The sequence below is a fragment of the Lygodium microphyllum genome, chromosome 15 (assembly GCF_053477565.2).
Source record: "Lygodium microphyllum isolate KBCC chromosome 15, Lygodium_microphyllum_v1.1.10, whole genome shotgun sequence".
Taxonomy (NCBI): Eukaryota; Viridiplantae; Streptophyta; class Polypodiopsida; order Schizaeales; family Lygodiaceae; genus Lygodium; species Lygodium microphyllum.
The window spans coordinates 122,785,723-123,074,080 of record NC_141149.1 but is presented as its reverse complement, the minus strand read 5'-3'; the positions used below and the strand labels follow the sequence as shown (position 1 = coordinate 123,074,080).

Here is a 288,358-nt window from a genome sequence, read left to right as displayed (position 1 = left end):
GTTTAGCCATGGAGTGCTTCAGACTTGGGGAAACCCACCTGTTGAGACTACTAGATTTAATGTCACACTAGCGAACGGTATGAGAGTTAAGCCATTCGGGGTGCTTAAGAATTGGCCAGTAAAGATTGCAGGTGTCCAGTTCTCCGTTGACTTTATAGTCATGAAGGGAGTGGACTACGACATCCTATTAGGCCGCCCCTGGATGCGCAACGCTAGGGTCATCGAAGATTGGGGTAACGGCTTAATCTTTTTTGGCAATAGGACGGACGCCGTGAGAGTAGAGATGGACACCTAGAAGACCTCATCCGTAGACTTAGATGCCATCTCTGCTATGCTCAAAGGTAATGCTCAGGCCAAGAAGTCCTACGAGCCCTTGACCAGGTATATATCCCATGCCCAGACAACGAGCGGGATTGGATGCATGTTCTTGCTACAATCGACCTGCCGTTCTCTGATCACGAAGCATATGAGCAAGCCATCAAAACAATCGGCAAGGCTGACGACACACTTAGTATGCCAGTCTGCATGATGGCAGGAAGCCTTCAAGGGAAGCCAAAGCCCGTCAACTCCCACGTCCCAACCAACAAAAGGGAACTCCAGGAGATACTAGAATATCTATCAGACAAGCTAGCTGGCAATCCAGCTGTAAATCTCAAACCACTCTAGGATCTCTTAGATGAATCCAAGTGGCGATGGACCAGAGTGCATGACTTAAACCTCATGTATAACTGGGCCTTGGTGCCCGACCAATGACCAGGGATAGACTGAGTCCGAGGAGATGACGAGCAGTCTGATGAAGAAAATTCGAACGACGAATAGGAAGATTGTCAGTCCTTCAGTGATGGAAGTGAGGGTGAGGTAAATACCGTGGAATACGACACTGAAGGACAAGAAATAGAGCAAATACGAGCAGACTCCAAGCCACAGAGAAAGAGTATCTTCCAGAGGGAGCGAGGAGCCATGAGTGTGGAATGTGACCACGCCTAGTTGGAACACATAGGAGCTATAGACCCCGAGCAAGCAAGACTAGCCCAGCCAGGAATGACATCGTTGTTTAGAACTAAATCACCATCTAAACTGCGCCCACCATGAGAGACCACCTCTTCTAGCAAAGGAGGGGGATTTGACTCTGAATTAGAGGTTAGTTCGGATAGTGATCCAGAGATCCCTAGGCCGCCCACAACCAGACGCACCAAGGGGAACCTACCGGTCCACCTGAGGCATAGGCGATTGAGACAGGAAAAGGCAAAACAACCCAGGGATGCTCGAATGGAAGAACAACGGAAACCGTAGGACCTCCCTAAACGATTCACAAAATTCAAAAAGGGGGATAGGGTGGTAGTGCTGTTAGGTGCCAAACATCAAGCACAGACAAGCAAACCAATCGAGGGACCAGCCAGGGTCAAGGAGGTGGACCTAGCCCAAGAAGGGGAACCACCTCGACCAATCTTCATTGTTGATGACTTGACTAATGAAGAAGAAACGAGTCTTGTCGCTCTCTTGCGAGAGTACATAGACGTGTTCGCCTGGTCCTTAGGAGAGCTTAAGGGGGTAGACCCGAGTGTCGTGATCGACAACATACCCATGACGCTGGACGCAATACCGGTCAAGCAGCGACCGTATCCTATGAATCTAAAACATGCTCATGCTGTCAAGGAGGAGATTGATAAGCTGATGAGAGCAGGATTCATTTATGAAATTGAGCACATAGACTGGGTATCACCCATAGTCATCGTGATGAAGAAGAATGGAAAAATTCGAGTGTGCGTCAATTACAAGAAGGTGAACGCTGCCACCAAGAGGGACAACTATCCGTTGCCATACACTGAGCACATGCTTGGGAGAGTGGCAGGCAAGGAAGCCTACAGTTTCCTAGACGGTTTCTCAGGGTACAACCAGGTGCAAGTGCATCCTGCGGACAGGCATAAGACTACCTTCGCCACTGAGTGGGGTGTCTTTGCTTACGTAGTCATGCCCTTCGGGTTGACTAATGCCCCTGCCACTTTCCAATGCCTCATGTGCACCATCTTTAAGGACATGCTTCGCAAGGAGTTAGAAGTCTTTGTCGACGACCTCTGTGTCCACTCGACGTGGGTCGAACACTTAGACAAACTCCGAGCAGTCTTTAAGCGGTGTCGTTTATACCACCTCTCCTTGAACCTTAAAGTGCCAGTTTTGGGTGAGGCATGGATGCATTCTAGGGTACGTGGTATCGAAAAACGGCATTGCCACTGACTTCTCGAAGGTCAGGGTCCTTGTTGACCTTCCACCCCCGAGCAACTACCAAGGAGTTCAATGCTTCCTAGGCCATACCGGGTACTATCGGCAGTTTGTACTCAATTATGCATTGATCGCCAGACCATTGTACAAGCTGCTTATAGTCTTTGAATGGACAGAAGCATGCCAAAGGGCATACGAAGAGTTGAAGAAGGCTCTAACCACAGCACCAATCCTACAAGCCCGAGATTGGACCATCACCTTTCATGTGCATATCGACGCTTCTAAGTTTGCTGTGGGGATAGTGTTGTGCTAGCCTGGTGAACACAATTTAGACTATCCAGTGAGCTTTGCTAGCAGACAACTCACTGAGACAGAAATGAATTACTCAACGACGGAAAGAGAGGGACTAGCCATGGTATTCGCATTAAAGAAATTTCGGCATTACCTTTTGGCCACACCCTTCACCTTCTTTGTGGACCATCAAGCCTTGCTATATCTAGTAAACAAACCTTGTGCTACAGGACGCATAGCTTGATGGCTCCTTTTGCTTTTAGAGTTCGACTTCTCCTAGTGGTACAGAAGGGAAAACAACATTACATGGCTGATCACAAGTTGCGCATTCCCACCGGAGAAGTCGCCGGACAAGGTGTTAGTGATGAACTACCCGACGCCCATCTGTTTAACCTCTCCAGTGAGAGAGACCTATTTAAGGCTAATCTAACACCGTATTGGGCAGATGACATAGTCCAAGTGCTTGAGCACGGACTGCCTAACCGACCAATAGAAAAAGCCCGGCTTAGGCGATTAATCCTTAAGATCCAGCCCTATCAGTTGATTGCAGGCCAAACTCTATAAACTGGGGCAAGATGGATTGTGGCGTAGATGCGTGTGCGAATATGAGATGCACGATGTGCTCTCAGAAGCGCACGGTAGCATTGTCGGAGGGCACTTTAGAGGAGATACAGCAGCACGAAAAGTGTTGCAGTCTCAACTGTGGTGGCCCACGCTTTTCCGCGACGCAGCACGATTCGTCAAGCACTGTGACAAGTGTCAGAAAATGAAGGTCCCAATTCGCAAGGATCGAATGGAATTAACCTCGGTTATTGCTCGACAACCCTTCAAAAAATGGAGAATTGATTTCATTGGGCCCATCAATCCTACAGCACAGTATTTGCAAGCTAAGTACATCATTGTGGCCACGGATTACCTCACTAAGTGGGCAGAAACGCAAACCACATGAAAAAACGACACTAGAACGACGGCTAAGTTTCTATGGGAGCAAGTAATCTTGCGATTCGGTCACCCCATCGAACTGGTCAGTGACCAAGGCACACACTTCATCAATGAAGTGATCGCGCATCTCCTGTCCACCTTCCTCATCATCCATCACAAATCCTCGCCATACTACCCTCAGGAAAACGGCCAGGCCAAATCAACAAATAAGATTCTCGTCAATGTCCTAACCAAGGTCGTCTCTGCTTCACACAGTGACTGGGACAACAAGTTGATGGCAGCTCTGTGGGCTTACCGAACCGCTTATAAAACGGCTGTCGGTCAAACCCCCTTTAAGCTGACGTATGGGACAGAAGCGATTCTACTGTTAGAGTTCTTCGTTCGTAGCCTGAGAATAGTGCTTCAAGCTCGATGGGAAGGGAAGGAGGCATGGATGCAAAGACTAGTTGAGCTCGAACGTCTCTCGGAGACTCGTCTTCTGGCCACCCATGCACTAATCTGTGAGAAAGCCCGACGCAAGAGCTAGTTTGACAAGCACGTCAAGCAGCGCGATTTCGAACAGGGTGACTTAGTGTTCCTCTACTCGGTTAAAGGGCATAAGCAAAAGATGAAATTTAGAGGTCTTGGACCCTTCAAAGTTCGTGCAATTAGCCAAACAGGCAACGTCGAACTCGAGACCCTAAACGGTGAAGGAATAGGCTTCTTCAATGGCAGCTGTGTCAAGAAGTACTACCCTCCTACGTATCCTTTGTACGAACCACCGATGTTAGAACTGCCTGTCAAGGTGCGAGCGAAATCGACGACGAGGACGAGGAAGCCGTGGAACCCACATACCTTCGTATCACGGTCACCGGCCAAACAAACATGTGCTTTCACCACCTTGATCAACGAGGGAGCAGACTTCAACGTCCTGACCTATGATCATTGGACTCAACTTGTCCAACCACAACTTCAACCCACCACTGCAAAATTAAGCCCATATGGGGTTCATCTCTATGCACTACTTGGCAAATGCAAGGTAACCGTTTCTATCGAGTCTGAGATTGTTCCAATGATTTTTTATGTGCTGCCAAATGCCAAAAACGCAGGCATAGAGTCACTGTTGGGGCATACCTTCAAAAAGCAGACCCACCGCAATGTCGACTACGCATCGCAATGCATCCACCTAGCAATAGACAACGTTCACATTGTTACAACTTTCAGCAAGGGCTGCGCAACCTCACCACGGGCCACCCAGCCCCCACGGATAGAAACACCTGTAGGCAATTTTAAGGAGGGGGATAGTGTGCAGCTACCACTCCCCGAGTCTCATCGCCCGCAAACCCATATAGCCAAAGCTAAGGCCCCACAGCCTCGCCTTCAATGGGTACCTAAACAACCACAACAACTGCCTAGGAGTCGACGCTCCTACCCTCATAAGACCAGAAACTCTAAATCTAGGAGGCCCAAACGCAGTTACAGGAATAGACGTGTAATCAGTCAAAGATGGGTCCCTAAGGCTCTCTTGCGCTCACAAGGCTACTACGAGGGCAATGCTTGGCTATGGATACCTAAGGCCCACACGTCCAGAGACACCACTCATACGCCAACCTCAAGCTTAATCATCTCAAAAATCGTAGGACCTTGAAACCACAAGCTGCAGAGCTTCCCCGACCCGCAACCATCGAGTCCATCCACGCGCGAACTTACGCGAATCACCCAAGCCTGTCAAACCAATCAACAACCGCCAGCTCGAGCATCATCACAAGCAGGAACGATACGACTTTCCAAATCCATCCTGGAAGCAATAGGCCATCACTCGAGGCCGTTGCTAACCTAGCCTCCGTCCCAGCGACCCAATTGCAAGCTCCTGAAGTCGTACCACAGCAACTCTTGGTTGTCAAAGGCTCAAGTCCTACCAAACCCCAACCACCCGCAAGCCTTAGGCCCTCTTACGAGAGGAAATCCTCTCTCACTAGCAGTTGATTTAGCTGAGGAAACAGGGGATGACATGGTGGATTGCATTAAACGACTGGACGCTACTTTTGTATCGCTAGCTCTGAGCTACGATCGCCTCGACTTAGGCCTATTGGAAGAATCCTTCGCAGCCGAAGTTCAAACGATGCCTTATTCTTGGGAGACGTTTGAATTTGCATTTGCAAAAGCCCCTACCTCCGCTGTTAAGTTGGTCAGCGGCGGTGAGATCTCAAAAGAGCAAGCAATCAAACAACACCTCATCACGTCTTATGATCAGCGAACCACCTTGGCCATCACTGACCAAGAAGTGGCAGAGTTGTCAAAACTTGCTAACACGAACTCCCAGTTCTTAAGGCATTGGTATAATCTTAGACTGCAATGGGAAGTTGAAGGATGCCGAGTAATGACCAATGCCGAGCAGCGACACGCTATCAAAACGGCAGAGTACAACCCCACATACATCGCGCCGACATCATATCGAGTGTTAACCATGCTGCGGGGCTGTCCTATAGAAGACCACATCAAGGGACACCCCTACCTTGCCCGCCTATTGACCAAAGAAGAGTTACACATTGCTAGCCGAGCCAACTCAGGCGACTTCCTGACTGACGCTCTCACATACATCACCCAAGTGGGGATTAAACCCTTCGACCTGGACCGCGAAGCCCATTTGGAATACAACCCCAATTTCTATACTTGGCTCCTTCACAAGTAACCCCTACACCTCCATGCCGAAAGCCCTACACCTTCTAACCCACATCCTAAGAAGGATTCTTCTCAAACTGAAAGGGGAGGGGATAAGGCGAATCATATCAGAAGCAATAAAGCAAATCAAAGTCAGTGAAGTACGTAGACATACATTGTGAAAAATGGATGGGGTAGAAAAAAGGGCACAAAAACTTTGAATTAAAAGGCAAGAAGTCAAAGTCTGAAAAGGGAATCTGCACTAGACTTTATTGAATTCATTCAAAATCATAGAGTTTTTTCTGTTTCAGCGATTACTATGTCGTAAGCACTAACGAAAATTACAGTTATGACAGGAACAAAAAATGTCACAGCAGGACCGAGCCCACCGACTCCCTCCACGGAGGAAGAGAGAATGCGGTACAGCATCAATTTGGAGAGCCGCACCTATAATTAGTTGAAATTCCGAACTATCCACAATTTGGAAGAATTAGTGGCCAAGGAAGAGGCAGCCAGGAGCGTTGTGGAAAGCTGCAACCTCAAGTACCTGGAAAGTTTGGCACGAGAACCTGAGTACACAAGCTGTGTGGAATTTCTTAGGTCCTACAATCCCAACAGAGAGTGCGGCACTGTCACAGTGGGGAGAGGACAAAATGCTAAGTAGATACTGGTTCGTCTAACCCCGGCCTTGGTGGAGAAGGCACTGGGGCTGGAACCGAAGGTGGAAAAGAAGAAAAAGAGGGACGTATATGCCATGTTGGGGATGAGAAAGGAGGATGTGCTGACGAACGATGGCATCAGTATGCAGGACATCCCCAATGCAGAGGCCAGGCTACATGCGAAGCTCATACATGCGCTCTTTTCCAGCCAGCGCTATAATGCGTTGATGCACCGGATCAGCGTACCAATACTGGAAAATGTAGCGGCCTAGACCCTGTACGAAGTCGACTGGAACGGCTACGTGTGCAAGACTATCGACCAGGTAGCCCGAGCACTAGCCTTAGGAAGCCTGCCAGGCAGGAGGAGAATCATCGATGTCGAAGGCCGCAGAAAGAAAAAGGGCTTCCTCCAAAGCCTTGTTCATCGCATTTTAACGGTGCTTATCCAGGAGGCCGTGAAGGAAGTAGAAGAGGGGGAGGGAGAAACACTTGACCGATCACCTTCCCATCAACACCACGAGAGGTCTAGCGATAGAACGGAGACAAAGGAAGAAGGGAAAGAGTAGAAGAGCAAAAAGCAGGTTAAGGAGAGTAAGAAAAAAGCAGCGCAGAAGAAGAAGAAACAGGATGAAGGCCGTAGAAAGGAGATGGAGGACTTGGAAAAAGCGAAATGACAATCCCTCAGGGAGGCAGAGGAGAGAGAAAGGAAGAGGAAGCAAGAAGAAGAAGAGACAATGGAACAAGTAAGGCAGGCTAAAAAGGCGTCCAACCGGGAGGCTTAAAGGAGAAGAAAAGAAGAGCAGGAGGAAAAAGAAAAACTAGAGGAAGAATGCAAAAAGGCCGAGGAGGAAAGGAAAAGAAGAGTCGCAGAGGAGGACGAGGAGTTAAGAAGAAAAGAGGAGGAGAACCTGGCCGAAGCTACACGCCGGTCCATCGAGCAGTAGTGCAGGGCAGATGACCCAGAAGCCTGGAATCAGCCCAGGGAAGAGAGGCCTAGCTCCAGCATGCAGCCCTAGAACCTGCACCCCCCGCAGTTCTAGAAGAAAAAGGCAAAGCACCCCTGCATCCCATCCCCACCCTCATGGCACCCCCCGCTGAACCCACTACGCCCATCCCTAGCATCCCCACCAGCTTGGAAGTGTCCAACCTGGTGGCCTGGATGCAATACTTCATCAGCAAGGAAATGGCCCAAGGCAAAAGCACGGAAACTATGACCACGGGACCAAAAAGGGCAGCTGCAGATGCTGAATCAAGGCAGGATCAAAAGCGCCCATGCATGGAGGCCTCAACCACCCCCACCCACACAACAATGACGCCACCAACTAGTTACGACAAATACGTCGCTGAGCTGCTCTCCTAACTAGAGAGAGCGAAGGAGGAGAAAAGGATGGCTATGGCTGAGTTGATGATAGAAAAAGAGTCAGTGGCTGCTTTCCAATTGGGAAAAACCTGCATCATCGCCATGCAGCAACGCCAAATATTCGAACTCAAGCAAGAGTTGAAAGCCAAAGAGGATAAGGAAGAAAGTTACAAGCAACAACGGTTGAAGGACAAGAATCAGGAACTCATGCAGATGCAACGAGAGTACAAGCTCCTCCCGATGCAATATAAGGAACTGGAGTCAAAGTATAAGAAACTAGAGTCAAAGACCGCGACCATTGAGCAGATGATGGAGGAGCTGAATGCCAAGGAAGAGGAGAGGAGCCAAGAGAGAGAGCAACAACAAAAGAAGATAGAGTCTATGACCGATCAACTACGTCTCAGGAAGGAAGAACAAGACAACATGAGCAAAGAGCTCAGGGCCCAGGAGCAGAAGCTTGTAACCCTAGCTCAAAAGTAGGGGGAAAGCATGGAAGGAATGAGCAAAAGGACCGAGGAATGGGTTACGCAGAACGAGGCACGGGTGAAGGCTCTGGTGCGGCACCTCGCCTTGGTGGAGAAGGAAAAAATCTTGGTAGAAAGCAAAACAAACGCCATCCAGACAGCCTTCACTGCCCAATAACAAGCCTTCCTCAATACGCTGCTGGATATAACTCAACCAGAGGGAACGGAGCCGTTGGAGGTGGTAAAGAAGAAATAAAGCATCGCACACAGAGCCTTGCACGCGGGGCTGCAGATGCCACTCCAACCTGTAGAGGTAAGGCTGGGCCTAGAGGAGCAACAAAAGTATCTACTACTGGCCGGCCTAACCCCCTAGGAGGCAGATGCCCTCGGCTTTGAAGAAAGAGCACTACAAGAAAACCGGCAGAGGGAGGAAGTCGAATTCGAAATTGATATGAATAGATTCAAACAGGCCATCCTTAAGGAGCGGCAGAAAAAGTTGGTGGAAGAGACCAAAAAAAGGCTGCAGGCCAAGCCAGTCGTGCAGCCATCCGCTCCCCTCCCACCATGCCCCGAAGACCTATCAATGCAATTCCACACAGAACTAGTGGTCTAGGAATGGCAAGAACTGGAAAATGACCCTTTCTCCTTCAATTTCCTTATGCCTGATAGCCTAAGAAGGGTCCTGTCGATCAAGGCGAGGGAGGAGGTGATCGCAACTGGCAGTTAACTAGGCCAAAGATGGCTGGAGGACAGGGCAAGGACCCCCACTTTGTGGGGCACGGAAGAGGCCGAATTCTGGCAAGACAAAATATACGAGGTGCCACACACGGTAAGGGGCTACGACTACCAACCCCTCTGGAGGAGGCGAATATCTAATACCAACATGCTCACCTAGATGGCTTTTTGTAACACCCTACCCTATGAGTGGAACGACCCCACATTTATGGCATATCCTCGTAGGGTAGGCGTGGATTTTGTCGCCACCCTCCATGGGAGGCACGACTTCCCCGTCATCTACAATGCCAATGCCACTTCCTTTGAGAATGCTCTACTCTTTAATCTAGGAAGCCTGCCCGCCTCCATGACGCGTTTCCTTGTTGAGTTCTCCTCCTGCCCAGATCTTGCATTCATAACCACCTGTAATTACCTTAGGCTCCTTAAACTCCTACTTAAGCAAGATCTGGCATTGCAAGAAAGCGGCTTGCCTCCCCTCTTTTTTGGTCCTAACGCTATCGATAGTTGCGCTATGACCCACTTAATGATGAGGGCTAGCCTACTACCTTCATTTTGCCTAGCGCTCCTAGAGGATATGAGTGATAGCCAATTCACTAGGTGCAATCACCCCTTCCTATCCACCACCTCTCTCCATGGTTGCATGAACCTGAAAGGGTACATGCAGAGCCATCAATTTTTACACAAATCCATCTGCTCGCCCTCCCCCCCTCATTTCGACGATGAGAACTAGACTTGGCTGTCCTGCTCCTTATGTAATACTATCCCGAAATGTATCCAAAAAAAAAAAGCATGATCACTGCACCTAGGGGTCCTTAAGTTAGGCGTGTCCAGTCACCTTGGTTGGCTGTCTCCACTCCTAACCCCCTAGCCCTTTTTGATCCCCAACGTCATGCTTAGGGCACATCAACAACATGACACACCTAGGGAGGTAACACTCACCTATGGTTCAACCTGTCACCCTAAGCCATTGGCACCACCCCTCCTTCACACAAATGGGGTCCTCAAGTGTGGGACATCACCCGGATTCGCCTACTGTTAGACCCACTTCCCCATTTCACAGCATGAGCACATTGCACCAACACGCTGAAGACCGCACCCCCCCAGGTAGAGCACCGCACCTTCTTCTTTAGGTACAGAACAAACGCCCAACCGCCACCTTCGGAGGCCCTCATCCACCCATGCAATCCACTGAGCTGCTCCGACGAACCTCGTTCTTGAGCTTCCACAAACTCCTGAGTCTACATGTGGCCCTCACCCTTACAACCATGCCAAAAGTGCCATGGGATTGGCACTCGTCTAGGAGGCAGGTAATGTTAACCCCAAGTCAAGATGGCGAAAGATGGAGAAAAAGCAAAGGAAGATGAAGAAAGAGCAAAGACATGCAAGTGGCCTCTAAAGATGAACCGGGGCAAAAAGCGCAACCTTAAAAGAAAAGGCGCCTCAAAAAACTCGGAAAATCCTTGTAAAAGAGCGCCAGGCTCCCTCCTGTGCCCATTGTAAAATATTAGACGGGTGTAGGTTAGAGGCACGGGGCTAAAAGAGAAAAATGGAAAAAGGACCTTGCCACATTGGCCGGTCATGTAAAAAAGGGATGGGTGCCCATGGGATTTTAGGGTTTGTATATATAAAGTTCAAAAAGTGAATCAGAGATCATTCTTTGGTGTGTGGCAAAAGGAGTCTTCTTCTTCTTCTCTCCTTCTCACCTTCTTGCTTGTGTGTGCTCTTGAGAGAGGGAGTGTGAGAGTGTGAGGGAGTGAATGCGTGTGAGAGTGAGGGATCAAGAGGGTGAAGCTCTTCACCATCTCCTCTTCTTCTTCTTCTCTTCCCTTCTCTCTTCTTGCGCGCGCGGCTATGGAGGATGGAGCTTGGAGGTGGAGGAGGCTTGAGGATGCTTGAGGATGCTTGAGCTAGCATCTAGGATCATGGAGCTACCGGTGTGTGGAAGAGAGGAGGCAACTCATATCGGCACTAAGGTAAGCTCACTACACGTAGGATCAACGGCGCGTCGGCTAGGTGAGAGATAGCCATTAGAGCTCGCTTGGAACGCTTGAAATAATAGGCGGTCTGTGGGTCTTAGCGGTTGAGAGAAAGCTCCCACACATGCACACACACGCACACACACACTCTCTCTCTACATTTATATCATTATATACTATATTTCTACCATGTCTATCTATATATGTGAGTATCTAAGTATAATGCACATCGACATCTCATGCATATAAAGTGTGCTCCTTTGCCTTTCCCTATCCCTAGAGAGAGAGTTAGAAGGGACACCATCTCTCTCTCTCTCTCTCTCTCTCTCTCTCTCTCTCTCTCTCTCTCTCTCTCTCTCTCTCTCTCTCACATCCATGAAGGGAGAAGCTCGAGTCGAAGCACAAGCAAGTGAAAGCAAGAGAGGTGTGAGCTATGGAGGATGAAGCAAGAGAGCAAGATAGCGAGACTCAAGATGTGGGAACTCCAACAGTCACAATGTATGAACGACCTTTCCTTATTCATTAGTTAGTAAAAGAATAAAGAAAGAAGTGACAGTGATGGGCACCTGCTACTTGCAATGTACAAGTGTGCAGTTGCCACTACATGTGGTGTGTACAGGTGTGCAAGTATTGTAAGTGTAGCGAAGTGTAGTGTTACCCCCAACAATCTCCCACTTAAAAGTGAATGTGCATCTAGTGAGGTGAGAACAAGGAAAAAGTAGCAAAGTACAACAAGATGAGAAAAGATGTCATCTCATCCAATGCCCATCAACTTCTTAAGAAAGGCAAAACACTCCACTGAGAAACTTTTCGTAAGTAGAACTGCAAGATTTTGGTCTGTTGAGATCTTGACAAGGTCAACAGACCTACCCTCAATGACCTCTTTAATAAAGTGATAACACAACTCAATGTGCTTTTTCTTCACATGGAAGACTAGATCATTAGATAATTAAGTAATACTTATAGAATCCGAATGTAGTGTAGCAACTACATTAATAATACTAATGTTTGCTATTAGACAACTTAACTAGAGAGCCTCCTTACAAGCCTCGGTGGTTGGGTGTAGCAACTACATTAATAATACTAATGTTTGCTATTAGACAACTTAACTAGAGAGCCTCCTTACAAGCCTCGGTGGTTGGTTGCAATATACTTTGTCTCTATAGTAGATAGGGTTGTGCAATTTTTCACCCTAGACATTGAAGAAACAACACCTCTAGACAAGGTGAAGAAATAGGCAGAGATGGACTTTCTATTATCTGCTACATAATCAAAGTCAGTGTATCCCAGGACTCATGTATCTTGGCCACCATAATATATGAACATATTTGCAATGCCCTTAAGATACCTAACGATACCCTTCCCGACATTCTAATGTCATCTGCTAGGTGTAGCCATATAGCATGCCACAACTCCCATTGTAAATGCTATATAAGGACAGGTGGCTATCATGGCATACATCAAACTATCTACCACTGCCAATGCATAAGGGATCTTGGCCATCTTGACCTTCTGCTCATCATATTACGGACAATCGGCTTTACTAACCATGCGTAGGGTAGTCATCTTGACTACATGAGTGAAGACTTCATCAAAGTCAATGCTACTCTTATTTAAAACCCTTAGCAACCAATCTAGCTTGATATGCTAGCTTTGGGCATCCAGTGGTACTCTTCAGCTTGTACATCCACTTGCATGGTAAAGCATGCTTTCCATTAGGCAAAGCAATCAAATCTCACATATGACTTTTTTGTAATGAATCATACTCTAACTATATGGCCCTCTTCCAAGAGTGACTATTACCTTTGTGCACGGCCTCATCATAAAAAGTAAGAGGCTCACTAACATCTGTCACCTTAACATGATCCATGGAGGGCACAAACCAATCATGTTAATGTCTATCTCCAATAGACCATCACAAAACAAGTTGTGGTGCATGTATATATTGTCTACCATCATGGTCATGGGCCACTAGAGCATGAGCTACAGGTTGTCTAGCTAGCTATACAAGAGCAGGAAGCTCCTCCTAAAATATCATTGTGCGTACCTCAATTACATGCTAAGGCTACTTATGCATTTTCGCTTCATGGAAAATAACATCATGGCTACTACGAATGACCTTCTAAGCCTACAGATCCCATAAGCAATAGCCCATATTACCTATATCCCCATAACTAATAAAAATGCATTTTAGTGACTTAAGATCTAGCTTATTGCACTTGTCCTAAGAAATATGGTATAAAGGCTCATAACTAAAGACATGTAAATGAGTATGTGATGGAGGTTTTCCAAACCATAGCTCCTCTACAACTTGACAGCCAGTAGTAGTGCATGGAGATCTATTAATCGTCATGTTCATGTGCTCAACCATAGCATTTTGGGGCGGGATGTACGAGTAAGTTAATTGATGCTTAATGCCCCTCTCATCACAAAAGTGCTCAAAGGCTTTAGATACATACCCATCTCCATTGTCAGATCATAGGCATTTCAACCCTACCCAAACTGGTTCTTAACAAGAGCATGCCAATGCCAAAATGTAGCCAATAATACTTCCAATTTTTGCTTGATGGGGTATGCCTAGACCTTATATGAGTAATCATTAATGAAAGTAACAAAATACTTCATGCCATCTAAGGACTCATAGGACATAGGTCCATAAACATCAGAATGAATAAGAGCCAGAGGCTCACCTATGCACGTAATGCCAAACTTCTTATGCGAACTGCGTGTCTGCCTTCCATAAAGACAATGATCACAAAAATCAAAACATCTATAGTCAAGGGGAAAACGATACTACAAACATGTAAGTATTTCCATTCCCTTTAATGACATGTTCCCAAGGCAACAATGCGGTAACGATACATGTGGTACTAGAGTCCTTGCCAAAACATAGCCAATAAACCCATATAAAAGTAAGGGATAAAGAGTGGTAGAGATTTCCACATTAATTTTCTATGAGAAATCACCAAAAGATATACTGTGACCTACATCATCCAATTGTCTAGCTCAGAGTAAGCTTTTGGTCAAAGCTAGAACATGGCATACATCATGCAAAGTAAAGATATTGCTTGAAGTAAACTACAACCATACATCACCAATACCAACAATATTCAATGCCAAGTTAGTACCCAATCTGATAGATCTTATCATGTTGCAATAGGAGTGGAATCACTCTTGATGATGTATAACATGAAATGAAGCCCCTAAATCAATCAGCTAACACTAAGCATAACTATACAAGGCATCTGTCAAGTGTGAAACATCAAGAAAAGAAGTTGCAAGCATGCAATCACCATTTGAATCAATCTATATGGCATTAATCTCTTTGATATTAATACTGGACTTACTCGAGATAATGTTGCGATCATCATTCTTTCCCTAGACTTTGCTCTTTCCCTTTTCCTTGTCATTGTCATCATAGATTTGATGGCATTGTGGCCAAATACAACCTAGCTTCCCACAATAATGGCAAATCAATATAGACTTATGGCCACACAGTTTATTGTGAGACTATCCTCATGATTGAAAACAAGGCTTTCGAGAGTCTCTCCAACGGCAGTGATCATTATCACTCTTAATATTACTACCTCTGATTGTCAAAGAATAAAAGCTACTAGAAGCATCAATATTCTTTTTGTTAACTTCTTCATTTAATACTACACCCTCTACATCCTACAATTTCAACCCATCAAGCAAGCATATTTACACACATAGTAGTACGAAATGTGTCCCATGATTTAGGCAATATAACCAGCAAGAACCATGGTGGAAGATTCTCCTTAAAGTCAATCCCCTTCGAAGACAAGTGGCTAAAATAAAATGGAATTTAAGTGGATGGACATGGAAATCCCCTCCTTCATACAAAGTTCCATGAGTTGCTTCAACCAATTCATCTAAGAGACAAGGCTCTAGTTATCATAGATATCACGGATCTTCTTCCATAACTACCATTAGTGTGCAAACCCTTGAGAGGTAGCACTATAGAATACCTACTTAGAGAGTTACAAAATGATATTGGATTTACATAACTCATCTAGTTCATCTCAATCCTCCACATCAAAGCATTTAGGCTTTACATCCTCATGTCTCAAGGCCTTAATTTGCAATTTTTGCAACAAAACTTACCATATATGTGACTTTTAATAGCTATAATTAGTGCCATCCAATTTGTCAATGTTAAAGATAGAAATGCCAACAAATGAAAGCATAGTACGAGAAGACACGCTACTAGAAATGATTGCAAATAAGCCCTAAATCACTGCCAAGACAAAGTCTAAATTGAAGAAAACACCAAAGCGTAGGGTTGTCCACTAGCTATCAATAATGAACTGACAAATCAAAGCATCTGCTCTCATAGATAATGCATAAAGCTACAATAATAACACTACTTTAATAAATGTGCCAATATGAGAATCCAACTGTAGACAAATCAGACCAACCTCCCACTACCAAGAATATCTAGGGAAAACAACTAGGATATGTAGAAGCAACTAATAGTGAAGATGCATACAACCCGTACCAAGATATGTCATAACCTCAATGTGTCAGTAAATCATATACCCAATAGGCATAGGCATCATGCATGTAGTAGGTCTTAGAAGAGGAATAAAAAGGAACTACCAGATGCATGATCAATTGGGCAAGGGTAATGAAGCTCAATACATAGCCAAGTAGTGTGTATACATCATGGATGTCACGCTAGCAAAAAGAAGTGCTAGCATCCAAAATACAAATCAAATTAGCCCATGGAAGAGTAACTACATCTAAGAAGCATCAAGAGAGTATATACATATCTTAGTGACTCCTATTGTCTCAATCGACTAATCTCGACTACATAAAATCCAAAGCTCTAGTCAAATGCAAAATATCCAAGTAGCTCAAAATAACTCCCACTAGAACAAAATCGAATACCAACTGAGAAATACAAGCTCATTACATCTTGTACATGACATCTGAGCATCCAAGACACATCAAGTACATATATGGGAGTATAAAACCCAATAAAATATTCAACCCGTAAGTGAATGATCATTGCAACAATGCTCAAGGAATTTGATAAGCATATCCGAGTGCATAGAATCAATGCCATACATCGATACATCCAATGAAGTACTTGAAGACATCTTAGACACAATATGCATAAACTTGACAATCAAAGAGCTGGTTGCCCACTATATTACAAGAGTAAAAATGGCTACATAATCTGACCTATCTAAGATCAAGCCAAATCAATGGCATTTTCAAGCATTAAACAACTATCGAGGGCATCAAGGCCAAGCATCAGAGGCATCATGAATACATTATGAAGCTCTACCTATGCCACCCATAGGTACAACAGTAGACATATCATAAATAGTGAGACAACGGTTGATCCCAAGAGCTCCAAATGATACCCAAATACACGCCAAAGATGCCGGGTACAATGCCAAGCCTTGTGGAGGTTGCCAAGAGGCCACATGAGTTGAAGATTATGTCCATTTGATTAGGAAAGGGGGCAATAGTAGCAAGTGTAATTCATGTTGTTGCTATTGGTGTACCTCATTCTGCTATTATTGATGCAAATGCTCATTGTAGAGCACTTAAAAAAGGCTCAAGAAAGCCCTAGAGTAGGCCAATACAAGGTGGGGAGAAGGGGAGCATCAATGTTTACCTTCAATGGAAGAAGCGATTGCTGCCAATAACAATGAGATGTAGGTATTAACAAGCTGAAGCAAAGTTGAAGAAGAAGCTCCTCAAACTAATGCTTTGGTACCAATTGAAGGAAGAGCATGAGTGGGAGTGCGAGCAAGCAGAAGCAAGAGAGGTGTGAGCAATAGAGAATGTAGCAAGAGAGCAAGAGAGAGAGAGAGACTCAAGATATGGAAGCTCCAATAGTCACAATGTGTGACTGGCCTTCCCTTATTCATTAGTCACTTAAAAGAATAAAAAATAAAGTGATAGTGATGAGCGCCCACTACATGCGGTGTATAGTGGGTGGGTACTATAAGTATAATGAAGTCTAGTGAATACATGGGTAGTGTAGGCACCCTTATCCCCAAAAATCCATTAGAGAGAGAGAGAGAGAGAGAGAGAGAGAGAGAGAGAGAGAGAGAGAGAGAGAGAGAGAGAGAGTACATGGCTCTCTCTCTCTCTCTCTCTCTCTACATACATCCTACATCCATACATACATGCATACATACATACATACGTGTGTGTGTGTGTGTGTGTGTGTGTGTAAACTATGTTGAACTTGAATAATTTGTATCTTAAGCTATTAATGTTCAACATAAATGTATCTAATACTTCCTATCTTATTTGATGCAATGTTTTTTGAGATTATTATATATATAGAAAATAGTTGAGCTATTTATCACTATTATATTGCAAGCTTGAGCCCTAATGTTGCCCACCATAGCAATTCTTAGCCCCCTCTATCTCATATCTTAGGCTTCACTCAAAAAAGTTATGAAATGGCATATCACACATGTTTGGATGCATGTAGAGAGAGATATAGATAGGAAGGGGAGAAGGGATCCTATGATGAGAGAGAGTGAGAGAGAGGAGGGGAAGGGACCCTATGATCAGAGAGAGAGAGAGAGAGAGAGAGAGAGAGAGAGAGAGAGAGAGAGAGAGAGAGAGAGAGAGAGAGAGAGAGAGAGAGAGAGAGAGAGAGAGACTTTTCACCTACATATCATGTAAGTATTTTAGCGTACATAACCTTGTATAGGTATCACTAACTTCTTGCCATATTCTTTATGCAATTGATATGTAATTGATGAAGTTTTCTCTTTCAATATAGAAGGTTACATCAATGGAGGGAGGTGAAGCCAATACTGCAACTGCTATGCCAGACCTTCTTGAAGTAGTACTTTCCACTCCTCCTAGCAATTTAAAAATAGTGAGGTTAAAGGTTTCTTGTGCCCAACCACCTACATTTACTTGTACTTACTACCCACACATCTATATCTTACAAGTGGTGACTGCCTATCACTGTCACTTTATTCTTTATTCTTTATATAACAATAGAATAAGGGAAGATAGGTCACACATTGTGACTATTAGAGTTTCCACACACCATCTCACTCTCTCTTACTGGAACCTCCACAGCTCTTGCTTCTACTTAAGCTTCCACTCCTATTCTACCTTTCAACTAGTATTAGAGTAGGTATTTGAGGAGCTTCATTGACATTGCATTCATCCAGGGAAGAAAGCTTGACTTAGGGTAGCCCCATTTCAATCCATTTAAGGTATGCATTGGCTTCCCTACAACACTAATTACGAGCTAGTTGAGAAGATTTCTAAGGATTAGTTGAGAATTATTGAGTGCTTACTAAGCTAAGAAGTAACCACTCTAACTATTTTGAGTGGATTCGGAGCAATAGTTGGATGGTTATGGCAACTTGTCAACACTTTCGTGTTTTGGCCATAACTTTTGCATATGATATTAGATTGAGGTGTTCTTTAGCTCAAAAATGATCTAAGCAATCATATAGTTGATTTTTTTTGTTGTTTTTAGTTATCTGTTTTACACAGAACATTCCAGTTTTGATTTGGACAGCAAGCATTCACAATTAATATCTCTATATTGAATGTCTACATGCTATTTGAGTATGTTACATGGTTATGTTGATGCTTGGCATTGTTGTTTATGCCTAGATATGCTTATGGTGAGGTCTATATCTGGATTTGAGCTTTGTTGATTGCATTTGAGTAGTGGCTATTTGCTCCAGTGATTTCCACTTGTGGGCTTAACAGACTTATTGAATGTATATGCTCTCTAATATACACATGATGTACTTTGGGCACGCGGATGCTATGAGCTCTATGCATTGAGATTTCTTTGCTAATTTGGATAATCTAGCTTTGCTTTAGTGGAAATACTTGGTATTTTTTATGTAATGCTTAGTTCATTTGAGTTAGTGGGAGACTCTCCTATGCTCTCTTGGTTTATCATATACAATCATTGTAGAGTTTATGACTATGGGATGATTTACCTTTGATTTGGACACCTTGTAGCATGTATTAATAGTGGGTTATCAGTGGTGCATGCATGCTTGGCATGCATTGTGGTATGCATCTATGTACCTAACACCTTGGATGCTTTGTCAATCTTTGGTACTTGGTAGTTTATGCTACACTTCTAGTTGCTTTATACATGCCGGTTGCTATTTGGATCTTCTTACAAATGGAAGATTATTCTTTTGTGTATATCTATCTACACTTATATTAATTTACTATGGTTTTATGGATAGCCATGATAAAATTTAGATTTGAACAATTTCTTTGAGAGTAGAAACTTGTATTCAACACTCTAGTGTTTCTTACTTTTGGATGGTAGTGCATTGGCTCAATATTCCTTCTAGTATACTATTTTTGGCTTGATTTTGAATCTTGTTTATTGTTATTATAGCAACATGTACTCTCTTTATTTGGCAAATATGATGGCAAGTGCTTCAAATACTTCCAGTGATAGTGTTGTCTTCAACATCGGGAAGTTGGATCAGTAACTTCCAATATTGAAAGACTTAGATTTGGCAAGTATTGGTGTAGAAGAAGTAGGTTAAGCCATTGAGATTAGAGGGCATAAAGCTAAAAATTTATGATGTAAAGAGTTGGAAAGAGTTCGGTGAGCTATGCAACTTTACTATTATTTTGTCATTATCAAAGTGAGTGTACTTTAATACACACATGCACACCAAAGAGTGGTGTGTATATATTATGGAAAAAGATTTGTGATCTCTATGATAAGTAGAGTCCTATAAATTACATGTATTAGCTTGAGAAACTCATGGACCTTTGTATGAAGGAAGGGATATCTATATCTTATCATTTAATTGAGTTTCATTCTATCTTTAGTTAGCTTACTTCACAAGGTCATAAGTTTGAGGAAAAAGTTGTCTCTTTTCTTGCTTGTTACACTCCATGAATCATGGGATACATTTCATACTACTATAACTGTCAACCCTCCTAAAGGTCACTTTTAGCTCAAGGATGTAAGGTTGCTTTCCTTATAGAGAAACAAACATGAAGAATATAGTTACTCTTGGGAGATGGCCATGCAGTTCAAGTATGATTCACTACAGAATAATTGTACGTGGAATTTGGTTCATTTTTCCAATGGGAAACATGCATTGCCATGCAAATGAGTGTACAAGTTGAAGAGCTCCCTAGTTGTCCTAAGCCATTATGTAAGGCCAGATTGGTTGCCAAGGGTTTTAAGCAGGATAAGGGAGTCAAGATTGATGGGATATTCTCCATGTGGTCAAGATATTTACCCTATCCTTGGTATAAGCCTTGCATATATGGATATGGGCTTGTACCAAATAAATGTGAAAATGGTTTTTCTTCATGGGGACTTGCATGATGACATTTATATGAATTAGCTTGAGGGCTTTGAGGAAAAGGGTAGGAAACACCTATTGTGCAAGTTTTGGAAGAGTCTTAATGGACTTAAGTAGGAACTTAGAGAATGGTATCATAAGTTTGATGCCTTTATGCATTCAAGAGGTTATTACCGTAGTGACATGGATCTATGTCTTTACACAAAGATGGCCTATGGTGGTAGCCTTATCATTTTGGTGCTATATGTTGATTGCTGAGAGTGCTCATGATGAGCTAGATGCTTTGAAGACAACTCAAGAAGAGCCTTAAGATGAAGGACATGAGATATGCCTCTCACATACTTGGTATTCACATTAAGCACAATCACTCTAAGAAACTCCTCTACTTGTCTCACAGAAGGAGTACATTCATAAAGTCATTGAGTGGTTCCATATGCGAGGTGGTAAGCCTATTGGCTGCCCACTATCTACTCATGTGAAGGCTAGCTAAGAAGATTGTTCCTCAGTCAGAGGATGAGAATGCTAAGATGGCCAAGATGTCTATTGATTGTTCATTATTTACTCATGTGAAGGTCATCTAAGAAAATTGGCCCCTGGTTAGATGATGAGAGTGTTGAGATGGCCAAGATACGGTATGCATCTACACAATGGGCAACTTGATGAAAGCCATGATAGCCACTAGACCCAACATAGCCACTAGACCTAACATAGCACTTTGCAATGGGAGATGTGGCTAGCTATATGGCGACACCTGGTAGGTGACATTAGGATGTTGTAAAGGGTATCATGAGATAGCTTAAGGGCATTGCAAATATTTGTATTTTTTATGGTGGCTAGACTACTAGAGTTATGGGCTACACAGGCTCTAATTATGTAAAACATGTAGGTAGAAGAAAATCCACCTCTAGCTATGTCTTCACTTTTGCTAGAGGTGCTATTTCTTGGATGCCCAATGTGCAAAAATGCATGACTTTGCCTACTATTAAGATAGAGTACATTGCAACCACCACTTAGGCTTACAAGAAGGCCTTATGGTTAGGTCATTTGGTATGATTGTGACTTTTACATTGCATTTGGACTCTGAGTACCATTCAATTGGCATGTAATTTGATATTTTGTACAAGGACCAATAAAATTGAGGTTAGTTTTTATCACTTCATTAGAGAAGTGGCTGATGACAAGTAAATAGAGTTATCTTGACTAACGAGAATCCTAAAAAATTGCTCACTAAAAGTCTCTGAATGGAACATTATGTCTTCCTTAGGAAGACGATGGATGAGATGATGTCTATTTCTCATATTATTGCATTTCTATATATACTTTATACTTTGTCACTTTTTTCTTGCTTACTCAATGCTTAAGTACATTTGTGCTTAGGTGGGAGGTTGTTGGGGGTTAAAGGCCACTTGTGCCTAGCCATCTATATTTGCTTGTACTTATTTTCTACATACTTGTACATTACATGTGGTGGCCATCCATCATTATCATTATATTATTTATTCTTAACATGATAATAGAATAAGAGAAGGCACATCACACATTTTGATTGTAGGAGTTCCCACACATTATTTTGCTCTCTTGTACTTGAACCTCCATAGCTCTTGCTTCTAGTCGTGCTTCCACTCATGCTTCACCTTTCAAAAATGTGGTGAGATAGCAATGCCAATATCTATTCCTCATTTGCCTAATTGTGGTGTGACTTACACAAGTATGAAATACATCTTTTTCTCTCCCTCTCGATGTCTTATCATCGTTTGCTATGACTTTTGAGTTGATTTTTTTCTATATTTTATGTCAATCCTAGTCTAATCTCCAAGAGAGTGAATGTGCTTAAAATGAAAGAAGCAGCAAGGAGATAATAAATTTTTATTGGAAAACATGTAAGAATGATATAAAATCAAAGGGAAGCTAATCCAACTCCAAGTTCTCTAGATATTAAATCCTTGGAAAGTAAGATGAAATAGTTGTTTGAGATACAGACAAGTTTGTGTGCACACGTTGATGGTGCACTTGGGGTGTTTTCAATAGAATTGAATAAAAAAGCCAAAGGTTTGCATGAAGTTGTGTGTGAAACCAAGCACACACAAAATGTTATTCGATAGGTCTCAACCAAATTAAGGATTGAAGTGAATAATATTTTTGGGGTTGCTTACAAGATAAGTAAGCTAACCAATGTGCTAGTAAATGATATATGGATTGTGTTTTGGGGCCATGGAGATGGCCAACAACTTGTGATTTGCACTAAAGATTATTGATTACCTTTCTTTCAAATACCACAACAAGTTTTCCTGCTACAATAAGAAATGCACTCATTGAAAATGAGTGTTGGTAGATTTCATGCTTCATTGCAATAAATGAATTGCTGTCTCAATGATCACAATTCAAGGGGAAAAGATGTTTGGACAAAACCTTAAGTTGATTACCATATGCTATAGCTTTAAGAATTTAGACTAATTTGTTTCGATGTGCTATCCTTATCTTTTTTTATGTAGCAGGCAATGCCTTTGTCGATGACAAGACAAAAAGTACTTTTGATATGACAAGAAGCATTATAATTTCAATATTTTATTCTACTTCAACTACAAGCACTTGAAGTAATGTGATGTCTTACCATTGTTCTTCAATAGCTATAAATATTTTTTGTACTTGGTCTAATGTGATGTTTTATCCTTACCCTTCCACAAATTGTAAACAATTGGACTAATCACATATTTTACCCTTAGTCTTAAACATGAAAATCTAAAGTCCCCTCTCTCATAGACACACACGCACACAAACACTACACACACCCACATAAATAAAGCATTATAAATTAGAATTTTTTGTATGTCTCAATGTTGGTCTTCCACATTGAACTAATGATACATTTTATCATTGGTCTTCAATGTCTATGGTTATAAAAAAAGCTTACTTTATGTTATATCTTTTGAAAATGTTTTTTGAAAATTAGGTTTTGTTTTTTGTTTGTTTTTGTAAATAGAAAATTCAAAGAACCACGAAGATGTGAAACACATATGAAGATTTTCATTTTTTTAATACATATATTGGAAGATAATTTTGATCTTCCTTGTGTTAATTCATTTACATGACTGTCATTGAGAGAGAGAGAGAGAGAGAGAGAGAGAGAGAGAGAGAGAGAGAGAGAGAGAGAGAGAGAGAGAGAGAGAGAGAGAGAGAACCTTGTAACCCAAGTCTTTTAGATTTAATGCATGATGACAAGGCTGTCCATGTATATTTGTACGAGGGTAGTTTGTAACCCCATCAAAAATTGTATTATCGGATGGGAATATAAAGTTTTCAAACAACATCAATCATTTAGTTTAAGGAAAAGAGAATTTAGTACATTTAGGTTACAAGTATAGTTTTAAATAAAAATTAATAAACTTCAACAGTAGTTTCATATTGTCTTTCTCTTTTTCTCTTTAGCCACTTAAGCCTAACCCTCTCTCAAACCTAAACCCTAAAGTTTACAGTCCTCACTTTCTACATTAGAAATAATTTGTAGATAGGGACACGTAAAGTATCACATTGCCATATGTGAGACATGAAAAACCTTGTGCCTTCTAGGATTTGAGAGAGAGAGAGAGAGAGAGTCCTCTCTCTCAAACCCTAAACCCTAAGAGTTTAGGGTTCTCTCTCTCTCTCTCTTTGCCTTCTTGCCCCCATATCGTATGTTTAACCTTCTAGAAAAAGTGATGGAACCCTAGGCTTTTCTTGCCCACATAAGTTGAAGATAAACATTGCCTTTCTCACCTCTAGAATTTTAGCCACATGCGGTTCTTACATTGTCAAACCCCTATAGTTGTAACCTTAGGCCTTATCTTTTTCACCTCATTGAGATCTAAAAGAAGAAGAGGAGAACTCGATAGGTGTGTTGGGGTTTTATCCCCTTTCAAACCATTGACATTATTTTTCAAGTGGTTTCTTGTAAGAAACTTAGAAGAGACATTATTTTAGAGAGTTTGATTAATAATACCATGTCACATTGGCCTAGATATATAAGGTATCAAGAAGTGCTTTTTCACATTCATTAGTATAAGATTACAATCTCTTCATCTTACCTTCTTCTCATAGCTTTCATGGCTTCTCTCACCTCTCTCTTGTCCTTCTAGTATTTGTCTCTCCTTATTACTCTTTCTCTCTCCTATTTTCTCTCTATTCTACACTCTTCTCTGCCATCTCTAGTCCTCTTCTTTACAACTGGTATTAGAGCTTTGGTCTTTGATCCATCTAGTCACATTCTAACCAACAATTTCTCTTAGATAGGCAATCCAAGTTACTCAAGGACAAGTTGTATAACTCTTGAAGTGGACTAGTGCAAAGACCAAGGAGCTTTTATATGTAGAGGATAGCCTAGTCAGATCTATTTTTAGGATATGGAGGCCAATATAGAGACACCATTGAAAAGTTAGTAGTTCATCACCAAGAAACTGACCATTTTTCAATGTATTTTGTTTAACAAAAGGTCACAAAGAGTTAGTCAAGGTTAATACTTTAGTTACTTTTTGAAAAATGATTTCTCTCTCTTCTTCCTATAAGCTCCTTCCCAAGCTTCTATTGTGGTCAGTATTCAATCCCTCTTCTTGATTAGTGTGATGAATCTATCCTTTTCATCAAACCCTAAGGCAAATTCTCTTTGTGCAATGGTTGATCAGTAGAGCATGTTGGGGGTAAAGGCACCTCTGCCTAGCCGCCCGTGTAATACTACACTGACAGTACTCACCACTGCACACTGCAGGTGATGGGCACCCGTCACCGTCACTTTATTCTTTATTCTTTTAGTGATAGTTTGAATAAAGGAAGGCCTGGTCACACATTGTGACTATTGGAGTTTCCATTTGTGTCTCTCTCTCTTCTTGCTCTTGCTCTCCGCCATAGCTCACTTCCAAGCAAGCTTCGATCCTTTTCACCTTTCAAGTGGTATCAGAGCTTTGGATTAGATCTTGATCATGGAGCTTGGCCTGGCATTACTTCAACCCGGATTGAAGACCTAGAGCTTGGAGCTTCAATGTCAGCCATGGCTTCTTCCCCCCGAGGCAAGATTCCATCTCCCACCTCTTCCCGGCCCTCATAGGCTCTTTGTAGGTGTTCCTTGGCTTCATTGGGCACCTTGTATGCCCCCATTTGCCCCCTTATCCTCAGCATAACTAGTAGGCTCCACAGTTAGGCCACATTTTTTTTGCACCTGTTTCAAATCTGGCTCAAAAATCCCATTTTTTCTCATATCTTGGGCATCCAAAAGCCGATTTAGGCAAGGTAACAGTCTAACTTGGGGTTTTGGCATGCTTCGGACGCGATAGCGATGTCAGGTCTGCCAAATTCTGATCATAGCATTTTCTACAACGAATCTGAGTTGATTTACAATAAGAAAATGTCATGCTCTTAGCTTATCTGATACTCCCGAGGCTTGGTATTTAATGCCCAGACACCTTGGGGATGTTTGCCCAATGTTTTGAGATGCTTTGGGACTTGGTTGTAGCTTCCATAGCTTGATTTATGCAGGGATTTACTGTTGTACATTGTTTGGGCAGCAAGGTTTTATCAGGGATGGATTATGCATAATGTTCTTTGTTGACATTTGGGTGTCCTGTTGGATGTATTGATGCTTGGTCATCATGATTTATGCTTAGATATGCTATTTGAGAGCTATTGAGCCTTGATTTGGATGCGAACACTTCGTTCTTGGTTGGGATTTATGCTACCTTGGTTGATAGGTTATTTTACCTCCAGTTTGGTTATGCCTATTGGTTTTGGGCTATGTCTTTAGGATATGCAATGAAGTATTGACCTTCGGGGTATGATATCGAGCTTGTCTTTGGTTCCGAATCTTCATTTGAGCTTGAGCTCCGCTTTGGAATGCATTTGATGCTCCGTCTTGGATGTACATATGGCATGTATGTTACCTATGTCTGACCGGTCTTGACATGCTTAGTCTATGCCACTACTACATGCTAGTTACATTGTTTGGAGCCAATAGCAACTAGTGCCTTGTCTTGGCTTGCATCTGGCTTCTCGAAACTTACTTGGGATATTTCTTGGCTTGCCAGACTTGTATTTGGGATACAATTGATGTCTATGGATGCTCTATTTGGAGGTTACAGAGCCTATATGCTCATGATGTCTTATTAATGTGTGGTTTTGGATCGTTCGTCATTGGTGCTCTCATATGCCTTTCTTGAGCTTCTTGGCTTGATCCATATGGATTTTATGCCAGTGGGAGTATCATTGGATGTTTGATAGACATTGAGCAGATGGTTTATGCTATTGAGCTTTGAGTCTTCTGAGACTGGGATCTTCTTCACTTGAATGTTGCATGGTTGATCTGCCATGGTCCGCATACATGTACTTGGGCTGATTTGGGCTTGCACTCACTGAGGATACACCTCTTTGTGTCAGGTCTTACCAGTGTTGTGTACACTTTGCCCTATTACATAGGGGGTGTGCCGGCTTACTGAGGGATTCGTTTGACATGCTTGGCTGTTTGCTCGATGTTTGTATGACTGTTATATGCTAATTTATGCCCGCTTGATGTTGGTTATGCTTCGACAGTCAGTGGTAGACTTGGTGCATTGATTTTGCCTACAGTTTGCTCTCATTGTACCTGGCTGTAATTTATTACAGCAAGCAGTTACATATGGAATGGTGTGGAATTTTCATGCTCAATCATCGTGATTTTATGTACTTTTGATGGTACTTGGTGGATAGCATCATTAGCTATCAGTTTGTGGTCATTTTGCCTTGGTTTTGGTGGTATTTTGGTTGTTTACAACAGAAAACAATAAGTAGTTTTGAATTGTCTGCACTATTTTGGACTACATTATGGGTTCTTCTTCCACTGACAGTGCTATCTTCAACATCACTAAGCTTGATGGTACGAACTATGCCTATTGGAAGAGCCAAGTTTGGCAGGTATTGGTGCAGAAATTGCAGATAAAGCCACTAAGGATGCATGGCGAGCACCCTGAAACTATGACTCTAGATGAATGGGATGAGCTTGATGAGTTATGCAAGTCCACCCTCATCTTGTCTCTCACTGAATAGGTGAATTATAATGTGGTTGAGGAAGCACAGAGTGCTTGGCAGATTGGGATAAAATTAAGAACCTTTATGACAAGAAAAGTCCAGCAAGTCAGATGTATTGGCTTAAGTAGCTTATGGACCTACGCATGAAGGAGAATATTACAATGTCTGCTCATTTGAGCCAGTTCCATGCTATTCTTAAGAACTTGACTTCGCAGGCTATTACTTTTAATGATGAGGTTACTCCATTGTTTTTGCTTGGAACTCTAAGTGAGTCATGGGATGTATTCTGCACTGCCTTATGTGCTCCTGCTACTATTTTGAACTTGCATGATGTAGAGAGTTATCTTCTGTAGAAAGAGATCAACCGTAAGAACTTGGATGCCTCTCGTGTGTCGCATGCTTTGATTGTTAGATGCAGAGATGGTAATGGCAAGAATGACCGTGGGAATGGCCCTGGGAGAGACTCGCAGAAGTCTAGGTCTAAGTTGCGTGGTAAGTCACGTAGCAAGTCTCGTGGGAGAAGTGCTAATGTGACATGTCATCATTGTGGCAAAAAGGGTCATATACGCCCACGGTGTCATGAGTTGTGCAATGAGAAGCGCAAAGAGAAGGGAAAAGACAAAGTACAAGAAAAGTCCTCTGATCATAGCATTATGCCTGCGAAATCCAATGTGAAAATCGAGGAGATAAATGCCATGTAGACTAATGACTCCAATGAGGAGTACATACTTGCAGCTAGTTCTTGTGATGCTACCTCGTTGACCGATGTTCACTCTATGTATGCAAAGTGCTGGCTTTTGGATTCTGGTGCTTCCTCAGTAGTTCCACTCCTATCGCACTGTCTCTAGTTCAATTTGCTTGGGTGATGATAGGTCACTTGCTATTGTTGGCATTGGGGATGTACGGCTATAGCTCTCTACTGGCAATACTTTTCTGTTATAGGATGTATGTCATGTACGTACGCTTACATGCAATCTTATGTCTATAGGGCAGCTTGATGATACTGGGTTTCATGTTTCATTTGGGGATTCTACCTGGAAGATCTCACGTGGCAGACTTGTGCTTGCTAGAGGTGCCAAAGCTGGCAACCTCTATCCTCTTGTAGTTGATGGGTCCTCTGGTGACCATGTTTTGTTAGTGGGTTCCATCCCACATGTATCTCTTTGGCATGCCAGTTTGGGCCATATGTCCTTGAAGGGAATGAAAATGCTTTCTGGTTTGCAGTACTCACCACCCCTTGACTACACATGTTTTGATTCATGTGAGCATTGTCTTTATGGGGCAGACAGACTAGGAATACACATAAGAAGTTTGGTAAGACACGCATGAGTGAGCCCCTGGCATTGGTACATTTGGATGTCTATGGACCCATGCCCTGTCAGTCTATGGGTGGTGCAAAGTATTTTCTAACGTTCATTGACGAGTCTGGGCTTATCCCATTAAGCTTAAGTTTGATGTCTTGGTTGTATTTCAAAGATGGCTTGCATTTGTTAAACTAGACTGGGCATAGACTAAAATGCCTTAGGATTGACAATGGGGGAGAGCATGTGTCATGTGCATTTGAGCAACTATGTGACGAGAGGGGTATTAAGCGTCAATTGACCGCCCCCTATATCCCACCCCAGAATGGTTTAGCTGAGCAGATGAATAGAACCATCAAGGAGTGCGTACGCAGTATGCTTAGCCATGCAGGCTTATCACAGGGCTTTTGAGCTTAGGCAATCAGTATAGCTATGCATGTCATAAATAGATCACCTTCTAGTGGTTTGGATTTCTAGGTTGCAAAAAAGGTATCAACTGGGAAACCTCCATCTTATGCGCATCTATGTGTCTTTGGATGTGAGGCATTATGCCATGTGCCCAAACACAAGTGTACTAAGTTGGATCCTAAGAGTGTCAAATGCATTTTCATTGGCTATGGGGATGCAAGCGAGATGGGTTACCGCCTCTAGGATCCGCAAGCGCGGAAAGTCATCCATAGCCATGATGTAGTCTACCATGAAGACAAGATGCATAGGCAGCCTAAGAAGGTGGTAGAGATATGCAAGGTTATATTCCAGGAGGAGCCATGTGCTCCTCCACAGCCAACTGGACAGCTTGCAGCAATAGTTGGTACACATGGCCAGGGTGTTGGACGACCACAGAGCCCGCTACTAGAGATAGACATCCACCTAATAGATTTGAGCCATCGATGCATTATTTCTTGGTTACAGATACAAAAGAGCCTCTCACCTATGATGAGGCTATGTGCAGGGGTGACAGTACCTCTTGGGAGAGGGCTATGCAATCAGAGATAGACTCCCTGCACAAGAATATGACTTGGGATTTGGTTGCACTGCCTCTTGGCAAGAAGGCTTTGCCGTGCAAATGGGTGTACAAGCTGAAAAGTACCCTTGGAAACCCCAAGCTGGCTTATAAGGCAAGACTTGTCACTAAGGGTTTTAAACAGGAGCATGGAGTTGATTTTAATGAAGCCTTTTCTCCTATGGTCAAGATGACCACCATACGCTTGGTTTTGGCCTTAGTCGCGCAGCTTGAATTGGACTTGTACCATATGGAATTCAAGACTACATTCATGCATGGGGATTTGCATGATGAGATATACATGGAGCAGCCTAAGTGCTTTGCAGAACCTGGCAGGGAGCACCTAGTGTGCAAGTTGAAGAAAAGTCTTTATGGCTTGAAGCAGGCACCTAGGGAGTGGTATCATAAGTTTGATGCCTTTATGCAGTCGCAGGGCTACAATAACAGAAGTGCTATGGATCCATGTCTTTATACAAAGAAAGCCCGTGATGGCTCATTGCTTATTTTGGTACTTTATGTGGATGATATGCTGATAGTAGGGAAAGCTCATGATGAGCTAGATGCTCTTAAATCTCAGCTGAAGAAGAGCTTTGAGATGAAGGATTTGGGACAGGCCTCTCACATTCTTGGTATGCGCATTAAGTGCAGCAGGCATCAGGGCATACTCTATCTCTCACAGAGCGAGTACATTCATAAAGTCCTTGAGTGTTTCTGCATGCACGATGTAAAGCCTATTGGCTATCCATTACCTTCTTATGTGAAGGTTTTATAGGCCGATTGTCTGTAAACAGATGAGCAGAGGGCCGAGATGGTCAAGATCCCTTGTGCATCAGCCGTGGGTTGTTTGATATATGCCATGATAGCCACTCGTCCAGATATTGCCTTTGCAATTGGTATTGTGGCACACTATATGGCTACACTTGGCAAAAAGCATTGAGATGCCATAAAGGGTATCATGAGATACCTGAAGGGCAGAACAGAAATGTGTATTTGCTATGGCAGCCATGATACAGGAGTTGTGGGCTACATAGACTTTGATTATGTAAGACATGTAGATAGTAGGAAGTCCACTTCCAGCTATGTCTTTACCTATGTTGGAGGTATTGTTTCTTGGATGTACATGGTTCAGAAGTGTATGCCTCTCTCTACCACTAAGGCCAAGTATGTTGCGGCCACTGAGGCTTGCAAGGAGGCCATATGGTTGGGCCGTTTGGTTCATGACCTTGGGATTGATACTATACCTACGCTACATTTGGAATCTATGAGTGCTATTTAGCTAGCCAAGAATCCGGTCTTCCATGAGAAGATGAAACACATTGAGGTGAGGTATTACTTCATACGTGGGGTCATGGAGGACAAGTGTATTGACCTTGTCAAGATCTCCACCGGCGAATATCCTACAGATCTACTCACGAAAAGCCTCACTAGTGAGCCCTTTGCCTTCCTCAAGAGATTGATGGGCGTTGGGTGAGATTACATTTTTCCTCATCCCGTTGTACATTTGTACATTGTACTGTCTTTTCTTTTTCTTTTCACTCCTCACTGGGGCAGATTCACCTTTAAGTGAGAGGTTGTTGGGGGTAATGGTGCCTTTGCCTAGTTGCTCATGTATTACTACACTGACAATACCCACCACTGCACACTACAGGTGGCGAATGCCCATCACCGTCACTTTATTCTTTATTCTTTTAGTGACAGTTTGAATAAAGGAAGGCCTGGTCACACATTGTGACTGTTGGAGTTCCCATTTTTGTATCTCTCTCTTCTTGCTCTTGCTCTCTGCCATAGCTCACTTCCAAGCAAGCTTCGATCCTTCTTACATTTCATAGCACACTAGTGCTAGTGATTAACTAGTTTTAAGAGTAACAAAACCAACACATTTTTTAGTGCATTTTGTGATGGCAATAGAAGCTATCTTCTCCATCTCTAGTAGGGTTTGATCACTCTAGCTTGCTTTGGTGCTTGTCCATTGCAATGTCAATCATCCTTGGAAGGTATTGAAGCTTCTCTTTCAACCTTTGAGCATTATCCCTCATCTTCACAAACCCTACTATGGAATAAATAAGGTAGGATCTCTTCTCGTGAAAAATCTTGAAGATTACAAAGGAATTTCACATATTCTTGCTCTTAACGTCTATCTACTAGCCATGGATTTCCATGTATGCCAAGATTGAGCCATATTTCCTCTTTGAAAAGCTTTATTCTTCTCAAAATGTTCATGGACATCAAGGTATTGCTGAATTTCTCATAAATCCTTGAGGATTGGATTTAAGAAGGCTTGCAAATCAAGACAATGGACACTACTCAAGAAGGCATTGAGGAGGAATACCCTCAAGATTGCAAACAATGAAGCCATTAACTATCAAGAAGGCATTATGGAGCAATATTTTAGGGATTTTATACATGGGACTTGAATTTCTTGTAAAAAAGCATTCAACGGGGTTCGAGATACCTCCACTTCAAGGCTTTCATGCTGTATAAGCATTGGATGGGACTAATTCATGAATATTATTTGGCTAGGGAGTATTATGGATTGATTTGGAGATTATCTTCTACTTGATGGGCTCAAGCTTGATTTTTATTGAATTATCTATCTTCTTCAATCTTTCAAGAGGTAACTTATTCCCTTTTAATATATGAAATCCCTATTTATCCAATTGTTCAAGCCTATCCAATTGTTGATGGGAGATTATGGTTTTTTAAGGCTTTCAATGAGCTATAAATTAGAGATTAATGCCTCTTCTAGATTGAATAAATCCATTTGATAAGTTTTCAACATTGAATTCATGTCAATTGTAGTTTGTAATGTGCCGTGCCTGAGTTTGTAATGTCCTAGGAAGCGCCGTCTGAGATTTTTGATGAAAACCCTCAAAGTTTGCTAACTAGGCTCACTTGAGTCTACCCCGTAGTGGAAGTTCCAACCGTTCCCACAAGAATCAACCTGAGTTTTTCTGGTCAAATCAATTACTAAACGGTTGGCTAGTATTAGCGGTTCGAGATTCCATTCCTTATAGGAATTGTTGACTATAACAGACTTACGTTGTGCTGGGTTCAAGAGAGTGGGAGAAGTATGACACCTTAATCCCTTCTGCCCAGGGTTCTAAAGTGATGCAAGTCAGGCTTCTTGATCTCTAATGGTCAAGTTAAAAAAATATGATTTTTATTCCTTCTTAGGAAAGCTCTCGGCTTACTGAGACCACCCAACCATAGGTCTGGATCCGTTGAGGGTCCATCCTTTCACTTCTCTCTCTCGAGTAGTTTTAGTTACCTAATTACCTACCAGTTTAGGTCAACATATAAAAACAGCTTCTTTGAATTATCTCCTGATACAAATTCATTACACACCTTTAATTCATGACACAAAAACAGAGTAATGCAATTCTTTCTTAATAGTTCATTTCAGAAAAATGACTTTTTACAAATATTTTCTTGTTTGAAGGTATTATTATCTCCAAGTTTCATTCCCCAACTAGTATTGGAACTTCAAGGACACTTTGGAAATTGAAGGGTAGTTAGCAATTCGTAAGAGCCTAAGGAGTTTATGACCAAAGCCCCCTAGTATCCTCACCTCCTCTTGTTGACTAGAGTTATTTATGACAAGACCTTTCACGCCATGATTGGTCTATACTCACCAATGCAAAACAAAAAAGAAAACCCCTTGGAGTAGGTTTTATTCATGCTGGCCTTGCGGAGGTCTAGCACCATTAGGAACACTACCTCAACCAGTGTTCTGTGCTCATTGGAATACTGCCTTAGTCGTCAACAATCTATACTCAGTCATCCATCTTTTAGCATGATACTTTTTCAAAGATCAGTACCTAGCTTGCAATCACAAACATTTTATTTCGAAATGCATTATACATAAACATTTAACAAGTTTATTTCCAAGACAAATCTTTTCTTTCCAAAAATAATAACATCGAGACAAGTTAGCATAAGTGGCAAAATTAGTGTAAGTGGCAATACTTTCGAATAGTCTTCATGGATTCCCCCTTCCTTGGGGTCTAGTTTTGACTGAATCTAAACAAGAATTGTATACTTTAGATTAACTTCCTTGGAGTTTCATGGGTCCTTGCCCGTGATAAAAGAAAATCTTGGTTAGTTTAATTACAACCAATATCCATTGGCAATTTCATCTCATATATGCCGAGAATTAGTGTCCGTGATTACCCATCAGAGGTTTTGCTTGATCAACATAAATTAAAAACATTAAAATTTTTAGGGACACAGTACCTTCCTTGTACTTGCTTAGGTTCAACTTGTACAGACCCAAGTTATCCCTTGGAATTTGTGGTTAAGAATTCTTTTAAAAAGATTATATGCAAGAATTGAATAAAATATTATTTCACGAATGCAACTTTTATTGTCCATTCATGGGATGAAGGCATGCTAGTATTTTTTACTTTAAAAAATAGTAAATATGATGGGTGCTTGGTTGATGGTATTCGCAACTTCATTTGTAGTGGTAATTGTGTCCGTAGTGTTATTGGTAGCTTCTGCCTCCGCGACCTTCGTAACTTTCTTCTTTGGGACCATGGTTTTTAATTTGCAAGTATTGAAAAGGGGATTTTGGTGAAGGAGCTTGGGGATAACTAGATTGACAGAATTTTTGATTTGATGGGGGAAGATAATCATTAAGAATTCAGGAAAAATCAGGAAGAGTCTTGATTCCACATAGAAATAGGATAGAAGGGATGGAGGATTTGAATTTAAGAGCTCATGGAGTACTCTCCTTGTCTTCATGTGACGAGGGTTCCCATTCTCACACTTCTCTTGCCCCAATTCCTCTCGCTCTATACTCCTGAAAAAGGCCTCTCCTCTCTTGTTTTACTTCTCAATGGCTCCCCATGCCTCATATTTATAGCTAAATTGAAAAAGAAGGGCTGTGGCTAAGAAGAAGAGCTCTTTATGGAGGGTATCTTGGCAAATCAGTAATCTAGAAGCTTTCAAGATGCAATCTGATGTTGGTGATTTGATCTTTGAGGTCCAAAGAGGTTGCCAAAGATGCAATGACTGATTTATCTGCCTCTTGGATGATCTTGCTTCAATCCAAGCCTCTCGTCGAACTAAGAAGAGGGGAAGATTGCTGGAGCTTTTTGGTTGAGATTGAGAAGGGAGATTTCAAGATTTCTTTCTTGTTTTGATTTTTTAAAATTTGGGGATGATGAGGGCCCGCTTTTTTCCAATAGAAAAAAAGGGGGGGTGGCCTGTTCGAGACGTCTTCCGCTCCTTCTTCTATTTTTCTCAAGCTTTAAAGCGTAAAACTTTGTAATTTATTTTACTTGCCAAGTTTTAAACATGTTTGGTCAAATTTGACTTATAGCTCATAACTCTCATTCATCTGGTACCTTCCGTGATGGATGGCTACAGTCCTTGCCAATTCAAAAAAATATCAGGTTACGATCCTTGGGTCATTTTGCTCGAGATCTTCTCTATTTAATGATTTAGAGTTTTTCAAGTCAATTTTACAATAAGTTGGGAAGATTTGAAGTTAAAGTCGAGATATCACATGGTCATAGCTCCATTCTTTTATGCTTTTATGGATAACCATGATTTGTGTATTGGATCTTGTTATGCCTAAGAAAATATTGTAAAAGGGTAAGCATTGCAATCAATGAGTTACTAATTTGCAATGGTAGGACTGTCAACCCATACTTTATTTCAATTTTATCTTTTTGATCAATCCATGCACTTCATTAAAGGCTGAAAGCTTCAATTTCATAAATGCATTTCATCCATGTTTTCATAGATTAGTATGCACTTGCCATGGATGTTTCCATTGAGGAAAAAGGTAGATGCTAGGGGAGATAGTGGGACAAAAGAGAGGTGAACCATCCACACTATCAAAGATCCTGAAGGGATGAAACCAACTGACTTGAGGGGAACTTTACCCACCTCCCAGTGATTCAGAGCTCATGTCGAGAGCATGCCATGCCATTTTATCCCTTACACAAGTACCATGAGTAGACTCGTTGAAGATCTTGAAGTCTCGAGGTGAAGAGCATTAAAACATGGCATTTCATGATTAGCTTATAGGGATTGCATGTGGATTACTAGTTTTTTTGGCCTTTAAGAATAGGATACATATACTTGCAAGTGAGATAGAGCACTTGGGCTTATCTTATGGATTATTTTTATTCATTCATAGGTGTTGCATATCATTATAGGTCTTATATAGGTTTATTACAAGTTCCTACAATGAAACAAGGCCCTAGAGGCCATTTTGGGGGTAATATCCACTCATTTATAGGTGTTGTAGGTCATTGTAGAGCTTAAATAGGGCTATCACAAGCCATTGCAAGATCTTTACAATACCCACAAGTCATTTATAGGTTGTTACAAGGTTAAGGGACGTTATTTTAGACCTACGAGTGGTTGGAACACCAAAATAGCGAGTTTACAATATGTTTGACAAATCTATATAATAGCTGTAAAAGAATATTCCCAAGATATTTTGGCCTAATTTTGACAAAGTGTTTGATAGTTCATCTTGAAGAGCTATTCATTTTTAATTTGAATAAGAAAGTATCTCATTTGCATATTATGGTCAAAAGTTTGAGCCATCTATGTAACATGTGGACCATTTGGACTACACTTTGATAGTATATAGAAATGGCAAGGAATAGGGGAAAGAATAAGACAAATAAGGATGTCGAGCAACAAATCAAGGAGGTATCATGTTATAGGCAAGAGTGAAAGAGCCGTATAATAGGCAACCATCTTATATAGTTTGGAGAGCACTTCGTTACACTAGTAGATAAATGTTAAGTTATTTGGCTAATTATTAATTCAATTAGACAATTTTCTTTCCTTTGAGCAAGCATCTTTTGATTTTCAATTTATATCTATTTTGTTAGGTTTTTTGTTTATAGAGATCTGTGATACAATGACCAAGAGATATTGTGAGAATGAGAAATCACAAGAATATGGGGCTTACAATACCTTGAATCCCTTTCTTTTATAACCACAAGACTAGACATTCTATCAGACACATGGAGCTTCTTTCCAAGTTAGATCAAGTGGTTGATTGGATGGTTTAGCCTAATGCTCAAATCAAACAAGCAATTGAGAAAATGGCCCATTTCACTAAAGACTCTTTGGAGAATTTAGTGCCTCTAATAAATAATCATTAGATAAACTCAGTGCTCAAATATCTCGGCTTGCGGTAGCATAGTTGGCAAACAAGGAAAGTAGGCACAAAATTTATTTTATCCTTCTAATCCTAATCCATAGCCTGGAATCATTTGAAAGAAAGGCATATCTAACACTACTAATGAGATAGGGGAAACATAATTTAGAACTGAAGAGCAAATCTGGAGTGTTCATGCATCCAACCCTCCAAGGGTAAGAACTCAACCATCTATACTCTACGAAGATTCCAAATAGTCTATCGTAGGAGTGCCTCAAATATTTTAGATCCCATTAGCAATTACATGGACACGCATCCCCAAGCTTAAAATGGACAACAAAATTTTGTGGAAAGAGAACTCCATGATAAGATAGTGTTATAGTGGACACTCATATTCCCCTTCAGATTTATAGGAGTAGACATCCCAATTTGAGTCTTACTTTGATATCTTCCCTAGACTTGATGATCAAAATGTCCATTTTGCTTTGCTTCTCCTTAAGGGCTTTGCTCATACATGGTAGAGATACATTAAATGGCGTTTTACCTTCTTAAAAAAGTGATTGAACCCTAGGCTTTTCTTGTAGGCATAATTTGAAGATGGACCATGCCTTTCTTACCTAATTTTAGCCCTATGTGGCTCTCGCAACATGAAATCTCTATAGTTGTAACATTAGGCCTAACCTTTTTTCACCTCATTTAGATGTGAAAGCAAAAGAGGAGAGCACAGTAGGTGTGTTGGGGTTTTATCCCCTTTCAAACACATTAGCACTATTTTTCAAGTGGTGATTTACTATTCACAAAGAGAGAGAGAGAGAGAGAGAGAGAGAGAGAGAGAGAGAGAGAGAGAGAGAGAGAGAGAGAGAGAGAGAGAGAGAGAGAGAGAGAGAGAGAGAGAGAGAGAGAGAGAGAGAGAGAGAGAGAGAGAGAGAGAGAGAGAGAGAGAGAGAGAGCACTATAGCTCCTTTACACCATATCACTTTTGGGTTTTTAACTACAATATTGCTATTTTCTACATACATTATCCACAATGGACATTCATCTTACACCTACAATATTGCTATTTCAAGACCTAGATATATATTCAATTGGGAGTCTTTATAAGATATATGAGCAATGATCTTCCAATTTATGGAGATGTGAAACATAAATGCAACATTTAGTTAAATTTGGTAAAGATTGCTGTCGAAAAGGAAGAGTGATGTTGGTGCCATTGCAATATCCACCACAATTATTTCATGATTTATTGCATGGTGTGCATCCAAAGAGTAGAAAGTTTAAAAATAATGTACAAGCTTATAATAGTGCTATTGAACTTGTGTCACTTGGTGCAAATGTTGATGAGAGCGTTTATGTGGTGTTGGTAATGCAATTATTTATAGAGTACATTACTTGATTTATCATTGTATAGTTTCTCTCCTACCTAATATGCAATGTTAAGAAAGACCAATATTTGCTCGGCTTTATGTCTATGATAATGAGCATAGGTTGCCTAATCGGCTAAGGGTTATGCTAAAAATCTTATTAAAATTACTTAGAGAGCTTTGATCTATGATACATCAGCGCAATGCGTATACACAAGCTTTTAGATCAATGGGATAGGCAATTATAACATAATCCTCTAGTGGAATTGAGGATGACTATTTTTGGAGTTCAATAGAGTAATAGACAATATTTGAATCTTGTGATAATTGAGGTGGTAGCTGTAATGCTGGGTCAAGGTGATGAGGATACTCTTGATCGTCTAGGCATTCGTGTTTATAATTGAGATGTAGTTGTGTCGCTATTTCAAACTTGCATGGAGCTTATATGTCAATGTTATATGTCCTTCTTTTTGCCAAATGTAATGATAGATGAGATACAAAGTTATCTTATAGTAATATTAATGTTTCAATCAATATATTTTATTTACTCAATAAGGATTATGTCACTCATGCAATTGTATGCATTTTGCCTCCAAATGCAAGAAGACACTGAGCACACATGTTGCATGGTGGCCAACTATTGCAACATTTTATTATTGATGCCTATTGTAGTATAGAGCAATGGAGATTGGCTGCCTGTCATTATAATTAATCAATACTACATTTACAAGTTTTAAAAGAATTGGCAAATATGGTTGTAGTATCAACACAAGTCACTAGTGTATCTATAGGTAAAAGGGTGCTTTTAACATTTTCTTTTACTGGTGGGCCAAGACATATGTATCAATTGTATCATGATGTTATGAACATAGTGAAAAGCAAGGGAAAACTTGGCATTTTTATAGCAATGATATGGAGTCCTAATTGGCTTAAGATAATTGATGGTTTTTTACCTCGACAGACTGCTCATGATCATCCAAATTTGCATTAGGGGAGTTTTGAGGTCTTTAAAATGCTTTGTAAGCGATCCTAGAGAGAGAAAATATTTTGAAAAATAAAATTATTTTTTTATATTTTAAAAAATTATATTTTGGTAAGTAAATATATAAAAAATTGTTAATAATTCATTGTCGCAATATTCTCGTGGTCACATCAAACCTAGAAATCTAGGCCACCATAAAGGTGACAAAGATTCTCATAATGAAAATCTTACTCATCCTCATTAAAGTGAAAACTAATATTCAATTTGAATTTTTTTCGACGTTTGATTACTTCCCTCCATTCTCACTCTCTTCTTTCTTTCCCATCCTTACTAGTTTCTTCTTCGTTTTCCTTCTTGTTTCTAATTCACATAGTTTTTCAATCCAATCTTCTAATCACATCCTTAGCTATGGATTAGTCATCCAATTATCTATGTAGCTCTAATAGAAGACCTCTCTGTCATCTTCATATTGAGTTGGATAGTGATTATGAACCAATAAGGAAGAGAACAAAACCCATCACTATCACAGAGTCTACGAAATATATACTCAAGTTTGAAGGAAAGAAGAATCTTGATCTTTGGATAGATGGTAGACTATATCCCAAAGATCCTAACAAAAATAGCACTTTGCCTTTCTATAATAGCTCTTCATTGTTGAGGTTCATTGGTGATGGTTATAATAGGTTTCTAGGTTATACACTTAACTTGGTTGCTAGAAAAGAACGTCCTCAAATTGGAGAACCATCTTTTATCAAAACATGACAACGAGTTATTGCAGAAGCTAGAGGGCTATCAACAGAGGATTCATTCGTTGGAGAAACACATAAAATCTTATCAACAAAAGCAAACTATTCTAGGCCTTCGAAATCGACAAAAGACTCTTAGAAATATTGAGAGTCTCAGGCGCGGAGGAGGTGGTTGTAGTAAAAGAATCCAAGCAGCAATGTATATTTTTTTCCACTTTAAAAATATGAAATATAACTTTGTTTATAATTAATTATATTGATTTGTGATGTTGAATTTGTTTAGGTCTCTTCTTTAATCGAATGCAAGTGAAAGAGATTCTTTGAAAGCATCTCAATTTTATTATCGTCTTCTTCTTTCAAAAGATATTTTGGAGAAGAAGAAAGTTAAAAAGACAAAGAAACAATGCTTGGAGACATTTATAAAGGATCATTCTTTGGATACTAAGTTAGTGCAGAAGACACTAGATAATATTGGTATTAGTCAAGATGCTTATATACAACTTTTCTAACTTTTACAGTCAAATATGAAGCAAAGGTAAGTACGTAATTGCATACTTCAAAGGCCATCTGTGGTTAGAACTATTAGACAAAGAGTGAATAACAAAGTAATGGAGATTCTGGGTGAGCCTTTCCATATCAAGGCTAGCTTCAAGGACAAGAAAAAGTAAGTTGTATTCAATGAATTTAACAATATTTTCCTTGACTTGCTCACCCTACAATGTTTAATTATTAGATTCTATGACTTGTCACTCTAGAAGAGGCACAAGAAGTGGCTAGATTTGTGGTTAAACTTAATGAAAGTGAGATTTTAAAATGTACAAAACTAGAGAGGGTCTCTATTACCTTGATGAATAAAGTACTTTCATCATATCTTTACAATCACTCAATGACATTTAGTATTCAATCGGAACACAACATCTAGTGGCTAGGAGCATTCGAAGTAGATGCAAAGGATTTTGATATATTGTATTGGGTTTTTCATTGAACACTAATACTTGATGTTATTAAGAGACAACAAGCAGGAGAAGAGCTATTTGTTGAAGGATTTGGGAACTATAAGATTGAGTGGCACATAGCTAGTGACTTAAATACACTTAAATGTATGTATAATGTATCAAAGGGAGCCAACTCTAGATCTCCTTGTGTATATTGCATGTCCCCAGCCAGAGAGTTGAACTCAAGCAATTGGAATAGAGCTCCCTCTAGGCACAACAAGAATCCACAGTTTAAGCCAGTCCTAGATATTCCTTTAGTGACTGTCCATATCTGTACACTTCATGCGCTTTGTAGGATAATTGAAAAGCTTTCTCATCTTTATATAGGATTTGCATGGAAGCTGAAGCCATTATCAACTAGAACAGGTGCTATAACAAAGATTGAAAAAGTTTTATCTGCAATTGGTTTGCATGGTGGTAATGTTGTTATTGAACCAAATCTTCAAAAGTCTAAGGATAGAAATTGTGTCCCCAAAAAGCCATCTATCAATGGAGTGAAGGCAAGAAGGTTCCTAGACTTTCATTAGGAATGGTACCTCAAGTATTAGATACAATCAGTGAAAGTGCCTATATAATGCAGTTAAGGATCATGCTGATAATGGATAAGCTAGAGATTGAGGGATTTGTCCATTATAGTGACGCAATGGAAGCTACCAATGCTGCTAGAACAACTTTGCAAACAAGGTTTAGCCTTATTGATGAGGAATTCAAGAAGTGAAAAGCAGATTGCCCTTTTCATCAGAATCAGCATTAATGTCTTCTTATATAGAAGGATGTTGGATTTCTTGTATATCTTCAATATATGGATAGTTGTTCTTTAGATATAGTACAAGAGAAGAAGATAGAGGATATTCCATGCAAAGACAAAGAAGTTGAAGAGAAGGGGAAAATGTTTCAAGAGGATATTAAGAATCAGTTAGTGTAGAGATTTGATGTTGCTTTGTTTAAAAGTGAGAACATTACAAATGTGGAAGAAAATGAGATAGAGTTGTGTGTAGAGATTGAAATAGGTCCTCTTGAATGTGTCCCAACATTTCCTAGTTATCTAATCAACAAAGAGAGATATGTATTGCTAAATGATATTCAACACCTTTTTATCTTAGAGAAGATCACTGCTTGGCAATCCTTGCAGCGTGGGGTCAAAATAATAAGAATTTCATAGATTACGAACAAGAATTGCTAGCAACTCTTGATGTTGAGGGAGAGAATCTCTGTAGCCTTGCATTCTTGTATTAATCAGATCGTGGAATATGAAAAGGGGGGATACCTAGAGAGGAAGAGTGCTTACAAATTTAGTAGAGACTTGGTATTGATAACAAGGGGTATGAAGAGAAATTGAAGTCTCCATTAGAGAAGAAACCAAAAAGTTTAATAAATCTATATGATGATAGTCTTCTTGAAGAAGATGAAAATCCCAATGTATGGAAGATAATTCTAATATATCAATTGTGCTTTATATTAGAGTATGTTATGCATTATAGACAAATATTATTGGATATTTATTTACTGACATCTTATACTATTGTGCAAATAGAAATTGAAGATACAGACAACTTTCCTTGAAGAGCCAAGGGCTCAAGTCCATTGAAGCTTGGCAAAAGTCAAGGCCTTGGTCATTATATTGGAAACTTGAATAATCAAACAGTTGCAATTTATCATAGCAAGTTGTCAAGCTCTCTAGGCTTACCAATAATGGCTTTGAAAGCTATCTCCAAGGTGATTGGATCCCAAGATTTCAATAGAGGTTCAAATAATATAATTTTGGTGGAGAAGGAAGAAGCTGTAAGAGTTTTTGGCTTCATGCCTGGATACAGTGTGGATCTAGGGCAGGATACTTTGGAGTTCTTGGCTCTTATTTGCTCTCCCATGTAGGAGATGTTAAGAATTTAAAGCTCCTTTCGGGCTATAGGAAACAAGAGTTCTTGAAATGTAGAGGTCTCATTGAGTGGAATGAAACAAAAGATTCCTTTAGAGGACCTAGTGAATTCCATGAAACTAAAGACTCTTCTACCAACAAAGTCAAACTAAAAGATGTTAAGGGTTTCTTGAAACCCATCTTTTTCCATCTCTTTGTCTAGTTTGTAATTATTCTGAATATCTTTGCTTTGCACGAGAGTTTAAATATCCCTCTTTCCTTCTTTGGGTATAACAGTGGATATAGTCCTTGCCAAAGATGATGTATTACATGATGCGGTTGTGTCTTTGAGCTTGAATTTGTGCCAAATTTATTTGTAGAACCATTATTTAAAGACCTCTAATAAATTGTTTGCTTTGTATCTTCTACCTCCATGTCTTGTGTATCGAAAGTATTTTGTTCTTGCTTGATAACGTAATTTTTCCATATCTTGGGTTGACTAAATAGATAAAGATCCATATTTGTTGGTAAAATATGTAGCATGGTTGTATAAAATATGTTGCATAGTTAACAAATAAAGAAATTCAATTAGAAAACCATATATGAGTCAGACAATGAAGAGACATACATATGCAAACTTCTTACCATATAATGAGTGAAGTGTTGATTACCCCAAGCTTCTCTCATTGCCTTTTTAAAAAGGTTCAATTGGTTTTTGAAGTCTTTGAGATCATCATCATTCCACTCAATTTAATTTGTCTAGTGTTTTCCAAACATTGGCTTTTCCATTGATACTTGATATTTGCAATCCCTTATTGTTGAGAATAAATGGTTTTTTGTACAAATACACCTCGTTTGGCTTGCGATTTCTACAAGATAAATAGCTCGTTGAAGGCTAGACAAGATACGTGAAACAAATAGTAACATAAACTAGAACCTGAGTTGTCATATATATATGCCAACGATCACTGCATGTTTGTTCAAGAAGTACATTGCACTAATTTGGAGGAGGTTCACTTAAAATGAAAAGAAAATGCTAAGAATTATCTTTTATCTTTAAAAAGTGGAGCCATAAAAGCGCAATCATACCAAAAAAATAAGTGACATGTGGCACAACTTCCCAAGCAAAAACGATATGCCTGTCGCATGTGTGAAATTAACTATGCATTACAGCAGCCACACATGTAAACCAACATCCTTATAAATCCAATTTTTGAACCGCAAAATAGTTTTTTTGAAGACAAAGCTCTTTCTCTACTTGACCACATCAACACAATGCTAACTTGGTCACAATGCAAATTTATTCTTCAGTGCAAGGTGACTAAAGAAGGCTTCATTGCCCAGTATACGTGTGGGATCCTCGAAAATATAAGTTTTTTGATAAATATGAGTTAGCTCTGAATCACTTGACAATTCTTGCCAAATGATTCCAAAAAAAATCCCAACGTATGAAACACAATTAGTCATGCCTCTTCCCATGGATAAGAGTTATTTCTCAATTTATATGTCACTTAGAATGCAAGTTTCTTCAAATAGAATCATGGATCAACATAGCTTGATCACATAGAATGATAAATTTTTTCCACTAATGTTGATAAGAAGTAGGTTGATAAGATTTAAATATTATTGATGTGAACATTTAGATAGATCTTCTTTCAAGGATTGAAATAATTGAGAATAATATGTGAGATTTGCAGAATGAGAGTTGCTCTATTATGAGACTTCTAAAACTTCATGACATTAATTCTCTTTGATCAAATATGTATCAAAAAAAGAAGCGACATATGAAACGTAAGTGGGTGTTTGTTTCTCTTGTGTAGAAGGCCTCCTTGCATTTCATACATCTTGTGCCTGCATTTGTTTTATTGAAATTGGAGGTAGACTATGTGATTAGTGTTTGTTTGCTACTTAGTGATTGTAGATAACACTATATGAGAGATTTGGAGATCTGTCCTAATTTGGTTATATTATTTGGTTTTTTGGATGTTTCAAATAGCTAGAACTAAGGCCATTGCAAGGAAGTAGATAGTTAATCCTAGAGATCTTGCTTCAAAGATCCATCAGTCCTCCAAGCCTTCCAAACTTACAAGGGAATCAAAGCCAAGGAGAAGGTTCTCACAGCATGTTATGTGCCTAAAGGCTCAGAATAATGCAATTCCAAATCTGTCTTTTCAGAGGCTCGTCAAAGAAATTTGTGATAAGCATAGTCTTGATAGTTTTAGATTGACTAGGGCAGTTCTCAACTGTATGCAGGAGGCTACATAAGACTTTTTGATTGAGTTTTTCCAAGATTCTTATATCTGTACTGCTCATGCACATAGGCTTACACTTATGGATAAAGACATGATAATTATTAGAAGATTGAGATACAGGTTTTCAAAGGTCCTTGAGCCAGTCCCCCTTTCTGATGTGAAGGCTTTCAATATTTTAAATATACCTCCATATAGAAAGAAAAAAAATGATCCAGGTCTTAAGGTTGAAGATGTCACCCATGAAAAGGACACAAGACAACATGAGAAAGAGGAAAAGGCCACAGAAAAGCAGCCAGATAAATGGAGGGAGTATAAAAGAAATAAGGAAGAAGAAAAGGAAGCAGAATAACTCCCATCTTTTGAAGAGGATTTATCTACCCTTTTTGAAAGGGTTGGCCCTAAGGGCTTCAATGTTTGTTGGATTTTTACCTAGTGATATTAACAAAAGATCTGATATGGTATTTTTGGACTCTGACTGTGTTCAAATTCTCAAGAATAAAGTGAGAGAAGTATATGACTCTATTCTTCTTGTTGGGATGAGGTATAGTATACCAAAAATTGTTTGTACTCACTATATTTTTCTAGCAATAGACTTTCATATTGATGCTTACTATCTCCATTCTTTTTTTGTAGGTGTATAATGTATTAGCTCCCCTTTGACATACAACAAAAGATTGAGGTTCTTGATTCATCTATCTCATACTATGTGAGGAGTGAGCTTGATGCAAGTGCATTTGACCATTGGTTCAATTCAATTGACTTTAACACTTTGGAGCTTCTTCTAATTCCATACAATGAAAAGCAAGTAATTTGATATTTTGTTAGATTTTATGAGATATTGTTTTGCTAGATTATTGAAATATTATTTTTTTCAGTTCTCATTGGAGCCTAATTGGAATAGATTCTATGGAGAGGCAATGTTTCCTCATCAATTCTATAAAAGCAAGCCATGGAAATGCCAAGTTGTAAGTTATATTTTTAATCTAGGGTCTCCTTGATATTTTGATCTTTTTGTTGCAGGCACTCTAAATATTTTGATCTTTCTTTTATAATTACTCTAAATTTTATTGTATTTTTGGTATACAGAGCTATAAAAAGATTAATTGAAGTGCTAGAGAAAATGCCTCCCATGCCTTCTGACTTACTTCCAACAATGCAATATAGACAAGTTGCGGCAAGGTCTTGATTAATATGGTTGGAACATACAAATAAAATTTAGTCTAAAAACTACCATAAACAAGTTTCATAGTTTTACTTTATATTGTTGATTGCAGTGTCCTCATCGGGATGATAGTTACTCTTATGACTGGAGAATAATTGTAAATGCCAAAAGATTGGTTCAATTTATTTATCTCAATGATGATAAACTTATATAGGTAATGTGAAACATACTAAAATTTAAGATAGAAGTTTATTGTAAAATAGTCCATTGATGATAATAATATAGTCCATTGTAAAAAATAACAATGAACTAAAAATATTTTCTTACAAATGTATGACAGTTTACAAGGGATTGTTATACAAGTAAGTATGTTTGGTATATAAGAGCAAAGTTCATGAAGTACATAATGGTCAATTGTATACAACCGACAAGAATGGACAATAGTGGGGGCTTGGACGTTGAAGGAGAGGAGGTGCATGTAACTACATCAGGTGAAGCTATGCCTTCAACACCCAAGGCAACCAAAGCATCAAAGATAGGCAAAAGGACTCTTAGAATAGATGTCCATTCTCCTAAGAAAAGTTCTTTAAAAAAGTAGATTTGCCTCATTGATTGTAAGCCCTTGTGTATAATTCATGGAGATGGTTGACAAAAATTTGTCGCAAAATTTATACATGTATTTTATATTGATAGTAAAGAGATATTTTCCTCAATATCCTTGCATTGTATATTCTTCTATCTCCTCATTGATATCTATTTTTTAAAAAAATGTTACAAATGTTTATTAATCAAAAAGTGAAATCAGATATACACCTAAGTGGATATAATATGATATAAAAACTTACTCGTTTGTTATTAAGTTAGAACGCAAATGAGTAGAGTAGTTCAATATCTTCATTCTGTAAATCCATCCTCATTTGATGTAGCATAAATGATGATCTAACCTTTAGGATTGCAATAATTTCCTAATTGTACCAAAGATCAAGATCCACTATAAGATCTTTGCTAAAATTATTTAGAACCGACATAATGCTATCTACTAAATAAAAGCTAAGGATGAAATTTTGAGTAGCAATCATATATTTACAAGCTATGGAGTCTTGATCTATCTTACATATAAATTTTCCCTCTGTCCTAGTGTTCCATCCCTCATCAACAAATTGTATAACATGATCATATGTTAGTCTCTTCAGTGAAAGCATGGCCTTTGATCTTCTTATCTCTGCATTAGAAAAGAAGTCAACAAATATATTAATAGGCATGAACAAAGTAAATTTTCTTAGCCTACTTGAGATACCAGGTTTTAACGCTCTCTGTATCTAATAAAATATTTTACATCTATAGCCCTCACTAATAGCAAAGGCCACTCAAAGCTTTAAAAATCGGGCAAAAGAAGGGGGAATATTGATCCCCATTGGTTACGCTGCATGGGAACAATATAAGAATGGTCATAGAAGAATATTCCATTCTCTACAAGCTCTGTCTTCTTTTTACCTTTGTACATCTCTTCTCCAATCAAGCCATGAAACTCATCAATTACATCAACAATAGACTCGACTGCTAATTGCCATTCCTCAAGATTAGAGGGATAGACATCTACAAGACAAATGAACAAATGTTATAATGGAAAACCTTAAACCAAGTTCAAGAAAAGAAAGACTTTAAGAATCAAATCCTTATAATTTGGTTTATGCATTGGAAGATTTGAACTTCCAGGTTCCAAATATAGCTCTCTATGCATAAATACATGTTGCACCAGAACCTCTTTTATGCTATTCTTATTTACTCCAAGCTTGAAATCTGGGATTCTACCCTTCCAACCAGAGATGTACGAGCTTCTATATCTTCACCTTTTCCCACATTTGCCTATTGCATGGTGATCCAACTGCCTTTGCTACTGATTATAGGAATCCATCTTCGATCTTTTTGGAATGAGTTAAACATTGATATGGATGTGATTTGGAAGCTTGGACACCTTGTTGAAGGTCAAATTTTTGTATCCATACCAGAGAGAGAGAGAGAGAGAGAGAGAGAGAGAGAGAGAGAGAGAGAGAGAGAGAGAGAGAGAGAGAGAAAGGACTAAGCTACCACAAGAAATGAGGGAAAAACACGAGAGGGATAAACGAAAGGAGGGGAAAAAAGTGCTAGGCTCTTTATTAATTTGAATTTAGATTAAACATGTCTTTATCATTAATTCAGACATATCATTAAATAAAAGTGGCGAAGACTATCTCATTAATGCAAAGAATATCATAATCACGAATATAAGAGGCTAAAAAGAGATATTGATAATACAAAGTCATATATATATGTATATGTGTATATATATATATATATATATATATAGTAAAATAAATTTTTGTATTTTTAAAAATAGAACTGCTACGGAGGCTCTGCACCTATTGGTCTAGAGTACTCTCTTTCTATCTCCTAAAAGGCATTTTCGAACCTTAAAACTCCCCTAATGATAGCACGAGTGTTCCATAAAAAGCATGCTGATATGATGCATAGCTTTTTTGGAAGGATCACATGTTATACTAGTATTATTAAGTTTCAAAAGCGAGGGTTGCCACATTCCCATACTGTGTTGATTTTAGAGCATCCTTTCAAACCCTTTGAAGTGCACCACTATAATAGATTGGTTTCTACCAAGTTACCTAACAAGTTGAAATTTTAAGTTTTATTTGAGATAATTTAAAAAAAGTAATATTCATGGTCCTTGTGGTCTAGTGTATACCATGAGTCCTTACATGCAAAATGGTAAGTGTACTAAAAGATTTCTTGAAAGTTCACGTATATAACAACTAATAATGACACTAGCTATCCTATCTATAGAAAGCATGACGATGGAAACACAATGACCATTAAGGGGAATGTTCTTGATGATCAATGGGTAGTTCCATATAATCCTAATCCAATAAAAAATGCCATGCACATATAAATATGGAGGTGTTTCAACGTAGTAGTTGTATATATATATAAGGAGCATGATTGTGCAACCATTAAATTCACTATTGGGATAACACAAGCACCTACTCTTACTGAAGGGAGCGAGGCCTTAGTGGAAGCACACGAGCAAACGCAAAAGCTAGTGGAAGGAGCAAGAGCAAGAGAGAGAGATGCATGATGTGAGAACTCCAACAATCACAATGTGTGATCAACCTTCTCTTATTCAAATGTCACTAAAAGAATAAATAATGAAGTGACACTAATGGGCGTCCACCACCTATAGTGCAGAGGTGGACAGGTACTGTCAGGGTAACTAATACATGGGTACCTAGGCACAAGTGCCTTTACCCCCAATAATCTTCTGCTTAAAGATGAATGTATCCCTAGTTAGGAGAGAACGAGAAGAAAGTGACAAAGTAAAAAGGTACATAAGTACAACATGCTGAGAAAATACATTATCTCATCCATCAACTTCTTAAGGAAGGAAAAACGTTCCGCATTGAGAGACTTTTTGTGAGCGAGTCTACAAGATTTAGGTTAGTTAGAGCTCTTGAAAAGGTCAATAGGCCTATCCTCAATAACCTCTGTGATGAAGTGGAAATGCACCTCAATGCGATTTGTCTTTGCATGGAAGATAGGATTCTTGGCTAACTATATAGCACTCATAGAATCCAAATGCAATGTAGGAGCCACATTAGTCATACCAAGGTTTGACCAAATAGCCTCACCAGAGAGCCTTCTTGCAAGCCTCAATGGCTTTGAGAAAACCATATTCCTGCTTGAAATTCTTAGCTACCAATCTGGCCTTATAAGTTGGCTTAGGGCTTCTAGGGATACTTTTCAACTTATATATCCACTTGCATGGCAATGCCTTCTTGCCACTAGGCAAAGGAACCAAACCTCATATATGGTTTGTTTGTAAGGAGTCAAACTTTGACTGCATAGCCCTATCCTAGGATAAAGTCAATACCATTTTTCTACTTCAAACCCTTAGCTACCAATCTAGCCTTATAAGTTGACTTGGGGCTTCGAAGTATACTTTTTAACTTGTATATCCACTTGCATGGTAATGCCTTCTTGCCACTAGGCAAAGGAATCAAATTCCACGTATGGTTTGTTTGTAAAGAATCAAACCCCAACTGCATAGCCCTGTCCCATGAGTGACTATCATCTGTATGCATAGGCTCATCATAAGAGAGAGGCTCACCTATATCTATCACCATAACATAATCTATGGAGGGTGTAAAGTACTAAGGTTGACGTTTAGCTCTAGTAGAGCGTCTCAAAACATCCTATATAACAGGTGGATTTGAGGCCACATGAGCATCTACTATTGCAAGCTATCTAGTTGGTTGTACAAGAGTTGGAGGCTACTCTTGAAAGATCACCTTGCGTACCACAACTACCTATTGAGGTTGCTTATACATCTTTTTCTTATGGAAAACTACATCATGGCTATGGATAATTTAGTAAGCCTATGGATCCCATAGGTGATAGCCCATCTCACTTGCATCCCCATAACCAAGAAATATGCATTTCATGAACTTAGGATCTAGCTTATTGCACTTTCTATTGGGAACATGACAAAATGCCTCACAACCAAAAACATGCAAATGAGCATATAATGGAGGTTTCCCAACCCATACCTCCTCTATAGCCTAGCAATCAATAGTAGTACAAGGGGACCTATTAATCAAGTGTATGGCAATAGTAGCTGCCTCAGTCCAAAAGTAATGAGGTAAGCTTGCCTGGCTAAGCATACTATGGACACTCTCTTGATTTTCCTCTTCATGCATTCGGCAATACCATTATAGAGAGGGGTGTAAGGAGCAATCAACTGATGCTTAATACCTTGCTCATCACAAAGCTGCTCAAAAGATTTTGAGACATTCTCATCCCCATTATCTAACCTTAGGCATTTCAACCTATACCCAAACTGGTTCTCAACAAGAGCAAGCCAACACTAAAAGCTAGACAAGACATCAAAATTTTTCTTAACAGGGTAAGCCTTGACTGGAAGTAGGTGAGCAAAAGTAAGAGCTATGTGGAGAGAGAGAGAGAGAGAGAGAGAGAGAGAGAGAGAGAGAAGATGTGGAAACTCTAATAGTCATAATATGTGACAGGCCTTCCCTTATTCAAATGTCACTGAAAGAACAAACAATGAAATAATAGTGATGAGCACCATCACCTATAGTGTACATGTATACGGGTACTATTAGTGTAACTAATACATAGGGGGTGAGGCGCATGCACCTTTACTTCCAACACTTACAAATGTTCACAAGGTGGATGAGATCCATAGCTACTTAGATGCACAATGTAAGTCTGCTTCTAAGGCATGCTAACGAATATTTGATTTTTCATTATATAATGTAGAGGTTGGCACCTTAAATCACTATGCATTACAGTTAATGCCATGAGAAGTTACCCAATATCATAGTGCAAATTTAGTTTGCAAAGATAGATAATAACTCATTTTTGTACTCTATAGAGTACTTGAATACCCTAGATAGATGAGGTGGTCCTCCTTATCTTTTATTATTGAACATTAATGCACCTATAATTCTACTTAGAAACTTAAATCCAAGAAAGGGATTGTGTAATGGCACGAGATTGATATGCTTGGCTTTTAACAAAAAGTTGATTGGTGCAAAAATAATTTCAAGGATACATATAGGTAAAATGGTTTTTATTCCATGAATCAAACTCATTCCTAGCAATTTGCATATTTATTTCCTGTATGACTAGCATTTGCTATGACAATTAATAAGTCGTAAGGAAAAACGTTATCTATTTTTTGGCTTTATTTAAAAGCACCAATCTTTACTCATGGCCAATTGTGTCTAGCATTTTCGAGGGTAAAATGGTCATCTTGTGTGAAAATCTTGTGAGACGAAAGTGCACAAATATCACTATCAACATTATGTATAAGGATGCATTTTAGAAAGTACATTGAGATGAAATGCTTTACATGTGAGGTTTGGTTTGTTGATATCCCCTTGCAACCACTTGCCTCAGGTATTATTTTAGATATTGTATATGAAGTATTTGAAAATGGTCTTTTGATTTTCAATCTATATTTTTCTTAAGTTTTTGCTCGACTTTTGAAAATGCCTACTCCAAGTTATGGGTATTATCCAGCTTTTGAGTATCTAAAGCATCTACATTGTACTTTGTGGATGTTTTTAGTCCTGTTATCATAAAAAGGACTTTAGCTACAATCATAGAGCATGTGGAGTTTGATCCCAAGATAGGCATTATGGTTCCCTTATTTGTTGTGATCTCATATGTAGAGTACATTCAACGTTTTCATGTTCACCTCGCTACCCTTGACCAGAACCACAAGAATAAATGATCTCACATTCATAAGATACCCATGGACTAATAGAAGTAGGAAAGTAAGGATTTAGGTTTCTTGGTGTTTGGGCATCAAGGGCACATAACTCCTAAGTATTCCATGAATGTTAGGTCGGGTATTTTTATTTTGTAATGTGGATGCTATGTGATGATCTTTAATACTTTTATACTATATTTCCTAATTGTAGTCTAATGGTAACTATCCTACACTATGGTTTTCTTTGAATATAGGTACAAGAAGGAGGGAAGAGACATGCATGTCATCTACCAAAAGCAAGAGCATACTGTAGCTTCACCTACCCATGTTGGGCATGTCAATCAAAATGTCTCAAATCATTATGGGAAAAAACGAAAGCCTAAATTTGATTAGCTAAACTAGATAAAATCTTCTTCTTCATTGGCATTAGAGATCTTTTTCATCAATTGGACATATTTTAATCTATGTATTATCGTTGGTATCAAGAAATTAGTTATTTGTTTTAGTATTATTTCTTTGCTTTTTTTGTGTTTGGCGACTTACAATCATTGATTCTCATGTAAATAATAAGTGCAAGGCAGAGAGAGAGAGAGAGAGAGAGAGAGAGAGAGAGAGAGAGAGAGAGAGAGAGAGAGAGAGAGAGAGAGAATGATTTACATGGCCAACAAATAATGCAAGTAAATGACAAGTTTGTTTCTTTCACAATGTTGCTTCACCGTAGCTTCAAGCAATAAGCTACAATCAAGTGACTTAACATTCCTAACTAGGTAAGAAGAGGAGAGCAAAATATATTATGTGTGGAAGAAGTGAGGGAAGTGAAAATGATATGTGATAGCACGGCAACTTCACTTCCCTCATGATGCTGCTTCGTGGCCTAGCATTCCGCCCATACAAAGCAAGCGACACTAGTTGAAAAGAAATTGGAATACATGAAATGGTTTCAACTAAACATTACAACGAGAGTGGTGGCATAGACATATACTAATCCCCTCCATAATACATTTATTGTCATGTTGGAACTCCTTAAAGTCTATGCTAAATGTACAAGCAATGGCAAACAAGTCTATTGCCAAGTGGATACTAAGGTGTTTGCTTTATATGAATGAGGATTGGACCTTATTTTCGGATGTCACCTCCTCCAACTTCCAAATAATAGGGAGTCTTAAATGGAACGAGCACCCGACCATTTAGTAACATAGAGCTCAAACTCAAGAACTCTTCTTTTGTTGCCAAATACCTATGGAAGACTAGTTTCAATACAAAAGAAGGTATCACACTCAGCTCGAAACACAACTTTACACTACATTACTATAGAGTAGATTCAATCTAGTTTAGTATACCACACTATTAGCATAGTCTAACTTTTGCTAAAAACCAAGCCTATAAGTTTAGTATATCACACTATTAGTATAGTCTAACTTTTGCTAAAAACCAAGCCTGTAAGTGCTCCGAGGGAGTAAATAAATGGAATATCACATAGTAGTATAGTCCGCTAACTTTTGCTAACAATTTTTGCTAAACCAAGCCTGTAAGTGCTTGAAGGAAGTAAATAAATGGCATGATGTATGGATAGCAAAACGGAATATTATTATTTGACCAATAGCTTAAACAAAGGTACAATCCTAAGCACCAAGAAATTCCTCTAATTAGATGTAGAACAAGCCTTTGAGAATAACATTTAAGACATTCTGTAAATCTAAAATGTCAATCCAAGAGGGTAACTTCTAAGGAACAAAGCAGTCCTTCCAACCTAGAACCCTACCCTCCAAAAAGACAAATGAACAAACTTAACAAAAGATGGTGTTGGAGTTGGAAATCCCAACAATGGAAGTATAAGTTTGTGAATGTCATAGCTCCCCCCTCATACAACTAAAATGTCATGCTTGTTATGGTTAATACTCAAGAAGACTTATGGAGCAATGAAAGGGCTTATAAAATTGGGATTGAATAAGGGGATTTTCCTAGATATAATAGTGAAATAGAGATAAGATCTCACTTATTTGTAACTATAGAGCTAACTTTAAAATTTTACATGCTTTGATCTTGCCTTTCCACCCCATTAAACTTAGCTAGAAACAAGTGCTATTGGAAGATATCTACAATATCCCCTAGTCATTTGAAATTGGATTAGAGTCAATTATTTGTGGCATACTTGATGTAAGAATAATAACATTTTCAATTGTATTGATGTTAAGTCTATGCAAATATTAAAAGCTAGCTTTTTGCTTCACATTCATGCTAATGCAAATATATTAGAGCATCAATATGAGACTAGAATCAAAGTCAAGAAAGCATAGGGAAGAATAGAAGTCAAAGAAATCCTTCGTGTAACTCTAAGTGTAGATGTTGCCACTATGTTGCTTGAAATCAAAGAGCAAGATGTAGTAGAAAATGGATTATGGAAATGCAATGGTATATAAAATTACTAGGTTTTGGTTTGAGACTAAAAGCAAAGCTTGAAAGAAGTGTTTTGATATCAAAGAACATTGAAATTTTGAGAAACTAGATTTCCAATTTTCAAAATATGCAATCATTTCAATTATATTAAAACAAAAAACCCTACAAAATATAACTAAAAACTTGTGAATAATCAAGGTTCAAAGGTTTTTTATATTAGTCTGAAAACATATTTTTCATGAATTGTGATGAGGCCATTGTCCATATTTAACCCAACAACTTGGTACTAGAATTCCTTACGCACTTCACGCGCAAGGAACGCTATCGAAGCTGCTGCAAAGCGGGGTGCGAGGGAAGTGAAGTTGCCGTGCTATCGCATGGCAGCTTCACTTCCCTATCGCACAGTGGGTAATGCTATCACAAAAACATCACATGGTTTACTCTCCTCTACTCACAACCCCTCTATCTCTCATCCCATTTACACCTCCCCCCCCTCTCTCTCTCTCTCTCTCTCACACACATGTATAAAAGGCCAAATATGCATTTGCATCAAGGAGTACATAGACTCATATCTACATGCAATGACCATGCACCAAACTTATAAACTTGTATCTATACTTGCTCTCCACAACAATTAGAAACAACTTGTATCCTTGGATGCTACAATGAGAAATAACATTCCTACGGTGAAATGAACCACAAATGAAAGATGTATGAACCACACCACAAATTTAAGTTTGTCCAAGCATTGCATGCAAACTCTCAGTATTAATAACCCACATAGGTGAAGCAAAGCCTGGAACCAAAGTTTCTTCTAGAGTCTGCACCAATAACCTTGCACCACAATTTCAAGTATCAACAAACCACAAAGTGTCACTCCTTGATTGTGCCTATGCATCTACATCCAAATGTTACAAAAAATTTTACAGTTCCCATAGGGTCTAACCAAAATGAAGCTTTCTTTTCTTTGAGAAATAACTAGGAAATTTTCCACTCTCCAATATAGCATGGCCAAGCGAAGCAAGTCCGATCACCACTCTTCGTCTTGTTGATGGTACAGGGGACATAATAGCATTTCCTCTCTTTCTTGCACCTAAAATTTTAGAAGCCCACAACGTTAATGTAAGCACATCTAACAACCAACAAAGACTACTTAACATTAAAACAACAATACCTGCTATGCGCAATAGCTAGAAGTAGCTCTACATGATCATTCGATATTACAATCAGAAATACCATTGCTACGTTGAAATGAACCACAAAGTGTAAGCATATCCAAGCATCAAATACAGATAGGTGAAGCAAAGCCCAAAACCAAATCTTGCTCTAGAGCCGAAAACTTTGTACCATAAATCCAAGTATCAACAAACCACGAAGTACCACTTCTTGATTACACCTATACATCTACATCCAAATGCTACAAAGATGTTGAAACTTTCCATGGGGTCTAACCAAAATGAAGCTTTCTTTTCTTTGAGGAATCACTGGGAAAATTTCCATTTTCCAACACAGCATGCCCAGGAGAAGCAAGTCCCATTGCCACTCTTCGTCCTGGTGATGGTACAAGGGACATGATAGTCTTTCCTCTCTTTCTTGTGCCTAAAATTTTAAAAGCTCATAATGTAAACATGAACACATCCAACAATTGACAAAGATCACTTAACATTGGAATAACAATACCTGGCTTAACACTTGCAAACCACTTGGCAGGAATTGTCACAGCTTGATGTAGCGTCACAAAACAACTGAGGTTCTTAAATTCATACGCCAACCACCCCCTCGGTATTCTATCAGTGTGAGATCGCCAAAACCTCTTATCGTGCTCAGCTTCACCCATATGCACTCAAAAGCACTGAGTATACCCACAATGCACCACCTCAATAAATACTGGAAGTAAAATCTCTATGTTGACATCATCATACAAACGCTCAATGACCCTTGCAAGTGTTCTTCTTATAATATCATGCGTTGTCACTGCGCGCAAGTTACACTGCAGTTCCTTCTGATACCCAGAAGCTGGATAATAACCCCAGCTTGGAGTAGGCATCTGCAAAAGTCAAGCAAACACTTATATACAGTGTAGGGAATATATACTCAATTACCATTGAGTATATGCCAACCGAATACAGCTTTGAGGCTATCTCACATACACACCAAGCAAGGACTACAAAGCCATCAAAATTCAATAGATACATCTCTAAAAAAATGCAAGCATATCTTCCACTCTCCAAAAAATTAACCTCAGTATGCATCTTTGCAAAAAAGCAATGCACCTCATTGCATCTTCTGAAGTACCTCCTTGTACATAATGTTCATTGTGACATTCACAGTGCTTCCATCCTCATCCAATAACACCCTCACACAGCATGAGGATTTCACCCTTGAAAATGCAACATACAACTGTCCATGTGTAAATACTGGTGTCTTTAAGTAAAGACCAACAATAAACAATGTCTGGCCTTACGACTTATTGGTCATCATAGCAAATGCCAGTCGAATAGGAAATTGCCTTCGCCTCATAGCAAATGGAAATTGCAAGGTGCTAGGAATAAAAATGATCATAGGAATAAAAACTTGTTCCCCTACATTTGTCCCTGTTATTATTTCAGCATCTATCACCTTTTTATTGAATGCCTTACACATCAACCGTGTACCATTACACAAACCTTTTGCTGGATTTAAGTTCCTAAGCAGAATAATAGGTGCATTCATATTTAGCAACAATAGATGGGGAGGAAATCCACCTCCAAGATCCAGTGTATTTAAATACTGTTTACCGCAGCACAGAGGAGCGGGAAATGGAAAAAAGGAAATAGCAAAAGGCGCAAGACAAAAGGAAGAAAAAGGCACCTTAATCGGTAACCAGACCCTGAAAAAATTAAAAGCACGGGCACGACCCTCAGGAAGTCTTAGAGACGCCCAAGGAAAGTAAAAGAGTAAAAAGCACACCATTAAGTGTGAAAGCGCTCCCGAATCCTTGTAAAGGAGCACCAGGCTCACTCCTATGCAAATTGTATGCATTATTTGGGGATAGGATAGATTAGAACGGTGGGAAATGAGAAATGGACCTAGGCTAATGGCTGGCCATGTAAAAAAAGGGGATGACCGCGCATGAAAAGTAGGGCATGTATATAAAGTTCAAAAAGTGAATGAGAAGATCATTCTTATGTGTGGCCAAAGCTTCTTCTTCTTCTTCTCTTGTTTCTTGCCTTCTTGCTTGTGCTTGAGAGAGGGATTGAGAGAGGGATTGAGAGAGTATGAGGGAGTGAGGGAGTGATTGTGTAAGAGTGAGGGATCTTGGAGAAGAAGCTCTCCATCTTCTCTCTTCATCTTCCCCTCTTCTCTTCTCTTCTCTTGTCTCGCATGTGGCTATGGAGGATGAAGCTCATGGGAGAGGGATTGAGGTTGCTTGAGCTTGCCTCAAGGATCGTGGAGCTACCGGTGTGCAAGAAAGAGGAGGGTACTCGATCAAGCATCAAGGTAAGCTCACTACACCCGTAAGGTAGCCATTGCGCGTCAGCTATGTGAGAGGTAGCCATGGCCGCTTGGTTCGAAACACTTGAGCAATAAGTGGTCTGTAGGTCTCGGGGTAGAGCTTGTAGCTCCCCTTCATTTTGGTTCCGTTGCCGGGACATGACGGAATCGAGCCTTGAGCGCCGCGCGCATCAAATCGAGCATAGAAGTAGGGTTTGCAGCCCGAACCGGTGCTCGAGATAGCTAGGAAATTTAGGAGGTTTTAATCCGAGAAACAAGTAAGTGTTTTGGTTTGTTGGAAGCATTAGTGTAGGACTACCATTCTGCCTCTCTGTTTTGCATTTTGGCTGCACTAGATTAAGGTTAGATTAGGTTAAGAAAAGAGAAAACAGAGGTTTTGGCTGCTGTTGGAAACAGGGAAACAAGGAACCAGATTCAAATTTCTGGATAAAACAGAGAAAAGGGGATTGGCTTTAAGGTTTTGCAATGCTAGGAAAGGACCTTAAGAGGCTTGGGAGGCCAGGACAAACCTCATTTCACTGGTTAGCTTTGCGTGAGAGAGAGAGAGAGAGAGCTTCTGGTTATCAGCAAGAGGAAGTGCTATCACGATTCTGGGTGCCATCGATTTGTGCTGCTCCAGGTGAGTATGGTGCTTCTTAGTAGTGCCCTAATCAGATCTGGAAAGTCTCTTGTGATTGTGTATAGCAGGCATCAAGTGGGATCGAAACGTGTCAGAATTGCGCCTGCCGCCAGACGCAGTCGAACCAGGTCTCAGTGGTCCGATTCCTAGAATCGGACCACCCGAGTCCTGGAGTCGGACCGTCCGACTGAAAGAATCGAATCGTCTGACTACTAGAGTCGGACCAGCCCTGTCCGATTCTCAAAATCGGACAGTCCGATCGGACGTGCCACATGGCACTCGGACCGCCATCATAGTCGGACCATCCGACTGAGGGACTCGAACCACGCTGTCCGCGACTGCTAGACTCGGACCACACTGTCCGACTATTGGACTTGAACCACGCTGTCTGACTACAAGAATCGGACCGTCCGACTACTAGAGTTGGACCAGCTCTGTCCGATTCTCAGAATCGGACATTCCAATTCTAGGAATCGGACCATCCTGCCACAAGGAAAAATAAGGATCTTTAGTTGACCTTGCCACAAACCTGACCCCCAGGACACAACCCTGAACATCCCCAAGACCCAGTTTGACCATTAGAACCTCAGAGACCAATCGAACTTAGAGCAGAATAGAAAACGCAGCACAGACCTTTAGAAAGACCATAGAATAGCCGGGAACCGAGCTTAGAACTCAAATCAGGCTAAGAATGTGGAGAGGAACGGAGTGGAGTTTGCATTAAACGCTTTCTGCATCAGCACTTCACTCTTGTGTTCCACTAAGTTTGCACTACAAGAAAAGAGAAAAGCCTGTTTTCGCACCAAGCAACACAAAAGCACTAAGCATAACGTGTGAATAAGGATTGCAGCTACTTTCAAATAACAAGGAACACATCAGGATATCTAATAACATTAAGGAACCCACTAGTAGGAGAAGACCCCAAGACTTAGACAGGTGCCTGAGTGCCCTAGTAGTAGGACCTGGAGAAGACACAAAGACACGGAAAGCAACAATATAAAAGATTGGACACTGCCGGAGTTGCTTGGATTTATTGACAACCTCGTGGAGCTGGAAGCAGAAATAATGTCGGGATCAAGAGGCGAATGAGGAGAGGACTAATTAGACTTAGGAGAATTTCCAATCTCAGTCCAGGAACTGGTCCACAACTACGATCTACTCACTAGGACCGTGATCCAGGGCAGACCTGTAGAGGAAGTGGTAGCAAACCTGGAAGAAGAGAGAAGAGCAATTAAGAGAGCGCTAGAAGGCATAATTGCCTACAACCATGAGCAAAGGGCTAGAAGGCTACAGCAAGACGTAGATATGTACGAGGCTAGATCTAGTTGGAGCAGCCAAATTTGGACCGAATGCAGAGAGGGAACGGGCAACAGAGGCTGACATGACATTGAGCGAACTGGTAGCAAAGCGACTCTTGGACAATACATCCGTTGAACAGAGCGCTACTGCCCTAGCCACCGCGCTACTATCGGGATTGGGAGTCACGTAAGGGGCTAAAGGGCAAGCTAGAATTCCAATCGTAGCAAAACAACTAGCTAGATACGAGCCTAGCAGTGACCCGTACAGCTTCATGGAGTAGTTCGAGCAAGTATGTGAGGCAAACGGTCTTACTGACCCTGCGCAGCGAGCTCAAGCTTTCGGCTTGTGCTTAGGCGATAAGGGGAGGACCTGGTATTCTAGTCTAGATGACGCAGAACGTACGAACTTTGTTCGCCTTAAAGGCCTCTTCATCAAGAGGTTTTCGGAGGTAGGGTATTTCCCTACCAATGAGCGACCTACCGAGAGGGCAGTGTCTACAGTGTTCATGAACGAGATTTGGAGTGAGGAGCTCTACAAGGCTTTGGCCAGTAACTCCACCTTGCAACAAGACGTGCTAGCTAGAGTTTTTGAGGAGGCAATACGCGTAGATGATCAACTCAGGGAACGCAGCATGAGGACTACCAACCAAGAAAGTGCAAGCTAGAGGGACCCTGAGAAATCAACTACTTCGGGGGAAAAAGCAACTGCTAGTGTGGAGGATAAGGGAAAGAGTGTAGACCACGACCAGGCAATGGCAGAAATGAGAATGAAGATTGCACGGTTGCAAGAGCTGGTAAGGAAGCATGTGGGATCTCATGTACAATGTATATACTGCGGCGGCAATCACCTTCCAATTGAGTGCCAAGATCTTAGATCTCGGCCGTGCTCAAATTGCGGTAGATTTGGGCATGATGCAGTGCATTGCAGAATGCCGAGGAGATTCCCATACGCACAGCAGTACAACCCTCCATACTTAGGTAATAGGCCACCCAATTTCTTTGGGAGGGGAGTCCAGTTAGCTCTTCTAGCACCGATTGACTCAAGACTTGTCGTACCTAGGCTGGAGATGAACCCAACTGGTATACCCAGACCACCAGGGCCTTTTGTAACCCACCCATCTAGCGATGCTCCTGTTCACTTTGTGGAGGAGCCTAATGAGGAAGAAACATATGCCAACCCGTACATATCCTATGACGAGGAGGGCAACCCAGTCTTGATGGACTATCGGTCGGTGTCGGTGATGGCTTTAGGAAGAGGAAGAGGAAGAGGTAGAGGCTTTGGAGGGCCAAGCCAAGTTCCAGTCACATGCTGGACCTGCGGCCACCCAGGCCACATTTCATCACACTGCCCAGAATGAGAACAAGCTAACAAGGACAAAGCGGATCTCTGATGCACAGAGTGTGGAATCACACATCTGTTTCCTAACTATCCTAGGCGAAAGCCATCAACCAACTTTGCCAACATGCCATCGATGCCTTTGGGGCTTTTGGAGTGGAAACCTTTAACAGTGAGGATACACCCATCCCACTACATGTTATGACACGAGCTCAAACAAAATAGGCAGGCATCTCTTTGCCAGGGCCAAGTAACCTTGACGCAACCTCAATAGGAAAGAAAAGCCGGAGGAGATGGAAAAAGAGAACCGATGCAAAGATAACTCTTAAAACCGAGGGAGTGACTACATTAGTAATGGGGAAGAGGCTCACAGACGCAGAGACGGAGACCTCAGCTCCTAAGACAGTCAAGTTAGGGAGTATCAAGGTTGGGGAATATCCCCATCCCAAACGGCAGCTCGAGGCTATAGCTAAGGTCAAGGAGTGAGTCAAGGACGCCCAAAAGCACCTCAAGGATGCTGAACCCATATTAGAATATCCTATTGACGATTTCTCCAGTGTGAGCACACCAGTCTCACCTTCAAAACCACAAGCTGCGAGCATACCTGCACCACTGGGGGCAACTCAGCAGCAAGGCCAAGGGGAAACTTGCCAGGGCAGACAGAACGCATGGACTAGAAATGCTAGCCTCAGGGGAAGACAAGAGCCCAGTAGCCTCCTCACAACCTTGTTGTCTACTCCAGTAACTCTAAGCTTGGAAGACCTGCTTAGGCAGAATCATTCCTTATGGCAGGAGTTAAAAGACTTGATGGAGGGACACATAGGACTTGCGGGTGCTGATCCGCAAGATCATGATGCGGTCACACAGATCCCAAGTCTAACTCTACACTCAATTCCTAAGTCTTTGCACATCAATGCTTTTTGGGAAGGCACTAAAATGCATGCAGTTTTACCCATCCTAGCCTTAGGAGATATGACGCGAAAAGGAATTGTAGACACAGGCGTAGGTGTTAGTGTAAAGCCATGCAGTCTTAGAGGCATGGGGAAACCCTCCTGTAGAGACCGCCAGGTTTAACGTCACGTTAGCAAATGGAATGAAGGTAAGACCATTCGGGGTCTTAAAGAATTGGCCAGTAAAGATTGCCAATGTGCAGTTTTCCGTAAACTTCATTGTCATGAAGGGAGTGGATTATGACATACTATTAGGCTGACCTTGGATGAGGAATGCACATGTCATTGAGAAGTGGGGCAATGGTTTGATTTTCCTAGGGAACAGAACTAGTGCAGTAAGCGTGGAGATGGACACTTGGAAGATGACCCCTGTTGACCAAGATGCCATCTCAGCTATGCTGAAAGGCGATACTCAAATGACCAAACCCTATGGATCACTCACTAAATATATTCCTTGCCTTGAGGATGAGAGGGATTGGATGCACATTTTGGCAACCATTGACCTACCATTCTCAGATGAGGAAGAACTATATCGGCAGGCTATTAAAGCCGCAACCATGCCAATTGAGGAGCCAATTGTGCCACTCTGCATGATGGCAGGAAGCTCACTCAACCCAGGCAAACCAGCCTCGTTCCATATCCCCAACAACAAACTAGAGCTTCAGGAAATCGTAGAGTATCTGACCAATAAACTGGAAGGCAACTTGGCTGCTAACTTAAAACCTCTACGTGATCTATTAGCTAAGCCAGAATGGAAATGGACCAAGGTCCACGACCTGAATTTGCTATATAACTGGGCTTTAGTTTATTGATGACAAGGAGCCTGGAGAGGAAAGCTTAGGTGATGATGAGCAGTTAGAAGGACAAGACTCTAATGACGAGGAGTATGAGGACTGTCGCTCTACGGGAGAGGAGAGTGAAGGATAGATAGATACAATAGAGTACGACATGGAAGGAAAAGTGATAGAACAAATCAGGGCAGACTCGAGGCCTAGGAGAGGAAGGACCAATCAGAACGAAAAAGGAGTCATGCGAATGGAGTGTGACAGATCCTAGCTAGAACACATAGGAGTCGTGGATTACGAGCAGGCCGGAGTGGCACGACCATGGGTAATCCCAGTGCTCAAGACGAATGCACCTACTGAACTACGACCCCTGGGGGAAACACCTTCCTCAAGTGAGGGATGCGAGTTTAACTCAGAGTCGGAATTCAGCACTGAGAGTGGTCCCGAGATACCACAACCTTCTAAAGTCAAACGCGCCAAGGGAGACTTGCTAGTCCACCTAAGGCGCAGGAGGCTAAAGGAGGAGGCCAGGAAGCAAGCAAAGGACTCAAAAGCAGAAAGGCAAAACAAACCGCAGGATCTACCCAAACGGTTTACAAAATTTAAAAAGGGTGACAGAGTGGTGATTCTGCTAGGTGCAAAAAGACAAGGCCAAACTAGTGAACCGATCGAGGGACCCGCCAAAGTCAAGGAAGTTAACTTGGCTGGGGAAGGTGAAAAGCCAAGGCTTGTATTCATTGCAGATGACTTGAGAAGGATGAGGAGACCAAACTTGTTGCACTCTTACAAGAGTACATTGACGTATTTGCCTGGACATTGGATGGAGTTGACCCTAGGGTTGTGACACATAATATCCCAATGGTCCTTGATGCAGTGCCAACGAAACAACAACCTTACCCCATGAATCCCAAACACGCCCATGCAGTAAAAGAGGAGATTGATAAACTCATGAGGCCAGGATTCATATATGAGATCGAGCACACGGACTCAATATCACCTATCGTGATTGTCATGAAGAAAAATGGAAAAATCCGAGTGTGCATGAACTACAAGAAAGTGAATGCCGCCACAAAGAGGGATAACTATCCTTTACCTTACACCGAGCACATGCTTGAGAGGGTAGCAGGTAAAGAAGCCTACAGTTTTCTGGATGGTTTCTCGGGCTATAATCAAGTGCAAGTGCACCCCGACAACAGGCACAAGATTGCCTTTGCCATGGAATGGGGTGTATTCGCCTACATTGTCATGCCTTTTGGGCTGATGAACGCACCTGCGACTTTTCAATGCCTAATGTGCACTATCTTTAAGGACATGCTTAGGCACGAACTGGAAGTGTTTGTAGACGACTTATGCATACACTCTAGTTGGGCCGAACACTTAGAGAAATTGAGAGCTATCTTTGAAAGGTGTAGGTTGTACCACCTCTCGTTGAACCCCTTAAAGTGCGAGTTTTGGGTGAAACACGGATGCATCTTAGGGCACGTAGTGTCAAGGAATGGCATTGCCACTGACTTTTCTAAAGTCAGAGTCATTGTTGACTTACCGCCACCCGATAACTACAAGGGAGTTCAGTTCTTCTTAGGACACACTGGATATTATCGACGCTTTGTACTAAATTACGCACTAATTGCTAGACCATTGTACAAGCTGTTGATAATGTTCGAGTGGACTAAGGAATGCCAGCGCGCATATGAGGAGTTGAAAAAGGCTCTTACTACTGCGCCAATCTTACGAGCCCCAGACTGGAACATAACTTTTCATGTACACATAGACGCCTCTAAGTTCGCTATTGGAGCCGTGCTATGCCAGCCTGGTGAACATAACTTGGATTACCCGGTGAGTTTTGCTAGTCAATGTGCTTACAAAGGTAGTGTCTACTTCAAGAAGTGACTGGGACAACAAGCTAATGGCGGCCTTGTGGGCCTATTGCACAGCTTATAAAACGGCTGTAGGACAGACGCCTTTTAGGCTAACGTACGGAATTGAAGCCATTTTACCCTTAGAATTCTTCATCCCTAGCTTAAGGATAGCAGTCCAGGAGCATTGGGAGGGAAGAGAGGCTTGGACCAATCGCTTAGTGGAGTTAGAGCGCCTAACGAAGACCCGACTCCTTGCCACTCACTCTCTGATTTGTGAGAAGGCTCGACGAAAGATGTGGTTTGACAAGCATGTCAAACGTCGAGACTTTGAACAAGGGGACCTTGTTCTGCTATACTTTGTAAAAGGACATAAACAAAAGATGAAGTTTCGAGGGCTAGGGCCTTTCAGAGTACGCATGATTGGTAGAACCTGGAATGTTGAGTTAGAGACACTTGAAGGCGAAGGAATAGGCTTTTTTAATGGCAGCCGCATAAAGAAGTACTATCCTCCTTCCCATCCATTACATGAGCCGCCCATGCTAGAACCCCCAATGAACGTCTGCATGGCTACTATAACAGACCTTATAGATCAAGACGAAGAAGCAGTGGCACCGGCGTATCTACGAATCATAGTCACAACAGGAGCGACGTATTCTTTCGATGCCCTGATTGATGAAGGTGCCGACTACAACATCTTGACGCATGACCATTGGAGTGTAAATACTCCCATGTCTCCAGAGCTTCCTACAGCACCTCAAAGTGCTTCGGAGTGTAAAACCACACCTGTGACACCAATGATGGAGTCACCACTATCTAGTGCATTTGCACCATTCCCACCAGTAGGTCTTAAACCTTCCTATGCGGTACGACCTTTCCTTTCCTTGGCTAAAGACCTCGCCGTGACTTCTGGGGATGACTTAGTAACCTGCATCAAGATGTTGGACAAAACTTTCACTACATTTGCTAGAAGTTATGAGAGGCTAGACCTAGGTCTTCTTGACAAAACACTTGCTTCGGATGTTTGTGCATTACCATGCACTTGGGAAGAATATGAACTTATGACCTGTAAATTCCCCAAAATTGCTGCTCAACTGATAGCAAACGACGAAATATCGAAGGAGCAAGCTGCCCTCAGAAGACTAATCACTTCATATCGTAAGCCTCCTCGTTTTGTTTTTGAGCACGAGTTGCAAGAGCTCACGCAGATGGCAAGCTCGCCTTCCACGTTCTTGTAGCAGTGGTTTGCTCTGAGAATCCAATGGGAGAAAAAAGGTTGCCGGATAATGACCAATGCTGAGCAACACAGGGCAATTAAAACCATCGAATATGACCCTACTTATGTGGCACCTATCTCGTTTAGGGTTTTGGCCATCACCCGTAACCATAATTTAGACGACCATGTGCTCGCTCACCCTTACATTGACCAATTCCTTACAGAAGAGGAATTACATGTTGCAAGCTGCCTTAATACTGGAGATCTCTTTCACGATGTCTTGACCTACATCTCCCAAGTCTCCATCCAACCATCTGCTCTTGATTGTCATGCCCAACTCGAATACAATCCAAGCTTCTATGATTGGTTATTGGCTAAGTAAGTCAATCCACGAAAAACAGCATTTGCCTCGTACTTCCTATGCTAATCCTAGGAAGGATTCCTTGAAAGATCCAAGACGGGGGGAGGCAATGTGAGCAAGAGCAGAGCAAAATGAGAGTCAGCAAAATGATAGTCATGCTATCTAGCAGAATGTTATGATTAATTGAGTCTCAATGGAAGATACTGCAAAGGGAAAACAATAGCGATTGCTATTGTGAGCATGTCTCTAAAATTCAGGCCTCTAAGCAAGTATACCAATTTTTGACACATACATTCTTCCAAGTTCAGCATCAGCGTCGAGACACGAGGATTCAATCAATTCACCTTCAAGCACATACTGAACCTGGATGAGTCCATCTTGGAGGAACCTACAGTCAAAGATTTGGTGGACAGATACCACCTCCACAAGTATGTGGAAAAGGTGGGGCAGGCCATGGATTACGGCACGTGTGCTGAATTTCTGAGGAACTTTGACAAGGGCAGGAACTGTGGCACTGTCACAGTGAGGACAAGGGAGCAGGAAAGAAGAGTTGAAGTGCCCCTCAATGCGGCAATTGTAGAGAAGGCCTTGGGGCTCGTACCCAAGAAAGAGAGGCGGCCGAGAAGGGATGTTTACGCCATGTTGGGGGTAAAGAAAGAAGAGGTGCACACCGTGGATGGAATCAGCTTGGCTGACATCCCGGATCCAGCAGTGAAATTGCAAGCGAAGATGATCCACACACTCTTCTCGGGCCAAAGGTACAATGCATTGATGAACAGGATCGGGGTCCCGTTGTTAGAAAGAATCGTAGCAGGAGTCCCTAAGGAGATAGACTGGAATGGGTTCGTGCAGAAAACCATTCAAAGCTCAGCTGCCCTTCTCACTCCAGCAGAAGCACCAGCAGGAGGAGAATCCCCTGCCTCAACAGCATGCTCCACAAGGAAGAAACTTGCCTCAAAGGCGGCCACAATTAGATATGGTGGTGTTTTGACAGCCATCATAGATGAAGCAATGAAGGATGCTGGAGTCAGGGAGGAGCAAACTGCGCATCAAAGTCCACAACATCAAAGCCCACGTCACCACAAAGAAGAAGAATCAAGTGAAAGAACGATAAGTGACAAGAGAGAACAGGAAGTGCCACCTACACAAGCAAGCAAACCAGAAGGACAAAAGAAAGGGGATAGGAGACAGAAGGAAAGGAAAGAGGAATTAAGCAAAGAAGAACGAGCTGAAATCAAGAGGGCTCGAAGAGAGTCTAGGAGAACTGAGGAAGAAAGAAGGAGGAAAGAGAAGGAGGAGCTTGCAAAGATAAGAGAAGAATCAAAGAAGGCAGAAGAGGACAGGAAAAGAAGGGCGGAAGAAGAAGCTGAGCAGAGACTGAAGGAGCTGGCCGAGTTGGCAAAGGCTACACGAAGACCTGTGGAAAAGACCCACGGGGGTGGAGAGCTCGAACCTGTGAGCTCCCGTCATAAAGCCGAAGCTAGTTCAAGTGGGGAAGCAGCTCCAGTGGCTGTAGGCAAGGGCAAGTCCCTACTACATCCACTTGCTTCCTCTTTTGTGCCTGCAACGACTGAAACCACGACTGCAACCACCACACAACCCACACCTCCCCTCGACATGGCACAACTAATGAACATGGTGCAAATGCTAGTGAGCAAAGTGGCCAAGATCGTGCCAGAAACCAGATTGAAAAGGCCCGATGTCGCAGATGCAGAGTCACAGCAAGACCCTAAAAGATAAAGGCTAGAGGCATCAACCACCACACCCCATACTCCCATGCCTGCCGACACTGACTATGACGCATATGTGGCTGAGCTACTGGCACAACTAGACAAGGCGAAGGAAGAGAAGAAAGTGGCCTTGATGGAGCTAGAAAAAGAAAAAGAAACGTCAGCTGCTCTTAGGCTAGAAGTCTCAAGGCAGGGAGCTGATCGACAAAGAGAAATGAAGGCCCTGCAGGACCAGCTAGTAGCAAAAACAAAGGAAGCCCAGGACAATGAAAGCCGCCTTAAACAAAGGTTGGAAGACGAAGAGTAGAACCTAGTGGCAGAGCAAAGGAGTCTAAGCTACTAGTGCAGTAATACAATGATCTACAGCAAAAGGTCGCTCAAGTGGAAATGCTAAGACAGGAGGTACAGGAAGGCAAAGCCAGTATACCACAAGAACATACCATGGAGCTCCGTTTGTGGCAGGAGCTAGAAGAACAAAATAGATTAATAAGTGGAATCGAGTTTCTGAAGAGTGAAGGGCCAGGAGTCTCAGTAGAGGCAGAAGCAAAACGGCTACAAGATGAAGTGCAAAGATTACAAGATGTGCTGGAGACCTCCCAGGAAGATGTAGGGGCCCTCATGGTCATGGCTTTCAATCAAAAAAGGCTATTCCTTTTGCTGAGATCCAAAGCCAAGAGCAGCTGGTGCAGGAAAAATCAGAAGTACTGGCCGAGGTGCACTAAAGGCTCAGCATTGTAGATCAAGCCAAAGGGATTTCTGAAGAGCAGCTGGCTCAGAAGTTAAGAGAAAGGAACTAGTTGTGGTTTTTAACAAATGAGCAGCAACAGGTAGTGACCACCCTGGCGAGCCAACTGGAGGAAGAGAGAAAAATGATGGAGGAAAGAGCTATGGATTGGGAAAGGAATAATTTTGACAGGGTGAGGGACAATAGGTTGCACTGGCATGGCACTTGTTTTGGTGGGTTTCCCCATTTGTTGACAAGCATTATATCTCTTACAATAGTCATATGCATCCTTGTGGAGGGTCGGCCACCAGTTCCCTGCTAATAGAGCATTCCTGGCTGTCGCTTCTCCTGCGAAGTGTCCACCACATGGTTCGTCATGGCATGCTTTCAATACAATGCCGATTTTATCCCCTGCAACACATCTTCGCAGCACTTCATCTTTGCCTCTCTTGTACAGTGCACCGTCTAGCAAGGTGTAGGGGACTAATTCTAAGAAAAGCTTCTTCTTCTCACGGCTTGAGATGCCAGGAGGATACTGTTGAGTTGCCAGGAGGTTGGCTATGTCTACATACTAGGGAGTAACTGCTTCAACTAGAAACAAGGAAGCATCAGGAAGGTCTCGATCATCCTGTTCCTCTTCTACAGTTTGAGGGATCCGTGGTAGATGACCTTCCTCAATACGGTACTCCATGTCACACAAGCTGAGGGCAATGATCCAGTGGAAAAGGTGAAAAGAAAGTTGGAGCTAACCACTTGAGCTCTAAGATATGGTCTTCAAGAGCGGGAGCTCCCAACGAGTACAGGGATCACTAAGGAGCAACAATTCTGCTACTTACGCTGTACGAGCCTTTCCACTGCTGAGCTCAAGGAGCTAGGTTTTGAGGAGCATGAACAGCCACCACCACCACTGCCAGTCATCTCATCTATGGTGGAGCGACATGTAGAAGAGGGTCCGAATTTCGAGCAAGGTGATGAAGAAGAGCAACAAAGAATGCCGAGTCCGCCTCAACCTGATCTCCCACATGAAGAACCTGCAGATGCCCATCTGCCTGAGCTTATACTTGCAGCAAGGAGGAGAAGACAAGAATTAGCTGAGGAGGCCCAACGCCGAGCACACACAATTCCAAGACAACTTCCTGAAGAGCCCATGCCACTGAGAGATGATGCACATCCTGTAGACTGGCCCTAGGAGTTGGTCATTTGGTGTCAGCGAGAGTTCCATAAATGGCCGTTTGAGCTTTCATTTGCTTTTCCACACTCTTTGGACCGGGCCTGCCTCTAGGAGTCTTAGCCAAGATCAAGGATCTGGCTAATGAACTTGCAAACAGGTGGATAGAAGAGAGGAGCATGATAATGACTAGGTGGCGACAAGAGCCACAGGATTACTGGGAAGATAAGGTCAATCTGGTTTCCAAAACCGTCCAAGGCTACAAGGCACAGCCAAAATGGTAGAGGAGGATTTGGGACACCAATTTTGATGCATGGACCACCTTTTGCAGTTCACTCCCCGAAGAGCGCAATGATCTTATCTACATGCCCTACCCTCGTAGACATGGAGTGGACTATGATAGAGACTTGCATGGGGATTAAGACTTCCCAAAAATATATAATGTAAATCCTAGGAACCCTAAGGAATGCTTAGTGTTTAGGTTAGAAGATATACTTCCTTCTATAAATCGTTTCCTTGCAGACTTCTCTTCCTGCCCAGATCCAGCGTTTTTGACCACTTGTAATTACCTCCGACTTATCAAATTCCTGCTACTCCAAAAACCCATAGCAGAGGAAGCCCATCTCCCCCCACTCTTCTTTGATATCAACCTAGGAATAAATAGTAGAGCTATGACTAGGTTAATGATGCGGGATACTCTCCTTTCTTCCTTCTGTCTAGAGCTCTTAGAAAATATGAGTGACACCCGCTTCTCAAGGTGTAATTACCCTTTCTTGTCAACCACTCCTCTGAGAGCTAAGGCCGATATTAAAGAATACCTACAAAGTCGTGCATTCTTATCTCAATGCCTGCGACCGCCGCGTGATTAAATGGGTGTGATATGCCTTGACAATTGTACTCCCTCTCTCATTCTCAAAAAAAAAAAGCAAAGAGAGAAAAAGCCACAAGGAAACAAAGACAAGGTGACTGGAGAGAAAGACAAGAGCAAAAAATAGCAAACCTGAAAGATGAATCTACTACTAAGCAAGTTAACAAGGAGAACACTTCACATGTGCTTGCAGTCTCCCTTCATTGTTATTGTGCACCACACTCACTGCATCTAGGGTTCTCCCTAGCCCCTTCCCCACTTCACACTTAGGGCACATCAAGGGCAGGACTTTCAGACCTGTCACCCTAAGTTTTGCACCGCACCTCCAACGACGCACGAACTGGGTCCTCAAGTGTGGGACATTACCAAGGGCTTGCCCAAGGTTAGACCCATCTCCCAGTTCCACTGGCACGGGCACCATGCACTACACAATGAGACAGACACGCCCCCTAGGAAGTGCACAACTTTTCTTGCAGGTATGTTCGTGTTTCAAGAACTGGCTGCTTGGCTGAAGAAGATCATCCACTACATCTTCCAATGACAATGAATTTTTCCATGAGTCGGACATGACTCCATTACTGCAACTTCAGGAGCTTCGCCGCTAAGGTTTAAATGGCTCAACAGATTTCATGTTACTAGCCATCTGCCTGTTGATGGCTACCATGATTGAACCAAGTCAAGGTAGAACTGCCATTGGCATAGATCTTGGAACCTCATCATCCAATGATCCATGCCCAACGCCTCAAGATCTACGGATCGCTTATTGATTCCACAAGCCTGAAGACCTTCAACTCAAAACTGAAGGCTTTTAACTCAAAGACAAGGATCTTCAATCGAAGCAACGGATTTTCAAGGCAAACAGCATTCGGGGGCTTTCTCTAGAATAAATCCCTCCAACACCATCCTCCTAAGGGATTGCTTATTGCTTCAAGCGTTTCGGATACTCAAAAGACGACCGGCTACATAAGGGGCACCACAACAGTGTGAAAGATGCCGAATATCTTCATGGAGCCTAAAGACGCCAGAATCTCTCTTGGTCATCGTCATCAAACTCCATTACCTCTCATTCATAAGCATCAGTGTCATCTACCCACCAGTTCCACCTAGCAATAGCATCATCTATCCCACTACTTCCCACCACAGTGCCATGGGACTGGCACTTGGCTAGGAGGGGGATAATGTTTACCGCAGCACAGAGGAGCGGGAAATGGAAAAAAGGAAATAGCAAAAGGCGCAAGACAAAAGAAAGAAAAAGGTGCCTTAACCGGTAACCAGACCCTAAAAAAATTAAAAGCACGGGCACGACCCTCAGGAAGTCTTAGAGTCGCCCAAGGAAAGTAAAAGAGTAAAAAGCGCACCATTAAGTGTGAAAGCACTCCCGAATCCTTGTAAAGGAGCGCCAGGCTCACTCCTATGCAAATTGTATGCATTAGTTGGGGATAGGATAGATTAGAATGGTGGGAAATGAGAAATGGGCCTAGGCTAATGGCCGGCCATGTAAAAAAAGGGGATGACCGCCCATGAAAAGTAGGGCATGTATATAAAGTTCAAAAAGTGAATGAGAAGATCATTCTTGTGTGTGGCCAAAGCTTCTTCTTCTTCTTCTCTTGTTTCTTGCCTTCTTGCTTGTGCTTGAGAGAGGGATTGAGAGAGTGTGAGGGAGTGAGGGAGCAATTGTGTGAGAGTGAGGGATCTTGGAGAAGAAGCTCTCCATCTTCTCTCTTCATCTTCCCCTCTTCTCTTGTCTCGCGTGTAGCTATGGAGGATGAAGCTCATGGGAGAGGGATTGAGGTTGCTTGAGCTTGCCTCAAGGATCGTGGAGCTACCAGTGTGCAAGAAAGAGGAGGGTACTCGATCGAGCATTAAGGTAAGCTCACCACACCCGTAAGGTAGGCATTGCGCGTTGGCTATGTGAGAGGTAGCCATGGCTGCTCGGTTCGAAACACTTGAGCAATAAGTGGTCCGTAGGTCTCAAGGTAGAGCTTGTAGCTCCCCTTCAAATACTCTACAGAGTATAAAAATGAGCTATCACCCATCTCTACAATTGAATCCGCACTATAGTACTATATAACTTCTCCTGGCATCGATTGCAATGCACAATGATTCAAAGAAGCCACCTCTATATTCCGCGCTGCAAGTATAGCACACTCACTAAAATATGCCCCAAAGTCTCTCACCGCGGACACTTCACCGTACACACTATTAACCAAGGTTTCAGTAAGAGCACCCTTTCAATACCATGATAAATGGAATATGTAACTTATCACAATTCTCCGTAATACCCACTCCATCCCCTATCCCTTGAAACCAACCAACAAATCCATTATCCATTACACCACCAGCGGTTGACATCCTCATATTCCCAGACAACCTTAGCACCACCAATGGCACCTATAACTGCATTATATGCAACCTTCTGTCCATCATTCAACATTGCCTCCATACAAACACAAACTCTATGTTGCTCCACTATATCATATGCATATTCATCTTCTAAAAGAGAGTTAGCACACAACTGAGAATTTGTTTGATGAGGTTCTGGCAATCCATCAAAGTCAGACAATCTTCACCCATGTTGTCGCAAAAGATCCTAAAGATGCAATAAAGCCCTCTTTAATGCCTCTTGTTGTAGAATTGCAGAAGATATATGCGTATGCTCTAGCTATAACTTATACAAAATATCCTCCACCATCGGTGACATAAACCTATCCTAGAGCTGACCAGGCTGCGCAAGCTTGATTAATATGCCCTTTGCAATGCAGGCTTCCTTAAAGGTGTTGTACACCACGTTGCCAACAGTACGCAAATTATCAAAAGACATACATCCTCGAGACACTGTCAAGAGCATTCACAAGTAATAATGCTCACCAGATGTGGGCGGCACAAAGTATATTTGACCACACGTATTTCCACGCTTTCTCTTCGTCCATACCTTTCGTTGTGCATTCCACACCCAATACACCGGAAAGTCTTGATACCGAATAGCTCGAGCCTCTGGATTAATACGATTGCACACAAACCATTCCGTAAGAGTAGTTTTTCTGATATCTTCATTCTGCATAACATCTTATATATTGTCTGTATCTTGAAGCACCACATAATTCTCATCAGGCAAGTGCACCTACAACCACTGTATATCAAGCTTCTCATTGTGCAATGCATAGTCATATATTCACCAACACGCTTCTAAAGCAGAAACATGCCGTGCATCTAAATAACTCTCGATCTCATCCACTTCACGAAAGGTCGTACCATTTAACCCTGAGTTTCCAACAAAAAATTTAATTGTTGCGCGACCATGTCCCTTGTATATATACTTATACAAATACTTAACAGATGCCACCATTGAGCATACCTCAACATTTATTTGTGCATTGTATTTTTTACTCAAGTACGGATTGTATGGAACAATCCATCGATTATCAATAGTATTACCCTTTATTGTGACTGTCTTTCCATCATCTCGTCTTCTATAAACAGGATAGCCAGAGCTATCAACAGTTGTTACATTCACAAACCTCCGAGGGAATTTTTTAGTGCATCGACCATTGCGCATGCAAGGGCTCTTGGGATTCATTACACTGCAAGGACCATGGACATTGCATTTTGAGATAGTTTCAAATAAAGCTGAAAACTTTGCTCTGTCAGGAAACTCAGCACAAACAGATCTATCATAATGGCATGCTTCAAAGGGTTTAAAAGGGTGTTCCAAAATTAGCAAAGTATGAGAATGTGGTAGCCTCCGCTTTTGAAACTCAATCACACTAGCATAGCCTGCAACATTTCCAAACAGATTCCTTTTCAACAATGTATGCATCATATCAGCATGTTTTTTATGGAATATCCGAGCAGTCAAATCAGGACGATCATAAGCAATCTGTCCAGGCAACAAAGCATTAGTTATCTCTAACCACTTTGGATTACATGTCATCGTTATAAACAGATCACGTTTTCCCTTACTTCGCACTATAGCCATGGCATCCTGATACAACTGATACATGTGTCTTGGCCCACCAATAAAAGAAGACAACAAAACCACCCTTTTACCAATAGAGGCACCAATAATCCCGATCGGCCCATCATCCATCACTCCCACCATATCTGCTAAGCCCTTATAAACTTCCAAGCGTAAAACTGATTGATTTTGACGACACCAAGCTAACCTACATTGCTCTATACTACAATAAGCATCAACAATAAATTGTTGCAACAATCAGCCACCCCGCAACATGCACACCTCAGTGTCCTCACGCACTTGTAGATGTCGAAATGCATAAAATTGCATCTGAGTAACACAGTCCTTATTAGACAATCCATGTATATTAATTGGAACATTAACACCACTATAAGGTACCTTTACATGCCAACCATCATCACCCATAGGAAAAAGAAGAACGTATAGCATTGGCATATATGCCCTATGCAAGTTTGAAATAGCAATACATCGTCCATCCCAACTATAAACATGTATGTCTCGACGATCAAGAGTATTCTCATCGCCTTGTCTTGGCATGCTAGCCGCAACCTCAATTGCTACTGGAGCTGAGTATTGTCTATTAGCATGTTGAACCCCAAAAATAGTCATTCTCAAATCATTCAAGGGATTGTTTTGCAATTGCATACCCACAGATCTAAAAGCTTGTGCATATCCATTGTGTTGATGCATCATAGACTGAAGCTCCCCAAGCAAGTTTGGCAATAAATTAGGCATAACATCCAACTGATTAGATAACTCATAATCAGTATCATAAATATAAAGTTGTGCAAATCTTGGCCTTTCCTGTCGTTGCACATTAGGAATCAAAGGGCCTATACGATGATAAATGGAGCCATGCACTCTAAAGGTATAAGAATTTTCCACAACAGACAAAAGCTCATCAACATTGGCACCAAGCGACACAAATACAAGAGCACTATTATATGCTCATATATTATTTTTAAATACTCTGCTTTGAGGATGCATACCATGCAACAAATCATGCAATAATTGTGGTGGATATTGCAATTGTGGCAACATTACTTTTCCATTTCGAAAACAATGTTTACCAAACAAAACTAACCCCTGCACTTGAGCCTCACATCTCCACAATTTAGCCGAACATCGTTCACACATCTCAGAAAGACTCCCCATGGAATGCACAATCGGGTCTTGAAATAGCAATATTGTAGTTGCAGGATGAATATCCATTGCAGGCAAAGCATGTAAAATGGAGCAAAAACCTCCATTTTGAGCACTAAAGGTTGGAGCATTATTGACATGTGACTCATTAATCACAGCATTTCCTAGGTTTTGGTGATTTTCAGCATCACAATTATAATCATTAGCAAATTGCTGCTTAATCAAACTGTGAAGTCCCTCACGAATCAAGCTATCATGATTTAGAGCCCCTCCTTGCAATATGTTCCGGCACTCAACTATAGTAGAACACATCTCTTTATACCCCCTCCGATCATGTCTTGCCATTTGAGCCCTAAGCCTAGCAATATGTCGTCGTCTATATCATGTAGAGGTGAGTCTATGCCTATGAGTACGCAACGCATAATTCTTGCTAGTTCTCTGATTATTTAATCCCATATTGTCTGGATTCTCACAAAGCCTGCACATCAAGAGAAAACATGCATTCTTTCAAGGAGAGACTTGATTGGGATTAGTATTTTCAAAAAGACTTAAAAGTAGAATCAATCTAGAATCACATAATCCAAAATACTACGACAATTTAAATCAGCACAATCCTCCTATGTGCAAGGAATAATAGTAGTCAAAATTAGAATCATCATATATTTTTATATATTCTATAAAATTAGATATATCTAACCCAAAGATTAAAAAAAAACTATATCCAACCGACGCTCGATCCTCCAACCTATAACTCAAACCCAAACATCACTCTTCAACATGAATGCGCAATAAACTATAAAACGTTAGGATTCTTAAATCAATGAACTCTTCTCTGTAGATTGCAAGACATAATAAGTATTTCTATAGATCAAGCCTCAAGAAAGAGGCAATATACTTAAAAATAGAAATGTATTTAATATTTACAAGCTCTTGAAAAGAGAAAGAATACACAATCTTATTCCAATCCATAGCAAGTTCCTAGACATTGAAACGTATTTTACAGAGAATATTACTCTTTGATACGTACTACATTGCAAAAATCAATGAAGTTTTCTCTCTAGATTGCAAGACATAATAATTATATCTATAAATAAACTATAGATAAATGTTTACAAACTCTTTAAAAGAGAGAAGAATGCATCATCCCCAATAAATTGAACCAAACACTAGAGAGAGAGAGAGAGAGAGAGGGAGGGAGAGAGAGAATATTACAATTAGACCATAGAATTAAAAAATATTACTCACATGCATTACACCATAAAAATGAATAAAGTTATATATCCACATTGTTTGACATGATATCAAGCGTCAAGAAAGAGACATCACACCACACTCTAGATACCCAATACAATTTACTCAATCCAGTCTCATTGCAAAAAAAGATAACACACATTATCACAAAAAAAGCAGTGGCCCAAGCATTTCAATATCTTCATAAGCAAGACAACAATAGATTATAACCTTCATCCAAATGTTGAAGAGAGAGACAAAGAGAGAGAGTGTGTGTGAGTGAGAGAGAGAGAGGTGAATATTGCAATTAGAGAATATTACTCTCACGTGTGCTACACTACAAAAATAAAAAAAGTTGTATCCACATTGCAAGACATGATAATTATTTATACAGATCAAACCTCAAGAAAGAGGTATCACATCGTTACATTAAAACCAATATAAGCTTCACAAAAAGGAAGCACACATCATCAACAAAAAAACATTGGTCCAAGCACTTTCAAGTAAGATTTAAGCGAGTCGATAATAGATCATAAGCCTCAGCCAAGCAAATCCTCCTCAATTGGGACTGTTCATTTGATGACTCAATAGTTGTAGCAAGGCATTGAACCTATTAACATTCATTTGGAACTGCAAAAATGGTAGTCGACAACCCCTCTGGCAAATCACAGGCTCGTGGTCATCTCCAAGCCCCCAAAACGATGCCCACATATCATTCAACAACAAATTCATCAACCTACTTGTCTCAGAGACAATTGCTGAAAGTTCCCTCACTTCACCACCCAAACCACTCGAGACTTGTTGAAGAACACTCTAGGTGTGCTTTGTCTCGCACACAACACCATACAAACCCTTAGCTTATTCATGCAACTCTACAGAGTAAATAGCAAGTGCATGATCGACACGTGTGGATAAACTCATCTGCAATTCCATCAACTCATTCATCTTGGTCTCGAGGCGTTTAAACTCCAAAAAACTTGAAGCAGCCTTTGCGTTTCTTCGGATCGTTGATGTCCTTGTGGATTTGCTAACATGCCCTCCCTGTTGCCTCGCCACTTCTTTCATCTTTCGCACATTAACTTTATTCACTCTATTAAACTCCACATTTTGGCTGCAACAAAATACACAAATGACTATCTCCCCAAAAAGAACACAATACCTTGGTGAAAAGACAATTATTAGAATAACTATCTCCCACACCCATGCGAATGGCTCCAAGGAGGCAAGCGTTGAAGAGATGATGTTGTCGTTGTTTTCTTTGATTCAACCAAATCAATTGCATTCAATGGAGTCGAATGCACTATGTTTGGAACATCGTCCATAGCTTTGCTTTGTTCCATGATGACTACACAAAACTTTCAATAGAGTCCCAATAGAGAAATGTCAAAGCCATTGAAGACAAACACATTTCCAACTGAAAACCCTAAATCGAAAGTGTCTTGGACTCAAAGACAAAAGAATAGTCATGCACGAACACGTGTAAATAATCATGCATGAGCACACACATGCATAGTGCTCACCAAAATCCAATTAATGATTCCCCTCTTCAATGGATGTCCATTCATCCACATGTGCACATGACACTCACCAAATATATAGCCATGCCTTACTCTCTCTCTCTCTCTCTCTCTCTCTCTCTCTCTCTCTCTCTCTCTCTCTCTCTCTCTCTCTCTCTCTCTCTCTCTCTCTCTCTCTCTCTCTCTCTCTCTCTCTCTCTCTCTCTTTGTGTGCAGGCCCTACTAATGGATATTCATTTGTCTAGATCCATACATAGGTCTTGCCAAAGGCTCAAATGTGTTAAAGATCCAAAGATGTTCGATGCTCAAAGATGAATGAATACCAAGGTGAAAATATGGAAATATAAACTATTAAAATGAGATCAAAAAATCTTAATAATTTGGAAGAGATAGACAATGTTTTTTAAAATGGAGATTTTCAACAATCGAATAAAATACAACTCATTTAAAAAGTCTTGCAAAGATTATATATATCAAGTATGTGGTGATTTTCAATTTGGAAGAGATAAACAACGTTTTTCAAAATGGAGATTTTCAAGGATGTGCTTATGCAGCGGTGACTCATCCAAGTTAACATTGCCAAAAACCTATCTAGATAAACTTTGAAAGAAGCAAATTGCACATCAAGGGCAATGCTCTCGAGTGAAAGGGAATGATCCCACACGGTGATTCATCTGGGTTAACATTGCCAAAAACCTATTAAGAGAAACTTTCAAAGAAGTAAGTTGCATATCAAGGGAAACATTTTCATTCTTGTGAGCAATTAACTCACATACGCCATCCTCTATACGACCAGGACTGTCAATAAGATCTTTCATCTTCTCATCATGATCATCCAAGGATCCAATACGTGGCCAATACTTTCGGACATGGTCATATATATCCCCTATGTAACCCTTGATTTCTTCCAACTCATCATGTATCCTCACCCCATCACAAAGGTTTCCTTCGTATTTCTCCTCCAAAATTCTCTCAATCCTCTGTAGATGGCTATCAATGCTCTCACCAAGAGAAACCAAAGCCCTTTGACGTCGAAATAGTGCCTTTACTTGCTTCTCAAGCCCATCCAAGCGATGAATGAATCTCAAAAAACTAGCAGAACTTTCATATCCTCCAACATGCCTGAGTGCACGATGAACTGCCTTCTTCCTTATAACCTCTTTCCCTTTGCACACATTCATTTGCACACTGGGAGCGCACTACACAACATTTGCTACAGACACATTTTTTTCCTCCATGCTGTGCAAAACACATGCGTCAACATCAAGGTGCATATCAACTATTCTTATCTTATCTTAAAAATTAGAAACAGTGGAACATCCTAGATGACATTAGATTAACTTCCAATGCATTAAATTTAAATATACGTGCATTAGACCATATGATTGACTACAATAGAATTTGCTATAGTAAGTAGCATCTAGAGTGAGGTTTCAATTTGTTTATCCCACACATAGGACTCAAGTGGGTCTTTAAGATGCATTTGGATTATTTCAAGCAAATTCTCATGGCTCCCTAGTTGAGAGATTAGGCTTTTTATCACAATGGATGTATCCATTTCATGATGCAAAACCCCCCTTGCATAATGAGAAAAGTCAAGGATCAAAGCCAATGCCACAATGACCAGTGAGTTGGCATTTTAGGTGGTGTACCTAACATTGCATGGTGCACACCACACAATATCCTTTCTTAGAAAATCATGCCCCAGGACAATGCAACATTCCCCACCCCTGCCAATAAAACTATAATTCACACACTAAACAATCTCCTAAGTTTAAAAATGTCAATAACGGATTTTTAATGCCATGAAGAGTTACTACATCCATGTCAACCCCACAAATCGCAATGAGTTCTGAAGAATAGTTGTATCTCTCAATAATGAAAGTCACGACCACGAATAAGTAAATAGTAATATAATATAATTTAATACATATATATATCTTATAAAGTTACTATAAAACCTTCCACTCCATAAAATACACGTGTATTAGACCTAAGTTTGTATGATGCCAATAAAAATATAGCTCACACACTAAATAGCTTTCTAAGTTTAATAATGCCCCACGAATTGCAATCAATGAGGCAAAGGATATTTCTATCCTCTCCATGTCTTAAAACACATATCCTAAAACGTTTATCAGTAAGATAATAACAATAATAAAGTAAGATAACAAAAATAATAAAATAATATCTATATCTATCTAATCTAATCTTCTATATCTATTTATCTATATATTATTATAATATATTATTATAATATAATTTAGCTCCACATATCTTAAAGTTACCTTTCACTCCATGTCTTAAAACACATATCCTAAAACGTTTATTAGCAAGATAATAACAATAATAAAATAAGATAACAATAACAATAAACTAATATCTATATCTATCTAATCTAATATTCTATATCTATATCTATTTATCCATATATCTATATACTAACAATAAAATAAGAATAATAACAATAACAACTAAAGGAACTAATTAAAATAACAAAATAATATTAATAATAATAAATTGATAACAACTAAATAACAATAACAATAATAACTAAACTAATAATAATAATAATAATAATAATAATAATAACAACAACAACAACAACAAACAACAATATCTAACCAACAACTAAACTAATTAAAATAACAAAACAATAACACTAAGTAACTATTAACTAAGTAACTGTCAACTATTAATTACTATTTACTACAACTGTAACTATTAACTACAACTATATAATTACTCACTAAAACTATAACTAATTATTTTATATTATTACTATTAATAATATTTTATTATTATTTTATTATTATTATTACTTTTTTGAATATATATTTATATTAATAAAATAATAATAAATAAACCAATCAAAATAAAATAAAAATTAAACCAATAATTAAAATAACAATAACAATACCACAATAAACTAACAATAAATGGAATATAATATAATATAATAACTAACAATAACAAAGTTAAAATAATAACAACCATTAACAAAACTATATAGCTATATAAGAATAATAATAATAAAATAACACAATAAAAATGTAATAATAATAATAATAATATTATTATTAAACAATACGACAACAATAATAATATAAAACAATATCTAAATCTTAATCTAATCTAAATAAAACAATACCACAATAAATTATAAATAAACTAACAATAAACTAATAAACAATACAACAGCAATAATAATAATAATAATCATCATCATCATTATTATTATTATTATATTATATATATACTAATTAAATATTATTATTTAGATATCATTATTATTATTAATTAGCTACAACATTAATTAACTAAATATTATCTTAATCTAATCTAGATAAAATAATACCACAATCACTACAAGGGACTAGGGCAATAGCGACGCCGATTAGCGACGGCGTTTATCGGCGTCGCTATTGGCGTCGCTATATGCGTCGCTATTAGCGTCGCTATACGCTTCGCTATTTGCGTCGCATTTGCGACGCAAATAGCGACGCAAATAGCGACGCATATAGCGACGCCGCAGGGAAAAAAGCGCGGCCGAAACCAGAGCGCCGTTTTCATTTTGTTTTCTTCGCCTTTTGAGAGCGAGAGCGAGGGAGAGAGCCAAGGCTTTGTGAAAGAAGAGGAGGAAGAGACTTGTTGCCGCCGCCGCCGCCACCGCCACCGCCACCGTCGTTGTTCGCGAAGGAGAGGAGGAGCCCTCGTTGCAAAGAGAAGCCGCCCACGCTCGCCATATCTCATTGGTGAGTCTCCCTCTCTCTTTCTTTTACTTGTTGAAGGTTTAAATCGTTCTCTTTTGTTTACTTAGGAGAGGAAAAGAAAGAGAAGGAGAGGGAGAGGGAGAGAGAGGGAGAGAAAGAGAGGGAGAGGGAGAGAAAGAGAGTGAGAGTGCATTTTCTCTCTCTCTCTCTCCCTTTTGCTTGTTTAATGTTTAAATTACTTTCTTCTTTGCTTGTTTAGGAGAGGAAACGAGAGAGTAAGAGAGAAAGAGAGGGAGAGGGAGAGGGAAAGGGAAAGAAAGAGAAAGAGAAATAGAGGGAGAGGGAGAGGGAGGGGGAGGAAATAGGAGAGGGAGAGAAAGAAAAAGAGAGGGAGAAGGAGGGAGAGTGCATTCTCTCTCTCCCTCCCTCTCCCTTTTGCTTGTTTAATGTTTGAATCACTTTATTTTTTTCTTGTTTAGGAGAGGAAATGAGAGAGAAAGAGAGTGAGAGGGATAGGAAGGGGAAGGAAATGAGAGAGGGATAGAAAGAGAAAGAGAGGGAGAGTGCATTGTATCTCTCCCTCTCCCTTTTGCTTGGAGGATGTTTAAATCACTTTATTTTTTGCTTGTTTAGGAAATGAGAGAGAAAGAGAGATAGAGAGGGAGAGGGAGAAAAAGAGAGGGAGAGGGAGAGGGAGAGGGAGGGGGAGGGGAAGGAAATGAGAGAGGGAGAGAAAGAGGGAGGGGGAGGGAGAGGGAGCGAGGGAGCGAGGGAGAGGGAGAGGGAGAAAGAGGGAGAAAGAGGGAGGGAGAGGGAGAGGGAGGAGGAGGGAGGAAATGAGAGAGGGAGAGAAAGAGAACGAGAGGGTGAGGGAGAGGGTGAGAGAAAGAGAGGGAGAGGGAGAGGGAGAGGGTGAGGGAGAGGGAGAGGGAGAGGGAAGGGAATGAAATTTAAGATAATATACGTATCGATAATGGTATGCAATGTGCTTTGCATACGGCCACGTACTTCATCAAAATTAACCCAAAATTATTGTTATAGAAGTGGAGATCCCTTAAATTGAGTATAGGATAATTTCTCTCAGGTCTTATGACTATGAGTAGAATTGATTGAAATAAATTTTATTACTATAGTTGTAAAATTTCATAGATGGCGCGCATTAATTTTAAAATGGATTACTTATACTCAAAGCCGAGATATAACAAAAAATTATCTACCGGGACAAACAAATCGTTGAGCATGATACAAGGCCGAGATATAACATCGGAAAATCTCTCGACTACTATATACAATGCAAGGTTTATGGTCAACTTGCAAGTTGACGTACATCTCCAAAAAGCTATCCATTTAAGCCTCGTTTGCTGTAATGTAGATAAGATGGCAAACGAAGAAGGTCCTATTGTTCAAGACCGCGAGTCGTATCTTAATCAGCGTGTCCCATGTCCTTGCTCTCAATGCAAGTTGGCAATTAGACGAAAACGCCGATTGTCTATAGAACACGTACGACGATTTGGCGAGTTTCAACCTGAGATTATTGATCAGGCGATTGCAGATTTTCAGCAAACGGTATTTTCAAGTTAGCATTTTTCATGCATTGTACTCTCAAGCTAATTGAAAACCATACACAATAAGATTGGGTCTTGTTGGCAAATTTTGTGTCCAGGGGGGTGATGTCTCGACCCAAGGGGGAGTGCACCCTTTGCGGCCAATTAGAAGAGTTCGTGGACGTGAGATGGATGGATGGCAGGAGCCAATAGACCACTCGCAAGGCCCATCTATATCGTCAATGCCAGAGGAGACAGACAACCTTCCCGACTTGCCTACAATCTTGGAGCCTGAGATGGAGGCAATGATCGATGCATTGATTCCCATGGATGTTGAGACATCTGACCCGCTTAGAGAGGAAGCATCCATACCATTATATGATGGGTGCCGAGTATCTCGGTTGAAGACATTGCTTGCACTCTTAAGTGTGCAAGCGAAATACGGTTGGAGCGATACGAGTGTGACTGAGTTATTCAGGTACCTTGCATACAGACTTCATTGTTTTTTTTTTAAACAGTATTATTGTAAATATGGATGGATTTTTCAAGGTGTTTTATGATGTTTTCAGGTTATTGAAATATCATATATTGCCACCTGCAAACACCATGCCTGAGTCTCGTGATGATGCACGACATGTTTTACGGAAGCTTGGCATGGACTACAATAACATCCATGCATGTATCAACGACTGCATATTGTTTCGAGATGCATATTGTTTCGAGATGAATAAACTATAAACTAACAATAAACTAATAAAATAATATATAAACTAATAATATCTATCTAACAATAATAATAAATTAATAATAATATCTAAATAAAAAATAACAACAATAATAAAATAGTCATAATCATAATTACTAATAAATAAGCTTAAACTATAACTATTAACTATTAATTAATTAACTTTAACTATAACATCGATTATCTAAATCTTATCTTAATCTAGATAAAATAATACCACAATAAACTATAAAAAACTAACAATAAACTAATAAAACAATATCTAAATCTTATCTTAATCTAAACATCATCATCATAATATAAACTAATTAGAAATCATTATTTAGATATGTATAAACTAATCATATATATCTAAACAATAATAAATTAATAATATCTAAATAAAAAACAATAATAATAACAATAAACAACAATAATAATAAAATAATCATAATCATAATCATAATTACTAATAAATAAACTTAAACTATAACTATAACTATTAATTAATTAACTATAACATTAATTATCTAAATCTAAATTCTAAATCTTATCTTAATCACAATAAAATAATACCACAATAAACTATAAACTAACAATAAACTAATAAAACAATATCTAAATCTAAATCTTATCTTAATCTAATCTAAATAAAATAATACCACAACAATCAATTATAATTATAAACTAACAATAAACTAATAAACAATACAACATCAATCATCATCATCATCATCATTTTAGATAACAATAAACTAACAAACAATACAATAGAAATCATCATCATCATTTTAGATAATAATAAACTAATAAACTAATTAGATAACAATAAACTAATAAAACAATATCTAAATCTTATCTTAATCTAATTTAAATAAAATAATACCACAATAAATTATAAATTATAAACTAATAATAAATAAACTAATAAACAATACAACAACAATCATCATCATCATCATCATTATTATTATTATATTATATAAACTAATTAGTTAGATATTATTAGTGAGGTATATATATAAACTAATAATATCTAAATAAAAAACAACAATAATAACAATAAACAACAACAATAATAAAATAATCATCATAATTAAACTATAACTATTAACTATTAAACAATAAACTAATAAACTAACAATCAATTATAAACTGACAACAAACTAATAAACAATACAACAGCAATCATCATCATCATCATCATCATCATATAAACTAATTAGATAACAATAAACTAATAAAACAATATCTAAATATTATCTTAATCTAATCTAAATAAAATAATACCACAATAAATTATAAACTAACAATAAACTAATAAACAATACAACAGCAATCATCATCATCATTATCATCATCATCATCATCATCATCATCATTATCATTATCATTATTATTATTATCATTATTATATAAATATAAACTAATTAGATATAATATCTATCTAAACAGTAATAAACTAATAATATCTAAATAAAAAACAATAATAATAATAATAAAATAATCATAATCACAATTACTAATAAATAAACTTAAACTATAACTATTAACTATTAATTAATTAACTTTAACTATAACATTGATTATCTAAATCTAAATCTAAATCTAAATAAAATAATACCACAATAAATAAACTATAAACTAATAAAATAATATCTAAATTTAAATCTTATATTAATCTAATCTAAATAAAATAATATCACAATAAATTATAAACTAACAATAAACTAATAAACAATACAACATCATCATCATCATCATCATCATTATCATCATTATTATTATATTATATAAATTTAAACTAATTAAATATAATATCTATCTAAACAATAATAAACTAATAATATCTAAATAAAAAATAATAATGACAATAATAATAAAATAATCATAATCATAATTACTAATAAATAAATTTAAGCTATAACTATTAACTATTAATTAACTTTAACTATAACATTAATTATCTAAATCTTATCTTAATCTAATCTAAATAAAATAATACCACAATAAATTATAAATAAACTAATAGATAAACAATACAACAGCAATAATAATAATAATAATAATAATAATAATCATTCATCATCATCATTATTATATTATATATAAACTAATTATATGTTATTATTTAGATATTATTATTATTATTATTATTATATTATAATTAACTATAACTATTAACTAACTACAATATTAATTATCTAAATCTTATCTTAATCTAAATAAAATAAAATAATACCATAATAAACTATAAACTAATAAAACAATATATAAACTAATAATAATATCTAAATAAAAAATAACAATAATAAAAATAAAATTATCATAATCATAATTACTAATAAATAATCTTAAACTGTAACTATTAACTATTAATTAATAATTAATAACTATTAATTAATTAACTTTAATTATAACATTGATTATCTAAATCTTATCTTAATCTAGATAAAATAATACCAGAATAAACTATAAACTAACAATAAACTAATAAAACAATATCTAAATCTTATCTTAATCTAAACATCATCATCATCATCATATAAACTAATTAGATATTATTATTATTATTTAGATATATATAAACTAATAATATCTAAGTAAAAAATAAAAATAATAACAATAAACAATAATAATAATAATAATAATAATAATAATATAATCATAATCATAATTACTAATAAATAAACTTAAACTATAACTATTGACTATTAATTAATTACTTAATTAATTAATTAATTATAACATGAATTATCTAAATCTACATTGTAAATCTTATATCTTAATCTAGATAAAATAATACCACAATAAACTATAAACTAATAAACTGATTAGATAACAATAAACTAATAAAACTAATTAGTTAGTTAGATAACAATAAACTAATAAACTAATTAGTAAACTAATAAACTAATTAGATAACAATAAACTAATAAAACAATTTCATCATTATCATTATCATTATCATTAACTAATTAGATAACAATAATAATAAAATAACCATTAACTATTGATAACTATTAATTTTCATTAACATTAACTATTTTATTAACTATTAATCATTAACTAATTAGATAAAAATAATAATAAAATGATCATCTATATCTATTTATTAACTATTGATTTCAAAGGCACCGTGGGCACCCGGGGGGGGGGGGGGGGGATTTCGAAGGCGCCGTCGGGGGTGGAGGCAACGACCACGCCACATCGCAGAGGTGCCACACCAGGCCAAACCATGCCGCAGAGGTGCCGAGAGAGAGAGAGAGAGAGAGAGAGAGAGAGAGAGAGAGAGAGAGAGAGAGAGAGAGAGAGAGAGAGAGAGAGAGAGAGAGAGAGAGAGAGAGAGAGTTGCACCTTCTCAACCTCCAAGCGATGCACGAAGCCTCAACCTCCTGAACCTCCAAGCGATGCATCTCGATCAATATATCTATGAAGTAATCATCATGAGAGAGGGAGGATGTGAAGACGTGGGGCATTAAAGCCACCTCAACCCCTCAACCATGCATGCATGCAGTTTGAATTCAAATGGAGGTCTGGGAAAAAGAATAGGCTTGGGAGAAAAATGGAGGTTCGGGAGATATCGAACCTCCAGCCAAAATGATAAATAGATATAGATTAAGTCACAAAGGTCAAAATCATCGTGAAGGTTTATAGAATCTTGCTTTGAGTTGATTTGCATTTGTCATAGCTCTTAAAACACATGCTAGTTTTATATATTTCATTGTTGAGGCATGACAAGTTTATGAGATCCATCTATGATGTACCACCTCAAACAAATTACCATCTGCAACACTTTCTTATCCTACTTGATGTGGTTGAGAGGATGCACGATTGTTATCTTAGATCATGAGTTGGACTTCGTGATTAGAAGTAGTTATACCACTTTGCATCATGTTCTTACACTCGTGCCTATTATTTAGGATGGATGAGCATGGGAGAAGAAGATTTATTGTTTTCTTATGTTGTAAACCTTTTGCTACAACTAGTACCTATCTAGCTTGTGAGAAGGTTATGAGACATAGGGTTATGCTTTCTATGGGTCAACGAAATACTTAAATTATGAATCTAGAGCGGCATGTCACATGTACAATGACCAATACCAAAGTGAAGCAAGGTTCACATCTAGTTGAGGTGTGCTAAAAGTGAGGAGTGGCAAGTGAAAGGGATTTGACTCAAGCATTGTTGCATGCAGATGACCTATTAAGGGATTATAGCATCATTTGAGAACATTGCAATATTTTTGGGAATATAAGAATTTTACTATCCAAAAACCTTTTTAGGATAGTCTCCCACAAAATGAAAAGTCGATATCCTTTTGAGAACACAATATGCTTTAGGGAAAGGAGAGAATTCAATCTCACATACTAACTCAATGCAACTTTAGAATTTCATGAGGCTCTACCCTCCTATCCCAAAGAATATAGGCTTTACCTTCACCTCTAAGATGAGAAACACATAGCAACTTGTCAAGATCCCCAACATTTAACCTTAAATTATGATCTCTGTAAATATAGGAAGAAAACTAACCTAAGACTCTAATAACTAGGAATAAATCTCATGTGATCATGGCATAGTATGTACTAGATTACCATGGTAGCCAACGAAGTAGCACAAAATTCATTCTCTATATATTGCCATCTTGTAGTTGTGTAGGTTATAGGCTATTATGAGTTAATGCTTCACCATTATGTTTCAAGTAGTCAATAGAGTCATCGGATGTGACCTTTGTCCTTAATCATTGCAAAAAAATTTCACCATCATTCTTTGTCACATTCATTGTAATAATAGAAGAAAAGTATCGACTTATCCCATTTGTAAAAATAGTGATACATTTTTTGCATTCCAAAAGTTAGGTAGGAAACTTAAATCTCACGGATTGATAATGGTGCAGAGTATACTTCTTATGTTTTCCAAAACTTTTGTGAGATGCAAGGAATCAAGAGGAACTTGACTACCCGTGAAAACACAACTCAATAAAAGAGACGAATAGGATCATAAAGGAAAGGGTTTGGAGTATGGTATTGAATGTATGCCTTGCTTTATGAATTTTGGGACAAGGCTATTAAGATGATTGTCTATTGAAGTGATTAGTCACCTAGCAAGTGATTTGATGGTTGAAATCATGAGGAGGTGTGGTCTAGCAATAAATCCTCTTATAACCACTTAAGCGTGTTTGACAATGAAGCTTATATGCATATTTCAAAGGACAAGTGAAACAATCTTGATGCTAAGTCAAAGAAATGCATTTTTCTTAGATATTGTGATTTAGGAGAAATGGAAAACCATATGTGGGATTTAGAGGCTAAAATGATAGTGCACAACCATGATGTAATATTCAATGATGAGAGGACGCATAAATTTCCCAAAAAGGCCATTAAGATACATAGGGTTCCAAGAGAATAGATAGCCACCATATGAGCAAGATCTACAGCCTATCCCACATGATACATGGCTAGGATAGCTAAGAATTTTGGAGGTGGGAGTACCATAGCTAGGTGGCCAATGTTATATACAATAGGGGCAACTAGATGATGCTGAGCTAGCCTTGAGGCAATCTACAAGAGTCTCTATACCACCTGAGAGACATTATGTCTCTTGATCATATCATTGTGACAAATTCCATGGAGCCTTCATGTTACGATGATGCTATGACAAGGAATGATAGTCATAAGTGGAAGAAGACTATGCGATTAGAGATGGATTCCTTGATTGAAAATGCAGATTGGGAGTTGGTTTTGTATCTTGACAATCATGCATTACCAAATGGATTTATAAATTGAAAATGTCTCCATCAAATACATTGCCTAAATATAAGGCAAGATTGGTAGCCACCTAAGGGATTTGAGAAAGAGAAGGCTATACAATTTGATGAGATCTTCTCACCAATAGTCAAGATAACCACTCTTCATTCATGATTTGTATTGGTTTCCATGAAGAATATGAAGCTTGTATAGATTGATGGTAAGGCAACTTTCTTGCATTGGGGTTTTCATGAGGACATCTACATGCAAATACAACCAGATTAATTCCTTATGTATGGCAAGGAATAGTTGGTATGTAAGGTTTGTAAGAGTATGTATGGATTAAACCAAGCTCCTAGGGAATGGATTCATAAGTTTGATGCTTTCATGAGTTATCAAGGCTAAGGATCAAGGCAATTTACTATGTGTCTGCACAAGAAACTATGGATGGTAGTCTTATGATCTTGATCCTTCATGTCTTACATGCTTATTACTAAGATGTCATTATTGGATGTGGATACATGATGAAAAGGTTGCATATAACTTTTGATAAGAAAGAATTGGGAATGTAAGAAATACTCTTGGCATGAACATTGGCAAGATTATTAGGGATAGATATTAGAATATTCTTTGTTTGTCACATAAGGACTACATTGGAAAAGTGCCACTGAGCATTTCGATATATAGAAAGAAGTTTGTTAGTGTCTTTTTGCCTCCATATTTGAAACTCAACCAATAGGGAAACTCCAAATTAGATAAGCAAAAGGCTAAAATGGCCAAGATATCTTATGCATCTGCAGTTGGTATCTTGCTTTATGCTATAGTAGCTACATGTCATATAGTGGGAGTAGTTAGCAGGTTTATGGCATTTCTAGTAAGAAACATTGGGAAGAAATGTATTACGAGGTCCTTGAATGGCAGTAAAGCTATTTGCATTTTTGTTGGAAGGAAGGATGAACTACCCTTAGCTATATAATTGCAAATTTCATAGGGGATGCACACTCTAGGAAGACTATGATAGGTTTTGTCTTCACATTCACAGAAGATGAAATTTCTACATCCATGTAAATTGCAACCACTCAGCCATGCAAGGAATCTATATGGCTTACTCATCTAGTGGAAGATTTAGGCATTGTTAAAGAGGTGCACATTTTGAGTTACGATTGTTAAAGTCTCGCACAAAATCTCATCTTTCATGCCAAGAAAGCACATTGGGGTAAAGTATCACTTCATCAAGGAGGTACTTGAGGACAAGCCAATTGGTCTTGTCAAGATCCATACGGATGCCAATCTTGTATATCTTCTCCCCTTTTTTGCTATAGAAGCCATAGGTGACACATCGTCTTTCTTTTTAGGCTTATCAATTCATTATTTCAAATGCAAGCTTTACATTTCTATCTCTCCCCTATAAACTCATGTAAACTTATTCTAGTAAACCTAAGCTATTATAAATAATTCTTCTTTATCACAAAGATCTCCTTTACTATCCCATAATGCAATGTTATCATTGATGTTTTTGTTTTATTGCAAATTCAGAGCAGATTACATTTTGGTGTCCTTCAAGGGTAGTAAAGGCACCTTGATGTTATCATGACACAAATATTTTTTCCTCAGTGAAGTTGAATAGGGGTTCTAGGCTGAATCCATGGAATTATCCTTTCCATATAGGGTCTCTGCTAGGATCTTTCTTCACCATCATGTAAGGATACAATGAGCTAATATCATAGTAGAAAAGATCCTTGTCATGTGGTACTTACACATCAATATGACCACTCTTACAAATGAACCATAATTGGGTCTATCTTGAATAGCAGTGAATAGTAGGTCTATCTTGAACACAATGTACATATAGTCTATCTACAACATAGTGAAAAACAAGTCTATCCAGCACACAATCAACATTAGGTCTTTTCTCAATGAGTGGTTGCCATGGAAGCTACAAATGAAGCTTTCTTCTTAAGCTAAAGTGAATGTTAATGAAGCTCCTCAAATGCCCACTATGATACAAGTTGAAAGGTGGAACAAAAAGTGGAAGCACAAGTGAAAGCAACAAGGGAGCAAGAGTTATGGAGGTTCAAGCAAGAAGAGAGAGGCTAGTGTATGGAAACTCCAATAGTCACCATCTATGACCTACCATCCCTTATTCTATTTCCATTAAAAGAATAAAGAATAAAGTGACATTGATGGGCACATAACACCTACAGTGTACAAGTGTGTGGGGATTGTATACAAGTAAATGTAGGTGACTAGTCACAGGTGGGTTCCCTACTAGAGGCTATGTGGGCTTGATATAGCAATATTCATTGGACTTAAGAGGAGAACCCCTAATTTTTTCTCAACTCCATGAAAGGAAGATTTATCTCAGAAGCAACTTTTTGAATGCTTGAAGATAATGGCAAGCCCTCATTAACTTTTCTTATATCACTTTTTGAAATCCTAAGTGATGGATTCTAAGTGCTTCAAATTGAAACCATCATCAAATTTTCATGTGAGTCCAATGGCATCAAAAGCTAAAAGGTGGAGCATCCCATTCTCCAAATGCTCTATTTCCCTTTCATGGTCATCTAATGGAAACCTAAGAGGTCTATCCCTTTTCTTGGACTGGAAGTCTCTCTCACTATTGCATTTCTAGTCAATAGTCACCAATCCATGTATACTCCAAGTAATCATGAATGAAGAGAATAGCACAAGAGTTGAAGAAGAGCTTCTCTAATGTGCCCTCACTCTTCCTCTCTCTCTCTCTCTCTCTCTCTCTCTCTCTCTCTCTCTCTCTCTCTCTCTCTCTCTCTCTCTCTCTCTCTCTCTCTCTCTCTCTCTCTCTCTCTCTCTAGATGCTCCAATGAATAAGATAGAAGTAAGAAGAAGAGGTCTCAAAGTTGGTACACATTAGAATAACCTCCTTTATATAAAATGTATTATTTTATAGATGGAGTCAAATTTTAGGTTTTTTCCCAAAAGTTGGGCATGCTATCTCTTTCTTGAGCTCATATTGCATTCATAAATTTTGGGGCTAAACCTTGACTTTCTCCTAACTAAGAAGAGATACAATTTGCATAAGGTAAGCCCAACTCTTGAGTAATACAATTATGGCATTATATTTTTGAAAATTATAAGTATTCTGCATTCAAATTAACAAAGATCCCATCACATGTATCCAAAAAATTATGCGACTCTTTTCTTCTTTAACTTACTCTCGAAATTTGAGTTTAACATTACCTCCCTCCTAGATGAGTGCTTGTCACTTTGTACATAGCATCATAGAGTTTCATGTAAGGGATGGTCATGAAGTGATGTTCCCATTGGAGAAGTGGTAATAGTTCTTGATGATGTGGTAGAATTGTAATTGCAACTCTAATGATGGTAACTTGGGGGCATAGATGAGGATTTCATGTATGCAAGGTCATTGCAAAAGATACATGGCCATCACTTATGTTGTTGGATGCTCCTTTGGTCTTATATAAGTGGCTTTTCATACAGTGCAATGCACTCGTGAAAGTGTAACCAAGAGATGGGTCAAACTCCAAGCAAGCTTAGAGTGTTGTCCCACACGTGAGGACTTTGTTAATTCAAGGGTTTACTGTTTAAACTTCAGTAAGCTTGTAATGAGTGTGCTCTTCCTAAGGGTATATCTACCTTACCATGTAAGGTATGGTGCTTGTGCAAGTATAATTGAGATATGGATCGGACTCTAAGCAAGCTTGGAGTATTATCCCACAGACGCAGTTAGTGCAAGGTTTTATTGTGCGATACAAATCTCAACATATTAGGTTATCTAAGCCAGCCTAGAATGCCCTTCCCTTAAAGTTCCATGAGATTGCATGATTGGGAAAAGAGCTAGGGGTTAGAAGCGAAGCTAGCCAATTGAGGCCACTACATACATCTACTTGAGGACCCTTAGAAACAATGAATGTGGAGTGCACCTATGTATGTTTAAGCCCTTGCTCACTTTTACTCATTTTCTTCTTTTTCTTTTTCTTTTCTATTTTTCTTGGTTTTTCTTTCTTTCTTTTCTTGTCTTACACCTCAAAAAGTGGCTATAGAAAGTGATCGAGATATCTCTTATTAAGTATAAAAATTTTTATTGCTTCTCCTAGTGGTTGAATGGAGGATTTTGGGTAAAAATGATGGATGTCATAGGCAAAGTGGTTGTCCACCATATCTTTTACTAGTGCTATACAATATGATAGAAAGAGTGAAGCACTTATGTATAGCCAAACCATAGCAACCCTATTTATTCCAATATTGATCTCAAAAATTAAAGGTGGCAATCCACTCTTGTACGGTGTTGGGGCTTGCTATAGTAACTTGACCAAGAGCTAAAGGTAGTTGCATGTGGTTTTATGAAAGCATGGTTTGGACAATTGATAAAGATCTTGAGGAATGCATCCCTTTATTGGAGCATTAACATTGGGAATCATTCAAAATTTATGCCAGCCATGGCATCATGGATGATAGAGTATGTTGCTTGGGATAAAAACAATGAAGCACATTATTCCTTTCATGAGGTTGTGAGTAGTGGAACGCTAATCTCACAATGTTAGCACACTCTAATATAGAGTCTTTTTATGAGATCTTGAAGTCAAAGGATATTACCAAATGTTCTCTTCTTTCCTTAATAACTTCTCACTAGTTTTTATAGGTCATGTTGTTTTACATATCCTTGGAAGTCAACTAGATGATGGAACACTTTCTGAATAGGGACCCGTAATGCATGGATCATCTTTTCTAATGCTCTCGTATTTTAGGTGCCATCTCTTCACCTTTTGTGGACCTTGATGCACTTCACTTATGTTCTCCCTTGGCTTGTCAAATTCCAATGGTTCTGTACAATCTACCATGGAAGTTATGATTTCAAGTAGTTCCATGGATGTGGACTATATTGATTCAAAGGGACTCCATTGGGTAGATTCCTACAGCTTCCGACCCTTTGTTTCCATGGCATATGCCCCTACAATCATGAATGATAGCTTTCCGTGTTGGTGCAAGGGTTAAAAGTTTGAGTTCTTGGCCCAAGTTTAGATTGTTCAAATGTTGTGATTGCCAAGCCTAGTTATGCACTTAATTTACCTACATTCTTGGCACTGAAAGTGGAAACTATTTGAATGGCTTTATTGTAGAGGCCCTATTGTTGTGTAATTAAATATTTGTAAAGATTAGCCTATCCACTAACTTGACTTATTGGGCATCATCAAACTGTACCTAAAGTTCACACTTTTCTTGAAGTACTTTTGCAATATCTCGATAGAGTTCTTCACACAATAATTCTATGGTGCTTAAGCTACTTACTACATTTGGTACCAAACTATGCTCTCTTGAGCCTACAGTGGACTCAACGTGGTGCTACTTGTCTCCATATGAAGTAGTAATGACTTACTCTATAGTCTTTATCCTCTTTAGCTTCATGATTTTAATTTCATGCTCTACATCTATGCCACTAGCTATTTGAGAGTCCCTTGGAATATGACTCTAAGTCAATTCAAGAAGTTGTGTGCAACAATAGGGATATTTCAAGTAGGTTGGTGTTTCATGTGTTTCTATTGCGGTCTTGAGAGGCCATAACACTTTGGCAATCTTGTTGGTTTCATGGGCATAATTCTCATGATTTACACATCAAGCCTGGAACAAGATCAGGTTGCAAGAGTGTAGGATGCTAATGGCATTGAAGATGTGCTAGGTGCCTTTCATGGGCATCATATATGTTAGAAAATTATCCATATTTGTCAAATCCTATTTTAACAAGGAGCAAATCTCAAGAATTAAGGGAAGCATTGGAAAGACAATAGCAACAAGATGCTTTGCTGAATAATAGAGAAAAATCAAGAGGACTAGGTAGGTTGGATGAAAAACAATCCACAAATGATAGACAAGAGTATCTTGATGTGGGTATCTTTGCGGGTAACAATATACCATTCTCTCGTGACCCCTATAGAGTCTCCTCCAACCCCTCCAACTCCTTCAAGCCTACCAAATGTGTGAGATGATGAATATCAATATTGTTACCTAAAGATCAAGATACTCCTCCTAAAAAAGCATTTGAGAGATTGCACCATATAGTGCTTGGGAGAACAATATTGTTGTTGTAGAGTACAAGATTTCAATCAAGGAATTCTCTGAAGTTTAATCCCTTACCACCATTGAGGAAGTCTCAAAAGCAAAGTATAACAAATCAAAATCAGCTTGTTAACCCAAAGGTGAGAGCTTCTAAATTTTCAAGGAAAAAGAAGGAAGATCTTGATTACCATGTAGCTTAGTTTGAGACACGATGGATAGCAAAAACAAGCGAATTCAATCAAATGTATGGGGATAAAGTTAAGAAGTAGCAATTTGTAGCAACTTTGTAGGAAAAGGCCATGGACTAGTTTAGCCATTGTGGTATAATAGTATTTAACACATATAATGAATTAAGGACTACATTCTTAGGCAAATTTAGGAAATATAAAACTCCTGGAGACATACTAAGAAAGATTAAGAAGATCAAGAAAAAGAATATATTGGTTGAAGATTATGCTCTGAAGTTTAAGAATCTGCTTAATAGGTTGGATGCTATAGATGCACCAACAGTAGAGATGCAAATTACTTATTTTAGTAAGGGTTTGATGGGTAAAGTCAAGAATCCAATTGCTAATGTGGAGATTAGTCAGAATGATACACTGGATACTATAATTAGAGTTGAGATAAGTGTGGAGAGAAGGCTTGGAACTTCTCGATCAAAGACCCGTAATGATTACTCAAATTCGGATTCCAATTTAGATTCAGATTCAGGATCAAAAAGTGAGAGTGAGGATGAGGATAGTAAGTGCACTTTAGAATCAAAAGATGACTTTAGTGACTCAAATGATAAATAGTTAGTAGGAGGAAGCACATAAAGAAAATGAAGAAATTAGGCTCAACAAAGAGCAAGAAGAAGAAGGGAAAGGATAAAACCAAGAAAAAGACAAAAGAGAGTAATTTGGATAAGAATATTAAACAAAAGTTGAAAGACTTAGGTCTTTTTGAAACTAAGAGGAAGGAAAGTACTATGAAATATGCCAAAGGAATGGCCATGAAACTAGAACTTATTGGTACAATCTTAATGTTAGGATGGCACAGCAGGTGCCAATAATACAGCCTAGGCCAAAAGTTGTGCATCTGGCTGTAGCTAATTAGGTAATTACTGACACAATGCCTCAGAGATTCTTTAGAAGAACCTCGAAGAATGTTGGCAAGTTAGCCATAGGAAAATTTTTAGGAACAACAACGAATTACTTAAGTAGGAGCAGGCCATCATTGTGGAGGTCAATGACATTTTGTAGGGCCAAACTATGAACTTTGGGCAAGGCATACGACTAAGAGGAATGTGAGTATCAAGGACTCACAATGACAGAAGACCTGCAAGAGCACTTCATCAACAACATCCATGTGCCCTAGTAGTAGCAATCCTGATAGAACTACCTAACCAAGATGGGTAGAGGCAACTTCCTGAAGGTGCATATATTATTGGTTATGGGCAAACTCATAGAGAGAAAGTTCTAGAAAGGCCTGAGGTAGTATCAATAGATAACTTGAATGCTATAAGTATGCATATTCAATGTAATTGTTCTAATTTCATTAAAGTAGAGGATTGTCCTGAAGAAGCTATGATACTAGTTGTAACTAAAAGGCAAGTAAGTTTGAAACTTGATTAGTAAGAACAAGAGAAAGCTAGGAAAACAGAAGTTAAAAAGCTACAAAAAAGTGGTAGGAAAACCAATGTTTGAGGACTTTGAGGATCAAGAGGGCTAGGGTACCCTAAATCTTGATCAGGAGGATCACCATCTTGAAGATATGATAGCATGAAAGTTTCAGAAATGAGGTTCATAAGAGTTGTTTTAAGCTCTAGCAAGGTGCTCTTTGCAGTTGACCTTGAAGCATATCTTGAACTTGATACCAGGGTTCAAAGAAAAGTTTCTCTTGAAGGTTTGACAAAAGCAATAAGAAGTTCTTGAAGACAAATCATTTTAGGATCAAGCAATTCTTGAATGTTAGGCAGTTATAGCCACCCAAAAGGAAGAAGTGGATTATTAGGTTCCCACTATTCAAGTTGAGTATGCAAGACATATTTACCAAGCAAGTAGGAGGAATTGCTACCAACCTTATTTCAAGTTAGGATGGCAAACTAAAGGAGGTTATAGCCATTAGGTATCCTTAAGAATCAATAACTACAAGTGGCTAGCCCGAAGTTTAGGGTAAGTTTTGTTGTGCTAAGGATGCCAAAAATTGGGCATTCTTATAACATGCTCTTAGGTAGGCCATGGTTTAAATTGGCCAAATTGAGGGGAGACTTGGGAAATGATTATGTATGTATCCGTAGAGGACTCAAGGAGATCATATCATCAATAGTTGATAAGGTAATCTTGAAGAGTACTTCTAGATATGTGGCAGCTCAGACTATCAACCTTGTAGATGAAGTGAAAGATGAGGAGGAGGAAGGATTCCTACAAGCAAATCCTTCTCTGGTTCTAGTGTTTGAGATAAATATTAATAGTATTATTTAGGAGTACTAGGATTATCCTATAAGTGATGGAAATGCAGTTTTGGAACAACAAACTATTCAATCTACAGTCCAAAACCAATTAGGACAACATTCAAGTAGCCTTCTTCAATATCAAAAGCAGTTTAAATTATAGGAGAGGTTAGGGAATGAGGAGTATAAAGTGATTTAAGACTAAGGAACTAGTCATCATGAAGTTGCACTGAAAGAGGAATCTGAAAATTAGTAAACTAATGAATCTCAGTGTACGAATAGCTTTGATGTGCTAGAAGAGGAAGGATAGAAAGCCATTATTTAAGCTGAGCAAAGGTATGAGCACACTATGAGAAGATCTATAAGAGTGGTAGAGGATGAGGTATAGGGGGTAAACTCGAATGAGGAAGAAGAGAGTGAACCTATAAAAAATGAGCATCTATGTTGAGGAGACTTTCAAGAAGGATCTTATTAACTTATGTTAAGAGTTTCAAGACATCTTTGCTTGGGATTATACATATATGAAGGGGTTTGATCCACAGTAGTGTGCTAGCAGCACTAGATTAACTTGAAGAAGGATTCTAAGATGATTATTCAAAAGAGATATAGAATGAATCCAAATTATGCTCCAACTACTGTGCAAGAAGTGATGAGATTTTTGGCCAAGTGAAATGGCATAGCAAGTACTTAAGGTACTTGTCACATATTTATTTTCCCCTTATCGTTTTAACCAAGAGGGTATGCAATATATCTGGAGGGAAGATCAAGAAAAAGCTTTTAGTATTCTCAAGAAAATGCTAGTGGTGGCTCCAATATTACAACCTCTTGCATGGGACCTAGCTTTCCATGTATTTGTGAATGCCTCTAATCTAGTTGTGGGAGCAATGCTTATGCAAGATAAGGTACTTGGATGGTTTAGATCGGTATATTATGCAAGTAGAATATTAAGTGTTGTTGAAAAGAACTATTCACTCACACAGAGAGAAGCACTTGGAATGGTTTAATCTATACAGAAATTCAGGCATTATTTGCTAGGTAATCAACTGATCTTTCATGTGGACTACTGGAGGCTCTCTTTTTTTTAAATCAATAAACCTCAGCTAATAAGAAAATTGGCTAGATGGATGTTGTCGTTACAAGAGTTTGATTACAAGGTCATTCATACTCCAGGGAAAGAACATGCAATTGCTGACTATCTCAGTAGATTAGAGAACAATGATGTAGAAGCAAGAGTTCCTAATCAGTTATGTGATGTTGAACTCTTTGAGATTCAGGTAGTAGACTTAGATTCATATTATGACCAACAGTTACATTTTTTGTAGGAAGGAGTCATGCTGATACATCTTACAACAACTGATCAAATAAGGAGGTTGCTACTAAAGAGTCAATCATTTCATGTTATTATGAATGCATTGCACAGAAGAGGAGTTGATAATGTACTAAGCAAATGTATGCCCAAATATGAATAGCCATCGATTCTTCATAAGGCCCATGTTAGACTATTAGGTGGTCAAATTTTTGGAGAGATTATAGGCATGAAAATTTTGCAACCTGGTTCGTGGTGGCCTACTATGTTGAAGGATGCCCATCAATATGTAAAAAGTGCTTACAATGTTTGAAGAAGGGTCGGCCTCTTGATAGAGATAGAATGCAGGATCATCTGGTATTACCACTTGAGCCATTTCAAAAATGGAGAATTGATTTTGTTGGACCTATTAAGCCGGCTGCAAAGAGGATAGGTAATCAGTATATTTTGGCATGCACTGACTATTGTATGAAGTGGGTGGAAGCTCATGCCATGAAAGACAAGAAGGCAACTAATGTGGCCACATTCTTATATTCTAACTTTATGGCTACATTCGAATGCCCTATAGAGTTGATCAGTGATAGAAGTAAGCATTTTTTGAATCAAGTTATTCAAGAATTGATAGCTAGGCACATGATATTTGATAAAAAGTCTACTTGATACCGTCCACATGCCAATGGGAAATCTGAGAGCTCTAGCAAGATTCTATTCTATATCTTGAAGAAAATAATTGAAGACAATAGCAAGGATTGGGATGTCAAGTTAGATTCTGCATTGTGGGTATTTAGGACAGTATACAAGGTTACAACATGGCTTACACCTTTCAGGTTGGTTTATGAATTATAGGCAATTGTGCCAATGGAGTTTGTGCTTTCTAGTTTGAGAATTGCTATAGAGAATAAGTTGGATCCTAAAAGCTCAATGCAATACATGCTAGAACAACTCCTAAAGTTGGAGGAGGGTAAGGTGATAGTTGCCTATGCTAGAATAGCTCCTAAAGTTGGAGGAGGGTAGGGTGATAGTCGCCTATGTTGCAGGAATTGCATAGTCTAGAAGGCAAGCATGGATGAATAGGCACATAAGGAAGACAATTTTTGAAGAAGGGGATTGGCTTGTGGTATAAAATTCAAGACTTGTAAAATTTCCTAGAAAATTGAAGCTCAAGTATGTTGTACCATTTATTATCCATGAGGACCTTAGATATGGCATATTTTTCTTAAAGGACCTGAAAGGCAATGTATTGAAACCTACAGTGAAGGGCTTGAGGTTGAAAAGAATGGTTCAACACTATTATGCCCCTATTAATCTTATCATTCCTACTTGGGGACAATTGTTGTTAAAGGACAATTATTTGTGTGAAGGGTCACTAAGCGATGGGAATGACTTGACATTTGGCACAACTAGAACGAAGTTCCAGTTAGACTTCGACTTTGCATTGCAAATGGAGCATGATAGTTCTCGATTTTCTTTCTTGCCATCATTCTTTCAAGATCATGCTTCTGTAAACACGACGACACACCCTTGGTGATCATCTATACGGAAGCTTGTGTTCTCCAAACGCGCTAGGGCAAACATAGAAGATGATGACAAGCATGGACAACCTAATGAGGGTGAGGTAACTCCTAAAAATAGTAACATTCTTAGAAGCCCAAGTAGTGTGGTTATCCCATTTGTGGATTCTTGAGCCTTGTTCTTAACATCGATGAGGATACACATTGTGAGTGGCTCAAGAAAATTGGATTGTGTGAGTATGCATGCTTGCCATGGAAGAAATGGTCTTCTAATGTTCATGACACAATTGAATTGGATATACTTCAGCAAACAAATGGCCACATTGCAAGAAATCTTAAATTATCAAGTGAAATGGTTAGTTGTATGTTTGATCTTCTATTCAACATGAGATCTTGGATATTCTCGAAGGAACAGATGATTGATGCGTTTGGAGATCCCATAGGACCGAGGAATGTGTATATCTTGAAAAAGCTTGATGCAATCTGAAAGCTCCAACTTAGGTGGTTTATGATGTTCATCAAAACTGATAGCATTGCACGAGATACATATGGCATCATACATTATGTAGAGCATGTTGGTAGGCCAAATTGGGCGGGAATAATGGTTGAGATCAAAGTCTCTAAATTAAATAAAGTTTTTCATAAGTCTATAATGGTTGAGATCAAAGTCTCTAAATTAAAGAAATTTTATCATAAGTCTATAATGGTTGGGTAGGAATAATGGTTGAGAACAAAGTCTCTAAATTAAAGAAAGTTTTTCATAAGTCTATAATGGGTTGTTAGCTTGCTACACTTTATGAGCATACCAAGACTTTGTAACTTGAATTGACATTAGAATATCTTCTAAAGATAAATGTAAAGAGTGGGCATGATAATGTAGTTAATGTTCATGATAAATTTGATGATAGTGAGTTGTTTTAGCAGGATGATGATGTTGATGTCATTTTTAGCAGTGATGCTCATAAATAGGCTATTTATAGAGACCTTCTACAAGTTGGATATGAAGAGCCTTATGCTAAATAGGTGGCCCAAGAATTTGTCAAGAAGGTTAACATTGATGATGCAACTAATGTTTCTCAAGATGCAGGAAAAGAGGATAACTTGCATATGCATAAGTCAGAGGGCCAAATACATCTCATGAAGAAGATGAAAATATGGAAATTTTAGTTAAGAAGTATGGATAGTAAGGATGATAAGCAGAAGCATGTTTCTAATGAACTTGAACTTCATGACAAGGGTCAAAATATGGGTGATCATGTAGATGTTCATGAGGCCAATGCCCCTTGTTCTTCTCAGTATTTGGTGGGAGGGCTAATGCTTTGAAAATTGGCAATGTGATAGATGTGTTTGATGTCATGTAGAAATTTATAAGTTCTCTACAATAGCATGATAAGGAGAGTACTCAGTCAATGGCATTGATTAAAAATCTGCAGGTTCAGCTTCATGATCAAGAGCTAAAATCTGAAAGCTTGGTGCCATTGTACATAAGTAGCAAGAATTTGATGTCACCAAGTTGAGACACGAGGAGAAAATTGTAGCATTGCAACATGCAGTTGCAAAGGGTAAGATGTCCTCTGCTTTATTTGAGAAATGGACTCAAGAACTTAGAAGTAAATGTATTGCTAAAATGAATAGTTTTATGGACGTGCATGTTCAGTTGCAAGTGGAGCATGAGTTGTTACAAGAAAGGGTTCAACCTTTGCAAGAAGTTGAGAAGAAATTATTGAAAAACATAGAGGTTGATGTTGATACATTAGTGGTTTTGAAATCTGAGCTTCAAGATATCAAAGATGCTTTATTAGTGGATATCAAGAAGGCATGGGAGATGGTAGTCGAAAGATTCACTGGTGTTATATATCGGCCATATTCAATGCTCAAGGACATGTTTGTTTCAACAAATATTAATTCATTATTGTAGGAAAAAGAAATGTTGGTCTATATGGAGTTGGAAAATGAATGCAAGAAGCTAGCTGACAAGTTGGACAATGCCTTAGATGTTAAGAGGAAGAGCGATGATTATGTTGCTTCTTTGTTGCAACAAAAAGAGTTCGTGTGCTGACATGGATGTTGTTTTTAAAGATGTTCTTCATGAGGTCAATGTAGAGCTGAAGGAAGTGGAACATGAGTCATCTTTGGTACTTAGTGGTCGTGATCAGTCAGTTTCTGAGGCGTCCTCTTGCATGGCCATTATATCTTATATGCCTAGCCACAATTTCTAGTTTTTGTATTAGCTATACTTTCTCTTTTGTTTCATCACAATCACTAGCTTCATTTTGTTGGCACTTAGAATTGGTTATACAATTGCACCAAAGGGCTTTGAGTATCCTAGAAGGGCTCTACTCACTACTACTCAATGTGGCTTGTCAAGGGGTGCAAGGCCTTTGGTAAGGTATAACTATGTTCTCTAGGTCAGACTTCATATTACCTAGTTTCATACATCATCGCACTTAACTGCATGTTGGTGGGTTCCAATCCTGACTATCCCAATCATCCAATAGGCTATGCCAAGTGTTAGGACTTGAATTGCATCATCCACCTTAGTATTTACCACCTTAGTACTCATATCCATGTAGGCATCAATAATCATCCTGTATAATGTGACCTCAAAATGTCATGTGACTTCACTTGAAAGGTGGTGTCTGTCCTAACTATTACGATTGTATCTTTTCATATCTTGGATCATTTGAAATGCAAAAATCTTCAAGAAGTGCCCATGCTAGGTCACATATATTTGGTTCTTCTATTCTGTATTTGTCTCCTGAAACCTAATGATGTCTATGTCAAGTTATTCATTAAAGAATGGTCATGATGATGGTAATTTGACTGATATTTTTTAGGATAGTAGTGCTTTTTGAACGATTATAATGTGTATTTTATGTCTGTGCATTGGTTCTAAATATTAAGTGTTCAATATGACTATAAGTCAATTCAAGAAGTTGTTTGTAGCAATAGGGATATTTGAGGTAGGTTCAAGTTTCATGTGTTTCTGTTGTGGTCTTGAGAGGCCATAACACTCATTGATGTATTCTTGTTATCCAAACTCTTATGATAGTAATAAACCTCTTCAAAATTGAGTTAATCAAGCTCTAATCAATGCAAATGCCTTTTTAGAGCATCAATGCGTCATCAAGGCAATGCAAGCATTCCCCATAAGAATCAAGAGAGTATAAAGCCATCAAATGCTTGCTATCCAAGCAAACTATGCACATGTGTCTACCCTAAACTATAGAGCAATGGCTGACCCAAAACTTTTCAACCAATGCCAAGGACAATGTTGGAGGATGCTAGAGGGGCCCACAAATAGTAGTAGGCAAAGCACCAAGCAAGAGGGCAAGAGCAAAAGCTATGAGCATCCCTTCATCTCTCGCTCTCATTTTCCCTTGCATTAAGTTTGTGCTCTCACCAAAGACACTCATTGTTCTTACTTTAAGTCCCATTCCTTTACTTCTCAACCTCTTCGACTTGTACGCTCTAATTTTTATGGTGTTATCAATCCCACTTCTCTCATAGGAGCATAATATTTCATGGTTTTAATAGATGATGATTCCAAATATACTATGGCGTATTTTTTATGAAAGAAGTCTTAACTGTTTTCAAAGTTCTAGGAATATAAAGAATCAATGGATAATAAGCATGAGTTAAGAACTAACGATTTAAGAACAAATAATGGACAAGAACATACTTTAAATGAGTTTTGGGATTATTGTAAAGCTTTTGGGATTCATCATGAACTCATTGTTTCATATCATCCACAACAAAATGGAGTTGCTAAACGGAAGAATCCCCCTCTTTTAAATGTCGCCAAAGAGCTATGATTTCTATGGCCCATCTTGGCCAAGGTTTTTGGAGGTAGCCCATCACTACATCAATTTATCTCCAAAGTAGGTTGTACTCTACCCACGAGCACCCACCCTATGAATTGTCATTTGGCCACCCACTTATCACATCTAAAGATATGTGTATGCACAAATTTTCTATTGAATATTAACAACAAATCAAAATTTTCACCTAAAGCCATACAATTAATCTTTTTTGGAATGGTGGGCTGCCTTATGGTCACAAAGGCTACAAATGTTTTGATTCTCATAAGAGAAATTTTTAATATGGTTGTAATGCAACCGTTCATGAATTTAAAATCTTTACTACCTTCTCACCCACCTCTCATTTTTTGACTCTTTTGCCTTGTATCCAGTTGCCCCACTTGAATCTACCACGTCTTTTCCTTCTTCATATGACTACCACAACTTCCAGCGTGTTCCCACATGGGCAATTCACCTCAAATTATTCAACCCTTCCCCTTTTTGAGTGTGAACATGCCCACCTTCAAATCTAGAAATGAAAGGGACCTTTCAAATTCTCAAATGGTTTCAACAACTTTTAGGTTTCTAATCAATCATAAATAGTGTATTAAACTTTACTTGCCTCTTCGGCATTCTAGATTCGCTTTCGTGGGAGCATATTGATGCTTTATTGTAGAGATTAGACTCTTGAGTTCGTGGGAGACTCTTACTTGCTCATGTACATAGGCAATATTCTTCCCAATGGTGATCATGATGACTACCCTTCACTTGGTATTGGCCTTGTTTGTGTAGGCAGATCTAAACTTGTACCAAATGGATGTTAAGACAACTTTCTTACATGGGAACTTGTATGAGGACTTCTATATGTAGTAGCCTAATGGCTTTGAGAAAAATGACATGGAACACTAGTGTCCAAGTTGAGGAACAGTCTTTATAAACTTAAGCAGACACTTAGGGAATGGAATCACAAATTTGATCCCTTTATGCATTTAGAGGGTTATTCTGGCAATGATATGGATCTATGTCTTTATAGAAGAAGGCCCATGATGGTAGCCTTATCATCTTGGTGGTATATATTGATGACATGCTAATTGTTTGGAGTGCTCGCGATGAGTTGGATGTTGTAAAGACTTAGCTTAAGAAGAGATTTGAGATGAAGGACATGGGGTATGCTTCTCACATACTTGATATATGCATTATATGTAATCACTCTAGGGGACTTCTCTACTTATCACAAAAGTATATTCATAAAGTCCTTGAGTAGTTTCATATGCAAAGTAGTAAGCCTATTGGTTGCCCATTACCTTCTCATGTGAAGGTCAGTTAGGTAGATTGTCCCCAATTAGACGACGAGAAGGCCAAGATGACCAAGATTATGTATGCATCCATAGTGGGTAGCTTGATTTATATCATGATAGCCATCCGACTTGACATAGCATTTGTAGTGGAATTATGTCTCATTATATATGGTGACATTGGGAAACCGTGAAGGGTATCATGAGATACCTTAAGGGCATTGTAAATATCTGCATTTGTTAAGGTGGCTAGGATAATGGAGTCGTGGGCTAATGGACTCTAATCATGTAGAACGTGTAATGAGTAGAAAGTCAAACTCTGGCTATGTCTTCACTTTTGCTAGAGGTGCTATTTCTTGGATGTCCAGGAGGCCTTATGGTCATGTTGTCTAGTTGTAGACCTTGATACGACTATGACTCCTACATTGTATTCAGACTTTATGAGTGCCATCCATTAGCACATCATTCGATCTTTCATGTGAAGACCAAGCATATCGAGGTTCGTTAACCACATTATTAGTGAGGTGGTTTAGGGTAAGCAAATAGAGCTTTTCAAGATCTTCACTGATGAAAATCTTGTAGATCTATTCACTAAAAGTCTAAAAGTGTAATACCTTCCTTAAGAAGACAATGTGTGTGGGATGAGATGACACCTATTCCTCATCCAGTTGTATATATGTACACATTGTTTTTTGTCACTTTTTTATTGTTGCCTCTACACTTAGCATATTTAGCTTTAGGTAGGAGGTTGTTGGGGTTAAAGGCTACCTATGCCTAGCTGCCTGCATTTACTTGTATTTACTACTTGCACATTTGTACATAGCAAGTGGCAGCCATGTGTCATTGTTACTTTATTCTTTATTCTTTCTATGATAATATAATAAGGAAAGGCAAGTCACACATCGTTGGTGGTGGTTGTTGGAGTTTCCACACACCGTCTTACTCTCTCTTGCTTGAACCTTCATACCTCTTACTTCTCTCTTGCTTCTGCTTGTGCTTCCACTCTTGCTCCACCTCTCATTCTTTCCTCCCTAGAATAATCTCATGTTCCTTCTTTTGAAAGTAGAGTTTGAAAGGTTGTAGTGCTTGGTTGGAATCTTCATTTTTATTCCCTCGTTTAGAACTTGCACAAAGAAATCATAAATTAGGTTCCCTATATTGTTAATTTTATAATAGTAAATCAATTGCATTTTTGTCTAACTAGATATTCCAAGCAAATACTCCCTCATACATGCCCATAGGATTGGTGGATGGCAGGTGGTTTGCTTCTCCTTATGGTAATACTTGGTCATGAATTAACCACCCTAAACTATTAGTAGCAATGGCAAATAATAGGGGAGATATAGAGCAATCTTGTTTGATAGAGCATCTAAGAGGGAATGGTTTGGATAATTACCCATTGATTAGCATTCTTGATGTAACATTTACAAACAATACAAAAATCAATTTGATGCACCTTCATTCAATTTCCATGTCTAACAGTGAGGACAAAGCTCCACTATAATCTATCATAAGCTTGATCAAATCAACCTTGAGGAAAACCTATTTTTGTTTATTCTTTTCAGCATAATCCAACCCTTCCTAGAGGTTGATGATGGCATTGAGGATATACCTTCCCTTGATAAGCTCTTTGTGTTGTTTTCTTATCTAGCTATCAAGGTGGGTTGATAGCCTATGAGCTATAGTTTTTTGTGAATTTCTTGTAGGCTAAATTAAGGTAGGTTACCAGTCTCTGATTCCCTAAGTTCTCTTTCTCACATTTTTTTTGTGAATTAATTTAATGACCCCCTCATTAATGGAGAGGAGAGCCTCGTAATGTATTGCCTCTCTCCATATTAAAATTAGGGAGGGGATCACTATCTCTAAAAACTATTAGAAGAATTCATTGGGCAACCCATCTATTCCTAGAGAATTTTCTTTAGCTAAGGATTTGATGGTGGCTTCAAGTTCAACCTCCTCAAAATCTAGGTCAAGGATTCTAGCTATCTCAAGAGGCACTATTTTTTGCATACATAATGATACCTTGGCCTTGGCTTGATAGTGTTGAATATTTCATAGAAATATTAATGTGTTGTATCTAGGTTTCCTTTTTGTGTGGTAGAAGTGGTTTCATTTTTCTTCCTTAGCATGGAAATCCTTTCTTTGCTTTTGTTTTAAAGCACGAAAGGTCTCTTTAGTGGGCCTGTCACCTTTGTTGGCCCACTAGGCCCTAAAGTATAGTTGAAGACTATTAGCTTCGATAAACTCCTCCTTTCGTAGGGCTGCTTTGGCTTCAATAAGTTCTTCCTATAAGTGGCTAGCTCCATTATCTATCTCAACTTCGAATATGGTCATCTGCTGATATGCCATTGCTCTCCTTTGTTGACTAATAGGAGCCATAGTATGCCTGGCATTGCTAAGAAAAGATTGAGCTTCGTTAACTGCCATGGTCTAAGATCTTGCATGACGCCCTTGAGTTAGGAAATGTCTACTCTAGATTCCTTGGATTCGTTTTTGGATGTATTGGAACCTAAAGAGGTTCGAGTTAGCAAGAAACTAGATAGCCTTGAGCACTACTTATGGGTCTAGGACAGAGTGGTCAAGATGGGTTTATGGTCGGAGACTACAATGGTTTGCAAGATCTTTTGTAGACAATCCATGTAGGTCCCTAATAGCCCTAAAGAGACATAACAGTAATCCAATATAGCTTTGCAGGATGAGGGGGGCATTGGTTATTAGTCAATGTAAAGTTCCCAAAAGGGTTGCTATCTATAAGCCCATGAAAGGCTTTTGAACTATCCCATTCCTTTTTTCTACTCTTTTTAGTATGAGGCCTCTCCTCTCAAATTTTTCTTTAGTAGCTTGTTCCATGTTAAAAATCCTTGGTTAAGTTGATAGGGCATAGGATGATTTTCATGGATTGCTATAATCTAGTTCTATCTACCATATTTCTAGTTGTATAGACCTAGATCACTACAAATTCTTCTTCAGTCCTAATTCCCGCAGCAATCTAGTGATTTCTTGGGCTGAAGAGAATCTCCAACACTTGGTTCTCTATTCTTTTATGGATCCCTAATGTTGCACCACCTCCCTTAGCTACATGTTTAATGGCATGCTACTATAATAAGGAGAGATGGCTTGTAGATTTCTCATTTTAAGCTTCCTTTGGACTTTATTTTCTTGAAGGCAAAGAAAATTGAGCCAAATAGCTTCTTGATGAAGCTAATTATCGACAACTTTAGAACGAAGGGGGTTGGTTAGCCCCTTAGTCCAAAAAATGACTTTGGATGAGCTTTGGTTTTTGGCTATTTGTTGGGTGTTTTGTGTGACTTTGAAGCTGATGTGGGATTGGTTTGTGTGGTTGACATGAAGCATTGAATTTGAAATTGCCTTTAATGAAATTGCTTGTAAGCATGGTACATTAGAGCATCGACATAAGAGTGTGAAGCACGATGTTGTTGAGGTGATGTGGGATGGCTCATTGTTGTTGGTGGGAGTACTATGACCGGAGGTTTGGGCCCTCGTTGTTGCACAAATTACGCGCAGGAGTTTGTACAGTTGCTCATCGCAAGGACGCTTTATGAGATGGGAGCAAAGGATGATGAGGTGTAATCAATTCAAGGTAAATACATGGAGTAAGAAGAATGGTTAGGTTTCACATTTAATCGAATACATATGTAGGCAAGGTAAGACGAAGTGGGATTACAAGGATTACAAACTTCACAATACATCATTTCAGCTTAGATGAGCATGTTCATGTTTAGGTATGGATGCACAAGGTTCTCATTCATATACATTGGCAATCAAAATAAGAAGCAAAGGTTGTAATAGAGAAACTATGATTCTAAGTTCTAGGGACTCTCTCTTTATCTACTTTTTTTGTCACAACATCAAAATTCATTCACAAGATGACTCTATAAGAGCTCTTAACACATGCCATAATACTCCATTAGAGGCAAGGTAAGAGGAAGTGGGGAACCATGATCAAGAAGATGGGAAATAAGAACATATGTCGTCTTTGCTATCCTCTTCTCCTTATATAGTATGATTGGGAAACTCATGCTTATTGACCTTCAACTTGTATATATGATGACATTGGATTTGTTCTATTGCAATCGCAACAACTGTTTAGGATGCAAAGTCCTTCTTCATCTCCATTTCTATTGCAATTTTGCACATTAGGCTCATTCCATTCATGCTGCAGATGTAGGTGACTTTTAGTCCTCTCTACGCAGATCTTTCGTTGGGCCTTTGTAGCTGTGAGGCCGCTTGGTTTAGTCAAAATGGTGTATTGCATGAATTCTTGCATATGATCCAGATTACTAGGCAAATCAGGCTTGGCTTGTAAAGCAAACCATATTATATAGCTTGCCACCTCATAACAACAAGTTGCCGTCGTGCAAAATTACCGAGATGAAGAATAGAGATCTCTCTTGTTCTCCTCTTGCCATCAAGCATAGGAGGATTTCATAAATATGTAGTAACCATGAGCCAGTTGACTACATAAACTAGCATTCCAGTTCTTGTCGATCTCTTTTAGCCTTGGCTCTCCACCTAGAAGTCTTTGTTCGGCCCTCTAAACTCAGAGCCTAGTATTCCAAACCTCTATTGCCATGCATATTAATAAATCCCTAATTGCCTCAAACCTTCATCGATGTCCAATAGATAGATTAGCAGCCCAAAGTTAGCTTCGACAAATAGAAAATATGACAGAGAGAAGAAACTTAGGAAGAATCCATCGACACTCTCACACGACACCAACATGTACGTCACCATACGCTTGTCTGTCTTCTTGAGCGTTGGCTTGCAACGATTGTGGTTATCTGATATTTCATGATCTATCTATGTAGCTGTCGTTACATTTGCTGGTCTTCCTCAGGACAACAAGCCTCATTCCTTTAGCACACTAATACACAGTAGTTTGTAATTGCACATAAGCCTCTCATTCCCCAAGATTCACCAATTTCCGAGAGAATTTATAATCTTCTTTGATGTATTCGATGTAGTTCATATCATATCCAAATAGTATCCTCTTTAAGTATTTAGATAAGAGAATTCATATAACAAGATGTGAGCACCATCTTAATTCCTTGCTTCTTGTTTTCCTCTCCCAATTGTTAGCCTTACATTGTCATCACTTCCCGCTTTGATTCATGCATTGTGTCCTAATAGAAATATGTTTTGAAATAGAACTTCGTGCTCAATCATTCATGATTTAAAGAAGACATGTAATATCGGATCTATGCTATGCAACCAATCACGTGATGCTCACACGAAAATTATGGATGCATTGAATAAATGTGCCTAGCCTATCTACATGTGCTCGTGTGTCATGCAAAATGCAAACAAAAAGACACACACAATTGAAAACAAATTCCTAATGATGCTGACTAATGAGTTCAAATTCGTGGCAAAAAACTTTGCCCTCATGTTGAAAATGGTGGACACGTAGCGTCATGACATGGTTGTCTTCACTGAAACACATGATGAGCTGAGAATGAGGGACATGCAGGGAAATGAATGAAGTCGACAAGAAGGCTACTAAATGAATTCCAAAGCTCTACTTCTAGTTACACTCATGACCATGCCCCCTTCGTCAGCCATCTTGGTTCCATTTCTTGTGATCTTCTACATGTATAGGTGCTTTCCAACCCCTTACACTATTTTCGTCTCCAATATAATTAAAGCTATTATTTATTGAATTAAAAGAAAATTGTATATGAGAGATACATTGAGTAGCAATACTTGATAAATTTTGGATCCCTCAGTTGGAAGGCACCCTTCATATAATGATATAATATTATAATTGATACCCCTCATAGAATGACTATCAAATTACAATGCATTTTTGGGTAATTTTCCACATTATTTCTTTGAAAAAACGTATCGAAATATGCAGTAATATATATGATGATGGTGACGATGATGATGTATGTCGGATCCATATTTCCATTTCTGGTTTTTCATTTTCCTATCAGTGCGATTGTGTGCTGCGTGCTTGAGGGATAGGCTATGGCGTCTTCGCAGGACTCGGGAGGAGGGAGTACCACTCTAATGGATCTCATCACGTCCGATCCTGGCCCTCTGATATCGCCTTCCTCCGCCAGCTTGCCCGCGCTGGGCAAAGGCGTCCCTTCCGAGTCCAAGTCGACATCCTCCAAGAAGCCAGGCGCAGTCCAAATCCCTTCAGCAGATTCTCTCTCGCCAGCTCGCCTCCTATCACCCGTCAAAACCAGCTTAGGCCCTCTGGCCAAGAAAAAGAAGGTATGTCCTCCGATCTCGAGTGTTTTCCAACCTTACTTAAAGGAGATCGACTGCATTTCGTTGTCCTTTGTACAATTGAACTAATTGAACCTATATTGTATCAGACCGTATCATTGTTCGAGTGGTCATAGCAGTTTGCTTTGAACCGTCAGGCTACATTATGCCTGAGAGACCTTAGCATTTTCTTGATCGTGGCTCGAGTGACCGTAGTGACTTTGTTTTGAACCATCAGCCTACATATTATTACTCGAGTGGCCTTAGTTTTTTTTTTCCCTGAACCATATTGTCTCAGCAGTCATGCTCACGGGAGTCAGCATTTTATTGTGAACCATGTCGTAACAGACTAAGCTTGGTGTTCCCACAATCCATTGTGTGATTCAAGGTGAACCTACTTGGTTGAACCATCTTCATCTAAGCTAAAACCTTGAGACCATGTTGTAACAGACTCGAGTGAGACCTTAGCTTGGTGTCTCCAGAATCTATTGTACGATTGGTTGATTTAAATCAAGGTGAACCTACTTGTTCGAGCCATCTTCACCTAGACTAAAACCGTGAAACTGTGGAATGGTTTATTTCTACTAGTTGAATAGTGCAAAAGAGCCATGGCAGTCAAATTTTTTGGCTAGAGTGATTGTCTCAATAGTCCACTGTGGCTAATTTATTCATCAAAATTTTGCACTCCAAATTACCAAATTAAAGTCAATGCAGTGGTTTCCAAAACCTCAATTTTCTTAGTAGTTGGGTACTTTTAAGGCATAGAGAGTGGGCTCGAATTTGTTATTGCACATGGCGATGGGGTTTAACATGTCGACTTAGGATGATCTAGATGCTTATATGTGCCATATTGATTCACTTGTTTGATGCATTCGTACAAGAAAAGGTAAAGTTAGAAGTTGTGATGACAAATAAATGTGCAGTTATTGATGATACACCATTCAACCATAGATCTAAGGCCAAGATTGCTCTTAGAGCCAACTCACTACCTAATTGCTTTTTGGGTTGTGGCGTAGAGCCCACATCCAAGGGACCATGTCCATCATTTCGCAACTTGCTTCTTGTTAGCATTGTGAAAGCCTTGTTAAGGATGCATTTCTTTGTTGAGATTGCTTTAATGCTAGCTATGTCTAAGCCACCTTTTAAAACAATTTATTGTGTCAAGAGATTTGGTCATGTGTACATACTTATATTTATTGTTATGCATCACATATTGTTGGGCAATAATTGATTATATTTGGCTTTGACTAAACTCAAAGTAGTTGAGATGCCAATTGTAATATATATTCAATAGAAGATGGCATATGAGGGAAGAATGTAACTACTAAGTGTAGTTATAAGGTTGTGTAAGATGATGGGGTTTAGCACTCTTCAATTATAGTTGATAAAAGTAGAGGTGGGACACAAACATGAGCATTGAGTGGGCATTGGTCTCACCATGATCTCTTCATTAGTGGTTAGAAAATTCAAATCCAAGAGACGGCAATCTTAGATTCTCACACATAAAGTCGCTAGAATAAATCTATTACTCATTTTAAAAGAGGGACTATCAACGATAGGCGGCCAACGAAACCTTTTGATTCTTAGCATGGCAATTTTTGGACATTCCTTTAGAGTGATGAAGAAAATAAATTTGGAGGTTTCTGTATTGTTTTGGAGTAGGCTTGCACAATTTAGTGATATGATTTGGAGTGATAGAAGTCTAGGGTGAAACCTCCTAGAGCAAACTAGACGAAGCTAGTGCGGAGGCTAAATCTTCATTGCAATGGGCTGTTGACTACGCCTTTTGAAGTACTTTTGAGGAGTTTGGCTCACACTATTGTGGAGCGTGTGCTAATAACCTAGAAGATGTACAATTGAAACAAAAGCAAGTACATGGTTTATATGTTAGAGTGCAGCAAATGCAAAAGCAGATGGACAAGATTGAAAGACAATGAACACGAGAGAAGAGGGAGAGAAAAAGAGAGTAGAATGCAGAAATCTACAGTCAATGAATGCTGAAATGCAGAAGATAGATAGACAATTGGGCTGTTGAAGTATCTCCTTGAGACAATCTCTCTCACCACCTAAGACACAGGTGACTTGTGGATTGAATGGGGCCGGGTATAAATAGTAGAAAAATAGCCCGTAAAATGACAAGGTCGGCCAGCCAAAACTGGCCAATCAGCAGCCAAACTGGCTGGTAGCACATAAAAATCAAAGAAAAACTTGCATCAGAGTGCCTATAATCAGTGATTTGTAGCTAAACCGCCATGTGGCGCTGCTGTCTACCCCCAAACTGTCCAACGTGCTTGGTAAAAGGTGCCTGCACCTGGTGAATATTGAAAATGCCCAAAACTGATAGGAAATGCGTAACTATGCCCGAGAGAACTAAGTGTACATAGTGTAGCTTGACAATGCTAGTCTAGGGGATGACTAAATCTCTTAGCATCCCCTCTCAAATCTTGGATGAGGCATATGGCTCAGGGATCTAGAGTGTTGTCGAAGAAGAACTTGAGGAAGTGCCTTTGCAAACAAGTTTGCCAAATTATCATCTGTCTTGCAATATACCACATCAATAGTCTCATTCAAGATCTTCTCCCGAATGAAATGGTATTGAATCTCAATGTGTTTCAACCTAGCATGAAACATAGGGTTCTGTGCCAAGGCAATGCAACTCTCATTGTTGCAATGAAGTGTTGTAGGACTTGTCTATGGGTAGTCTATGGGTAGCCAAGCTCTCCTAGTAACCTCTGAAGCCACATTGTCTCACATGTGGTAGAAGACACTGCTCTATACCTTGCCTTTGTTGAAGAAAGGGAAACTGTGGCTGCTTCTTGCTACTCTGTGAGATAACACAGGCACCAGGGTAACCGCGAAATGTTTCACCCTTGAAACATTTTATAAACAACATTTAAATTTTAATAAACTACAATCACAAGCTAAAGAGTTGAGAGTCAAGAGTCTAGACGTTAAATTGGTTAGTTGAAGAATGAAGCAACTGACGAGTTCAAACTTCATATGCAGTATGGATTTAATTAATCAAAGGCCCAAAGAATACAAATCATAAACAATAGTTTCAACTTCCAAGCCAAGACTTGAGACTCTGAGAGTCTGTGAGAATGTAAAATCATTATCAAATACAAAACTCAATGCACACATCTCTCAAAAAGCGAATGATTCAAAATCCCTAATTTCAAGTTCTCAGATCTCAAAAGCACTACTCTCTAGTACTCTTATAGAACTACCATCACTTTCACTATCACACTTAGATGAACTTGGAGTTAATCTCAAAGGCTCTGGGCCTCTCTATGCACGGCGACAAGGAACACGAGAAGTGGCTGCAGCAGATGACCACAACTTCACGACCTCGACGTGTAGAGGATTGGGTTTGGCGCCTCATCCTCTCAATGTCCTCACGGATGAAGTTATAGATATCATCTTCAAGGGTTTGGGGTTGCAACATAGTCACATTTGCTACTTGCACAACAATCTTTCTAGGGTCAAGGTGATGTGGTGTCCAACTTGCCGATCCCTCACCATCCAACGCTCCTATTTTCTCAAGCACTCGAAGGTTGGCATTTGTGTATGTCAACTTATTCAATTGGCTAGTGCTAAGCTTGCAAACACAAAGGACATACATATAAATTATAATGTTTAGGATACTTTGTAAGCCACTACCTTATTTTGAAGCTTTATATTTACCATTACCTATTGTAGTCTTTGGTGTGAATATCATCCATAATGCTCCAAAGATGCTGTGCTGTTGAAGAACTAACTGGTTGTGATAATACTCGCAAAGCCACCATTTGAAGAGTTGGAGTTAAACCCCCAAGCTTCTCCCACCAAGATACTAGAAGAGCAAGATTATCCTCATCCTTTGCTATTTGTCTTGCAAATTGTGTATTTGCATTCCCCCTGTAAGTTAGGAGGTCATCCTCAATGGTATTTTGCATAGCAGATGTTGGATACATTCTCTCCAAGTATTGCGTCTATCCTAACATTAATGTTTTTTTTTCCAAGAAAGAAAATTTCTATTAATAACACATTGAAACTCCTTGAAGCAAAATACGAAGTACAAGGAGCTCTATAAAGAGTAGCCAAGTGTAAGTTGTAACATCACGATTTACAAATACAATCGTTGTATGAAGTTTGAACCACCAATGCCGTGGGCTACCTAACATTAATGTTGGATCTGTGTGTTGAGAGTCTTTTCTCCACATAAGATGGAGAATATGTGCAACAAAATGGATGGTACGTCAAAACCAATCCCAAGAAACCAATCCCATCTGCGCTCAAAGATTCGAGTCATTTGGGAGACCTTATACATATAGTCAAAATATGGAAGACTCAAGAGTCAAGACTTGAATAAAGTCTCAAATTTTAAACTAAAGAGGTAGTTTACGACATATGTTATAGAATTAAATAGCAACTCATATTTTCTTAGTTGCTGGTTGACAATATAGTGTAATCAGTGATAGCATTACGAAGCCTTTCCATAAACTCATATAGAAGGCCCATGGTAGCTCCTTCACTATCACACATTCGCAACATTGATATTATGGGAAGTAGTGCACATTGGAGTCCATGTGCATCTCTCCAAAACTCAATGTTATAGATTGTGTGTGCAATATTTAAGACATCCGGAGTAGAGCATTTTGACCAATCCAGCCACTTCTGATCCAATACCATATGTCTCAATACATCCTTGCACTTCACTAACTTAAGGTTAACCATGTGTTTATTAAGGGAATATGGCATAATCATGATTACAATTTGCAATTTGTAATAAGGATAGGACACACAATCCAATTTGTAACTCACATACCTGCACAAAACTAGAAAAATATAGCAAAATCTTGTTTTGGCCAGTCTTGCAATTGAAACTAGAAAAATATAGCAAAATCTCTCCCATACTCTTGCAATTGCTTGCATTATTTGTTACAACTTGTACAACATAGTCTGGCTCAAATCTCTTGGATTGCTTCATTGATATGATTAAATATTACCTCTCCTGTTACATTATACATAACTTAGTAGTAGTTAGGCTAAATACAAAATTAAGAAAAACTAAAGTGTACTTACAAGTTGGAACTAGAAGATACTTGTGATCCGCACAACATGGTTCGATAGATCTATAGATCTTAGAAATGTTGTTCCGATGTAAGAAGTTACGAAGATATTCATTAAGTGGTGCTTGCGAGTGTCTTTCAATCCATCTGAGATAATTGTGCATCCATATTTCTCCCATGATGCTCTATGACCCTCCAAGCTCGTGTGAATCAGATCAATCCGATTAAGACAAAAGGGGCAAAACCCGTAGACATGGAACAGGACAATTAGGATAAGTTAAATGAGCTTGCACGCTCAACCATCGAGCTTTCGATTTCTGATGCCTTGTTGTTTAACATTGAAGGTCTGGATTCTGCATATGCTATTTGGACTCGACTGGAAGAACTGTATGCACAGAAGAGTGTTGCAAGCAAAGTGTATTGGCTGAAAAAGGTTATGGATTTGCATATGAAAGAGGGTACAACAATGTCTACTCACTTGAGTGAGTTTAACTTCATTTTCAGCCAGGTGGTTGCCTTGAAGTTCTTGATTGATAAAGAATTTAAGGCTACGTTCTTGCTTTGCACTCTTCTAGAGAGTTGGGATACATTCAGGATTTCTATGAGCAATTTTAATGCGATTCTTTTGTATGCTGATATAGAGAGTGCTCTACTCATGGAAGAAATAAATCTACAGAACAATGCATTGTCAGATGGGAGAGGATCGAGGTGCAGCTGGAGTGCAGTAGACAGTGTGAGAGTGAGAGACAGAGTTGAGCACGATACCCAATGCAATAGTACTGAATAGAGTGTAAGCTGAAAGTACAAATGATAACCCTTATACCTTAGAGTTATAAGGGGCTGTTCACACCCGAACACAGTAAGTGCCCGTAAGTGTGCACCACAAGCACATACAAAATAGTACACATAATCTGGGGGAAAAAACCTCTCCTACCGAGAGTAAAAAGTGCCCCAGTGTCCTAGTGATCACCCGCACACTCCCATATGAGCGTAGGCGTAAGTAAGGCGTGTGAGATACCCAACAAACCCCCCTGGAGTGAAGAGTGATCAAGTGTACAAGGATCATCCGCCACCAAAGGGCGTCAAATTCAAAGCATCGCGAAATGCTTCAAATTTGTCTCGTGGAAGAGCTTTGGTGAAGATGTCTGCCACATTGCTGGTGGTAGGACAGTAGACAAGGCTGATATCACCTGCATGTAGCCTCTCTCTGACAAAGTGGTAGTGAATCTCTATGTGTTTCGTGCGAGCATGAAACACAGGGTTCCGTGCCACTGCAATGGCACTCTGACTGTCAGTATATAAAGGAGTAGGCTCCGTAACAGATACATCCAAATCAGCAAGTAAGCGTCTAAGCCATACGCACTCAACTGCAGTAGTGAAGGCTGCCTTGTACTCAGCTTCACATGACGACGTGGCAACAGTGGATTGTTTCTTGCTAAGCCAAGAAATGCATGACGAGCCAAGAAAGAAACAATTGCCACTAGTGGAGTGACGAGTATCAAAATCACCAGCCCAATCAGAGTCACTGTAAGCATGTAACTGCAGTGGTCCCCCCTTGGCATAAAGCAATCCAAGAGCTCTAGTACCCTGCAAGTAACGAAACACACGCTTCACAGCTTGCCAATGCGACATACGAGGCTGATGCATGTACCTGCTCAAAACTGAAACGGCAAACTGTATGTCTGGCCGAGTGTGGCATAGATAGATGAGACATCCCACTGCTGGAGCATAAGTATGGATATCAAACAAATCACTGTCATCATGTAATGACAGTTTGAGCCCAGGTTCCATGGGTGTACAAACTGGCTTGTAATCCTGTAAGCCAAACTTCTCAAGAAGTTGCCCAATGTACCTTGACTGACATAGTCCAATGCCTCTAGCATCATGTACAAACTGGATGCCCAAGTAATAGTGCAAAATACCCAAGTCAGACATGTCAAAAGTTTGCTGTAAATTATTTTTGAATGCTGAAATCTGATCAGCACGTGTTCCAGTGAGCAAAAGGTCGTCTACATATAGACACAAAATCAGCATGGATCCCCCCTCTTTATGTACATAAAGGGTAGACTCAGATGGGCTGTTTACAAACCCCTGAGTAAGCAAGAAGGCATCTATCTTTGCGTACCAAGCTCGTGGAGCTTGTTTCAAACCATATAGAGCTTTTTTCAGCTTGCATACTAAATTTTCTGAGCCTTCAACTGCAAAACCAATGGGCTGCTGTACATACACTTCTTCCTGAAGTTCCCCATGTAAGAATGCAGTCTTTATATCCAGCTGATGCACTTTCCAACCAAAATGTGCAGCCAAGGCAATCATAGACCGAATGGTCGTCATACGGGAGGTAGGAGCAAAGGTCTCCTCATAGTCAATGCCCTTTTTCTGTGCGTAGCCTTTAGCTACCAGCCGTGCCTTGTACTTATCTATGGATCCATCTGCATTCCTTTTCAATTTGTAGACCCATTTCGTACCAATGGCACGCTTGCCAACTGGCAAAGACACCAAATCCCAAGTATGATTCTTATGAATAGAATCCAATTCAGCTTGCATGGCTGCCATCCAATGCACACTATGTCGTGCATCCTCAAAACATTCAGGCTCCTCATTATCATGAGTACATGCTGCCATAACAAACTCCATGGAATGTGCTGAATCATGCAGTCGAGTTTGCCTTCGAGTACGACCAGCCAAGGGTGTTTCCAAATGACTATCTCTCATAGTCTGCGTGTACCATCTAGGCACCTGTCTTGCTTCCTGACTGTGTACAAGTTCCTGCTGAATTTCAGTTTCAGCAATGTGCTGATTTACTGCATGTTCCATAGGAGCAGCTGGCTGAACATTAGGTTCATTTGCTGAAGTACCAGCTGAATCACCAAATGTGATGGGCAGCAGCCCTTCAAAGACATCACGGGCAGCCTGATATGTATCAAAACCAGCCAAGGATAATTCTGATTTTTCATCAAATACAACATCCCTGCTGACAAAAACCTTCTTGGTCACGGGATCATAGAGTCTGTAGCCTTTGCTTTCGCTGCTATATCCCATAAAGATGCATTTTACAGCCTTGTTGTCCAACTTCTTTCGAAGTACCTGTGGAATATGGGCATATGCAAGACACCCAAAAGTACGGAAGTGGCCAACAGAAGGTTTGCGGCTGTGCCAAGCCTCAAAAGGTGTGACGGTTTTCAAGGCCTTGGTAGGGCATCTGTTCAAAATGTGGCAAGCGCACATGACGGCTTCCATCCAAAAACTATGAGGCAAACTCTTTGCCTTCAGCATACATCTGGCCATCTCCATGAGTGACCGATTTTTCCTCTCTGCTACCCCATTCTGCTGTGGAGTATATGCAGTAGTGTACTGATGGATAATGCCCTTCTGCTGCAAATAAGAATTCAGCATAGAGGACATGTATTCCCCCCCTCGGTCCGAACGGAGAGTCTTAATCTTGCAACCAGACTGAGTTTCCACAAGTGCACTGAAAGCCAAAAATGCATCATACACTTCTGACTTCTTTTTCAAGCAGTAGACCCAGCACAAACGTGTAAAGTCATCAATAAATGTTACAAAATAGTAACAACCACCCAATGACTGTGTCTGCATGGGCCCACAAACATCCGAATGCACAAGCTGCAATCTGGCTGTTGCTCTAAAAGCAACATCACGGGGAAAAGAGAAACGATGCATTTTCCCCAAAATGCAACCCTCGCATAAATGCTCAGGAGGTCTCTCCAAGAGAGGTAATCCATCCAACATCTGAGTACGCTGTAATAGCATCAAGCTGCCATAGTTTACATGCCCCAAACGAGCATGCCATAACTCTGCCTCTAACATAGCAGGAGTAAGAGTGGATGTCAAATATGCAGACTGATCTACCGAAAGAGCATCCAACTCATATAACCCATGACACAGAGAACCTGTCAAGACCAATGTCATGTGTTCCTTGTCACGGACCATGCAACGGTCATCATCAAAGGTGACCTGCAAACCACAACGTGCCATAGAAGAAATGGAAAGCAGATTCTTCTTAATGCCAGGCACATACAAAGCATCCTGTAGGCGGAGAATAGAGCCATCAATGGCTGTAAGCTGAATCTCCCCAATACCATGAACAGGGTATGATGCATTATTAGCACACTGAACAGACTTCACAACGGGAGGTGCACCAAGAGAAGCAAACAAATCTCTACGAGATGTGATATGCCGTGAAGCACCACTGTCAAAGAACCAAGTGTCAGCATCTTCTGTAGAGCTAAATGCTCTATCAGCCCAAGAGACATCATAACTGCAAGTGTAAAAACAATAGTCCCTGTCTGCAACAAAGGACGCGGACTCACTAGCAGTGGAAGGAGCTGCAGAAACAGACATCCCTGACTCCTCCTTCTTCTCTTTGGCGATGCGCTTCCTGCACTCAGTGATGTAGTGGCCAGGCTTCTTGCAGTAATGGCATTTTCCTTTCTTGGCTTGCGTGCCCCCCTGTTTCTGACTTGTCTGTGAAGTGTTACTACTACCAGAACTCTGCGAAGCATTTTTCCCTTGGCTGTTTTTACCCTTCTGCCTTGACATAAAAGCCTGCTCAGAGGCTATACCATCTACACCACTGTTCCGTCTAGTTTGTTCCTCCTCTAGAAGCAAACTGACAAGCTGAATGAAAGTGATGGGCTCTTTCGAAATCCTCATAGTGAGGTTCAAGGCAGTATGAAAAGCCAAGTATGAGGGAGGCAGTGAATTCAATGTCGTAGAAATTAGCTGCGCATCTGAGTAGTACTCATCCACATTCATGAGTTGCTCCCGCAAGTCCTGAATTTTGTTGAGATGATCCTGCATAGAATCACCCTCATTCATCTTTAGAGTCTCTAGCTCTTTCTTCAAGAAAGAGATGCGAGTCTCATTCTTTCCTGCAAACATCTGCTCCAATATCAACCAAGCTTCTTGTGAAGAAGCTGCTGAACGAATATGAGGAATGATAGAACGCTGAACTGCCAATGCAATCAGCGACATAGCCTGTGCATCCCGTGTATCCCAAGTTTTCTGAGCTGCAGTTCTTGGGGGAAGTGGCTGAGCGGGGTGAGGTGGAGGGGGCTGAGGTTGCCCTCTTGCACGTCCTCCTGGAGGAGGAGTAGCGGGAGCCACAACTCCCGGTCGTGCTTCCTCTCCACTGACATAATCCCACAAATTTTTTGCCACTAATACATTCTTCATCATGAAAGACCAAAGGGAATAATTGTTCCCATCCAATCGGTCTTCCTTGGACACATAGGTGAATGCATCTCCTCCCTGATTTGCCATTATTTTCCAAAAGGTAATAGAGCAATGTCAATGCAGTACGGGCTGGAAATCTGCAAATTTCCAGAAATTGCAGCAAACACAAGTCTGCAATTAATGTGCAAAGGGTACTCTGTCAAAAAAAACTGTCACTGATGCACGCTTCCCAAGGTGCAATTAGTGCTCAGCAGCACTAAAACATCAAAAGCCCCAAAATTTTGCCAAAATCTCTGTCAAAAACAGTCGTTCTGTGACTGTATCAGCAGTTTAAATGCATCTGTCCTCCAAATACACAAAAGCCCCAAAATTTCTGACCATTCAGTCCAGAAATTTGCATGAAATTTACTTTTCCAGTAGATCTGTGCCAACCGCGTGTGAACCGCCGCTTCCAGAATTTTATTCTGGGCTGGAATGACAATAATTTTGAAAATTTTACCTGGGCGTGCAGCACGTCGCGAGCTGCTGACGTGACGTAGACTGGCGGGCAGGCGGGAGCAGGTCGTCTGATTGGCTGACGAGTCGTGATGGGCAGGCGGGCTGTGCGTAGACAGGGCAGGCAGCGTGAAGCACGTCGCGAGCTGGCGTTGACTCCGCCTGCACGAAACTGGTCGCGATACTCGCGAGCTGCTGACGGATGTTTGCAGGAAACGGGCCCTGGCGTACTAGTGGTGCTGCTCGCGAGCTGCTGTCGGACGACTGCTGACGTGGACTACTGTTGACGTGGATGACTGCTGACGGGCAGGGTACTGGTGGAGGCTGACCACGAGCTGTACTGTGCTGAGGCAGCTCTGTGGAACAGCGCCTGACTGCTGACAGAACTGACGACAGGTTGTACCTGTGCTGTCGTGACGTCTGACGCTGGAGCAGGACTGGCGTGTGCTGTAGAAGCTGAGCTCAGAGCTGAGCTCTGATACCAAATGTCAGATGGGAGAGGATCGAGGTGCAGCTGGAGTGCAGTAGACAGTGTGAGAGTGAGAGACAGAGTTGAGCACGATACCCAATGCAATAGTACTGAATAGAGTGTAAGCTGAAAGTACAAATGATAACCCTTATACCTTAGAGTTATAAGGGGCTGTTCACACCCGAACACAGTAAGTGCCCGTAAGTGTGCACCACAAGCACATACAAAATAGTACACATAATCTGGGGGAAAAAACCTCTCCTACCGAGAGTAAAAAGTGCCCCAGTGTCCTAGTGATCACCCGCACACTCCCATATGAGCGTAGGCGTAAGTAAGGCGTGTGAGATACCCAACATGCATCTAGTATGTCTTCCAGTGCTTTGCATACTAGGGACAGATCATAGCAGAAAGGCAAATCTGATAGCAAGGGATGCAGTAAATCACGTGGCAAAGATGTTGAATGTCATCATTGTGGCAAGAAGGATCAATTTAAATGTGACCGCTACAAATGGAAGAAAGAGAAAGGAAAGGGCAAGAAGACAAATGATACCAAGGAAGAGAAGAAAGAGAGTCAACCTAAGAAGAGTTGTGTCAAAATTGAAGAGGTGAATGTAGTCACTCATGATAGTGATAGTGGGAATGACGTACTCTTTGTCTCTTCACACTTTGGTGCACATGCTTTACTTGTAGATACAGATGATGACATGCATACTTGGATTCTCGATTCAGGTGCTTCCTTTCATGTCATCCCTTATCGTGAGTGGTTCTTTGCCTATACAGGGGGTTGATATGGTGTTGTCTATCTTGGGGACAACTATGCATGTGACATTGCAGGTATTGGCTGTGTGCAGTTGCAGTTTTGGCATGGTTTTGTCTTCACACTTCAGCATGTACGGCATGTACCTCAACTCAAGAAGAGCTTGATTAGGATAGGGCAGCTAGATGATGATGGATTTCATACCACCTTCGGTGATGGGAAATGGAAGATCTATAAGGGATCTTGAGTGATTGCCAGAGGTTGTAAAAGTGATACCTTGTATCCTCTCCATGTATCTAGTGTGAGTGATCATGTTGTTGCCATGACTGAGCAGCCAAGTGTTTCTTTGTGGCATGGCCGGTTGGGACACATGAGTCAAACTGGAATGAAAGTGCTCTCTTGTTTGGGTTACTTACCTTGTCTTTGCTATGTTGATTTTGAGCATTGTGATCATTGTGTTTATGGTAAACGTGCATAGACGTCTCATAAAAAGTCTCTTTCGTTGAAATCTTCTCCTCTAGAGTTAGTAGATTCCGATGTATATCAAATTCCTTGCTGTTGGGGCCATGTGGTTAGCTCGGCTAGTATTCTGACCTCGATCTTAAAAAGATAAAAGTTATTGTCACTATGAGTCTACTATGTTGAAAAGGCATGAGTATCCCTGCTAGCAATCAACATATCATCAACATACAGAACCAAGATAATCAGGCTACCATCTACTGCCTTCTTGGTGTATAAGCAATGATCCACTTGACTTCTATGGAAACCTTGAGACTGCATAAATGTATCAAACTTATGATATCATTCTCTTGGTACTTGTTTCAGCCCATACAAACTCCTTTTGAGTTTACATACCATCTTCTCTTTTCCTTTTGCCACATACCCTTCAAGCTGCTGCATATATATGTCTTCATGCAGATCATCATGTAAGAATGCAGTCTTTACATCCATCTATATGAGTTCCATATCTTCAGCTGCAACCAAGCCCAAAATGGTTCTCAATGTAGTCATCTTGACTACAGGAGAGAAGATCTCATCAAAGTCAACTCCGTGTTCCTGCTTGTATCCCTTCGCAACCAATCCTGCTTTGTACTTTGGTGAGGAACTAGGAGTGACCATCTTGTAAACCCATTTGCATGGAAGTGTTTTCTGCCCTTTAGGCAACTGTACTAAGTCTCAAGTGTCATTTTTCTCAAGAGATTTTAATTCTGACAACATGGCTTTATACCATTTCTTGCTGTCCTGTTTGTTCATTGCTTCGTTGAAGCAAGATGGTTCACCACAGTCTGTCAACATGACATAATCATTCACATTATTTGCACTAGGAATGGATCTATCAGGTTATCTAGTAGCCCTAGATGATCTTCTAATCCAATGATCATTGTTTGCTGGCTGTTGAGCATTTTCAGCTTGCTATCCTGGCATTTCAGCTTGCAAATCAGCATTAACAGCTTGTTGTCCTGGTTGTTCCTGCACATGTAGTGGCTCATTATCATGGGCAATAGTTGGCTGATCATTTCCAGCATTATTTTCTGCATTTACAGATTCATTTACAGCAAGTATTTTTTGTTGTATAATGGGAAAATTTTGCTGTCCAAAAGGTATTTCTTACCGGAATACAACCCCATGGACCTCCTCAGTCTTTCGGGCTATTTATGCATGCAATCTTCCCAAAAGATAACATCATTGCTACATACTGCTTTCCTTTTCTTGGGATCCCATAATCTATACCCCATTTCACCCTCATCACCATATCCTAGGAAAATGCATTTGTAAGACTTTGGCTCAAGTTTGCTGCGTTTTTCTTTACGAATGTGCACAAAAGCCTCGCAGCCAAATACTTTCAAGTGAGCATATGAAGGTGGCTTGCCCGACTACACTTCTTGGGGAACTTCCCTCCCCAAAGACCTGTTTGGTGACTGATTAATCAAATGTACGACTGTCATAACAGTCTCTGCCCAAAAACCAAGGGGTAATGCGGCATGAGATAGCATCATACGGACCTTATCCTGTATGGTCCGATTCATACGCTCTGCAACGCCATTTTGGTGTGGATTATGAGGAGTAGTGAGCTCCCTCTTTATCCCTTTGTTGTCACAAAATGCCTGAAAGGCGTTGGACATATATTCCCCACCATTGTCAGAGCGAAGACACTTGAGTGCCTTATCAGTCTGATTTTCAACCAATCCCAAGAATTTTTTAAACTTGTCAAGCACTTCATCCTTGCTACGAATAGGGTAAACCCATACCTTCCGTGTAGCATCATCGACAAAGGTGACAAAATATTTCTTTCCCCTTAAAGATAAGAGAGCATTTTAGAACTACTTACATCGCTCAAAACATTTTCCTCAAAGGCACAAAGGAGTTGTGCATCTGCTTTGGAAAGCAGAAGACATCTGTTGTTGGCTTTATGAATGCAGACTATACTGGTCATGCAGATTGCAGAAAGTCCACTTCTGGGTATGTGTTCACCTTCATAGGAGGAGCAGTCTCTTGGATTTCCAAGCTACAAAAGTGTGTTGCATTGTCTACTATAGAGGCAAAGTATGTGGCTGCCGTTGAGGCATGCAAGGAGGCTTTATGGCTTTCACGTCTGGTGGGAGAGCTTGGCATCTCAGAGTTACTTGTTCTCCGTTGTGATAGTCAAAGTGCTATCATGCTAGCACGGAATCCTATCTTTCATGCAAAGACAAAGCACATACAGGTGAAGTACCACTTCATTAGAGATGTACTTGACAACAAGAACATTGAGCTTGTCAAAGTGCATACAGATGATAATCCTGCAGACCTTTTCACAAAGGGTCTTTTAGCAGAGCGGTTTGCTCATTGCCAACAGATGATGGGAGTTGGATAGATATATGTATTTCAGCTTTGTACATACCTAGACTTAGCTGATTTTTTTCTCCTCTTAAGGCACATTGCCTTTAGGTGGGAGATTGTTGGGAATAAAGGTCCTCGTGCCTTTTAAATGTGCTCGGGTATGAACACACCCTTAGCCCTTGTACTTTCATATATATATATATATATATCTATCTGAAAACCTAAAGTGGTACACTCGTCATTGTACCCAAAAAAAAATTGTGTTCACTCTCTTGACTACTCTGCTCTCTCTCACTCTCACTTTCTTTGCTGCTAGCAAGCACTGAGTGTCTCGATCCTTGCGCTCCCTGTCACTACAATGTATCCCGCCCTGCAGAAGTAACCGGTCGAAATCACATGGCTCCACAATTTCTATCATTTATCTGCATAGTTGCACTTGTACGTAGTACGAACTGGTTCGTACTATACGGTTTGTACCGTACCATACCGTACAAATTCGTACAAAAAACAAGCACTTTTTTTTTTGGTGGCGTGGTTGTTGTTGTTGTTGGTGTTTTGGGTTGTTGACTGTTGTTGTTGTGGTGGTAGTGGTGATTTTGTAGGCTTGATCGATCAACCAAGAAAGGGGGTGGAAACTTGATTAGACTCCTCGTACATGTTTTGTTATGATTTATCCTAGAGCCAAAGGCCATACATAAGGTATTCAAGCAGTTCCAAACGTTTCTAATTGATGTCCCATCATTTTTCACAATATGTTAGTATCATCAATAAATAAATTCAGCACCATTTGAAAATCATCAAGTAGCTTAATCCTATTTATTTTATCTTTGTTCACAGCTCATTTTGCACCACCCAACCCAAAGCATTAGTACACATTGCTAATAAAACTAGGCCAGAGGATAGCTTGGCCTAATGTACCTTCTGAGAAATGAATGTACCATCGGTAGCTACTTTAGCCTTAGCAATGCCAAACAAAACCATAACAAAATTCATAAATCTTTTACCAAAACCTTTGGTGGTTGTTTGGTAACTGTTGGTCTCACAGGTTATTTTTGCCTCTTGTAGACGTTAATAAAGCATCTCATGTCATTTCATCTCTCTCTCTCTCTCTCAACCTCCTTGCTCTCAAGCATATATGCCTCTTATTTGTATGATCATTCATGTATGATGTATCCACTCCTATATATGTACTTGTAAGTTGTAGCGCATGTTGCGCATGCGGCATATGCCATAGAGGTTTTGGCGTGTTACCCTCAAGTATTCATCTTATATACTCCAATAGCATTGCTATTTAGACTTTAAACACTTGTTCTATCATCTATAGTTCAAAATAATGAAGTTAAATTTTTTTTTCGTACTAATATTGTATCGTACCTTATAAAATCTTAAGGTACCATTTAGTACCATATTTTATCGTACCGTACTTTTCGTACCTGAGAACTATGTTTATCTGGAATAGGATCTCCCAACGCTAGAGACGTTGGGGTCACGACAATCTTCAACTTCGTTCCAAACTAGGCAAGGTGTGTCTAGAGCTCCATTTGACCCCAAGCGGCCTAGGAGTGAAACACAATTTCGGTGGTTGGCCTTTTCACCACTCGACCTTCGGCCCGTGAATTGAGCAGTGCCCTTCTCGGGTTAATCCGCGGTGCGATCTTGGAGATGATCTACTCGTGCAAATTATCTTTTCCTTAATTAATTCATTTAGGAATCAAGCACAAACAAGACAATCGGCCTAATATCATCCTCCAAGAAAACATTCCTTTATCCTCATGGCAACTTGTCATCACAGACCCTTGCCATGAATTTACCATAAATCACAAGCACTTGGAATAATCATCCATACCACAATCCAACGATGAGTTTAATGCAAAAGCAATTAGGACACTGTTTGATCAACCAATAAAAACAATGGTATTCTTTTCCAAAAGTTGCAAGTATAATTGCGATAAACTTTCCATCGCATATTTGCTCTCCCCCTTGGGATCAAAGAGCGATACTAAGCAGAATTTTAACTTGTGTTTATCTTCCTTTCCCCTAAAGAATGCGAGACAATTTGTAACGATGCAAGACTATCTTGCAATGTAAAATAATCCTTGAATTATTGTGCGAGTTGTAATCAACTCATGGTTTGGCAGCACAAGATAACTCCTTGATCGTTATTTTATGCGAAACCTTCATAGGATGGATGCAATACTTTAATGCAAGATCAATTCGTGTACCATCGATATAAGTTTCATATAATCTTTCCCATGCATGTACTGTCTATGTGCACAACCCTTAGGGTAGCCTTGCGAACCCTAAACGATATTGTCCTAGGCGAAGACTAATCGATGCTTAATACTTTAGAGTCTTATATATTGTTTATGCTATGCATGGATTCATTGCATATCAACTAGGTGCAAATAACCTCCCTTGATACAAGCACTTTGCAAACTTCATCTTCCAATATTTGAGATGAGATTTATCCTTTTCAATGGCCTATTCTAGCGCAGCACAGTACGGCCCTGATGTGTCCCATGCAGAAATCAAAGCAAGCAACTTACAACTTGGAATTGTACTATTCATATTCGGTACCGTAGTTGTATTGGCAGTGATGCCCTCGCCCGAGGCTTCGTTGCTTGTTGTGGGATTGCCATCCGCGCTCGACATTCTCCACTTGGGGGCCATTCTGGATCTTCGTTTCCTATAGATGCGATTCGCTTAAGACTTCAGTATGTTTTACTCGATTAACAGGGCCAATTTGGGGAGAGAATTAAGTTGCGGTGGAGGATAATTTTGCGCAAAAGGGGAGAAGGATAAGTACGAGTGGCCACTCTCTAAGGAGGGGAAGAGAAGGAGATCCTTCAAAGAGTCTCTCTCTCCCTCTCTCTCTCTCTCTATCTCTCTCCCCCTTCAGCGTGCTGCTCAGCATGTCGAGCCCTCCTCCTTTGATTCCATGTGTGGTTGGGGGGGGGGGAGGGGATGCGGAGAGGAGGTGGAGTGGTGGTGGGTTCTCCACCACCTATTCTGCATGGCGGCGGGAGCATCATCGTCTCCATCTTCTACTCCATCGTCTCCTTCTTCTTGTCATCATCGCCTTCCTCTTGCCCTTGTGATCATCGTCATCCTTGTCCATGACATCCTCCGTCGTCTTTTCTTCCTCTTTCCCCCCTCGCCAGCTGTCTGCGATGACAGGGGGGAGAATCAAAAAAAAATTCCATCATTTTTTTAACCGGGGGGGGGGGGGGGGGGGGAGGTTTCCTATGCCCCGTGGGCGGGGACTATTACAGGATGCCACTCAATTCTTGGCATTGCCTCCTTTGGAGATTGAGTAGATATAGAAGTGTTCAAAGTCATTTATTCTACTATAGTTTCTAGCTTCTAAGAAGAGCTTTTAGATCAAGGTCTAGATTTTTTCAGAGAGTACTAGCTTTATACCATGCAAAGAGATGCCCTATTACAGAAACTCAAATACAATTGTACGACAAATCACAAATTGATAATAGAACAAGGTTGGGGTTACGGTAACTTAGAGACAATGAACACAATGAATAATGAAATGAATGAATTTGAATAGAATACAATGCTCAATGCAGCAAACACACTATGCAGTGAATGAACATTGACCCTCGAACTCGTGTCTCACGGATCGGGACAGAGAGTATGAGTTGGAGAGTGTGTTGTACTTTGTGACAGATCCTGAAACGAAGCAAGGTAGCCTCCAAAGATGTTTGGCAGCAGCAAACACAGCAATGTACGTCGAATCAATGTTAGATAGGTAGCGGAATGCACATGTATTGGGAAGTATCAGAAAGGGGATCTTTAGTAGTAACTAACTTTGACTTAGGGTCCATAGGGCAAGAAATAGGTTGACACTTAGTTCTACCAACTCCAAAAGAAGCTCAGAGATATACCTATGCTGGGAGATGGTTCCTATTCAAAATGGGGCTCTGACCTTCGATCTTCTCAATGTTCATGATACCTATCAATGGGAATATCAATAGACTTCTCATTTGAGTCATTGAAACGTTGGAACCATTGATATTCCATGTCTCTAGACCTGCAAACAAACTAAATCTGCTGGGTTTTATTGTAGAAGAGCCCAAATGGAGAGAATAATCAGTTACACTTGCAAAAGATGAGTTGTAGATGTCCCATCTTTGTTGAAACCACATGTTCTGTAGCAAACAGCAGGCTGAAAAGTTGCATTTTCAGCAGTAAGGTGGTCTTCTCTATTTGGAGCCTCCATGTGCTTACTTAGGTGATGATACTATTTGAGAATGTGGAACAAAATAGGAACACAAACACGGAAAGAAAGGAGAAGAGAAAGACAACAGGAATGGAAGAGAAAGCAGCAGTGAATCTGAAATGAATGCTGAATACACTTATGGACTGATTGATCCTTGGATGCAGCCCAAATCATGGGTGAGGGCATTGAATCAGGCTGAAGATGATGGCGGCATTAGAGTGAGAGACGGAGACGGATGTTGGAGTGTGCAACCTGCAAAAAACATAGGTGATCTGCCCCACACAAGTGGCCTACTACAAATTGTAACAATGCAACCAAACTGGCCAACTTGCCTTCAGGGGTAGAGAAACTGCACTACCTTAGTACCTCTGTAGGGAAGACCCCCTCTCAGCTGCCTTTGAGTGGCACTACCATTGTAGAAAGAGGCCAAGTTTGGTTTGGGAATTGTTAGTGGATTCACCCTTGATGTGGGCAGAATGCCCTTAGCTATAGATGGGGTGATTTTGGGGGTGGGCTTTTTTCCTTTACCTTTGAGTGACATTGTCATCTACATGGTTGGGTTTTCGGCAAAATGGTTTGGCAAAATGCATAAAAGCCTATTTTTTAAAGTGCAGGAAGGGTCTTTCTGATGATTGGACTTTACCACTCTTTTTGCCCTTCAAGGAAGGAGATTGAGCATTGGCATGGGAATGGACTGGGTCTAAATATGTAGGTACGCCATTTCCACTTTGTGTTTCCTTCAATGAAGGAGGTGACACATCAGCACAAGAAGGGGATTTGTGCATTTGAGTAACCAGGGAGGGTGGTAGTGTGTAGGAGGGAGGGCTTCCCACACAAGAGGACTAGAGGACAGAGAAACACACTTGCGGATACGAGGGAGGTGTAAAGGGTAATCAGGGAGGGTGGTAGTGTGTAGGAGGGGGCCTTCCCACACACGAGGGCCAGAGGATAGAGAGTGACACACTGTGGATACGAGGGATGTGTAAAGTGCACAAGTGGCATTCCCAGCGGGAAAGCACCAGAGTGCAAAGTGGTACACTTTGTGAGTGTCTAATGATGGCCTAAAACATAAATATGCATCAAAAGACAATGTGAGCTAAGATGTAGCAGAAGAAAGGGTGGGATTTGAAACTGTGGTGAAGATGTAGAGGAAGTGAGTGCATTAAATTGATTTTGTGAATTTAATGGTGGAAATTGAAATGTAGATAATGATGGAAATAAAGATGAGATATCAACATCAAACTGACTAAAAACTCAAAGAAGGAAAGATGGAAGCAGGATTACCTGATTGTTTCTTATATCCCCCTTGTGTTAACATACAGAAATCGGTCCTCCTCAGAACTTATTCCACAGTTAATAAACTGAAATTCTATCTTCCTCATAACTTGTTCCGGAATCTTGCATGGATGTAGAGGCAAAAGAAGAAGGGTTAGAAGAGCAACAAACACATATTTGGAGAGACTGGATTAGTGCCAGACAGGTCTGGAACAGCTCGAACAGTATGGAGCAGCACAAAAAGTGTTAGAATTATGTAGGCTGCTGCAGCGGACTGAAAATGCAGCAGTAGATGATGATGTTGCAGGCTGGCAAGTGGCTGGATGTTAAAAACACAGGTAGAGACTGGTCGTCAGCAAATATAGCCTGCAGAGGTCGTTCAGCTGATGGTAATGGCTGGAAAAGGTTGCAGCAGGTTGGAAAACTGCTACCAGTAGCTATACACAGCAGATGGAGGGCTGGATGCAGGCACCAGGCTGTAGACAACAAGCTCGATGCCAGAAAGGATGTGGACAGCAGAGAACATGCACCAACAATCAGCAAAATAAGGATGGGCTAAGTGGTGGGCAGCTGTCTATCTATAGATGAGTGGATCCTCCCAAATTAGGGATTAGGAAGAAACACATTTCTTTTTAATGGAAGTTTGGTAATAATTGAGTTTTGGGGCTGTAATAAAGACCTAATCAGTTTATAATGCATTTTAAGCTCAACAGCATGTTGGGGAGGAGGGCATCCTTGAAGGAGTTGGAGACTTTTTAATTGTCTTACCTAGGTCAATGCTTCTTCATAAAAGTTTTGCCATTGCCTTAGTATTCTTTAACAGTTTGAGCTTTGGACTTCTAGGTGGGCTTGCTAGGTGTTCAAGCTCACCTAGGAGCTGTGTTTGTGCCCCATGGCTGATTCAGTAGGGGCTATTAGGAGCATTGTCTTCTAGCCATTTTTAAATTCACTTCATCCTTTGTTTGGTCTTTTGGCTGCCTGTTGGACTACCTTGTGTCATTTTTAAAGTTTTATTCCTCTGCACAGATATCTTGTTGAGTTGGCAACCCAGCTCTGTATATACTGCTTGTTTGCATGGCACTTGAGCTCTTCCTTGCTTACATGCTTGTTCTACGGATTTTAGTTTTTGTTCAGCTCCTTGCCTTATTTCCTTCCACTGTTGTCATTCTAACTCAAACCAAGTTGCATGCTCTCCTTTTGGTATATTCTTCATCATTGTTGAAAAGCTGCTGTAGTGTCACTGTGCTCTTCATCCTTTGGAAAGCCAGGAAGTTTAGTTTTAAGAGATCTTTGCAAAAGTGCATCTACTATATTGTTCTCTCTCCAGTTCAATGTCCAAACCTACAAATCTGAAACTGAAAATCATGTTATCAACTTAGCTCTCATTCCGAGTGTAGTAGTGTAAGTCAACTTTGAAGAACCTTCAATTGTTAGTTAGATCAACGTAAAATGAAACTGAGGATTTTAACTGTATCATGTGATTATTATTCACTTGTGCTTTTGAGGCTTCAAATGGGATCCTAACATTCTCCTTTTAAGTCTTTATTTTCAGTTAACTATATCAGAAATGGCTGGTCTTGGGTTTGCTCAGTAGATGTTTTTAAAGCTGCTTTTTTTAAATAGATGTTTTGCTGCCTTAATGCATTGACTTGTTTTACAGCCTGTATCCTATTCTCAACTTGCCAGAAGCCTGCATGAGCTAGCAGCAGCAGCTGACCAGGTTTGTTAAAATTTATACAAAGTTGAAATGATCATCATTTAGGTGGTGGGTTCATGTATTGATATTTCTTGCTATTGATTTGCAGAAAAACTCTGCCAGCCAACTCATACATCAAGTGTTTCCAAAGCTGGCTGTTTATAACTCTGTGGATCCATCCCTTGCTCCATCCTTGTTAATGGTGCGTGGAGCATATTATTTCTCTTTTGAATGGTCAATTGGTAATTGTTTTAGGTGTTACCAAGTGAACACATGCTAAACTTAATTGAAAAGTGTCCCAAGGTAACACACTTCAAAAAAGTAAAACAAAAGGATTGCAAGTACAGTGGTAAAATCGATTCTTATTGCTGTGGGAAGACGTTGTAAAATTGACTATGGCAAAAAGGATTGTCAGATACTGTGGTAGAAAGCAAACGTGTTAAATTATTATGATAGACAGGGAGAGTCAAAAGCTAAGGAAAGTTCTAGATGCTATGCGTAACGTATAGTCCTAAGCAAATACTCCATATTATCCTGAAAAGATTCCTTATGGACGGTTCAAAATCTATCAGCACCTCCCATAGAACTTAAAGTTGTACTCGCTATTCAAGATGCAGGAAAAACCATATACACCACTATTTACAGTGAAGCTCTTGGTTGCCTATGCTTCTTTTTCATAGTAGACCAAACATTTAGTATGCAGTATCTAAATGCAGTAGGTTTATGCAACATCCAGGAAAAAGTCATATGAAGGCTAATAAAAAGAATTTCAAGGTATCTTAAAAGGAACACCAATTTTTTGACTTTTTAGCCCACAAGGGAGCAACTTGCTGCTATGAGTATTAAGTGATTTACACCAGACAATTTTACATTTGGAAATTGTTTTCTTCTTGCACATTCTGATATATCATGGCTTGACAAAAACAACCAATTGGCCACCTCAATTTGCAAAGAATAAAGAATTCAAGAGTAGAATGCTCGGGAAATGGAATCCATACCAAGGCACAAGACAATATAGCTCAGGCTCTGAGTCACTGGAAGTGGGAAAGGTCTCCTTCTCTCTACTAGGAAGCAATGGAGTGAACAAAAGAGGAGGGAGCTTGCCTATAAATAGGCAGAAAAAATACCAAAGTGGGTGACTAGTTTGGCAGCCCCAAAACTGGGGATCCAAAAATACAAGTCGGCTAGTAAAATATTGGCACCCAAAATAAGGAAAGCCAATCTATGCAATCTTTGGTAATACAAGAAAAATGCCTACTGATGAACACAAACTCACCCTGTGAGATTTACAAATTGCTTATATTCTCTCTCAGAACATGGGTGATCTAGTACAATACAAAGTACAATGATAATGACTCATCATAGTACATACAACAAGGATACTTATAGAGAACCATGGATACCCAAGTAGTGGGTGAACAAGTCCCACCAAGGTGCCTCGGAAAAGCATTGATGTCAATGTTGATTGTACCAATCCTAGAAAACACAAAGTAGTCACAAAAGCTCTTGATGCCTATCATGAACTAGCTCCATGAAAAGCACAACATGACCATGGATTCCTCTCCTTCAGTCAGATTGCAACATATCCCATCATGTGAGTTTTGACTTGGAGCAAAGCTCACTCCTTATCACACAAAAAACAACCCATCATGAATCTAGCTCTTGCTAGACTTTAATGTGTTTGCGAAGCCTTACCTTGTGTCTATTGCAGCTGCATATGGATGAGGCCCTCATGCCTTGCCTTTGCCATCCTCTTACATTCCCTCTTTGGTATTGGAGTGTCGTGAGGGATGATAATCATTGCTAGGGCTAGAAGGTGAAAGAGGAGGCCCTTACAACCTTTACCTTCCCCATAGAAGATGAGCCCTTCGAAGCTTGGGCCTTCACTTGGGCCAACGGGCTTGAATTAGAATTTGAGTTAGAAGAGGAGAAAGACTTGTTGGAGGAGCCCTTACCCTTCTTCTTCCTCTCCTCCTCCTCCTCCTCCTCCTCCTCCTCCTTCCACTCCTTTTGCAATGTTGCTAGATCCTTGCATTCCTTGCGGAGATGCCTCTTCTTGCCATAGTGATAACTCTATGCCTTTGTCTTTTCTTCTTGTCACCCCTCTTTGAAGCTGCATAAGCCTCCTATTGGTCACTATATCGAGATGATAGCCTCTCCCATAAATGCAAAGGAGCCTCATGCTCAAGAAGCATGGAGGACATATGCTCAAAACTAAAAGGGCTTGGAACTTGGCAGTCTATAGGTGACCATAGAGGGTAACAACTTGCATGGTGGAGTCTCGTAGATCATTTGTAACTTCGTCAATGCTTTTGAAGCCATTCTGTAGGAGATGAATGTTGCAAGGACCTCTTTAGGGCTATAAGTTTACCTTGGTGAAAATGAAGAATAGACATTGTAAATTATTGTGATTAAAGCTAGAGCAAAAGTTAATTACAAAGTTTTGGATATTTGATATAAATTAGTACAATTTAGTATATATGAGCTACTAGCAATATATTTGATGTAACTTCCAGAATACCTAGTAACATATTTGATGTACCTTTTAGAATACCAAGGTCTATATAAGGGCCCTTGATACGATATTAAGTAATGGACTGTTTATTATACAACTTTGCAATTTTGTACCTTAGACTTTTAAAGCAGCGCACAAATACAATTAATGCTTTTTACCAAAATAAATGGCTTTGGTTTTAAATATTAGGACAAATGCACCAAAATTCTCTATAAATAGAGTTAGTTGTTTGGACATCCCTTATCCCTCATCATTCACACACAGCCTTCAGCCATCACCCTTCTTCCCTCACACTGCTGCCCACACGCCATCTTGAGTTTTTGTTGGTCCATCTCAGCCTGCTGTCCATCTAGAGGACATCACCATCAGTGGTGGACACCTTCAGTCTGCTGTCCAACTACCACCCAGTCTGCCATGTCTACCCTGTGTTGGAGAGGCTGCTCACTGCCATGAGTTGTGAGACAGGATGCCTGTGTTGGGGACCATCTGTCCTAGCCAGGGTACCTGTTTTGGAGCTGTTCCAGAGCCACATTTTGCAGGAAATCAGGCTGCCCAGCAGTCACCTCATCCCTAGCTGACCCTATGGAGTGGTGACATCATCATCAACTTGCACACAACTACGCTTTAGCCTTTCGCTTTGGTGCTTTCGTTTTCTGCTGCCATCATCACCCATGACTGTCAGAGACTGTGGAGGACTGTCAGAGATTCTCAAGGACTGCACATCGCTCCCTCAGCTGCATTGAGATCTTCTCTCAGCCTGGTGAACTGCTACTACTGCACTTCGGGACCTGTCATGAGTATGACACATTTGACACCATCCTCAGTCATCTCTGTCCCGGTCCTTGAGACATGGAGGTTCAAGTGTTGCTGACTGTATCATTCATACTCTGATTTATTCATTCTGATTCAACAATCTATAGATTGTGTTCCATGCATTGTTGTACATTTTTAGTTTCTTTGTGTTTGCCATACCATCTTTTTTAGGGTATGGCCCCAAATCGAGCATGTCCCATAGTGTGTGTGGAGTGTGGAAAGCTCTTGAGGGTGGTTGAAATTTGAATGTAGGATGGAAATGAATTGGGAAATGAGTGTAGCTGGGGGAGTTGTGTGCTCAATTTAGGTGAGACCACTATAAACATGGTGACTGTATACATCACCCAGCTCATGGGTGAAGTAAAAGGTGGTGAGCTAGTATGTGGATGGCTTGTGCTTGTAAGTGTGGTGGACTTGCTATGGTGAGGGATAAGTAGGTATAATCTATGCAAATCAGGCAAGGAGGGATAGTAAAGGATTGGATTAGCTCCATTGTTTGACTGGAGCCCAAGACGTGATCTATTGTAGTAGAGCCGGTGGGCTAGAAACAAGACGATGCTTTAGATCTTGGTCACTTCTAAGTTCTAGCCTCTAACTAGTGCTGACCATAATGTGTGCTTTCTTCTTCCTTGTTGTTGATATCCTACCTATGCATGCATCCTCTACTCCATCGCTTGAAGGCGCTCTACATCCTCAAAGTTAATATGCATCACACTTTTTGCTTTGTGTCTTGGTGTTAAAATCTCCCACAAGAAGAATCTCTCCCAATCTAGAGTAGCTCCCTCATCTCCCTTTATCTCTTGCTATTGTATCTTCCCATTAGCAGATTTGTCTATGTCTAATGGATGGGACCGCTAACCTTATCTGTCCATTCTGATCTATCTTGTCCTGTCCAATTAGTTCGATCCCGTCCAATCTAGTTTGATGGCTTCCAGTGATAGTTGACGTATATAGGGCAAAAAGTAACCGTTGAGCTAGATATTTGGGTGACCATTTTTGACCATCCCTTTATTCTCTCCTGGGTGCACAAATTACTCATTAATAGGATGAAAAATGATTGAAAACCTAACTTAATGTCAAAACAAAACTAAGATTACAAAGGCCTTCAAAAAAAAAAGAGTAAAAACCTTGTACTAGTCGGTGATTGTTGTTCTAGGTTGGAATTGCTTCCTTTTATTGTTTCCTCACCTCTTGTAGCTGCCATGCAATGTGTCAACTTGCTGCCCTACTGCCTTGTCAGCCCTATTGCTGTGTTTTACTGATTTCTGCATTTGCCTTGCTAGCAACGTCATCAAAATCTGTGTTTGTAGTCTTCTGCATCCATATAGCTGCATGTGCTTGCTGATTTTCAGAGCCCGGCTGCTCACTGATCCAATATCCTATTGCTGTGTTTGCTGCTGCCGGCCACTTACAGAGGTTGCTTGTTGCAATTTAGGATCCGTTAAGAGTACGATACACTCTTCTACTCATACTATGTGTCTCGGTCCTCAAGACATTGGAGTTCAAGCGTTAGTTTTCACCTTGCATAGTGTGTTTGTAGCATTGAGCATCGTATCTATTCATTCATCATTCAGATTTATTATCTTCTATGTTCATTGTCTGTGTGTTAACCCTAGTTGTATTCTTTGTCAGCATGTGTGTTTCTGGTATGATTATGTTTGTATTTGTAGATGAGCATTTCTTTACACTCCCTTGGCAAGATTACTATCACCTCTGTAGTTTTGGTAGGCCATTGGGTAGTTGACGTGCATCCTTTGTTTGATGCCCTAGCTACTTTGGGGTGGGGCGCCTTGGGATAAAGTAAAAAATTGGACTTGGGCTAGTACAGTCCCTTTTTGGTTTGAATTTTGGGCATGAGATGGGATGTTGAGCTAAAAATGCATTATATGTTGATTAGCCATTTTAAATATTCCCAAAACATCCATAATTAATCAAATTACCATACTTAAATAAAAAAGAAATGCGATCCTAGAGAGTGTTTGTGTCCCATAACCCAAACCCTAAAATGGGAAGACCTATCCATCTATAAATAGACAGGTTGCCCACCAATCAGCTTCAATTGCATTTTTGTAGCTTGCAAGTGCCTTATCTCTGCTGTCCACACCTTGTTTGTGGTGGATATCTTAGTTTGAGGTGTGACCACCTGCTGTTCATCATTAGGTGCGTGCTATCCAGCCCTTGTTGCTGTTGGTGACTGGTTTTCAGCCTGTTCATGCTGTTGTCCAGTTGATCACTGTTTCCACACCCATAAGAGCTTGTCCCCTACTCCCATGTGCCTTGTCTGCTGCGTTTTGAGCTGTATGACCAGATGGAGGCTGCATTTTGCCATCTACTTCTTTGATCGCTTGCCATGTCATTCGTAATTGTTGCATTTGTTGTCTTGTTAGCATACATGTGTCTTGTATCATTATCTTCAACTTGTCAGCATCAGTTTGAGTTAGATGAGGACATTAGGAGCTCTGATATTATCTTTGTCTCTCATTTTATGTGTTTTAGGAACTTTAGATGGAGGCCAGATCAACACATTTCTTTTTGGGCACTATAGGCTATCCTAGGCGTCCAAAATATCGGCATGGCCACTTTATTACTAGTTGTGGCCCATGTGCCCTCTCTCTCTCTCTCATATTATCCATAATTGATCCTTCGTGATCAACCAACCCTTCTCATTCTCTCATTCCCGTGCTATTGTCTAGTGTCTGCACTAATGCGTAGAGCAGCATGTTGGGGCTAACTATTCTAGCCTTGTATCCTTCAGCCATTGCAGTCAGATTGTTCCTTCTCTTATGTGCGTTCTCTTCCTGCCTCCTCTCCGTATTCACTTTCCTTTCCGTTGCCTACTCTTGCGTGGTACAAAAGCTACAGGTGGGAGACAGATCTTCGAAGAGGAGCATGCTGTCCGTGTTGCAACCAGCTGGATGACATTCAACAGTGTTGTAGGCCTGTGTTTAGACCAGCACCTCACGTTTTGATCAGGGTGGCATCATATCTTACCAGGGTGGCCTGTTTACAGCCCATTTCAGGCTGCATTTTGTAGGGACAGGCTGTGTTTAGTGCAGACCTGACCTGAGATTGCTGTGTTTCAGTCCTGGGCGGTGTGAATCTCGTCCTAGTGGCTATCTTCTTCACGAGGGATCTATGTGTTGTGCATGATTCTTCAGGAAAACAGTCTCTTTCTCAGGACAGGGGACTTCTCAGGGGACTTCTCAGCTGCTAGCTGGGTGGCATCTTTTACATACTGGGTGGTCTGTTTTACAGGTTGACAGCCATTTGTTTGGTTGCAATTCACAAATGGTTGCAATTCTACTTGACCAGTCAACCTCTCTGCTGGACAGCATTGACCTCTGTTCTTGGTGGCATCATAACACATGGACAGATCTATGGTTCTTATTGCGTTCGTACCTGGAGCACCTCTGTGATGTGGGCAGCCGGATTTTCTGCAGGGCATCAGACTGTTTATGATCTGAAAGGCTGCTTTTACTGCAGCAGATTCCTGCATATCTGCATTTTGCAGATCTTCCCCTTCCTGCCCATCATCGAGTTCTCTTCCTGCCTCGGATACTTCCCATTTTCCTTCTTGTACATTAGTCTTTTCTGATCAGCAGATGGATGGATCCCTAATAGGTGGAAAACATCCCAGTTGCAGCAGCATCTTTTGTTTTCTTCTAGTAGTTCTTGAAGGACATCTATGGCCCATGCGTATGCTTTAGGGGACTCTGTTGTTCGGAATTGTTCAAACCAACCACCATCCTATCATTCTCTCCCTTCATATTCTTCCAGGGCTTCTAGTCTTGATTGGTAATGATGGCATCTCCCGAGTAGATACCTGTCCTACCCTGTCTATTTGCATTCAAGAAGTTGGATGGGATGAACTATGCTCTATGGTTGTGCTAAATCGAGTGACTCCTCAACACCTATGACATTTGGGATTTTGTTATAGTCCCTATGTCAAGATTGTGGGAGAGAAGGAAGGAGTCTCACTTGTAGCTTTCTTGCTTGCACAATGGGGGAATACACACAAGGGTGGAGGCTGAAAATAGTTTTCCTCTTCTTAGTTGTGTAAGCCAAAAGAACTCAAGTACAAAGAAATAGAAGAACCCTCTATATGGGTCTCAAAACCAAACTCAACTAACTAACGTGGCATACTAACTGAGCCACGAACTAGAGTAGATAAGGATAGCTGTCATCTAGCTATTATTCATGGGCGGTGTACCAACCGCGTCTGCAACTGACAAGTCGGTGACATAAATACACAACGGTCACCCTGGCGTATCACGAGTGGAGCTCGATATCTCAACACTCCCCCTCGAGCTCAATTCCAATTCCTGCACACCAAACAGGTCTTTGAACTTGCGCAACTTCTCTGCGCCCAATGCCTTCGTAAATATATCAGCTACCTGATCCTCTGTGCTGACATAAACTAGATCAATAAGACCTAGTAAAACCCTCTCCCGCACATAGTGATAATGTACCTCAATGTGCTTTGTTCTAGCATGATAGACTGGGTTATTTGCCAAGTGTATACTACTCATGTTATCACAATAAATGACAACTGGCCCATCTGTAGACTGATGCATATCATAAAGTAGCTTATGCAACCAAGCTACCTCACATGCAGCCATTGCTGCACCCCTGTACTCAGCCTCTGTGCTCGACAAGGCAACTGTAGGCTGTTTCTTGCTGCTCCAAGTGACTGCAGCACTCCCAAAAGAGAACACATATCCACTGGTAGATCGTCTATCAGAAATACTACCAGCCTAATCAGCATCAGTGTATCCATGCAGCTGTATCTGAACCCCAGTCTCATAAAATAGTCCATACTGCAATGTGGACTTCACATACCTGAGTATGCGTCTAGCCGCATCCAAATGCGGTTTCCTTGGAGCCTGCATAAACTGACTTACCAATCCAACAGCATAGCTCAAATCTGGCCTGGTAATAGTCATATAAATCAAACTTCCTACTATGCGTCTGTACATAGTAGGGTCTTCCAGAAGCTCACCTGCATCTGTGCTCAGCTTCACATTCTGCTCCAAAGGAACTGAAATAGGCTTACAGCCTGTCATCCCATATTTGGACAGCATGTCCAATCCATACTGCCTCTGCAGGAGCTGTATCCCACTTGGTGATCTAATCACCTCAATGCCCAAGAAATAACGCAGCTCTCCCAAATCCTTCATCTCAAACTTCTGCTTCAATAGCATTTTCACATGAAGGATATCTTCATCACTGTCACCTGTCATAATCAAGTCATCAATATAAATGACAAGTAGCATAATACCTTTCTCTGTTTTTCTCACATAAAGTGAGAAATCTGCCTTGGAAATCTGAAAGCCAATAGTGACAAGATACTGTCCTATCTTGTCAGACCATGCTCTAGGTGCTTGCTTCAAGCCATACAAAGCTTTCTTCAACCTACAAACAAACTCAGGATGAACAGCATGCACATAACCTGGTGGCTGCTCCATATAGACCTCTTCTTGCAAATCACCATGCAAGAAGGCATTCTTTACATCCATCTGATGTAAAGACCATCCCTTTGATGCAGCCATAGCAATGACTGCTCTTACGGTTGCCATCCTTGCAACCGGACTGAATGTTTCTTCATAGTCAATGCCATATGTTTGTGCATACCCCTTGACTACTAATCTTGCCTTGTATCTGTTCACAAAACCATCTGCATTGTGCTTCACCTTATAAACCCACTTACAGCCAATTGCATTCTTACCTTTAGGCAAAGGTACCAATTCCCATGTAGCATTTGCTTCCAAGGCATCCATTTCTTCATCCATGGCTTTCTCCCATTTTTCTTTTCCCATGGCTTGCTCAAAAGAAGTGGGTTCTGGTTCCTGTATCACCTTGACCATATATGCATAGTGAATGGCTGTAAATCCATTATATTTCAGCCTATCCACAGGATACCTAACTTTGGTAGACCTGCGCAAAGTGGGTTCACTCTCAGGTGCTCTCAAAACATCCCTGGTCTTCCTTACTCCAGGTGTAACAATAGAGGGAATACCCAACTCATCATCAATGCTCTGTTCTGAACCACTGGATTCACCATCCACATAAGAGTGACCTGCATTCACATCAAACATGGGCTGATCAACCTTCTCTTTTCCTTTTCGTGATACCTGCATACCACTATCTGCATTACTTTGAGAAGATTCTCCTGATCTCAATCTGCTTGTCCATGGCGAAGAATGTGAACCACTGCTAGAGGACGCTCCAGGTCCACTAATATTTTGTGACTGCTGCTGTGAATTCTGTGCAGCATTACCATTTTGTGCATCTACATCATCAATCACATTTACTGGTTTATACCAGCTACTCATCTCATAAAAAACATCTCTGCTCACTGTAAACTTACGAGTAGAAGGGTTATAGCATCTATACCCTTTTTGCTGCAGAGAGTAACCAATAAAGATGCACTTCTCAGCTTTTGGATCCAACTTGGATCTCAACTCATCTGGCACATGTACATAGGCAATGCAACAAAAAATTTTCAAATGAGAAATATCTGGTTTCCTACCAGTATACCTCTCCTCTGGAGTCATTCCATGTATTGCTGCAGTGGGAGTCCTGTTCATTATGTAGACTGCTGTAGCAACTGCTTCAGCCCAATAAAAATCTGGCAGGTCTTTTTCATTGAGCATGGCACGAGATACCTCTCCAATATGCATGTTTTTTCTTTCTGCAATTCCATTTTGTTGTGGGGTATGACTGCATGAATATTGCTGCTTTATGCCATGCTCCTGCAGGAACTTTGCAAAACTCATTTGAGAGGTACTCTCCCCCTCCATCTGACCTTAGGCATTTTATCTGCAGACCTGTTTCTTTTTCAACCATAGCTTTAAGAGTTTTGAAATGCCCAAAAACTTCACTTTTCTTTTTCATAAAATACACCCAAACTTTTCTGCTATAGTCATCAATAAAAGTGACAAAATAATGACAGCCTCCAAGAGATGCAGCTTTAGTAGTCCACACATCAGAGTGGATTAATTCCAATGGCTTCTTACTCTCTTGAACATGTCTAGGAAATGGTTTCCTTGCCTGTTTTCCAAACTGACAGGCTTCACATACCTTATGCATTTCTGCAACCTTGAACTTAGGCAATCCTGCAACAATATTTTGGGTGTGCATTGATTTAAGTCGCTGTACATTAACATGACCAATGCGTTTATGCCAAATATCAATATCTGCAACTACACCGGTCCCATGTGCAAACATTGCTGCACTCAATTCAGACATGTTTGCATCCAATGTAAACATTCTGTCCTTCTTCTTTCTTTTTGCTATCAAGCGACCTTTATTTTTCATATCCTCAACAAAGCATCCATGAGGATTAAATCTGACCTACAAGCCCTGTTCAACCATTTGACCAACAGAAACCAGATTCTTGGTGATATTCGGGACATGAAATACATCGGACAGGTATTTCTTTTTCCCATCTTGTATAGACAAATGAATTTTTCCAATCTGCACAATCGGATGTGCAGTATCATCACCAGTCTCCACAAATCCTGGTTTTTCCATTTTCCTTGCATCCTCCATCCATTCTGCATGACCTGTCATGTGGTTTGATGCACCTGAGTCAACGTACCACACATCGTTGCTTTCTTCTGCACTTGTCACAGAATTGTTCATGTGCTGCACCATAAACAAATGCTCATTTCTGTCATCACCCTGTCTACTAGAAGATGCATAATTTCCTTGTTGCAGTTTTCCATTCATGATGTCATTCTGCTTTTTATAGCAGTCTTTAGCCATATGACCCATTTTACCACAATAGTAGCATTCAACATTACTGCTTGCATTTTGGCCTCTTTGCCATCCACCCCGACCTCTTTGGCTCCCCCTGCCTCTAGAGTTACCACGTCCTCCTCCATAGGACTGGTTTTCTTGAGTTTGCTGCATATTCTGATTTCTACCACGGCCTCCAAATCGGCCTCCTCTACCTCTGCCTCTACCTCTTCCAGCATTTGAGTAGAAGACAGCTTCTTTTGAGGTTCCTCCTGAAGAAGATGCACCACCATTTCTCTGCTCCTCAGAAATTAGAAGAGCAATCAACTCCTCAAAATCAGGAAATCTTTCACGGACGGAAATGGATGTCCGAAACTGCGCATAATCCTTTCCTAGACCATTCAAGGTCACAGAAACTAAATCATCATCTTCCACTGGCGACCCAATGGAAGCAAGTGCATCTGTAATCTTCTTCACCTTCATGTGGTAGTCATTGATGCTCATATTTTCTCTTTGCACATTATGCAACTCTTGCTTGAGCTGCATTTTCCTGGCTTGAGTATTTGTGCTATACATTTTTGACAAAGTATCCCATGCCTCCTTTGGCGTACTTGCATCCTGAATATGCACAATCATAGAGTCTGAAATACTGATAGACAGCCAATACATAACTTTCCTGGCTCTCTCATGCCATGCTTTAAATGCTTGCATTTGCTGTTGATTGGGAACATCAGGAAGAACTGGTTCTTCATCATTTCCTGCAACAAATTCCCAATATCCTTTTCCCATAAGGAAATTCGTCCTAAACTTCCATGCTTGGAAGTTGTTCTTGTCAAGCTTTTCAGTGACAATCTGTGAAAGAGAATCAGATGCCATTACAGAACACTACAAAAAAAATCTGTTACTGCAAAAAAACACAGCTTCACCCTCACAAGGGCAAATCTGAAAAACTGGCGAAAGTGGTATTTGACCACACAGTCACTTCCTAGTGACGATTTTGCATAAACAGGAACCAAGGATGATTCTGAAACTCCCAATGTCTCTGCGCACAAGCATACGATGCAATTTCTACAGTAACTTTTCACCGACCTGTAGAACAGTGGCTGCACAGCATAAAACTGAGCCTTTTCCTGAGTGCGTGCAGAAAACTTCCGCCTTCAAAACAGGCCCCGAAATGGCCTCAAATAAAAAAAACAGGGTCGCCAAGGGCTAAAGCCCTTTCCCGCAGCATATACTGCCCTCTTGCTTCACCGCGAAGGGCGTCTGAACCTGAGACAATGCACTCCTGCAATTTCCGGCTGTGCTACCTGCAGAGATCTGCTCCCAAAACAGAAAATGAAAGCAACACTGCTCCTCTTACCAGAACACCGCGAGCTTGGCTTGCTTTCTTGAGCTCCTTACCATGAACAAGGCTCTGATACCATGTCAAGATTGTGGGAGAGAAGGAAGGAGTCTCACTTGTAGCTTTCTTGCTTGCACAATGGGGGAATACACACAAGGGTGGAGGCTGAAAACAATTTTCCTCTTCTTAGTTGTGTAAGCCAAAAGAACTCAAGTACAAAGAAATAGAAGAACCCTCTATATGGGTCTCAAAACCAAACTCAACTAACTAAGGTGGCATACTAACTGAGCCACGAACTAGAGTAGATAAGGATAGCTGTCATCTGGCTATTATTCATGGGCGGTGTACCAACCGCGTCTGCAACTGACAAGTCGGTGACATAAATACACAACGGTCACCCTGGCGTATCACGAGTGGAGCTCGATATCTCAACACCCTATACCTCCACCTTTCATGGATCCTAGTGATGGTATGACTTTGGACTTTGCAGCTTTGTGGGATTGGCTAAATGCTAGAGCCCACTTATTTCTCTTTTTGAGTTGCACAGATTCTATGCTTGTGCACGTAAGCTGTATTTGCACCATCATAGAGATTTTGAAGAGATTGGCATCTCTCTTCTGGATCTAGACATTTGGGCATCGACTATCTCTTGAGTTGAAGCTATGACAACTTTATGTCGCTTGTAGATTTCCGTATGATGAGGCATCACATCCATAGGATGGAGGAGATTTGGGATAAGGTTGCATCCCTTGGTTTAGACATTTCTTTGGAGGACATAGCTATGCCACTTCTCTCATATCTTCCATCATGGACACATGATGTTTTCTACACCAGTCTTCTCATTTCTCATCGCTGGGAGACTCTCACTTGGGAGGAGCTAGTCTCGTCGGTGCTTGAGCAGGATGTGTATCACAATGAGTGAGATTCTCATGAAGCTCGTATACATAACTGTGCTTTTGTGGCTTTACCTATAGGTACAGGACAAGCCAAGTAGAAGAAAGGGAAGATGAAGAAGTTGGAGTCATCTTTAGACTCTAATATAGATTTATTGGGGAAGTGTAGAGGATATCCCATGTGTTCTCATTGTGGGAAGACCTCACATAAACGCAACCCAAGGAAGCTAGAGACTGTTGCCTAGCAAAAGGGATGGAGATTTTGGAAGGAGAGGAGAGAGAGAGATGATGGAGAGAAGAAGATAATGGGTGACTAACATAATAAATTAGCCAAGGTGTAATGAATGACAGAAGAAGCCTATAAATAGGCAAAATTAATCTAGGGTGGTGCCTAAAATGAGAGTGCCCAATTGTCTAGGGTGGCACCTAGAAATGGGCCCTAAGCCCCTTTTTGGGTTTGTCAGCTATGCGAGACCCTAAAACACAGAGGGAAAAGTGAACTAAGGAAATGGGTTTCTCAACAATAAAGTGCCAACACCACTAATAGGCACCGAACAGATGCCATCAACAATGATGATATCCATTGATGAACGGAGATCCTGCAACAAATCACCTGGATCTTGTTGATTGGCCCCAATTTTTTTTTGTTTTTATGCAGGTTATGGTGCCTTCGACAATTCCTTGTTATTGTCTCACGGTTGGGTTAGAGGCTTGGCTCACCTATCCCCGATTGGAATTTTCACAAGTGATTCATTTGAGCCCTCCCTATTTCCCTTGGCATGTATTGGCCTTCCGTTGATTAGATATTTATTTGGCGAGGGGGTTTTGCTCTTTGGTTGGTATTCTTCATTTACAAACTTCATTGACATTGGCACTCTTCTTGCTAGCCTCGGATCTTCTTTGGCTTTCTTCCACATCGAGGATTCGAGAGTGGGTGTTAGTAGATACGTGTGTCTTGTATCGTCATCTCTTGCCTATGAGCCACAATCTAAATCAGCAAGGACATTAGGAGCTTCGACATTGCCTTTGTCCATTGTTTTATGTACTTTAAGCACTCTAGATGGAGGGCAAATTACTGCAATTGTTTTTGGGTACTATAGGCTGTCTTCGGCATCCACATTATGGGCCTGGCCACTTTATCACCAAGTTTGCCTATATATAGGTGGCTTGCCCCCTCTCTCTTATTATCCATCATTGGTCATTCATGATCAACCAACCCTCCTCATTCTCTCATCCCCTTGCTACCGTCTAGCACCCACACTGACGCATTGTGTTGGGCCTAACTATTGTAGCATAGCATTCTTCTGTTAGATTTATGTATGTTTGTGTGTGAACACACATCATTGTGTGTAAAAGTGCGTGTTTATCTGTGAACACCTTTTAGACCACTTAGAATTAAATAAGGGTCAAAGGTGTAGGTGTATTAGCCTATATATTCGGGCCCTATCACTTGTACTTTCATCCCACATATCTCATCTATCTATCTTTAGCTTGTGTGTACTTGCAAGAGTTCTCTCTCTAAAAAAGGATGCACTTGGCATATGTACACACAAGCATGCTCGGACACTCTTTAGATGATTGGTATGCAAAAAGAAGCGGGAATACTTAAGTAGACTAGAAATAGAAATGTATTCCATGTTCTTGGGACAAGACAACAAGAGAGCATGGAAAAGAATGCACGAGAGCCAGCCACCTATACAAATTACTAGACCGGATGATTGGCATGGATATGCTTGCACACTTTATGATGTTCATGGCCAAGAGCCTATGCCACTCCCCGCCAACCCAAGACCAGCAAATTGTAGATTTTTCATAGAAAAAAAAGTAAGGAATGCCATATGGAAACTGAAAAATGGGAAAGCCCAAGATCATGATGGTTTAGTAGCAGAACACTTCACACATGCCTGTGATATGTTGGTACCAACGCTGGCTCTCATCTTTAATAGGGAAGTTTGTGAGGGATTTTCAACTAGTTGGTCAAACCGTACTGTTGTGCTGCTCTTTAAGAGTGGAGACCCTAGGCTAGTTAGTAATCATTGAACCATCATGATTGGACACATGTTGGCCAAAATATATGGCTATATTGTGGAACAAGCATTGAGTGAATGGGCCAAGATGCATGGCTTGAGACCAAAAGGCTAGGGTGGCTTCATGAGGTGATATACAACTCTAGACCATATCTTTACATTGAGAGCAATCATCGAAGAATGCAAGGCATTTAAGAAAAAGATCTACTGTTGTTTTGTAGACTTTCGCAAGGCATAATGCTACGTGCTAGACTCATGAGAAGAATGCAAGACATTGATGTGCCAATAGAGATATAGTGGAGTATCTATGCCTTATATGAGACAGTGATGAAGACAGGGAGGGTACGAACACTTGAGGGCATCTCAGATACATGCAATAGCACCATTGGGGTGAAACAAGGCTGCCCACTTTCATCAACACTATTCGGGCTCTACATAGATGAAATTTCAGAATATGTGGATAGAACTAGTGGGGCCGGAGCCAGCCTAGCCGGAGTGTTGATACCATTATTACTTTATGCAGACGATATTGAACTTATATCTGATGCACTCGAGGGACTAAATGGACACTTGGATGCATTGTGAGATTTTTGTAGGGATAGAGACCTTAAGGTGAACCTTAGGAAAACTGAAGTAATGGTATTTAACACTTCAACTACTTGGGTGACAAGAGCCGAGCGCGAGTTTACTTTTGATGGAGAGCCAATGGAGGTTGTGATTCCAAACTTTGCAGACAGACCCACACATTACCAGGTTCTTTTCTTTTTCCCTCTCTCACTTGCACAATAACACACACTATGTTTATTTGGGGGTCACATTGAAGGGACCATAGTTTCCTTGGAGAGAGACATCAGAGGCTCATTTGGCAAAAGCATATACAGCCATGCATTGGAGAGGCATTGTGCTCACATATAGTTTAATGAACCACGCACCAAACTATGGCCTTTTGACACCTTGGTTATACCCATACTCCTATATGGGGCAGCTATTTGGGGTCTGAGTCTCTTCCACATGAAAAGACAGCCTTTGGGAGACCATGATGGACTAGAGAAGGAATACTATGATGGGTGGGAGCATATGGAAAGACCATTGGTCATGATGATCTCATGTATGATATAAGTGAAGAGCTTGACCCTACATGAGATTATTAGAGGTGAGTTGGGAGCATCACCCATGGTGGTTGAGGCTTTGGTCTAGGCAATGACTTTCATACATAGACTATGGGAGCTTCCCTAAGATAGATACCCATGGCTAGCCCTAGCCTCCTCCAGATAGCTAGCAGCAGATGGTGATAGACATTGTTGGTATGCTCAGATGAGTACATGGATGAGTTTACATGAGCTGCAGATTGAGAGACTACCCCCCTTTGACTATAGCTTGGACTGCCCTACACGACCTAAGCCGATAAGAGTTGAACCATGGATCAAAGCAGACATACTGAGGTTTAGATATAGAGGAGACTTGGATCTGACCGCCCTCCCCCCATGGCATAAGGATGACACACTATCAAACCCACTTCCGTCAGGTATTTGAGGATGGTTTCATCACCCAACCTAGTTACATGGATATGCAACGGCCTCATGGATTGCGCACAGTTATTGGTTAGGATTTGTACCTCATCCCTCCACTTGAGGATTGAGGCAGGCAGATGGGAGGGCATACAGACAGAAGAACGCATATGCCCACTATACAATAGAGAGCTAGAGACAGAGGAACACTATATTTGCCAATGCATGGTATATTATGATATACAAGGCAGATACCATTGTGTGTTTCAGGAGGGTTTTGGACCCTTGAGATGAATGATGCAGTTTGAGGATCATAGATGCTTGGGTTTCTTTTTCTTGAAGCTATAGAGGCATAGAGTAGCTATTCTACAGAGTTAGGAGGCCCCCATAGCTTGCCTCACATAGACAGAGAGTAGTGACTAACTTTTTCACTGCTACATGACTGAGTATGGTATATACCACTACTATTGTCACACAGCCTACAGGAGTACATCATTATTGGATCTCATCTTCTGTAGATGTCCGTTTGGACAGAGCAGTGGCACTTAGCTAGTCTAGGCACCCACGTCCACTTGGACGAAGGCATAGACATCCACACCATAGACAAATTAGAGCCATCATTGAGCTCCACAGGAGATAGATGCCGAGATACTTCAGCCATGCAGAGATACATCTCCCTAGAGGACATACATCTCATTGGCTGAGAGTTTCCTTTTTCTACTTTTACTTTTAGATCATCGACATGTTTTCTTTTTGTATGACACTATTTCACTTTTCAATCTTATAGGCATGTTTTTCATCATTTCTTGTTCCAGATGAGAAACACACCATCATTATATGTATTGCTTTGGTCTCATAGGCCACATTGGCCTTTTAGAGATATTAATATACTCTTTTTCTCTCTCTCTCTCTCTCTCTCTCTCTCTCTCTCTCTCTCTCTCTCCTCCATGGAGTTTCATTTGCCATAGCTTGCTAGTCATGCACGTGAGCTCCATACCCAATAGTGATATCGGAGGAGAAGATATGATAGATCCTTATGTGGCTAAGGTAAAAGAGCAACTCAATGATCTGCTAAAGCCAAAGCTGCAAGGCAAGAAGTTTTTGCCTAGCTGAAGAAGTAGTAGAATAAGAAGAAATAGAAGGAAAAAAAACGGGAAAATCGCCATGCTTCCTACTTGTCCACGCATCATACCTTGTTGGACTGTCACATCCTACTCGACTATTGTCATAAGAGCCGGATGCCATTGCCTATGGTGCCATTGTTGTGAAGATATGGAGGGTTTGCACTGAGGAAACATAGCTTGTACGACCAAGGCTGAAACATAAAGACTTAGACAAAGACAAGTAAAACTCAAACCCTAAACACAAAATGCAAAACAGAAATACAAAACTAAAAACTTACTAGACATAAACACAGAGAGAAGAAACTCTGAAGTGAATGAATGCTATGAATGAGTGTAATAGTGTATGGAATGCCCAAGGGCAGAGCAGTGGAGTATCAGGGATTGATGTCCACGAAAGATGGATCCAAGTGTTGTGACCACTGGTCGAAGTGTGGAAGACAAGGAAAACGCCAAACGATGATCACCAGAGTGTCAAGAAACCGAGGCGACTAGAGAGGATGATGCTTGAGGAGGGAGGCGACATGAGAGTTGTTAATGCAGCAATAGAGTTGCCGCTTGGAGGGGAAAGACCACAACCAGCTATTGCCTGCAAAGGAAATGGCCAAATTTAAGCTCTAGAAGGTTGCTTCGAGGAGTGGAGGCTTGCCACTTGACGCTTGGGAATGTAGAGTCCAAATGCAAGCAGTAGGAGGAATTGGTGATGACGAGGATGCCAAATGCAGCCAAGTGTGGGACTCCAAATAATGGGCGGTAGCAATGGATGCAAACGCCAGGCATTGGAAGAGCTGTGGAAGGTGTGGCAACCATCACAAGGGTAGGACTGCCATGTGGATGAAGGTCAATGGGTAAAATCTGCATTAGAGGAGTGAGAATCTACATAGAAGGAATGAGATTGAATGGTGGGTAGTGTGTCTATTTATAGATATTGAAGGGTGCCCCAAAAAATTAGGGTTTTGGGGGACTACTAGAACTCCTCGAATTGCTTACCACTTTTGTGTTTTTTATTAATTAAGTGTGTTTTGGCTATATTTCAAGATGCTAATTAACTATACATTGTGTTTAGCTCAACATCCCTACGCAAGCCCAAAGTTGAGCCTAAAATGGAAGGCCTACAATGTTTACACCAAGGCATCTCAACGCAAAGCATCCAAGACATTGGACAAACTGCCCAGTGGCCTACCAAGACTATAGAGGCGGTGGCTATCTTAGAGTCCAAGTAGTCACCCTAAAGAGGACATGGCATCGGACAAAGGGTGCTCTTTGGCTGCCTAGTGGTCTACCAAGCTCTACAAAATAGAAGGATGCAACCACATTGAACCTTTGTTTTTTTTGGGGGTTTGGTTGGAAAGCTAATTTTATGGGTAGTGGCTTATTAAGTAATAGTGACCCACAAGACGAGAGTAGGGATGGTACACCCAACATGTTACAAAACAGTACAAGCTTACCCATCCACTCGAGGATGTCGATGACGAGGGAAAGATGATGAAGTATCATGTGAAGAAGGATGGTGGTGTAACCTAACCCACTAGTGGAAACAACTTGGGATCTGTCCAGTGGTGCTTTGCACAATGGGATGCATAGTATGCTACATATTGAAGAATGCTTATGGAGTAGCTACCACTTGGACAATATTCTTCATGGGGAAATTGTTCACTTGCCCAAGTGCCCCAGTACAAAGATGATGAAATTATGCAATGCATAGGGGAGGGTACAATTGGGGGAGGAAGGCCAATGTGGAAGACAAGTGCCAAAACTTGTGGAATACCAAGAAGGGTAGGAAAACCCTCTCAACCTAGATGTTGATGTTGAAGAAGGAAGAGGAGCCCGAGGATATCGGTCTTTGTGTGGTGTCGAGAACCATGTAGATGAAGATGATGAAGCATGTAGATGAAGATGATCCGTGTAGATGAAGATGAAGATGATGAAGATGGCAAGGATAGAAGTCATTGCCATGATAGCATCAAGAGAGATGTTGTACAATCTGTGGCGAGAGGGGAAGCCTCCATGTTGGTAGAAAAGCAAGACTCCAAGTAGATGGAACCATGAAAGGAAGTGTGCATAGCTCCTGTCTCTGGCTTAGAAAGGATTGGTGCAACTTGCATGTTAGCCCTACATTGAAGTACAAAACCCTTCAAAAGAGAGCAAAATCTGCAATCATAGAGATTGAGTAGTGAGATCCAAAAACAAAGATGAAAGTAAAGGGAAGAAAAGCTAAGTGCAATGCAATGAGTATGCAAGTATGTAACAAAAGTCTAAAAAGGGAGAGGCTAAGTATGTGGCCACTATCACGTATAGCGAGGTGGGAAAGTGGTCCTAGAAGGTGCAATGGATGCCCTAAGAATGGATACATAAAGTGCACTAGGTGAGCCACTAGCAAACCAATCAGCTAATCCTTTAGGAGTGGTGAAGAATATAGGCTGTTGAGGCTGTCTGCATGCCATATATGATGTAACGGTGGGAGGCATAGGCCCTACTGGATTGATCAACTGGAGTGGAGATAGTCATAGTAGTTTGCTGTGGTTTTTTAGGTGAGAGAGCTTGGGCCTTGGTACAACACTCCTTATCCACATTGCTTGATCTTTGACAGTGGATGCAAATCTATTTTTCTTAGGAATTTTTTGCGAAAGGGGTTGCGTTTCTTTGGTTCCATGGGGAGGAAGGGGTACCACCCTTATTTTAGCTTGCCTTCAGATCTTGCGAGTTCTTGCCACTATTGGTTTCCCCTCCTGAGGAAGAAGCAATCCACCCTCGCCCCTCGGAGTAAGGTTGTGTGGAGGCTTTCTTGTGGACTTGATCGTGTAGCCTTATGTAACACAAAAATTGATACTCTAAACTCGTAGAAGATCGGCATTCTAGGTAGGGAGATAATGTGTTGGATAAAATGGAATTATTTGTTGGGTAACATGTTCAAGAAGAACATGACCTAATCATTATCTGACTTTGGGGAGCCAATAGTGGCAAACTTAGCGAGTAATCACCGATACTCAATTAACTCGACCTTCAAATCATTCCCTTTCTTAATGGAAAACTCCTGAAGCTCAAAGTCTAGATTGATATATCGAGTGCTATCTCATGCTGCGTAGTGGTCAATGAGATGACTCCAACACTCAGATGCGAGGGGAAAATGTTGTAATTGAGAGTGGAATTCAAGAAGCAACCCTTGCATTAACTCAACATTGGTCGTGGCATTACAGGCTCTCCATTGACAGATGTGATCAGGGTGAGCCAATCGAGGATTCGTCGTTACCAACAATGAGGTCCCAAAGACACTGAGGTTTAAGCACTTGTTGCATGAAACAGACCAAGTGGTGAAATTTGACCCCTTAAAATGGGTCTTATCCATGAAGGGATTCTTGGCTGTTGCAATAGAAGCGGTAGTGCTAGGGGATAGAGAAGGTGTGTAATGGAGATAGGGTGAATAGGGGGAATAAGGAGGAGTGGAGTATACTTGGAAAGCAATCCTAGAGTGCCCACTATGCATACGAGAAGTGTGCACAATGGTTCCAAATGTGGGAATGGGCAGGTTGGGTATGGACGTGTTACATTAATGAATGTAACTTATGGGGAAATAGCATGAGAGATGACCGTCCGGGGGCCTTGGGCGCCCGTACAGGGTTCGGGGGGCTTAGAAAGTAAGTGGGAACGAGGCCTAAGGTAAGTGAGTTATAAATTAGTATAACTCATGAGAAATTGACAGCTGGCGGGATCCGACACGCGCTTCTTCCTGCATCTTCCTTAGCATGGCTGGGAGGTGAATCAATAAGCTCTCGTGCCTGCCTACAATAGAGCGATTGGAAAATCAGAGTTTTGCTACATTGGTATCAAAGCCGTTTGACGCCTGTTCGACGAGAGGAGAGTTCAAGCTACTTGCCGACGTAGACGTAGAGATGGTCGGCCATGGCTCTCATCAGCTTTTCTGATGCTCCGCCAAGGCATGATTGGGAGAAGCCGCAACAGCATTCCCGACAGCATGCGCCCAAAAAGCGAGCTCTCAGACGTTGCAACTTGCTGAAAAGGCACAACTCAAACGGGTGGAGATACAGGGTATCAATCCTCGTATCTTTCGCATGCTAAGCGAGCCCTCTACCATCTAAGCTACATTCCCGAGCGACGCCTGTCGGACGCAAGAAGAGTAGGAAACTGCTAGTCGATTTTGTCCAGGCGGAAGAATTTTTCAACCGGCTTGCCGTGGAAGCTTCCTACAGTCCTGGACACCGCACCGATAAACAAGTCGACACTCCCTCAGGCAATTTCAGCAGGAAATTTCAGGAATTTCCAACGTGCTGAGTGCTGAAAACTGGAATTCAGCGTACCCGTCTTCGCCCCTTGCCGAGGAATCAGGCGGATGCAATACAAGGAAGTGCCCCACCTTTGTCTGCAAATTTCTTACATTTTCTTTCCAATTCCAGTGTATAGATGGAGGGGAAAGAGAGAGAAGGGGCAATGGAACATTCTAGTTCCGGGGACCGCCCTATGGTGGATCCCCATGAAATTGAAATGCAAGAAGAACACTGGGAAGTATTTTTTGCTACATGAGAGCAATTTGATGATTTAATTGCTCGTATGCAAGCACAGGGGGTTCAAATGGAGTTGCTAACTTAAGCACTCACCGAAATAAAATCCCAATTAGCCTTATTGCTAGAAAGGGCCGAAAGGGATAAAGGTAAAGCAGAGGCCTCAGATATTCCATCTTCATCGAAAGATGTAGATGTGACTATGCGAGACCCAAGGGAACGGGCCCCAAAAGCTGAGGGATAGCCTAGTGTTAAAAGACATGAAACCCCCTTAGTTTCATGGGGAGGAAAAAGATAGAAACAAAGATACTATCTTTAACTTCCTCCAAAAATGGGAGGATTTGCACAAATTAAAGAATACTCCACCACATCTTCAGGCATTGGAGGCCAATTTAACCTTGGGGCCAAAGACATATAAATGGTGGAGAACTTTAAAGGAGGCAAATAAAATACTTGAAACTTGGGCTTAATTTGAATCGGTCTTTCTGAAAGAATTCCTTCCTGAGAATGAAATGGAAAGAAATTGGGATGATTGGGATTTTGTCAGACAAAAGGAAAGACCTTTGCTAACATATCTCGAGGAGTATTGTGAGATAATCCTCAAATTGGAAGGAATAGATGAATTTCAAAAGACGAGGATTTTTAAGGGGACTAGATAAGGCTTGAAAAAAGGAAGTGAAAGGAGTTCACCTAAGATGCTTGAAGAGGCTATTAAATTTGATGAAGATAATACGCTTTCTAGGTGCACTCACTAGTCCCATCAGAGCCCAAGACTAAGGAATTTGAGGCCTCAAAATTTGCAGGCAAATCCAAAAGGAAAATGCCATTCCTTAAGGGTAAGAAACAACCCTTTGAAAAGAGACAATATGTACGGGCGAAGCTAAGTCAAGATGACTTTGATAAGGCCAAAAAAGAAAGGCTGTGTTTCGATTGCCTATCCCGGGCCATAGTTACACGAAACGCGGTTTCTAGTGTTTTAGAATCAGAAACTCCCAAGAAACGACGTTTCTGTAGACTGCGATTTGGGGCAAAACTTTGGCCCGAACGTGAGCGCGCCCCGACTCCCACATTCCAGTTGACTTTTCACCCACGGCCCGCCTATGTTTCTTCTCTCCACTCTGTTGGGACTCAGGCCTGCTCCTTTGTTGACTGAGGACTCCAGAGCCACGCACACACACACACACACACATTCTCTCTCTCTCTCTCATCTCGAATCTTCTATCTCAAATTTTTGTGTGGTAGTAGGTTGTAGCCTGTGAATCGTGATTCTGATTTTTGAAGTTGTGACCATCTCACATTGTAGCTTGGGCCTTGCACTCATCATGGTGAAGGATGTTGCATGGGATCATGTGACGATTCTCACCGAGTATAGAGGTGGTGGTGGCTCCAAGCGATGGAGATGTAATTATTGTGGCATTGAAAGAGGAGGGGCAGCCACAAGGATCAAAGATCATCTTGCACATGTGGCAAATAAAGACATAGGCCCGTGCCCAAATGTACCCACAGACGTGAAGGCTTCTCTTCAAGCGTGGAAGCTCAGTCGGTTAGGCAATCAAAGTGCATCAGTTATAGGGGAGAGGGGAGTAGATGATGTAGCTTCTGCAGCAATAGGGCCATCAAAGAGGAGTAGAGCTACATTGGAGTCAGATGCAGCTTCAGTGGGAGGGGCTGGGGGGCCGTGGCTTGGGGCGCACAAGACTCCATTGGCAGGGTCCACTAGTAGTGGAAGTGGAGTTGGTATAGGTATAGTGGCAGGGCTGGCAAAAGGGTCACTTCAGAAGGCAAGCATTCAAGCAAGCTTGCAAAGTAAGGGGAATTATTGAATGGCCATCTCCAAGGAACTTGGAAGAGTTGCAGATCTTTCTAGGTTTATTTGGATTTTATCGTAGATTCATTCAAGATTATGCCAAGATAGCTGTTCCAACGACGGACCAACTTAAAGGGAAAGGGAAGAGCTTTAATTGGGGAACAGACCAAAATGAAAGTTTTGAAAAACTTAAGGTAGCTATTGCTACAGTTCCAGTACTATTAATTGTGGATCCCAATAAACCATTCGTGGTTGAAGCTGATGCCAGTGACAGGGCAGTAGGCACGGTCTTATTACAAGAGGGTTGACCGGTTGCTTTTGAAAGCAAGAAATTAGACCGTGCAAAATGGAATTATTCCGTTTATGAGAGGGAGCTCTATGCAATAGTATATGCAATGAAGAAATGGAGGCACTATCTGTACGATGCCATACTTTTGATATTGTCGGATTATGAAAGCATTAAATGGCTTAATGACCAACTGGATCTACAAGGGCGTAAAGCCAGATGGGCCGAACTCCTCCAAGAGTTCGACTATGAGATAAGCTATAGAAAAGGAAAGTACAATATAGTGGCTGATATGCTTAGCAGAATGTCCATCATAAATGAATTGAGTTTTACTCAATTCTCTTCTGATTTGCTTGAATTCTTAAAAGGGAAATGCCAGGTTGATCGAGCATATTCCAACATATGGGAGGCAATTGATAATGGGGATACAAATGAAAGGGCCTCCACTGAGGAAGGAACATCTGAGGATGTTCAACAAGGAAATGGAGCATTAGGGGCTGCTCAAATGGGATTCAAGTGGAAGAATTTTACCATTGATAATGGTTATTTACTCTACAAGGGTAGGGTATGTGTCTCGAAAGATGAAGAAATAAGGCGTCGGATACTCTTTGAGTGTCATGACACCCCTAGTGCAGGACATCCAAGAGTTAATAGGACTTATAGTCTTATTAAAAGGCAGTTCTATTGGCTTGGAATGAATAAGGACGTCCTTGACTATGTGGTCAAATGTAATAGGTGCCAGGTTAATAAAGGTGAAAGATTTCATGAAAATGGGAGGACTTCTCCACCCATTAGAGATTCCTTCGGGAAAATGGGAGAGTATCTCCATGGACTTTATTGTCGGGTTACCCAGGACACAGAGGGGGCACGACTCTGTGTGGGTGATTGTGGATAGGTTAACCAAAATGGCTAGGTTTATTCCAACTTTAACTAATGTTAAAACACTAGAATTGGCTAGATTTTGATCGGGATAGAAAATTTGATAGTCAATTTTGGCGTGTTGTATTTAGGAAGTTGGATACTAAACTTAGCATGAGCACGGCGGAGCACCCACAAACTGATGGGCAAACTGAAAGGGTTAGCCAAATCCTTGAAGATATGTTGAGAGCATATGTAAGTAAAAGGTAAACTAATTGAAAAGAGTATTTACCGATAGTAGAGTTTGCATATAATAGTGCCAAACACTCTTCCACTGGATATAGTCCATTTATGCTAATGTATGGGTTTCAGCCTAGAGCTCCTCATGCAATAGGACTACATAAGGAAAAGGTTCAAGCAGCAAAAGATTTTTTGGAGGATATGAATAGTATGTTAAAATTTGCTCAAGAAAATATTAAGAAAGCTCAAGACCCAAGCTAGAGCTTATGCAGATCCTCACTGAAGAGACATCTCCTTTGAAGAAGGGGAATTGGTCTATCTTAAAGTGCCGGGACAAACTGAAACCATGAAAACAGGATGATGTCCTAAGCTTTCACCCAGGTATTGTGGTCCTTTCACAATACTTAAGAGGGTGGGGGGGACATGCTTACAAGGTCCAACTACCTACTGGTAGTAAAACATATCCAATTTTCCATGTAAGCAAGCTAAGAAAGAAGTTGGGTGATATGGATAATCTAGTCTTAAATGATAAGATTGAGGAGTTATTTAGTGACCAATCTATTCCACATGAACTAGAAAGAATTTTAAATGTTCGTAATAGACGAACAAGGTATACTATTTATCAAGAATGTCTGGTAAAATGGAGAGATTGTTCTGAAGAAAGCTCAACATGGGAGCGAGTAAGCACTTTAAGAAAAAGGTTTCCCAATTTACAGTTAGACCTTCCAAGTATCGTTTTCGAGGATGAAACCGATTCTTAAGGGGGAGGAAATGTTACATTAATGAATGTAGCTGCTTAGGATGTAAGTGGGAACGAGGCCTAAGGTAAGTGAGTTATAAATTAGTATAACTCATGAGAAATCAACGGCTGGCGGGATCCGACACGCGCTTCTTCCTGCATCTTCCTTAGCATGGTTGGGAGGTGAATCGATAAGCTCTCGTGCCTGCCTACAACAGAGTGATTGGAAAATCAGAGTTCCGCTACAACATGGTAATCACATGAGGAGCCTAGGGTGGAGGGATAGGGACACATGGAGCAGAGGATGGAAATCCCGACATAGGAGTGACCCAAGGGATGTGGGACGATAGTCCATAAGTAGAGGATGGATATCCTTATGTTTGGAAGGTCATGTGGGGGGTTGTGAGTGTTTGGGGGTAGTGAGGGGGATGCCGGTTATAGTTGTCCTAGAGTGTAAGGATGTTGTAAAGTGGGGGTATGTGGAAGGTATAGCGTTAAGGGTGGCATTTTCCCTAATGATGCACTAGGAGGTGTAGTAAATAGAGGGTAGGGAGATGGTGGGATGGGGAATGAGGAAGTGTTAGGAGTGGAGATGAAAGATCCAACCCCTAGTGTGCTTTGAGCGGAAGTGAAGTGTGATCCAGGTTTTTGGAATAAAGGTGTAAGTAGATCAGGATGTGCAGAAGATAGTGGTGGGATGGGAGGGGGTTGAGAAGTGCGGTTTACCTGCTCAAACATAATAGATGGTAGAGATATACTTGATCAAGGGTATTTGCTCTCACAACCTCCTCTATTAAAGTTAACATACTGAAAATCATTCGGATCTTGTACAACAAAAGAAGAAATAGTAGGAGAGGGTTTTGGCTTATGCGACTCAAAAGGGTTATACAAACTTAACATAAGGCTTGGGTGAGATGAAGGAGATGGATTGCCAGACGCGTCGAATGTTGTGGTTCTTCCAACATGAGAGAAATAGCGAGTCTCACCAATAGGTCGAGATGGAGTAGTAGCACTTGTTAGAGGGGTGTAAACCAAACTGTACGTGATGCGCAAGTACTCCTCAAACTCCTGATGACCAAAATGTGAAGAAGAAGATGGTAAAGGTGAATGTGTGCCTACTGCCTACTCGGGACCATAATACCTTCTGAGAACCTTCAAAGATGGAGAAGTTTGATAGGGCATTATAGTATCCCTAGAAGAAGGCGACTTAGACATTATGAGACAAAATCGAGTCACGTGTGAGTCTCACACAAAGACTAGCCTCCATAATCACCGTGGGATACTCTTTGGAATAGCACCGCGGCTTTGATACCATGTGAAGATATGCTAGGGTTTGCACTGAGGAATTATAGTATGTATGATGAAACACAAAGACTCAAACAAAGACAAGCAAAAGTGAAACCCTAAATTCAAAACACAAAACACAAATGCAAAACTCAAAACTCAAACACAAAGACAAACATAGAGAGAAGAAACTTTGAAGTGAATGAATGTTGTAAATGAATCTAAGGGTATACAGAATGCCCAAGGACAGAGCAATGGATTGTTGGAGAGTGATGTCCATTGAAGAAAAATCTAAAGTGCTAACCACTTGTCGGAGTACGGAAGACGAGGAAAACACCAAATGCTGATCACCAGAGTGTCATGAAACCGAGGCGACTAGAGAGGATGATGCTTGAGGAGGGTGGCAACATGAAAGAGCTATAAACACAGCAACAGAGTTGCCGCTTGGAGGAGGAAGAGCACAACCAGCTGTTACCTGCAAAAGGAAGGGCCAAATGTAAGCTCTAGAAGGTCACTTGGGGGAGTGGAGGGTTCCCACTTGACGCTTGGGATTGTAGAGTCCAAATGCAAACAACAAAAGGAATTGGCGATGACGAGGATGTCAAACACAGCCAAGTGTGGGGCACCAGATAGTGGGCGCCAGTAATGGATGAAGATGCTAGCTCTAGAGGAGTTGTGGAAAGTGATAGGCGTCAAAGGGTAGGACCGCCATGTGGATGAAGGCTGATGGGTGAAATTTGCACAAGAGGAGTGAGAACTTGCATAGAAGGAATGAGATTGAATGGTGTGAAGCTCGTCTATTTATAGATGTTGAAGGGTGCCCCAAAAAATCAGGGTTTTGGGGGACCATTGAAACTCTCTCGAATCGCGCATCACTTTTGTTGAGAAGCCACTTGTTCAGTTTACACACCTTATTTAGGGTTTCATATTGACAACCCCCAAAAGGGCTAGTGTCCACATTTTGTTCAGTTGTTTAGTGGGTGCGTACTCAATTGTGGGCCACCCTAGATAGCTTACTCTCCATGCTGCTTTTGCCCACACCGCTATTGAAGGACATCACGGTTCGTGACCTTCTTCTAGCATCTCCTACCTTAGTGTTGTCTTCTCACATTAGGGGTTAGTTTTCCACATCTAGATGTTAGTCTTCAACATCTAGCGTCATCTTGCAGTTTGCTTTTGCTGCATCCAGAGGCTCTCTACCAGTTGGTGTTAGCTTCCATCAGCTTGGTGTCTTGTTGACATTTTCGGTTTGGATCTACAGGTCTTCCTTCACCTTGGTGTCAACTCCTAGCCCTTGGTATCATCATCCTCTCCCCGGTGACTGCCTTCTGGCACTTGGCGTCAGGTCTGCAGCCCCTACTACTTGCATTTTGCAGTTTAGAGGCTCATCCACCTTGCATTTTGCAGCTCCCAGGCTTTTGGCGTCATCTTCCATTAGGCATTTTGCTGCTCCCCGGCGCTTATGAGGACTGTGGTTAATCCCTTAACAGCTGGTGGTCATCTTTCTCATCTTTGACGGCATCAGAGGATTGGGGTTCGCTCCCTTGATAGTTGTCCTTCTCCTTTCGGTGATTACCTCGATAGCCCATCGCCCGAAGGACTACGTTTTACTCCCTTCACTATGTAGATTCCCACAGGTTCTGCCGGCTAAGTTAGGCAAGATAGTGCAATCCATCTTTTGAGCTTTGGCTTTGTTGTATTAGCTTTTCTTCTCATAGCACGATTTAGTGCATTATCACTGTGTTCTTGTGTTTTTGAGTTTTTGTTCTCTCTCAGTGTTCACCGTACACACTTTGTGTTTCTCCTTGCAAACCTTGTTGTCTCTCTGGCCTCTTAGTCATTGTTTGACAAATTTTGCTTTTTTTATTAATTAAGCGTGTTTTGGGGCTGTTTAAAGATGCTAATCAACTATAAAGTGTGTTTTAGCTCAACAGTTGCCTTTGCCTAAAGGAGGAGGAGGACAAGGAGGAGGAGAAGACGATTGACTATCTCACGTCTACACATCAGTTGATTGTCTTAGCTGCATATGAGTTGCATATTAAACATAACAGTAGATTGCCATGTCTCATCCACCTTCTTCCATTGATCACACCGTCTCTAGCAGTTTGTCATACTTGCACGCCGACAAACTAGGATGCACAGTTGACTGGCAATTCCCATTGGTTGACCTGCTGAATGTAGAAATGCGCCTTTGTCATGTGTCTCCTGACACATCATGTTATCACGGGCTCATTGTGTGCCAAGTTAAGGTTTGAAATTGTTTTTAATAAAATTGAATTTACACCTTAGCTGTTAGGGGTAGTTCATATGCAAATTGGGGATTTTTGATTCCTTTCGAAATATTCAAAATTTCTTCATCAAATGTTGGGGCTTTTCATGTTTAAGTGCTTAGCCATCAAATGGGAACTTATATCAAATGTCGAAGACCACCCGAGTGCTTGCCTTTGATATTACCTATCAAGTCTCCAGTGCTTGGTAATGCTGTTGCAAGTGATCAACATTGAGTGCGATATCCTCAGCATTGACATCAAGAGGATTTTAATCCCGTTAAAATTTGTAAAAAAGTAAAAGTTTTAATAAAAAATAGGTGATTGGAATTAGATATTGGCCACATGTTATTAAATAATTGTGTGGGGTCCTCTGCCCAAATTTTAATCCAAAATGAGCTGTATTCTACTACTTTTTATTTTCTTTCCTTCTGATTCACAAAGGGGTTATATTTTAGAGGGATTGCAACCACTTCCCTCATGACCTCTAAGTGGTGCCCGAAAGCTATACCCACATATATCCACATATTTGACTTATGGTCATGCCCCCAATGCCTTGTAGCCGCGATGGCTTTTGATAAGCCTTTGAGCCATGCACATGAACCTTTGAACCAGGCCTTACTTCGGGTCCGTGAGCTTCTTAGTCGATCAAGTCATCCTTACATTGCACCTCTCATTTATGTATCTCCTTTTTCGAGAACCATTGTACTGGATTAGACACTGTCTCTTAGAGGTAAGACCATCCCTTTTCCTTTTTCGATATGTTTCGTGTCACGGGTTGAGTCACCCATGACCCGAAGAGCGGTTTGTTAGATTTATTTATCCTCATGTCTGAACATCTTTTACCCCACATAGCATTGAATAAGGGTCAAAGGTGTAGGTGTATACCTCAGCCTATATATTCAGGCTCTATCACTTGCAATTTTATCCCACGTATCTAATCTATCTATCTTTTAGTTTGTGTGTACTTGCAAGAGCTCTCTCACTTTCTCTCTCTGTCTCTTTCCCATAGCCGCCGCCCGCCCCCCCTTCCTATTAAAAAAAAAAAAGTTCCATCTGCCATAGCTAGCCTGTATGGCTTGCTAGTCACACACATGAGCTCCATACCCAATGTCTTCAGCCATTGAAATTAGATCGTTCCGTCTTTCACTTGCATTCTCTTCTCGTCTTGTCATCCTCTTCATATTTGTCAAAAGATGACGTACCAGTGAGTTTGCGGGGAGGAACACGGAGTAAACTCGGCAAACATGGAGAAGAGAAGAGAAGAGAGAAGAAACTCTGATGAATGGAATGATGAAGTTCTGAATCATGGAGTGAATGTGATACAAGGGAACAAGGGTGCCGTAACACAAGGAAGATGATGAAGACAGCCATGAACCACAAACCACAATGTCTGCCTGAAGGGGTGTGAGGGCAGTGGAGAGGCTGGAGAGAAGAGGTGATAGACTGAATGAATCAGCCGTGAGGAATGAATGAGAGAGTGGCCTATAAATAGGCAAAGTTAGTCTAGGATGGCGCCCCTTTTTGGGGCTGTAAACCCTAAACGCAAAATGCAGAAACACAAAAACGCAAAGTAGGGGTGAAGGGTTTCTCAACAATATTCACTTTCCTTTCTACTGTGGACTGTTACATGTTGAGCAAAAAATGCATTACAAACTGATTAGCTCTTTAAAAGAGCCCCAAAACATGTGAATTATCCATAGTTTCATGAAACGGTACATGGTCTTAGAGAGTATTTGTGTCCCAACAGCTAAAACCTAATTTGGGAGGATCCACTCATTGGTAAATAGACAAGCTGCCCACCACTTAGTCTCATCCCTTGTTTTGCTGGTTATCCCTAGTTCATCATCACATGGCTGCCAACTCCTCCTCTTGCTGCTGCTCACTCATTCCTCATCATCTCCAGCTGTTGTTGTGAGGATCTGAAGGCTGCTTGCACGTGCGTCTAATTCCAGCTGCTCTCACCATCATTCCAATCCTCTATTCGACTACTGCGGTCCTTGTTTGAGTGTTTCCCATTGCCATCCTAATCATTAGGACCCAATGGACTGCTGTGTTTTCATCTCTATAGGCTGCCTTGCTGCTATTCATTGTTTGGAGCACCTTTCAGCATTAGCCTGATTTGCTTTTGCATTTGTAGCAGGTCGTTTTTTGTTTTTAGCACTTTTCTTCATCAGCCTCTTCTTTGACTAGTGGTTCCTGCACTTGTGATCCATCTCCGATGGATGACAAACATTGACACCTCCCTCAATCCACTCTCAGGAGAGCCACTCGTTGTTGAATTGCTCTACCTTGAGCTTCTTGTAGACTCACTCATTCATTTAGAGCATTTGTTCATTCACTTCAGACCTTTTGGGATGGGGCAACTCTAATTGGGTAGGTGATGTGGACTTGAGGCGGTCCACTACTGGTTATGCCTAGTCCCTTGGATTGGGAGCTCTCTCTTGGAGCAGTAAGAAGCAACCTACTGTGGCTCTTTTATCTACAAAGGTTGAGTATGGTGCCCTTTGTTCTACATCTATGGAGGCAGCTTGGCTCCGTCGTTTGTTTGCGGAGATTGCCTTTCCATAGACTAAACCTATGGAGTTGTGCATGGACAACCGGAGTGCCCTTACTCTAGCAAAGAACCCTGTGTTTCATGCTCGCACAGAGCACATCGAGGTTTAGTACCACTATGTTGGAGAGCGGATCGTGGATTTAGAGTTAATGGTGGCCTATTGTCCTACTGAGGACAATGCAGCGGATCTCTTCACGAAGCCTTTGCCCAAGGCTTCTATGTATCACCACACAAGATGGTTGGGTCTATAGACACTCCCAGGATGTGAGAGGGGTGTTAGCCTGTCACTTTTAGTGTTGTCAGTCTGCCATCTCTCGGTTGTGATCTCCTGTTAGAGTTTGAGAGAGAGATGGGAGCTTTGGCATTTTAGCATGCTTTTCTCTTGTTTTAGGCTTGGTTCTTATGTATGTCAGTCAGGTTCTATCTCTTGTCAATCACACATTGTTTGATATGCCATGTCATTATTTATGGTTTTTTTTTTGCAGTCGGAATGCATTTATTGCAGTCCTATGGTCATTTCCAGCTTGTCGTCCATATTTTTGGCCCTATTTTCAGGTTGGTTAGTTTTAGGGGGTTTTCAGCTATTTATAGCTGCTCCTGCTCCCCTCAAGACTTCTGGCCATCATCTTTTGCAAGCGGTTCCTCCAACTTCGGGCATACTCCTCTGTCCTCTGGTGCTACTGCTGCCATCATCATTTTCAGCCAGATTTGGTGCCCTCACCAACGCCTTGGCTGCCTACAAGGACTTATCAATCCTTTTGTTTGTATTCAGCATTTGTTTCAGTTAGTGCAGATTTCTTTCTTCCTTTATCTTCTTGCTGTCTCCTTTTCTTTGTGTTTAAGTTCCTTCTTTGGTTGTGCACTGTCACAGTAATGGCCTGGTTAATCAACAATTACAGCAAACATAAAATTCACATAAATTGAAAATGCACACTTTACCAGTTGAATCTTGGACAATGGACAACCTGTTGGCCCCAAAACTGGTACCCCTTGTAGTATTTCTTTAGCTTTTATTGCAAACGGATGGAGCACAACTGAGATTCTCAGATCTCCTTTGCTGATCCAAGTGCTTTTACCTGTCAAAATTGACTAGCAAGCCTTCAAACCAATTTGCCCCTTGGTTTGCTCAGAGATTCTTCGTCTTTTGCTTCTTGAAAGAATGCTGCAAATCTGATATGTGCTAGTTGGCCTCTTGAATCTCTTTGAAATTCTTTAATTTCAGCTGTTGGAATTAAAGTCCTAGGCCCTCAATTTTGAGTACCCATCTTGAGGTGGTTGTCGAACCCTAATTTCTATCATAAATTAGGGTCTATAGTAGAGATTTTCTAATATATCCATCTCTAGTGACTCAAATGGTTGGATTTTACTGAGATAACTTGAGAGAGAATTGTAGGATGAGAGAGAATGTTATAGAGAGATTTCAACGTTTCATTGCAAGAGAGGCTTAAAAATGGATGTTGCCTTGCTCAAAGAGCCATGGAAGTTGTCAACTATAGTATAGGATCACCAAAAAGCATGTTGGTGCCTCTTGTATGTTGTCACCTGGCTGCCATCACCTATACTTGGAGCAATGTACTTGTTGTAGGATTAGTCCTTGGTGGCTGCAAATCCCATAAGCAATATCTCTTTGCTCTCTAACAGCCTTCTTCTCTCTTGCAATGGTTGGAAAAGACATCCATCACCCCCGAAAATTGTTTTTTCCACTTGTAGGGGCAAGTTTTGCCAAGTGGCAACCTTCTAAGTTCTAATCCCATTTTTTAACATTATCCAGCTTATTGAATTAATTTTTACGATTATTATTATGAAAATTAATTTAATAATTAGTCTAGTGCTAAAAAAACTAATTTCACCAGCCAATAATTAAAGTGGCCAAGCCAATTTGTATTTCAAGTATCCTTGAGCAGTTATTAACACTTAGACTAGCATTAATTAATCTTGATAATTAATTAATACCTAGTCTCTAATGTCACTATTGACATTAGTGGCCAATAAATTAGTGTAGCCCTAAATCTAACATCGGATGCCACCTAGTATCTTTTGTATATAACTAATTACAACTATTTCCTTTTGCATCAATTGATATTTCGGGGTCTTGGGTTTGACACTTGGAAATAATCAACTTATATCTCACATGTGTAAGTCACATTAGCACTCTTAGTCAAATGCTAAGCAAAGCATTTAAATTTTGTGTCCTCATGATGACCACCAATGGAGACAGCTTAGAATCCATCCAAGTGTGCTTTGTACAATGAGATGTATAGAATAGTATACTATATGATGAGAATACGCATGCAATAGGTGCCACTTGTATAGTGTGCCTTGTGGAGAAATTGTTCACTTGTCCAAGTGCCCTTTTACAAAGATGATGATGATCATGTAGTACAGGGGGGAGGCAGAATAGGGAACGGAGGTCAATGTCGTGGGTAAATACCAAAACCTATAGAATACCAAGAAAAGCTGTCAATGTTAGAAGAGGAACATGAGATGAGTCTTCGTATGGTGCCAAGAATCATGATGAGTTGGATGATGAAGATGAAGGTAGACTTGACATCTCTTAGTGAGAATAGCAAAGGAGAATCAACCTTTGAGTATGCAGAACATGGCCGTACTCAATCTTGGGAGAGTGCTATTGATTAAGTGGCGCAGGCAAGCTTGAATCTCAACCTCGTGAGAGGGCTCCATGCTAGTTGAGAAGTGCTCAGATAATAGTCCATCATGCAAATGGATGAAGGAGAAGGACCTCAACCTCTAATCGGAAAAGTAGGGAAAATTCAGCCACCAAGGTAGTTGGGATGTGCTTGTATTGGATCTTGGGAGAGGGCTCCAATGCTGACCAAGTGTCGTAAGTATGCTTGAAACTCACGAAATGACTCCGATGCCAGCCAAGAATACGAAGGCACAATCACCAAAGTAGCAGTCCACCTGTCATGAAAAGTAAACAAACTAGTAGTGATGGTTATATGATAAAAAAACACCTGAATTGAAAGGAAAGAAAGATGGATGCCAAGGCAAGAACCGAATGAGAAACCTTCAACCTAGATAGGACTTGCAAGTCGTATAAGTGAAATACAAAACCTAGCATGAAAAGATCAATAAAAACTATCAACATATCAGATGTTTCATATTGAGATGCTTAGGATGTGTGCAATGAAAGTAAAGAAGGAAGTGTGTAGTGGAAGACTTGGAAAAGTGCAGCTAAGCCTAAAGGAAACTAGCCCAAGGTTCCTAAGGATGACCTAGGATGCCCAAGAAACTAGCCTAGGGGAAGATAATGACTGAAGCAGTTAAAGATATCATGACGTGCTAACTTTGGGGAGATCTAGAATCCATTGCATTGCTGGGCAGCCATTGATGAATGCGGATACTAGGGGGAGGAGAAATTGTGCTACCTCCTTAGGAAAGACCCTCTCTCAACCTCCTTGGAGTGGCACTAACACTATCATAAGGGGCTAAGGATTGTGGGTAGAAGACCCTTAGGTGAGGGATGAGGTGATTTTGGGTATGGTTCTAAGATCCTTGGCCTTTGAGTGACAATTGTTATCAACATGGCTTGGTTTTTTGCAAAATGAAAAAAATTAGTTCCTTTTAGGTAAGAAGTTTCAAGAGAGTCTTTGTGAGGGTGTGAGTGTAGTGCTTCCCTTTTCCTTCAAAGAAGAAGATTGACCATTGGCACCGGAATGTGGTCGATGTTTAGGGTCAATTGCAAAAGGCAGAATTGGGACCAAATGTGAAGGTGATTCCTTTCTACTCCTTGTTTCCTTCAAAGGAGGGGGTGACACATCGGCACAAGATTGGGATTCATGTGTTTGAGTAATTGAGGAGGGCGGTATTGTGTGTAGGAGGGGGATTTTCCACACAACAGGACTTGAGGACAGAGAATAATGCACTTGTGGGTCTATATAAGACACTGTGTTTAAGGGTGGCATTCCTGCTAATGATGTACTAGGGTGCAAAGTGGTATACTTTTTAGTGTTTAGTGATGGCCTAAAAACCTTGATATGTATCAACGACAATGTGCGCTAAGATTGGATAACCTATTGTAGGTCTAAGGTAAGGATCTAGATTGAATGGAGAGGAATCTAAATGTAAAGTGAATGTGGGAGGGTAGAGCGGCAAACGTAAAGGTGAATGGAAAGCACAAAACTCATACTCGAATGAAACAAGGGATGAAGGATTACCTTGTGGAATATCTCTGAACATAGAGTTTTCTTCAAAACCATACTTGTACCAATGTGGGTCTCCACCGTGACTTACAGTTGTTTCCTACACAACAAAAGGAGCAGTATAGACAAAATTAGACTCACAAAAAAATGGATTGTATGAACTTGCCATTGGGCTTGATTGTGTGGAGTATAGACTTTTGCCTGTGTCTAGAGTGGATAGTCTTTCCTCAACTGAGAGGTGATTAGTCTCGTCAATAGAGTGCTCCAATTGAGATGCACCTTATGAAGGATTATGAGACAAAGAAGAGTTGGGCCTCAGTGAGTGATCCCTATAAGAAATGTTAGTAGTAGGAGTATTGCCCTCCAAATCAAGATCATAATGCCTCCTTAGGACCTTCATTGGAGGAATAGATGGAGAATGCATTAGAGGATCCTAAGATGGAGTTGTTTGAGCCATCATGAATTAGTTATGTGTCGTTCGTTTATCTTGCACAAAACCAAGCTCTCCACCAAAGCCACAAGATGCTCTTTAAAAGAGTAATGGCTCTAATACCATGTGAAGATATGCTAGGGTTTGCATAGAGAAAACACAGAATGTCCAAATACAGTTGAAACATAATAACTCAGACAGTAATGCAATAACTGCAAACGCTAAACTCAAGACACAAAAGCATAAACACAAATAGGTAAGAATGAGAACTCTGAAGTGAATGAATGAATGCTGAAAATGAATGAGGAAAAGTACATAATACTCAATGGCAGAGTTGTCCAATAGCTGGTGGCTCTCGTGGGAGCAAGTTGAGAGTGCTATCAATGTATGTCATCCACTAGAGACAGATCTCAAGTGTAGTAACCACTAGTTGGCAGAGTAGAGGTTGATAAAGAAAAGTGTTGAAAACACAAAAATGACCTACTGTAGATGCAAATGCAAATCAGGCCAATGCTGGAAATGGAAGACCAGCAGGCTGGAAACTAGAATCTAGTAGTCTCTAGGACTAGAATTGGTAAATGCAAAAATGTAACTGATTGAAGATGATGGTAGTTGATCAGCAGCAATAGTGGGAGGTTGGGCGACAGCTGTAGATCACAAAGCAGTAGTTGTTGGGGTTGGACAGCTAGTGGAAGAGGGTTGATGGCCGGAATCTGCAAGACAAGGATGGGCTAAATGGTGGACAACTCATCTATTTATTGATGCATAATGATTCTCCCAAATTAGGGTTTTCCATGTGGGAGAGAAACTCTCTAGAACTGCTCCTCATTTAATGAACTTTTGGTAATTTACATGTTTTGGGGTTGTTTTATAGAGCTAATCAGTATGTAATGCATTTTTAGCTCAACATTATCCACTTGGGACACAACCGAAAGTTTAAACTCTTAACAATCAAGCCCTGTGGTAGGTCATCCAATCCGTTTTTGTGTGAGTGTGATTTTTTCTATATTGTTCCTTCACTTATGCAAGAATTGATTGTTAGTCACCATGGAGGCCTAGATTGGTATTGGTGTGGATTTGAAGAAAACTCTACGATAAGAGATGTTCCATAAGGTAATCCTTTATCCTCTCTTTCATTTGAGTATGAGTTTGGTCTTTCCATTCACTTTCACATTTTCTTCCCTTTCCTCCCACTTTCACTTAACATTTAGTTTCTTCTTTTAATTTAGACCCTCACTTTAGACCTACAATAGGTTATTCACTCTTTAGCTCACCTTGGCTTTGATGCACATCTAGGTTTTAGGCCATTATTAGATACTTGAAGGTATACTACTTTGCACCTTGGTATATCGTTAGTGAGAATGCCACCCTTTAATAGTGTGCCTTACACACATTCGCAAGTGTGCCATCCTCTATCCTCTAGTCCTATTGTGTGGGGGGTTCCTCTTCTACACATTGTATCACCCTTCTCGGTTGCTCAAACATACGAATCTCCATCTTGTGTTGAAGAGTCACCTTCTCCTTTGAAGGAAGCAAGGAGTGGAAATGAACCACATTTAGATCTAGTTCCACCTTCCTTGATGGACCCTAAGTCTCCTTCTTTGAAGGGAAAAGGGTGAGGTACAATCCTCGCAATGAGTGATGACCCTGATGGCACTTCTTGCCTAAAAAGAATAGGTTTTGTACTTTTATCAAAAACCTGGCCATGTCGAAACTTCAGATATTCTCAGTTGATGATTCCCCTTCTATACAGGAGCAGATTAACCAAATGTGGGACACGCGGGATGAGCTTGCATCCCTAGGTTGGACAATATCGTCAAAGGATATGGCGCGATCCTTCTTAGTACTTACTCATCTACCATCTCCCAAATGATGTTTTCTACACTAGCCTATTGATCTCTAGTGAAACTAGCCTTCCTCCTCGAATAGGGTGGTACTAACTTGATTTAAAAATAATTAATTCACATAAACTGAAATATACTCTTTACCGCTTTAATCTTGGACAATTGATAGATTGTTGACCCCAAAATTGGTTCCCCTTGTGGTGTTTCTTTAATTTTATTGTAAATGGATAGAGTACAACTTTGATCCCCTCCGCTAATCCAAGTGTCTCTTGCTATCGAAATTGACTAGCAAGCCTTCAATCCAATTTTCCCCTTGGTTTGCTTGGGGAATTGGCGTTCACTCTACTCCTTGCGACAAATTTCGCCCCAAATTGACATTGGCTAGCTAGCCTCTTGAATCTCCCTAAAACTCTTTTAATTTTAGGTGCTAGAATTCAAGTCCTAGGCCTTCAATTTTGAGCATGCATTCGGAGGTGCTTTTTTTTGGTATCTCCACCTTTGATGACTCAAACTACTGGAAAGTGTTGAGGGGAGTTGAAAAATGACTATAGGATGAGAGAGAATGTCAAAGAGAGAAATTTCAGACTTCCGTTTTGAGAAAATGGAAGAAATGTCTTTGCTAATAAAAACACACTGAATACAATATGTTTTTGTTGAAACATCCCTCAAACTGGTGTCACCTATTGCTATAGTCTCTTCAGGGCATGTCACCAGCCCTTGGAGGGTCTTTGGTTGGTTGGAAATGGCCTTTTAACTATTGTAGCAGTTGTGGTAGCCTTTGCTTTGTCTCTCTTAGCTTGCATAAGACTGGAATGACCCTCTCTCTCTCTTCCCCCTTCCCTCTCCACCCCAGTCTCAAAACGTCTTTCCACTTGTATGGGCAAGTTTTGCCAAGTGGTAGCTTTCTAATCGCTTTTTCTGGAATTATCTAGCTTATTAAATTGATTTTCAGAATATTAATTCTGAAAATTAGCTTAATAATTATTCTAGTGCCCAAAAAATAATTCCATCAGTCAATAATTGAATTGGCTAGGTCAGTCCTTGAGATTTTTGACCCCTAGACTGGCATTAATTAATTAATAAATGCCTAGTCTCTAATGTTATCAATGGTCGATAAATTGGTCTAGGCCCAAATTTGACACCGGCTACCACTTAGTACGTGTCATTGACACGAATTGATATCTCGGGGTCCTGGGTTCCACAGTGTGAAATAATTAACTTGCATCTCACATGTGCAAGTCACATTAGCACATTTGATTAATATTTAATCAAATACTAAGCAAAGCAATAAAATTTCACCTCCTTGTGAGTTGTGACAAACCATCCCCTTGAAATCCTTGGAATCATCCTCAATTGCATTGCAATGTGGGAAAGCAATACATAATGCAATGGAATTTTCCAAAGGGCATCATTTTAAAAACAACATTGGCCAATGTTGCTTAACCATGCTAATGCCAAAGACTTGCTGAAAATTTCCAACCAGCATACGTAACACATAAGACTCGTAAAGAATCCAATATTGCTATGAGAAACCCATAGAATGCATTTTCCATTAGCATATCTTAACTATTCTAGCAAAAAGACCATAGCAAAGCTTAAAGTGAGCACAAACCATCGTTGAACTATCAACGACATTCATAAAACATGCTGCTGTTCTGAAAACCAGCTAAATAAGATTGAAAAGTGATGATGATCATACCCATTTGTATATCAACTATAGTGACTAGTATATTGAATAGTGACCTCATGGCAGACATACTATTAGCACAATATCCTAGATACGTGTTGAATATATCCGAGATCCACTATCTACGAGAGTTGTCCATCGCTGGAGGAGTGGAAGTGCTACCTCCCCCTGAGCATTAGGTAATATTGTGGACCCCTGCTATATTGAATCTGAATGAGCCTGTTAGCTCTAATTGAAAAGCTTTGAGGTAAAGCTGTGACAACCACTAAGGATGGTTTACCAAGTCATCCTCTTTCATCCACTTAGCATCCATTGGTGAATAGTTCTAACACTTCACCAAATACCTTTTGGAAACTTTATCTCTGATCTTTTTTCTCTTATGTGCAAAAATCTACTTGGGTACCAAAATCTCATCTAGCTCTTCAAATTTTGGCTGAATTTCAGCAGATACATCCTCAGGTACATTAGTATGAAAAGGCCTCAATAAGCTCACATGGAAGGCATTGTGTCTTTACAAGCGTGGAGTCAATTTCAGCCTATAAGCAACATCGTTGATCCTCTCTAACACTTGAAAGGGCCCATAGTATCTCATATTCAGCTTTGGATATGACCTCTTTCTACCTTTCATATTTTTCAGCCTTGCCTTTTCAAAATGCAGCAACACATTAATTGCCCTTTGCAAACTACAAAGCATGTCTATAGTGATCAACTGTCTTCTTTTGCGTCTCTTGAGACCTCTGAAGAGCATAACCTTTGCATAGATTGCATCTATGTTTTCTATATACCGATTAGCCTCAAAGATCTTGTTCGTTGTGTGCAAAATAGGAACCAGTTTCTTGCCAACTTCCACAACCTCAAATGGAGCTTTGCTAGTGGAACTATGCATTGTATTATTGCATGCAAACTCTACCAAAGGCAATTACTATTCCCGCTATGACTTATGCTCAGATGCATAGCATCTCAAGAGATCAAGCATTGAGAATTGGCCTCTTCTGACTGACTATCTATTTGTGGATGGAAGGACAAAGAAAATTTCAAACAGCCCCTTCCAAGACAAACTAGTCATCTTAGGGTCTCGGTCATTGATGATCGACTCTGGCATGCCATGATACTCAAATACATGCTGTAAAAATAAGGGTGCTATATGATCAACCTTTATCTTCTTCCTCATTGGAATGAAATGGGGTTGCTTACCGAACTTGCAAATAATTGTCCATATCCCATTATTCCCTATAGGTGTTTTAGAAAGCTCAAAGATAAAGTCCATAGCAATGCTCTACCAAGACCTATCTGAAATAGGCAAGGGCTATAATAAACCTTACATTTTTTGTCTATTATACGTCACTTTTGGACATATGATGCATTTCTTGACAAACTACTCAATATCATGTCTTAAAGAAGGCCAATTAAAAAAATACTCTACTGCTCTAATTGTAGCATTAATCCCTCTACGTCCTCCAGAAGGAGGAGCATGACTATCATTGATCACTTTAGGCCTCAACTATTTTGTGATATATAGTTGTCCATGCGTCATGAAAAAACCATCTCTAAGCACAAAGTGCGCATGTCTCTAGCCATTGCAAAGCCAATCATATAAATTTGCAAAGTTTGAATCAACATAGTGATCTTTCATGGCATCTAACTCAGTGTGATATACCATAGAGACAACCGAAATTTGAGGCTCACATGATAATACATTAGCTACCACATTCTTTTTTTCGTTTGTGTGCATAATTTGACCTAATTTAGCACTAATTATAGCAAGTAATCAATTCACATAAATTGAAATGCACACTTTATCACTTTAATCTTGGATAATGGAAAGCCAATTGGCCCCAAAATTGGTGCCTCTTGCGGTATCTCTTTAACTTTTATCACAAATGGATGGAGTACAACTGAGATTCTCTAATGCCCTTTGCTAATCCAAGTGCCTCTTGTTGTCAAAACTGATCAGCAAGCCTTCAAACCAATTTGCCCCTTGGTTTGCTTGGGGAATTGGCCTTCACCCTGCTCCTTGTGAGACAAATTTAGCCCGAAATTGACATTGGTTGGTTGGCCTTTTGAATCTCCTTGAAATTCTTTAATTTCAACTATTGGAATTCAAGTCCTAGGCTCTCAATTTTGAGCATGCATCTCGAAGTGGCTGTCAAACCCTAATTTTGATCTGTAAATTACGGTTTACAATAGAGATTTTTCAATATCTCCACATGTGATGACTCAAACTACTGGAAAATGCTGAGAGGAGTTGAGAAATGAGTGTAGAATGAGAGAGAATGTTAAAGAGAGAAATTTCAGACTTCCATCGTGAGAAAATGAAAGAAATCAGTTGCTGCTTGTTTAGACAACAATCAAAGCTGTCTCTATAAATGGAACATTGCGAGTATGATATTGTTTGGCTATAACAACCCTCAAACTGCTGTCACCTATTGCTATAGTCTCTTTAGGGTATGCCACCAGCTCTTGAAGGGTCTTTTGTTGGTTGAAAATGGCCTTTTAACTGTCACAAGCTGGAATGACTCTCTCTCTCTCTCTCTCTCTCTCTCTCTCTCTGTGGTTTGGAGAAGCTTAAATGCCCATATTGTAGGAAGAGCACTCATCCCGAGGTGAAGTATTGGAAGAAATATCCTCATCTTTGTCCAAGATCGAAGGATGGCGCTAAACTATGTGAGGCCTTCTCTACTTCTTCACTAGTTGTTACTTGTAATCCGTGTTTCTTCATATCCATGAGATGGAGGAGTCTTCTGTCAATTGCCTCATCTTTAGAGAGGCCTTGGCTTATAAACAAAAGTGCTTTAAGTCATATGACTCCTCGAGGAGATTTGCTCTAGGTTCTTCGTCTATTTGAGGGTACAATAATTGTTGGTGACATTTTATCAGTGCCTATTAGTGGTGTTGGCACTTTGTCTTATCGCCAAACTAATCATGGAGCTCCATTTTGAAAGTCCTACATGTTTCAGACTTGGGCTTTCCACTCCTATGTGTCCATATCCTTACCAGACTTGATAGCCGAGTTGTCTTCACTGAGTAGGCTGTTCTTGTTGATGATTCTTTAACAAGAGCCTTTTTAGCAACAGGTTCATAGGAGAGAGGGCAATAAATGCTCCATTCCCCTTCTCGTATGTCGGGTCCTTCGAGGCAGCTTTCTATTGCTGCACCTGTTTCTGATTGTGCACCATCTTTGCCACAAGTTCCATCCTATTCCCATCCATCTCCTCTAGTGGTTCCCTGGTACCTCCTGTCTCTTTTATATGAGGATGATATCTGTGATGCGGCTTTGGATTTCCCAGTCCCTTGTGTTTGAGAGGGGCTTGGATTATGAGGCGCTTCTTAATCAACGAACCACATTGATGGACTTTTCTCTCTCTCGACAGCTGTGTTTTCAACATACTCTCTCTCTTTAGCTTGTTTGACATCAGATTCGACTGTCTCAGTTGCATTTGCTGGTGTTTGACATCTTCAGAGGCTGCCATCTGCGTTTTGGGATCCATTCAAGAGTATGGCACACTCTCCAACTTAATATCTTTGCCTCAGTCTTTGAGACGGGAGAGTTCAAGGTTTAGTATTCATTCCTTGCACGGTTTGTTTGTTGCATGAGCATTGTATATTCGGTAGTCATTCACTTCTTTCATTCATAGTGTTCATAGTTACCCTAACCCTAACTGTGTTTTGTGTTTAGTTTGTGCTTTGTCTTACAATTGTCTTGTGTTTTCTATGTCCAGAGTATTTCTTCATAGTGTTTGCATCACTGCTTGCTAGATGTCTATGCACACTTCTTCTCTTTGATGCTCTTCTAGACTATTTGGAGGATGCAGAATTTAACTTCTGTTGATTCTACTATTTGCAATGGATACAGTTTGTTTATGAGATTTTTGCATGAGTCCTTTGACTGTCTTGTAAAAACTGAATGGAGGGACTGCAATATAATCTGTGCTATTTTTGAGTCTGTTATAGACATCTGCACTGGCCATATTAAACTGGTCATCTCTAGAGGGGTTGAGCTGAGTGGATTAGATGGGCTCATGGATGGACCGGTTGATGAAACTGGTTGGACTTGTCCAATGGCCCATTTAATGAAAACTCTTCTCATCTTCAACATCGTTTGTTGTTGTCATCCTCTCCTTGTCTTCCTTAGTGGGAATCCACATGCATTACTTCCAGGCAATATTGAGACTATGGTTTGGGACTTGAGGTTTCAAGGCTATGCAGTTTGAGAGTGCTAGTCAGAGTAGCAGACTTTCCTGGACAGGGCAGCAGGTGTATTGGGCACAGAATATGGTTGTGTGCATGATTGCATACAAGCTGGTTGTGCAGCGAGGATATGCTGTTGAGCAGTCTTCTCTCCTAAAAACATTGGCTGTTTGGTGTGTCCTGAGGTCTGTCCTATAAAGTAAAAGCCATTTTTGTCTTACATTTGGTGTAACATCTCTTGCCTTTTCCCCTTTGTGAAGTTTGTGTTTGATTAGGTCCATGGAAGCACATACATGGTCATATTTGGAAATTGTTGGGTTAGTCACTTCATGTATCCTATATCTTGCATCTCTATGGAAGAGGTTGCACCTGACTTTGCTGGGAGGCAAAACTGGCTTATTCTAGACATGTTTGTTTGTAATCTTTCTATCTATTTTTCTCTTTCAGTTTTCTTTGATATTTTAATTCACTTTGCTCACATTATGAAGAACATAGTTTTTTAATCATACTCGTATGATTGTTGATGCAAATGTATGAAATCTGGAGTATGATATTCTATTTCAAACTTGACCACTTTTGGGGGATGGAAATGACTAAAAAAAGCATCAAAACTTAACAATTTTATAAATTAGGTGTTGCATGCCTATAGACAGCATTGTATGTTAGCCACCTGCTGTCGGTGCTTTAATTGTGCCTTGACTCAAATGACTAGAAATCAAAGTCTGAATTTTATTTTGCAAATCAATGTTGTGTCTTGATCATTGAACGCCTTATTGGGAGTAACTATTTCATAGGATCTAAAGCTATTGATATACTGAAATTCTTATTTTTTATTCAGCTTATTATCTGAGTTACTCTAGTTACATTTTTATTGGTTTTTAAAACTGAAAACTAGGGCAACGTATGATTCAGCTCCAGGACCTGAATCGTACTCTAATCATACTTTCATACCTGTGTGCGTGTGATGTATCATTGCCATATGGGAAAACTGTGATGGAGAATGAAGTTGGTGGTTAGGCTCTGTGATACCAATTTAGATCTGTATAACTCTTCTTCATCTGTTTCACATTGAGAAGGCTTAACTGGGCTTACTGTTGAAGTGGAAGTAACAGAAACTACTCAAATAGAAAAGTGTGTTACATGCCAACAGATTGAGTATATCTGGGAGTTGAAGTATAACTTCAAAAAATGTATGATGTAGATCTGTTCTGCTTTTTTTCTTTGTGCAGCTCCATCAGCAGTCCGAAGATAGGCATGTGCTGCGATATGTGTACTATTTTCTTGCTCGAATTCTATCAGATAGTGGTGTTCAAGGTGTGGCTCCAGGCGGAGGGATATCAACGCCAAATTGGGATGCGCTTGCTGATCTGAATGCAACTGGAGGAGTGACAAGAGCTGATGTTCTTCCGCGAATAATTGACCAACTAGTAAAAGAGGCAGCAAATGTTGATGAGGAAGGTATGAAATTCTGCTATTTTGAGGAGGTTCGTTATGAAGAAAAAGGATCCAACCATCTGACATGGTATTTCTGGTATAGCTCATGCAAGACGAATATCTGCACTCAAGGCACTTACCTATGCTCCCACAAGCAATGATGATCTCTTGAACAAGCTCTATGAGATTGTTTTTGGCATTTTAGATAAGGTTTGATTTGTAAGTGCTTTCAATGTCATGTTGTGTTTTGTCACCTTAAGCAAGACTGCATGCGTTCCTCATAACAAGTTGTACTGCTTGTTTGGTTGATTTTGCTGCAGGTTGCTGATGCAGGTAAAGTAAAGCGAAAGAAGGGAATGTTTGGAAGGCAAACCATAGACAAAGAGGCAAGCACTGGTCTTTCCTTTCCATATTGGCAAAGGGGCACCTTGTCTGGTTTTGGGGCTTTCCAATATGGTTACAATAAAGTTATCATATCATTATTGTGAGATAAAGAGAGCAGGCTGTATCACTTTGACACTTGCTCTGAAACTCATGTGCTGTGTGCTGAGTATGATACATTGCCTTCTGGTGTCACACTTGTTATGAAACACATGTTCTGGTACTCGAAAGAAGAAAATGAAATTATGGAATGCTTGGACAGCAAGTATTACAATAGAGAGATGTCTGACAAGCTTCTGAGAACGATCATATTTTTGTTGAGATCTGAAGGTATTGACCTAGGTGGGACAGGAATTTAGGTGTTCTTGTCGAGTGAACATTGTGCCTGGGACTTATGGTTGAACACTGAGATGTTTGTCCCTATTGGATCTTACAAGCTCTCATGTTAGCTTTTGGTATGCTTGCAAAGTTGTTAAAGTCAAGAAGTACCTTTCCTGTCCTTACACTACTACAACAGGTACAATGAATCATGCCAGTGCAGTTTTTTGTTTGCAGTTTTAAGAGAATAAAAAGTGGGGTACCTCCGTTTCAAATATCTGCCCAAATGTGTGAAATGTTAAAAATTGTTCTTCTTGTTCCTGTTACGTGGTGCTCCCAGGCTACCTGTTATAATGGTCCATGGATAACCTTTTTTTGTGGGTTGGGGTGGAGATAGAACCATTTGGTCCATTACTGCCAAAATGTCTTTGTTCCTTTGAAGAGTAAGGGCCAACTGCCATGAAGAAAAATTCTTCCTGTGCTCTGTCATCCTCGCAGAGTTCCCTTGGAGCTTTTTTCTAATTGCCTCTTATGGACTGGATGGATGTGGAGTCTTTGCTGCTGAATTGCTTATTTTGCATATTGCTGTCTACAGATGCCAAGCTACAATGCTATCAATAATCTTCCGTTTCTCACTAACATGTTAGATATAATGTTTGGTGGACAACTGGAGTAGTGTCATGGTCTGTCTTGTGACTTTGATAGAATGAGTTTCCTCAAACATGCAATGCATGAGTTGTGCTCCATGCTACTATTTCTCAAGTTCCTATAATTTTTCCATGTAGCCTTAATAAAACTAAGTTGGTGTCCTTTTGCCAGACCAACTGAACAGAGTGTGGCGATCTCAGATGTAGTATCTTCGAGTCTGTGTGGTGACTCCATGCTACTATTTCCCAAGTTCCTATAATTTGTCTATTTGGCCTCGAGAAAACTAACTTGATGTCTTTTGGCCAGACCTCTTGAGCTGAGTGTGGCAATCTCAGATGTAGTATCTTCAGGTCTGTGTGGTGACAGATTTGGAACAATCCACGTGAGACGATCTCATGCTAGCCATTGCCTACAATTCATCCATTGTGGGGCAAGTGCTGGATGAAGAGGGTCAGCTTTGGGCCTGAAAGCTGTGATCCTGTGGAAAGCAGGGAAGTTTGCCAACCTGTGCAAGACTTTGCTGCTGTTAGAGGGCCATGTCTCATCACTATCTGACATGTTCTTGTGTTTTTCATTCCCAAATTCGATTTATCAATGCGTCTCCCATGTACATAATTTGAGTGGAACATTGAAGACATAGTGGTTAGTGTTCCATAAACACTGACCACTAGGCTAGTCAATGTACCTCTAAATTCTAAATTCTAACATTCTGCCACTGCATCATCATAGAAGTCATCACTTGGAGCATCTTGATTATGCCAATTGTTGGGCTATGACCTGCAATTTTGGGTGGAGAAACTGACAAGAAAAATTTGCGATGGTTTCAGATGATGTGTTGTACAAGACCTCTGGATCCTCTTGTGTAGGATATCCAATATCACCATACATCATCATCAAGATTAAGTGAATTTGTCATCAGATTAAAATTCGTACCTCAGTTAGTGGATTAGCATTGAGATGGATTGGGCAGACCGTACGATTGAAGTACGACAATGGAGCAGGAAGAAGTGAACACGACTGATAGAGAGGAATGGTCACAACGCGACAATTTGCATTATAGAATGTGAAGCTCACAGTACAAAGTACAACCCTTAGACTTTAGGGTTGTGAAAGTGACTTAAACTGCTTTCACACATAGATGTGTGTGTTGTGCGATAAGTGACCAAAATGTGTAACGTAAATATAGAGATGAAAATAAAAGTGATTTGGGGGGGGGACCTCTGCCCCAGTGTCCTATGTGTGGATCACTTATACTCTTGTGTGAGCGTAGGCATGAGTAAAACCCAACAAACCACCCTGGAGTGATAGGTGATCAATTGGACATTTTGTTTATTTAATGAAGCTCCAGGTGTATCATCAAAAGAAATGGGCAGCAGCCCTTTAAACACATCTTTTACAGCTTGATATGTGTCATAATCAGTAAGAGATAATTTTGATTTTTCATAAAAAATAATATTTCTATTGATAAAACTTTCTTGGAAACAGGATCATACAATGTATACCCTTTGCTTTCACTACTGTACCCCACAAATATGCATTTTACAACCTTATTGTCCAAGTTTTTTCTCAATGCTTTGGGAATAGGAGTATATGTAAGACACCCAAAGGTATGAAAGTGACCCGAAGGTTTACAGTTGTTCCAAGCCTCAAAATGTGTAATATTTTTCAATGCTTTAGTAAGGCACCTATTCAAAATGTGACAACCACACATAACTGCTTCCATCCAAAAACATGTGGCAATTTCTTAGCTTTTAGCATAGATCCGGCCATCTCCATGAGTGACCGATTCTTCCTTTCTGCAACCCCATTTTGTTGTGGAGTATATGCAATAGTAAATTGATGTGCAATACCTTTTTGCTTTAGAAAGGAAGTTAGCAATGAAGACATATATTCCTCCCATCGGTTGGAACGGAGAGTCTTAATCTTACAACTAGATGGATTTTCCACAAGTGCAATAAAGGCCAGAAATACATCATTTTCTTCCTACTTTTTAATCAATGAAAAAACCCAACAAAAACGTGTAAAGCCATCAACAAAGGTAATGAAGTAAAAATATGCATCCAATGACTTTATCTACATGGGTCCACATATATCTGAATGCACAATTTGCAACTTGGCCTTAGCTTTGAAAGCAACATCACAAGGGAAAGAAAATTGATATATTTTTCCAAAATGGATCCATCACAAATGTACTTAGGAGGTCTCTTCAAGAGAGGTAAGTCTTCCAACATTTGAGTATATTGCATAAGTATTATACTGTCATAATTCACATGCCCCATACAAGCATGCCATAACTCTGCTTGTGATATAGCAAGAATAAGAGTAGATGTCAAATCAACTGACTAGTTAACAGAGTGAGCATCTAACTCATAAAGTCCATGACATAATGTGCCAGTGAGCACCAAATACAATAATTTCTTATCCCTGACCATGCATTTGTCATAATCAAAAGTGACATGCATTCCACATTTTGCTAAAGAAGATATAGACAACAATTTCTTCTTTATCCCTGGCACATATAAAGCATCGTGCAAATGGAGAGTAGAGACATGAATGGCTTTCAAAACAATCTCTTCAATGCCTCTAACAGGATAAGATGCATTGTTGGCACATTGTACTGATTTGCCAGCAGGAGCTGCAACAACAGAAGTAAATAAATCTCTGTGGGATGTATACTATGTGCTTAGAAGTACCACTATAAAAAAACCAAGTACTGGCATCCTTGGTAGAGCTGAATGCTCTATCTCCCAAGAAGAGAAGAATCATAAGTGCAAGTATAAAAACAATAGTCATGGTTAGTGACAAAAGACGCGGATTGTGTGGCAATAGAAGTAGAAGGTGCATTTGAAATTGACATCCCAGACTCCTTTTTCTCGCTGACAATGCGTTTCTTGCATTCTGTGATATAATGACTTGAATTTTTATGATAATGGCACTTGCTCTTCTTAGCTTGTGTGTCCCTCTGCTTCTTATTGTTCTGTAAAGTTGCAAAATTTCTAGAACTCTATGTAGCATCCTTGGGCTGATTGTCCTTACCTCTTTGCTTTGCTTCAAAAGCTTGTTCGGAAGCTACTATATCGGCAACACTATTCTTCTTTGTTTGCTCTTCTTTCAACAATAAGCTAACCAACTAAAGAAAAGTAAGTGGTTGTGGAGAAACCTGCATTGTAAGATTCAATGCATCGTGGAAGGCCAAATAAGACGGTGGCAAAGAGTTCAAAGTAGTTGAAATCATTTGAGCATCAGAATAATATTCATCTACGTTAATTAACTGCTAGTTTAAGTCTTGAATTTTATTGAGGTAATCTTGCATAGCATCCCCTTCTTCCATCTTCACATTTTCAAGCTCCTTCTTTAAAAAAGAAATGTTTGCCTCATTCTTACCAGCAAACATGTGCTCAAGTGTAAGGCATGCTACTTTTGAAGTAATAGCAGAACGAATATGCAGGATTATCGACCGCTGAATTGCCAATGAAATAAGTGACAATGCTTGGGCATCCCTAGTGTCCCAAGCTCTTTGAGCAGTCATTCTTTGGGGTGGTGGCTGTGCGGCAACTTCTTGCCTTTGTCCATGTCCTACTGCTTGTTGAGAGGTTGTTGCTGCACCCTCTTGCCTTTGTCTATGACCTCTTGCTTGTGGAGGGGTTTTAGGAGCCAAATCACCAGGATGTACTTTTTCTCCACTGACATAATCCCAAAGACCTTTTTTTCATCATAAAGGATTATAGAGAATAGTTGTTGCCATCCAATCTATCCTCTTTCGAAACATAAGCAGCAAATGCCAAGCTGTAATCCACCAAATTTAGTCAAAAGAACCACCAAATTGTGTCACACTTGATCAATACTGCCTCAATATGCTGAAGTTTTTCAGATTTCAGTAAACAATATGCTGTCCAAGGCAATAAGAGTGCTCAGCAGCACAAAAAACACAAAAGCCCCAAAAATTTGACTGTCCTATGTGTGTAGTTTTAGTCAATTTTAGACTAAAAATACAATACATGTGCCACCCAAATATCTACAAATTTCTTCAATTTGTGCACTGAAGCACTTGCTGGAGCAAAAATTGACCGATTCTTGCAAAAGCCCTTTGCTTTGGCTCTGAATTTTGATTGAAATAATAAAATATACCTGTAGCAGCTGTGTAGATCTGAAAATATGTTGATATGGCAACTCGAGAGCAAGCAGAACCAGTTCTGAGCTGCGTGGCTGCTGAGGTGGCAGGTTGGAACAGATCTGGAGCAGTTCTAGACTGTGCAGGTGCTGACGTGGCAATTCTGGACTGTGCCTGCAAAATTAGGGTTTTTGGGACTGCGCCTGCGCTGATGTGGCAGTTCTGGACTGCCCCTGTGAATCAGGGTTTCTGACTGTTCTGAACAGCCACGATAGGTTGCAGAGGTTGAGGAGAACAGAGAAGGCGCATTAGAAACACACGTCGCCATAGGCAAGAGCAGCACGTGGCTGAGCTGAGAGTGAAGAGAGGAGAGAGAGCTGGCTGAACAGCTCTGATACCAAGTGTGAGATCGAAGTACAGCAATGGAGCAGAAAGAAGTGAACACGTTTGATAGAGAGAGGGAGTGGTCACAGCATGACAGGTTGCATTATAGAATGTGAAGTGCAAAGTACTACATACAACCCTTAGACTTTAGGGTTTTGAAAGTGACTGAAAGTGCATTCACACACAGATGTGTGTATTGTGCGGTAAGTGACCAAAATGTGTAACATAAATACACAGACGAAAATTAAAGCAACTGGGGAAAAACCCTCTCTTATGGAGAGTGAAAGGTGACCTAGTGTCCTATGTGCGGATCATTGACACTCCTGTGTGAGCGTAGACGTGAGTAAAAGCCAACACAGACAAGGTTTATAGTGTAGGTGCTTGATTATTTGCATCCTCTCACAATGGAGATCATTGTAGATGCATAGGACTTTTGATTTTAATTTTCTTTAATCCCTTAAAATTTCATTGGCTTGATGTATTAGCAAGGGCTATGTATGTACATAGTGATTTGCTGTGAACACATTCTGTGTAAATAGAACAATTTGTGCAGTTTATTTACCAGTGCATTTCAAAACTTGACCTTACTGTGCATGGGTATAGGGTGAATGCTCTGAATGAAATGCAAAGTTCAGCTCAGTGTTTAAATTCACAGTATTTTGATAAGCTGCAGTGCTTTCATCTGGATGGAAAAATTATTTCTTTGCCACGTAAATTTGAGGTTTGCATTGAAATGATAATGGAGGGTTCATCCTGTTGCAGTCTGCAATTCGTAGCAACCTTCAGTATGCTGCTTTGAGTACGTTGAGAAGGCTTCCTTTGGATCCAGGAAATCCAGCCTTTCTGCACCGAGCAGTCCAAGGGTATATTTTTTGTTTATTGATTTTCCTGCTGTATTTTCTTCATAAATGTTTCTGGAGATGAAATCAGAAATTTGCACATACAACCATTACCAAATGCTTGAAACTGAAAGATAAAAGCTACTCTTCTATATCCAGTTCTATATCATTCAAACAGAAAAGACACACTTGGCAAATCATGCACAAACTCATTGCCTAATCAAGTAACAAGTGCTATCATTGGCGTTGACCTCATACTGCGAAAACCCCCAATTGAGGGATGTAGAGAATCCTGACTCTACCCATCTAGATGATAGGCATGCACCTATAATCCTATAAAACACGAGTGCTTGGCACTTGTTAATTAATATTGCACACACTGTTTGATGCTTGGTTAGACATGCTCTGGCTAGTCTCTAAATTGATCAGTTGTTCTCCATTGCTACAGTATAGCGTGTGCAGATCCAGTTGGGGTTAGACATGCTCTGGCTATTGTCTCTGAATTGGCTAGCCGTGACCCTTACGCTGTTGCCATGGCAGTAGGTAAGTGATCCAATTATGAATGGTCTTTTTTGAGAATGCTATATCCTTATGCTGCCCTGTTTTTATCTTCAGTACCCAATTGTGCTAATCATTTTTCCCTCCTTTTACTTTTGTCCTGTTTCTCCAGCAAAGATAGCACTGAGTGGAGGTAAGGAAAAGGTTGACAATTACTTCCTGCTGTGCTGCAAGAATTGGTTTGTTTTGTATTTTTCAGAACTGATTGCATTTGCTGATTCTTATTACGGGGAGTGGTTACCAAACAGGTACACTGCAAGAGGTGTTACAGCTGCATGATGTCCTGGCTCGCGTATATCTTGCAAGGCTTTGCTTTGTCCTGTCACGGGCACGTGTTTTGGATGGTAAGTGCAATTTGCTGTTGCATTTTTGGTGTTGTCTACCATGGAAATTATTCTTAAGTATGTATCTTTTTCTTTTGGTTAGACACAATTGCTTGATATCTATGTGTTCATTGCAAGACTTGTTCACTAGACCATTAACTTACTTGTAATGCATGCATTGTTGAGTGCAGAGAGACCTGATTTAAAGGCACAATATCAAACCATTTTGTACCAACTCCTGCTGGATCCTAGTGAAAGGGTTTGCTTTGAAGCTATAATGTGCATTCTAGGGAAGTTCGATAACAGTGAAAGGTACGGGTTTGCATGCAGCAGTCGTGCCACCATGTGTAGGCTCTATAAACGTGGACATATGCTTAGTTTTCTTCTTTAGCTGAAGTTACTTGTTCTGTTTAGGCTTGAAGAGCGTGCAGGTGGCTGGGCTATGCTGACTACTGCAATTTTGAAGTTTCCTGATGCTCCTTTACCACCAACAAATGTTTCCCAGCAGGCAAAAGATGGCAGTGTGGTTCCGCCAAAAGCACCCAAAGAGAGACCAGCACCAAGGCCACGACGTCCTCAAGCTTTGATCAAGCTTGTAATGCGAAGGTGAGTCTTGCCTATATAGGTGGTTAGATAGATCAAGCTACGTTGTCCAAGTAGACCTGGTTTTTTCCCAAAGATTCACCATGACCATTAGATGAACATCAGAAATGCTAGTCTTAAGCTGTGTCGTGCTTAATCTTGCGACTCCAGGTTTCAGTAATGACACTGAAATATATTATACATTTACAAACCAAAGGCATGCCGAAACAAATACATTGACATGTGACATCAAAAGTGACCCATGTAACATGTGCAACAACAAAGAAAGACACAATGTCTAGCAGAGAGCGAAGGAGCTCCCATGAACAGATTCTGGACAATAGAGGAGTGGGGAAAGGAGTGTGTTGCATAATTCATCTAGTTCATGATGGCAACAGTGTTACTCTCAGTGGGTGGCGTGAACTAGAGGATGTATAGTCTGTTACAATAGTAAGGCTGGTTATGTGGCACATGAGCAGGGAAGCACATGTGATTGTCTTTAGTGGTGGTGTTTGCACCTGATAACTTGTGTTACATTATGTCATCTGGACATCACATTGGAGATGATTAGGTGTAGCATTTCCCCCCTTAAATAGTCAAGTTCTGTGTATCCTGTGATTACTGTTCAGTTGAGTTTTCTGAACCAACAGCATCACACTGGAAATATGGATAATGTATTTGTTTGTTAACAAATTGGGCACAGAAGTATCCCATTACAATAGGACATCCCCATTCTGAGTGTGCTATATTATTGCTTTTAGTTTGATCAGTGACAAATCTTTTCCCCCTTTTTAGGGAATTCGACTATTTTTGCAATGATAACTGCATGGGATCCTTTCCTTCCCATTTTATGTATCTCAGCTGAAGTAAAGCATATTGCTACATGCACAAGATTATATCCCAATTGAGTTAGCCTCAGATACACAAATCCGAATTTCTCATCCCTTTTATAACTGTTGTATTTGCCTCATCTTTGGTGAAGAGGCTCTGATATGAAAGATGAAGAACCCTAGAGAAAAGAAAGAATGACCCCAAAAATTATTATTAATAACTGAGTGTGCAGGGGAAATGTAAAGGGCAGCAGCTCACATGCTGATATGGGAGGGTAAGTTCTAGGAAAAGTACAATGAATGGAACAAAAGTGTGATGTCTTCTAGTTGCATGAATATCACAGCCGCTTGGGACAGATTGGTATCATTTAACAATCATGATATCAGGTATTTTCCATGGTCCCATGAAAATACAGAGAGAGAAGACAGAAGAAACACAGTTCTGATCTGATAATAAAGTTGAATACAACGGCCCCAGCATGTGTGGCTGAAACTACATCAGTGAGGATGCTGGACTATCAAGCATGGGAGAGACGATTTGACCAAGGAGAGAGGAGAGAAGATGACAATGACTGGAGTGAGAAGATAATCATAACAGCAGGATGAGAGACAGAACTGGTCAAAATAAAGAGCAAGAAGGGGAAGAGGCTATGAATAGCTAAACCAAACATACTTTTAACAAACCTGTTGTACATTAATTGTTACGAAGACACATTGGCTCAATGATTCCAGATTGATTTGATGCTCATGTACATTGAAAGACCATTTGTATTATTTAAGTGTTTCAAAATATGATTAAATGTTCATCTTTCTATTTAAGGGTGGCTGCAAGAACACCCTATACTTATACTTGGGTCGTCATTGACAAGATGGCCAAGAGAAATTAAAAGTTTAGTCGGGCGGTCATATTGACCAGAAAGCTTAGATGACTAAGACTTTTACACTCAGATAGTCACATTTTCTAGAAGCCCATATAATGAGTGGTTTTAGAAAGTCAAATCAGATACTCGTGATTGAAAAAACAAACCATGAACTGATGAATCTATATAATGGAGCTCTTTAAAATCTAAATTTGGTGACTTCTAAAATTTAGGAGGTTACTGTTTTTGAAAGTTGCTTAAATGGAAATTTTGTTTGCGTCAAAGACTCCAAATTTCGCAAGAACAATTTTGTCTTTAGCAGCTATCTCAAATTCTTAATCATTCGAGAGATTTTTAGAGTAGAAGATTTGGAAGCTTTTTTCTTTAGAAAAATGACATGTGGCATCTAGAAGAGGATACATGTCATTTTGAAGAGACAAATGTCTGTATACTTATCATTTTCAACAAACATTTGTCATTTGTAGCCTTTACTTTTCACTTTTGAGCATCCAAGCCTCACACCTATATATAGAAGGTCTCTCTTTTTATTTGGAATAAGCTCTCATGCTGAAATTTCAGCCACATGCTTTGTACTCTTCTATCTCTCTTTTATCCAAGAAGCACTTTCTACTTAGTTTGATCTAATCCAAGCACTAGAGAAAAAAATCAGCTTACTGCTCGGAGTTTATAGAAATTAGAGTTTTAAAACCCTCATTTTCAGAATTGCAGCAAATGACCCTTTTGTATCTAGTTTATGCACTTGGTGCCTATGGTTTGTTTCAATAAATTCTTGTAAAAGAGAAGGGGCCGGTTCTCCTCTCAACACAGTGTTGACTCCTGTTTCTCTTTCTCTCTCTCTTTCTCTTTTAATTTTCATAGTGATAATTAATCGAGTTGATTAAGTTCAAAGTATTATTATTCTCACGTTTTTCCCCGCGCTTACATACTACTAATTGGTTGCCTTAAGTATAGTCAAAGTTGGTAGACCTGTTTGTAAAGTAGTTATCTAGGCCTGCAGATATCCACCTTGCGCAAGAATTGCCCGCCATCATGAATGCAATGAGAAAGGAAAAATGTTGTTACTAGGTTTGAATCTCGTGCCTAAGATAAACTTTGTGAGGCTAAAATCCAAGGACTTAAGAGCATCTGTGGTAGAAAACTTGGCAAGAAGGCATCGATACTCAATCAACTTGACTTGCAAGTCATCTTGATCAATGATTTTAAAATTCGGAAGCTTATGGTCCAGATTTATGTGATCGCCTTGAGTTGCATAGCGGTGAGTCAAATGTGCCTAATGCTTGGACTCTAAATCAAAATGCTCTTGAGAATGAAACTCAGGTAATAAGCCCTATATCAATTGGACAATAGCGCACACATTCTTAGCCTTCCATGAACGGAGTATTGAAACCAGTCTTTCTTGTTGGAAAGGGCGGTAATTCCCTGATTAAGCACTTAACTACAATAATTAGCAAATGAATATAACTAGAAATGCACAAATTACCTTAATAATCTTAGTCATTGGACACCTTGTTGGCCCCAAAAATAGCACCCTTTTTGGTATTTCTTTAACTTGATTGCTAATGGAATGAGTACAAGCTAAGGTTCACAATCTCCTTTGCTGTTCCAAAATAGCCTATTTACTGTAGCAACAATGAGCAATCAATTCGGACCAATTGTACTTGGATTTTTCATCCAGGACTTGTACAAATGGAACTACCAATTGGCCAAATGCTATTGCAAATTACAATGAATGAGATTCACAATCTCCTTTGCTATTCCCAAAAGCCTTTTTGCTATAGCAACAATGAGCAATCAATTTGGACCAATTGCCCCTTGATTTTTCACCCATGGCAATCTCCTTTGTTGTTCCAAAAAGCCTCTTTGCTGTAGCAACAATGAGCAATCAATTCAGACCAATTGCCCCTTGATTTTTCACCTAGGACTTGTACAAATGGAACCACCAACTAGCCAAATGCTACCGTAAATTACAATGAGTGAGATTCACAATCTCCTTTGCTGTTCCAAAAAGCCTCTTTGCTATAGCAACAATGAGCAATCAATTCGGACCGATTGCCCCTTGATTTTTCACCTAGGACTTGTACAAATGGAACTACCAAGTGGCCAAATGCTACCTCATATTACAATGAATGGGTTGGTATCTGAATTCCCTGATAATTACACAAATTTTAGGTGTTGAATTCAGTGTCAATGCCTTCCCCAATTAGCAGGGGTCCTGAGGTGGTTGTTAAACCCTAATTTTTGCAGAAATTTAGGGTTTATAGCAGAGACCTCTCTGCTATCTACTAAATTTGGTTGAGATCTGCTCAAAATGACTAAGAAACGTTGAGATCTCCTGAGAATAGGTTGGAAAAGGTGAGAGAAAACCAAGATTTAGGGTTTTCTCGCGACGAAAATTAGATTTCTATGTCATCTTGATTTTCTCTCACCTTCTCCAACCCATTCTCAGGAGATCTCAACGTTTTTCAATCATTTTGAGCAGATCTCAACCAAATTTAGTGGATAGCAGAGAGATCTCTGTTGTAAACCTAGATAGTAGAGAGATCTTTGCTGTAAAATGCAGGGTTTACAGCAGAGATCTCTCTGCTATCCACTAAATTTAGTTGAGATCTGCTCAAAATGATTGAGAAACGCTGAGATCTCTTGGGAATGGGTTGGAGAAGGTGAGAGAAAACCAAGATGACATAGAAATCTAATTTTCGTCGTGAGAAAACCCTAAATTCTGCCTGCTGCCTATTGCAGCCTGCATCACCTAATGCCAGGCATCTCCAAAATGCTGTCATCTAATCAACAATGGCCTTGCCAGCTCTTGGAAGGTGACTCCATGTTGTCCCTTGCTTGTTGAGGCCCTCGGATGGCTGTCTTTTGCAGCAAATTGTTGTTCTCTGATCAGAAAATGGACTAGCAGCTATCTTTCTCCATCTCCCAAGTTGTAAACTAACTGAATGGCTGAGATTGAGCCTCCAAAAACGTTTTCTCAGTTTGCATGGGCATTTTGGCCAAGTGGCAATCTTCTAAACCCACTATTCAGTCATTTAATTATTTTTCAGAATTAAATAACCTTGGAAATTGATTCAGTCATTTTGATAATTAAATTGGCTAGGCCATTTTCAACTTGGAGTAGTCCCCAACCTCTGTTTACCCTTAGATTGACATTAATTAAATATGCCCATCCATAATTAGATTGGCTAGGCCATTTCCAACTTGGAGTGGTCCCCAACTTTTGTTTACCCTTAGATTGACATTAATTAATTAATTAATGTTGGTCCCTAGTGCCACCACTGACACTTTTTGGCCAAGCCATTGCCCTAGGGTCCAATTTGATACCAATTGACCAACAGAACCCAATTGGCATAACTTATCACAACTTTTGCCTTTGACACCAACTGCATCCTCGGGGTCCTTGGCCTGTTACTATGGAATGTCTACCATGTGCATTGCATGTGCTTAAACATCCTTGCACATTTGATTAACAACTTAATCAAATGTTATCAGCAAGATTAAAGCATCTCAAAATTTCACGTTCTTGTGATAGACCTCTCCCTAGAAATCACTGCAATTGTTGTCAATTGCAATGCATTGTGCCAAAGGAAAAGCATATTGCATTGGAATTTGCATAAGGCAACATAGTTACAACATTGCGCACTGTTGTCCAACCATGCTACATGCCCCAAACCAGTAGAAAATTTCTAGTCAGCGTATACATAACATAAAACTAAAAATTAGTCTAGAAGTGTTGCTAGGAACTCATTGGATGCATCCATTACTCATGTTTCTCAATTGTTCTGACTATTAACTAGAGAAAACCATTGATTTAGCATTAAATGTGGCCTTAATTGTGTATGGCATTTGCTAGCATGTTGCTGTCCATGGAACCAGTTGTAAACCATTGAAAATTGAGCATAATCTGATCACTTGTTGATCTGAGAACTAATCACAAATTACTGCAAATGTGACCCCAAATTGATTGCAAAAGCTGACTAGCAATCAATGCAAAAACTGATGTGAAATTGATCGTAAAAGTGACCATAAACAGTTCTGAAACTGATAAAAAACTAAGTTGAAATTGATTAGAGATTGTCTCAAAATTGAGGCAAAATTCATGCCAAACTGATCATAAGCAGTTGTAAATGTACAGTTCCAGTGCTTGGGCGAAACTCATACTCATCCGCATACATCTCACAGTGACCAGTGTACTAAGTAGTGACCTCATGGCAAGCATAATGTTAGCATAGTACCTTGGATGCATGCTAATTACATCCGAGATCCACTACATGCGAGAGTTGTCCACAACTGGCGGAGTGGAAGTGTTATCTTTCCCTTGAGCATTAGGCAATACTCTAGATCCTTGCTCTGCTGAACTTGACTAAGCTCGAACTAAAGTTGGCTCTTGCTGAAAGACATCTAGGTAAAGCTGCAACAATTGAGGATGGACTATCAAGTCATCCTCTTCCATTCATTTGGCATTTGTTGGTGAATAATTTTGAAATTTCGCCAAGTATCTCGTAGAAACTTTATCTTTGATCTTTCTTTTCTTATGTGTCAAAACGTGCCTAGGTATCAAAATCTCATCTAGCTCCTTAACCTCAAGTTGAATTTTAGCAGACTTATCCTCTGGCACATCACCATGAAAAGGCCTCAACAAAATGACATGAAAGGCATTGTGTATCCGCGAATGTGGAAGTAGTTTCAGCCGATATGCCACATCATTGATATTCTCCAACACTTGGAAGGATTCATAGTATCTCATACTCAACTTTCGGTACGGTCTTTCTCTTCCTTTTATCTTTTTTAGCCTTGCCTTTTCAAAACGTAGCAATAGATAATCGCCCTTTGCAAACTGCAAAGCACGTCTGTGACGATGAGCTATTCTCTTTTACTTTTCTTGTGATCTTTGAAGTGCTTACTTTATCTTTGCACAGGCTGCATCCAAGTTTTCCACATAATGGTTAGTCTCAAAGATCTTATTCTTAGTTTGCAAGATAGGTGGTACCTTCTTGCTACCCTCAATCACCTCAAATGGAGCTTTGGTAATGGAACTATGCATTGTGTTGTTGTAAGTAAACTCATCCAAGGGCAAATACTACTCCCATTGTGTCTTGTGGTTTGAAACACAACACCTCACAAGATCTAACACTCTGGAATTGGCTTCCTCAGACTGACCATTTGTTTGCTTATGAAAGGATGATGAGAATTTCAGTGTGGTACCCATATTCTCAAATAACCCCTTCCAAAATAAACTAGTTATTCAAGGGTCTCGATCACTAACGATCAACTCTGGTATACCATGATACATAAAGATGTACTACAAAAACAATTGTGCCATATGATTAGCCTTTATTTTCTTGCTCATTGGATTGAAAAGGGTTATTGAAGCATGGTTGCACTATCAACTCATATTTCTTCTTTGCTAGATTGACCACTATTAATATGCAGACATACAGTTTCTTTGCTGTTTTAAGCGAAGGTCTTTTGCTAGAATGCGAGTATACTAAAAAATACATGGGCCATGAATGGGTATGATCAGCATATTGTGTTGCATCTTATGAACTTCATGGGGCTTATCCAAGACTAGGGAATGTCCTTGTTAATGCTTGTGTATCCCTTCTACATTTTAGAAGGACTTATTATTCAAGCAGCATATTCTATGAACATAATGTCAGAAGTGGTGCAGCAATGGAAAGAAAGAACACAATACACATGAGAACTTAGATGTATGCTTGGAAAATAGAATCCATATACCAATACATGAGATAGTATAGAAGCAATGTGAGTCATCGGCTGTGGAGGCATTGGCACATGCTCCCTCTCCCCAAGAATTGTCAGGTGATAAATGAATGACGAGGAGGGAGCCTGAGAATATATTGGCCAAATAAATGCCAGAAATATGACTGGTTGGCCAACATTAAATGTTGCATTGCTGGCCAACTGGCTGCAAATAATGCCAAAACACAATAAAAGCTGGCAAATAAAATGCCTAAAATATATTTGTGCTGAGCTTGCTGTATCATAAGTATAGACTCAACCATGAACTGACTAATCTGCTAACACCCTCTCTCAGATCATGGGTGATCGGATACAATACAATATACAATGATAATGTCGCATCATAGTACATATAACATTGTCCATCATAGTAGAACCATGGATACCCAAGTAGTGGGTGCGCAAGCCACCACCAAGGTGCCTTGGAGAGAACCTGATGTCGATGTCGATTGTACCAACTCTTGAAGATAGAGAAGCTCATAGTAGTTCTCAATGTCTGTCAACAATGCCTCTAATGTAGCATACGTGACCATTCTATCACCAATGCTGCAGCGCATAAATGACCATGAATTTCCCTTCTTTGGCTAGACTGCCAAAGTGTCCCCTCATGTGAGCTCCACATGAAAGCCACCCGCTCTCTGTCAAGTAACCAGCCCATCATGAACTTGGATATTAATCCCAGCTTCAGGATTTGTACGTTCCAGACTTCGGTCGATGCGTTAGGGATGTTCCTCTCTAGATCATGTGCATCTGTATAGAAATATAGATGAGGCACAGTTGCCCCATCTCCCCACCCTCTCACACTTCCTCTTTGGCACTGGAGAGTCGCGAGGGATGACTGCATCACCACCACTAGAAAGAAGCGGAGGAAGGGGCCACCAAGCCTTTCCCACGATCCGAAGAAGAGGATCCCTTCCGAGCCTTGGACTTCACCTTGGCTAGAGGATTTGAGTTGAAATCTGAGCATATGATGACTCGTTGGAGGAGTCCACATCCCGCTTCGTCTTTTGCTCATTTTTCTTCTTGGAAGCCGCTAATTCTGTGCACTCCTTCCGTAAATGACCTTTCTTGCCACAGTGGTAACATTGGGCCTTCGACTTCTTTATCTTCGAACCCCTCTCTGAAGTTGCAAAAGCCTCATGGGAATCTCCATGTAGCGTATCATTAGTGGATGTGCATGGAGGAGCCATCTGTAGAGGATTGAGAAGAGAAGTAGAGAAAATAAGGTATTTGGAGAGGGAACATAGCCAAAACACGAGCATAGTCTGCAAAAAACAAGAGTTCACATACAGTATAAGCCAAAATCTGATCAGAATAAGACAAAAACTGTTATAGAAAGTCAAGAAATCTGTCAAAAACTGCCAAAAACGGCTTGATAATGCAAGTGCCCAGCCAGGAGGAGATGTTGAGGCACCAAAATGCAGGCTGAAATAGATGCACAGGCTGTACAGATATTGACATTAGCAAAAAACGCAAGCAAAATAGGTCGCTTGGTTGGAGCAGCAACCGCCTGATCAGCAAGGGTGAAAACAGTCTTGAAATCAGTAACAAAACACAGCAGGAACACAAATCCTGAAATCTGATACCATGTCAGAAGTGGTGCAGCAATGGAAGCATAAACATAAGCTGTAATAAACTGCTGAAATACAAGACAAAAGAGAAGTTGTTGAAGATTGAAAAGAGGACTGAAGTGAAGTGACAGTATTGAGCTATGAAGAGACACTGTAGTGGCTCTGATGCCCTTTCATACCTCCCATACCTCTTGGGAGGTGCATCCACGACCTAAGAAGGATTATTGAGAGTGATTATTGAGTATTATAGTAAGGAGATGATGTAGTATTGATTGAGAGAGAAAGAGAGAGTCATAGATAGCTAATTCTATCAAAACAATGTATCTATACATGAGAGATTGAGAGAGAAAACTATGAAGAAAGAATACAATACATATGAGAACTCAAATGTATGCTCGGGAAATGGAATCCATATATCAAGACATGAGATAGTATAGAAGCAATGCGAGGCACTTGCTGTAGAGGCATTGGCACATGCTCCCTCTCCCCAAGAACTATCAGGTGATAAATGAATGAGGAGGAGGGAGTGAGAATATATTGGCCAAATAAATGCCAAAAATATGACTGGTTGGCCATCATTAAATGTTGCAATGTTGGCCGACTGGCTGCAAATAATGCCAAAACACAATAAAAGCTGACAAATAAAATGCCTAAAATATCTCTGTGTCCAACCTGCTGTACCACATGTATAGACTCAACCATGAACTAACTAATTTGCTAACACATAACAAGTGCTCTTCTAGAGCGAGGAGATTACTCGCAACTTACAAGAGGAGAAGTTAAAACAGAGACTTAACTAGAACTTGGTTGTCAGCTAACTCGATTGCAATGCTCTGGCAAGGTCTATCTAGAATAGGCAAGGGCTGCAATAAACTTAGCATCTTTTGCCTATCATGCTTTACCTTTTGACAGGCGATGCATGTCCTGACAAAGTGTTCTACATCATGCCTCAAAGCTGGCCAAGAAAAGAAATGCTCCATTGCCTTGATCGTGGCATCAATATCTCTATGTCCTGTATATGGAGGAGCATGACTTTTAGTGATAACTTTGGGTCTTAACTACTTTGTGATACACAATTGTCCATGCATAATCAGAAATCCATCTCTTATCACAAAGTGCTCATGCCTTTGGAAATTGCAAAGCTGATCATAAACATCAGCAAAGTCTGAATTAGTAACATATCACTCTTTCATAGTATCCAACTTAGTGTGATAAACTATGTTGACTCTTGAAATTTGTGGCTTATATGACAGTGCATCAGCCACAACATTCTTTTTACTTTCAATATGTACAATCTGAAAATGAAACATAGAAAGAAAATCTACCCATCTCATATGCTTCTCTGACAACTTTATTTGTGCCAGAAAAAGTACCTCAAAGTATGATGGTTTGTCTGTACTATAAAATCAGTCCCCAACAAATAATGTTTCTATGTAGATAGTGTATGAATTAGAACCAAGAGCTCTTTCTTATATACTTGCAAATTTTTTTTTTTTGCATCGTGGAGAATTCAACTCTCATAAGCCACAACTCGGCCATCCTCCATAAGAACGGCCCCAATGTTGTTACCACGTGCATTACACTGAACTAAGAATGGCTTTCTTAGATCGGGCAACACAAATGCAGGAGATCTGAAGTCATCTTTTTATTCAACTTTTCAAATGCTGAAATTTCCATTGCTGTCCATCTAAATGATACATTCTTCTTTTGCAAAGCATGCAATGGAGATGCAATTTCAGCAAATCCATGTATATGCTTCTTGTAGTAAAAACATAAACCTGAGAAGTTGCGGATCTCATGCGTATTTCTCAAAGGTGGCCATGATCATATTGCCTCAAGCTTTGTAGGGTCCATGCGAATACCATCAGTAGATACAATGTCCCAAAAAGTGGATGTTATGCAAAAAGAATTCACTTATCTTGTCATTGATAACCAACCTATACTCATGCAGTTCATTGAATACAATGTCCAAGTGTCTTCTATGCTTTGCCTCATTCTTTGAATAGACAATCATGTCATCAAAGAAAGTGGCCACAAATCATCTTTATGGCTTGAAGATGTTATCCATCATCCGATTAAAAGTGGGAGGAGGATTCGTATGGTCAAAAGGCACAACAAGAAACTCATATAATCCAAAAGTTGTCTTGAAAGCTATCTTAGGCACTTCTTCCGATCTAATGCGTGTCTGATGATACCCACTTTTCAAATCTACACGGCTGAATATGGCTGCCCATAAATGCATATAGGCCATGAACCATCCTTTTTTTGCACCAAAAACACTAGAGAAGAAAAAAGGAGATGAGTTGGGCTAAGTCAGACCTTTTCCTAATAGCTCATTCACCTTACTCATAATCCCCTCTCATTGGGCTGTACCGACTTTGTAGGGTGGTTTATTAGGTAGGCTACTTCCAAGGATAAGATCTATGCCATGATCTTCTGACCTCTCAGGTGGTAGTTGCCCTGGAAGCGAGTGAGAGAAGCAATCAACATACATTTTTAGAAATGACGTGTGATCCTTCTCTAAGTTAGACATGTTCTCAACATTCTCACTATCATCTTTATCCTTAGTAAAAGCCAAGTATGCTAGTCTCTATTGTCACCTCGTCCAACGCCTGCTCGTCACACCCTCCCCCCCTGCCTATACTTCTGCTCCGCCTGTGCCCGCCTTGCCCCCCCCCACGCCTGTCCCGCCCGCCCCAACCCCGTTTTCTTCCCCCCTCGGCTGCCGCTCCCCGTGTGCCCCCTCACCAATCCCCCGCCTGTCTTTCCCCTTTCCCCCCCCCCTCCCCTCCCCCCAAGTTGCTTCCTCCCCCTGCAGCAACTCCCCTCCTCCGGTAGCATAGCAGCGTGATAGGTAAGTTCTCAACAGGGACGCGTAATGGAAACCTTTTGTCAGACGCCGACGCACTCGGCGAGTGTCGCCCATTCAAACACCTTGCACGTCGTCCTTTCTGAGGAACAACTCTTAGCTGTTCGGGCCACAAAGTTGGAGCTTAAAGAAACAACGATATTTGGCTAGGTAGTTGGACACTCCCCAATGAGGGCCCAACTGTGAGATAGGCTCCACTCCACGCTGCGCATTGGCACAACACAGATTGTGGAAGCAGTACTCATGGACCGAGGTATCTTCATGGTTCGACTCACCTCTGCAAACGCAACTCGTGAGTTAGTGGAGAGCTCGCCCTATGCCTCCACGAAGGGGGTTATCTACATGGTTTCTTGGTATAGTGGCTTCACAGTGGAGACATTTGTGCTCCACAACAATTTTCTCAGGCACGGAGTCACCTTACTTTTCCCTGGATTGGCGGTAGAGTACCGCCGGTTAGTGGAGGACTTTGGATGCCTCTTTGGCGCAGTTCTTCTTGCCTCCTTCGTGGATGCAGTGACAGTTGCAGGAGTTCCAAAGGTACGAGTGGCCGTGAAGGACACAAAGAGTATACCAAAGTTCGTGGAGATTGAGGTAGGAGGTCACTCCTTTAGGCAGCAAGTCATTGTGACTGGGCAACTAGGGTAGTACTTGCGCTGCCACGACTTTGGGCATTAGGCAGCAGATTGTATGCGTTTTGGAGCCAAGGTGGTTCTTCCGACAGGCCCAAAGGTGGACGCTGATGGCTTTACACGGGTTAGAGACAACAGAGAGGGAGACGGTAGGGGGGGCCACAGCCAGCTCCTCAGACCCAGCCTCGGTAGCAGGGAGTAGGAGGGTGGGTGATGCCTCCTCGGTAGAGCACTCTGCACACCCCCCCCTCTGCCCTCCCCACTCGGAAGGACCGCAGTCCCCCACATCCACCACTTGCACCACAAACTACCTCACCTGAGATCCCACAGTTTCCCCCTCCTCCCCACCTCCCATGCTCTCCCTAGCCCATACTCCCCGCCTTCCAGGACCACCAGTCCCTCGCCACGTACCTCCGACCATCCCACTATTCCCCGACCCTCTTTCCCCCCACCACCTCCCCTGTCGAGTACCCTCCCTGATCCGCACCTGGTTTAGGTAATCTCTCCTAGACCCACCCCCCCATCTCCCACAGGAGGTGATGAGCCACACACACCTACATCCTCCTCGTGCTAGCAATCTTCCCCCTCCCACACAGCCAGCAGCTCATCCACCCTTGCCGCTCGTCACACTTTCTCGAGACAAGCACAGCTCTTGCCGCAGGAGTGAGTTTTTCCGTAGTGGCCCATGGTCCTACCTGAGAGTTGCGGATCGCGGAGAGTTTCCACTACCTCTAGAGGTGGGGATCTTCGTGGTTCGTAAGTCAAGGAGAGGCAAGGTCCATCTACTAGCACCACCAAATAGACCAAACTACACTTTTTTCCTTCAGTCCTCTCACTCAGAGGAGTGGACGACGACATAGATAGAGGAGGACCTAAAGAGTCAGGTGGCGGACCACACCTCCCAATGGATGGGAGAGGAAGGACTAGCACTGTTTGCACAACAATGGCCTAGTTGCATGATGGACATTAACTGGTGGGTTGGTGCCATAGCAGCTAAGAAACACGTTTCTTTGAATTTGAAACTTACGAAATGTTTCTTAAAGTACGAAACGTTTCTGAGAGTAAAAAACGTGGGCGTTTTTATTTTATTTTTTTGGTGAGGTGGAACCCAAAACATGGTTTTTTTGACAAAAACTATTGGGTAATGTTAAACATGATGATGATGATGTGTAATGACTTGTGAGGGTTCAAGATTTTGAACGAGAGACTGATTTTTTTGTGATTTTGTTTAGTTATTGGACTTTATCAATCTAGTATCTATTCTTGTCTTGAGATTTGAATATTATACGACTTTAGTATCATTTATGAGTTATTTATAATATATTACTATTCATTCTTGATTTTGACATTTTGTCAGTTTGTTTTGAAATGAGAATCATGATGTTGCAACTTTACTCGGTCCATATTATGGATAGGTTATTTACATGTTAATTTCAATTTTCTTTGTATGATATATATGAATCATAATGTTTGAGTTCTAAAGCATAGTATAGCTTGTCCAAAGACTAACTTTGACATAAGTGACAAGTCAATAATGGATCATGATATGTAACGTATAATGTATTATTCTCAATTGACTCTATTATCACTCAAGCTCAATTAGCCATTCTTTGTTTAAGAGAGAGTTCCATAGAGGTTTAGAACCTGTTTCCCTAGTCAAAACTATTAAAAGTCCCTATATAAAAAAACTTGCGTTTCTTATTTTATCCCCTCTTGAAAGAAACTTACGAAACATATTTCTGACGTTTCGTTTCTAAACGTTTTTGACGTTTCTAGCTGCTATGGTTGGTGCCGAGGTCCCACACTTGAGCATTATCTTTTGAGCCCCTCCACAGTGGAGAGCTCCGCAGGATGTGATCGAGTGGCCCCTGGCACAGGCGGCCCATTTCTACTAGTGTACAGAGTCACGACTCACAACATGGCTGATAGATGCATTGATAGTACCACCTGGAGCATCTATCACCCCTATGGTTTGACCGAGGGCCACCATGGGGGACTGGAGTTCGCCGTCCAGACCGGCGGCAAAGCGTACTTGTATGCCCCATAGTTTTTCCTCCTCATCAGCAGCCTCCACACTGAATAGATGCCTGTTCAGTCAGTCACAGGTTTCCTCATGAGCTTACACCTTGCATCCTGGAATGTGAATAGTCTCTACTACAGTGGGGCATGTGGTTCTAGGAAGTTGATTGTTCGATAGGAGCTGCAGCCTGCCCTTGCCGGACGGATCGATATCTTACTCCTACGGGAGCATAAGCTCACTTCTACCCAAGCCCAATGGGTTGGGAAGGTACTCTCGGGCAGCTCACACACTTACTGGGAGCATGCCATAGGTGCCCACGGCAAGAGTGGAGGCGTATGCATCTCTATTGGCCCGAGTCTCATCGCTTGTATATAAGACTACGGGACGATAGTGGCAGGGAGGGTTCTTTGGATCAGATTGGACATTGGGGACTCGTGCCTTGGAGTCCTCAATGTCTATGCCCCTTCGAAGGTTAGGGCACATAGCAGGTTCTGGGTGGAGATCGCGGATGGACTCCCAAAGGTAGACTCTTGGATCGTTGGAGGAGACTTCAACAACCTGTAGGCTTTGGAGGACCAACAAGGCAGAGGCAGAAACTACCAAGGCATGACGGGGAAGGAGCAGGAGGCATGGGAGGCCTTTCTACTAGCAGTCGGAGCATGCGATGGCTGGAGAGACCTTGCCTTTCACAGGAGGAAGAGGTCGTTGGACTTCTCTTGGGGATACAGGCGACTAGGCGGAGTCCTGCTATGGAACGTTTGGACAAGTTTTATGTGGGAGAGCGAGGAGGCTCTCGTGGAGGCCAGATTGAGCAGTTGGTGGGCACCTTGCTGTCCGATCATTGCCCGGTTCTCCTGACACTTGATCCTCTAGCGTCCTCCCTAGACGCACGATCCTGTCGCATCCTTGACTCGATCTATAAGAGGGAGGAGGTGACGAGACATATAGAGCAGATTTGGACTAGGGAGTGGGGTAGGAGGGACCAGATCGCAGAGGAGGTTGCAAAGGTCCTAGCTGAGTCGAGCAGAATGTGCCAAGCAGCAGCCATACAAGCCAGGCAACAGAGCTGGGAGGAGGAGAGAGCACTCCGGCGGGACTTTGCAGCCACGGAGAGATTATTACAGGAGGCACCAGGGGATCCCACCCTCCATGCACAGGAGGTGCGCGCGCGAGCAGCCATTGCTGGCCTAGAGGACAGGCGTTCGGAGTTCTCTTTCCGTACCTCAGCAGCCTTCTGGGCGCGGAAGGGGGACACGATGTGCAGGGAGTTCTTCCAGGTGCACCAGACTCGCACTGCAGGAGAGCAGATATGCAGCCTCTAGGATCAGTATGGGAGGACTCGTTCTAGCCCAGACGAGGTGATGGAGATTGCCATTGACTACTTCAGGCCCCTTTTCCAGCAGGAGTCAGCCTTAGCTAGAGAACAGCAATGTAGATAGCAGGTCTGGGATCACATCTTGTCCCTCGTCACAGAGGAGATGGGACACTCCCTCCTAGCCCCCTTCACAGAGAAGGAACTAGAGAAGACTTTTCATACACAGGATGGGCAGAAATGCCCGGGAGAGGATGGCCTCTCTTAGGCCTTCTTCACTACCTATTGGGAAGTGGTGAAGGACCTCCTACTGATGGCCTTCCAGGAGATTTTCACTTCAGGACAGATGCCAAGGACTTTCGGCAGGCCTTATCAGTCTTCTCCCCAAAGGGGGAGACTGGTTGGAGCTTTCCCAGTGGAGACCGATCACCTTATTGTCAGTGGCCTATAAGGCATTGGCAAAGATGATTGGTAGGTGACTACGCCTCGTGCTTCTAGACATCATCCATGACACACAGACAGGCTTTGTTCAGGATAGGAGCATCCTAGACAATGTTTTCACCTTCTTTGAGGCGACAGAGTGGGCTCAGTACAGTGGGCAGAGATTGGCCGTACTACTCTTGGATTTCGAGAAAGCTTATGACAGGGTGGATTGGGATTTTCTAGAGGGCACCATGGTGAGGTTGGGTTTCCCCTAGGTTTGGATTCGTGGGGTCTCTACACTTTACAGATTGGCCATCAGCAAGATTCTCATAGGTGGAAGGCGAGGGGAGGAGTTTCGGTTTGAGAGATTGATCCGACAGGGCTGCCCCCTGGCCCATACCTATTTCTACTCTTTGTAGAGGCGATGTCTCACTTCCTCAGGTCACGTGTGAGCGGATTATGTGGCCTCCGACTTCCAATGAGAGAGGAGTCTGAGTTGTTATACTCAGAGTATGCAAATGACACAACACTCTACATTGAGGACGATGAGTTGATACTGGAGAGAGTGAGGCTGGCTCTTGACGTGTTCTGTTCTGCAGCCAGAGCGAAAATCAACTTGCGAAAGTCGGTTGGTTTCCTCACAGATCCGAACTCTAGTACGGAGTGGGGCATTCACATGGGGTTTAGATGGGTGAGCAGAGGGCAGACCATCCGGTACCTAGGGTTCCAGGTGGGACTTGACATCACTCCTGCCCAGTGGTTTTTTCCTGTCTTTGATTCTATTCGGAGGAAGCTGACCTACTGGAGCACGGCTCACCTCTCACTAGCTGGCCGAGCCCTGGTGGTCAACCAGGTTCTCCTAGCAACGACCTGGTACATCGCCTCGTGTTGGTGCTTCTCCTTATCCTGCTTAGTGTAGCTTCGCCGCCTAGTGCGGAATTTCCTTTGGTTAGGGTCAGATGGCTCTACGGATTCCAAGGCCAAGGTGGCGTGGGCGACCATCATACGGCATCGGTTAGAGGGAGGGCTTGGGATCATAGACCTAGAGTATTAGAGTATGGCCCTCTTGGGCAAGCTAGTTGTCTGTGGCCTCATTCCAGGCGGACAGACCTAGAAAGTCTTATTTGCAGGAGGGTCTTTAGGATTGTAGACCGAGACTTGGCGGGGAGTGGAGGCCGTCCCTGAGATGGATCTTCATGTCAGCCCAGATCACCTTTTCTACGCAGCTTACTTCGCGTGTGGCAGGGTCTCCGCAAGGTCCTAATCCAAAGCCCCTAGGCTGCCAGGAGGAGATAGATCATCGACCGATGAATTGGAACCCCCAGGTCAAAGATCGCGAAGGGATACAGATTGGCGAGCGTCCCCACATCTAGTGGGCTGGTTGGGAGGCCGGCCCTGCCCGTACCATCATGACTTGGCAGGAGGTATACAGGATGGTGAACGAGGAGGTGCTGCAGTGTGTATCAGGCTGCCAGAGAGAAGTGAAGTTGAGGAGAAGGGAGATAGATGCAGCGATACCTTTGGAGTGGCTCGCTTCTCCGATATGAGAGCCGATAGAGCCCGGGGAGGTATGGGCCGCTAGGTTTTCACTAGCAGGCATCCCCCTACAAGTGGCAGGTAGGATGGGCTGCGCCCCACAGGGGATTTTCTTCACCGTTCAGGAGGGGGGGCGTCTGGCCCTTGATAGAGGGTAGCAGGATGAGGGGCTAGCTACCCTTTCATGGAGGAGGATTCGGGTGGTGGGCCTTCAGGGGAAGGCATGGCGATTGGACCCCTATGTTTTCTGGAGGGAGCTCAGGGAGTGGCGCCTTTGGATCTGGGAGAGTAGACCACTTGATGAGCTGGAGTGGGATCCAAGAGAGTGGCTATGGCCGGCCACTGCGGTCGCCAAGAAGCCATTGAAGTTCCTGGAGTACACTGCTAGGATTGGCAGACACGTACTAATGCAGGAGGATTTGGATTGGGCGTCATCACGTAGCAGGCACTGGGTGGAGTACAACATCACGAAGCCTTTCCGACGGGCTTTTTGGCGCCGCCTATGGGATAGCTGGAGGCCGAGAAGGGTATCGTATTTTTTATGGCTGGTGGTACATGGAGGCTTGGTGGTGGGAAGTTGGCTTGCCCAGATGTAGGAGGAAGGTTGTAAGCGCTGTACACAGTAGCCTTTGGAAATCCCAAAGCATTGCCTTTGGCCATGTGAGGAGGCGCAACTTGTGTGGAGAGGAGCATGCCGCATCCTTCGTTGTATAATACCCAGCCTTGGATGTATCTCATGGGGAGCTTTCTGCTGGCAGGCAGTTAGCTAGGGCCGTCACCTTCTCTATGAGGCCGGGATGCAGGACATGATATTCATTATCGAGGCAGGGTCGTGTGCAGTGGTCGGTTTGGAGGCTCTACCCATCCACCAGGTCCTGGAGCCCACAGCAGACCACTCTGAGGTATGGAAGATCATAGGGAGTCTTACTGGATGGCATATCTGGAAGGCGCGGTGTCAGTAGGCTTTTGGCGGAGAGAGACTTTTTGTACATGCGACCTTAGTAGAGCTATGGACCTCCATCATCCACTCCCTACGCGGCTGATGGGATCAGGTGCAAGGCGAGTCCAGGGCTCGTCAAGAGCTCCGTTGTCAATTCATGCACACTTGGGGCGGTCAAGACTTGTTCTTTGTGATGCAGACAGGCAGCCGACGCAGATGGCGATACACCCCCCCTCCATGAAGCCCCTATCTCCCGAGACCGCCTTGAGAGGCTTGTACACATGATGTAATTATGACTTTGCATCAGCTCCAACTAGTCTGTTGAGCATGAGCACTCCGTTGTAATCAGTTTTTTTGAGTAATATAATCAGCCACATTTTACTTGCAAAAAGAAAAAAGGAGCAAGATTAAAGCATCTCAAAATTTCACATCTTTGTTACAAGTATCTTGTATGGATCAAGTGTGGGATCAGGTTGGGTTCCACCAACCCTTAGTACCCCGAAACGGCGTTTCGGGGCTGCTGAAACGGACTGGCCGTTTCGAACCGAAATGGAAATGGCAGACCGGCGTTTTGGCATCCTGGGGTCCGTTTTGGGGCACTCTAACCCCCACCCCCACCGCCGCCGCCTCCTCCTCCTCCTCCTCCTCCTCCTCCTCCTCCTCCTCCTCCTCCTCTTCCTCCTCTTCTTCCTCTCCTCCTCCTCCTCCTCCTCCTCCCATTAGCCTTTACTTCTTCCTCTTCCTCTTCCTCCTCTTCTTCCTCTTCCTCTTCCTCATCCTCATCCCCCTCCTCTTCTTCTTCTTCCTCTTCCTCTTCTTCCCCCCTCTTCTTCCCCCCATTAGCCTCTTCCTCTTCCTCTTCCTCCTCCTCCTCCTCCTCCTCCTCCTCCTCCTTCTCTTCTTCCTCTTCCTCTTCCTCTTCCTCTTCCTCTTCCTCTTCTTCTTCTTTTTCTTCCTTTTCCTCTTCTTCTTCATCTTCCTTATCCTCATCCTCATCCTCATCCTCCTTCTCTTCTTTCTTTTCCTCTTCTTCGTCTTCCTCATCCTTCTCCTCCTCTTCTTCTTCCTCTTCTTCCTCTTCTTCCTCTCCTCCTCCTCCTCCTTCCATTAGCCTTTACTTCTTCCTCTTCTTCCTCTTCCTCCTCTTCTTCACCTTCCTTATCCTCCTCCTCCTCCTCTTCTTTTTCTTCCTCTTTGTTTTCTTCCTCTTCATCTTCTTCCCACCATTAGCCGCTGCCTCCTCCTCCTCCTCCTCCTCCTCCTCTTCTTCTTCTTCTTCTTCTTCTTCCTTTTTCTCTTCTTCTGTATCTTCGTCTTCCTCATCCTCATCCCCCTCCTCTTCTTCCTTTTCCTCTTCTTCGTCTTCCTCCTCCTCCTCCTCCTCCTCCTCCTCTTCTTCCTCTCCTCCTTCTCCTCCTCCCATTAGCCTTTACTTCTTCCTCTTCCTCTTCCTCTTTCTCATCCTCATCCTCCTCCTCTTTGTCTTCTTCCTCTTCCTCTTCTTTCCCCCCCCCCCCCCCCCCCCCTAAATCATGGCGTTGGATACGAGGGCTCCGGTGGATCAAAGAAGTGGTGGTGCAACTATTGTGGATTGGAGAATTTAGGGAGTGTAACATGCGTGAAAGACCACTTGGCATGTGTTCCCAACAAAGACATCGGGCCTTGTTGTCCAGACTACAGTTGCGAGTCATTCATTGATGTTGATATTTATTACTCAGTAGTTACTAGAGTCTAGAGACTAGTACACAGTGCTCAGTGCTCACTGGACTTTGGAGTTTTAACTGATTATTCACATGACATAGTTACATGTATCATTGTATCTTAATTTCACTTATTATGCATCTTGATTCTTGTTCCATTGTTCTTGATGTCAGTCTTCATTGCTCTTTAGATCATAGATGATTTAGGAGTCATAAATTATAATTCATTTGTTGCCTTTAGTTTTGAAAATTGAGTCTTAATTGTGTTAAGTTGTCTTAAGTTTCAACCATTGAGTCTTAACTGTTCAATCTTCACTCGTGAGTGGTGATATGTGTAATGAATCATGATTTCAATCATATAACATGGACTCAAAAGTTTTGTATGAAATTTGGGTACATGTTATTGTAGGGATTGATATATTTACATACCCAAATAATACTGTATTTATTTTAGTGTACAATCCGAAACGCCGTTTTCCCGTTTCCAAAATTTGGTCGAAACTCTGAAACTCCGATTTTTCCCGTTTCCGTTTCCCTTGTTTCCGAAACTCCCCCGTACTATGCACCAACCCTTGCACAATATGCCATAGGTTGTTGGAGTCAAGGACATGTCTCATTAGATTGGACCAAGTAGTGAAGTTTGACCCATTAAAATGAGTCTTGTCATTAATTGAAGATTAAAAGTGGTTACCCTGATCTTTGCCAACTTTCTGCAAGTTTCTTAATGTGTACAAAATATAGAGTTGATTTCAACTTGCCAATGCATTGCACATAATGAGCTCATTGAGTCAGGTTCTGCTATTTCTCATTTTGACTCATTTTGGGTTCATTGGAGAGATGATTAAACAGTCATTTGAAGCCCTCTATATCCATCATGTGTGTTTGGAAAGTAGGGTTTGTTGCTCTAGTTCTTGGACTTTCACATACATCAAAATCAAGAATTCAATACAATTTCAATGTCTTGCACTTTTGCTGCTGAATATGTCCAAGTGAATCTCACAATTTTTTGCTTTGGCAGACTTGAGTCTGCATTTCGGAGTCCAATACGACCAGTGTTACATGCAGCTGCAAGGGTTGTGCAAGAGATTGGAAAAAGCAGGGCAGCTGCTTATGCTTTGCGAGGATATGCCATTGATGAAGATAGCCATCCTGATCCTCTTGTTGAAAGTGGAGGTGGACCTGATTCAACAGGCTCTGAACTGGAGAATGATGGCAGCAATACTGATGGTACAAATGTCTCTCAATTTCTAGCTGAGTCAAGTGTTTGATATTCAGGCTGGCCGTTTAAAGATTAATAAAGTGGTAGGTGCTTGATGCTGTGAAGTGAGCGTGTTAGTTTTCATGTCAAATTCATACATCTTCTATCAAATGCTTTTAAAGAAAGGTCCAGACAATATTTATCATGCTTAATGTGTACTCTGTAACTTGAATCAACAGGGAGGGAGTCATCTGATTTGGTATACCCAAGTGATCATAGGACCAATTGTTCTAGGTCATGTTGGCATGCATCACTGGAGACACTTTCAGAGCATTCACCATAATGAAGTTCTTATGATAAGGAGAACCTTACTTTTCTGTCAAGACCAGAAGCCCTGCCATCACAGTGACTTGTGTTATTGGGCTTGTATATCAATGTCAAAGGCCTTATAAAAAGGGGAAAATGAAAAAGATGTGTCCCATCAAAGAAAAGTGGAATTGTTTTTTCTTACTGGAGACACTTTCAGAGCATTCGCCATACTGAAGTTCTTGTGATAAGGACAACCTTACTTTTCTGTCAAGACCAGAAGCCCTACCATCACAGTGGCTTGTGTTATTGGGCTTGTATATCAATGTCAAAAGGCCTTATAAAAAGGGGAAAATGAAAAAATTATGTCCAAACAAAGAAAGGGGGAACTCTTTTTTCTCTTCTTTTGGTGGTTTCATTAGACTTGAGGTTATTTGTTGTTGTTTTCTTTTGGGGTGGGGTGGGGGCGTGTTGGGCGCAAAAAGGGGGGGGGGGGGGTGTGGGGGTGGGTCGGTGGGTGTGGTGTGGGGGTGGGGTCAGACATCCAAGGCTAGGCAGTTTGGCTTGTTGGTCTATACACAAATGGCTATTTAATGGAATTGTGGAGCTATCATAGCAATGTTTTGTTCCATATGAGGTTAAAACTGTTTTTCTCCTGCTTTCTTGACTTCACATCAAAGCCTAGCTATATTAAAAAACAAGTGTACAGTTATCATTGCAGTACATCCTTGCTTTTTGTAAATGCAATTTGTATGCTCTTGTGACCCTTGCTTATAGTCAGCTAATTCTTGCTTAAAGATAAGAGCTTATCTCTCTTGCTGTTGACCTGTTTTGTGAGAAATTTAATAGCCTGGTGTTGCCTAAAGTCTTGAAGTGTGAAGTATTCTGTTTCCTTGCCATCTTTAATCTCTGCAGAAAGTCGCTTTTTCATTTTGGGCTACTTGGTATACTAACCCAGTTGATGCTTTTGCAGTTCCACGTAAGATGGCATCATTTCCATCAGCTTCTGCTGGGAAGGAATCTATCAGCAGCATGCTGTCATCTTTGAAAGAAGCTGTTAGAACTACAGTAGCCTGTGAATGCGTATATGTCCGTGGTGCGGTTATCAAGGCTCTTATATGGTTGCAGAGTCCTTACGAATCATTTGATGAGTTGAAATCTATAATCTCTGGAGAGCTTTCAGATCCTTCATGGCCTGCTTCTTTGCTTAACGAAATATTACTAACTTTGCATGCACGCTTTAAGGCAAGTAATCATTTTCATTTTGAATTATTTGAACTAAAAACAGATCATCTATGTAGAATTGCTAGAATTGATGGTATCGTTCTATCACCCATTCGTGCAGGCTACTCCGGATATGGCAGTGATTCTTTTGGAAATAGCAACCCTTTTTGCAACAAAAGTTCCAGGAAAAATTGATTCTGATGTTCTGCAGCTACTTTGGAAGGTTCGAGCTACTTGTTCATCTGTGATGTTTCTGTTGTTGCGTATCCTTGTTTGAATCAGAACCGACATACTGTAAATGCCCATTAATCAGCATCAGTTATGCTTGATCTTTATAGCAGATTTCTGCTGAGAGTTGTATAGTTGTTCCTGTTTATTATTCTCTTATCTTAAAGTAGATTTGACTTTACGTTAGTAACTTTTGTTACTCAGAGAAGGTAGAGCATTAACTGTTTTAGTATTCAACGTGTTAATGAGTCTATGACTGAGATCTTAGTATGCAGAGTTAAGAAATGTGTTATTATGTGTGATATTCTGACAGGGAGCTCTTGCTTTCTTTGTCAATAACAACTTCTTTTACTTCTGTTCCTGTTTTCATAGTTTGTTCTGAGAGGCTTTCAGTTTAATCTTTTCACATCAATCTGACTTGTTCCTTATGCAAATTTGAAAGACATGCTTGTTAGGGTGTGGACCCAGTGGGAAGCATACAGCATTAGAAGCTGTGACTGTCGTTCTTGATTTACCTCCACCGCAGCCTGCATCAATATCTGTTTCTCATTCAGGCAACAGAGCTTCGGCAGCAGACCCAAAATCAGCACTTGCATTGCAGAGGCTGGTTCAGGCAGCGGTATGTTTTATCTGTGAGCTCAGACATATGAAGCATATGGCCTTTTTGGACAAATATGAGGTTTTGCATTTGTCTTATTCACACGATTAAGTATCTTTGGTTTAGTCAATCAGGAGATAGCAAGCACACACTGAATCAGGTCTTATGCTTTGTCAATACCATGCATTGAGAACTAGATATCTCTAATTTTGTTCTTTCAACTGTATAACCTTCTCCTATAGTAAACTTTCCCCTGCACTATTCTATTTGCTTAGTACTTAAGTGATTGATAGAGGGAGTTTTTTTTTTCAATGTAGCTTTTTGTTTGGACTTTTATGGGCCTTTGGGTACATGATATTTATTAAGGTATGGTTTTTGGGGGAGAATGCGAATTATGCCGCTTCTGAGTATGCTTGGGAGTCAGTAACACCACCTGGTACAGCATTAATGATGCTAGATGTCGATAAAATGGTAGCTGCTGCAAGTTCAAGGAATCCAACCCTTGCTGGTGCTCTAACTCGTCTTCAGCGATGTGCATTTAGTGGAAGTTGGGAGGTATAGAAGCCCTTTCATACAGAAATGATGCTGGCTCATTCGTAGGTTTGAACAAAAGGATAACCCAAAGTTTATGTAACAGGTGAGGATAGTTGCGGCACAAGCTCTCATCACCATTGCCATCAGATCAGGAGAACCATATAGACTGCAGATATATGAGCTTCTACAAGCTCTAGCACAAGGGGGAGCAACCAGAAACATGCTTGGATTTTCCAGTAATGGAGAGGACCAGGGTGCAAGTGGAACTGGGCTCAGTTCTATTCTCTCTCCGATTATTAAATTGCTCGACGAGATGTACAAGGCTCAAGATAAACTTATCAAGTACATACTGAATGCCAAGTCCCTTTCTTAGGTCCCAGACTCTGTCCGTGGTCCTGTGTTTCGACTCTCTCTAAATTGATTACTTGCAAACTGCAACTTTTTGTGAAGGATGTATCTCACAAATCTGAAACATGCAGGGACATGAGAGATCATGATAATAGGAAGCAGGAATGGACCGATGATGAGCTCCGTGTGCTGTATGAGACCCACGAGAGGCTTTTGGATCTTGTGTCACTGTTCTGCTATGTGCCTCGGGCAAAATATTTACCTCTTGGGCCAACCAGGTGTTTTTGGCACTCTGTTTGTATTCTTGAATTCATCACCAGTATTCTTTTGTAATCCAGCTTGTATGCAATGCGGTTCGCTGACTGTTTTTCATTGCAACAGTGCGGGACTAATAAACATTTACAGAAATCGTCACAGAATAGATGCTGCAGCTGGATTAAATGATCCTGCTGTGGCTATGGGAATATCTGATCTTCTATACAATCAACTGCAAAAGCCACCAGTACAGGTGCAGTCAAATGAGCCTCTTGTTGCAGGTCTAAGTGATGGGTTGTGGACAGGAAATGCTCCAGCGGTAGATCTGGTAATGGCCTTGCTCTGTTGCAATTGGAATAGCATCTTGATGTTTGAGGTTGACTTGTAAAATTAGACAAATTTTGTATGTGGGCGAGATATTTAAGAATGCTTGCTAAGTGGCTCTGGGTTTCTCAGGTGAATGAGTTTTTGGTAGGCGCTGGTACAGATGCTCCAGAGGTTGAAGAAGAGAATGTTATGCCTAGGACGTCTATCAGTTATGATGATATGTGGGCAAAACAGCTGTTAGAGGCATCAGATAATGAGGTATCTTTCTTAACACGATTGTTCTTTTGTCATAAACCCTCATGCATGGTGTTCAGAATGGCATATCATACCTGTCTAATTCTGCCTTTGCTTATCTACCACTATTTCAACAGAACTGTTGCTTTCAACCATGAGGAGTCCCTGTAATGATTAGTTTAGTGAAATTTTTAATGCTTGGAAGGTGTAAATATTAAGATTATGTTGGTATATGAACCTGGTCTTATTTGTTTGTTTAAATGTAAAGGATGTTGATCAGCAGTCATCAGGAGGATCTTCCCCAGAATCAGTTGCATCTTACAGTACGACAACCTCATCTCACTTTGGCAACATGTATCCTTCATTGTTTGGAGGTTCAAGTGCATCACCATTTGGCCGCTCAACTACTCGGGTAATTGTACTGGTACCTTTTATTGTAAACTTTCTTGTTTGGAAACAGGGTCTTACACAGAGGTTAGCAGAATCTATATTGCTTGAAGCAGCCTTGAATAGCTGAAAACTGCATGTGTGTAGTAGCGTGAACCTAGCAGCTTTCATCCTTTCCCTTTGTTTGAGTAGTGGCACTTTCACATGGAAATAAGGGCTCCTCTCAAATAAAACTGCTAGGGCTGCTATTGTTCTTTATGCTAAGTGCCGAGACACTTTGTATTTCTGTGTCAATGGGTTTGAATCAAAGTCTAAAAATCTAACTAAAACACAAAGGGTTTCTTTTGAATTGAAAGGCACCGGATTTTCAAGTTTCACATGTGCTGCAATTCTTTGATAAGCAGGTTGTGTGTAATTAGTACATGTTGCTCTAAAAGCCCCACAGGGCTACAGCTGCCGTTGGGTCTTTCCCATTGGAGGTCAATAAAAAGAGCTAAGAATTTCATCGTAAAATGATCATAGATTACAGAAAGAGGGTTATTCGAGGTGTTAACCAAAGTTGTGTTGTATGAATTTCTGCAGCTTCCACAGTCCTTGAAGAAAAACGTCTAAATCTATTTATGTATATTTTTCTCAAAGTGAACACTTAATAATCTCAACCCACAAAAACAAACACTTGCTGGGCAGCACGTGCTTCTCAGTAGCTTGTCCTATGCTTTCTTGTTTAAGCTAAATGCTACCTTTACCACTGGACGTTGCCTTATGGCAATGATCAAGACATGATGGCTATAGCAGGATGCAAAAGAGCTTTTAATGTATAGTTGTCCATTCTCAGTACTTAAAGAAGTTACTGATCATAAAAAACTGAACATTGTTAGTTTGAAGGCCACTCTTTTTGGAGCTTATGCTTTCCTTCTCTGATTTTCTTCATGGGGTTGGTTCAATTCTGAAGCATTATAGAACTACACTTGCAGGATAATAGATCCTCTGCTGCAGTTACGAGTAGGATGAGCAATTTGTCAATGGAATCAACATCAAACTATCAAGACCAATCATCTGACTTTATGGTAATTGAATGCTTCAACTGAATTGCTAAGTGGGCTTATCACCATGTGAGGTTTGCATGTGTGCAGAGATTAAAATGTCATTCAGTATCTTGCACCAAAAATTAACCCCAGGCAAAAAAAAAGAAAAAAAGAAAAGAAAATCCGCATTTTGTTGCTCTCACCATAGCAACACAATTTTGACATGCACTCACATGGTTACCAAAGGAGAGAACTTTTTATGAAGGAACCGTATAAATATCCTTCTTTGTATTGCAATTAATTCTTCAGGCAGCTTCATCAGTGATGGGAGGAAGGAACCAGTTTGAAGGAACTTCCTTTCAAAGATCAGGCTCATTTGATAATCTATCTGAATATGACATGGCTGGAAGGGATATGAATGATGATGAGCCACCTCATGAGAATCCACAGTTTGGAAAGGCTTTATATGACTTCACAGCAGGGGGTGATGAAGAGGTATGGACTGCTCTTATGGTGAGTTTTGTCTTCTTCCTGTCATATGTTGGGATGAGTTTCTTACCTCCAGCTTCCATGCAATTCCTTTTCTCAGCTAAACTTGACAGCAGGAGAAGAATTGGAGATTGAATACGAAGTGGATGGATGGTTTCATGTATTTCCTCTCTTCAAACCCGTATTTTGTCTGTTAATCCAAACAGGTACTTTGGTGGTGTAAAATTTTGACAACTATCACCACATTTGCAGGTACGAAAGAAGAAACCTGGGAGAGATGGAAAAATTTCTGGCTTGGTTCCAATACTGTATGTTACATCCTAGATTTTGTGCTGCACAATGTCTTGCGAAATCCTTGCTTCCCACAGGTAACTTCTCACTTCTGATCTAGCCTCCCCAGCTAGTTAAGGATTGTTGTAAGTGGTTCAGGAAGTCAGAGGTACCATTACCCCCATAGTCTAGCTAGCTAAGCTGATTGACAATAGCTCTGTTATACAGGCGTTTCAAAAAGAAAAACAGTATCATTTTAGGCAGGCAGCCTGATAGCATGGATTCTTTTCATGCTTCTTTCTTTGATATTGCGGTTTTCAGGGGGGAAATAAAGATTTGCTGATTTTGGGCATTTGGCTGAGAGTAAGCTTTGGATTTTTAGCCTTATCATTTTGTTGCTGCAAACATTTTATGTGGTGTAACAAACCATGAATATGATCCCTGCACATCATGCTTCATAACTGGACATTGTACATGCTCCGCTCAATCAAAAACTCATCATCTTAGTAAAAGTAAACAAAGGCAGCCCAAGGTTGTCTTATCACAGACATTGAGAACCTAATTTTAGTGCTGTGATTCTCACTAGACACTGAATTGGCATTTCTTGCTCTGTCATTGATATATAGCTGAAAAGTTGTTGCTGACTAAGGCTTCAAATCAAAGAATCCTGAAGTCACCTTGAAATTGATGCGTTCAAACATTCATGCATGCATGCATGTGTAAAGTTTTGTTGTTGACAGATCATGTACTCTACTGGCCTGCAGTCTTCCTGGTTTACACTGCTTACAGAACTTCTGGATATTTGACAGTAAGATATACACTTAGCTGACTTTGCTCTTTTCATGACATGAACAAGATTACAATCAAGGTTTTTTTGTATTTTTCAGATTCACAAGTGCTACTTTCTTCATTCTTTGGATCAATCCATACATGATTGCCTTTGACTGCAACACATGAATTGACTTGGTTTTCCTGGTTCAACCGAAAAGGATGTGCATGTGTGGGCACATGGATGCGTGAGCGTTGAAATTTATAAGGATAAGAACAGTGATTGGCAGTATATCGTGCCTTCTCCATGCAAGGAGTCATGTACTGCAAGTGGTTTATAAATTATGGGGGAGGAACGAGAGAATTCAATACCTTAAAATTCAAGTTCAAATTCATGAATAAGTCAACCATGTTTTGAGTGCAGTTACTGTATGGTAGTGTTACTTTGATTGGAAAGCTGGTGTGCTGAAGACTCTTGACCTCACATGGAGCTGCAACAATGTACAAGTTGGAGTTCTGACTATCGGCTCTATTGAGAGAGTTACATTGCAAGGAGTTCAGTGCACTACGATGCAGTTAGAATTCCATCCTTCAAAAGATAATAAGTTGTCATTGCTAGTGGCTCCTTGCATGTGGCTGAGAATATTGTAATGGTAGTGTTACTTTCACTGGAAAGCTGATGTGATGAAGGCTTTTGACCTCATGTGCAGCTGCAACAATATCCAAGTTGGAGTTCTGACATACAATGCACATTATGTATTGGTTTTCTCAAGAGAGTTTTGTACACTGTATACATGGCAAGGAGTTCAGTACAATGCATATTATGTATTGGATTTCTCGAGAGAGTTTTGTACAGTGTATACATGGCAAGGAGTTCAGTTCACTCTGATGCAGTTAAAATGCACCCATCAAAAGAATAAGTCGTCATTGCTTGTGGTTCCTTATATGTGACTGAGAATATTGTAATGTGCCATCATGGTTGGTGTACAATGTTTTTCTTGTTGTTCATCATGCAGTTTGACAATCAACTTCTCTTCTTCATGCAATAATCAATGGAATATATGAAGCTAATTGTAATAGAAAGATTTTCCCATATTGAGATGTGGCTAGGCTGACTCTTCATTTTAATAGCAATCATATTTAGCTTCTTTAGTATTGACTGTTTTGACAATCGAAAATTGACATGTTGGTATTCCATGTTTCGACGATAGATAATGGGCATCTTGCAAACTAGCATTTGTTGGTTGATCATGCATTACTTGCTTATTTTTTCTGTCTGAATGAAGTGACTTCAATATTTGCATTGGGCAAGAACTTTAAAATATGATCAGATGAGAACTGTAAAAATATGGAAACTATAACATTCATCTGCGCTTGGAAACACTAATATATACACATCTAACTCATGGAGAAAGTTGTTAAATTAGGGAGCATTTTGTAAAGGTCTTTGATGTATGTACTGCCCTTTTTATTTTTATCATCAAAACTTACTATCGGTTAGAAGTCAGTTTTATTTACTTCATGTTGAAACTTTATCCCAAATTTAAGATACTATTTGTTGCTTAAATGCCCATAAAAAACTTATTCATTTGTAAGTTGGCAGTCGTAGTAGGTATTCAAGCTTTATTTTAGTTATTTTAGAACTTTAATACATTGATATATGAATTCTCTCTTGCCATTTCCTTTGACATTCACTTTTGGGTATGGTCAAACAATGCTTTTAAATTTTACTACAGAGTCTTAAAACCTAGTCTTTACTCTTATGCTTAGCTTGTTTTTCCTCAAGTGCAATGTTACATTTGGCTTACCAAGCTATAGTGCTTGTATTTGCTTTGAGTGAAAGGTTCTTTTTTGGAAGAAGTAAATGCAAGTTTTCTTGAAAATTCGATTGTTTTTAGTTTCAAGTAAAGAGAGTATAATGGTCTTCATGTCATCTTTTATGGTATCTTTAAATATTGTATCTCACGTCTCCCATGAAAAAAAAATTATAATGATTCCATGAGGATGGATACATGCTTTTTTGCAAGGATTGCCATTGGTCCTTGTGCTACATATGGACCGTTAGAGCTAGGAGTATAGCCTTCTCACAATTCCAAGACATTGATGCGAGTTTGCATATCAACGACATGCATATACAGTTAGAGGGATCCATGGTTTCAAGGAGTAGTCTTGTTAAGAGAGGAGTTATAGGGGTTGATGCAAGTTCTTGTAATGTGTTACTTTCCTCTTAGCTAATTCCAAATATTACTTACCCATGATTTTGCCTAGATCATTGGGGGTAGGAAGCCCTTGTGTTTGAGAGATGTTCGAGCCCGTATACAAGGAATTGGATTGAAAAGACATAGGTCTTACCAAAAGCTTGCAAGATACACTAGAAGTTGTAATCTATGGAGAAATGTCTTGAATGTAGGAGCACATCACATTGCCAATTTTAATGGTGTGGTAGAATGGCCATCACTTGTTGCATTCTTTTACTATCCATTTGGGGATGCCATGAGTACTTGGTGGGCACCTTCTTTGGTTACTTTCGTCTTGAGATTCATTGTATTAGATTGGCCCATCAGGGTAGGAGTAGATCATGCTCTTTGTGACATATATCACCATGCAACAAGAGTAGTATAGTTCCAACTCTTATTCAAGAATCCACTTCCATGAGTCATTAGTTGTATATATGTTGACCATGTATATAGAAGAATCTCAAGAAAAGTCTTAACACCAATTCATTGGCAACATTTTCTTATCCATAGATTGGATTGAGACCATTTTATAGGGTTGTGTTGTGGAATAGCCAATATAAGGAGTGTCACACAATAGGAGTATGACTCTACCAAGACTTGTTGATGGGACAAGTTGCACACAATAAGTTGTGCTACAATCTTACATCTCATTAGATTCTAGAAACTAGCCCACTTTCAACATCTTTCACTACCATCTCAGTAGGTGACACTTCTTTTTGCACCTTTCAAAGCCATAAGCCATGACGAGGAGTATCTATTGATGAGCTCCAAAACAGCAAGGCCTAAGATCATGATAGACTAGTTGTTGAGCACTACTCATATTTGAGAGAACTACTTTCTTCTCTTCTGATGTACATTTAGTTGAGTCTATGCAAGGCATTTCCATCTAAGTAGGCTACTAATCCATTGTACTAATCCAAAAAGCAGTAGACGCCATTATGCCCATCAACTAAAGAATAATCATGATTGGCCAATATGTTTAGTCCTATAGCCATAGAGCACGTAGACAACCTAGTTTCATAAGAGGATGAGAGACGATTGTTAGCATTGCCACCAACTACTACATAATCTCTTGTTGTTGGTACATGGAAAATTGGGCATCCAAATCAAGATCACTAACAAAACTTCACATGAGGTCAAATTAGCCGAGGTTCGTGCTCTTGATCTTTGGGCTCAACTGTCAGATTTTTGACCCGCCCAATCTATGTACCATCTCATTGCCATGAGTCTGAGGGCAACAAGATGAGTTATCTGTAACTACAGTACCAATGAGTGGGTGGAGCTCCGCCGCCCTGGCGAGCTTTTACATATCACTAGGAGTGTGATGCCACTGGCAACGACCGATCAAGGGGGGCAAGATATTATGGCTCTTGGTAGGCAGATATCCATGGGGAGGGAGGTCCGAGACGAGAGTGAAGCTGTGGTACATGTGGAAGCCCTACACTTGAGTGGCTCGTTCTCCAAGGAAGGTCAGCGATGCTTGCTCGAGTAGCTGGATGGCAGCGCAGAGCCCTCCTCATACCACTCACAGCTGATGCCCTCTGCATACCCCTCGCAGCTGATGAATAGCGCTCGGAAAGGTTAGACTGGGAGTGAATAGGTCGGAACTGATACCAAGAAGCCAGCAGGCGCAAAATGACAGGCTAGACTCTACGCTCGCAGCTGGAGGGGAAAAGAAAGCCATGGGGCCGGTGATTCCTTATCAACCCTGGCAACCATGTGCGCAACAAGCAATTCTCGATCAGATCCTACGATCCACCTTGGTTGGTGGCGATAGTACCCACTACAAGCGGGTCCTGTGCATGGGGTTTCAATAAAGGTGACTGCAGTTTAAGCAGCTGAATTCCTCACGTGCGAACCATATTAATGTGGTTGAGGTACCTAGTTCCTTCCTAGAGCTTGAAACTCTTCGAAGAAATGCTCATGTAAAGATTTTCCTCTCAACTGGTAAAAATAAGGGCAAGTAGCCAATGGGGTTGTAGCTCAAGTGGTTTGAGTGTGTGGGTCTTTGTACATGGGTGTGTGAGTTCGAACCTTGAGTATACCTTAGAGGTATCCTTCGAATTTCAAGCCTCTCACTCTTTAAAAAAAAAAACAAGGGCAAGTTCCCACATCTACCAATTTTTATATTAAATGCCGGTTTATAACTAAAATGCTCTAACATCCATTGGTATTTTTACATCACATAACACAATTCTAATCATAGTTTTAGATTTCTAGCCGATTACTTTTTAGAGTTGGTACAAAAACCCTCAACCTTGATAATTTGCAAGTCTTTTTTGTATTTTCTATACTCTTTTGGTCATATTATAAATAAATGGTCCTGGATTTTTACATTAGCAAAACAAATTTTCAAAAATTTTACATTTTTGTAAAATTAGGGATTCACTTGACACTATGACCTCTTAAATGAACCACATATTCTTATTTGAATGATCAAACTTGAAGGTCAAATCTTAGCTAATTAGCAAGTTAATCACTTTCCTAGAAGGTCCTTTTTTGAAGCATTATTCACCCTAATGGGGCCAATTTATAGGGTTTCCTCTTTGAAGTTGAGTTTTGTTAGAAGTATAGCATGGGAACCCTATGTAAGCAAGGGTGCATGAGGGAAGGTGAGGTATGAATGGACTAGAGGACAAGGGAAGCCCTAACCCTAGCTTCCAATGGCTATATAGACAACCCTAAGGATCACTCGTGTAAAAGAGAGAGTGTACCAGTTGTACTTCAAGAACAACTGAGTAGGTAAGATCTTCTTCTTGTACTTTGTGAGCTCTCTTCTCCCTCTTGAGCACACTCCTCTATGTTGCAACTTTGATATTCCAACATGGTATCTGAGTCATCTCTGATCCATTAAAGCTTCCCCTAATCCTATCTCAGTTGAGTGCACAAGGAAGTGTCATTCTTCATCCTAACCTCTCAACCTCCATAGTCAAATCTGGACTAGTAGTTAGGTGGGAGAACATGGTGAGGGAAAAGGAGGGTATTTCAGCTCATGGTCCTTTTTGGAGACTTCTTCCCATCTCAGGCCGCACTGGCATGTCACTTCAATAGACCACATTGCACGCTCTTTGACCCGACATTGTAGAAATATCCAAATTTGGTGCAATTTTTGTTGCAGAGACGACCTGCAAATACTATATTTGGTGAGCTTCATCAAAGGGGCTTTCATAGATCATTTGTAGCCCCCTAGGTAAGCTATATTTCTTTAAGAGAACTTACAAAAATTTATTCATTGTTGACCACTGTGGGTCAAACCCTAACTATCACCTTGTCTGGCAACCATAGCCAAAAAACATAGATAATTTGTAGCCCCCCAAGCAGGCTATCTTTCTTTAAGAGGACTTGCAAAAATTTCTTCACTGTTGACCTCTGTGGGTCAAAACCTAACTATCACCTTGTCTGGCAACCATAGCCAAAAAGCTTGAAGCTTGGCTTTTTAAACTGAAGCCATTAACAATGATTCTAATCACTAACTGAGCAAGATTCAAGTTCATTGCAAATTTGATGGCTAAAAACTCAAAGTTTATTTCCCCAAAGGTGACTCTCAAGCCCGTCATTCCATCGGATTTCAACACACGCATTTCACTAAGGTGGGATATTAGTGTTTTTAAATACTATTGATCAATCTATTTATCATTACTTGTCGGTTATTCTCAGCAATCTAGAAGTACTAAAGCCCTAGCATGTACCTACCAACAGTGAGAGGCTACAAATGGGAGTCAACGTGCCGCCCCCGGGCCAGATCCTGAGGGGGGACCAGAGGGTTGGGGGGAGTGGTAGTACTCTATAGGGAGGAGCTATAGCACATGGTACAAGTCATGAAGAGGGACGATGAATCCCGTTTCATGTGGATCAGGATACATACAAACCGCCCACGGGACATATATGTCATAGTATGCTACTTCACCGCCTTGGCAAATTCCCTGTATGCAACATCGGGAGGGCTATCTCCGTACCTACCCCTATATGAGGATATCATGCACTACTTGAGCATAGGAGATGTCCAGCTGACAGGGGACTTCAACGCCCGCACAACGTAGAGCCAAGTTCCCTTCTTTGAGAGCAAAGACCACATGTGCAAAGAGCTGGCACCGGAGGAGTTGGGGATCACCTGAACATCAACAGGACACAGCTGAGTGCACAGAGTATGGAGACTATTTACTAGCACTAGGTGGGGTACACAGACTAGCCATCCTTAATGGCATGGCTAGATGGCCTAGGTCTAATGCACTCACATGCTTTCCACATAAGCATGCATCTAGAGGCTCGAGAGGAGGTAGCACAGTGGACTACTTGTTAGGGCTGCCTTCCTTGATCCTGAAAATGAGGGGACCCCCCCAGTGAGCAACCCTCAAAGATTCCCTAGATACCACTTCACCAAGACGATGGCGAGTGCCTAGTTAGATCATCTATACTGGAGCCTACAAGAGATGGACCCACACACACACGCCCCTGGAGGAGTTCACGACACAACTGGCTAGGACCCTTTACACATCAGCCATCGTGTGCTTCCCCCACACACACCCCCACCCCACCCCTCCTAGCAAGAATGCTCCACGGAATAGTTGGTACGACAAGGAATGCAAGGAAACCCGCCTCCGCCTCCAACAAGGGGAAGCCGAAGGGAAATACACACACCACCAAGCTCGCACGATCTTTCATTGCCTAGTACGAAGGAAGAAGCGGGCATACCTATCTAGGCTAGAGCACAAGCTTTATCAGCTATTCCTAGGGTAGGACAACAAAGAGGTGTGGAAGGCATTCCAAGCACCCCGAGTAGAGACACACATTGCCTCCCCACAGACATGGCATAGCTATGCCACCTCACTATACCACATGCCAGGACAACCACCCCTACCTCGATTGCCAGAGGACAGGCCAATTGCCTTCACCCTCTTCAGGATTGAAACGGTCCGTGATACCATTGACAGAATCCAGAATGGTCGAGGCCCAGGACCACGCAGGACGAGTAGCAGAACACCTCTCATTCGCTAGAGATACCACCACCCCCCTCTTAGCCCACCTATTCAATAGGACACTACATGAAGACTTCACAGCCAGTTGGTTAGCTAATACAATAGTACCAATTCTAAAGGCCGGAGACCCCATGGCCCCCACAAATTATCGGACGGTCATGGTTGGTTGGGCTAAGCTCTACAGATTTATCTTGGAGCATGAACTAAGCAAATGGGCCAAGACACACCAACACCGGGCACGGGGGCAAGCCGGCTTTAGGAGAGGCTACTCTACACTTGACCACATCCTCACACTTCGGACCATCAGTGAGAAAAAGGCACAGGGAAAGCCGATGTACTGCTGCTTTATGGACTTCTACAAGGCCTTTGATACAGTTTCCCGAGCCAGACTCATGCAAAGACTACAGGTGCTCAAAGTCCCGACATAGATGAGATGGGGAATCCTGGCTCTATACAAGTCTGGGTCTGAGCATCGGGAGGGCTGTCAAAGGATATTATTAGCACTATTGGAGTAAAATAGGGATGCCCCCTCTTCCCCACCCTGTTCGGGCTCTACATCGATGAGATATCAAATTATGTGGACAACAGACTTGGAGGGGAGGGGTCCTACCTAGGGGGGACACTGATACCCATGCTACTATATGCAGATGATATAGTTCTCCTCTCTAGCATGCCGGAGGGACTGCAGTGTCACCTAAACGCATTACGAACCTTCTGCCAGGACAGGGACCTCATAGTGAACCTGGGGAAAACCAAGATCATGCTATTCATCACATCCACCCAATGGATCCACCAATCAGTTCCCTACTTCAAATACGGAGAGGATATAGTTGAGGTGGTCCAAAAATATGTTTACATGGGGATCACATTCTCAGGGCCAAGATTCACCCTGAGGAAGGCCGTGGTGGATAGACTAACACATGGCTACGCTACCCTAGGATCTATGGAAAGCCAATGTGCATGTCTACAATCTTAGGAACCTCGGACGAAGCTATGGCTCTTTGATACCTTGGTCACATCGGCACTTCTGTATCGGGTCCCAATATGGGGGTCTAGGCTCTACCATACACGATGAACCACACAAGATCAGTCATTGCGCGAAGGGGAGGAGAGATGGAACGCCCCTTGGTGATGATGATCTCCCGGCTGATCTTAGGAGTAAACCATCAATACCACACGAGATTGTGAGGGCCGAATTGGGAGCACCACCTATAGTGGGGCAGAGGCCCTATCCCAGACGATGACCTTCCTGCACAGGCTTTGGAGCCTACTGCAACATAGATACTCCCGCCTCACACTAGAATCATCCAAACAACTCGCATTGCTAGGGGACATTGAATGCTGGTATGCCTGTACTCAGGCCTACTAGCTGCAGCAACTGCATGGGCTACACATGGACCACCTCCCAACCCTACAATATAGTCTGGACTGCCCATACCTAAAGATTAGTCAGGAGGAGCTGAATCACGTCATGAGGTGAATATTATTCAGCTACACACAACCAGGACATACTAGAGGAGGATCTGGGGAAGAAGATGGCCTTCTACCAAGAGTACCTCCTACGCCTCACACCTGGCGGCTTCATTATACGCTCGAGATACATGGATGTACATGGGTCCGAAGTGTCATCGGGCAACTCCGTATGTCATCACACTAGCTACAGATCGACGGAGTGGAGTCTCTCCTACTAGAGGACAGGATCTACGAACTTTGCCAGCTGGAGCGAGAGCTAGAAGAACATTACATATGTAGATGCCCTGTGTACTACGAGATTAGAGGCCTCTTCCACTACCTCTTCAAGGAGGGATTCAGACCACTCTCCCAAATACTAGACTTCCTTGACCAGAAATGCCTCGGGCTCTTCCTCCTGGAGCTACGCCTTCTACGGGACCACCTTCTACGGGACCGGGATTAAACAATTGGGAACACGCAGCAACACACCCTCCAAGAGTTCTATAGACCCTCGGTCACCCCCTTTACAATGAGGATTGTAGCCAACCGACCAATGCCCCCACCCCGAGGAGTCACCTTGGATAGAGCTATAGAGAGATACAGAGCTTGCCACCCACACCCAGCAAGCCCACACCCCCACAAGAGACACCACCTACTACAGATACAACGGATACTACAGCGCCACCGGGGAACCATACCTTTCCGCTTCAGCCTCTCCATGCTAGAAGGCCCATGCGGGACATCTTAAGATGACCCGCTCCATGAATAGTTCCACACTACACTTGAAGTGCATCTAGATTGTATCGAGTTTGTATACCATTTTGTACCTAATCACCTAGTTCACCATAACACCAGATAGTACATTTACTGGGACTTGGAAAACTTCCCAAACATTTTGTATGTAACCTTTTGGTCTCATAGGCCAACTTGGCCTTTTGTAGACGTTAATATAACTTTCTTTGTTTCTCTCTTTTGACCATTGCAAGGCTATGTGTTAGATAGATATAAACACATAGACCATTTCATCTCCTCTCCAAATGTTATCTTGCTAATATCTTAATCACTTTCATCCTATTACTCATTTAATTTAAACATCATTTCGTTTGCTTCTGTTCTTATTGTCCGCCTTTGTAAAGGATTAGATGGTGTCCCCACTGCCTTTTCTACAATCGGTAAGCCCTTCTTATCATGGCCTATGTTGATGTAAAACCTCAAATTAGCAAGTTTGATGGGAGAGACTTTCACCCATGGTAAGCATTAGTAAAAATATAAAATGATGAAGAGGGGTTACTGGCTCTTCATCAAAGGGACTAAGGCCATTGACCCATCCAACCCTATAGATGTAGAAGATGATAAAAGATCCCAAGCCATAATAATGTTGCACCTAGATGAATCCTTAATCTACCACATTGATCAACTTGCAACTGCAAAGAAGTGGGATGAGCTCGAGAAATTGTATGGTGCAAGAGGAAAGAACTCCAAAATCTTCCTCAAAATAGAGTTCTTCAGCTTGGAATACAAGTAGGGAGAAGACTTAGAAAAGTTCATTTCCCACATGAAGGGACTCATGGCTCAACTAGCCTCAATCCAAGCTCTAGTTGTTGGAGAAGATGCAATTGCAATACTTTTAAAAGCTATAGGGAAAGTCTTTCCAACTCTTGTGACTACTCTAACAAATGTACCAAATCCTACACTTGAAGATGCCATTTAGTATTGTTTGGATGAGGAGAAAAGAAATCAAAAGGAAGGCAACACTAACTTAGCATCTACCTCAAGAAGCATGATGAACTCTTAGTCCATACTGCTTTTATTAAATGTTCCTTTTGGAATAAAAAGGGGCATATTGTTAGAAACTACTGGAAAAAATATTCCAACAAGATGAAGTGCAATAAATGTAAGCAAATAGGACATTTCACCAATTAATGTCCTAACTCCCTTAAAGTACCAAAATAATTGGAGGCCAACTATGTCTTCAAAGCACCTAATGACCGCCTTTTTTAATATCTATTGTATCATCTTTCCATAAATATCATTGTAGCCTACTTAATAAAGGCATCCCATTGATTGAGGGGGAGAACATTTCCATGCTATTTAATTCAATGCCACCTTGGTATTGGGAAGGGGGGGGGGATAGAAGGATAGCATGAGAACCTTATGTAAGCAAGGGTGCATGAGGGAAGGTGAGTTGTGAATGGACTAGAGAATAGGGGATAGGGGAAACCATAACCCTAGCTTATAGTGGCTATATACATAGCCCTAAGGGTCACTCTCTTAGTGTAGAAGAGAGAGTGTGCCAATTGTACTTCATGAGCAACTAAATAAGCAAGATCTTAGACTTCTTGTAATTTGTGAGCTCTCTTCTTCCTCTTTTGCACACTCCTCTATGCTGCAACTCTGATATTCCAATAGGCTTTAGGAACCCTTTTAATATAGTCAATGGTGGACATGCCTATTCTTCTATTTGAAGATTTTACAACTTGTACAACATTGAGCTTACAAATTAACTAGATTGCTCATTTGATAAATTTTTAAATATATGAGAGTTTCACAAATTTGGAAGAAAATTAGAAGTAGGGATTTTGAAGACTGCTTACAATTTAGAAAGAAGCAATCTTCAAAATCCCTACTTCTAATTCTCTTCCAACTTTGTGAACTTCTCATATATTCATATGGGGACTATAGAAAGCTTTCTATTTGTATGGGGACTATAGAAAGCTCATTAAGCTTACAATTTAGGGTCCTTTTTCTTTATTATACTTGTATAGTATATTGGATAAAGTGGCAAGGCATGAAATGTACTCCTTTCGGGATGGCTTTAGTGGTTCCAAGCAATTTTGTATAGCTTTAGAGGATCAGCCAAAGACAACTTTCACCATAGCTTGGGGAGTCTTTGTTTACACCATAATGTGGTTTGGCTTGAAAAATGCATATTTCTCTTTCCAACACAACATGAAAGAGATATTTGATTCTTACTTAATGGATTTCATATGGGTATTTCTTGATGACTTCAATGTATTTGGAAGAGTCATTTTGCATATGAATCATCTAAGGTTGTGTTTAGCTATATGTTGGGAAGCACGAAGTGGTTTAACCCCATGAAGAGTGTTTTTTTTTTTGTCAAAGAGGAAATGCTTCTTGAACATATTGCTTCATAGGATGGTCTAGCAGTGGATTTATAGATGGTATCTAATATTATGGAAGCACAAGTGTTGGCCACACCAAATGTAGTATTGTGATTCCTTAGGCAGGCACAACGACACCCCTACCATCTTTAGCTCTTGTCACATGTGGCGATTCCTTTCACGTCGCTATTTTTAAGCAATAGAATATATGATGTATTGACCAACCAAATGGATTCATTTGATTCATAAGTTTGAGTTGTAGGCATCACATCAAATTAGAGTTCAACATGTGGTGACTGATTTCTTATTTAAATCGAATAATGAGGAAGATACAGATGGAGATGACTTTCCAATTGCTTATGATGTTTGAAGCTTTTTTTAGCTCTACAAGTGAATGTTGCTAGTCCAAACATGCCCTAGTCATTGTATGAGAAAATGCTAGTATTGCTTTCCATTGGGGAAATACCCAAACCATCTCATTATAGACTTATAGAAGTGATTGACACTTCGCAAGCAATTTAAAGTCATTATGGGTTACTCGTAATATCACACTGTGAGTGGTGCAATGGTTTATATGTAGTAATTCACTTTGATTTTGTAATTGTGTGTGCAACATTTTTTTAAATAAGTAAAATGAAAATAGCCTATATATTATTTTTTTATTTTTTAACATCTATGTAATGTTTCATTGATTTTTTGGATATAGATCAACAAGTTTGACGTAATATGAAGATGCAATACACATATAAGTTAGCATTAATAGTTATGTACATTTAAATTTGTAATATTTAAATTTGTACTAGTATAATACAATACCATTGAAAATGTTAATGGGAAAAGGGCATTTATGTCCATTTCTTCCTCACCTCATATTCATTTTAACACTTCAAACACAGAGCATTCTCTTTTCTACAGTTTCTTGCCTTCTCTATAGTTTTGACATTTGGCCATTCTCTTTTTCACACATCTTTTCCATCTCTCTATGACTTTGTTGCTCAGTTGTTTCCATTCTACTACAATGTCTTCTTCAAGTGATATGAGCATATGCAAGTAGAAGCTTACTATTCAAATCGATCTAATTTATTCATCCTAGAGAAGTTTACATCACCAAGCATTATTGGATAAGAATGAGGCAAATAGATTGCAAATACAAGGTAATAGGCATGTAGACTTGTGGGTAGATGGAAATATTTATCCAAAAGACCCTTCTACTGATAAACCTCCTCCTTTTTTCAATGTTCATGAGTTGATGAGATACGTTGGTGATGCTTTTGATGGCATGCTTGGATATTGTGTGAGTTTGCATTCTGTATCATATGCATACACAACACAAATACATAAATGAAAGAAGTGTTAATAACATGACAAAGAAGCATTTTTGAGTTGGTGAAATAGGCTTAAGATTTAGAAATTGCTAATCGATCATTGCAAGAGAAACTAGTATATTTAAAGAAAGCTCTAATGGGATTTACAGAGAGAAAAATATCAATAAAAAATATAAATGAGTTGTTAAAAAATAGTGGGATAAAAAAAGGACTAAATCTTGCAAAGCAATATGTCTCTCGAGTTTTGGATATTAATATCTAGAAGAATGAAGAGAGAATCAAGCTTCTGAAAGAAACCATAAAATGAGACCTTATAAGGTTTCTTCAATCATTGAAAAATTTAGGCTTGAGAGGCCCAACTCTTAAAAATGTGGGCTTGAGAGGCCTAACTCTGAAAGAGCTAGTGGAAAATAAAAATGAGGCCAAGTGAGTGGTTTTCATAGGCCATGGACTTAAAGTTTTCGTTTTTAAAAATCCATTAAATTTTTAAATTGAGTTTTAATTTTTTTAAAAAGAAAACCACAAAAAATCCAAATATACAATGTTTGAGAATCTAGAATATGTATAAAAAAGTAAAAAATACAATCCCTTAATCTATTGATCATAAATTTATAATACATGATATTTCACACAAATTATGACTTGTTACAAAGCACTCGATAACATATAATTCTTCTCTATTATTTTTTCCATTTGAAAGGGGGAAAAATCAAATGAGATTTGAAATATTATATCCCAACCAAAACAAAATAATTCTAGCATTAAACAAGCTCACCTTTCTACCATCAATACATAAATTAAAGCAGCACTCTATACAAATGCTTTCCATCAAGACAAGATGCTCTTGTAGATTTAGGAGACTCCAACAATCACTCACTAGAGATTGACTCAATCGTTTCACTTGGTATATGAATTTGAATAGCAAATGCTTGTCTCATATCTTTAATGGACTCCAAGGGAATCCATTGGCATGGTTTCTTTATCCAATATCGGTAGTAGAAGCACATGTATAATGATGAACATGAATCAAGTAAAGGAAGGTAACACTAGAGACCACTACTTTGCATGAAAAGGTGTCACATTTGTGCACCTCACCCCCATTTCATCTTTCTTCAAAATTGAAATTAAGAAAGTCCTCACTTTGTCCTTACAAACAAATATAGAGGGTCATTGATGTGTGTTAATGGTTTTGAAGATATAAGAAAAAACATAAATTGATATAAACCATGAAAGACCCACTAATCTCAAAGCTCTCCCAAATTTTAGTGATCTATGAATGCCATGTATGATCTTCAATTTTAATATCTGAAGAGTCCACTTATCCAGAATGGGCCATTCTAAAGGATTGAGAGATGGATAAGATAGTAATTCAATAGAACCATATGAATTAATTGATGTAGGCACTATATACATGAACTTGTTAACTGGATTTTTGATGACTCTTTAATTCTTGAAGACTTTTGAAGACATTGGAAGATTGAATGGACCTTGGAAGATTTTGGGAATTGTAATAATTTTGGATTTGTGACACTACCCGAAGAGGCGAGCTTCCTCTCATGCAAGTTGTAACACACATGAATGTGGCTTGTGAATATGGTTTAATGTGTGCAAGAATGAGAAGGATGGGCAGGGTGCCCAAGGAAAAAGGGAAAATCCTAAATTTAAAAATTTGTATAAAAGGGATGAAAATGAATAGAAGAGGCTATTCTTGTATGTGCCAACTTCTTGTTCAATCTTCTTGCCTTTTGAGAGAGAGAGAGAGAGAGAGAGAGAGAGAGAGAGAGAGAGAGAGAGAGAGAGAGAGAGAGAGAGAGAGAGAGAGAGAGAGAGAGAGAGAGAGTGTGTGTGTGTGTGTGTGTGTGTGTGTGAGTGTGTGTGTGTGTGGAGAGGGGGTGGCCTCCTTCCCTTCCCATAGATGCTCTCTCATGCCTAGTCTCATGCTCTCATCTTGCATGTGAAAGGCCGTAGAGGGTGAGGAAGGAAGTGGGGGCTTACTGAAATCATAGAGTCAACTAATGCTACCTTCATGGTGGAGGGAAGGCCTAGGGGGCTCACTACAAAGGTAGAATTGCTTGCCACATGCAGGAGGCTAGGTAAGAGTTAGCCAATGCATCATGTGCTCAAACTCTTGAAATAATAAGAGGGTGCCCAAGGTTCCCATCATTGGGTGTGGAAGCCCAACATTGGTTCCATTACTGGGACAAGGGCATATTGAGCTCATGGTCACTCACATGTTCCACAAAGTAGAATAAGAGGGGCACATTTTTCCAACTACGAAATGATTTATTGATTAAGTGAGCCGCACACTTGAGTGCAATTAGGATTTGTTCCTTTTGGTAATGCTTTTAGCATGCGTTTAGCTTGAAATAGGGGGGATGTGATTCTTGGTGCGGTTTCATTGAGAATATTATTTGTAAGTCATGTATATTAGTCTCAGTAAGGTAATGGTTTTATTTATTTTTTTATTTTTCTCTGAACTTGTTGGGGGGTTAGTTGGTAGATTAATTAGTACCTTTGAGTTAGTATTTTAAATCAATACTTTTGGTGTTAGTGTGTGGGTAGATTGATTTTTTGTGTTAGTAACTTAAGAGTTAGAGTAGTTAGTTTGCACTTTGAATAGTTAGTGGTTGTTTTTCTAAGGTTTAGTTTTTAAGGTTAGTTGTTTAGTTTTAGTTAGTGTTAATTTATAATTTTAATTTAAAAAAATTAGTTTTTCGAAGCTCCTTTTAGAAGCTCAACCTTCCAATTTTATCATCCTCATCTCCTTCTCCAATGTCCTTGTCTCCTTCTTCACAGGCTCATCGTCCCCATCTCTACCTCCAATACCACTATCGCCCTTGCCATCTCCACATGCTATGGCTTGCACCACCATCACATCTGCCTCTGCATTGGCCTCATCACTTCCATCTCCATCTTTAGTGCCACTACTTGTCACTATCATGTGCCACACATGCAGCCCCATCATCATGGCCACCTCCACTACAGTGGGTAGTACTACTATCATGGCCATCTCCACCTGCATTGGCCTGCATCGCCTTGCATCCACCATCACAGCCTCCACCAACTCCATCATCATCACCATCATAGCGAGCTTTCCTCCATACTCGCCACCATAGCTAGATCAACACCCACAATCATGGCCATTTCCACCTCCTGCAACATCGCCATCACGACCATCTCCACTCACACGGGCAACACCACCACCATCTCCTCCACTAACTCCAACATCATCACCATCCCTCTCATCATCTATACCCACATTGGCTCCTGTACCCTCACCATCAATATCACAATCACCATCATCATACTCAGCTAGGGACTCCTATTGAAGGGAGGAAAGGAGAGAAGGATAAAAAAGTCAGATAAGAGAAGGAACGTGTCGTAGAGGAGAGTTGTCACATTGATCAAGAGCTGTCATTGACAGTAGGTTTAGAGAAATCACCACTGTGACTGCCATGGAAACACAATAGTAGCAATAGGAAATGGAAGCCTACAAACCAAGCTTCATAAAAGACGTGCTTAACGAGGATCAAAGTGGAGATGCACAAGGTGGGCCATCTAAATTACCACACAACAAGCTACATGGAAGGATTGATAGCCCAATATCCCAAGCTTGGTTATCTCCTAACCAAATGTGGGCTAAGGCAATACATCAAATGTGCTGCAACTCCAGTACAATACATAGATGGCAACATGTGTGTTAGCCATCTGCAATTATCAACCAAAAAGAAAAACTTTCACACTGAAGTATCATTGGCAAGATGCTAACCATTGGAAGGAGGAAGAGGCACTATTTCAAATCACTTCTAAAGTGATTGAGGTCCCTAGGAATCAAAGCAAAAACATGAAGATACATCAAAAGTGCAAGATTAGTGGAAGTGCCTGACATTAAGGAGGAAGAACTAAAAATCATTACTCAAGTATTCCACCACCTCTTCTCAAACTATAGACCTTCCACATTATAGAACATAATATCCAAGTGGCTCATGGAGGACATACTGACCAGTAATTTGGTCAAATAGGACTTAAACACATTATGGATTGAATGCATCATAGAGTCACTTGCTAGGGTTTAGAAGGTCTACTCCTTGAAGGCCCATCATGAGGAAGTAAAAAACCCCATCATAGATCGGGGCAGTGCATTGTCATGGCTTATTGGGCATCAAATCGAGATCCATGATGAAAGGGTGATTAGGCCAATTCCACCTTTTAGGATACCACAACTTGAAAGAGAAGAGAAGAACAAAGGCAAGGAAATAGAATAGAGAAAATGGAAAAGATTGGAAGATAGTGATGATGATGATGCACTAATAGAAAAGGTTCTTAAAATCATGCTTAAGGTGGAGCTCTCTCAAGAAAAAGAAAAACTGTAGATGCAAGAGAGAGAGAGAGCGCGCAATGAACTTCTGCAAGAGAAAGAATGATGGAGGACTGCCTACGAAGAAGAGCTACATGAAACTATGGCTACCAGGCTGAACCTTGTAGTTGCCTCAATACAAGAGGATGCACAGAAAGTGCAATGGTTCACCTTGATGAAAATGTCCACGACTTGACCACTACATTATACAAGAAGCTGGACTCTTGACTCAAGCTAGATACCCAAAAAAATTTAGTAAGTAGCAAGACCTATACAAGGAAGCATCACTCCAAATCTGAATGCCACAAAAAAATGACCCAACTAAGCTTAAGACTCAACTTGGGGCAGCTTTGAGGATGATAGAAGGCATGAAGTAGGATAAGGAAGTCTGTTTGATAAAGCAATGGGCCCAATCGGAAGATATCATTCATGAGCTCCAACAAAAAGACTATGAAGAAAGAGATTTGTGTGCCATAGGCCTCGTACAAAAAGATCTCCCCCCTCCATCTCCAGTGGCCTTAGAACCACCCTCAACCGTGATTCCACCCATAGAATTGCTAGATTTGGAGGATTTTGGCTTGGATGATCCTCCCTAGGAGGCTACAGATGAGACCCTTGAGCAGAGAGGATCTTATGAAGCCATGATTGAGCAATTGAAAGCACAATCCCAAAGAATGGAAGATCAACCCCCTCCACTTGAACTACTGGAAGAAGAAGAATCAGAGGATCTTGAGATAGTAGTATAGAAGTATCAACTGGAATCCATAGTGTTTGATTTCAAAATAAGTGAACAAGCAAGGTTCAGGGAGACGCGGCCACCACAAACTCTAAGGATTTTCATTCAAGCAGCTACCGGCATAGCATAAAAGGGCAACGCAATTGGATATGGATGTGTTCAAAGAATCTTGTCACCCCATCCAAATCAAAAGTCACTATCTCGACATGAAGTTGTAAGAAGCTTGGCCAGGACAACCAGAATGGAGGTATCCCATCCTAGAAAATTATAAGATGGCTTGGAAGCCTTCATTTATGCTAGTGATCATGCCGACATGAACCCGCCTTGATGTCCTTATCCGCATCAGTATGGCAAGAACTATAATGAATAGGAACATGGTAGGTACAATTTCCCTAAGATTCCCAACATCAGGATCATAGATGCTAAGAATAATAACCTGTTCCAACCCAATGACCTCATGCCCTCCTTCGTCCACTTTGTCAGAAAATTCACCAATTGCCCAAATCCATCCTTCATACGTACCTGCAATTACCTCTGCCTCCTCATTGTATTGCTAAAATAGCCCATTACACCCTATGGAGGAGAGGCTTCCACCATTGTTCTTTGATATGAATGCAAGTATTGATAGAGCGGCTATGATACAGCTTCATATGAGGACCCTACTGCTATCTCCCTATTTCATTGAGCTCCTACGTGACATGGTGGACAATAGATTTTCCCTCTGCACGCACCCCTTCTACCCAGAATTTGACCTATCTCTTTGTGCATCATGGAAGGAGTATCTAGTTCGCAGAGGGTGCCTACTCTATTCGCTTAGGCCGGTCCCTGAGTAAAGAAAAGCACATGTACTTAATCTATATATTTTTTTAAAAAAGAAGAGAGATATAGAAGCATGTCATGCACTACACTACACCTAGAGGTCTTCCTCTAGCCCTTCCCCCACAATACAACTTCAAGGCACCTCAAGGGCAAGACAACTCGAGCTCACTTGATAGACCTGTCTCCCTGGGATCAACACAACACCCTAATATCTCATGAATTGGGTCCTCAAGTGTGGGACAATGTTTCAAGTTTACTTGGAACTATATCCACCTCTCAGTTTCACTGCACGAGCACTTTGCACCACGCGGAAAGTAGTCACACCCTTAGGGAGAGCACCATGATAGGTACCAGATGCGCTCGAAGACCCAACTACATCCATGACCCCATCCAACTTCATGCTCTCTTCTTCGTCATAAAAAACTAGCAATGCACTCTCCACCACTATGTTGCAACGCCTCACATCCCCAAAGATGTTCTCTTGAACTAGTCTAGCACCTCTAACCAATTGCATCCAGAGGTGAGGGTGCCATGGTATAGCACTCCTATAGGAGGGGGGCAAACGTTAACTAGATTTTTGAAGACTCTTGAAGACTTTTGAAGATATTGGAAGATTGAATGGACCTTGGAAGATTTTGGGAATTGTAATAATTTTGGCTTTGTGACACCACTTTGAGAGGTCTCCCTCCCATGCAAGTTGTAACACATGAATGTGGCTTATGAATATGGTTTAATGCATGCAAGAATGAGAAGGACGGGAAGATTTCCCAAGGGAAAAGGGGAAATTCTAATCCTAAATTTTTTTATAAAAGGGATGAATGTCAACTTCTTGTTTTAACTTCTTGACTTTTGTGAGCTAAGGAGAGAGAGAGAGAGAGAGAGGGAGAGAGAGAGAGAGAGAGAGAGAGAGAGAGAGAGAGAGAGAGAGAGAGAGAGAGAGAGAGAGAGAGAGAGAGAGAGTGTGTGTGTGTGTGTGTGTGGAGAGGGAGTGAGGGAGAGTGAGGAACCAAAGGTGAAGCCTCCTTACCTTCCCATGGATGCTCTCTCATGCCTAGTCTCATGCTTTCATCTTGCATGTGAATTTAAGGATGATTTAAAATTGTAGTATATTGAGGATGCATCATTGAATGAAGAGGTTAAAAAAAAAAATTTTTGATGCTTCCCATAGCTCTCATGCTTTGATGATAAGAGGTAATAAAGTTAAGAGTAGTAATGACTGCCATGGGAGAGACTCTTAAAAATCTCATTCTCAGTCACATGAATAGTCTTATAGCAAGTCTCGTGGCCATAAGTCTGCACTAATTATCAATATTGTGGGAAATAGGGTCACATTTGACCATAGTGCCATAAAATACAAGATGGCAAGTTCAAGAAAAAGGGAAAGGGAAAAATGCAGAAAAAAATGATGATCACAACATTGTCCGTGTGGCACGTCCAAAGTAAAAGCCAAGCAAAGAGAATGTGGTTGCAAATGCTCCCAACCGCCGCAAGCATTTCTCAATACCATCATCTTAGAAGAACCTTCTAAGATAGACTCATTAGCTACTATGGTGTCCATGTCTAGTAAACCTATCATCGAGATGACCAAAGAAGAAGTAGCTAAGGAGCAAATGTATCAACAAATGTTAGGGGGGAGATCCTAACCAAGGAGAATGACCCTAAGTTCAAGACCAAGTATTAAAATTTCTCAATAGAAGGACTTGTTTATTTCAAGATGAGAAGACTATGTATTCCTTCACATCAAAATCTCAAGAGAAATATAATTTAGGAAGCTCATGATTCCCCTTTCTCAAGACACCATGGCTACACCAAAACTCTCAATGCTATTGGGAAAAGTTGTAATTGGGAGAGACTCAAAGGTGATGTACTTAAGTATATCATTGAATGCTTAAGCTGCTAAAAAGTGAAAGCTGAGTATGTAAAATTTTGGGAAAGCTCCAACCGCTTGACATTCCTCAAATAAGATGGAAATTCATCATCATGGATTTTATAGTTGGGTTACCTTCTATGCAAGGAGGATACAACTCAATTATTGTGATTATGGATATGCTAACAAAGGTTTCTCACCTTGTCCCAGTCTCACAAGACCAACTACAAGGCTTCAAATATTACAATGCTCTTTGTTGAAGAGATATTTAGGCTTTATGGATTGCCTAAAAGGATCATCAATGATCATGATTCTCTTTTCATGTCACATTCTTGGAAGAGTCTATTTGAGGCTATTGGAACCCAACTTTTAGCAAAACTTACCATCCCCAAACTGATGGTCAAATAGAGTGGGTTAACCAAGTCATTGAGGACATACTTAGAGTTTATTATTGCATAGAACCCAAGAGTTACATACAATATCTACCCTTGCTAGAGTTTTCCTACAATGAATCCTATCATTAGAGTATCCGAATGACTCTATTCCAAGCATTGTATGGGCAAAATTGTCTTATACTGCTCAATTTCTCTGATCCTACTTTAAGGGTAGAAGCTTCTAGGAAAATGTTAGAAGAAATGGATGAAAAAATCAAGGCTGTTAGGCAAGACATTTGGATTGTCAAGGATTGGCAAAAGGCTTTGCTAATCTAGGAAGGCAAGAACAGATCTTTAAGGAAGGAGACATGGTTTTTGTCCATGTTCGTCCAAAGAAGAGTTCCTTATCTTTGGGAGAAATCAAGAAGCTAAGTTCAAGATATTGTAGACCCTACAAGATTCTCAAGTATATAGAGACAGATGCTTACAAGCTACAACTTCTTGAATGCTTGAAGGTTCACAATGTATTTCATGTTAGGTTACTAAAGTCTTATGTAGTAAACCTAGATTATATCCTTGATTATCAACAAGTTGTAATGTCAAGCCAAGGAGTCCTTGAGCTCTAACCAGATAGGATACTTAATGTAAGAGAGAGGATTTTGAGAAGCACAACCCTTAGAGAATATCTCATCTATTAGAAGGACCATCTTGAAGAGGATGCTGCCTAGATTGATGAAGATATAGTATGTAAATAGTTTCCCCTATTTCCTTTGAGAAGAGGACCTCTTGATTCCTCTAAATGTGAGGAGGATGTAATGTCTCATGCCTCAAGCCGAAAGAAATTTACTTTTTCTCTTCTCCTTTCTCTCACATGTGAATATCAGCCCCCATGAACAAGAGTTAGAAGGTTAGTAAAAATAAAATAATTGAAATATTTAAATGTTTAACCAAATTAAAATTACCTTATCACCCTGCAAGATTACCACCAGCCTCCACGTTGATCTTCTATGTTGCCAGTGGCATCATCATCACCATCATCATGCACATCATTGTTAGGAGGCTCCATGGTAGCAAGCATGCGGCAAACATTGCCATGAACGGGAGGGGGAAACAATCAAAACTACAATCTTGGTACGCATGTGGAGAGGGAGATCTAAGGGAGGGGGGAGAAGGTAACCTTCCCCTAGCCTATATAAAGGCTACATGCCTTTACACTATTCCCCAACCCAGGGCAATAGAGAGAGCACTGCTACACTACACCACCAAATGTGTGTGTGTGTGTGTGTGTGTGTGTGATGGCAAAAAAAAAAGAGGGAGAGAGAGGTGAGAGGTATAGGGAGAGTGAGGGATGATTACATAGAGAAGAAGCCAAGGAGGAGCTAAAGGAGAACCCAAAAGGTAAGTTTCCCTAGTTTCGTGAGGCCAACCTCCTCTTCATTCGTACCACCTTTGCCCCTTCAAGGCCTCTACCCTTTGCGAGCCTATTCTCTCCTAATGACCCTTTTATTTGCATGAGGGACCTCCCTTGTCCCCCATCAGGGTTCACCCTATCCAAGAAAAAGCCTATCAAGCCATTTGAAGTTTGTGGAAGAATAGTGTATCGTCATGGCCCCAAAAAGGCATAGCTCTAGCATTGCAAGAGCTGCAACACTCCCAAGTGTGGATGCGATAGGAGTTGATGGAACTATGTAACACCCCACCTTCAACCACTCAGACTAGGTCCTTCACTCTATCTGATAAAGTATTAAGCAGCAATAAGTCTTTACTTAGAAAGGATTGTTTTATGTTTGCAAGTCTACAGAGACTATACATGCATGGGAAAGATTATATGAAACATTTGTTAAGGGGACATGAAATGATGTTGCATCCATCTTAAGAGGGTTTTGTATTAAATAAAACTCCTAAGCATTCAACAACTCATCTATCCTCTAAGTCAAGTTTTTGTATTGACTATCACCTGGTTCCAACCCATGGTAATCAATGCAGAGGTAGAGAGTTCCATCTTTCTTCTTTTGAAACAACACTAGGGCTCCCCATGGTGAATTACTTGGTCAATTGTATACATGATCCAACAGTTATTTGAGTTGCTCCTTCAACTCAATAGCTTCAAGGATAGACATCTTGTAGGGTCTTTTGGCAACTAAGGTGGCCCCCAAGTTGATTTCATGATCAACTCCCCTTTGAGGAGGAAGCTCAGTCAACCCTTCTGGGAATACATCTACATATTCCTTCAACCAAGATGGCTCTTTCTCAAACTTACTTCCCTACTCAACTTTGTTAAGTTTGATTAGGTAGAGACATTTATTCCCTTTCTTAAACCTTTGACCATGCAAGAAGCTTTTGCCAATTGTTGGGCTTCCCTACTTCTCCCTGAGTGGTTACTAGTTCACTGTTCAAATCCTACAATGCGACTTGGCCCTTCCTACAATAAATCTGAGCATTGTTGGGGATCAACAAGTCCATTCCTAGCAAATACTCATAGGCTCTTAAGTTTATAACCTTGAATCCTATGTAGATTGAATTCTACATTAAATTCCACCTTGGCTATTTGCTACGTATAGAAGGTACATCCTTTCTATTTTCCAATTCCACAACTAGCTTTAATGCAAGCATAGTGCCTATTCCTAACCTTCTAGCACATTTTGGTGAGATAAATGAGTTGGTACTTTCACAATCAATCAAAATCTTAAAATTTTTAGGTTGATAACTTGCTGGGGCTTGAATCGCTAAGAACTAGCAATTTGGCCCTTTCTAATGGAGGGAAGCATGCACTATTGCCCTCTCAACTTCTACTTCAAAGGTAGATCTTCATCTCCTTCTAATTCTTTGAGGGTTACTCTAGTATCTCTCCCTCTGATAGCTTGGTTTTGCCCACAAAAATACCCTTAGAGTGGAAGTTCTAGTCAAGTTTTGAACACTCCCTTCTCAAATGGTCGACTTCATTGCAATGGAAATATCTAACAGCTTCTTTGTTGGCCCCTATTGGTACAAAGCTCCCAACTATGTTAGTTTTGGCTCTCTTTCTGTAGCTAGATTCGTGTTTTGGTAATTTTGATTCCAAAGCTTGCCACTTCTCTGCTTAGGTTGGATCTCTTAGATTATTAATGTTGCTTGAATTAGTGCATCTTGGAGATCAATTGGTCGCATTGACGCAAGGTGAGTATTTACAGGAGCATTCATCCTCCAAAAAACTTGGACACCTGTTATGAAATGTCCATTAGTGGTGAATATTTAAGGATTGGTACAAACTTTGAATAGTATGCCTCTAGATTCATCCCTAACTACTTCTAATTGAAGAACTTGTTCATCTTCCATGTGCGATAAGCCAGTGGCAAGTATCTCCCACACACTGTTTCTTTTAACTTCTCCCAAGTGATGGTAGTTTTAAAAATCACTCGGTCTTTGCACCATTGCTTCCACCATAAATAGGCTTCACTAGCCAACTTTAACTTGCGATCATGGCCTAATTGGTAGGAATAGTTCCTCTAGCAGTAAAGTAGTCCTTCGTGGAATCTATCCAGATCTTTGCCTCAGATTCAATGTCTTTCCTCTTCCTATCAAACTCTAGGATTTTGACTTTTTTGAGAATGTAATTCTTCTCTCACGCTTTAGTATACAGGGATTTGGTGCAATATTCTACTTTTTTACAACAATTCCAATATAAGTTTTCATGTAATTTTGATATAATTCTGCTTACTTGTTATCATTTTGTGATGATAACACATCTTAAAATTTTAGCACTCAAAATACAATCTTAACTAATAACTTAATTTCTTGTGAAAGTAGTGGAAATATCTTTCATTAAATATGGCTGAAGCTAGATTTATTACAAGTAGAGACTCCATCCATGTAAATAAGTAGAAAGGGATTATCTTATTTTCAACTCAAAAGCTTATAGTTTGATAATAGAGTTATAGGATTTCTAAGAGTGAAGATTTGATATATTGATAGGGAAATAGGTTGGGAAATCGCCATCAATATCCAATAATCTATATTGGGGAAAGAGAAGGTCTAGAGGACCTTCAACGTGGAAATTGTTGCAACTACGATGACCTTGAACAACCACCCTATTGATAGGAATCACCCCAGCTACTTCATTATAGATGTAGCGGTCCAAACAAGATTTTGCGGCTGCCTTTGGTGTACATCATGAGGTTCCTCTTGGACTTTCAGAAAATCAAAGCCTCAATGACATGAAAATTTTCCGTCCATTGGACCCTCTTAAGATTTGTTTGCATGTATGAGAAATGATCAACTTTGATGTAACAATAGCACCCATCCTAGACCCATCTCCTCTCTTGGTATAGTGGAGAGGGTTCATACAGATAGTTAAGAATGCCCCTTACTTGACTCCACCATTCAAAATTAAGAGAGTGCAAGGCCATCATGCATATTACCCAAAACACCAAAAAGTGTCCCCATGCCTCCATCCTCTGCCAAAGGTCCATTCTTCCAATTAGCATGCAACAACTTAAGAATCTTACATTAAGATTATCAATCTTTAGAAAACAAAAATCTTTGCTAAGATTGTATCACACTCTAATACCACGTGTAACATGCCACATGGAACTTCTTTCCATGTCATGCTATTGTGGCCCATCACGAGAGAATTCTAAGTGACATTACCTAGCTCTACTTGGAATATTATAGGATTTCTCACTTAGATTCACTAAATCCACATCAAAACATAAGTAATCTCATCAAATCCACTAGGATTGACTTGGATTCAGGTCCCTATGGCACATCTAGGGTAACCTAAAGTCTACTATTATTAATCTTTAAGTGTCCCACTTTATGTAGGAGCACTCAAACCAAAGCAAACTCATGTCACACTTGGTTTTAAGAGAGTGAGAAATGAAGGGGAGTGTAGCACATCGACCCCTCTGCCCATTAGGCATAGTCTCACAGTAGTCCCCTAAAATGACATGGAATCAAGGGATCTACCAATTCCTAAACTTAGTCTATGCAGTTCTTAAAGAAGCTCCCATCTAACTCAAACCACATTGATGTAGGATGGGTCCATTAGGGATCATGCTTGCCCGCTTCCCTTGGCTTAAGAGATCATCTTTAGTTAACTAATTATCTACCATGGTCATGTGTAACATATACAAATAGTTTCCTTAATTAGGCCTTTTATATTTAATTCAGAACACATAAATAGAATAAAAGAAGTCTTTATCAAACAGTTCCTTTATTATCTTGAAAGGTTATTATTACAAGTTTTTCCCTATTATCTATATACAAAAATCAATCATCCACTACTATCTCAATTGACAATCTTCACACACCAATATTCCACCCTTGAACTAGTATCAAGGCCTCAAGATCCCATCTAGAGCCATGTAGGCATTAGGCAGATCCTAGGACTGTAGGGGGATTTGCTACTAGAGCCCCCCCCCCCTCCCCTGCCTGCACCCACACCTTCTCCTACCCAACTAACTCCCTACTAAGTGATCTCTCACAATAGGGCTGATAGTCTTGAGCTCTCTGAAGTAGTGAACATGACCCTCATGGAGTAGGGTCCCTATGGCTAGCTTGGGGGAAGCCTAGCACATCCTTCCTTTTTATCCTGATTCCAAATAGATTCGATCAAACACTTGCTTAAGTAATCAAGGCATTCCTTGCCCGAAAATCCCATGGGCACCCATCCCCTTTTTTACATGACTGGCCATTGTGGCAAGGTTCTCTTTTCCATTCCCTTCTACTTGGACTATTTCTTTAGCCTATGCTCATCTACCCTTTTACAATTTGCACAGGAGGGAGCCTGGTGCTCTTTTACAAAAGTTTTGGGGTGCCTTTTACTTTAAAATGTGATTTTTCCTTTAACTTGATTTTAGAGGCCACCCTTGCACCTTTGCTTGTTCTTTGTCTTGCTTCTTCCATTTCATCCACATTTCACTTCTTTTGCTTCCGTCTCGAGCTGGAGTTAACATTACCCCCCCTCCTAGACAAGTGCCAGCCCCCATGGCACATTGCGGGGCTTTGTTGTTGAGGGTCTAGTGCTTCAAAGGGTGGTTGGCTAAGTGGATGATGGGGCCTTGTATTGATTGGTAGTGGTTGAGGAGCTTGGCAATGATTGTGTTGTTGGAGACCAAGGGTATGTTGAGTGGATGACGATGCCTCTGATGTTGGTGGTTGCAACATCTGGGAATACCTGAAAAGAGAAGATGTGGTCTACCTAGGGGGAGTGTCTATCTCATCGTGTAGTGCATCGTGCTTGTGCTAGTGGAATGGGGAGCTGGGTCTGAAACCTTGGTGATGTCCCATACTTGAGGACCCCCCGTGCATGCAAAAGTGTGGTGCAATGGTTGCAGCTCAAGGAGACAGGTCTAACCATAGGCAAGTGTTACCTCCCTAGGTATGTCTTGCCCTTGAGGTGCCCTAAGCATGTGTAGTGGGGGATCAAAAAAGGGCTAGGGGTTTAGACATGGAGCCAACCAATCGAGGCCATCGGATGTGCCTAACTTGAGAACCCCTAGGTGCAGTGGATGTGGTTTATGTGTAGCTCACTGTGCCTTCGTGTGATTCTCTCTTTCCATTTCCATTCTCTTTGTTTTTCTTTTTGTTTTGTACTTTCTTGCCTTTTCTTTCTTTCTTTCTCTTTTTTTTTTTGAGTTACATAGTCATGACAGAAGCTAGCTTTTTCATCAGAGTGAGGCGGAGAAGGAGTCTTAATAGATTTGTTAAGGAATTGGTGGCTTTGGAGATACCCCTTGAGGTCTAGGTAGACTTGAAGGCGGTGGTGGTGGAGAGGAATGGATGATTGTAGTGGGTGAAGTGGCTATCATTCATATCCTCTAGAAGAGCTAAGCAAACTGAAGGTAATAGTGCAACTCGCATCATTAGTCGAGCCATTGTGCAACTATCTATAGCATTAGGATCAAAATGGAGGGCTAGGAGCCACGCTCCTATGGAGTAGGTTCTTGCCTATGGAGTATCCTAAGCAATCTAAGATAATTACATGTGGTAATAAAAGCGGGCTTAGGGCAGCACAAAGAGAATTTGTTGATGAAGTGGAACGTGGTATCATACAAATTTTCTAATGTGAAAATAAGGGCATCTTCATATGTAGTACAATGTGGATTATAGATTATCGAAAAGTCATACCGACCATGGACATTGGGGTCAAAATTCACTCCCACCCTTCGAGGCTATGGCATGAACGTTGGGTTGTTCCACTCGAAGGGTTGAGTGTTGCAGTGTCCATGTTCACATCATAGATCCGCCTTCTCCATGTATGTTGGCATTCATAACTAGGCACAGACCTCAGCACTTCAAAAACTTTATTTTGCCAAAATTCAGCATCTTCATCGCCCCATGGAGTGGGGTTCTGTTATCTCTCCTTCAGCCATTTCTCCCCGAGCCTGCCTCCAATATTAATCACCTCCTCCACCACCTTGATGGGAAAAACTCTAAGTAGGTTGGTGGGGAATTGGAAATTAAGATCGAAGGGGTTCGTGGCCATTTCTTGCTATTCCCAAATCACAAGGTTGGTGTGGAAGCTTGCTAGGAATTTGTCCTTGCATGGTGGGATAAGTACAAGTGGTGCTATTACTGGTCTGGCATTCCATCTTTGTCTTGTTTCTTCCACCATTTGTTTTCTCCTTTCTCTCAGTGATGCCTTTCTTTTTGTGGAGGCATCTGCTTGTTGCTGCTCATCTAGTCATGGGGAAGGAGAAAGTGGGCCAAGATCTTTCTCCTACGGTCCCATTTCAAAGTTCATTTCAGCCTCCTCCTCCTTATGCCTTGTCTGTTGTGCCCCTTTTGTGAATCCAAGTGCTTCAAATTCTTGTGGGGTTAGGCCTTCCGACAGGAGATAGTGGCATTGCTCTTCAGGGCTAAGGCCAACTCCCATGGGTTGTGGTAGCATCTACAGGCCTGCTCTCAGTGCCCTGTGTGCTATCCCTAGCTTCTTCTTTATGGCTTCTATGGATTCTCCTTCCTCAACTTATGTGACATCCAGTAAGGTATTTAGGAAGGGACGTTGCTGAGTTTCAAAGCCCACTTGGGCAGCCTCTGCTTTGCTTTCAATGTGAGTTTTTTTTCTTTCTCCACTTGAGCTAGATGCCACACCAAGATTTTCACCCTCCTTTCATTGTGGGTTGCCCACTCTTCTACTCTCTTCGTCATCTCCTCGAAGCTCTCCCCATGCCTCTGTGTTAAGGTTGTTATTGCCAATTCCTATTCTTTCCACTTTTGAGTTATCCCCTCCTCCTTTTTCAAGTGCTCAATCTCTCTCTCCAACCTATCCTGCTCATCTATCTCTAGCATAACCCTTACTACCATGTCTTCGATCTCTCGGTGATGCTCTTCCTCTCTCTGCTTCTCTTGCAGTAGCAAGCTCATCCATGCCCAGTTGGAATCTCTTCAACTAAGCTTCTGCATTATTAAGAGTTTATATTCACGTTGTAGTCCAACCTGCTCCTGTTTCTCATCTTTGAGCCATTTTCTCCAAGCTTCCTTCTTTTCTTCCTTGGTATTGAGCTTTGCTTTTAGCTCGCTAATTTCCTTTTGATACATGGCCACCTACCGGGTTTTTTCCAGTTGTTGGAAGGCCACCATTGACTCTTTCTCAGCTTCCAACTTAGCCCGTGGCACCACTATTCTCTTTTCCTCCTTGGCTTTCTCCAGCTAAGAGAGTAGCTCCACGACATACTCATCGTAGTTAGCGGGTAGGAACATAGTTGTGGGGATGGGAGTTGTGGAAGTTCCCACCTTTTTCCGCTTAGGGTTCTTCCTTGACTCAGCATCTTTTTTGCCCTACGATTGGGGTTTCCACACTCTTTTCTTGAGTTAGTTCCTTGTTAACAAAGTACTGCACCTAGGCCATAAGATTATTGGCATCTACCATGGCCGGGGTGCCCTGAGTAGGCATTGATGTTGTGGGGATAGGTACCATGAGGGGTGGAATGGGGTCGATGGGGGCTTTGCCCTTGCCCTCCTACATTGCGGTTGGCATGCCCTTGCCCTCCTGCACTACTACAGTTGGCATGAGGGGTGGAATGGGGTCAATGTGGGCTTTGCCCTTGCCCTCCTACACTACGATTGCAATGCCTTCATGCACATGTGTGCTTGAACTCAAGCCCTCATCTCTCCTCGGGCTCAAAGTGTCCATCTTGTCTTATTCACCTTGTTGCTCCATTAACCTATGTTTGGCCAACTTGATGTCTTCCTCTTCCTTCTTCCTCAACACCTTCTCCTTTTCAATAGCCTTTCTCTTCCTCTCTTTTTTACTCTACCTCCAGCCTCTTAGACTCTTCTCTCTCTTTCTTTTTCCTTTCCTCCACCTATTTCTTTAACTCTTTCTTAGCTTTCTACAAATCTGCTTTCTCCTTTTTCTTCCTTTCTTCCTCCTGCTTTTCCTGTGTCATCTTCTTCTTAGACTTCTTTTATTTCCTTCTACTGGACTGAGCTTCTTGTTCTCCTCCTCTTCACTAGTTGTCCTCTCACTTGATTGTTCTCTATCATGATACGGAGGTGACCTGTCATGTGTTTCATCCGCTCCTTCCTCTCCATCCTATGCCTCCTTTATCACTTCTTGGATAAGAGTAGTTAAGATTCCTCCATACTCAATGAACAAGGCTTTGGCTAAAGGCTTCTTTCTCTCACCTCCTTTTGACACTAGGGACTCTCCACCAACCGGTCAGCTTCCAAGGGCTAGTGCTTTAGCGGATTGATCAATGGTTTTTTGTACATAGCCATTTCAATCCACCTCATCCAACGAGTGAGTTGCCATGCTCTCCAGCATGGGCACACTGATCCTGTGCATAAGTGAGTTGTAAATTTGGTTGGAGAAGATGTAATGGATTTTCTTAGCCTACATTCTAACTTCTGAGGCGGGATGTCTTGAATGCTTATGCCATCGTTTGTCAAGACCTTTTTCTTTTTCATCTTTAGCATGGCATAAACATCTCTCTTCTGCCTCTTTTCCACCTTTCGTTCCTATCCCAATGCCTTATCTACCAAGGTCTTACTAAGCGGAATCTGCACTTGCTTGGCTCCTTCTCCCCTCCCCACAGTTACCATCCCACACTCCCTATTAGGGTCGTATGTCCTTAAGAATTCCACACACTCAGTGTGGTCGTGGCAACCTCCTCCTTGGCCACCACCTCTTTGATGTTGTGAATGCTCTTGAATTTGATTTGGTTGTAGGCCCAATTTCCAAGGGAAAGGCCATACTTTGCTCGTCGTTCCTCTTCTGTGAAGGGAAGGCAATGGGCTGAGTCTTGTTGTGACATCTTTAGATCCTATCATGAACCATGGTTCACCATTAGTGCTTTCCAAAACAATTACTTGTTGAAAGAAAAGACTTCATGCTTGCTAAATTGAAACGTTTTTAGTACAAAAATAGACTTTTCCTTCAAGCTTTATTTCAAAATTTTGTGACGTTTTCCTCAATTGCAAGTTAATGTTTTCCTTCCTTTTCTGTTCTTAGGTGTGGATTGAGGCTTTTAAGGTATGTTTTTCATTTTCTTGTTTCATTATGTGTTTGATTTGATTTTGATTCACATTACCCCCTTACCCCCTCCTCCTTGCAATTGAGAAGAATCCTTCCTAGGATTGAAGGTTAGAGGATAGAGGGTGTTCAGCGCATGGGCATGGGCATAGTTACTTTTGCACAAGCCAAACATAGAAGTTTGGATTATATTCCATATGAGCGTATCGGTCCATGTCGAAAGGTTGAATGCCTACCTAGGTGATGTAAGTAAGGACATCGAGAAAGAATTCACTAGAGTCTACGTGACTAGCAATGTGCAGTTCCTCCTCAGTGAGGATGTGATCTAAGTAGGGGTGTCCATGAATGTGTTCTTCCATGGGTCGGTCACGAATGGTTGTTAATACCCTATAAGACGTTGACACGACATAAGTTGGACATACTCTGATGTTTCAATTGCATGTCGTTGCTCTACATTTGTCATGATCTAACATTCTTCGAGTTCCCATTGAAGGCAAAGAGCATACCATTTCCTCAAGAAAGGGGAGTCATTGTCAGCAAGTTGTTTCAAGTCTTCTATCTCTTGATCATTGGCATAAGTTGTGCACTTGTCATACGAGGTGATAAGGCATTGTTTCTACGCTTGTTCATGGGAAACATCAGTGGCAATCAGCTTCTCAGCTGCCTCGAAATCCTTGACAAACGCAAGTTCTGATTCTTCACAAGAATAAGGGAGTGTCCATACTTCTGTCGCTATAAGCTCGCCCAAGAGTCCCAAGTCTAAGCAGTCATAGCTTTTAGCAAGCGACATGAAGGTGGCATCTAAGTGTCTAAGACAAGCAACCACATCATCCCGTGCGTTCTCCGCTAAGTTCAAGGCCACTGTCAAAATCAATTGTCACTCATAAGAGGGTCTAAGGCTGGCAGGGGGTTGGGGTTTGACAAAACTAGAGAGTTCATTAGCTCTGATGGTGGCTACTTTGGTTGTTCCTGAGCTTGTAGTTGGACTTTTTGTATAGTAGGTTGGGGGCTGTGGCTCTACTAATGGTGCACTATGACATTTGAGTGACATTCCATGAGCTATAGGACTAGTCATGGCATGTGTGTTAGTAGTAGGCTATGATTGGGGTTGATAGACTCGCTCGGTCTTCACTGGTTTGTGTGTTTGTGATTTTGAAGGCTTTGAATCCAGAGGCTTTTGTGGCCTTGGCCTTGGATGTGTCATGTGGCCTTGTGTGGTCAAGCTTGGGGTTAGTGTTCGATTAGTGCCTTTGGATGTTTTGGCCTTAGGAATCCATATCCAAGCATTACCCTCGTAATAGCCTTGCACTTGCAATAGGATCTTGGGGACCCATCGCGGCTTGATCGTACGTCGATATCTATAGTTGCATCTTGGGCTCCTAGGGCACGAGGTGGGGTTCTTAGCCTTGCAGTGTTATGGGTTTCTACTCCTAGGTGTGATCCTTGAGAGTTTAGGCATCCATTGAAGCTTTGGCTCATGGGCCTTAGCTTTGACTTCAATGATCTACTGGTCTTGAGGCTTGGTGGATTGTGACGAAGCACTATCCCCCTCCTTAGACTTGGTGGCAAGTTTCTCTATTGGTGGCTTTGCGGACTTGGAAGGAGTCATGCAGCCCTTGCTGAAAGCTATAACTATGCGGATGTTGCCTATGGCTAGGTGGATACGCTGTGACTCGTAGTCAGCATTACAACGAGCTTGCTTCTTAAAGGTTCGTCCTAACAGTAACTCTGTGCCTGCATCTTTAGTGTTGGGTAACACATGGAAGATCATCGGCATGCTTTCAGACTTGATAGAAACTATAGCCTTCACTTTCCCAAGAGTGTGTATGATCAGTCCCCCATATGGGTTGAGTTTAGCGTTAGTGGGCTGTAATTGTGGTTTGCCAATTTGGGTCCAATGATCATGAGTTAAGACATTAAAGTTAGCTCCCTCATCGATCAATGCATTGAAGGTGCATGTGTGCTCAACAGCAGTGATCGTTATGCTTAGGTAAGCTGGTTCTACAACTTCCTCATCCTCATCATCCATCTCAGTGATAGTGGCTACTCATACATTGACAAGGGACTCTAGCATTGGAGGCTCATGCAGTGGGTGTGTGGGAGGGTAGTACTTCTTTATGTGGCCGCCCCATTGAAGAAGCCTATGCCCTCACCTTCCAGGGTTTCGAGTTCTACGTTTCCAGTTTGGCTGATGGCCCGAACTCTAAAAGGTCCTAACCCCCTAAAGTTCATTTTCTATTTATATCCCTTGACTGAGTATAGCAGTACTAAGTCACTTTGTTCAAAGTCTCGTCACTTGACATGCTTGTCAAACCAGAATTTGTGTCTTGCCTTGTCACATATTAGCGTATGGATGGCTAGAAGCCGAGTTTTTGATAAGTGTTCGAGCTCAATCAGGCGTTCCGTCCATGCCTCCTTTCCATCCCATCTCTCTTGAGGGGCTATCCTCAAGCTAGAAATGAAGAACTTTAAGGGTAGAATTGCCTCAGTTCCATAGGTCAACCTAAAGAGAGTTTGACCCACAACTATTTTATAAGCCGTGTGGTAGGCCCACAAGGCCGCCATCAACTTGTTATCCCAACCACTGCACGAAGCAAAGACTACCTTGGTCAGGACGTTCACCAAGATTTTATTTGTGGATTCAACTTGGCCATTTGCCTAAGCATAATAAGGGGAAGATTTCCGATGGATCATTAGGAAGGTGGATAGGAGATGAGCTATCACTTCATTGATGAAGTGTGTGCCTTGGTCATTAACAAGTTCAATGGGGTAGCCAAATCATGAGATCACTTGCTTCCATAAGAACTTGGCAATGGTCCCAACATCATTTTTTCTTGTAGCTCGTGCTTCTACCCATTTCGTTAGATAATCGATGGTGACAATGATGTACTTAGCTTGTGAATACTATGGAGTGGGACTAATGGGTCCAATGAATCCATCCTCCATTTCTCGAAGGGTTGTCGTGCAATGATTGGGGTTAGCTCCATGTAATCCTTAGTTACAATAGGGACCTTAGTCCATTCACACTCATCACAGTGCTTTACAAATTGTGTTGCATCTCAAAAAAGAGTGGGCCACCACAACTGGGACTACAACATCTTGCGGGCTGTCATGTCTCCATTGAAGTGTCCTTCTATGATTTTGCCGCACGCCTCTATGAGAACGTCATGCATTTTATGCTCACACATGCATCTGTGCAACAATCCGTCTTGCCCCAAACTATAGAGTTGGCATGCTATCAACTGATAGGATTGGATCTTCAGGATGAGTCACCTAAGTCAAGCCTTTTCTATTGGTCGTTTAGGTAGTTCGTGCTCCAGCCCTTGGACTATGTCATCTACCCAATACGGTGTTATGTCGGCTCTAAACAAATCTCTTTTACTAGATAAGCTAAATAAATGAGCATCTAGCAGTTGGTCTATAATGCCTTGTCCAGCAGCTTCTCCTATGGGGATGTGAGACATATGGTCAGCCATATAGTGTTGCTTCCCTTTACGCACCACTGCAAAGAATTTAAACTCTAAAAGTAGAAGTAGCCATCGAGTGATGCACCCTGTAGTGACAAGGTTTATTAACAAGATATAACAAGGCTTGATGGTCAACAAAGAAGGTAAATGGCACCAAAAGATAATGCCGAAATTTCTTTACAGCAAATACCATGGCCAAACCCTCTCTCTCCATTGTTGAGTAATTCATTTCGGTCTCAGTGAGTTGTTTGCTAAGAAAATCTCACTGGGTAATCTAGATTGTGTTCACCAGGCTAGCACAACACAGCTCCTATGGAAAATTTCAAAACGTCAATGTGCACATCGAACATGAGTGTCCAATTTGGGGGTCGTAGAATTGGTGCAGTGGCTAAATCCTTTTTCAGTTCCTCATATGTGCGTTGGCATTCCTCGGTCCATTTGAATATGATCAATAGCTTGTATAGAGGTCTAGCAATCAATGCATAGTTCAACACAAATCACCGATAATACCCTGTATGGCCTAAGAAGCACTGAACGCCCTTGTAATCAGTTAGGGTTGGAAGATTAACAATGATCCTGACCTTCAAGAAGTCCGTGTGGCAATGCTATTCTTTGACACTACATGCCCTAGGATGCATCCGTGCTTTACCCAAAACTGGCACTTCAAGGGGTTCAACGAGGGACGATATAGTTGACACCATTCAAAGACCGCTCGTAGTTTGTTTAAGTGTTCCCTCCAAGTAGACTGAACACACAAGTCATCTACAAAGACCTCTAACTCCTTCCTAAGCATATCTTTGAATATGGTGCACATAAGTCATTGGAAGGTAACTGGCATGTTAGTCAACCTGAAAGGCATGACTATGTAGGTAAAGATGCCCCACTTAGTGGGGCGAATGTAGTCTTATGCCTATCATTAGGATGCACTTGCACCTGATTGTATCCAGAGAAGCCATCCAAAAAACTGTACACCTCTTTTCCAGTCGCTCTCTTGTCGAGCATGTGCTCGGTGTACGCCAATAGATAGTTATCTCTCTTCGTAGCAGCGTTCACCTTTTTGTAATTGATGCACACTCTAATCTTCAATATGATGACTATGGGCAAAACCCAATCCATGTGATCAATTTTGTAGATGAATCCTACTCTCATTAGCTTGTCAATTTCTTCCTTAACGGGCATGGGCATGATTTGGATTCATGGAATACGGTTGCTACTTGACCAACATTGTGTCGGGTGTTATAGGTATGTTGTGAGTCACTACACTTGGGTCTACCCCTTTGAGCTCTTCTATGGACCAAGCAAAGATGTCTATATACTCTCGTAAGAGAGAAATGAGACTTTCTTCCTCTTCCTCAATCAATTCATCAGCTATAAAGACAGGTCAGGATGTCTCCCCTTCCCTAGCCAAATTGACCTCCTTGACCTTGACGGGTCCTTTGATTGGTTCACTTGCTTGCCTCTATCATTTGGCTCCCAGAAAGTTCACTACCCTATCTCCTTTTTTGAATTTTGTGAATCGCTAAATTGGTAGGTCTTGTGGTTTTCACTTCTCTTCTACCGTTGTATCCTTAGGCAGTTTCCGTCGTTTCCTCCCTTAACCGTCGATGCCTTAGGTGAACGAGTAGGTCCCCCTTGGTGCATCTAGTCTTGGAAGGTTGAGATATGTCAAGACCGTTATCTAAGCTAACTTCTGACTTAGAATTGGACTCTTCATCTTCGCTAGAAGAGGGAGTCTCTCTTGGTGGTCGCAGATCGGTGAGTCCGTTCTTCAGCAATGGTGCGGCACTAGGCTAGGCCTGCCTTCTCGTAGTCAATTGTGCCTATGTGCTCCAACCAGGTTTGCAATCCATGTGCATGACTCCTCTCTCTATCCTAAAGGAATTCTGTTTGCGTGGTCTAGAGTCAACTCATATTTGTTTGATTACATGTCCCCCAGTGTCATATTCTATAGTATTTATTTTCCCTTCGCTCTCATCATCACTGAATGAACAACAGTCTTCATATTCGTCGTCACAGCTATCTTTGTCCGACTGCTCATCATCTCCTAAGTCTTCTAATATGTCTCTTCTCATTGGTTGGGGACTAAGACCCAATTGTACATCAAGTTTAAATCGTGCACCCTAGACCATCGCCACTTAGGCTCATCCAAGAGATCTTGGAGTGACTTGAGATTTGTTGCTAGATTTCCAACCAACTTGTCAATCAAATATCCTAAGATCTCGAGGAGCTCTTGTCTATTGTTCAGGACTTGGAATGTGATAGGGTTGGGTCTTCCACATAGGCTTCCAGCCATCATATAGACTAGTACTAAGGATGTGTCCTTGGGCTTGCAAATTTGTCTTGATGGCTTGTTCGTACTCCTCATTGGTCGAGCATGGCAGGTCGATGGTAGCAAAAACATGCATCTAGTCTCTCTCGTCCTCAGGACACGGGATATACTTGGTTAAGGGCCCGTAGGATTTCCTAATCTAGCCATCACCCTTGGGCATGGTGCAGATGGCACATCTAGATCAACCGGCATAGTCCTCCAAGTGTCCATCTCTACTCTTATAGTCTCCATTTGATTGCCTAGGAAGATGAGACCGTTGCCCCAATCTTCTATGACTCTTGCGTTGTGCATCCAAGGTCGGCCTGATAGGATGTCGTAGTCCACTCCTTTCATGACTATAAAGTCAATGGAAAATTAGACTCCTAAGATCTTCACTGGCCAATTCTTTAACACGCTAAATGGTTTTACCTTCATTCCATTAGCCAGTGTGACGTTGAACCTAGTCGTCTCCATCGATGGGTTACCCCAAGTTTGGAGTACTACATGGCTTAGCACACTAACTCTCACTCTTGTGTCTACGATTCCCTTTATTGTGACATCTCCAAGAGCTAAGACCGACAGAACTACATGCATCTCCGTGCCTTCCTAGAAATCATTAACATGCAAGTACTTAGGCACATAGTACAGTGTTAGGCTCCGTATTTGTATTTCTGCATCATCCTCGTGCAATTTTAAAATAGCTTGCTCATTTGATTCTTCAACCCACTGTTTCAGCTCTTACCATAGCGTTGGATGTTGCCTAAGTAGGTCTCCTAAGCTTACAGTCACAGGGGTAGTCACCAATGTATTAAAGAGATTGCTAACTACTTACCTCTCTCCTAACTCCGCGGCTCTTGGTCAATGGCCTTGATTAATTTGTTGGCTCGTAGAATTTAGACTTTGCCTAAGCAGCACTACTTGTGGTGCAATCACATCCCTCGATTTTGGTCATGGGGGTGAGACTGGCATGCTTATGCTTGAGAGATCATCGATCTTGTCTTCTAGTATGGGCTCAGCGTCTTTTAGGTTCTCTTGGGCTTCTTTCATCCACTCCTTTGCTTTCTCGATGGCTTCAAGTTGGCACTTCAGGTTGGGGTACTCCCCGACCTTAGCACTTCCCTTTTCAGTTGTCTTTGGAGTTGATGTTTTTGCCTTTGCATCAGTGACTTTCTTTCTAATAGGAAGTGCCGTGGCACTTTCAATTTTGAGTGTGTGACCTTAGCATCTAGTCTCTTATTCCTCTGTCTCTGACTCTTATTTCTGCTCAAGGTTGCGTTGAGATTGCTAGTCCCTGGCAATGATATGTCGGCATGCTTTGTCTGCGTGCTGGTCATGACATGTAATGGGATAGGTGTGGCCTCTCCGTTGAGTGTCTCGACACCAAACGACCCCAATGGGACTGATGGCTCGTTTGCCAAACTAGAGGATGGCTTCTGCTAGGGCAATCGAAAAAGAGATAAGTGATTCCACACTCAATGCATCTTAGGTCAGTCTTGTCTCTATTTGCTTGCTCCATCTCGGGGCAACACGAAAAAACGTGTCTTGGGTGCCAACACACAATTGGCTCTTAGGTCTACCCTCCTAGGCCTCTGCCTCTCCCTCTACCTAATGCCATCACTAGTACTAGTTGATAGTCATAAGGATTGCATTGCCTTCTTCATCATATGATACGTAAGGGTGTACATAAGGCTCTTCACCATTCTGATCCTCCACATAATGGACTAGAGTATCACTCGATGAATGGGTTACTTAGGGTCCAAGCGATCTAGGGATACCTGTACGGTTTATCTTTGTCCTAGGGATGGTTGACTTGGTGTCATCAAGTGCTAAGAGGGCCAATGGGGCTCCCCTTCCAAAGAATTTCAGCATCCTATTTGCAAGGTAGGATTGACTATAAGGCTAAAGTATGGGAGTCTCTGAGGTAATCAACAATGCATGGCATCATGGCCAAACCTACGGCAATTAGAGCAAGTTTGTGACCTAGGATCTTGACACTCGACTGGGAGGTGGTTTCTGCCACAGTACACACATTGGACGTGTGGGCGCATTGGTTTTCTCGTCATCTCTTGCAATTTGGTTATGTCCATCTTCATCTCTGCTAGCTCTTGTCTTGAATCAGTGGCCTTCCCTTTATCCTGAGCACTTGGGCCTGATGTCTCGCTTGGCATTCAAGCTCTCTCAGAATTCCTAGCATTGAATTCTTCTCAATTCGAGCTCATATAGCTTTCTCTCCTTGAGCTGGTCATCCACTCTAATAGCTTCTTCAAAGACCCTTGTCAACATGTCTCGTTGTAGGCTCGAGTTGTTTGCCAAGTCTTTGTAGAGTTCTTCACTTCGTATTCCGTTAATGTGAACACTATGGACACCGCTCTTTTGGTTGGTCTCTCACCCATAGGGATTCTCTTGAAGAGGCTCCTCACATGGGTCACGTAATCTCAGATGTCCTCTTTCTCCCTCTACTTGACATTCATGAGTTGCACTAGCAGGTTGTTGGAGTATCCTAGTTCGGAGAATCTCTTAATGAAGAGATTTTTCAGGCCATTGAAATTAACTCGCTCAACGACATCTAGACTCATGTACCGGTCCTATCCTGATCGCCTAAGCACAAATGGAAAGATTGTGTGTTGAGTGAGATCAGTGAGGCCGTTGGCCTCACAGACCTGCTCGAATTGCTCTATGAAGCTGTACGAGTCATCGTTCGATTGATATTTGTCCAACTGCTTTACTACTACGAAAATTTTTTATTGTCTCTTAGAGTCTTGGCTGACTTCTAACCCTACAAGTAGCGATGTCGCTAATGCTGCAACACTTTGGTCTGTTGTTGTCATCGTTCGACTGATATTTGTTCAACTACTTTGCTACTATGGGAATTTTTTATTGTCTCTTAGAGCCTTGGCTAACTTCTAACCCTACCAGTAGCAATGTCACTAATGCTGCAACACTTTGGTCCGTTGTCATATTATCTAGCAGCCGCTTCGCGTCAAAAGCTCACCTAGCCGACGTGCCTTCGATCCTACCAGGGTATAGTGAGCTTACCTTGATGCCCGAATGAGTTGCCTCCTCCCTTAGGCACACCAATAGCTCCATGATTCTTGATGCAAGCTCAAGCATCCTCAAGCCTCCACCTCCAAGCTCCATCCTCCATAGTCGTGCACAAGACAAGAGAAAAGAAGAGAAGAGAAGAAGAGGAGAGGAGATAGTGGAGAGCTTCACCTCCTTGATCCCTCACCCTCACACACTCACTTCCTCACACTCTCACACTCCCTCTCTTAAGCACACATAAGCAAGCAAAGAGAAGAGAAGAAGAGTCTCTTGTTGCCACACACCAAAGAATGAGCTTTCATTCACTTTTTGAACTTTATATACATGCCCTAAAATCCCATGGGCACCCATCCCCTTTTTTACATGACTGGCCATTGTGCCAAGGTCCTCTTTTCCATTCCCTTCTACTTGGCCTATTTCTTTAGCCTATGCTCGTCTATCCTTTTACGATTTGCATAGGAGGGAACTTGGTGCTCTTTCACAAAAGTTTTGGGGCACCTTTCACTTAAAAATACACTTTTTCCTTTAACTTGATTTTAGAGGCTGCCCTTGCGTCTTTGCTTGTTCTCCATCCAACTTATTCCATTTCATTCTCATTTCACTTCTTTTGCTTTCGTCTTGAGTTGGGGTTAACAATAGCTTTGTAATTTGAATGGGACTACACATACCTACATGTAAGCGTGCACACACACACACACACAAAATCGAGGGTTGAAAAGGTCTAAGCCTAAATCAATTGGGGAGCAAGGAAAAGAGAAGTAGATGGAATAAATAAATATTTAAACAATAACTCTTCAATATAATGTAGAACACGAAAAATAGATAGACCCAACAACCAATTCTATTACTCTTTTGCATAGTTGCAATAAATCCCTTCAAGCTAAATACACACTATGGCTAAGATAATAGCTTAGGCAAACTCTATCTAAGACAATAGCTCAGTATCACTCTTAGAGATCCAAAGAAATCACAAAAATAAGTATGCCAAATGAGAAATTTTGGTCCTTACCTACAACAATAAGAAAAGACATCTTTAGATCTATCTCAAAAATAACCTCTTATTACAGGCATGCCTTTTTAAGCTAAAGGCACCCATAAAGAGGTAGAACCACTTGTCTTTTACTTCAACCCTATTAATCATAGAAGAAAATCACTTGTTTATTTACCCAAGCTTATAACAATGGCTTAGATCTCTAATTATTACCATTTATAGTAGGTTAAGCTTGCTTTTCACTGTTACTTTCCATGCTTTTTGCCTCACAAACTCTTGCTATTTGCTCTTCTTGCATTCTTTTTTTTGTACCTAGCTACAACTTGTCTTGACTATAACTTTCACATGAAAACATAGGATAAGGTCATCAAGGTACTTAAATAAAAGAAAATAGACTTGATTGACAAGTTAACGTAGGCAGAATTGCAAAAATCCCTTCAGAATAGCCAAAAATGCATTTTTTTGCAAATATGTCCATTTTTTATATTTTTCAACTTGAAAGATTTGCACCACTCAAAATAAGTTTTGGCACAATGGTAATGGTCTCTGATGATTTACTTTTGGTCAATTACATATCCGGCATATAAACTGATATTTTAGACTATGGTGTTCATCATTAACTTACTCTTGATAGCTCACATAAATCAATGAATAACTAGTTCCATATACATACATTGAAATCCTATAATATTGAAGAACCTATGTCATTCATCACTGACTTACTCTTGATAGGTCACAGAAATCACTGAATAACTCATTCCATAGGCATACACTAAAATCTTATAATATTGAAGAACTCATTTGTTTTACACTTTAGAAACGTAGTGTCTTGACATCCACCCCCTCTAAAACCTACACATCCTCCAACATGTGCCCCTTACTCTTCTACAAGTTCAAGGTCTTCAACATCTTTCATAAGCTTTGAATCCTCTTCTTCTTCAAATATCTTGCTCGGTCTCTATATCTTCAAGTTTGGCTCTCCGTATTCCTCTGCCTCTACATCTCCAAATTTTTTAACCTACAATTAGTTTCACCTTTTTATCCATTGTTTTGTAATTTTTCTCAACTTTGGCTTCAAGCCTATTTTTTCCATATGACTCTTCATGCACCATAAATTGAGCAATGATTTGAAACATATTCAAACAATGTTTTTTAGGGATGCCATGCTAGGCCCTTGATGTCCCCCAAAAGACTTTTGTAATCCATAAATGTATGGTCATCTTCTTCTAATATTTCTACTTAGGTAGCATAGTACTTCTTGTATTCTGAACATATTTCTTTTATCATCTCAATGATATCATTTTGCATGAGGGTTCAACTATGAAAATGCTTGAGATTTGTTTTACAAGTAGTTTACCTATGTACAAATGAGAAGGACTTAAGTAGTGCATTTTGAAATTATTGGATGTTATGCTTTGATATGTGCGATATAATTTGTTAGAATACCTCCTCCTTTTAACTACATGGTTTATACATTGCTAGCTACCATAATCTCATAGCTCATTTACCTTTATGAATCATAATAGTAATAAATAGTGTTAGTTGAGTCGTGAAACAAATAGTGTTAGTGGAGTAATGAGATAAGTTTCACATGGCAATATTTTCTAGTAACTAGGTGCAAGTTATTATGGTTAGTATGTGTGGATTTTAAGATAAAATGTGTCTCTTAACACTAATATTTTGCACAATGTTCTGTACTCTCTTCTTATATGAGTTATCAAATCCTTATGGTTAGTATTGGGACAAATGGATAATTATGGTCTCAAATCTTATTTTTGATGTTCTAATTCCTATAAGGACCCTAAGACAATAAACCACATTGTTAAAATACTTTTGAGACTAAGAGATCCTCAATGATACTCATGAATTTTCTATGCAATCAATGTTTATGTACACTAGGTCTATATTTTCATCTTTTTAAGTATGCTTAGTAACATAAACTCTTAAATCTAGTTCTTTTCATCCTCATCATGATTTAGTTTATGCAATGTGTTTTCTTTCAAAATATTGAAAGTAGCCTTTTGATTGTATGTACCAAACAAAGGTTCTTGTGTGATATTTTTTAATGTGATCATGTAAAGACAAAGGTGTACATGTTGGATAACGATAATAATCAAATAATATTTTTTAATCAACATTGTTTGTTAATGACAAAATTGATATTCTTCTTTAGGGTTTATTATTTGTAACATCTTTGTAAGTGCGATCAAGATTACAACATCGGATCCCAAATCAACACGTGCAATACACATTAGATGTTAAGGTTCTTATCTTTATGTTTGGTATGGATGCAAGTAACCAACTGGACCCTTCATCTACTCACACTTGGAAAGACAAATCGCAGGGACTACCTTCGACAAAACCAACTTTCTTTTTCTCCCCCTATATTCTACTTTTTAAGGAAAATTAAATGTGGATACATTCTCAATTTTTGAATTGTACACTTTATTTCAAAAAAAATCAAATTTTGAGAATGTATCCATATTTAATTCAGTTATAGGATGAATAGTGATATTAAACATAAAGAAAATTAATAAAAGAGTACAAGTCAAAAATTCTTTATTAATAACTCATTTATTAATAATCATTTATTAAATTTTCAATAATTCTTTATGTTTCCTTTTTTGAAGGGCCTAATTAATATTCATTTGTTAATTTTTCTTATTAATATTGTTTCTTTATTAGTAACTCAAGCACTCCTTTCTCTTACAACAAACATTGACATTGTGCCTTCTATAGCTCAACATTGCCAAAATCCCCAAAATTAGAACAAATTTCGCCATCATGAAAACAACCTTCTTTCTCTCTCTCTCTCTCTCTCTCTCTCTCTCTCTCTCTCTCTCTCTCTCTCTCTCTCTCTCTCTCTCTCTCTCTCTCTCTCTCTCTCTCTCTCTCTCTCCATAGAGAAGGGATTATTCCCAAGGCTATCATAGGGTATTTGAGGGTCATATAGTGTGCTAACTTCAGCCAAGAGGACTCAAAGAAATTGTAATCCAATAGAGAGCTATTAGTGGATTACTCAAGAACCCCTATAAATAGCCATAGCCAAAAACACAAAGAGCTCACTTTCTCTTGAATTTCTCATGTGTTGAGCATATCTAGTGAGTTAGAAATTCCCTAAAATCATTTCTCAACTATTTTACACTATTTTTCTCTTTCTCAAACCTTGTCATGGATTCAAAGATAACAAAGTTTGATGGAATTGCCTTCCATACCTAGCAAGCTAAGATGAAAGGGTATCTCATGAAGAAGTTGTGGCATGTTATACCTTTTGCTCAGAATCAACAGTTTGGAGCTACATCAAGTTCTTCTAGAGTCACTACAAGATCCTCAACTCAAGCTTAAGTAGCTCAATTGACCCCTAAGCAAAAGAAGAAAGATGAACAAATTCTAGGAAACATTGTCACTAGTCTTGTAGATGAGCTTGTACATCATGTAGATGGGGAAAAGGTTGCATTTGAAGCACAGCATACATTGGAGACTACATTTGGAACCAAAGGTAAACATTCCATTACTAGTCTTAAGATTTATTTTTATGGTTTAAAAAATGGAAGGTGGATAAATTGTTGCTTCTATAGTCAACAAAATGAAAAGCATGAAGACCCAACATTCCAATGTTGAAGAACCAATCAAAGACATAGATGTTGGAGCATTAATACTAAAGAGTATGGAATCCAACTTTAACCAAATAGTCAAAATAATAAAAGAAAAAGAACCAGTTCCAAGTTTAGAAAGTGTGACAAACTCTCTCCTTGAAGAAAAGAAGAGCATGGAATTGATACCTTATGTAGGAGAGCTAGCCTATGGTATCAAAATGAGAAAGTTGGAACAATGCAAACTTGCAAGAAAAGAAACCGCAAATCAAAGTCCTACTTCACAAAATATACTTGCAAGAATTGTGGAAGATTGGGCCATAGAGGAAATAATTGCAAACCACCAAAGGAGTCTACAACAACAAACATGGCGAAAGACAAAGAAGGATAAAGTGCAACATATGTTGATATTGACTATGCATTCTAGTCTACATCAACATTAGAGGTTAGATTTTGTTTGGTATATCCTCTTGTAATCTTGGACTTATTGTTTAAGTTCATGAGTATTTTGTCTTGTAATATTGGACTTCCTCTTTTTGAAGTTCTAGAAGTAGATTTCCTAATATTCCCAATCTTGTTGTCTTAAGTTCCAATGTTGGTTTGGACTCCTTGGTTTGTGAGGAGGATCTTGTTATTTCTTCTAGATATGGTGATGTGTTGAGTGATGTTATTAGTCATCATGATGAAGATATGCATGATGATTGTGGAGTTGTTTTTGGTGTTTTTGGAGACGAGTTGGTTGTAGAGATGGTTGGTGAAGATTGTGTGTTTGAAGGAAGTAGACTAGAGCACCTAACCTATATTGTAGAGGTTGAGGGAATTCTTGATGAGTACTCTTTGGAGTTGGATGATACTTCTTATGTTGAAAATATGTTTTTGGATAACCTGGAAAGTGGTGATGATGATGTTGAGCATGTTGCATGCTAAGAACATAAGCAAAGTGATGTGCATGGAGAAGAATTTCCACTTGTTATCTTTTCCTCTATTTTTTTTGAAGACTATTTTTATGACTTGTACTTGTAGGGTCTACTTTTAGATGAGTATACAGATGGTTGTTGTGGTAAAGATTACAACATGGATGTTTCTTGTGGATGCTCTTATCTATTAGAGTATGTTCTTAATGATGTTGGTGCTATGTTCTTGTTGGAAAGGGCAACGCATGATGTGCCTATCAAAGTGGACCAAGCTATGCTAATAGAGGAGGCTATTTCTAGTAATTGGCAAAGTAATTGTTGGATGTATGGATCAATGTGTGGCATCCAAGATTACACAGAAGGTTACACGATGAAGCCAGTGGGATTACTGCTTGATGTGGAAGTAGTATGGGATTTGAGGTGTGATCAAATCTATTGCTTTGTGGATACCAAGTCAAAGGAAGAAATTGAACTTATTGATATATATATGCCTGTGGGAATGCAAAAGCTCATTCAAAACTTTTTGGTTTTTTCACTTGGATGCATACAGATGTTTGCAAAGCTTGCAATTTTTGAGAAAGAGATTATGGAGCTTGGAGACTGGAATGAGAGTCAGCAAGTTGATGAACTACTTTATGTGGAGATGATTTATATGGACCATTATTATTGGGATAGTAAATTGGAGACCTCATATGCATATGAATTACATGGAGGATCTATGTTTTCTTTAGACATGGAAGTGTCTATTATAAGAGGAAGAGGATCTCATTTATGTGTTTGATCCTAGTTCTCAAGAAGTATACTTTATAGGGAGGCTTGAAGAGAGCAGAACTATCTTTGTGTTTGTGATCCAGGTACTCATAAGATTTTCCTTATTTGTTGATAAGCATGATGAGAGCAATATTATGTTTGTATTTGATATAGGTGGATTGCTACACATGAATGTTTGCAGATCTAGGGGAGGGCTAGGCTAAATATGTCAAGCACTTTCGCATAAATTGAAAACCCCTAGTGAAACATTAGAAAGGTAGGTTTCTTTTTAGCTTAGTTGTTTGTGTGATTGTTTTCTTATTCTGTTTTAGTTGAATTTTTCTTGTGTTTGTCTAGAGTAGGAATTGCGTTTTCTCATTTACTTGGTTCTTTTGTGCTTGAAAACTTGATTGCCTTGGTTCATATTTGTATTTTTTGGGCAAGTTGGAGCTAGATTTCAATTGAAGTTGTTGGGCATCTTAAGTCGGGTATTTTTTTGCTAATATCTTTGCACTTCACGAGGATTATGGATTCACGAGCACTCCACATTGCACTTGTTGGATACACTACACTCGGGGGTCGTCTCCTGATTTTATCAATTACTTCAATGTCATGGGTTTGGTATAATGTACGCTCTTTGCACCAATGTTGAGCACTAGCACAACATGATGCCCACTACAGCTATATGCAATAAATCTTAGATGCACGTGTACTAGAGAGAACACCTTCATTGTACATGCATTGTTCCTTGCGTGCATGAGAGTTGGGATATTCATCACCAAATTATGAACAATTGGATGAGTGAGAAGGTCATTGGGTGAGTTTGAGGGTCGTGAAGGATGCCTACAATTGTGAGATGGGTGGTTTTCTTGGTCAAACATCATGTGTGTAATATTTCCATGCAATAAAAGTTAGTTGGTTAGTTAGCCAGTTTATAAGTTAGTAAGATTACTAACAAAAGACTAACTAAGCTAAAAACTAACTAACATTAATAGATAATAATTTTATTTAATTAAAAATATATTTAAAAATATCAAGATTCTTAAATTTGATATTTTTCTCGGATTGACAAGGACCATACCCACCCTTCACAGAAGTTACAACGTGAACGAGACTTATGAGCCATATTAATCACTAGTATTAATGTGTATAGTTTGGATGGTCAAAAAATAATTAGATTTTTGGGCAAAAAACTAGTATATTTTAGATATTATATTTAAAAGATAGAATTGGATGTCATTATAAAAAAAGGCAAGTAATGTTTTAGTTAGTTTTTGATATTTTATAAAAAGAAAAAATAAAGAAAAGTGATTAGCAAAATCCCAGGAGCCACGATCGCAGTCTACAAGCAGTAGACAGCACTTCGAACACGGAGAGAAAGAAGGAGTGATCTGAAAGCTTTCAAATCAAGTGTCTTGAAGTTTTTCCCCCCTTTTGGAGCCAATGCAACCATCGGATTTATGATCTGAGCATCAGATCATTGATTCTTCCAAGAGCCCCTCCACTCTTGTTCTCAGTCTCATCCCCTCCTCTCTAATGCATTATAAATATGAGGCATGGGGAGGCACGAGGGAGCATAAGGAGACCCCAAAAGGCTACAAGAGAGAGGTAGAGAGAAGGATACCCCTCCAAGAGATTGTGAGAAAGAGCTTGAGAGAGAGAGAGAGAGAGAGAGAGAGAGAGAGAGAAGAGTTACCCCGAGAGACTGCACAACTCCCTCTATCTCAATCCTCGACTTAACCATCTTCTCTTACACTCTTCCATCTTGAATCTATTATGCCTTCTTAATCTCTTGGGTCTACTTGTGAACGATGGTCTCCAAGTGAAGAATGTCGCGTGCGGATGGCAATCTTACTATTAGCAACGAAGCTTTGGGCGAAGGCATCACTATCAATCCAACTGCAGTTTCGGTCGTAAGTAATGTATTTCTAAATTGATAGATGCTTGCTTTGATTCTCGCATAAGATACATTAGGCTCCATACTATGAAATACGAGAATAGGTCATTGGAAGGGATAGGCCTCTTCTCACATACTTGAAAGATTGAATTTGCAAAGTGCATGTTTTAAGGGAAGTTAATTGCACTTAGTTGCATATGCCTTATTCATTGTTTGATAGACAATCGGTCAGGAGTTATGATTAGCATAATCGTAAAAACAATGACATTAAGAATTGTGCATACAAGTATTAAGTAAATTTTGCATAGAATCGCTCTTTGATCCCAAAGGGGAGAGCAAATATGCGATGTAATTATTATCACCTCTATTCTTGTATTGTTTGGGAAAAATACAATTAGTTTTGTTGGTTGATTGAACAACACCCTAAATATTTTTCTTTCAATCAACTGATTGTTGCATTGTGATTTGAATAAATATTCCAAGGCTTGTGTTGATGGCAAATGCATGGTAGGGGATTGTAATGACAAGTTGCCATGGGAATAAAGGAATGTTTTCCTAGAAGATGATATTAGGAATAATTGCCTTGATTATGCTTGATTTATAATTGATTAATTAAGAAAGGATATTTGGACGGGTGGATCATCGAGAGGGCACTGCTCTATTCACGGGCCGAAGGTCGAGTGGTGAAAATGCCAACCACGGAAGTTGTGTCTCACTCCTAGGTCGCTTGGGGTTAGTGGAGCTCTAGACACCCCTTGTCTAGACCGGAACGGAATTGTAGATTGCCGTGAGCCCAACGTCTAGAGGTGTTGGAAGATCCTATTCTAGATAAAGGATGGAAATTATGGTGCCATGTGATTTGAAACGGGTACTTCTGTTGGATAGAAGAGATACATAATTCTCCTGTATGGGTAGGAGACAAAGATTAACTTGAATATAAGTTAAGAAACTTGTTTGTCAAAAGGATTTCTTGCTTTGTTTTCGTGTGTGTGCTGTAAATTACGGGAACGAACCATGTTCTCTAAAAGGTTTAATTAATGAAGCTGATTTTAAATGTCACATATAAATGTGATAGGACCTAATTAGAAAACTAAAGCTATCAAGGGAAGCAGGTGGGCGGAATCCCCGACAGGTCCGTCCTATAGCTGGGTGGTCCCAGAGAACCCCTGACTTCTCACAAGGATTTATCACCATTCGACTTTAGGTATTGTTAAGTTAGAACCCGATTCATGCCGTTTTAGGGGACTGGAATGCGACTATGCCCTACGAGCAGAGAGGTTGAGCGGCGCATCCCTCTTGTTTCCCATTCTCTTTGAACCAAGTGCAGCATGGGTCTTCTTCAGATTGGGTATCTCTAGGTAAAGTAGGATGTCCAAAACCTGACGCTAGAATGCTGTTACGAGACCTTAACCCTAGAAACCCAGATTTCAAGTCGATCCTAGTGGATTCGGCCGTGAACATTCTGTTGCGAGGCAGACTCCGGAAACCCTAGGCAACAAACCCCGGAACATTTCTTGGGAGTGCCAGGCGACGATGCTTACATTCATTTCTCGATGGACCATTGAAACGTGCTTGGACAGTCGAAAGGCAGGCACGTTACAGTTGTATCAGAGCAAAACTTCATAATGATGCATGATTGATTCATGTATGGTTCATAGACATATCCTAAATAGAATAACCTAAGCAGTATGGTTTGACTTTCTGCACCCACAAATGCTGACATGCAAGAGAAGAAGTTCCTTCTCAAGAAAATTAAGGCACCCGAGTTTGATGGAGAAGAGATAGATGTCGCAACAGAAGTGGAGATATGGATTGAGTCAATGGATGACTATTTCTCTGCTTTAGGAATTGCCTCCATGAATCAAGCAATGGTAGCCAAACTTAAGCTAATTGGCTAGGCTCAATTATGGTGGAAGCAATGGTGCAAAGATAAAGGTATTTCTGAAGCTAGTGTCACTTGGGTTCAATTGAAAGATGTTGTACGTGAACGATACCTTCTGCCAACCTACCAGACTTTAAAGATGAATGAATTCTTCAAGCTCAAGCAGCTGGAATTAACCCTAGAAGCTTACTACTCAAATTTTGTAACCCTACTAAAATATGCGCCACCTATGGATATTGCATAGCAAGTATCTAAGTTTTGCCATGGCCTAAACACTCCTATGAACCATCCTCTTGAAGTAATGAGTCCAATGGACTTGCAAGATGTATTACTCCAAGTGAATCCAATCATTCAAGAACTTAAATTGAGCAATTGTAGCAAAGATAACTCCCGAGATCAGGGTAAAAGATACCATACGTATGGAGAAAGGGCACATCCGTAGGAGATGTCCCTACCATCAACAATTCCATGGTAATGAGCTATGACACATCCAAGCAGACTGCCTTGATCTAAGTCCATAAGACATTGAGCCGCCAAGAAAACGAAACTACACAGGTGCAGTCTATGGATATATAGAGGAATCAGATGAAGACAAAGACCTAGAACCCACTATACCTTATCATGATGACTAAAAAACCTAGTGTAACATGTCCGCTCGTCCACTTGTGGGACACGTCTTAGCAGCCCATCGGGAAGAGAGTCTAGAAGGTGCCGCCCGACACTCGCAAGGAATGTCACAGAGTTTGCGATCTAGGTCTTCCCGAGTCTGCCCCGAGTGGAAGTGTCTGGCCATTCCCACTTAGGATCGACCTGAAGTCAGGGTTCATTTCCTATCAGCAAAGTCTCTAGGAAGTAGCTAGCGTCGAGCTCCAGATGAACCACTTTGCGTAGGAACAACAGAGTCGAAGCGGATTTACGCTGCACTTGGTTCATGGAGAATGGAAAACGAGAGGGATGTGAAGCTCAACCTCTCTACCATAATGCATAGTCCCATTCCTTTCCCCTAAAACAGCATAAATCAGGATTCTAACTCTACTGATGCTAGGTCTTCACAGTATCGTTTTCACGTCTTTTGAGAAAAGTTCCTAGCTAACCGGGACCACCCTTCCATAGGACGGACCCAAGTCATGACCACTGCACTTTCCTCGGTTTGCTTAGTCATCTAATTATCTACCACATTATATTTGACATCCAAAATCAACTTCATTAATTAACCTGTTAATCACAAGTTCCTTTACGTAATTTAGGGCACGAACACAAAGACAAGATAAAACAAGATCAAACAGTTCCTTAACTTATCTTCATGTAAATGTTTGTCTCCCGCCCATATAGGAGAATTAAGTGTCCCTTTCTGCCTCAACAAAAATAATCCTTTCGTATCTCGAAAATAAAAACCCGAAGGTTTGTCCTACCAAGATTCTGCCCTATAACTAGTATCCAGAGCCTCAAGATCTCATCCTGAGTCACGCAGGGAGTCATGTAATGAAAGGGATTTATAGCCTATGTCCCCTCGAGTACCCTTAGCACTGTGTCTCCTAAACATAAACCCTGCGGAGAGACCTCTCGCAGCAAGAGTCGGTCCAAGCTCCCGATGCGGAGAATAAAATTACCCCCTTGGTATAGGGCATCACTGCTAGCCGGGGGAGTCGGACTAGAGGAATCCTTCCTTAATTAATCCTTTTAAGAATCAAGCACAATCAAGGCAACCAGCCCAATGTCATCTTCTAAGAAACATCCATTGTCCCCATGGCAATCAATCATCACAGACCTAACCATGAAATCATCAATCACACCCCACTTGGATTAACATCCAAAACCACATTAACAACAGTTTGAATACACAACCACTCGCTTCAAGGCATCGCAATCCCATTACATGCACAACCAGAATTTAACCTGGATGTATCAAAACACCAATGTAATATTTCCACGCAATAAAAGTTAGTTGGTTAGTTTGAAAGTTAGTTAAAAACTAACTAACGTTGATAGCTAATAATTTTTATTTAATTAAAAAATATTTAAAATATCGAGAGTTGTAAATCTAATATTTTTCTCGGATTGACAAGGACCATACTTACCTTTCACGGAAATTACAACGTGAACGATACTTATGAGCCATATTAATCACTAGTATTAATGTGTATAGTTTGGATGGTTCAAAAATATTAGATTTTTGGGCAAAATACTAGTATATTTTAGATATTATCCTAAAAAGATAGAACTGGATGTCATTTAAAAGAAACGACAAGTGATGTTTTAGTTACTTTTGGAGATTTTATAAAAAGAAAAAAATAAAGAAAAGTGATTGGGGAAATCACGCACCCTGCGATCACAGTCTATGGGCAATAGACAGCACTTCAAAAATGGAGAGAAAGAAGGAGCGATCTGAAAGCTTTCTAATTAAGTGTCTTGGGGTTTTACCCCCCTTTTGGAGCCAACGCAACCATCATATTTATGATCTGAGCATCAGATCACTGATTCTTCCAAGAGCCCCTCCACTCTTGTTCTCAGTCTCATCCCCTCCTCTCTACAAGGAGCATAAGAAGACCCCGAAAGGCTACGAGAGAGAGGTAGAGAGAAGGATACCCCTCCAAGAGATTGTGAGAGAGAGCTTGAGAGAGAGAGAGAGAGAGAGAGAGAGAGAGAGAGAGAGAGAGAGAGAGAGAGAGACAGACAGACAGACAGACAGATAGAGACAGAGACAGAGACAGAGAGAGAAGAGTTACCCTAAGAGGCTACATAGCTCCCTCTATCTCGATCTTGACTTAACCATCTTCTCTAACACTCTTCCATCTTGAATCTATTCCGCCTTCTTAATCTTTTGAGTCTACTTGCGGACGATGTCCTCCAAGCAAAGAATGTCGTGTGCGGATGGCAATCTTACAACTAGCAACAAAGCTTTGGGCGAAGGCATCACTATCAATCCAATTGCAATTCCGGTCATAAGTAATGTATTTCTAAATTGATAGATGCTTTCTTTGATTCTCACATGAGATACAATTAGGCTCCATACTATGAAGTACGAGAATAGGTCATGGGAAGGGATAGGCCTCTTCTTACATATTTGAAAGATGGAATTCGCAAAGTGCATGTTTTAAAGTTAATTGCACTTAGTTGCATATGGCTTATTCATTGTATGATAGAGCAATCTGTCAAGGGTTATGATTAGTATAATCGTAAAAAGAATGACATTAAGAATTGTGCATACAAGTATTAAGTAAATTTTACATAGAATCACTCTTTGATCCCAAGGGAGAGAGCAAATATGCGATTGAATTATTATCACATCTATTCTTGTATTGTTTGGGAAAAATACAATTAGTTTTGTTGGTTTATTGAACAACACCCTAAATGTTTTTCTTTCAATGAATCGATTGTTGCATTGTGATTTGGATAGATATTTACCGCACCATAGAGGAGCGGGAAAATGGAACAGAGGAGCGAAAAAATGGAAAAAGGAGATAACCGAAAGGGCACAGGATAAAGGAAGGAAAAGGCGCCTCGGATGGAAGTCAGACCCTGAAAATTTTGAATGACGACCTCTCCAGAAGGCCTCAATGTCGCCTCGAGAAAAGAAAAGAGTAAAAGTGCACCATTAATTGTGAAAGTGCTTCCGAATCCTTGTAAAAGAGTGCCAGGCTAACTCCTGTGCAAATTGTATGCACTAGTTGGGAAGGGGATAAGTTAGAATGGTGGGAAATAGGAAAAGAGGGCCTAGGCTAATGGCTGGCCATGTAAAAAGTGGGGATGACCGCCCAAAAAGTTAGGGCATGTATATAAAGTTCAAAAGTGAATGAGAAGATCATTCTTGTGTGTGGCCAAAGCTTCTTCTTCTTTTTCTCTTGTTTCTTGCCTTCTTGCTTGTGCTTAAGTGAGGGATTGAGGGAGTGTGAGGGAGTGAGGGAGTGAGTGTGTGAGAGTGAGGGATCGTGGAGAAAAAGCTCCCCATCTTCACTCTTCATCTTCTCTTCTTCTCTTCTCTTCTCTTTTCTCGCGCTGCTATGGAGGATGGATCTTGAGGAGAGGGCTTGAGATTGCTTGAGCTTGCCAAAAGGATCGTGGAGCTACCGGAGTGCAAGAGAGAGGAGGGAACTCGATCGAGCATCAAGGTAAGCTCACTACACCCATAAGGTAGGCATTGCGCGTTGGCTATGTGAGAGGTAGCCATGGCAGCTCGGCTTGAAACGCTTGATCAATAAGCAATCCGTAGGTCTCGGGGTAGAGCTCCGTAGCTCCCCTTCATTTTGGTTTCATTGCCAGGACCAATGGAATCGAGCCTCGAGCACTGCGTGCATCGAATCGAGCATAGAAGTAGGGTTTGCAGCCCGAACCGGTGCTCGAGATAGTTAGGAGATTTAGGAGGTTTTAATCCTTGGAGCAAGTATTTTGATTTGTTGTTGAATATTAGAGTAGGACCATCCATCTCCATCTCTGTTTTTTATTTTTATTGCATTAGGTTAAGATTAGGATAGGAAAAAGAAGGAAAACAGAAAGGGCTATACTGCTCCTGGAAACAGGGAAATAGGGGCACAAATTCTGGAGTGCCATTTGATTCGAGCACCACAATGATTCCAGGTATGTCTAGCATTTCCTTGTAGTGTTTTACACCTATCTGGAAGGCACTCGATGATTCCATGGAGTAGGGGCGCTGACCTTGAGTCATCGCGTGCAACAACCCGCGGGCTATCATCTGTGCAATTGGACCAAGTTGTCTGGGTTTGATTCCCAAAATCGGACCACCCGATTTTTAGAGTCGGGGACCGTCCGATTGCGAGAATCGGACCGTTTGACTGCGAGAATTGGACCACCCTGTCCGATCCAATTCTAGCAGTCGGACCCAGTGCCAAAATCGGACCATGTGAAAATCCTAGTCTCAAAATCGGACCAACTGCAAGGATTTGACCACTTTTCCTAGCGTGAGAATCGGACCATTGGTCCTAACGCCACAATCGAACCACTCGTCCTATCGCAGGAGTCGAACCACCCTGTCCGATTTTCACAAAGGACCACCCTGTCCGATTCCCAAAATCAGACCAACCCGTCCGATTCCCAAAATCGGACCACTTCACTAGAACTTAAAATAGAGGGTTTTTGAACCTGCCTAACAATTCTAGCCACCCTATTCACATCTCTGACCCCCCTAGAAACCCAATTTAGCCCTTAGAAGCCATAGACCAGACAGGATAACCAAGGATTCACCCCAAACAGCTAGACACTGCGGACCGAATTTAGAACTTGACTTGGTTTTCGGTAACCAACCAACCAACCCTACAGCAGAATAGAGAACGCAGCATGGACTTTCAGTAAGACCTTAGATCAGCCAGAACCTACGCTTAGAGTCATATCAGGCTACGAACGTGAGGGGAAGAGTGGAGTTTGCATTGAGCATTTCCTGCATCCGCACCTCACTTTTGATTTTATCACCAAAGGTGCACTACAAGAAAAGAAAAAGCATGTTTTCGCACTGAGCACTAGAAAGCACGAAGCACAACTTGTGAATAAGATTGACAATTGCTTTCAATAACAAGGAACTCATCGTGAGATATAATAACATCAAGGAACCCACTATTAGAAGAAGATCCCAAAACATAGTTGGGTGCCTGAGAGCCCCATCAGTAGGACCTTAAGAGGACATGAAGATCCAGAAGGTGACAATATAGAGCATCGGACGCTGCCGGAGCTACTCAAATTGATTGACGACCTTGTGGAGCTGGAAGTGGGAGCAATGCCAAGATCATGAGGCGGACAAGGAGAGAACCAACTGGACTTGGGAGAATTCCCAGTCTTAGTGCAGGAGTTAGTCAATGAGTACGACTTGTTGACTAGGATAGTAGTTCAGGGCAGACTAGTAGAGGAAGTGGTAGCATGAGCAGAAGGCTAGGAAACTCCAACAAGATGTAGACATGTACGAGACCCGTGTAGCCTTTGCTGGTGCAGCCAAAGAAGGGCCAAATGCAGACATGTACGAGGCCCGACGTGTGCTAGCCTTGGCTAGTGTAGCCAAAGATGTAGACATGTACGAGGCCCAACGTGTGCTAGCCTTGGCTAGTGCAGCCAAAGAAGGGCCAAATGCAGAGAGAGAACGAGCCGCAGAGGTTGACTTATCGTTGAGTGAACTCGTAGCCAAGTGGCTCATGGACAATACGTCCGCTGGGCAGATCGCAACAGCCTTAGCCACTACATTACTCTCGGGATTAGGGGTCACGCAAGGGGCAATCTAGAATCCCTATTGTAGCAAAGTAGCTAGACAAGTATGAACCTAGCAATGGCCTATATAGTTTTGTAGGGCAATTTGAATAAGTTTGTGAAGCAAACGGTCTCACAGACCTTGCACAATGCTCTCAAGCTTTTGGTCTATGCTTAGGTGATAAGGGGAGAATTTGGTACAGTAGTCTAGATGCAGCTGAGGGCACGAACTTTGCATGTCTTAAGGACCTCTTTATCAAGAGATTCTTTAAGGCAGGGTACTATGAAAATATATTTGTCCGGTTGATGAATGTCAGTCAAAGGGAAAAGGAAGACGTAAGGGACTATGTCACTCATGTGTGTAGCCTCTTCAAGAGGATCCCTGCAAATGAGCGACCTAACAAGAAGGCTATGTCTACCGTATTTATAAATGGAATTCGAAGAGAGGAGCTCTACAAGGTTTTGGCTAGTAACTCCACTCTACACCAAGATGTGTTAGCTAGAGTCTTTGAAGAGGCAATAAGGGTGGACGATCGGCTTAGGGAGCGAAGCATGAGGAACACCAGTCGGGATAGTACAAGCCAGAGAGCTCCAGAGTGGTCAAAATTTTCAGGAGAGAGAGAGAACTCTAGCATACAGGATAAGGAAAAGAGTGTTGACCAAGGCCAGGAGCTCGCTGAGGTGAGAATGGAGCTTGCACGATTGCAAGACCAAATGAGGAAACCTATGCGGTCGCATGTGTAGTGTATACACTGTGGCAGTAACCACCTCCCAGCCGAGTGCCAAGATCCTAGATCTAGGCCGTGCTCGAACTATGGTAGGTTCGGTCATGATGCATTACATTGCAGACTACCAAGGAGATTCCCATATGCGCAGTAATACAACCCTCCATACTTAGGCAACATGCCACCTAACCTCTTTGGCAAGGGAGCCCAGTTGGCGCTTCCAACACCAAATGACGCAAGACCGACCATTCCTAGGCTAGAGATGAACCCAACAAGAATACCCAAACCACCAGGGCCCTATGTAACCCATCCACCGAGTGACGCTCCTATTCATTATGTGGAAGAACCTAGTGAAGAGGAGACCTACGTGAACCCATGCATATCCTGTGATGAGGAAGGCAATCCAATCCTGATGGACTACTGACCAGTACCGGTGATGGCGCTAGGTAGAGGAAGAGGCAGAGGCTTTGGAGGACCAAATGTCGCCTCAAGAAAAGAAAAGAGCAAAAGCACACCATTAATTGTGAAAGCACTCCTGAATCCTTGTAAAAGAGTGCCAGGCTCACTCCTGTGCAAATTTTATGCACTAGTTGGGAAGGGGATAAGTTAAAACGGTGGGAAATAGGAAAAGAGGGCCTAGGCTAATGGCCGGCCATGTAAAAAGTAAGGATGATCGCCCAAAAAGTAGGGCATGTATATAAAATTCAAAAGTGAATGAGAAGATCATTCTTGTGTGTGGCCAAAGCTTCTTCTTCTTCTTCTCTTATTTCTTGCCTTCTTGCTTGTGCTTGAGTGAGGGATTGAGGGAGTGTGAGGGAGTGAGGGAGTGAGTGTGTGAGAGTGAGGGATCGTGGAGAAGAAGCTCCCCATCTTCTCTCTTCATCTTCTCTTCTTCTCTTCTCTTCTCTTTTCTCACGCGGCTATGGAGGATGGAGCTTGATGGAGAGGGCTTGAGGTTACTTGAGCTTTCCACAAGGATCGTGGAGCTACCGGAGTGCAAGAGAGAGAAGGGAACTCGATCAAGCATCAAGGTAAGCTCACTACACCCGTAAGGTAGGCATTGCACGTTGGCTATGTGAGAGGTAGCCATGGCCGCTCGGCTTGAAACGCTTGATCAATAAGCGATCTATAGGTCTCGGGGTAGAGCTCCATAGTTCCCCTTCAATAAATATTCCAAGGCTTGTGTTAATGGCAAATGCATAGCAGGGGATTGTAATGACAAGTTGCCATGGGAATAAAGAAATGTTTTCCTAAAAGACGATATTAGGGATAATTGCCTTGATTATGCTTGATTTATAATTGGTTAATTAAGGAAGGATATTTGCATGGGTGGATCATCTCCAAGATCGCACCGTGGATTACCTCGAGAGGGCACTGCTTGATTCAGGGGTCGAAGGTCGAGCGGTGAAAAGGCCAACCGCGGAAGTTGTGTCTCACTCCTAGGTCGCTTGGGGCCAGTGGAGCTCTAGATACCCCTTTCCTAAACTGGAACGGAATTATAGATTGCCGTGAGCCCAACATCTGGAGGCATTGGAAGATCCTATTCTAGATAAAGGACGGAAATTATGGTGCCATGTGATTTGGACCGCGTACTTCTGTTGGATAGAAGGGATACATAATTCTCCTGTATGGGCAGGAGACAAAGATTAACTTGAAGTTAAGTTAGGAAACTTGTTTGTCAAAAGGATTGCTTGTTTTGTTTTCGTGTCTCTGTATAAATTACATGAATGAACCCTGTTCCCTAAAAGATTTAATTAATGAGGCTAATTTTAAATGTCACACATAAATGTGGTAGGACCTAATTATAAAACTAAAGCTATCAAGGGAAGTGGGTGGGCGCAATCTCCGATGGGTCCATCCTACAGTTGGATGGTCCTAGAGAACTGAGAGGCTTCTCACAAGGATTTATCATCGTTCAACTTTAGGTATTATTAAGTGAGAACCCGATTCATACCGTTTTAAGGGACTCGAATGGGACTATGCCATACGGGCAGAGAGGTTGAGCGGCGCATCCCTCTCGTTTCCCATTCTCTTTGAACCAAGTGCGGAATGGGTCTGCTTTGGATTGGGTATCTATGCGTAAAGTAGGATGTCCAAAACTCGACGCTAGAATGCTGTTAGGAGACCTTGACCCTAAGAACCCAGATTTCAGGTCAATCCTAGTGGGTTCGGTCGTAAACGTTCCTTTGCGAGGTGGACTCAAGAAACCCTAGGCAACAAACCCCGGAACATTCCTTGGGAGTGCCATGCGGCAACGCTTAGATTCGTTTCTTGATGGACCGCTAAAACGTACTTGGACAGCCAATAGGCATGCACGTTATAATGAGAACCACTTTTTTTATGAGAGATTATGAGGTTTGGGTGACTGGAGTGGAGTGCAACAGTTATTCTTTTCTCTAAATTTTGAGAGATAAGGTTAAGGATTGTAAAATAACCAAGGAACTGTGTTTGCATCTTGCATGATGCACGGGCACTTGTAGATAGACTAGACACAATTTTTTCAGTACATTTATCTTTTTGTGTATTGCATGGATTGTTTGACTACATTGCATGAGTTCTGAATTTGCATTTATTCTCAAATCATGTGTGATTGAGCATGAATCTCATCTTCAATAGCATATTTTTTATAGCCTGATAGATTGCATTGAGACAAACGTGGTCAAAAGGTGTCAGAAACAAGCAGTGTCATGCCAATTGTGAAGATCTTTGTGACAATGCAAGGATCTATATTTCTAATTTTCCGTAAAATGTTATAACTAATGAATTTGGAGAGCTCTTTGGAGGAGCTCGCCAAGTGGCAAGGATATAGCAAAAATGTGGCAATAAAGATTAGTGGCCATGGAATATCAAATCTATACAAACGAAGCTAGGCAAAACAAAGGAGATGCAGCTTCGTCTTACGAGGATTCCTTAGCACCACCTACTACTAGTTGTTTCTTATATGTTTATGTCTCAATGACTCATCAAATCAAGGTTGCAGTAGCTTAAAATTTAGCTCTTGGAGCCGTACTGATTATTTTGCAGTGGGCAACGTGACAGGGACTAAGCTAGTCGACCAAACAACAATTGTGGCAATGTAAACCTTGCATGGAGAATAGAGTGTAACAAGTGTGGAGCAGCCAAGCTTCCTGAATCAGGGCATGTGTTTGGCTCCAATAGTGGTAGTGATTGGCCACAATCAGCAAATAGTTGGAGAGGCAATCCCCGAGAAGACGACAGAACCAAAATCGAGGGACTTATGATACTTAGATAGAGTGTAGTCTATCTTCAGCAGGAGGATGGTATGTGGTATATCAGGAGCATTTGGAAGAAGCAGCGCTGGTGGACTAGAGAAAATCTGAAAAGGCCATCTTCATCCAGGGGTAGCTTAATGGAAAAAGTGTGGATTGTTTACAAGAAACCTTCGATGCTGACGACTTCCTTATTCGACTACTGTTGCAGCTGCAGTGCTTATGCATTGGCAACCGAGGCCGCGGCGGCCTTTTTTCCTAACGATTGTGTAGAGCTGGAGACTACGGGATACAAATTATACAGGACTTCTATGGGAAATTAGATCAGGGAGACGAGACTGTAGTATGCATGCGCATTGAGGAGGTTGCAGCCAACTCCTTACGTAAAGGTTAGGCAGGGAGACGTGACTGTAGTATGCATGCGCATTGATGAGGTTGCGGCCAAGTACTCGGCCAACTCCTTACGTAAAGGTCAGGTAGGGAGAGGAGACTATAGTATGCATGCGCATTGAGGAGGTTGCGGCCAACTCCCTACGTAAAGGTCAAGCAGGGAGACGTGACTGTAGTATGCATGCGCATTGATGACGTTGCGGCCAACCCAGCCAACTCCTTACGTAAAGGTCAGGCAGGGAGACGAGACTGTAGTATGCATGCGCATTGAGGAGGTTGCAGCCAACTCCTTACGTAAAGGTCAGGCACCTGACGATTGTGATGTTGTGATGGCAGTGCTTGGCAGCTCGGACGAGGTAGTTGCTGCTTTGGGGTACGCAGCAAAGGTTACTCCTTTCCAGAAAGGATTGATGGGTCGCATTATCTGGGACGCATAGCATTTCTTGAGCTTTCTCACAAGATCTGGGATTTTGGGGTCACAGTGGTGGCAGTTCTGAAAAGCGGCAAAATCGTGTTATTGTCTTAGCTTCTGAAGCTTGTGCGGTAGAACACACACAGAAGTAGAGTCTGGTGAGGTAGCCATTGTTGACGAAGAAGGCGTAAGATACTGAGAAGATACTTCAATTAGCTGAGAAGAAGGCCCCGTCAGGCATGTGTTTGTGAGCATCTGTCCTTCTCGATGCACAACAATTCAATTGTTTCCTCGTTATGTTTTCGAAAAAACATTCTGGAAGGAAGGTGTGCAAAAACATGAAGGAAAAGCTTTTAAAGCACATATCGTGTTTGAAGGGAGTAGTAAACAATATAAGCTCTTGTAGGATTAGAGCTAGGGACCCTTCGCTTGGTTTTTCTAAAACCTTGTATCATGTTAGTGAGAAGGGTCGCACAAAATGAATTCGGATCGAGGATGCTGTGACCTATTGCTGAACACTTAGGTTAATCATTTGGGCTTTGAGGATTGAGGTGTTAACGTGCAAGTGGCTACGCGAATTTAGTCTATTCAAGGTACAATGTTTGCATGTTTATCTTCTGCTTTCTATGTGATTTACGGTGTCAAGAGGCTTATGTGTTGAGCACAAGAAGGGGGGGGGGAAACTTAGGGCCTAAAACATTATATCCTCTTCCCCCATTAAAAAAATCGAGATGTCCTCATCTCGAAGCAAACTGGGGAAACTATTTACATAGTACATATTTATCAATCCAGGTAGCATCCTCTTTAGGATAGTCCTTCCACTGGATGAGATATTCTCTAAGGGTTCTACTTCTCAAAACCCTCTCTCTGACATTAAGTATCCTTTCACACTGGAGCTCAAGGACTCCTTGGCTTGGCATTACAATATATTGATTGTTAAGGACATAATCACGGTTTGCTACATAAAGTTTCAATAAGCTAACATGTGATACACTGTAAACCTTCAAGTATTCATGTTCATGAAGTTGTAGCTTGTAAGCATTAGGCCCTAGATACTTGAAAATCTTGGGCTTAGCTCTTCTTGAATTCTCCCAAAGATAAGGAACTCTTCTTTGGGTGGACATGGACAAAAACCATGTCTCCTTCCTCGAAGTTTCAATCATCCCTTCCCAGATCAGCATAAGCCTTCTACTGATCCGTGGTAGGCTGAATGTCTTGCCTAATAGCCCTAACCTATTCATCCATTTCTTATAACATTTTCTGCTTTTACCCTTAAGGTAGGATTAGAGAAGTTAAGCGATATAAGACAATTTTTCTCATACAATGCTCGGAATGGAGTCATCTAGATACTTTAATGATAGGGTGCATTGTAGGCAAACTCTACCAAGGGTAGATATTGTATCCACCTCTTGGGTTCTCTGTAACACTAAGCTCTAAGTATGTTCTCAATGGCTTGGTTAACCAACTCTATTTTGACCATCAGTTTGGGGATGGTAAGCTATGCTAAAACAAAGATGATTTCTAATAGCCTCAAATAGGCTCCTCCAAAAATGTGATGTGGAAAGAGAATCACAATTTCTGACGATCCTTTTAGGCAATCCATGAAGCCTAAAGATCTCTTTAACAAAGATCCGTGCAATATCTAAAGCCTTGTTGTTGGTCTTGACTAGGGCAAGGTGAGTAACCTTTGTCAACATACCCACAATCACCATGATTGAGTTATATCCTCCTTGCATAGAAGGTAACCTAACTATGAAATCCATCCTAATAACCTCAAATGTCAAGTACTCGGAGCTTGCGTGGAATCTTGACACACTCAGCTTTCACTTTCTAGCAACTTAATCATTCAATGACATACTTATGTATATCATCTTTGAGTCTCTCCCAATGATAACTTTTCCTAACAACATTGAGAGTTTTGGCATAGCCAGGGTATCCCAAGAAAGGGGAATCATGAGTTCCCAAAGTATCTTTCTCTTGACCATTTAACTTGAAGGAATGTATAGCCTTGTCCTGAAATAAACAAGTCCTCATTCTACCGAGAAATTCAGATACTTGATCTTGAACTCAAGGTTAGTCTCCTTCGTTAGGATCTCCCCTAACATCTATTGATTCATTGGATCCTTAGCTGATTCTTCTTTGGTCAACTCAATGATAGGGTTAGTAGGCATTGACACAATAGCAACTAATGAGTCTACCTTACAAGCTTCTTCTAGGATTATGGTATTGAGGAATGCTTTGTGGTTGAGAGCATCTACAACCACATTCTCTTTTCCTAGCATGTACTTGATCTTAAAGTTAAATTCTTGCAAGATTTGTATCCATTGTTGTTGCCTCATGTTTAGATCTGATTGACTGAAGATCCACTTGACTCTTATGGTTAGTGATTAAAGAGAACTTATTTGCAAGTAGACAGTATCTTCACAACCTAAGGGCGTAAATCATAGCTAGTAGCTCTAGGTCATGAGTAGCATATTTCTTCTCATGAGTCTTTAACTTCCTTGAAGAATAAGCTAATAGCTTTGGGTCATGAGTAGCATAGTTCTTCTCATGAGTCTTTACCTTCCTCAAAGAATAAGCTATGGGGTGACCTTCTTGCATAAGCACACAACCCAATGCAAGGGAGCTAGCATATGTTACAACCTCAAATTCTTTGCTTAGGTTGAGAAGTTTCAATATGGGTGTTGTCACCAAGCTATGCTTAAGCTTTTCAAAATTGGCTTGCTCAATGGGCATCCACATAATAGCAACTTGCTTCTTAAGCAAATCAGTGAAGGGTGCAATGATCAGGGCATAATTCTTGATAAAGATTCTATAGCATCTTCTTATGCCTAGAAAGCTTTGCACTTCCTTAGTTGATGTCGAAGGTGGCCAGTCTTGCACATCCTTAAATACTTTGGCTCGATCAATTGAGATTCCCTCGGTGGACACTATGTACTCGAGTTACCTAATTATCCTCTTAGAGAATGCAGATTTCTTCTTCTTTTGCATAAAGCTTGTGTCACCTTATGGTTTCAAGGAAAATATGAAGTTAGTTTTCATGTTCCTCATCCTTCTTTGGTGTAAGTCAAGATGTCATCAAAGAAGACAAGAACAAAATCATCGAGATAATGCCTGAAGATGTCTTGCATTAACTTATTATAGGTGGTGAGAGCATTAGTCAATCTAAAAAGATATCACGATGTCTCATGAAATACGCATAGGAGTTCGTGAAGTTGCTCGCCACAGGGACGCTTAGCAAGATGGGAGTTTATTGTAGTTAGCTCCTTTTGCCATTTATAGTAATGATGCTATTGATATTATTGACTATAATGATGATAATGATGATGTGGCTTGATTCAATGATGCTCAGAATGACGATATGTCAGGTCGACTAGTCCAAGGTGATCTGTTTTAGGTGCAGCATGGGTAACAACACGTGGAAGCCAAGACATAATGATGATGAAGGCGGTTAAGCAATACAATTAGGAGCAAGAGTATGACACTGAAAGAATTCTTATCATCATAAGGCATCTATTAAATCAAGCATATGATAGGGTGAGGAGGCTGTATCAAGGCAGGTGAGATGCCAACCAGGTGTACAGCCAGATGGCTAACTTCTATCTGCACTACCCTTCGGGCACAATCCTTTTTATAGATCAAACAGGAGTCAACTTATAGGCATAACTTTCTTTTTGTGGCAACTTCAGTGAAGAGAATCGGCATAGTCCAGCTTCCAAAGATTTAGTACTTTTATAGATATTCCATAATTCTGCGACCAACCTGGTGAAGTCCTTACACACAAATTTCAATCTTATGAGTCTTCTTCACCATGGTGACAGAATAGAATTGAAGGCAAGGCCAAAAGGTCGGTCAAGACTTGCAAGAAAAACAGGAGGGAGAGAAAGTCAATGGTAGCGCTCCCTTCAATCGATATTCACACTGCAATCAATCCTTGATTATGCAAGCTTTGCATTGTAGGGTGGCGGTGTACTCTTGTAGTTGAATAAGTTCTCCACTGCTAATGAGTGTTCTTTAAATTTGATTCAATGGTGTTAAAGAAGACGACTGAGTTGCTAGATTGAAGCTGCTAGCATTGAATATGATGATGATAGAGTTGCTTGGAATTAAAGTGGATGACATTGAAGATGACGATAGAGTTGCTGACGATAGCTCTTCTTTGAAAAAAAAAGAATGTACATCCATGGCGACGGCAGTTGATGCGATGGCTCCCACCGACCGCGTCCTCTATCAACCTTCCGATGAATCTAATTTGGAGGTTGATGAAAAAAAGCAGAAGCTCGTCTTCAAGGAAGACAACCAGGAGTACGTGTAGTTCTTGTGGATGCTTGGCGATGGCCGCTATGAGACTCTCAGGTCCTCCTCCAGACAATTGTGATACTTCTAGTCTTCATCTTTCTTGATCTTACAAAAACTCTTGTATGATAAGAAAGTGCCTGGTCGTCAGCCTACAACCTCACCCTGACTCCCTATAATCTTACGCTTAACCACCTCCCCTTTTAAGCTCGACGGCCATGCTAGTCGTCATTGTCATCCTCTCTTTCTTTCCAATCAGGAGCACGGAGCTAAAAAGTACGAAGCTTTTTCTTCAAACAGCTTAAGACTTTAAAATCTTTTGCTATTAATCTTCTCTATCGCCAACCACTACAACAGAAACAAGGCATAGACGCGCATGTTAGACGCGCAAAGTCGGGCGCCTATATCACAGCGTCTATAAGTGCGTGTAAACGTGCGTGTAAATAGACGCAAATTTATATCCGCAAAAATAGACGCTAATATAGATGCATCAGTAGACGCACAATTATTTAACCACCTAAAATTAGCAATTCACATAATTAAAATACCAAAGTTAATAATTATTTAACCACCTGAAATTGATTCTTGAGCATGCACATGTGCACATGATAAAAACCATAGAATTAAGAATACACATTGAATCATTGAATTAAAAAAATAGAGTTAATAATTACTTTTTCATTGCTCTCTAATGAATGGCAGTTCCTCCAGTTGACAAGTGTGATATAAGTAATTAGCGGTAAGCGACAGAAACCTTACAATTAGTAGCAAGCATTGCAATATGTATCTCGTAATTTCTCTACGTACTTGAAGATGATAAAAGATACTTCCTTTTTATTATGAAAAATTCAGTGTAGCTTTAAAATTGACTATTGATTCTTCAGTATGCACGTGTGCGCATGATAAAAACCATATAATTAGGAATACACATTGAATCAATAAGCAAATTAAGTATGTTACAGTGAATGATCCATCTCATCTTCAATGAGATCAGCCCTTGCTAAACTATCTACTTCTAGGTCTATGTTACCAAGAGGTAACGAAACAAATAAGTCTATCCCACTAGCAGATGTGTTGTTATATTGCTCAATAACTTCATCAATATCATCGACAATCACATTATTGTCTTCTTCTGAATTTCCTTGAACATCCTCGCGAGGTTCATCTTGTACTATATCACGCATATCATCCATTATGGTGTCATCATGCACATCATCATTAATTGTTGGATTGTCATCTGCTATCTCCATGTCGGTAATATTACCATATATTGGTTTTGAACGATTAGATATAGGGATGACATACCACCATCGGTTATTGTTTACCATTGGATGATACACAACCTGTATTTGAAAAACAAAAGCAAAAAACTTAAGTACTTATTATATTGTATATATGTATCACATGTATACATATAAAAAAATTAGCCTTTGCATATATACCTGCTCGCATTGTTGAGGTAGTACTAATGTGTCATTCTTATTTTGGTGAAATTTTGTAGAGTCAATGATTACAAAACCACTTGGATGACGTCTGATTGTGCAATGCTCACCATTTATTACCACTTCTTTAAACCACTTCACATCCAGTACATATATAAAGAATCGTCTGAAGTCAAGCTTCAGAATATCTTGGATCAAGCCACAATAACCTTCCATGGTACCATTGGCATCCTCGAAGTGAGCAAGGACACCACAATCTTGGGTATTTCTCTTTTCATCTATACGTTGAGTTCGAAGATGTTTACCCTCACACCAAAGTGCATTGAATAATGTGCACTAGTAGTAAAAGATAAAAGATCAAACATGTCAATTATTTATATAAAATAAAATTATAGAAACAAATTAATTGATAGTATGTCTCACCTTTGATAAGCAACCTCGTGCATATTCCCACTCTTCTCGAGATATATTAATTTCCTCCTCTTTTTCCATTCTCTCCATTTCCTCATGTAACCAATCTATATCAATATGACGTGGGAGTGCATTTAGATGATCTAGAAATGAGACATTACGTCTATATCTAGTGCGAAATTCTTGTCTTTCGCTTTTTCTTCTTGCCCTTGCTTCATTATATAGTGTCACCCATTTACTCATTACATCACTATTGAGCACACAAAAACTATTTAGCTTACGAAGTTCTTCTTTTGTTAGCACTTTACTCATTCCTTTTCCTTGAGGTACTATAGAGATCATCCTCAAGTCTTCATCATCTTTCCATAGTCGTGGTTGAGAGGGATCCACTTCAGCAAGATATTCAGAGATATAAACAAGGGATGATTACACTAACCAACCCTCAGCCATGCTTCCCTCAGGCCGTGCTTTTTGCCTCACAAAATCTTTCAAGGTTTTCATGAAGCACTCAAGAAAAAACATCCACCTTACATGAACTGCCCCACAAAGTGTGATCTCATCAATCAAATGTACGAGTAAATGTAATTGAGTAGTCAAAATGGATCGAGGAAAATTTTCCTCTACCAAACAAACCACCTCAACAGATAATACTCAAGCATCTTGCAATGTGTTTGGATCAATTTCCTTCGAGCTCACGTATCTGTCAAGATGTATTTGAGAATTGTTTATTTTTGTGTAGAAATTCAAAGATATATAATGAAAAAATACAATGTATACACACCTCACAAGCTCTCCCATCTTGTAAATGATATCACGTACATCTTTGGATACACAATGGGATATGCTGGTAGGAAGTACAAACTGAATGTAAACAATATTCATAGATCAAATGATTAGTTGAGGAAAAAGTCATTATATCCCAAAGTTTACACATAGTTACTCCACTAATTACTATATTCATGGTTAGAGATACCCTTACTTGAATCATTTTGTGCCAATCATGGGACTTCAAACCAGATAGTTACTCCACACCTCTTTTCTTTTTCTTTATGAAGGCTCCCTTGAGACATCTCATACATCCTATGGGTGTTGGAAAGCTATATATTTGTTCCTTCACTATTTTTTCCTCATTCTTTGACAACATCCAAGGTGCATGGGGTAGCTCAATCTTTCCTCTGGGTCCAATGCATGGCCAGGCTCGTCTCATGCGACCAATGTTACGTAAATCCTCCCTTACATTAACTGAATCACGAGCCCCTATCAAGTGATCCCATAATGTAGATACAACATTTTTGAATATGTGCATGGGGTCCAATAGGTGATTGATCTTGAGTTCAGTCCAGTACGGAAGACGAAAAAATATAGAGAACCTAGCAAACAAACAATATATTATGTAAACAATTCATCATGCTAAATACTTTAAAGTCAATCGAGAGAAATGCACTTCTTCATGCCGAGTGGAGGGTGGTTGTCGGCATTATCCATCTCTCCTTCCAATCTCGAATGGTTAGAGATTGTGAAGTCATTCTATTAGTAGGGAGAACATATTTGGGATGGTCAATAGGAAGAAATTGATGATGATCGTCATAGATAAGCTTCTTTAAATGTGTCGGCCTAGAGAAACCTAGAGAGGGACCTCAAATAGGACATGCATGATATCCTGACGTGGTTAAACCTGAAAAAACAAGTGAATTAATAAAATGCAATTGATTCAAGTCTTGAATTTTAAATATAGAGTTATATACATGTACCTGAACACTCTCCGTATCCTAGAAAGTCGTGCATGGTCCACAACAACATGGCCTTCAATGTGAAATCTCTAAAGGATGCAGATGCACTTGTATTTTGCACCTCAATACCTTCCCATAACATTTCTAACTCTTCAATCAAAGGCTTTAAGTAAATGTCCATGTTTCTT

At 40.7% G+C, this 288,358-nt stretch overlaps 1 protein-coding gene and 1 pseudogene across 2 annotated transcripts; one reads left to right on the top strand and one right to left on the bottom strand.

Moving 5' to 3' along the window:
• The first annotated feature begins 113,393 nt into the window (after window positions 1–113,393).
• On the top strand, window positions 113,394–219,666 carry LOC148025007 (SH3 domain-containing protein). 2 transcript variants are annotated; one of them, XM_087694706.1, is made up of 28 exons: window positions 113,394–113,730; window positions 135,679–135,738; window positions 135,824–135,916; window positions 181,770–181,998; window positions 182,078–182,184; window positions 182,295–182,360; window positions 188,579–188,679; window positions 189,104–189,198; window positions 189,326–189,346; window positions 189,462–189,557; window positions 189,728–189,848; window positions 189,951–190,142; window positions 211,611–211,819; window positions 213,070–213,341; window positions 213,442–213,543; window positions 213,991–214,167; window positions 214,513–214,701; window positions 214,784–215,022; window positions 215,160–215,306; window positions 215,410–215,611; window positions 215,740–215,868; window positions 216,113–216,256; window positions 217,206–217,298; window positions 217,566–217,751; window positions 217,846–217,905; window positions 217,998–218,113; window positions 218,780–218,823; window positions 218,903–219,666. In XM_087694706.1, exons 1-26 carry the CDS (start codon window positions 113,479–113,481, stop codon window positions 218,067–218,069), a joined length of 3,654 nt encoding a protein of 1,217 aa, XP_087550832.1. In that variant the 5' UTR covers window positions 113,394–113,478; the 3' UTR covers window positions 218,070–218,113; window positions 218,780–218,823; window positions 218,903–219,666. The 2 variants fall into 2 exon arrangements, with proteins under 2 accessions (XP_087550832.1, XP_087550831.1); XM_087694705.1 differs by having other exon boundaries at window positions 218,756–218,823.
• LOC148025008 (uncharacterized) lies at window positions 115,967–117,992 on the bottom strand (annotated as a pseudogene).
• Window positions 219,667–288,358: the final 68,692 nt, after the last annotated feature.

Bases quoted from the DNA above. Each gene is read 5' to 3' on its own strand.
- LOC148025007 (XM_087694706.1), top strand. From the start codon at position 113,479: ATGGCGTCTTCGCAGGACTCGGGAGGAGGGAGTACCACTCTAATGGAT. The intron at 113,731-135,678 runs GTATGTCCTCCG...CTTGTTTTACAG, and splicing joins CTCTGGCCAAGAAAAAGAAG to CCTGTATCCTATTCTCAACT. The intron at 190,143-211,610 runs GTGAGTCTTGCC...TTGCTTTGGCAG, and splicing joins ATCAAGCTTGTAATGCGAAG to ACTTGAGTCTGCATTTCGGA.